Genomic DNA, 288358 nt, shown 5'->3' on the forward strand with positions numbered 1-288358 from the left:
TTTCTATTTGTAAGCATATTTCAGTATTTTACAGTAATGAAATGAAGTATTATTTCCGCTGCATTTCTGTATTTATGGTTATCTCTGTAATTTGTTGTGTTCCTGTTTAAATCTGGATCAGTGGTATTAGAGCGGTCTGCTTTTTCTTTGTTTTTCTTTGCATGTCCCCAACGAGGTTGAGATATAAGGAGTTAGGGCTTGAACTGGTCGAACCTTTGCAAGACCAGCCTCGCAAATCCCGACGACCTCCCATGGGGAATGAAAAGAAAGACGAGGGGGCAAGAGATCCTATCAAAATCTTGCTCGAAGAATCTCTCGAGCGACAAAGGAACGCGATGATGGAAAACTTTTCCCAGATCCTTAAGCGGCTACCCAGAAGCGACGCATCAGCTTCCAACAGCTACTTTGGAAACACTACGCCCTTTAAGGTACAAGTTAATTTTGAAATCCCCATATTTGAGGGTCAGATAGACGCATATGCCGTAGATAAATGGTTAAATCTACTAGATGGGTATTTTTATGTTCATGATTTTTCCAGTCGGGAAAAGGTTATTTTCGCTTTTCTCAAATCAGTCCCCCACGTCAAGGACCGGTGGGAAACCTACTGCGAGCATAAGGATGAAAGTACGGGCTCACTATTTTCAGCCGCACCCACTTGGAATTCATTCCGGGATCCCATCAAGGAGCAGTGATACCCTATCAAAAGCTATGAGGACAAATACATAAAGTGGACCACGCTACGGCAGGAAAGGGACCAAGATGTGCCAGAGTTCACAAACATTTTTCATACCCTTCGCACACAGTTAGGTATCAAGGACTCTGAGTTGCATTTGGTACTCAAGTATCGCAGCTGCCTACACAGGTACATCCAGGATGAGATGGAGTTCCTGAACATCTCCTCGCTCGGCACGACGTACCGATACGCTGTCAAAATTGAGCAGAAGTTTAAACAAAAGAAGCGAGACTTTGGATCTGCGAATTCAAAGACCAAAGGACAAAGCCAAGGCAGGGTGACTCAAGACAACCCGTCGAAGCCACAAGAAAATAACAGCACCACGAAGTCGAAGAAGGACATAGGAAAGTGGTGTGAGTTCCACAAGAGCCCCACTCACAACACAAGTGAGTGTCGGACCAAGCAGTCACTGCTGGCCGAGTTAAAGGCTTTAGAATCAGATGCATGTTCTGACCCCGAGTTAGAACCCAAAAAGGGGAATGACAAAGGGAAGCAAATCATTGATGTAGAGCCCAACGCCACTGTTGCCACCGCCAAGGTCAAGAAGAATGAGCCCGAAGATCCAGAAGAGGGGGAGAGTCTTTTCCACTCACAAATGTGGGTGACGGGTTCGCCACTGCAATTCATTGTCAATAGTGGCAGCCAAAAGAACCTCATTTCAGCAGAGGCCATGAAGCGGTTGGGCCTACCGATTACACCACACCCACAATCGTACAGTATCGGGTGGCTTCACCTAGGACGAGATCTCCGAGTCCGCCAATAATGCCGCCTTCCCTATAGCATCAAGCCCTTTACAAATGAGGTATTGTGTGATGTTGCACCTCTTGATGTTTGTGATGTACTATTATTCCAACCATACTTATGGAGGCGACATGCTGTGTATGAGTCAAGGCCTTGCGCTATTATTATTTCTTTGGGTAATTCATTATATAGGATACCAGAGGTAGCCCAACCTACCGCCACCTTTTTTTATCACTGCTAAGAAAGGCAGCTAGCTCATCTCCCAGACTAGGAAATTCATTTTATGTCCGGTTTGCTCCCAAATTAAGGGGAAGATCGTCCCACATCCATGACCCCCGCGAAGGGTTCCTCCATGCAGCAGCAACAACAGAGGGATACGGTCATGAAGGAACACAGGAACAACTTCTTCTCACCCATAAGGGTACCACACAAATTTCAAGTGGGCGACAAAGTATAGTTGTCTTCTCTTGGGTGGATTGAGATTTGCATGGTTTAAACTTTCATACTCCATTCACTTACATTCACGCTTTAATTGAGAATTAACACAACCTCACTATCACATTTCAATTTTAAGTTAAAGTTTGTTACAATCTCATTTGAGTTTTGCATTCTCTATCTCATTGTTGCTTGGAGCTACAAGCTTACACTTTACTTTGGGAAATTCATCCTTCACATGCAAGCATTTTATATTCTTAACAAACTTTGATTTATTTCCATTTACCTTGGTAAATTGTTTCATGAGCACTTGAATACATGCTTCATTTTTATGCTACATTGTTATCTTGAATATTGAAGCAATTTATTGTCATTGTCTATTTGAAACAAATTTTACTTCAAGCAAATTACTTGTATCATTTTAATTCATTGATGAGACACATGCAACACTTGTAAGCTAATTTTATTCCTCCAATTGAAGTTATAATTGCAACTTATGTTGAACACTATTTCATTTTCAAGCATTGCAAATCAATCTCTTCGAAGCATTCGCATGTAGTATCACTTTAATTTGGGGAATTAACACAACTTGCACTTCATTTAAGCATTTTAGTATAGGAAGGCCCCAAACCTCATTAAAATTTTACCTCCAACATAAGTTGGTTAAAGTAGACATTGTAGGGATCCTCTACTCTATTGATTCTTCACTATGAGATCCATATCTTTGAGCGAGGGTGAGGTCTGAAGATTGAAGAGTTAAATTGTAATATTGTTGTAGAAATAATTAATACAATTAATCAAGAGCACTTTCCATTACATTTACTTTACTTGTCGCTTGATGGTTTGAGTTTTCATATGCAGAGTTTATTTCAAAAGCAAGTATTGTAATCCTTTCAAACAAGTGCTTTCTTTTCATGCTTCAATTTTAATAGCATATTAATGTCTTGGTTTAGCACTTCTTTTCTTTTTTTACATTTCAAGTTAATTATTACTTTTTTGGTTTTGGCAAGATATGTTTCACATGTTTTGATTTATAAAGTTGATTATCTCAAAAATCATTTTGTATCTTACATATCTTGTGCTAACAATTTTTTTTTACATTTCAAGGTTACTTTGCTTTCTCTTTTGAGAGCATTGCATTTTATTTTGAGCAAATATATCTTTAAATTATTGAGCAAATTCCTTATAAGACACTGGTTTTATGATTTTTTCTCATGTTAATAATTGACATTGTTATTTCAAACTGCTTACATCATATTTTCTCATAAATTCTTAAAAATAATCCATTTTCACTATAACACTCTCATAGAATCTCACATCTTTTAATTCAAGTTTTCAATAGGGACCACCCCGCTTAGCTAACCTAGGAGATAGCTCAAACAGAGAGAGTCGGGATGAGTGTGACAACCCCTTCTTTGAGTTCCCTGCCACCAACCACACCTTGTGGGGTTGAAGTCTTTTCTCATTGACTTGTAGGTAGGTGTAGACAACAAGTGGAAATGGATTTAGCACCCTTAAGAATCCCTGGAGCACCTAAATTTTTAAAACTTGACAATTGTAACCTAGATTTCCAAAAAAATTTGTCGGATTTTGTCAAAATGGTGTCGGAACAACCATTCTTTTCTAGGCGAAATCTAGGCGAAATCGTTGCCTATATAGACTACGCCATTTTTTAAATGTTGCTCAATTGCATGTTGTGCATTATTTACATTTAAAAGAAGTATTCAAAAAATAGAAATTAACATCATTAGCAACGTAAACTATAAGGAAAATCATTTTAATATTGATTTGACAAATCAACTATTAATTTCATATCCACATATAATTGGCTAAGAAAATATTTTTTGTAGAAAATAATATGAAATTAATGATTTGTAAGTGTTAATTGATTATTATGAATATATTGCAACTACGTGCAAATAACATATCAACATAGTTTTCTTTTTAACCGAGTTTAGAAAACTCGATACTTTCATCTTAAACACATATAGCGTCATTAACATTTCTATATTAGAAGAAGACAATGACACTTCAAGACATTACAATGAAGTCGGATTTAATAGTATCTTCATTAAAAAAAATGGAAAATATATCAAAGGTGACCATTCAGAGAAGTCAAATGTCAATATCAAATATGCAAAAAGAGTTTAATGAAGTTATCATGTATGAAAATGGGAATTTTCTCACCTAAAGGAGCAAAGTCATAAATTATTTTCACAAGTCAAAAAGTCCAAGGCTACGAAACAAAGTTATCAGTTATTAAAACAAGAAAAGGAAATATCGAGAAAGAATTTCAAAAGAAATTATCAACAAAAGATGAAGAAATTAGAACATTAAAAAATAACACCGATAAATCAAAAGCTAAGGAACTTTTACATCTCAAGAATAATAATCAAAATCTACTTATACATATTAGAAATATTAAAAGTGATATGAAGACATTGGAATACGAGTTAAAACAATTTATCCAAGATAATGCATCAAAGTATTCAGATTAAAAAATCCAAGTTGAAAAAAATGGGACAAAAATCAACCAATTAATATTATGATTCAGAAATATCTCAATCCATTTGAAGTAAAAACATACTTGGATGTTGCAATACAAATTATGGAAATTTCAAGTGAAGATCCAACAATCAACAAAGCAACGGCAACACATGAAGAGAATCATATACCTAAAGTAATAAAAAAAGCACTATAACTATGATAAACGAAAATCATGTAACAATAACTCTTGATTGACATCCACATCATAGGAATGGATACCTTAATCAATCAAGGTATCAATATAATTTAGAATAGAAACAATTGATTTATTTTCAGAAAATGATTAATGTCCATGCAATTAAGTCTTGTGATAACAACTCATCATGGTAGTGTAATGCTACACAAAAGGTCAAATTAGAATGGTTAGATCATTTTTTGGTTCAACAATTTTGCTAAGCACTCAGAAGTTCATATTATCTCATATCATTAAAGATTACAAGTTTAAGAACAAAAAGTGATACAAAAGCATTGCAAGACAAAAAAAAATGACATCAAACCTTTCCATAAATATGATTTGAGGACAAAGCATTTCCAAAGGGGAAGACAATGTTAAGAACATAATTATACAATAATATAAATAATAATAACTCGTAATTAATGAAGGGGCATATGAATGGACATGTCCCAACTAAAAAATGTGACTCTTGATAAAAGTGAACCATTACCCAATATTTATAAAAGATGTGACTCTTAATAAAAGTGAACCACTGTCTAATATTTATAACAGGACCCTCATTTGTAATAATTCATATCATATCATTCATACTGATACATTTATATATTATTATTTTATTCTCAATGTATATCTTTATTTTCCAAATATTTTAGATTATTAATTCATGAGTCATATTTGGTTATCATACATGGAGGCATGAATTCATTTCTATACATGAACATTGTATGCTAGATAAATATATAATACATATTCTAGATCATTTCTGAAGACAAGAAATCTACAACCTATTATATAATGGTTATTATTTACATATACATATTTTATAAGAATATAGAAAAACAATATAATAATGTTTGTATTTCTTAGAAGTCAAAGATAGGGATTCGCAATGCATGTGCTTCTCAAGTCAAGATGTAATAAGGAATAACAGAAATGAGTAAAAGGTGGTATGTCATTACAAAAGTATTTCTTAAAATTTGATAGTTATTAATTACAAAAAATCATTATTAATATTCTCAATTTATGTTATTTGCATGTTTCATTATTAGAGCACTTCAAAAATATCACAATCATATAAATGCCATAAGTTGTACAAAAAAAGTGTTATAATGTCTTAAGTAACTATCCAAGTTTGACCATTAATGGCATGGATAAACAAAAATATATCTACCACATTTTCTTCGTACAAGAATTTAAAATAGGAGAAATTTATTCACTTTAGGGTGGGTTGTATTATTTTTAACAGTCGAATGCCTCTTAAGGGTTCACTTTATAGGTCCAAATATTCAAAGTGATGAAAATCTAACAATGAGCATAATCAATCATGCTTACTCACTGGTTTGGTAATCTTCCTCAAGTGATATATCTATAATTGTACAATATCAACCATGAAAACACAAATTAGATTTTGTTTAGATATCTAAGCATGCTTATTGAGTTGAGAAATTTTCTAAAAATCAAAGATAATTTATTTCTTGTTGACCACACACATGGCCATACTGATCAAATATTTAGTCCTTTAACTATAACAATAAAGAAAAAGAGTGTTGGGGCTTTGCAACCATTGATTGGAACTATTAAACAAGCATATTTTCCAAACCTTATTTTTCACACATTGGAAGAAATTGTTGATCTGCAAAGATTTATTTAGGTATCACATGGTGAAGAAAAGTGCATTGAACAACTAAATGATATTGGTTTCCAACGTCAATTATGTATCAAAAAGATTGTTGGAAAAATATCTATACAGGGCAAGAACTTAAATAGTGTAAATAGGAGCCTTCATCTAGGTTATAATTTTTTAAATTCATCATACGTCATAAAGCCTATACATCAAAGTTATTGTATAGCAATCAATTATTAAAATCCATAATGCATGAAAACATAATAATGATGTAAATTATTGTTAAGGTTAGGAAGAAATTAAAAAATCTATTAAAGCTATGAGACTCCTTCGAAGACCGAAAAATATATTCCTCATGTGGAATATAAAGATATTACTTTGAAGAAAAAAATACTATTAAACATACATATGAATACTTTGATGTCAATTATGCCAGTTGGGAATCCTTTTTCAATAATTAAATTGACATAATTTCAAACTCACCAATTATTGGAGATATATATTTGAAGACTCCATTTAATTGGCCTCAAAGTATGCCAATTGAACATGAGGAAAGAAATGTTATAGAACATAAATATTAATGTGTTATTAAGTCTCCATATGCAAGAGAGACAAATGTACATTAGATATAGAAGATTATATACACAACTTGAAATTATGGAAAAATTTTGCAAGGTCTCAATACAGATATTAACAAGGGTGGTTGATTATAGTTTTAGCAAATCAAGATCATTAAAGAAAATTTTAGCCTAAAAGTGGTCTTTTAAGGAAAAATAGTAAAATAATAGTTAAAATAATAAAAATAAGAGATGAATTTTGGAGGGAAAAAAAAAAAAAAAAATATATATATATATATATATATTTATAATATATATTTTATATTTTTGGCTTATCTCCTTATAAGTTTACTCAAATTTCAAGGGTAGACACTCGTTGGATGTAAAATTAAATTCCCCATCCAATGAGTAACCATTATGTATACTTTTGAGAAGATCCACGTTAATAAAAAAATAAAGATACATTAAGAAAGTGTGTTGAACATGCTTTTAATGTATCTTCAATTTTCATCAATGTGTATATTCTCAAAAGTATGCATAATTGCTACTCATTGGATGTGGAATTTAATTCCGCATCCAACGAGTGTCTACACATGAAATTTGAGTAAACCTATAAGAAAAGCAAAAAATACAATTTAAAAAAAAATAGTTTGTCTTATTTTCCCTCCAAAACATTTGCATGTACCTCTTTTTAAATTTAAAGGATTTTGATTGATTTATATATTATGACATAGAAATTACATCAAAATTTCATGGGCACTTTTAGGCTGAAATTTCTTCTAATACCTCGTGGTTATCCGTTTTGGATTGCAAAAGTTTTGAAGATCAATAAAAAGTGAAAAAGATATCGCAGTTGAAGTACATTGATATGCAACATACATACACCCATTTAATGGTATGTACAAGCTAGCAATCGTAGTCAAAAAGTAAATACACATAAAATGAGAAAAATAAGATTAAAGTATAAATTTTCATTGCAATAACATCTTAAAATTAAAGAATATTAACATACTTATTTATGACCTCCATTTGACAAAAAAAAAAAACACACTCTTTGTTCTATGACTATAAAAATTATCAAAAGATTGTTAGCACAATATATAGTTACAAGATGAGAGTATGACGAACTTAACTAGAAATCCCGAAGGCTTCAAACATTTAAAACATTGCATGTAAATTGAAATTGGGCACTCATTGATATTGATAAACACAAATATGGGTCATTTACATTTTATCAAATCACTCATTTCAAGATAACATAAATTAAGATGATATATGAATATATGAAAATCCATGAGTAATTGTATTTACATTTATTTTATTTTATTTTATTTTATTTTTCTATTAATATGATGTTTGTATGAAAATTTTAAAAGATTTCAAACTTATATATTAGGTTCTATGAATTTGTAAATTATTTATATGTTGTTGTCTAATATAATAATAACAAAATGTATTTAGCATATTTTACAAATATGGAGAATTACTTGTTATTTTTTAGAAAAAATATTTTTAATTTAGTATAATTTACAAAGTTTTTTAAACTAAAAATAAATAAAATATTTAAAAATAATGTTATGTTTTAAATTATAGAGTAATATTGTAACTCTATTACGTATTGTCTAAAAACATTTTAATTATTGGATATTTCTAACTATGTTGGTTTTAGACAGGTAGAACACATTAATTTTTAAGGGGTGCATGTTGTGTTGTAAAGTATTACTCATAAAATATAATGGAAAAATAACACATCTTATAGTGTGATTGCTTAATAAAGGTCTTACATCTGTCGACATCACGGCAAATGAGTTTTTGTCTAGGAGAAATCTATATGGTTGTCTATTTGAAAAATAATTTGTTCCATAAGAGTTTATGTTTGTTAGTTATGGAAAACAATGTAAAATTATTGTTAGATGTCATTATTAACAATGTACCAATCAATACAATTGTGGATGAAAACTCATAAATATTTTGTATAAACAAATAAATATGGTGATAATAGTTGGTTGGGCTTTGAATAATAAAAAGGTTGCAAGAAGGGGAGTTCTCAAAAGTAGATGTGTGTGTTGCACATGTTGACTAAAACATTGAAATAACACCAAATCATTAAGTAACCCACGTTATTTTACACTGCAATGAAAGTTGAAGACCATAATGGAAAATACAACACTATGCAAGATGTGAAGCTGGAGAAACTTTCTCAATTGATAGAGGAACAACCAAAAGGAAGACCTATCAAAAAAGATAAAAGGGCCAAGTTTCATTTTGTTTATTTCTTGTTTTAGTAGTTAAAAATGATAATGATTCAAAGTCTACAAGGGTGAAGACAAAATTATGGGAATTTAGTTTCACTGGTGTGGAATCGTAAATATGAGCATAAAAAACAGTGAAAGTCTACTAGATATACTATGCACAAAATGGGATCTTTACAATTCATGGCAGAAGACTCCAAAGCTCTGATTCATTAGAATTCATGAACTATGTTATCAAGGATTAGAAAAGTCCATTTATTGGAGGAAAAGTTAGATTTTAGATCAATAGTAGGTGGTCTAATTTTTTTGCTTATAATTGACTCAAATTTCGCTAGTGAGTCAATGGATGATTAGAGGATTGATGTCTTGGTATCACCCACATGTTTTGTAGTGATGTTCATTTTGTGTTATGGCATCATTAAAGAGAGGAATGTAGTTCAAAGAGAAGACATTAAAATGGGAAGTCATGAGCTTTATTATGTTGGAAAATGTAACTAGTTTCAGTCTTCATAATTGTCAGTGTACTCATGCCATTATGTATATCTTATGTAACAATCAAAAGAAGAAGGAAAAATATTATTTTCAAGCATGGGTTTCATGCTCCATTTAATTGGTCATCTAGGACAAGCATACATGTCATGCTCCTAGGGTTTGTCAAGTCAAGAAAATATTTATCTTAAGTTAAAAGAGTCTTTGTCGTGTATATAAGATCCATTAGAGCAAGTTGTAACATGTAAAAAAAATTATTTTGAGTCTAGAAAGTCAAAATAAGCCTCCAAGCATAAGTTGACCCTACTGGTAAGAAGTCAGCGTAAAGAGGGCTATTTGACCTCATGAAAAGCATATATATAGAAGCAGCTTCGACCTCATTAGACACATTCGATTTGCACACACTAAAAGTTCAATTTGAAGCAACGAAGAAGAAGGAAGCAAAAGCAAAGGTCTAAGAAGCAAGAAGAAATAAAGAAAGAAAAATCTGATTTTTGCTTGAACTCTCTCAAATAGTAGAAAGTTAGGGTTTCTACAACTACAGGGAGGCTGAAAATTACAGGTATGAAGTAAAGGCTAAAATTATGAATTGGAGCATATTAGAAGAGGTTTGACCTTTGTTGACTTGGTCAATCTTTGACGTGTTTGAAAGTAAATCTCGGAGGGTTGATTTTGTGCTTGGAAGAGGTCTTGACTTTGGTCTTGGTGTCTTAGATTTTTCATTTGAATTGATTCTATAAGAAGAGAAGTTACTTGGGTTTTCCCCTTTCGAGGGGTTTTGCCCTGGCGTGGAGCCTAATTCTTGTGTCTATTGTCTTTGTTGTTTATGCTCTTGATTACTGTTTGATGAAAAGAACCTACCTAAGAATAATAAGAAGCTAATATAAAATTATAGACTTTTATCAAGAATAAGGAGAATCGTTTAATAACTTCCCTAGTGGATTCTCCAACATAATTTCAGAGGTAAGGTGAAGAAGAGAAGGCAACTTGGTGCTCATCTTGTTGGCATAAGAATGTTGCTTGTAAAAAAGAAATCATTTGCTAAGGAGACAAGGAAGGGCATAAGGAAGAAGACCTCGTCATCTTTAAAGGAAGAAGGATCAACTCTCATTGAAGAAAGGAAGGTTTCTACATAAAGCTCTCATTGAAGATGACTACATCTATCATTCTCTTGAAATCTATTTTCTTTTGAAGGAATATCTTGAAGGAAGGTCGCGCTATCTTGAAAAATAATATTGTTCTCTCTTGGAAGGTTATCAATTTGAAGGCTCGTTGAAGGACATCTTTGTAGGAAGCATCAAAGAATCCTAGGAATATCTTTGAAGGAAGCAACATGAAGACAATATTGTTAAAGGCATCACTTGAAGGACATCTTTGAAGATACTTGAAGGTATCGAAGTAGTTGAAGACATCATTAAGAAGAATACTTGTTTGACAAGTATCATATTGTTCCCCATGTCTCAACCTACAAATCAAATGAATTCGTTTTGCAAGGAAAGAAAAAGCTCGTTGGATCAGCGAACATACTAGCATGGAAGAAGAGGATTGACTTTATGCTCACAGAAAATGAAGCAATGGAATATGTACTTGGAGAAGTTACACAACCAGACAAAGAGAAGACTCAAGAATTAGCTAGATACAAGAAAGGAAAAGTGAGGGCACAAATGATTCTTATTGAATCCATAAAGGATCATCTTATTCCCTTTGTTGTTGATTTGAATACTTCTAAAGCAATCTATGATAAGTTGGTGAAATTGTACTCTATAAGTACATTAGGATAGAAAATATCCTTGAGAAATCAATTATATAGAACAAGGATGTCAAAGGATGAAGACATGTCATCATATCTGATGGGGATATGAAAATTAAGGGACCAATTGCAAGGACCTGGTGAAGTCATTTCAGATTCCGAGATGACTACATGTGTACTAAATGCTTTGCCACTTGAATGGAGCAACTTTGCAACTAGTGTCTACTCTAGTAAAGATATTACTCCCTTTGATGAATTATGGGCTCAATGCATCTTAGAAGAAACAAGGATAAAGGCAAAAGATGACACCAAATCAAATGAAAAGTCTCAAGCCTTTATTGTAAAATCCAAGAAAAAGAAAGGGAAGTTTGGAAAGTCCAAAGGAAAACCAAACATATGTCCAAGATACAATGCTATACATGCCACTGATATGGACATTTTAAGAGGGATTGTCCAAACAATCGACAGAACAAGAAAAACAACAAAAGCTGAAGTTCACATAGCTGAAGAAAAGGAAGAACCTGAGAAGAAGCTAAAAGGAGAGGATCCCAAGGATTTATACTATTGAAGGGAGCTCCATCTCTATCATGTTTATGTACAATTTGTCTTTCTTTTATTAGGAAATAGCAGTAAGAGTAGCATGCACCGTTGCAATCTCTAGAAGAGTCTTGATTTTTATAGCATCATGAAAGGAGGCATGGCATTATAGAAGAGAACATAAAATAGTAGAGAAATTAGAGTTTACATAATCAAATTGCTTTGGAAAAAATCATATAGTCATCAAAGAATGAGAAGATTTAAAGCATCTTGTACACCATAGTACATCCAAGCATTTTCTAACATAATGTTAGAGGGAGTCATTTTGCAAGAAGGATCACTAGGATCCTCCTATAAGAAACATCATTTAGAGAAGGTTCTTGGAAGAACCATTATGACTAATATGTTCCACCTAGTATGGAAACAATACTCTTGAAGGATAATGAGACGCAGATGGTCAAGTTGCAACATGAAAGACATAATTAAAGTCTTGCTCCTCCTAAAGAAGGAAACCTATCTTTGATAAGGATAAGAAAGTTAGCTCATTCAAGGAAGGATGGCTAGATGGTTGTATGGAAGAAAAGTTATGCATGTTCTCCTATTAACTCTTCTCTCGAAGGTAGAACTCATGTCTACATGTCATAAAAATATGCTTGAAAGGTCTTCCATATGGTTACTCAAGGAATTTGGTATGCTTTGGAATGGCTAAGGATCAAGACTCTTCCACAAGAGAGCATGATTTAGAAATGATGATATTGATTGACATCAAATATGGTTTCCCAATGAAAGAAAGAGAGTTTATAATGACAACTCCAAGGAAGCAGATATTACAACTTGCTCCATGGACACTTTGATTTAAATCAAGAAGGTAGACCATGTAGAAGAATGTTGATCTCAAAGGAAACAAGAAAGAAGAATCTGATATTTTGACAAGAGACCATCATGTTGAGGTATTTATGATATGGATGTTTTAGTTTTGGTTATCTGATTGGTACATGGTTATGCTACATGGAAGAGTGTTGCAAAAATGCATAATGACATTGAAGGCAAGTGCATCTACAACTATTTGTTTTGAACTCAAGTCACTAAATACATGGACTAAGTGGATGGCTTTGGTAATCTTGAAAGAATCAAGTGGTCTAGATGTCCACATCATCTTGGGATTGAAAATTAGCAATACGAAATGATAACCTGATGTTTATGTTTCAATGGTAATGAAGGTCACTTTCATGAAAGGAAGAAGCTATATTTAGCTCTCTTGATTGGCTTAGTATAATGCCTTTGTTGATAATGACTAGAGGAAAGTGATATGAAAGGTTGATGGCTTGAACCCTGTCATAGTTTGAAGTTTGATGTATTAATGAAGGCACTAAAAGACTAACTTCCCAATTGAAAGGAAGTTAGGAATCTCCTTTATGCTTAAGAGGAAGGAAGAAGTCTCCTTAAATGTTTGTGAAGGAGCAAGGATCTATTCCATGATCAAGAAGGAATGAGGATCTCCTCTCTGGTTAAGAGGGAGTGATGTTAGACATCATATTCTCCATGTGTCATGCACTGGACCAAGACTAACAACCATAAGTCTTAGTGAAGGCACTAAGGAGAATGTAGGATTCGATAAGAATTTGAAATTGATACTCCTTGAGGAAAGAGAATCCAAAATAGGAAGTTGACCAACACTCTTTGAGGATTAGACAGGTATACAAGACAAGAGTGGTCGAAGAGGATCGTTATTCTTTGAGGATGGTTAATCCAAGATAAGAATAAGTCCTAAAAGGAAATACCTAGTGAACATCCAGATATGGTATGTGCCTTAGAGGTAGTGTGGTGTCTCATGTAAAGCCTCCTAGCATAATGCTCTGAAATAAAAAGAGCTTGTCTATTAAGGACTTACTATGATGACAATGTTGGTTATAATGTTGATGCTTAAAAGATGGCTTATCAATCCGACTCTTCTTATGAGAACTCTTTAGTTTCATAATATCCTTATACCAATTGTACAATTATGAATATGTCCCTAGTTAAGAGGGAGTGTTGGAAAATGTAACTAGTTTCGGTCTTCATAATTGTCATTGTACTCATGTCATTATGTATATCTTATGTAACAAGCAAAAGGAGGAGGAAAAATATTATTTTCAAGCATAAAGCCTTTAGAGGTAGTGTGGTGTCTCATGTAAAGCCTCCCAGCATAATGCTCTGAAATAAAAAGAGCTTCTCTGTTAAGGCCTACTATGATGACAATGTTAGTTATAATGTTGATGCTTAAAAAATGGCTTATCAATTCAACTCTTTTTATCAGAACTCTTCAGTTTAAGAATATCCTTGTACTGGTAGTACAATTATGAATACCTCCCTGGTTAAGAGGGAGTGGTGGAAAATGTAACTAGTTTTGGTCTTCATAATTGTCATTGTACTCATGTCATTATGTATATCTTATGTAACAAGCAAAAGGAGGAAAAATATTATTTTCAAGCATGTGTTTCATGCTCGATTGAATTGGTCATCTAGGTCAACATACATTTCATGCTCCCAGGGTTTGTCAAGTCAAGAAAATATTTATCTGGAGCCAAAAGAAAGAGTCTTTGTCATGTATATAAGACCCATTTGGGCAAATTGTAATATGTAAAATAATTTATTTTGAGTCTAGAAAGTCAAAATAAGCCTCCAATCACAAGTCAGCCCTACCAGTAAGAAGTCAACCTAGAGAGGGCTATTCGACCTCATGAAAAACATTTATATAGAAGAAACTTTGACTCATTAGACACACATTCAATCTGCGTAAGAAAAGTTCGATCTAAAGCAAGGAAGAAGAAGGAAGCAAAAGCAACAGTGTAGGAAGCAAGAAGAAATCAAGGAAAGGAAGAAAAATCTGATTTTTGCTTCGACTCTCTCACGAGTGCGAAAGTTATGGCTTTTGTAGCCACTGGGACATCGAAAATTTCAGATCTGAAGTAGAAGGCTGAAACTTTGAAGTGGAGTAGATTGGAAGAGGTTTGACATTTGTTGACTTGGTCAATCTTTGACTTGTTTGAAAGTAATTCTTAGAGGGCTGATTTGGTGCTTGGAGGAGGTCTTGGGGTCTTGGATTTATCATTTGAATTGATTCTATAAGAAGAAAAGAAGTTCTTTTGGGTTTTGCCCTAGCGTGGAGCTTAATTTTTGTGTCTATTGTCTCTGTTGTTTATGTTCTTAATAATTGTTTGATGAAAAGAACCTAACTAAGAATAATAAAAAGCTAATATAAGACCACAAACTTTTATCGAGAATAAGGAGAATTGTTTAATAGGTGCCCTAGTGGATTCTCCAACACATTAGTCTAACTACTTATGGCAACTTTAACTCATTATATTATTATGTTTTCTAGTATAGGGGAACCATTCAATTGCTAATCATCTCATCTATTAAAACAAGTTGCAATAAAGGTGGATAAAACATACCTTATCTATGCCCTACCCCATCCTCTTGTCAATAGTTTGAAACATTTGATCGCCTGTCACCCACTCTACCAAAGGAACTTCTTTCTACCTACATCTAGAGGAGATTTACCATAGCCAAATCTATTGATTATTGGTTGCAACATTTATAACCACCTTGATTTTAACTTTTATCCCCCTTGCAACTAATACTCGGTGGTTTTAAAAATCATGCTACACCTTCTTTCGCATGAAATCTTTCTAAATTCCATCCAAAAAGGTCCTCCTTGCATGCCATCCATGCAACATATCACTATGCATACAGGTGTGTAGTCTGGTGACATGCAGGGAGGTGATCAGGTTTGTATTAATGCATAGATATAGGTTCAAAAGCCTCAAAGTTGGTGTGGATGAGACCAGGTGCAAGTCCTGGGTGATTTTGTTCGCATAGAAATGCCCTCACAGCACAGCCACTTAGACAAAGGACATCTGTAAGTCTCTCTACGTAGCATTAATATTATAAATGCACATTTCTTAATATGGATAATACTATATGCCAAACATATATCACTTCTGTGGTAAGAAACATTTCAAGCCACTACTATATCAAACATTAGATCTATTACCCCCTCAAATAAATCTCAAATGAGATCGAATATATTAGCAAATTGTTGATCATAATTGGATAGTGGCTTAATATAGTAGAATACATATTATCATGTCCAGAAAACCTTGCTGACCAAACATTCTTTGACTCTGCCTTTGTGCACTTTCAAAAGTAGCTACTGGAACTCATTTCCATATTTTTCTGAGTACTGCATTGGTCTCTCCAATTGGGTTAGATATAAAGCATCCTGTATCATTCATAACTTAGTCATCACTCCTGCCCTGGAACTCTGATGGCATCACATTGCCTGGGCTTCTTGAGCAGAGTACAATCAAAGATTCATCACAACTTGTATGCTGAACATGTAAATCATTGCCAGCATTAATCAAGAATGTAAGACAGCAATTCATGTACGTATCCCTCAAATAAAATTACAAAATAAAGGACATAACAAAATTGCTACATAATACCTCTACTTCTGTGGGCAATCTGAAGCTCTGTGACCAGACTGACCACAAACAAAACATGATCCACGAAAACTCCTGCAAAACAGCCATTCCAAATCAATGAGAATGTCATGGCATAACCGTTAAGAATCATGACTGTCATCCTAGAGGGCAATATTTTCACAGAAATGACTACAAAGAATTAGAATAAAAATCTAACATGCAATCCAGACATCAATCTAAACTTAAAACATGTGAAGAAGGCATTGACAACCATCAGCATTAGATTCAGCCAGAGGTACTAATTAAGCTATAACTAGGTCAATCTAACATATTCCCCAATTAATTTATTTTCATGCATGCAATAAACACACTCAATCAGAGACAAAAAAGGGAATACAATCTAATATATAGTTGCTGAAACTAGCAAAATTATAAGGTTCCCCAACTGAGGTGAATTTTTAGCTTATCTAAATTCTACTAATGATCTTGACGAGATGTCAGTGAAAGAAGAATTGCAAATGTTTCAATGAAGAACCAGTAGCTATTTCAAATTGTCCAGTTGACTATACCTGTTGCTATCACTCAATGAGAATGGTCTGCTCGATCCTCGGCCCATCCAACTGCTACTCTTCTCTCCATAGCTTTTTCTTGATTTCCAACCCCCCGATGACTCACCATCACCGTAACTTTTCTTACTCCAACTACTAGTGCTTCTACCTCTTCCACCTCCAAAACTCCGATAACTTGCAGTTCTATCTGAGTATCTACCTCGCCTGTCTCTAGGAGGCTCTTCATCTTCCATTACAGGTAACTGTAAATTAATCATAAAGCAGAAAGATAACAAATTATATGCTGTCCACATATATCAATAAGGAATTTATCATATATAACTTGGCACTGAAAGCTGAAGGAACAGAATCTGGTCATCATCTTATTTGAAAATAAAAATATCACATAGCACTACAAAGCTCAGAACAGATATTTGACATAAATGCAATTGCTTACGGCAAAAAAATTCAAGTGAGCTGAATAGAGGCTTAGTGATGAACAATAAAGTGGTTGAAAACTTTCCATGTGTTCGTATTCCAAGAAAAATACAAATATTAGCAAATGCCACAGAGGAGGAACACACTTGTATGAATAGTTGTAAATAGTATATTATAAAGTAAAATATAAGCCAAAACCTAACTACCACTGTGGTCAGAGGAGTAAAGCACCATTGTGCAGTGAAATAGAAAGACTGTACACTGCAGTAAAGCATAGTTGCATGGAATATTGAGCATAGTTGCATGGAATATTGAGAGTTAAGTAGAGTATGTCCGTGGATGAGACTCTAAGTTTCAGAAAAGTCCTACATTTACCCTCCCCCACACCCCTGCCCCTTCATTTTCTTCATTTGTATCTTGTGTATTTTCAACTCAAGAAATTTAACAGGGCAAAGAATTGCTATGAATCGTTGGATCCTATTAATCATTTACTTTCAGATCTGAAATGCAAGACCAAATGAAGTCAACGAAAGGATCTTCATAAACAATCATGGAAAATTGCAAAGAACTAGTGGTAAGATCAACCAACAATTTTAATAGTTAGAGTCACTTGAATACAGCACCGTTTGTGTAACTTAACTCCCAATCAATCTCAACTACAAGGAACCTCTGGGGATCAGCAAGATAACTGCTTTGATATGTCTTTGTCCTAACTCCAGTTGATGAAATCTGCTATGGAAATAAGCCAAATAGCCCTGTGAAAACTACAGATTGCAGCATTATACATCAAAAATCAGAATGAGGAGGGAAAGAAAGAAGATGGAACTAAAGATCACGGGAGAAGAGCAAATCAGTCCCCAAACCAGTGGGTTGGACCAATACCAAAAGGATCAAAAAGATCCTTTCCAATCACCAGTCTTATCATTACAATCACCCTCCAATCAAAACTCAGTGGCTGCCAAACTTGGAATAAAGTAGTGCCTAGTATATTCTTTCCAAAAGCAACTCCCAATCAATTGATTTTATAATGGAAAACTCAGCAACACATCCAAAAGTGCCCTCTCAAGCTCGACGCCATCCTCTCATGCCCAGGTCATCATCTAGGAGCAATGTCCTAGCTCCAGTGGGCAGCGTCCAAGGTGCTCGAGGTGGAAGAGTGTCTTAGCGTACATGCTGAGTCATCATCAAGCTCAACACCCATCAACAGGGGTACAGCATCAAAGGTGTAGTGGAAGGCCCTTCAAATGGTGTATCATCAACAACCAAAAGGTATGAGTGAAGCATCATCAATGTCCTCCAAAGGACCCTGGATATGTCTGGATCATCGTCAAGTGCAAGCTCAAGGAATCAAGATCAACTAACATGGGCACAAAAATCATTGAAGCATAAAAAATGGACCATATTCAATGTTGAAGCCATGTAAGTATATCATATAAAGTATCTTCTTCAAATCATGCACTAGCTTAAGACCTTGCAGAAGTTGGCAGATTTGGGTATGGGAGGATCATCGAATGCCCCTATTAGGTGCTCCTAGCCCTAGGGGGAGGAACAGTTCCTATAACAACCCATCAATCTGTTGACTAGGTTCGGTCTTCATAAATATGAAATGTATTCTTGATTTTTGTATATTGTAAAAAGAAAGAAAAAGTTATTATTATTATTTTTGTAGCATGGGTTTAATACTCAAAAGTCAATTTATTTGTAGGTCAAGCACCCATTGAGTGCTTCTAGGGTTTGTCATAGAGTCAAGAAGTCAATTGATTCATTGTCATATATGAAAGACCCCATTGTGCACTTTGTATCATGTAAAAGAAATTTAATTGAGTCATAAAAGTGTCTTAAAGACCCTCCAAGACCTAGTCATCCTGCAAATGAAAAGTCGACCTACAAGCTGTGAAAAGTCGGCCTATTAGGGCTCCCAAAAAACCTATAAATAAGCAGCACTCGGCCTCATTTGAAGACAATCAATCAAGCATTCAAGAAGTTCGATCACAAGACAACAAGAAGCCTTATAGACAGCGAAGAAGAGGAGAACATAGAGAGAGGGAGACCAAAGTTTTAGGGCTGTTTTTCGGCTGCATTCTCCCACACGTGCGAAAAGTCTAGGGCATCTTTGTTGCAGAAATTACAGTCATCAAAGGAGCTGGAATCAATTGTCAAGAAGGTCAACTTTGCAAGCCGAATTTCCAAGGAAGAACCAATTCAAGCAATGGAGAAAGAAGGACAAAATCACAGTCTTTCCCCACATGTACAAAGCGAGGGCTTCTGCGGTAGAGGCTGAGGATTGCAGTCAAGAAATTGCAGGTCCAAACCTGAGAAATCGCAGGTCTGAACTTGAGAAGTTGCAGCAGTTTTGGAGCAATTTGACTAAGGTTGACTTTGTGAAGAACAAGCCCATCAAAAGGACAAGTTGACTTGGTCTTGGAGGGGTCTTTGTCAAGGGTTATAGCTCTTGGAATTCTTCATTTGAAGATTCTATAAGAAGAGAAAAATTCTTGTGGGTTTTCCTCTCAAGAGGAGAGGTTTTGGCCCTGGTTAGCAGCCTACATCTTGTGTCCTCTTGTCTCATTGATTTTCATTGTTTGGTAGTTGTTTGATGATAAGAATGTAATAATCAAGTGAAAGAAGAATCTAATAACAAGAACATCAAGTTAAGTAAAAGTACATCACAAGCAGTGATCAAAGTAAGAGAAATCACCCTAAGCTGCCCTAGATTTCTCAACACAATCAATAGGTGTGAGTGATAAGTGGTGTGGTATGGGGTGTACTTCATGACAGGTGTCATAGTATTATACATGGGTTATGCAAGATTTCCATCCATGAGCTCCTTTGTGGAGGGAGTGCTTGCATTACTTGAGTTACCCTTTTCTTGACACTACTTTTTCTACCCTTAGCCTTTTTCTTTGGTTTGATTGGCTTGCTTAGCAAGCTTTCATTTCATTTCAATCCCCTTTTAGTAAGGGCAGTTTATCACTCATAGCGGTTGGGATGTTTCTTCAAGTCCCTCTTACTTTGATAGGCGTGATATGCATGGGACATAGGTGATGGCCTCACATGAGGCGGTAGAGCTCAAGTTACTTGGCTTTAATCATCATTCATCCCTTGCCACCATTTTGCATTTAAAGAATTGGCACATTCTTTCTTTTTGTATCTTCATCAATCTTTGGGCATTTTTCAAGCCCCTCTTCTTGTAGGATGAGGAAAAAAGGGAACTAGTACGAGCAGATGACAACAACCAAACAAAAGAAAGGACAACAAAGTAAGGGATAGATGGCAAGTGTGAAGTATGTAAGGATATTGGTACACTATCTCTATCAAGGCCTCTTATTCGTGGCCCTCCTAAACAACAAAAGAAAACCACCAAAATGTTTAAGCTTTACTAGAAGGAAGAGATGACTAGCAAGGCGAAATGAAGCAACAAGTATAACTTCCAAGCATCATGATACATAATCAGCTTTCAACCCAAGATCCTTAGATACCTAAAACATTGAACGTAAGCACTTTGAATGAAACAATGGCTAATATACGTCATGGTTGCTGAACTACCTTCATCAGAAGAGCATGATGATCAAGTGGATGAGTTGGCCAAAATAGTAGGTGAGAGGCATTGGTGAAGCTGCTATTTGAGGATCATGTGGGACTACTGGCTGGAAATCTGTGTCTTAGAAGAAAAAATTTATCCTAGGATTACCCATGTATATGGATAGGCAATAGGGCCAAAAAACCATTGGCAAATGTACACCAAAAATCAGGCCTAACTAGACCAAAAATAGCTCAGCTTTTTTTTTTTTTTTTTTTTTTGGGGGGGGGGGGGGGGGGGGGCTCTAACCTTTCCTACATAACCTCAATGCAATGTACAACACATGGGGCTAGCCATGCAAAGATCATGACACATAACCCACAAAACTAGTGTGTTGATATCTTCACAAAACCTTTGCCAATGCCACCTTCACCAACTTGTGAAATCATATTGGTGTGCAGGATATGGTATTCAAGGGGGATAACATATAGTCTTCTCTATGTGGATCTCATTCAACATTATGTGGGGATGTGAACCTTAGATGTAATGTCTTCTCTCTGTAGCTCCCTGTCGAAATTAAGGAGTGTAGAATTTTATGAGATCACAAATACAGAAATATTGCCTCCTTTGTTGTGGTTTCTCAAATCCAGTCCTAGTGACTTAGCAGCCTTAATAATGATCTGAAATATTTCAAAACAAAAGTTGCCAAATGTGTGCCAAAAACATACAATATTTCGCTCATTTTCAAACCTGATCAACAAGGCAATCCAAAACAAAAGTTACCAAATGTGTGCCAAGAAGTTTCAACCCTCTAGAGTGATCTTGGACAGCTGAAAATTTTACACAACAGGTGAAGCTCAATTACATATCTGATCTTATCACAAGTTGGTACATCCTGTTGGAAAATTCAAAAGTGGCAGCTTATCATATCAATTTTCCTTGACTTTAATATTTGCTTGTGAACTTAGTTAGCCTTCTTGTTTCTTTATTTAGATCTTTTCATCAAACAAATAGCAAGAACAGAAACAGTAACAACAGAGGACACAAAAATTAGGCTCTCAACCAGGGCAAAACCCCTCCAAGGGGAAAACTCGGAAAACTCTTCTATTCTTATAGAATTTGCTTCAAATGAGACAACAAATACCCAAACCCTATACCAAGTCCTCCTCAAGTACCAAGTCAGCCCTTCCAACAAGTCCTTTGATCTTGCACCAACCAGCTATAAATTGTAACTTCGACAAGCTAGCTTCAATACTGCTACTTCAACCTGTCACTTGGGCCCTGTAGCTACTGCAGACACCCTAATCCAGCTTCCTCTTGAGACCTTCCTTGAGCAAGACAGCTCCTATCAAGGTCAAGAGAGAGTATTATTCCTTCCAGCAACAACAAACTGCACTTCGTCCTACTACAACTCGGATCTGCAATTTCAGCCTCCTTTGTAGTTGCAGAAACCCTAGACCTTTGCACGTGTGAGAGAGAGATAGCCCAAAAATAAGATTTGTGTCCTTCCTTTCTTCCTTTAGACCTTCACTATCCTTTTTTCTGCTTCCCAGCTACATATCGAACTTCCTTCTTGAGATCGAACTTGTGAGTGATGTGTGTCACAAATGAGGTCAAACTACTCCTTTATCTAGCCACCTTTCCAAGGGATCGAATTCCCTCCTTTAGGGCAACTTGAAGTTGCCAAGGCCGACTTGTACTTTTGGAGTTTCCAAGACTTTCTAGACTCAAAAATAATTCTTTTTCCAATTGTATTTTGCCTGGAAGGGTCTTATAAAGATGATGTTGGCTCCTTTGACTCATGACAATAAATCCTAAGACCCAACTAACCCTAGAAGCATGAAGAACATGCTTTTACCTAGAAGACCATCAGTAAGAAGCATGAAACCCATGCTTTAATAATAATAACTTTTTCTTTTTTTCTTTTGTTTGTTACATAGGATACATATTGAAATAAGTACAAAAACAATTATGAAGACTGAAACTAGTTACATTTTCAACACATCCCTCCAAGCTTTCCAAAATCCTAGCTCCAACAAAGATTCTCCACAAGCTAGCATCAACACTAGCAAGCATCCTTGGAAAGATGTCTTCTCATTTTCTCTTGTTCAAGTAGTACAATCTTAGTGATTATCACCAAACCCTAACTCCTTGCCTCCCCTGGGTAGAAACCCTAACCCTGGAAATCTCCAAGAATCTTCTAATAAACCCTAGTGCTTCAAGTCAAGAGAGATAATACAATAAAAAATACACCTGAGAGAGAGACTAGTGCATTATTCTCTTCACACCTCTAACACAAGATGATAAATAGAATGAATGAAAGAACTCCCTCCCTCCTGTATTTATATGAGAGGTGAGGAAGCCCAACAATATAAAGTCAACCTAAACCTCCACAAGCAACCTACAAAACACAAGTAGGCCAACACACATAAAGTGCTACACAAAGGGTACACATGCCAAGCTCTAAGATGATGATATACACAAGTAAGGTGTTAGAAAATGTAACTATGTTCGGTCTTCTAATGTACTTGAGTCATTATGTAATGTACTTGTCAAAAGAATAAAGAAAAGAATTTTTATTATTGTAACAATGACTTATTAAAGCATGGGTTTCATGCTTGGGTCATCATTATATTAGTCAAAGTCCCCATTGTCGACTTCTAGGATTAATATTGAGTTTACAGAGTAATTGTACATTCGAAGAGACCCTTCTTGGGCTTTCAAATCATGTAAAAAAGTTTTGTATCAAGTCAAATATGAATTATGTACCCTCCACATCATGTCGGCCTAAGGGAGATCAAGTAGGCCTAAGGACACCCATTCGACCCACAAAAAGCCTGTATATTCAAGGAGGTTGAAGTCATTTGAATCACTCATTCTCAAGCAAGTTCGATATCTCAAGAAGAACTGGAGAAGTGCGAATTTTGTTGCCGAGAGGACGAAAGAAGTGTGAGTTTTGGTAAGTCTATAGAGAGGAAGAAAATCGAACGTTTGGTGCCTCTCTCTCTCTCTGTTTCGTGGTCTGAGTTGGGAGATCGAAGTCTCCTAAGATTTCGCTGTTGTCGGAAGCTGCTACCTAGTCGAAGTTGCTGGAAGGGGTCAAAGATCTGGGATGCTAACATGGTGTGGAGGGTAAGTCTGGTCTTGGTATAGGGTAAAGAGTCTCAAAGAATACTATTGAAAGGAAGAATTATCTTGACTGAGTTTTCCCCGCGAGGGGGGTTTCTCCCTAACATGTGCCTATAGCTTGTGTCTCTTGTTTTGTGATCTTCATACACATATAATATGGTAATTGCTTGATGAAAGATAAGATAATAAAGAAGTAAAAGAAGTCAACACACTCACAAGTAATTATCAAGAAAGGAGAATCAAACTCTAATATAATATCTTTGATTTTCCAACATAAGGCTCCAACGCATGGGCGCTCCACGAAATGTATCCAACACTCCTACAAGCCTCTGAGAACTACAATGCTCATCCTAAGCCATGTGTTCCACATTGTCACAACCCACATGTCCCTGAGTCAACTCCATGCCTTATGCAAGCATCCAAGCCACTCCATGTTGTTAAGGGCTCAACACCCTCCTCCTAAATTCCAAATGTTCCTTGTTCAATGGAGGGTTTCCCCTTAAGCAACCAATCTACATGTGGCCATCACGAAGAATCTCTTAAGTTGTCTAAATTTTTCCAATGCTCTTAGGAAGAATGTCATGCAAGTATCCAACTAGGGTCAACCAACCCAAGAATAAGCCACCTCTAATGTGCAAGTCCATGCCGAACCATCTAAGGGATAATCATACACAATATACTCCGCATCTCATTAAGCACCCCAAAGGATGGTGTAAACAATTAATAGTAATGCCAAAAGCAAACATGCCCTCTTTATGAAAAAAGTGTTTTCGCCAACACTTGTCTTCTCCCTCTATAATTCCACCAAACTTACCATCTCTACAAATATATTCTTGCTACAGTCTCAAAATTAACACAAACATCATCCTTCATTAACATATCACATATCTCCTCATCAAGACAACTAGATGGCTCACAGATGGAAGAAAATGATGTAATGTGGCTAGAATATCTCCTAGGAGTTATAGTCACCCTTACTAAATATTTGTGTGCCCCTACTTTCTCTTGTACCTCTTGCAATGCCTCGATAAGCCATCTTGGATTGTTTCATGCTAAAGTAGAAGGTGAGGGCATTTCCATCCCTAATATTAGCTTGTCAACCAATGAATCAAACTTTGTTTTGACCTCGAAATCAACCTCTAGAACAAATTCCTCCTCTCCCTTCAATCACTGAAACAAAATCTTGTGAAATAGAAAATCTCATATCCTCATTAACTCCAGAACCCAATTCACCCTTTACCGTAATATTATCAAAGCATAAACCAGATCTGAATTGTACTTTATGACGACAGTCAATCTGCCTTATCTTCTTCAAGATTGACAATTGCAGAGTTAACTAATGTCAAATCAACAAGACATAAAAGCAATGAAAATTGCAAAATAATGACAATAACAATGATAACGGAAACCAAATCTGAAATAAGACAACTTTGGGCAATTGAATAGATATATATATATATATATATATATATATATATATATATATATATATATATATATATATATATATAAGTTCAAGTACATACTCTCACAGCTACATCCTTCAAAGTGTTGGAAAATGTAACTATATTCGGTCTTCAATAATGTACTTGAGTCATTATGTCATGTACTTGTCAAAAGAATAAAGAAAAGAATTTTTATTATTATTGTTGTGACTTATTGAAGCATGGGTTTCATGCTTGGGTCAGCATGTTTTAGGTCAAAGTCCCCATTGAGGACTTCTAGGATTTATTCTGAGTCTATAGAGTTATTGTACATTTAAAGAGACCCTTCATGGGATTTTGAATCATATAAAAAGGTTAAGTATTGAGTCAAATATGAATTATGTAACCTCCACACCATGTCGGCCTAAGGACCCTATTTGACCCCACAAGAATCCTATAAAAGGAAGGTCATCGAATTCATTTGGAGCATCATTCTCTCATCAAGTTCGAATTCTCTTGTTGTTGGGTATAAGTGTGAAGTTCTCTTGTACCTAGGAAAAGGTGGAAAGTCTGTTGTCGAGAAACCGAAGTGAAGGCGAGTTTGGGAAAGTCTAAGGCGAAAGGAAAAATCAACATTTTGGTGCCTCTATCTTTGTGTTTCGTGTTCTAGATTGGGAGAACGAAGTCTCCTAAGTTTCATTGTTGCCGGAAACTGCCAATTGCCGTGAGCTGCTGCCTTAGACAAAGTTGTTGGAAAGAGGTCGAAATTCTGGGAGGTTGACTTGGTCTGGAGGAAAGGTCTTGTCTTGGTCTAGGGTGAAGAGTCTCAAAGAATACTATTGAAAGGATGAATTATCTTAACTGGGTTTTCCCCTCGAGGGGAGTTTTTCCCTGGCATGTGCCTACATCGTGTCTCTATTGTTTTATGTGTTCTTGCTTTTGGTAATTGCTTGACCAACAAAAGAAAGAAGATATAAAGAATCGTAATAATAAGAAACATCACAAGTAATTATCAAGAACAAGAAAATCTTTACTGCCTTTCTGATTTTCTAACATGGTATCAAAGCTTTGGTGAAGAAGGAAGAAAAAGGCAGTCTCAAGAACTTGATCCATTCATAGGTACTATCTCAGGGAAGGAATCTATTATATTCAAGGAAGATGTCTAACTCAATCAAGGGTGAGAACAAACTTGAAGGAGCATCTAACTTCAGATCCTGGAAGAAGAGGATTGACCTAATCCTCGAGAAGAACAAGGTGTTGGATTTGGTAAAAGGAAATGTAAAGAAGCCTACAGAAGAAGTGAGTGATGCCGACAAAGCGAAAATCAAGGATTTAGAATTGGTGGTTGTGACTTTGATGGTAGAAGGGATAAAAGACAAGTTCGTCCCATTCATAGCTAACATCGATCATGCTCAGGAGATGTATGAATCTTTGTTGAAGTTCTTCGCTATTAAGAACATTGGTCAAGTAGTAAGTTTGAAGAATGAGTCGAGGACTACAAAGATGACTAAAGAAGATTTTGTTGCAACCTTCTTTGTGAAGATAGCTAGTCTCAAGGATGATCTCTTGGCCATCGAAGAAATTGTTTCGAATAAAGAACTAGTGATCACTACCCTATTAGGATTTCCACCCTCTTGGGGTGCATTAGCTGCAGGTCTCAACAGTTGGAAGTTTGTAGGTTTCCCTCAAGCTTTGGAAGGAGCCCCCAACAACTTCCAAAGATAAGTATCTCATGTCTTTTCAATTTTGGGTTCATGTACTCATTTGGTTTTGATTATATTAAATACTAATCACCTTTCTCTCCCTGTTGTCTTGACTACGGAAAACATCTAAAAGAAGGAGGATCTCTCAAATGAAAAACATCTGAAAGGAGGATCTCTCAAGACAAGGTTAGTCAAGAAACAAAGGAGTGCTTTGAATACATTGATTGAAAGGATTACTCATTTGATGATCTATTACTAAGTCCGTTATGAGTAGTTGTATTTAATCTTAGTGATTCTTGTTTGGGTAATCCATCTCTTGATAAATCTACCCACCCCATTCATATTCTTGATTGACTATGTAGAACCGTAGACAGGTTCTGCAAAACCTTAACCGAAGGGTATGCTATTGTGAATATCTGAAACCCTAAGTTGATTAGGATATTGTGAAATGCTAGTTGAAGTTTTTATTGATGATGTCATGTTTGGGATTTTGGAATGATCTAGAATCCTAACTTATTAGGGTTGAGTGATAAGGTCTAAAATCCCGGAACCTTTGAAGTTTTGGTAATGTAGGGTTTGCTATGTTTCTACATTGGAACCCTAGCTCATTGGGGTTTGGTGGAATATGTGAGCAAGACCCTTACATTGTCTTAGAAATGTTTCCTTTAGTATGTGTGTTTGTCTGATCAAACCCTAGTGTAATCAAAATGATTGTGTGTCTAACTCTTATTTGTTATTGTTGTGAAGTTGGGTTTGACTAACACATGATATGAAATGTATTTTTCATGATGATAAAATCTAGGCATATATATAGATGTCCTTTTGGTTGAAGTCCTAGGTTGGTCTAGGTCAAAGGTATTTATGGACATATGATATGCTTATGTATGGTTATGAATTCCTAGATATGTGTGCTAACCTAGTCATTGATGGTCATGAGTCTTAGGATTTAATGGAAGTCCTTATCTGAGATTCTAAGATGATGATATCTGGAAATCTAGGGTGTTATAGCTAAACCCTAGTGAAGTTAAAATTGTCTAGTATGTGTGATATAACAATCTGTAATATGTTAGATGATTGTTGAAAATGAAAATCAAGGGTTTTGCAATTAAATCCTAGTAGTAACATTGTCTAGTATGAAATGAAACAATCTGAGATATATGCATGTAATGATTGTTGAGATTGTGAAAGATGGAATTCTAGGGTTTTGGAGTTAAACCTTAGTCAAACTAAAATCTTTGAAATATGATGATTTGAGGTCTGTTGAATTTGTGAAAATGGAATTCTAGGGTTTTGGAGTTGAACCTTAGTTGAAGAAGAAATCTCTGATGAATGTTGACTATATGATAATTTGAGATTTGTTGAAAGTTGAATTTTTCGCCAAGTTTGATGATTGCTCGGAAATCTAGGGTTTGCGAACTAACCCGAGTGGTAGTTAGTCATGTTAGTGACTGATTGATGAATGGTTGAAAAACTACAAGTTGGAACTAACCCTAGTGGAAGCTGGTCAAGTTAAGTTGTGATTGATTTTTATTGTTTTGTTTGTATGAAATCTAGGATTTGTATGAATCCCTAGTGAGAAGTCTAACATATGTATTTTGAAAGGACGTTAGATACTTTATAGATATATATTTGTCTGAACTATTTCTAGGGTTTGTTATATGTTGTAGTATGGTATATCATACCTTTGGAAGACACATTGAAACTCTAGCTCGAATGAATGTTGTTATGAAGTAGTCTAGGGTGTATAAAGTCCCTAGCAAGATGTTAAAGAGTATATATCTCTTGTTTATAATTAAGTTTGGGTATTTGATATGAATAAAGTTGAAATGCTTCTATGTTTTTGATATGGTTAACATCAGGCTTCTATAGATTTGGTTGTACTTGCTATCTAAGCTATGCAGGTACACAATATTCAACTTGGTGAAGATGCTCGATGTGACAAGCAAGCTGTACAGGTACACAATTTTCAACTTGGTGAAGATGCTCGATGTGACAAGCATGATGAGGATGATAATAACATTGATGAAATGGTTGGAAGCCACGAAAAATTTTCCAATGACGAAAAGAAGTAGTACTCCCTAGGTCAAGAGGGAGCTCGAATGGAAAGAAACTCCTTAGGATAAGAGGACGGTTGAGAATATTCCTTGTATAGGAATGATTATATCCTCTCTGTTTAAGAGGGAGTGACAGATATGATTCTCTACTTCATGTGCCATGCACTAGACCAGGACTAACGGCCGTAAGTTTTAGTGAGGGCCATGAGTAGGAGAAGGAAATTGGAGAATGCATTTTGAGGTGTTGCTGATAGAAGGAAAGCAAGATCCGATTGAAGAATATGTTGCCGCATATGAAGTATTAAGAATAATGTATGATTGAGGAATCTTCTGTCAAAGATTCGGTTGATAGTCCTACTATGGAAAGTTGAGAAGCAACATTTGTTGTTTGTAAGACCCCGAAGGTTTCTATTTGATTATGTACATGTGGAAGTATATTATTGAGTGGGGTTATGTTTGTACAGGTGAATCTCTCGAAAAAAATTGATAGCATAATGGTTACCAATCAGTTTCACTGGGAGAGATTGGTCATTCTTGATCTGCTGGATCAAGGGGTGTCGAGGCTTTGTGAGTGAAGCATTGCCTAGGAGGACATCTGGCCGACACATTGTGTTGATGTCTAGAATTTGGAAAGGTGGTGTTGATCATTGAGCTCTGTTTTAGATACACACCTGGATTTTTGGGTTTATGGTTAGCAAGTAAGCCTGATGGTACCTAGAGGGGCTAAAAGCTTGAGTCCATCTTAGTCCCAGCTAGATAGATTGCCTTGGTCAGGAATCTTGTCCATGGCATTGCGGTGTCTAAACTATTGAGTGACTCTTTGGATAGATTGCCCTGGTCAAGAATCTAGCCCATGGCATTGTGGTACCTAAAGTTCTTCATGGTTCATATATAGTTTGAGATCTTCCATTGTATTTGTACATTGTGAATACCTCCCTAGTTAAGAGGGAGTGTTGGAAAATGTAACTATGTTCGGTCTTCAATAATGTACTTGAGTCATTATGTAATGTACTTGTCAAAAGAATAAAGAAAAGAATTTTTATTATTATTGTTGTGACTTATTAAAGCATGGGTTTCATGCTTGGGTCACCATGTTTTAGGTCAAAGTCCCCATTGAGGACTTATAGGATTTATTCTGAGTTTATAGAGTTATTGTACATTTAAAGAGACCCTTCTTGGGCTTTTGAATCATATAAAAAGGTTAAGTATTGAGTCAAATATGAATTATGTAACCTCCACACCATGTCGGCCTAAGAGAAGATCATGTCAGCCTAAGAGAAGATAAAGTCGGCCTAAGGACCGTATTCAACCCCACAAAAAGACTATAAAAGGAAGGTCATCGAATTCATTTGGAGCATCATTCTCTCATCAAGTTCGAATTCTCTTGTTGTTGGGCAGAAGTGTGAAGTTCTCTTGTAGCTGGGAAAAGGTGCGAAGGCTGTGCTGGGAAGCTAAAGTGAATGCGAGTTTGGGGAAGTCTAAGAAGAAAGGGAAAATTTAAATTTCGATGCCTCTCTCTCTGTGTTTCATGTTTTGGATTGGGAGAATGAAGTCTCCTAAGTTTCATTGTTACTGGAAGCTGCTAGTTGTCTTGAGTTGTTGCCCTGGTTGAAGTTGTTGGAAAGAGGTCGAAACTCTGAGAGGCTGACTTGGTGTGGAGGGAAGGTCTTGCCTTGGTCTAGGGTGAAGAGTCTCAAAGAATACTTTTGAAAGGAAGAATTATCTTGATTGGGTTTTCCCCTTGAGGGGGGTTTTGCCCTGGCATGTGCCTACATCTTGTGTCTATTGTTTTATGTGTTGTTGCTTTTGGTAATTGCTTGATGAACAAAAGAAAGAAGATATAAAGAATCTTAATAATAAGAAACATCACAAGTAATTATCAAGAACAAGAAAATCTTTACTGGCTTTCTGATTTTCTAACACAAAGATGAAGTGAAAAACCAGCCTTCCTCCTCTGCAGAACAAATTCATAATATAATTGACCCATACATTGTGGATCAAATGGAGCATTCTCTAGCCATGGAAATCAATATTTCAGAGGTCAACTCCCTCTTCGCTATCATGTAATCAAAAGCGATTATTTGCAGATTTAATGGGTTTTGGCCAAAGCCAGAAGCATTACATCAATGGATCTTTTCCACATGGACAACCAACTGTGACCTTTATTTATACTCCAAAGGTTTTTTTATTGTCCATTTTGATACACAGGAAGATTATGATCTTGTTTTAAATGAACGACCCTAGTTTTGGGGTAATGTTGGGCTTTTCACAACACCATGGTTTCCAGAATTTGATGCAACAAACATGGCGGACTCAAAAATGCCAGTTTGGGTGAGAGTCCCAAATCTTCCTCTCCTTTTGGCACCAAAAGGTCCTAGAGGACATTAGAAACACTCTGGAAAATTCAAAAAGGACAGTGAAAGAACGGAGAAAGGTATTTTCACCTTTGCTTGTATTTGTGTGGAGATAGACATGAGCAAAGGACTACCAAATCACATTATACCTATGTTGCACAGGTTCGCGAACCCGAGGGTGGGGTTCTCGAACCTGTCCCAGGTTCTCATCCCCAAGTAACGAATTCGGGTACGGGTTCTTCTAAGAAGAACCCATAAGAACCGGGTTCTTCAATGAAGAAATGGGTTCTTCATTAAAAAGATTGGGTTCTTTTGTCTTGACGGGTACGGAGAACCCTGATGATGGGTACTTGGAACCCCAAAATCGGGTTTTTTAGGGTTCTTTGGGGTTCATTTTAGTTTTTATTTTAAAATTTTTAATTAATTTAATGAGCTTCCCCTAATATTCCAGGTAGCTAGTTCTTCATCTTGCGAGAGGAACTGGAGTACTTATGTCTTTATCCATTCAGTAAAGAGAAATAGGTTGGGCTCAAAGAAGGCAGAGAACTTGGTGTACATTCATAACACACTTCGTCTCATATCTCGAAAAGACCCTAGGTACAAGGAGGGTCCTTTCAAGATATGGGCCAATACATAGATGATGCTATGTGTGTGGACGAGGAGATACAACCAGATGGCCTTATTGAGCTACCTCTAGTTGTTATGGATGAGCAGGAGCCTCAAGATGAGAGTGATTCCTACCTGGAGAGCATGCTAACTGAAAATCTGAGTGATGTTGATGACATGGATGCTGATGACATGGCTTGAGGAAGCCATTGTTCACTATTAGCTATTTTTATTTTAGTATTTTAAAATTTCCTAGTTCTTGTTTGGAGATGCCTTAAGGCAAATTTTGAATGTAGTATGACAATGGACATATATCATGATTCTTATTAATATGTAAACTCCAATTTGCACTTGATATCAAACTAGAAATTTTGAAATTTCATTGTGAATGTTGAATGTTCAATGATGTGCATGTTTAAATATATAAAGTTTAAATCATAAATATTTTAGTTTTCTTGTTTAAAGTTGAAAAATATACAAATTCATATATATTATAATTTATAAAATATAATATTTATATATTATATATATAAATTATAATATTTATATATTATATATATAAATTATAATACCCCCGACGAACCCACGCACCTTGTTTCAAAAAATGTTGTACCCGCCCCTGAACTCACGTTTCCTGGCAACATAGCATTATACTAAAACATAAAGATCTCCAATGGTTTCAAACATTAGACTACGAGAACACAACTTTCAGATGTAGGAATTGCTTCCATATAGGTCACCTGAAGAACACATGACCGCAGATAAAAGGATCCCCTAAAAAGAAAATGACACATAGGCCAAGAGGTTGGCAGTTTTCATATCGACAACCATTAGAGGAGGAAGAAGAAAATATGGAGAATTCAAATAAAGCAATAGGGGGCACACAAGCTAATAATGCTTCTACTACACGCAATCCATGTGGGACATTTACAGTATCGATTTAGGAAACTGAATTTCGGTCAAACATGAAACAAATTGAGGAAGGATTAGGGTGTGCAAAGCGAGCACATGTATCAGAAGGTTTAGAGTCAGATAAAGAAAGTCCCCCCCCCAAAGTCAACGGTGGGCGTTTTGGCCCTAGTTTCTGTGGATCTCAATCTTGGGGAATGGCGATAAATCCAAAAAAAGAAGGGGAAGTCTAGTGATGTTTACATCTTGATTTTTCCGCAATGTACATTATATCTTTTTTTCTCTTATTTGTTCCTTTGTTTGTAGATTGTAAGCATACTACTAAAAGTATCTTTTATGTTAAATTTTGCCACAAGGATTTGGGAAAATTCTTGACAAATGCACCCATCATGAGTGAGTGCATATACAAAATGTATTTTCTTCTCAATATGAATGGAAGTACAAGTTTCTTTTCTCAGGAAAAAAGTACATACTCTCAGCTTTACACAAGCCAATAAAACCCTCCAAGCTATCCAAACCCCTAGATAGAGAAAACCAAGAAAACGCTAACTTTACCAAAGATTATCCACAAGCTAGCAATAACAATAGCAAGCCTACTTGGCTAGACATCTTCTCTTCTCATCTTCTTCAACAAGTACAACCTTAGGGTTTATCATTAAACCCTAACTCCTTGCCTCCAAGAAAACCTAGCACTCCAAGGCAAGAAAGATGATACAAAGAAGAATTCAAATGAGAGAGAGAGACTAGTGTGCTAGTCTCCTCACATCTCTAATACAACATAATGATAAAGAGAATCAGTGAAAGGACTCTCTCCTTCCTTATGTATATGAGAGGTAAGGGAGGCCAACAATATAAAATCAACCCAAACCTCTACGAGCAACTTACAAAACACAAGTAAGCCTACACATTTGAAATGCTTCACTCCAAAGCTACACATGTCAAGCTCCAAAGTGATGTTGTACACAAGCAAAGCTCCAATGCAAGGGCACTCTATGAGATGTGTTCAATACTTCTCCTACAAGCCTCCAAGGGCACCAACACCCCTACTAAGCCATGCGCTAAATGGATTCCTCTCTACTTGCATGAACATTGTCACAATCCAAGCATCTCCAAGTCCACTTCATACTTCCATGTGACCATCCAAGGTACTCCACGTTATCTAGGGCTCAACCCTCTCCTCTAGAATGCCATACACTTGTCCTCCAATGCAACCAACCAATCTACATGTGATCATCATGGAAAATGTGCCAAGCTATCTGATTATTTCCAACATTCCAAGGAAGAATGTCATGCAAGTATCCAATTAAGGTCAAGCAACCCATAGGTAAGCCACCTTTAATGTTTAAGTCCGTCATGGACCACCCAACATCTATTCACACACCATGTACCCTAAATCTCATGAAGCTCATCCAACTATGGTGTCAACACTTCCAAAGTAACCCCTAAAGCTAACAGCAAGGGGTGTTGAAAATGGGGGTAATCATTTGTTTGGCAACAACTGAGTGTTAAAAAAAAGTGTACCAAGGACAAATGTTCCTAAGGCTTGGTGTCCAGCAGCCAGCCTAGGAAAAAGTGTCCTAACATGACCCCCTTAACATAACTTTATGAGAAATAAAGTTGAAGTGACCTTATGAGACATAAAGTCAAAGTCACAAAGTGACTTTTTGAGTTAATTAATGAAAAAGGGACTTTGGGGATAAAGTGACTTATGGGTCAATGAGATATTAAATCCCCACCCTTGATCTCAATGGCTAAAATCTAGTCTCGACCATTAGATCTTAGGGTTAGGTCCCTCTTTATTATGAGAGAACAAAAAGGAAACTCGAGGAAATAAGCACCATTTGCATGCATTCTTCATGAGATTTGGGGAAGAGGAGAAAAGGAGGTTGGGAGATTAAGTACAACAGGAGAAGGGCAAATTACATGAGGTTAGAAAAGTACAACAACATTAGGCATGAATTCCAAGGTAGAGAACAAGCACAAAAATTGAGGAAAATACAGTGAGATTTTTGAGGGCTTGTGCATGATTTTCGAGGTTGTCTAGGCCACATTAATTGTTACTGCAGATCAATGCAAAAATTGAGGGAGTGAGCATGATTTTTGAGGGAGGTTCTATTGGGAAATACTTGCAATGGAACGATTTTCAAGGGTGTTGTCAAACATGTTAAGTTTCCTTGAACCTAGCACTTGGCAGTAAATCTCAAAGAAAAACTTACGCAATTTATTAATTTATCCACAGCTAGGGTCTTAACGAAAAAATGCATAGCAGAAACACACAAAAATCATCATTACACATTGGACACATGATATACCCAAGAAAACCCACAAAGCGGAAAAACCAACAAACTTGTTCTATGAATAAATTGGGCTCATGTACTAGGGATAATGGCCCATCAGAGGAAAGATGATACAAACAGTTTGAACAACCTCGTTGCTACACCACTGCCCCTTGCTCGCTTTCCTCAGGCCCCTATGCAGCATGTACACTTGAGTAAAATCCCACCACTCAAACTATGTACAAGGTGCCTTCACCTCTCCCTCAAATCTCCTTTTATAACTCATTAATGACTAAAAATCCTAACCCTAGATCTCAATGGCCAAGATTAAATCTTGTCATCTCAAGATCAATGGTTGTGACTTAATCTCTCATTTAGATCACTTAATCACTTAAGTGACTCAGTTTTATAATAAAGTCACTTTTAATCATTAAATACAAAAGGTACTTTATAAAATCACTTTACAAAGTTTATCATCTAGAGCAAGATTACCTGGGAGTGGGAGCGACATTTTCAAAAGCTCCCAGTTTGGGAGCGATTCTAGGAGTGTTTTTTATATAATATATATTTTTTTTATATTTTGATGCATATATGTCAACAAAAGCAAGTAGAATGATGAATTGGATATAAAAAACATAGATTGAACCATATAACAACAATCATCTAGAAGTTATAATCTTCATCAACCACGTCCACAAGTTAGTAACATACAACATATTTGAGTCTCATGATTCATCAATCTTAAAGTTTCAAGCTTTCAAAATTCAATATATAACATGTATCATCATTGATAACCAAAGTTGTACTTGTAAGCTAAGTGTAACCATTACAACAAATAATATCTAACATCAAATGAAATGTTATAAAATGAAATGAAATGAAACAACTTTAAACTTTCACGAAGCATCATAGTCATAATTCATTACTAATGAGTTATAATTTCCAACTTCAAACTTCAAACTTAAGTTGTCATATATTGTTTACAAAAAATATCATAATAAATATGAAAGAGTCAATAGTTATAAAAACTACTAAAAACTAAAAAAGACAAGTAAATCTATTATCTATTGCTAATGCTTGGGCCTCTTGCTGCCACGAGAAATGTCTAATTTTTTAGTCTTGTTAGAAAATCAGGATCTTTGTCATTAATATCACCCTTCAAGCATTAATATCCAGAGGTATCTTTGTCATTACCTCTGGATTTGTATAGGGATCTTTGTCATTAATATCACCCTCTAAGCATTAACATAAGATAGAAAAAGCATAGCATGTCAAGTCAAGATTTTGTTTGAGCAATGCGTACCTTTTTAGGAGGGTCATGATAGAGGAGTTTGACAACCAATGTCACTAACATCAAGGTACATAGAGGGATTGGTGCTCATGATTAAATACGAGTTCCATACCCTAATACATGAAAAAATCCAATGGAAACATTGCAATCCCCCCAATCCTGAAATCTTGAAAAACTGGTAAGTCTGCTAGATTTTGAATGAAATCTAAAATTCTACTTTCTCCATATGAAACCCAATGTGGTCGGAACCACTCTCAAACATCTCGAGTCATTTCATGGTAATGTTAAAAATGTAAGTAAAAGTGGCATTCTCCTTAATCTTCATTTTAACATTACCATGACTTGCATATCAATACTAGGGCCATAAGCTTGATCATTAGGCTACCCCACTCAAGAATTATTTGTTTCTTTGAAAAAAAATTGCAAAAAAGACTAAACGCTCCCGAAAAACCAGGGAGAGTTTTTTTTGCCCGAGTTGCTCTTGCCCGGAACGCGAATTGGGAGCGGGGGCGTGAGGGGGGCGCTCCCCCACAACCCTCATCTAGAGAGGCAATCTTTCACAAGTTAAGACACCAAGCCATTGTGGAAGTCCTACTGAGCTACAAAATCCAACCAGACATTAATTTTTTAGCATATCTGGGCATCGAGACAAACAAGCACAAAATTCAAGGAAGCAGCTACAACACAAAAAGCAAAGATATATGGGCATGATTTCCTATAAGTCTGCATTAATTGTTGTAGTAAATGCTGTAATAATTTCTGTCGGAAATAAGAATATCTCTCTCTCACCGGTTTTCCCTTCGGGTATTTCCAAGGTCATTTGACCAAAAATTCTTAGTGTAAAAATAGTGTGACTACTTGTATTTTTCCTCAGCAAAAGCAAAAGTGAAAAAGTAGTGTAGGCTCATGTGTTTCAATGTTTGAAAATATTCATGTTTATAACAACATTTAACATGTGGGTTGGGCATTAAACTTGATGTGATTTAGCAAAACTTGAAACTGGTTTGAGCCTACACCAATTTTCTACACCTTATCTTAAGTCGGGTATTTATACACCCACTCTAATTCTTAGCTAAGGCTGACACTATATTGAGTTCAGTATTTATACATCCACTCTCATTTATGGTTACTCTCTCTCTCTCTCTCTCTCTCTCTCTCTCTCTATCTATATATATATATATATATATATATATACCCACTCATTTTTTGCCACAATCAACTTTATAATGAGCTGGGTATTTATACACCTGGTCTCACTTGTCTTTGGCATTTTCTCTATGTGGCCCTTGTCAAATGTGAGGGGGATCTTGAAAATGGTGTAAACTCCACTTTCAGCCACATCTGACATTATATTGTAACAATTATTGTAATACTAATGGATTGGCTAAGGCTGACCTAATCAACATAGGCTCAAAAACCCTATTGAGAAAAGCACACCCCCACCGCATGAGTTGTATATATATACACCAACTCATAATCGTTAAGGTGATTTCCCTACGGGAACCATAAAGTGTTGTACTCTCTTGTTCCGAGTTTACTCTCATTCTAGTGTATATATTCTTGTTTTATTTCTCTCTCCAGGGTTGTACCCTTAGGGCTGGTTTTATATTTTATTTTTCTTGCAGAATTAAGGTTTCCCGTTTGGCTCCATTTGACTCTCTCTCTCTCTCTCCTGTGAATGTCAACAGGTTATAAGTGTTTTACAGTTCAGCTCGATCTCGCTTCCTATGAGCCAAAGGGGTTGTATGCATTTTTCTGCCCTATGTTATAGAAAGAATAAGATTTTTATGCATAATCAATAAGGTTTAATATTAAGAAAAAGCTTGGTTTTCAAAAAATTATCTCGATAGCACTTGCAAGTTGCATACAGCTTTCTGTGGCCAAAACGCATTCAGGGGACCCATCCTCATCCTAGCCATCTGAACATGCTCAACATTTAATCTTGCACTTTGTGAAGCAATGGATGATGTGTGGCCTGTCCTGCATATACTATGCAGTTTGACTTGCAACCAAGTGGATGTGCCCAACCCCATCCGACTCAGTTCATCATGCACCTGTTGATCCTTATTGGTAGCCTACAGAGCTCACAGCTCACATGCTCAAATACTCGGTGAATCCTACTGTCAAGGTGTCAATGAGTAAACCCTACCATACATGAGTTGGAGTCCTGTGATTAGCCTGTGGATACTGCAGATTTTTGGTTTTGTTTCCATGCAACTCAGACTTTTGCCATAACTTTTGCATTCAAATTTGGATGTGTCTCCAATTATATATAACTGGAGTACAATATTGTTTCCATTTGCATCCAGATGCTGGTGAGAATCTCTCCAAGGGGTTCTATTTCCATTACAGTTTTAAAGTGATGCAATAATATGCAGGAATAATTCAAGCAACCAAAGTAGGATCCAATCATGAAGTATTATTAAGAATGTGAAGCTGATTAGCCAGCAACTCAAAGGTATAAAAGAACTTAACCTTGCAGTTGCACTAAATTTTTAACTTTGACAAGTAGACAGGGTATGATGCGGATATCCTCTCCCCTGGTCCAAGAATCATCTTCCTTGCCATGTGAAACCCAAGGAAAAGGTTTATAACTTTATCTCTAATGGAGATTTGTCTGGGAGACAGAAAACGAAAATAAAAGCCTTGTATATGACACATTTCTCCATTTTCTTTTTCTAAAGAACGGAGAAATTTGTGGAGATTTTACAGAATAAAGTGGACGGAATTGAGTGAGCTGAAGAAAGGTAGCAGCTCATAGTGTAGACTGGCCATGGCGGTCTTGTTAGTATGAAAGCATCCTCTCATGTCCCAGTTCTAGTGTTCCCTTGGTTAACTTTGTTCTGTGCATGTTGTTCTACCAAGCTGTTTGGTGGTGAAAGTGTCAGAGTCTGTGCATTAGAGCTGGATGACAGCTCTTCTTCTTTAGGAGAGTGGTCACATGAAGTTATTAGTGCCAAGGAGCTGGGCACTCTATCAAAGGAAATAGTATACAGTCAGTATGTGGTTGGTGGCATAATAACAGGACCCGTGCTTTCTTGACTAGTTGGGTTTTTGCTGCCATCTCTGAGATAAGCCAGTAGATAGTCTTCAAGCTCACTATAGTTACCTCAAACATCAAGCTTCTATTCATTTGGTTTTTGTGTTTTTATCAGAAATCTACCATTCCCCAGCTAAAGCTTGAAGAAACAAAAGCATTTCTTAATTCTAATAGACCCTCACCTTACCCCATCTAGAGGAACCAGCTATGTAACAGGTTAGCCAGAGCCTTTTCCCGTTTCTTTTTGTGATAGTATATCAAACATTGCTGCATATGTATCTGTATCTTGCCCCTCCTATGCTTGGTTAAGGCCTTGGATATTTAAGCATTTTTCACATAAGAGTGACATGTACTTTGCCTGGTTAGGCATTGACGGGCAACTGACTGCAGGACGCCTCTTCTTGCTATTCCTGCTGAAAGTTGTTGGTTATTCATTAAGAGAAATCTATTCATGACAAATAATGGCCATTTCTCAATGATACATGTAAGATGTGTCGTAATATCCTTAATGCAATTCAACTCAGTTCTATATAATGAAAAACAGTTGTAAATACTACCATTGAAGAAAACAATATTGGGTCCTAAAGGAGAAAAGCCAGAGGTTGGAATGATGACCTGAGTAATTTTTGATACTGTGTAACCCGGTAGTGACTGTTTTAAAAGGAGCTCTTTTGCAACATCCTTTGGTAAATCAAAAACTGCACCTTCAACCTACAATGATCAATAAGGTTAGTTGATTCTTTGAACAAAAGTCCATTCCTCAAATACAAGTTCTGAGTTAAAATATATGAAACAAGAAAAGTATCCACAAGTAAAACAATCATCACAGGGAAAAATCCCTGTATTATACGACATCATGTGTTGATTTTCTAGTGCAAACAAGACTAGTACAATTTTTCAAACTGATAACTACTTCCAATGATACAATTTGAATTCTTTAGAGCATTCTAATCATTAACCAGTTACACTTGAAAATTTTCAACCATTAACTTCAATAGAGCAATAAAGATCACAGAACACAATAAATAAAGAGACACCCAATTTTCTTGGGACAAAACCTAACAAGGAGGAAAACCCGGTAATCTTTCATTATGAGAGAATTCAATTCATCAAAATGTACATCAGAATATTCCAGTCAAACTGCCAACCTCTGAACTCAATAAATGGAAAGTCAAACCAGTCAATAGAGAGAATCTGATCAACGCTGCTCACAGTCAGTCTGCAGTGTGCACAAGAGGGCCGAATTTTGGCCTTAGGCTTCTGGTCAAAGGGCCGAAATTCAGACTGCAATTCCTCAGTCAAAGTCTCGGTCAAAGTGCCACAGTTGACCCGGGGCCAACTCTCAATCAATGGCCCAGAATAGAGATGAAACTTTGGTCAAATACAGTCAACAAACCACATAGCTCGGCCTTCAAACTTCAGTCAAACAGAGAGAAAACGAACCAAGTCAATGCTGGTCAACAGAAATCAAATATGCTGGTCAACGCAGAAGTCAAATTCCTCATCTTTCTCCTCACATGTGTGAACGGAGCTTCTTGTGTTGGTCAAATGAATGAGTGATAGATGGATGACAAATGAGGTCAGTCGAATGCCAATATATATGTGAGTCAAGAGGGGGGTTTTGACCATAGGGTCAAACCCCTTAAAGTGGTGGGACCAACCTGTCCATTTGCGGCCAACCTGGACAGCTGGAAAATACATAATTTCTCTTTTGATTTTGTCAATGAAAATACCCACCGAAGCTACCAATTTTCAACACTCCCTCTTAGCTAGAGAGGTACTTTTCATTCTCTCTCTCAAGATCAATCTCCCCAACCAATCCATTGGTCTTTGGGTAATAACCTAAGGGAGAGATCAGATGTACAAGTCTCATCATAAGGAAAGATACATAGCATCAAACTCATCCCATATGCCAAAACCCAATGGCATAAAGGTCTAATCTAAGGTTTGAATTTAAGAAACCCTAGAAAGGTAACTTAACATCATGTTTTGGTATCATATTTTGCTTGGGTACTTGCTAAATAATATTGCAGGTACAAGAAGTAAAAGATGGATGGGCTAATCTTTTGAAAGGAATGATGAAAGAAGGGAACTATACGGACCCTTAGACACTACTCATAATATAGATGGATAGCACAGAGAAAGTAAAAGATGAGAGACCTCTGCCATGGTTGAATGCATCTTAGTAAGAAGGCATCATGGTAAACATACAAATGAAGCAAGAGCTCGAACATCATCATAGAGAAGCATGAAAGACGGTTAGAATCTATGGAAGTCAAGTATATAGCTCTTGGGAATCTCATTGAAAACTCAATTGGCAAGGTCATCTAGTACAAGGTTCATCATACATCTGCCAAATGGAAACATCTGCTGATGGGGATAATTTAGATCCTCAAGATTCTTCGATGGAATCTTCATTAAAATGTTCACCGATCATGAGGGGAAGCAAGTGTTTCATCAAGAATTCCAAATTTGTGGAATTCATGGGATGATGGTATGATGACATAAAAGTGAAGCAAATCAAGGGATTGAAACTCTTTCAATCAAGGAAGTTGATGCAGTAAGTTTGGATGACCCAAAGAAAAAATGAGGCATGTATGCTTACATTTGATATTATGTAAGTCATGTCATATGGTTGTAGGTATCATGAACCAATGCTCTATCTTAAGAGCATGATCAAAAGAAAGGATCTCCTCCCTCAAAGGGATGCAGGAATGCATGGATCACACATTCACTAGATGAAATCAACATAATATGTCCTCATATGAAGTATGAGGTGGTTGACTACAATTGAGGAACTCTGATTGGAAGCTCCTGGGAATGCAATGTGTGAAGAAAGGAAGGAAGAGATCATGGAATATGCAACCATGGTAAAGGCAATCAACATCCGAAAGACCAAGAAAACTTGACTAGGATATCTCCATGGAAGATATGAAGACTCTGATGGAGTCTGAAAATGAAAGAGACCCTTGACAATATATATATATATATATATATATATCTTTGGGAGATGTGTCGATATATATGCAAGATGCTGATGCAAACTAGAAGATGTCATGATGAAAGACCATCACAAAGATAATGTTGATTTTAATGTTCATTCCTTTATTTTTGAATATTTGGATGGGTTTATGCAGGGTTGCCAAGGGAAGATCTATGGATGTCTTCCACCATCGATGCACATGTAGTAGGATGAAAGATCCTTAAGTAAACATGGCATGAAGAAAGTAGCATGGCATAAAGGAAGGCTAGATATGGCCTAATGGATCACTTTCAAATGATGACATGGCTGACTCATCGAAGAAAGTGATGGATGGTCAATGTCCTATGTAGAAGTCCCAAACATGAAGACTCCTAAATAACATAAAGAATTTAATGACATCGTGAGGAGGAGTTCTTCAAGCAGCTAGTTGTCCCATCATCTCCACCTAAGGAATTGTTGTAGGTCACTAATTAAGAGGGAGCCTAAAAAACAGTTTCTTACTTGGAAGAAACTTGGGAATTCCTAAGCCAAGAGGAAGCTTAGGTATATTCCTTCTATAGGAATGAGTACATTCCTTTATTGGAATAGATATGTCCTCCCTAATTAAGAGGGAGAGATAGACACATCATTCTTGTCTTCACTTGGGAAGACAGAATGGAGGATTGGGTAAGCATCTGGCATCTGATGCTCTTTGAGGATGTATTAGGGCATCCAAGATAAGAGTAGTTGTTGAGGACCGATATTCTTTGAGGACTAGGAATCCAAGATAAGAATAGTCCTAGTGGAACACACCCTGAGAACCTAGGTGGGGTATGTTCCAAGAGAGACAATGATGAGGGTGTCTATACATCATTGGTCTCGCTAGCATTGTGCTCAGATCTCGTGGAGAGATAGAGTTGTTAGTCAAGGCCTTGCTATGTCACAATGCTGGTTGATATGATGTTATACAGATGGGTTACCAATTCGACTCCTCTTATGAGAAATTCTTCAAATTGAGAATGACCAAGTACCATTATGAATACCTCCCTAGTTAAGAGGGAGTGTTGAAAAGTAACTAGGTTTGGTCTTCATAATGACGTGTAATTGTGATTTTATTTAATTGATGAAAAGAAGAAAATTAAAATTATTATTGTAATGCTTATCTCATGGGTTTCATGAGCAAGGAATTTTATTTTTTATAACTCCCATTGTGAGTCCTTAGGATTGGTCATAAAGTCAAATTGAGTCAATGTCATTTATGAAGGACCCTCTTGTGCATGTTACACATTTGTATGAGTCATTAAATTAGTATAAAACCCCTCCAAGACAAGCACAACACGACTCCTGCAAATCGACTTCAATATTGAATTAATTAACTCCTCCAAAGGACATGTCGGCTCACATACACTCATGTCAGCTAATTACAGAGGCAAACAACTATAAATAGGAGTGCTCGGCTTCATTTCAGAGGCAGATTTTCGGTGATCACACTCTGAAGCACTGTTGATAATATCGGCGATATTCGAAAATATCGCGATATTTTCGGCAAAACGATATATCGCCGAGAAAATATCGCGATATTTTCTGTTTTGACAATATCGCGATATTTTCAAAATATCAAAATATCGGAAAATATCGGCAAAATATCGCGATATTTTGAAAATATCGGCAAAATATCGGCTATATTTAAAAATTTGAAAAAATTATTTTTTATGCTTGCCGATATTTTCGCCGATATTGCCGATAAGATATTTTCTGGACCCTCGCCGATATTTTGCCGATACCGATATTTTCAACACTGCTCTGAAGTGTGAGGTATAGGTCTGAAGTTAACCAGAAGTGCGAAGGTTAGAAAGGAAAGCCTCCTAGCCAGCGTAAAGATAGAAAGAAGAGCGAAGTTATTTTTGGGCATCTCTTGGATCTGTTTTGGGTCTGTTTTGAAGACACACATACGAAGGAAGTAAAAGATACTTGTTGCAGAAAGAACCAGTCCTAATAAGGCAGTCGAGTTGGAAGAAAGTCAAGACAAGAGGAAGTCGAGGGAAGCTAGAAGGAATCACCTTGCAAAGAGGGCCTATTTCAAGGAGACTGAAACTAGCAAAGGTCTGAAGCAGCCGAAGTTAAAGAGAAGCCGAGAAGGAGAAAACAGAAGGTTGACTATTGTTGACTCAAGGAAGGACTTCATCAAGGGAGATTTGTGTCTTGACCTTGGAGTGGCAAATAGGTCAAGGTCTTGGTCTTGGTATTCGTCAATTGGAATCTCTATAAGAAGAAGAATTTGTTCGGGTTTTCCTCTCGAAGAGTGAGAGGTTTTGGCCCTCGCTGATAGCCTATATTCTGTCTCTTGTCTCTTTATGGTTTATACATTGGTATTTGTTTGATGAAGAAGAACGCTAATAACCTAAGTAAAAGAAGATCCTAATCTATAGAAGTAAAAAGTACTCACAAGCAGTTACTAATAGAAGATAAATCACTTAAGCTCTATGCCCAAGATTTCTCAACACCCTCCTCTTTCAATGGCTAGAGTATATCTCTCAATACCGAAACCCCTCTTCACTAGATCAGCTAGGGTGGATCACTGACCACCAAAATTAACCCTCTATAGAATGTGGGCTCTCACCCAAACAAGTTCCAAGATCTCAACTCAACAACAACAAAACAATAATCCCAAAATGCATGCCTAAGGAGTGAGCTCTCATCTCCTTTAATAGTCATCAACAATCGAAATACCATGGGTCTTTTTCTTCTTTTATTAAAGTGACTTAAAATATTTATTTTTCTTTAGTCGCTTTTTAATTAATTAATTCTCTCATAGCCCATAATTAATTTTAATTTGTATCCCAGGCTCCTAAGATGTTCTCCTTTCCCAATGTTCGAAAAAAAGGACATTACATTGTCTAAGATCGTGATGGTTGAGGTCGAGAACACATCGAATTGTCTCAAAAGCAATTGTTAATAATAAGTTGTACAACATAAAGGACCGTACATAATCATCATTTCAATCAAAGCTATTTCAAGGTCAAAGAAATTATATACAATTAAAAAAAAAAAAAAGTTCATAAAAGGTGATATAAAAAGGCCAAGATACAAAGGTACTATATTAAATATAAAATGAAAAACCTTTAAGGGCTTTGAATACTTTTATAAATATTTTTACAGTAAGACATCAAAGTTATATTTAAAAAGAGATTATACTTTAATTAGGTACTAGATTTTAAAGTAGATATTAAAAGGGTTTATAGAGGAAAAAAACAAAGACAAAGAGTTGGAGATATCCCTTTCTGGAGTTAGAAAAGGAAGAGAAAATTCAAGATGACAAAAAATTCTCTTATAAAGGTGGCATGATCTTATAAAGATTCTCTTATAAATTGAAGGGGAGCATTCAAGGAAAAGAGATTAATATCATTATCAATGAGAATCATGCGAAAAATTGCATTAATGTCAATTTGGCAAATCAATTATCAATTATAGGGACTAGAACAAAATATAAAAGAAAATAAGGATGCACGATATGAAATTAAAGACTTGTAAGGAATAAATGATGATTATGAATGTGTATCTCAATTCAGTGTCATAATTATGTTTGAAGAAAATATTGACATAGTTCTCGATATACCTTGGTTTGAAAAATTGGTACCTTCATGTCAAACATGCAAAAAAAAATTGTGTTTCCTTGTAAGAACAAGATGATGACATTCTAAAACATTACAATGAAGTCAAAATCAATAATTCCTTCATCAAAAGATTTTCAAGATATCTCGAAGGTAATCTTTCCAGAAAATCAAAAATCAATGCAAAATATGCAAAAAAAAAAGTTGATAAGATTATCACAGGGAAAAATGAAGAAATTTCAAACCTCAAGGATCACAGTGAAAAATTACCTACACAAATTAAGAAGCTTAAGAAGGATAAGAAGTCACCGGAAAACAAAGTACAACAATTAATCAAAAGAGAAGCATCAAAATCTTGTCAAGTTGAAGAAAAGGGAACAAATATAGATCATATTAATCTCACTGTTTGAAAAGATCCCAATCTAATTGAAGTGAAGACATACTCAGATGTTGTAGTACAAACAACGAAAATTCAAAGTGAAGATTCAGTGCATGAAGAAAATCATTTACTTGAAGTAAGCCAAGAAAAGATTACAAACGCACTAAAGGAAAATCATATTAGAAGAACTCCTTATCGACATCCACATCATAAGAGGAGGTACATTAAACAGTCAATGTATCAGCATCACTCAAAAGGAAAACAGTTAACCTATCTTCAGAAGAATATTGATACTAGTACCATCAAGTTTCACGATAATAATTCATCTTGGAGAGCCTATAAGCGCAACATTCCACAAAAGATAGACGTTGGATGGTTAGATCATTTTTCAATTTGACAATTTTGCTCATCGCTCAACGATTCATATCTTGCATCATCAAAGATTACAGCTCCAAGAATTGGGAAAGATGTGAAGATATTACAAGAGAAAGAAAAATATTTCAAGCCTTTACATAAATAAAATTTGCAGACAAAGCATTTTGAATGGGAAGGCAATCTTATGAACATAAACATGTATATAATAACTCTTAATTAAATAATAATTAGTATAATGAAATGACATGTCTCAAAGCATATGACTATTATGAAAGGGCCCCCTAGTTAAGTATATATATACGGGGCCCTATTGTACTCTCATCTACATATGATTTTTTATTCTCTCTCTCTCTATGGATATTTTGGATATTTTCGTATTCCAAATATTTTGACTATTTTGTGCGTGAACGAACTTTTTTTGTCTCACCGACCAGTCCAACCAATGTCACAAAACGGAAAAGGCTGGTTCAGTATTGAACTGACATTTTCTCACCAAATCAATTGGTTTCATACAATGCAACCAAGGACCCTCCAAATGCAAATTAAAATAAATAAACAATAATTTATGAGTAGGGTAGCCTAATATTGAACATTATGGCCCTACTAATGTTATGTAATTAATGATAATGTTAAATTGCTAAAGTAAAAGGATGCCATCATTTTACTTAAATTTTTAACATTATCATTAACTGTTTCGAGATGTTTCAGTGGTTCTAAACTCACTGGATTCCATTATCATTAACTGTTTCGAGATGTTTCAGTGGTTCTAAACTCACTGGATTCCATATGGAGAAATTATAATTTTAGATCCCACTCAAAATCCAACAGACTTAACAACTTCTAGGATTTCAAGATTTGGGGATTGCAATGTTTCCATTGGATTTTTTTGTGTAGGATGGTAAGGAACTAACATTTAATCAAGAGTACCAAGCTCTTTATGTACCTTGATGTTAGTGGCATTGATTGTTGAACTCCATAACGACCCTAGTAAAAAATGTATCCATCACTCAAACAAAATCTCGATTTAACTTCAAGCTTATTTTATCTTATTTTAATGTATAAAGGGTGATATTGATGATGAGGATTGCAATATATGCAACGATTTTAATGATATGCAGGATTTTTTTGGACACTAGAAGCCATCTTGAGCCTCTTTGTTGATGTATTTTTGGTTCAATGATAAGTTGCACTTGATTCTATTTTGGTTATATGTACTCTTTCTATATATATGTGAAACTTTGCATATTTGTGTATAATGGTCTGAATTCATACGGATGCACATGAAAATATATGTTTAACTGTTTTCAAGATATATACAACTTTTAGGATTTTAGGATTGGGGGGAATTGCAACATTTCCATTCAATTATGTCATGTAGGAGTGTATAGAACTAGCATTTAATCAAGAGCACCAAGCCCTTTGTGTTCCTTGATGTTAGTGCCATTGACTGTTGAACTCCTCTGTCATGACCCTAGTAAAAATGTACCCATCACTGAAACAAAATCTCGATTTGACATGTTAAGCTTATTTTATCTTATTTTAATGCTTAGAGGGTGATATTGATGATGAGAATTGCAATGTATGCAATGATTTGATGATATGTAGGTATTTGTCGTAGCATGAATTGTTTTGGATGCTAGAGGCCATCTACAGCCTCTTTGTTGATGTATTTGTGGTTCAAAGATGGATTGCACTTGGTGTTAGTTTGGTTATATGTACCCTTACTTGTTATATATATGTTTGGATACATATGGATGCAGATGAATATATATGTTACTTTTTCAAAATTTGAATACTTTTGTATTTTTGATCAAACAGTTTTTTCCCAGTTGCCAATTTCGGGGTTGGCTGATTCGATGATCGGTTCAGTTCTGACAACATTAGTTCCCAATGCATCTTCACTAGTCTCAAGGCACTGGTCAAAACAGTTTGGGGTAATTTTTCATGTACTAGGACCCCTCATGCCATGTGACATCCCAAATCTTGAAGTATTCAACCTGTTTGCACCTTTGGGGACATGTGGCAAAGCCCATGTTTGACCACAATAGTACTCCTTATATTCTCGAAAAGGCCGTCAGATGTGCAGAAACTGCCCACTAGTGTCTCAAAAACCCAGACCACAGCACAAAAAAGGCTGGGTACTCCAAAGGCATGAAGTCACTCGATGACTAAGTCACTGGGAAGTTGGAACACCTACAAAGACCTTCCAAAAGTGAACGAATCAACAGCAGACGGTGAAAGATATTTTTTTAGCCTCCTCAATGATATCACAAAGAGTAAATATTTGATCCATTGTCCGGTAGTCTCTCCTCAAGTCAGCCTAGCTCCTACCTGTTCAATCTTTTCTCTCAAACTTGAAAGTATGCTCAGTCATGGGAGTCTGTAACAATTAGGATCCAAAGCCTTACCAAGTGCAAGTCCTTAATTATTTTGATGGTATTGAAACCCCTCATTGGTGACAACTAAGCTAAAATACTAAAAATTAATGACAAAAGAAAATAGAAGTTTGTAACAGAGACGCTGTAGACTAAATGATTAATTACTGCCAACTGGACTAGTAGGAAGCCATGCATTTTGACTGTAAAGCCATAAAAGCTTTGAGGGTTTTTGTATTTCCAATCAGGTTCCAACCAAGCTGTAAGCAGTGTCTCAGAATCTTGTATGCTATTGGATTCTCATAATACATTGTTTATCAATGAAAAGATTAAAATGCAGATGGGTGAAAAAAACAAGAGCCCTTGATCAAGAAGAACTTAAAAACAACCTGCAATAGATGAAAATAAGGAAAAAATTTAACATAAATATATGAATTAGGTGGGCATCAAATACAACCCTTCTATTGTGCACAATATGTAGCAAATTTTCATATTTCAATCATAAAACTGAGATTGGAACATATGTTACTCACTTTTCCATCACCATATGATCTGATCTTTCCAACTTGATCAGCAGCAGCAGGCCACATCTCAGATAAGATGCCCATGAATTCTCTTGCAGATAACTGTCGTCTGCCATCTAGCATTGTCGATTCTCTAGTCATGTGTAAGGTTGTCCATCCCTGAAAGACAAAGAACCAAAGTAAAATGAAGATATAGGCTCCCATTCGACTTCTTAAACTGAGAAGTAGCCACTTAATGTGCTATTTACTGTATATTGCAATACGATTAATGTGCCTGCATTTAACTACAGATACACTTATCTAAGGAAAATGACAGATAGTGACCTAAGTGACCAGGTACATCAACCATTGTAATTCAGATCATGTTTCCTTAACAGAAGACCAAATAACAACACAACAACCACTTGAATGATAGCTTAGTGCACACAAACTGATCCAGGCCATTGAAGATGTCTCTTCTGGGCAACTCTCATTCGGAAATACTCATAAAAAAAGTTCCAGTGAGGCAATTGACATATATAAGAACCAGAGATCAAACATATGAGTGGGATTTAAAACCAAAAAAGTTGAAAACAAAACCTCAACTAAATCATTAACTCCCTATAAAATAATTGGAGTTACATAACAACATGCCCCTAATCATAGGAAACAGCTATGATGCATGCTAGTTCTGTAAAATAGAATGTTGAAATAATACATCAAAATGTTTGATGATAGTAAAAATAGAAATATTAGCCCTGAAGGTTAGCTCAACTAGTCGAGGTCCCGTTGCTAAAACACCTCGCCATTGGGAAGTCATGGGGTCAATTATCCTTGACGCCCTCGGGGTTAGACTTGTTGAAGAAAGTATAACTAGGTTCAGTATTTACAAATGTAATTTTGATTTTTGTACTTGTCAAGAAAAAGAAATATTATTTTTGTAAATTATAAGAATGAGTTTCTTGCTCATTCCATAGGTCTAGGAAAGTCAAAGAGTCAAAGACATGTGTAAAGAGCTCTTCTTGAGCATATATGTAATGTATATGAGTCAACCTAGTGTCTAGATCAACCCTCCAAGACAAGCACAATCCTCTTGATGAAGGCAGCAAGCAAAACAATGAAGAAAGCAGTTATCGAATTAAAGGATGTCATGTCAGCTTGCATTGAAGACACAACTCTTCACTTGCTCAGGTCGGCTAAATATGGAGGGAAAACCACTATATATACCAGCTGGGGTATCCGCAAAAGACAAGGAAGAAACTCCGACTTGTCTGAGATTTTCAGGACGCATGAATACAGGGGTCTGAAATACGCATGACAGGAGGGCGCAATCTTGGATATCTCTGAACTAGTTACAGTCTTGGTGTAATAATGATTTCAGTGCAAGATACAATCTCGGCATACTTAAGAGTTACGTGACAGTTCAGTCAAAGTCTCAGGATAACTATAAGGAAGAAATCTTGGTGATCAAACAGAGACATACCCTGTCTCGGCATTATTTCTGAACGCATAAATATGATCACTGTAATCACTGTCTCGGCATAACTGTAATCACTGTCTCATTGTCTCGGCATGTTTGAGGAGGATCACGCAGAAGCACACATGATCTCGGCATATGTAGAGGAGCATATACTCTCAGCATAATTATGATGATAAAGATCTCATTGACCCTATAGTAATGCTCCCTGTCTTGACATTCAAGCAATCATGTAAACACAGTCACGATCCTAATGAAGGCAGAGCTGCAAGATCATGATCTCAGTACAGCACTCATGGATGTATACATATATCAATATGAAGATCTTGTTGATGAAGACCTCAGTGAAGATGCAGCTATGATGTTGCAGCAGTAATGAAGATCTCAGTGATGCAGTGATGATCTCAGCAGTGACAAAGAAGAGGATTGATGTCTTGATCTTGGAGCGGCTTAGAAGGTCAAGGGTCATGGTCTTGGTATTCGTCAATTGGAATCTCTATAAGAAGAATTTTGTGTGGGTTTTCCTCTCCAAGAGGAAGAGGTTTTGGCCCTGGCAGATAGCCAACATCGTGTGTTCTTGTCTCCTTGTTTTGGTAGCTATTTGATGAACTAGGAAGACACACTACAAGAAAACACATCACAAATAGTTATCATGCATAGAAGAATCCCATTAACTCTAATTGCCCTAGATTCTTCAACATGGTATCAGAGCTAAGGTTCAGAAGTCAAAGGAAGGGCAGCAAAGAGACATACAAGGATCAGTCTTCAAGGGTATCAAAGCAAGTTGAAGGGTTTTGTCAAGATTGAAGGATCAAGTCTACAACAGCAAGAACTTGTGTCTCCACAGCCATCATCAAAAGGCCACCAAGACCCTCATCAAGATGTTTACAAAGCAAGGTAACTCAAAGGATCTCAAAATCAAAGATCACCTCATCTTGAAACAGGTTGAAACCCTAGCAGCAATCCTGATCTACACTACTAAAGAAGGCAAAGCATATTGAAGAAGAAAAAGCATTGTCATCACCTTCTAGGTTATAAAAGCAAGGATCATTTCCTTGCCCTAGAAGAAGATCATCCAAGGGAAGCAGCAGATCATCCTCATCAAAAGGGAGCAACCATTTCCATTGAAGAAAGGCTTTCCATCGAAGAGAAGATCATCCAAGAGGAAACTCCAATACATCTTCTCCAACCAGCATCAAAGTGATCAAGTAGAAGAGTTCATCTTCACTTGTCAAGTAAGTATCTTTCATTTTTATAATCAAGTTTGGTTAAATGACTTCATGACTACAAGGAGATCTATGGATTGAATGGGTCATCAAAGGTCCTTGCATGAAATGAGGAGGATTGTCATAATCCTCATAGATAAAAGAAGTCAGTGAACATATCAAGGAAAAAGGTCTTCTTTGAATTCATGGGAAGGAACTCTTAAGGTTCTCTCATCCCCATGTACCAAGAAAGAAGACATCAAAGAGATATATGAAATGCTAGAGGATACATTCTCTGAAAAATGCAGTATAGAAGGACACATCACTTAGACCTGATCTACACAAAATGAAGGGTTCAAAAAAAATATATATACCTTCATGAGATCTCAATTGAGAGATCTAGGAAAGATGATAAGAAGATAATCATCAAGGTAACAAATATCCATGAACAAAGAAGGTTACCTCATTCGACAACTTGTGGTATCTATGTTAGATAGAAGGCAAAAATGTTGAAGGACACAATTATGTGCAGAAAGGAAAGGAAAAGACAGAATAGTATAAGATTCAATGCTATGGAAAGAAGCTCATATCGCCGGAAAGATGGAGGAAGCTGAAGAAAAGGGCCAAGGAAAGAGGGAGCAATAGATCTCCACTACGATTAAGATGGCCTCCCTCACAAAAGGATATTATCATAAGCTCCTCGATATTTTGTTAAAGATATGACCATGATATTAAGATGCATCGTGGCATCATGAAAGCATTAGAAGCAAGAGCTCGTGACATCACCATGGGAATCATGAAGGACAAAATCCATGACAGACAAAATATGAAGGATATAGCTCTTGGGAACCTCAGTGGACATTGAAGGAAAGGAAGAAGTCATCTAGGACAAGGCTCATCATACATCAAGTCAAAAAGGAAACATTTGCCAATTGGGGATATACAAGATCCTCAAAATTCTCTGATGGAATCCTCATCGTAGGGTTCACTAATCTAAAGAGGAAGCAAGTGTTTCAACAGGAACTCCAACTTATGGAATCCATGAGATGATGATGTGATGACATGAAGTAGATCAAGGGATTGAAGATCTTTTCAATCAAGGAAGTTGCTGGAAGAAGCCTTGATGACCTGAAGGTAAAATAAGGTATGTATGCTTGTGTTTAATATTATAATGTCATGTCATATGGTTGCAGGTAACATGGATCATTGCTTCTATCTTGAGAAGCACGATCAAGAGAAAAAGATCTCCTCCTCTAAAAGGATGCAGGAAGGCATAAGTCACACTAGATGAAATCAACAACACAATATGTCATCATATGAAGTATGAAGTGGTTAACTACAATTTAGAAACTCTGATTGAAAGATCCTGGGAATGGAATATGTGAGGAAGAGATCATGAGATATTCAACCATGATGAAGACAATCAACATCCAAAAGACCAAGAAGATTTGACTAGGAAATCTCCTGGAAAGATATGAAGACTCTGATAAATGTCTGAAAAAGATGAAGAGCCCTAACAATGGATATCTTTGGGAGATGTGTCAATATGTGTGCAAGATGTTGATACCTACAAGAAGATGTCATGATGAAGAGTCATCTCGTAAGGTACGATTTGATTTAATGATATATTTGATTTCTTGAATAATATCTAGATAAAGTTCATGCAATGCTACTTACAAGTACAACTAGCGTTCATGTGATGAATGGAAGAAGCATGATGAGAAAGAAGTAGTCATATGAAGAAGGTTCCAAATATGAAGAAGGCCACTTTCCCTGAAGAAAGGAATGACATGACGAGCTAAGGAGGAAAGTGATCGATGATTGTTGCCCCACAAGAAAGAAGCTCAACTAAATTTCATGACATCAAGGAGAGAAGTTTGTTGATTTTGGGTAGCATCGGATGTGCTCTAGCCATGAAAATTAGTGGAGAAGCTAAAGCACATGAGATCTCCAAGACCCAGAAATGGTTTGGGCAGATTCTAACCGGTCTGGGAGATATTAAAATAATTAATATTTTAATGGAGTTCCCAAGTCTAAACTTAGGAAAAATAAAATTTTAATGGGCATTAATATAAAACTGGGTTAGAAGGGTCCAAAAGTCATGGATCAAGCCAAATCTAATCTTAGCCGTTGATTAGAGATTTAATCTCGGTCGTTGATGGACCAATGAGAAAAGTATAAGAGGAGGCTTGAGGGTCAGTTGGAGAACACACCGAGAGAGATCGAGAACTCGATTTTCTGGGGCAGGGTTTGCTAAGGAAATTGAGTGAGTGATCAGAGTTGCAGCTGAGGCGCAGTGAATACATAGCAGAGAGGCAGAGTTAATACCAGGAGGATCAGCGCAGAGCCAGGAGAGGGAGGCAGAGCCAGCTAGAGGCCACGCAGAGCCAGCTAGGAGCTGCATAGAGCCAGAGAGGGCCAGCGTGTGAGACGCAGAGGGTCTAGGGGTTGAAGCAGAGGCTCTAGAATTTGACGCAAAGCCCAGAGAGGCTGATGCAAAGGCTCCAGAATCTGACGCAAAGCCTAAAGAGGTTGACGCTGGGCCAGAGGCAACGCTGGGAGCATTTCGTGGGACACACTGAGAGCTGGAGAGCCGGATAGGGTGACGCAGTCCCTATCAAAGTGACGCAGAGCAGCAAAAGCTGCATTGTTGCTGTGGGATCGTTCATCCAGTGTTTTAGCCGAAATATGTGTGTCCGACTGAGAGGTACTACTGCCGAGGGCATTCTCTATTGGTTGAGCCAATTCTGGCACCCAGGTTGTATTCTGAAACTACATAATAATAAAACCCTTTGAATAGCTGCATCGATTTTCCTGCATTAGGTTTTTTCAGGGACATTAGTCCAAAAACAACGGTGTCACTTGTGTGCTTGTTTACTTTCAGTTGATGATCTATATGTGTTGATACTGTACTTGTATTTATTTTCAGTATTTACATGGTAAATAACTTGTTATGTAATTGAACAAGTAGGAAGAAATAAATCAGATAGTACAGGAAGAATTTCTAACGGGTTAAACTTAGAAATTCCAACATGGTATCAGAGCGTGGTTGCAGATCACAGGATAACTGAAGGCATCAACCTAATGGCAGAGAGGAGCAGACTTGACCTACACAGTGCCCGGTCATCTTTCTCAACCAGGAAGGATTGACGCTGTGGCCAAGAGGTGCAGATTTTGTCGGTGTCGGGATTGCGAAGAGCCTAGAGGATCAGTTCTTCACTGAGGTATAGGGGGCTGCGAATAATTTGTGGAGTGAAGCTGGTGGGGTACTGTGGTCAGAACAGTACCTAATAGGGCAAGACCAAGGAGGAAGGATTTCCAAACAGGAAATCAAGACTCAAAGGGAGTCGAACCCAGGACTTCCAGGAGGGAAGTAAAGAGACTCAAAGGAGTCGGAAGAAGCGCAGCAAGATGGCAGTGAATGGGTGAGAGATCAAGATAGACTGGACAGAGCTTCCAACTTCGTAGTCTGGAAGGCCAGGATCTTGTCCATTCTAGACAAGTATCGCATCAAGCACTTTGCCTTGAAAACGATAGTGATCCCATTTGACCCAGCTGAAAATGAGAAGTACGAGGAGGCAATGGCTAGGGCAAAGTGCATCATCCTTGATGGGGTCAAGGATCATGTGGTGTCGCATATTAAGAGAAGGACACAGCAAATGAGATGTGGGAGGCCCTGAAAAAATTGTACCAGCATACTTCCTTGCAGAGGAAGATGTTACTTGAAAATCAGTTGCGGTCATACTAGATGTAGAAGGGAGAGCAGAGAGATGTCTTCCTCGGTGGATTGAAGGAGATTCGTGATTAGCTAACTTCCATAGGGGCCATGCCGAATCAGGAACTGATGGTGAGGACCGCATTGAATGCAGTCTCAGAGGATTGGGAGGTATTTGTCCAGAGCATACTGGGCAGGTCAAGCCTTCCAGATTGGGAGGAACTGTGGGCAGCTCTTCTTCAAGAAGAGATCAAACGGGTGACCAAGGCGGGGAGTAGCAAAAAAGGGGTCAGAATCAAGGAGGAGGAAGAAGAAGATGCGGCTCTCGCATCTGCAAGAAAGCAAGATAAGAGAAAGAGGGACTCTCCAAGGTCAAATGCTTCCATTGTGGGGAACTAGGTCACTATGCAAACCAGTGTTTGAGGAAGAAGACTATGGGAGAGGCTTCTGAGACCAAGGCAGTGCCAGCGAGGGCGCAGAAAGAAGTGGAGACAGATGACGACTGTGCCATGAATGCTCATGCGCCACTTGAGAGGAAGTGGGGAGACATCGAGTTGTAGTCAAACGGACTACAGACGATGAGGGGCAGGATCCTTGAGGTACCCAACCTCTTGGATTATACCTTGCTACAGGAGCCCCGAAGAAAAGTAGCACGACTGGCGGATGTCGGTAGAGACAGATGCGGATGGAGTGACAGAGGGTGCTACAGTGTAGGAGTCCCAGACAACGTGAGGCAACAGTGTGAGATGCATGGAGTTGTTGCCGCAGCGTAGAGGTCAGTAGAGTGAGCACTTGTCAACGACAGAGGGAGCTTCAGCATCAGGAGTGTTTCTAGCCTGGGAGCTTCAGCATCAGGAGTGTTTCTAGCCTGACAAAGATGTCAGAGTTGGGAGGATCAATTACTTATTTCTTAGTACTGAGTTACAGTGCAACGGTTAGCAGTGGCAGTGCTATGGGCAACACGATGCAGCATGATGAGAGGGGATGCAGTTCATATGTAGCAGTGGCAGTGGCAGGGCCATGGGCAGCAGCACAGATGCAAAGGGAGTTGTCGTACAGATGCGGTAGTGGCAGTGGTAGGGCCATGGGCAACAGTGCAGAGGATGTTGGGCGAGGAGGCTTAGCATCAGCACAGGGACCGATGTTGGATGATCAGGGTGATACTCAATGAGGAGTATTACTAAAGCACATTCCTCGCTAAGAGGGAGTGTTAATTTGGGGTAGTATCGGATGTGCTCTAGCCATGAAAATTGGTGGAGAGGCTAGAGCACATGAGATATCCAAGACCCAGAAATGGTTTGGGCAGATTCTAACCGGTTTGGGAGATAGTAAAATAATTAATATTTTTAATGGAGTTCCTAAGTCTAAACTTAGGAAAAATAAAATATTAATAGGCATTAATATAAAACTGGGTTAGAAGGTCCAAAAGTCATGGATCAAGCCAAATCTAATCTTAGCCGTTGATTAGAGATTTAATCTCGGTCGTTGATGGACCAATGAGAAAAGTATAAGAGGAGGCTTGAGGGTCAGTTGGAGAACACACCGAGAGAGATCAAGAACTCGATTTTCTGGGGCAGGGTTTGCTAAGGAAATTGAGTGAGTGATCAGAGTTGCAGTTGAGGGGCAGTGAATACATAACAAAGAGGCAGAGTTAGTACCAGGAGGATCAGCATAGAGTTGGGAGAGGGACGCAGAGCCAGCTAGAGGCCACAGAGAGGCAACCAAGAGCTGCGCAGAGCCAGAGAGGGCCAGCGTGTGAGACGCAAAGGGTCCAGGGGCTGACGCAGAGGCTCCAGAAGCTGACGCAGAGCCCAGAGAGGTTGACGCTAGGCCAAAGAGGCTGACGTAGGGCCTAGAGGCAGCGCTGGGAGCATTTCGTGGGACAGACTGAGAGCTGGAGAGCCGGATAGGGTGACGCAGTCCCTATCAGAGTGACGCAAAGCAACAAAAGTTGCATTGTTGCTATGGGATCGTTCATCCGGTGTTTTAGCCGGAATATCTGTCTCTGACTGAGAGGTACTACTTCCGAGGGCATTCTCTGTTGGGTGAGCCATTTCTGGCACCCAAGTTGTATTCTGAAACTGCATAATAATAAAACCCTCTGAATAGTTGCACTAGTTTTCCCGCATTGGGTTTTTCCAGGGACATTAGTCCAAAAACAACGGTGTCACTTGTGTGCTTGTTTACTTTCAGTTGATGATCTGTATGTGTTGATATTGTACTTGTATTTATTTTCAATATTTACATGGTAAATAACTTGTTAAGTAATTGAACAAGTAGGAAGAAATAAATCAGATAGTACAGGAAGAATTTCTAACGAGTTAAACTTAAAAATTCCAACAAAGTTGATCAAGCAACTGAAGGAACCACAAAGAAGTTGTTGATTGTAAAGAAGAGCCCCTAGATAAGAGGGAGCTCTGACTATGCTAAGAAGAAAAAGTGTCTAGATCAACCCTCCAAGACAAGCACAATCCTCTTGATGAAGGCAGCAAGAAAACCGATGAAGAAAGCAGTGATCGAATTAAAGGATGTCATGTCGGTTTGCATTGAAGACACAACTCTTCACTAGCTCAGGTTGGCTAAATATGGAGGGCAAACCACTATATATACCCAACTGGGGTATCCACAAAAAACAAGGAAGAAACTCAAACTTGTCTGAGATTTTCGGGGCTCTATCACAGGGTAATACGCATGAATACAGGGGTCTGAAATACGCATGACAAGAGGACGCAATCTTGGGTATCTCTGAAGTAATTATAGTCTTGGTGTAATAATGATTTCAGTGGAAGATACAATCTCAGCATACCTGTGAATGGCGAGATACAATCTCGACATACTTAAGAGTAACATGACAGTTCAGTCAAAGTCTCAGGATAACTAAAAGGAAGAAATCTCGGTGATCAAACAGAGACATACCCTATCTCGTATTATTTTTGAACGCATAAATATGATCACTGTAATCACTGTCTCAGCATAACTGTAGTCATTGTCTCATTGTATCAACATGTTTGAGGAGGATCACACACATGATCTCGGCATATGTAGAGGAGCATATACTCTCAGCATAATTATGATTATAAAGATCTCGTTGACCCTATAGTAATGCTCCCTGTCTTGACATTCAAACAATCATGTAAACAAGTCACGATCCTAATAAAGGCAAAGTTGCAAGATCATGATCCCAGTACAGCACCCATGGATGTATGCATATATCAATATGACGATCTTGTTGATGAAGACGTCGGTGAAGATGCAGCTATGATGTTGCAGCAGTAATGAAGATCTCAGTGATGCAGTGATGATCTCAGCACTGACAAAGAAGAGGATTGGTGTCTTGGTCTTGGAGTGGCTTAGAAGGTCAAGGTTCATGGTCTTGGTATTCGCAATTGGAATCTCTATCAGAAGAATTTTGTGCAGATTTTCCTCTCCAAGAGGGAGAGGTTTTGGCCATGGCAAATAGCCAATATCATGTGTTCTTGTCTCCTTGTTTTGGTAGCTATTTGATGAACTAAGAAGACACATTATAATAATAACAAGTGAAGACTATGCTAAAAAGAAAAGGCTAAAACACCTCACAAATAGTTATCATGCATAGAAGAATCTCATTAACTCTAATTGCCCTAGATTCTTCGAAAAGGCTGATTAGTTTGGCCAACGGGATGTGATCCTTTTGGGTGGATCTACCCAGATTTTTCTTGGAAAAAAAAAAGGAATAATATATCAAGATCAGAACTATAAACATATAAACTCATGGTAGTTTTGTAAAATTGAATGTTGAGATAATACATCGAAATATTGAAGATACAGAAAATAGGAATAATATATCAAGATAAAGAATTACAAACATATACACTCACGGTGGTCTTGTGAATATAGAATGTTGAGATAATACATCAAAATATTGATGATAGAGAAAACAGGAATATATGTCTAGATCAAAATTGCAAACATATAAACTAGTTATAAGCCCCACCTTACTAGCTAGGTTGGAGCTAGTCGCATGATCTCTGCAAATTGTCTCAGGGCCACAAAGATGGTGCACATAGGAAAGTTGGACTTTTGTGTCACGCAGGCACCCGTAAAGTTTAGTTGGAGTTGGCGGGCCTTTAGAGAGGGGTACCCTTACTAGACCAAGTGACAACAATGGGGTAATGGTGCACTATCAACACAGCCAAAAACCCCTACTCTTTATGGACTCTTTCACCAATGGGAGGAGTCCTAGTGTGAGATCACCTATGATGGATATTCTAACTGTAAAGGTATAAGGTGACCAAATGGCTTCTAAGGGAAAGCCTCAACTCAGGTACAAGGCTCCAATAAATGAAAGTAAGAGATTCTTTAGAGAGGCCGATTTTATACAACACAAGGCCTAGGGCTTGATTAGTAGGTTGAGAGTTGGGATGGCCAAAGGTCAAGGCAAGGAGAAAGGGTTTCCACAATGTATTTTCAACAAGGTCAAGGCACATGAAACCCTCCAAAAAAACCCCAAGTTGAAGTTAAAACCACACTAGGGTTTACCCTAAGGCAAACAACTAGCGCAAAGAAATTTATGGATGACATTGAAGTGAATGCCTACCAAAGGGAAGGATTTTGTGGCAACCACAATCCTCTTGATGTTTAGACTCTCCAACATTGAAAATTCCTCTTCCCTAGTAATTTGCACCAAGCCCTAGCTTGGTCGCTTGGCCTTAAAGGGTCCAAATTAGGTCAAGAAAGAAAAGGAGAAAATTTATGGATAAAAAGTTGAATTGATCACCAACAAGGAAGGTCGGTGCATAGTTCAAATTGAATTGATCTTGCAACAAAGTAAGCATATTTTGATGCCCTATATTCAAAACCCTAACTATCACTTTTGTGGGGGGATCAAAGATCACTTGGGAGAGCTAACGTGAGATCACCAGGGGGATTGCCATTCACATATCAAACTATGATTAATGCATGCAATAATATGACCTAGTTTCCATTCAATTGATATTCAACAAAATCAAGGCACAAAATTCAACATAGATAATTAATTCATTCCATACAATAGACACATTAAGGCAGAAATTTGCAACAAACATGGCATTTACAAGACAATATGTATGAAACAATCCAATTATCAATCTAAAGCGTCTTTTGCAAAGACACGAACAAATGCTCAGCGCAAATTTTACTCCATAGAGAACCTCTTTCCCATTAGAACTGTGAAAATTTGGATGCCCAAATTTCTACTGCAGCAATTGATTATGTTTCTTCTATTTGTTAATTACTGAACAAAATTATTTATTGTTTCCTACAGTAAACATTGAAACTAATACACTGCAGCCTTCACCATTTAAATAAAATGCAGAAACAAGAAACTGAACAAGAAAGAAATACAACACATCTACACAGTTATTTTTGGACAAATGTCCTCGAAAAAACCCAATGCAGGAAAACCGGTGCAACAACTCTGAGGGTTTTATTATTATGCAGTAGTAATTTCTGAATACAATCTCCGGATGCCTTCATGGCTATCCAGTACAGAGAAAATAACTAATAGAGAGATAAGTGAAATTACCTCACACTTTCACTAGAGATCTGACTGATCCAGGCACTGAATGAACAGCTCTTGGCTGCCTCTACGCAATCACAGCGTCACAGCCTCTAGGGGCTGCGTCACCCCTTCTGCTGATCGATTTGCTACCTAGGAACTTTGATTTTCACCTCTTGATCTCACACCCCAACTTCTGGCCTCTGAAATCAATTCCTCCAGCAAATTTTTGGACCTCCTCAAGGCTTTGCGCTGCCTCTGTGTGGCCTTGAGTCAACCTCTTCTGGCTTTGCGCTGCCTCTCCCAGATCTCTCTCTGCCTCCTCTGCTGAGTATTCCCGGATCAAGAGAAATCTCCAACCGGAACTATCCTTGCCCCTCACTGCAAAAGCTCACTTCGAATTTCTCACTGGCAGCTGCTCTACTTCAAAAATTCGATCCTCTGAACTTTATTCGATGTGTTCTCCAAATGCCCCTCAAGCCTCCTCTTATAATCTTTATGTTGAAAACCAACGGCCCAAATTAACTTCTAATCAATGGCTTAGATCATTTTGGCTTGATCCTTATCTTCTTCTAGAAGTTTCACCCACAATTAGATTAATACCCTTTAATTATTTTAATTTCCTAAGTTTAGACTTACGATCCCATAAAAAATAATTAATTATTTTAATAAAAGAGTGTTTGGATGGAATTTCCCAAAACAATTTATGGCTATTGGAGTACGCATGAGTCTAAGCCTCCCTGCAAATTTTGAGGCTTAGAGCACATCTGATGCTACCAGAAATCAACACTCCCTCTTAGTGAGTAATGTGCTCTAACAATGCACCCTGCTGAAGCATCACTCTATTCTGTAACATCTCCTTCTACGTTGCTGATGTCTGACGTCCTGTCCACCAACTATTGCGCAAATGTTGCTTTTGTACTACTGTTGACCCTGCCATTGTCAACAATGCATCCGTACTACAACTCCCTCTCAATTTTGCATCTGTACTACAACTCCCTCTCAATTCTGCATCCGTACTACAACTCCCTCTCAATTTTGCGTTTGTGCTGTTGTTGGCACTGCCACTGCCAATACTACATCTGCATTGCATCCTTCTCCAACTATTGTTGTTACTGCATCAACAACAGAAAAACATCACAAATTACTGAACTGGTATTCAATATGATGCATCTCGTTGCTGGAGTCTGACTGCTGCTAGTCTCTATGTTGACCCTTTGAAGCCTCTACGTTGCTGCTAACCTCTGCTCTGTGCCAACTGCACTGTTGCCAACTCTGCTCTGCGTTGCTCAGTCTTTGGCACTCCTAGCCACTGCAACTGTCACTCTGGCACTCCTCTGCACCAACTGACACTGGTCCATCCTGCTACTTCTGATCTGGGCTCCCGTAGCAAGGAATTGATTCGAGAGGTGCGCTCCCCAAGGATCTTGCCCATCTGCAGTCCTTTCGAACTATAGCTCTAGATCGCCCCATCTCCCTCCTGGAGTTACCTAGGTTGCCATGGCGAACTCCTCCACGATATTCGCGGTTGCAACCTTCGAATCATGCTTCTCATCTTTGTCCTTCTTCCTGAGAGGACATTGTGTTACGTAGTGACCGAATTCACCGCACCTGAAGCATTTGATCTTCGAAACATCCTTCTTCTTCTTTCACTGCTCCTACTGCCCCTTGGATGCAAGGGCTGCATTCTCTTCCTCCTCCTTGGGCTTCAACCCACTGCTGCTGCTTCTGTCAAGTTTACACTTGACCAAGTCTCTCCTCAACTCCTCTTGCTTAAGAGCTGCCCACATTCCATCCCAGTCTAGCAAAGTCGCCCTGCCCAGGATGCTCTGGACAAAAACTTGCCACTCCTCAGAAACTGAATTCAGGGCCAGTCTTACCATCTCGAAACCTTAAGGTGTTGACCCCATAGCTGCCAACTCGTCTCGAGTCTCCTGAAGCTTAGTAAGGAACGGATCAATGTGTTCCCCCTTTTGCATCTACATAGATCTCATCTTCTGCTCTAAGTACATCTTTTGTTGCTCGGAAGATCCCTGATATAGCGTCGACAAAGCATCCCACATCTCCTTGGCAGTGTCTCTGCCAGTGATGTGACAGACTATATGATCCTTCACTCCATCGAGGATCATTCTCTTGGTCTTCGCCATTTCTCCCTTGTACTTCTTGAGCGGATTTGGATCTGCAAGCTCAGCTACCACGTTGTCGACATAGATCTTGAGAAAATGCTCATCCAGAAGGCACGACATCCTTGCCTTCCAGATCACATAGTTGGAAGCACCATCCAACCGATCCTAATCTCTCAATCCACTGGTTGCCATCTCTGCCAAACGAAAGTGTCGAATGACCTCCTCTCTCCTACTACTACTTAGCAATGAGAATTCGAATTCCCTGGCTAGGAACTCTTTAAGGAAGAAATTCCCTCAAGTGTCTCTCTTCTTCCTTCTGACGTCTTTTTGCCTGGCAACTGCCTGCAGAAAACTACGTCACACCAGGAATCCTTCTTCGCTGAAGCTACTGTTGCGTTTCTCCCTCTACCACTAACAGATTTTGATCTGGAAATCCTACCTCTCTGTCGACTCACTCAGAGAGAGATTTACCACGAAAATCTTGCCCTCCTTGCAAGAACTACGCAATCCCTCTAGGGATTCAATTTGTTGCCTATGCAACACTTTGACTTCCCTTCTTCCTTCAACGCTGAGCTCTTCCGGCACTGCTCTCTTGTTTCACCTACAACTCTAATACCATGTGAAAATTTGGATGCCCAAATTTCTACTGCATCAACTAATTATGTTTCTTCTATTTGTTAATTACTTAACAAAATTATTTACTGTTTCTTACAGTAAACACTTAAACTAATACACTACAACCTTCACCATTTAAATAGAACGCAGAAACAAGAAACTGAACAAGAAAGAAATACAACACATCTACACAGTTATTTTTCGACAAATGTCCCCAAAAAAAACCAGTGCAGGAAAACCGATGCAATAGCTCTGAGGGTTTTATTATTATACAGTAGTAATTTTTGAATACAATCTTTGGATGCCTTCTTGACTATCCAGTACAGAGAATATCACTAACAGAGAGATAAGTGAGATCACCTCATACTATCACTGGAGATCTGACTGATCCAGCCACTGAATGAACAGCTCCTGGCTACCTCTGCACAGTCACAACATCACAGCCTTTAGGGACTGCGTCACCCATTCTATTGATCGATTTGCCGCCCAGGAACTTCGATTTTCACCTCCCAGTCTCACACCCCAGCTTCTGGCCTCTAAAATCGATTCCTCCAGCAAATTTTCGAACCTCCTCAAGGCTCTACGTCAGCCTACATTGCCTCTGTGTGGCCCTGCATCAGCCTCTTCTGGCTCTGCGATGCCTCTCTCGGATCTCTCTCTGCCTCCTCTGTTGAGTATTCATGGATCAAGAGAAATCTCCAACCGGAACTATCACTGCCCCTCACTGCAAAAGCTCACTTCGAATTTCTCACCGGCAGCTGCTCTGCTTCAGAAATTCGATCTTCTAAACTCTATTCAATGTGTTCTCCAAATCCCCTCAAGCCTAATTTTATAATCTTTTTGTTGAGAACCAACGGCCCAGATTAACTTCTAATCAATGGCTTGGATCATTTTGGATCACAATGCCTTGGATCATTTTGGCTTGATCCTTGTCTTCTTTTAAAAGATTCACCCACAGTTAGAATAATACCCTTTAATTATTTTAATTTCCTAAGTTTAGACTTAAGGTCCCATTAAAAATAATTAATTATTTTAATAAAACTATCTCCGAGTGGAATTTCCCAAAATGATTTTTGGGTATTGGAGAATGCATGTGTCTAAGCCTCCTTGCAAATTTTGAGACTTAAAGCACGTCCGATGCTACCAGAAATCAACAAGAACAAGAGGTCTCCAAAAGAGGCTAAATTCACAAGTCCGTTATGATGAATTTACAAATGATCCTCTCCTCTATTTATATGAGGCGGCATAAAATCTAATTAGCCTAAAACCCCTAGGAAAACAAGTAAAGTCACAATGATGCATTGGGTTACAAGCAAACCCACTAGCTTAGATCAAAAAACACATGATTCGCCCATGTGTGAGTCGTAGGGCTAAAAATGTTGGCGTCATCCATGCATTGAGCTCTATGTGGCATGCGTTGAGGTTTTTGAGTGCCAAGCAAGGTGTATAAGCCTCTAAAAATCATCCCTTGAGGGTTGTCCCTCATGTCTTTGTGAATGCTCCTTTATGTACCCCAAAATCCAACTTGGGCATCAAAGGTGGTCTCATGGGTCTCCAAATGGTCATAGTGTCAGTCTCTCCTCCCACGTTGAGGGCTTCCAAGGTAGTTTTAGCCCTCCCATGTCTCAAGGGGTGAGACCATCCTCATCTAAGTCGTGGATTAGCTGCCATCCCTCAAAGTGCTAAGGCCAACCAGGGGCATGTCAAGTCCAAGTGCATCATCCCAAGAAGTCATCAAATGTAAGGCAAAGTGCCAGAACACTCTGGGTGTTGGAGTTTCCCAAGCGTGTGTGTGATGCTTTGTTGCTACTCGGAGTCCCATGGCTCTCGACGCTTCACCTGTGGGTGTCAATATGCTTTTTTGGAGACTTGGGTACCTATGGGTGAGGTGTCCAAGTCATGGTTGTGGTACCCCCTGAAAATCACAACATAAAGTCTAGTGCAAGCAATCAATCATCAGGGACAATAATCATTTTTGCATCTAAGTGAACCAAGCTTGAATGTAAAGGGCTATTTAACACTTCAAATAAGGCTTCCCTTCCAAAATTGAGGCTTTGAACTCACAATGGTGTTTCCTCCTTAAGTAGTCGTGGCTAAAGAACAACCCTATTAGGTGTTTCCAGCCCCCCAAGGGGAAGTAACATTTCCTCACTCCACCCTTCAATCAATAGGTGTTATGTGAATAATGACGGTAGAAGAGGGGAGAAGACTTTGAGGCCAAGTGTGATGGTCAAAGGGACCAACATGATGAGGATCAACATCCTAAGTGTATAGATGTGACGAGGGGGCAATAATGGATGCATGAGCTACCAACCTGACATTTGTTTTTCCACCACTCTTGTGCGCCTTTTACTTTTGCTTGATTTTTCTTTGTATCATTGCTCGTAGCTCAAAGGGTTAGAGCTTGCTTTGTATGTTGTATAGCAATTGTATTACCCCATAATGATGAGGCATCTCATTACCCATCATGGTTGGGACATGCAAAGGTTCCTTTAATGATATATAGGAGCAATATGGTGCTTAGGAACCAGGTGACAGCCATAATGAGTGAGGTAGAGCTCATGCTAGGTTTTTGCTCACATGTTAATGTCTATGTCTTGCCCATCTTTTGCATTTTGATATTCTTTCTTTTATTTTTCTTGTGGCCATTGTATGATTTTTCCTTTTCTTTTAGATGCATCAGCCTCCTCGGGAAAAGTTCCAGGCCCTACCTAGGTATGTGGTTGTATGGGTGCCAAATCCCAAAGAACCCATGGTCAGTTGAACTCGAAGAATAGAGGTGGAATAAGGGCTTGTAATGTAAAGTGGAAAGTGGCAAGTATGGGATAGGGATAGATGGAACACATTATCTCAATCAAGGCTTCCCGAGTAGTGCCCCTCCAATACCCACTGGGCCACTAGGGGAGGTCCCACTAGACTAGGATCGAAGATTAACCCCCCATTTAAGGTGAGGGAACAAGGTCATGGTCAAAACCCCTCCTTCTAGGTCACCCCATAGTCCATATCAAGAGCCCAAATACAAACAAGCATAAGCAACCAATTGCAAAATGAATAACGTACCTTTTTATTGGAAGCCCACCTTCGTCCATGTGCTCTTCTCGGATGGGTGAGAAGGCATATGATTGAGGTAGGTGGCGGAGATCAAATGGCACATCATAAGCTAGTGATGGTTGTTAGGGTATGTTGGTTGGTCAATTGGATGCGAAGTGTGGGAGAAGAAATTTCTCCTATGGGGTCACCCACTTTTGGTGGGTAATGTTAGCTCTGCTATAAGCTTCAGTGTTTAAAGGTCAAATTTGGGTCTGGTGATGGGTTTATGCCGAAAAGGAGCGCGTAGCAGTATTTTCACCTTCTTCTCCTTCGGTTTCCTTACACCCTCTTAACCTCTCGCTGCTTCTATTTTCCTCCAAAATCCTTCATACACCTGTATTCCCATTTGCTCCCGCTTATACGTTCAAGCCCACATACTTGCGCGCTTTCGCAAAAAAGCGCTACATGCCTTTTCCCTTCAGTCGCTATTGCAAATCGCCCATATAACCTTCCGCCTTGATCCCCGCCGTCGATCGCATCACGATCTGACGGTCTCCGTTATTTTTATCACACGCTAAACCTTGTTTCTTTTCCCCACCGTTGATCGCGTCCATCGCGAGATCTAACGGTAGTCGCAAGCCCCGATCGTGCGACCTGCGCGCGCGTTAACCTGTGGGGGCGGCAGTTTTCGTCCACCACGTGTCGTAATTTTATGGGATCGCGCCATTGCATACGGAAACCGCCCGACGCCGCAAGTGATGCGGGGAATACCACCCACCCGCGAAACCGCCTTTCCCCACCCGTTATCATCCGCATGTTTTTCACGCCCGATCGCCATCGGATCTGTCCGCCCGCGATCCGATGGCCCACATTGGTTTGACCCTGTTTGACCCGCTTCTGCCTGATTTTCCCTTCCGGCAGATCCTTGTCGTTGATCCACGCGATCCAACGGCCGAGCCTTGTCCCCGTCGCAATCATGTCTCCGCCATTCTGTCTCTGTTCATGGCTTGTCCCGTGTACCCAAGGGAAGAAGTAGGCCAGAATACAGTACCCTGCGTAATAAAGCTTCAACAACTGCAATTAACCAACAGCATGGCCGAGAAGGAAAGGACCACTCTCGAGCAGTTAAAAGCATTCAATGGTTATGGGTTTCATGCATATTTCACGTCACCTGCTCAGAGGAGGATTGCGGAACACCAGTGAATGTCAAATTAATTTATTAAAACACAGAGTTTGTAGCAAAGGTCCAGTCCAAAGAATTAATGCAGTTGGTGGTCCATTATGACCCCTCCTCGTGTAGCATAGTAGAGCAATTTTGTAAACAAACTCCATATATACCCATAAACAAGCTGTAATGATGGTTGATGAATGTTATCTTGATGTAAAGTTCAACTTCTAGAGACTATAACTACTGTGATACCTGCAGCGTCTGGTCTTCATTTTCAGCTAATGCAAGCTTTTTTTGCGGTTAATTGCTCACTTTCCACTTCTTCTTTGTTCCAGGCTGTGCCTGTTATGCATTTTTCATGTGCTCTTGATGTTTAGCATTAGAGGGGCTGTCATCCCACTTCTGTGTTAGAATCTAGCTTGTATCATTGAATTTGTATGCAGGTTTCTGTTATTTTAATGCCAGAGAGCTATCATCCTGTCTGTGCATTAGGAAATAGATTTACAGACCTTTTAACTGGTTGCAGCTGGCCATCACAGGGTCTTGTGCATCTGCTGGTGTGATCAGTATTCTCCATCATCACATTTTCCTTAAACTGTGAGTAATTGGTGGTCTAAAGCCTTGTAGTCTAGGGGTGTTCACCCATGTCTGGGGTTAAGCATAGTAGGAGTGGTTATCTGAATTGAATATGCATCATTTCTCCCATTCATCCACCATTTTCCAACATTTTTGTTGAGTTTGTAATGTTCCCGAGCATCTCTGAGATACAACCTAGGAGAGTTTCTTGGGGTGATAACATTAATTGGCACCGTTGCCGGGGAGAGGATAATTGAAGCTCAGCTTCCCTGGGAGAACGACACAATTCCAGATTTTGATGATAGACAAGGTTTGGGCGCATTTCTAGTTGTAATCATCTATCTGGCGACTCCACGTCGCAGTCCTGGCTCAGTTTGTGAGGCATGCTCGAAGAAATCTTCAAAAATCACCAACTGAACCAGTGCCTGATCCTGAGAAGATCGTTAAGCAGAAGAAAGTATCGTAGAAAGGAGCATCAGGACCAGGTAAGCCTTAGAATTTCCATGTATCTCTGCTAGTGTAGAAATACCTGCAGAGATTCATGCAGCTCTTAGTCATTCATTTCCCTTTTGGACCTCAACTCAAAGAAGCATCCATGCTGTCCATCATATTCCTCTGTTTCCGTCATTCTTTTCATTGATTCATACCACTCAGTCTACCAGTATCCTTTCATATACCCTAGTCATGGCTAGTCAGCAAGCTCTTACAAAGATAGAAAGAATAGTTGCTGCTAGGTATGGACCCCTGGTCTTGCCTGTCCCTTTGAATGCCATGCTTGCAGGAGATTATCAAGAATTTATGCCTAAGTTTACTGGTACAGAAGGAGTATCAGCTGAAGAGCACCTTGAATCCTTTTATAGCTATGCTGATAACCTGGATATTAATGAAGAGGATGTCTGGATGAGGGTTTTTGTACAAAGCCTAGATGGGGAGGCTAGAAAATGGTTTAGAGAATTACCCCCTAGGTCTATTGCAGACATTGAGGCCTTAGATGATGTATTTTTAAAGCACTGGGGAATAATAAAGATCTGCTCTTTTATCATACTGAATTTGGAAACTTGCAGAGAGAAGATGGTGAGCTGCTGTCTGATTTCAACATCAGATTCAATCATATGTACAGCAGAATGCCAGCTGAAGTAAGACCCACCCCTGCTTCTGCCATGCTCACTTATGCTAATGCCTTTGATTCTCAGTTCTGCCTGCTGTTAAGAGAAAGAAGATGTACTTCTTTGGCTGAAATGCAAGATGCAGCCTTCGAAGTAGAAGCAAACATCATTGCTGCAGAAAGACTCGAAGGTGATTCTGAAAGCAGAAGACAGGGAGGAGAGTCCTCATCATCCTCAGATCCTGAGATCGATAAAATGTCCAGGATGATTGAGTTTTTGGCCTCTGAAGTTTCCAAATTAAAGGCTGAGCAGTATTCTGAGGAAGCAGGAGCTCCTTGTTCCTTTACTCTTTCAAAGCCAAATCCATATAGAGGAACACAGGAGCAGTTGCAGATTTTGCAGAGAAACAGAGATGCAAATGAAGATCAAAGGGTGAAGACCCTTTGTCAGAATTTAGTCATGGAAGAAGAGCAACCTGAAGAAGAGGAGGAGGTTCATGGTTTGGAAGATAAGGGCAGTGCCCCCTTCTTAACCAGAGCTACATATGAAGAAGCATTATCCAGAGGCACTATTTGTCATTTTGTTGTACCTGCAGAACAACAAGCTTATCAGCAGCAACAATCAGCAGCTGATCCCTTCATCCTCCAAGAATATGTGCTCAATGCTAGCTCATCTTCACATGACTATGAAGATCTGCAAATTTTCCAGCCTGCTTTGGTCCCCAGTGCAATGATCAATAAGGGAGATGTAAGCTCCCCATCACCTTATGTTTCTCTGTCTGCTCAAAAGAGAAGCCCTCCAAGTTGCCTCCTAAACACTGAGGCAGGACAAAATTCAATGCTCAAGGCTGATATGGATAAAATCTGTCTTGATATTCCGAAGCCTGCCCAGTTGGCCCCCACATAGACCGAAAAGGCAGCTTGCCAGATGACAGAGGAAGAGGATGCACAGTTTTGGAACTCCTCCTTGGATGAAGATTGTTCAAAGCAAGATGCAGGAGCAGATGATGTCCCTATGTCCCCTGCACAAGAATACATTGGTTCATCATTCATATTAGTTGTGCAGATCATAGATGACACAGAGAAGTACACAACATTCACGGTTATCCTGCAGGTGTACAAAGGCTCTCATGAAAAACATCCAAGGAGGAAAATACACAGAAGGGAGATGAAAGTTGATCCATATCTATCTATTAAGCCTGTTTGAGGTAGTTGATCAAATCAATCCTGTTTTGCAGCTCTATGATGAAGGGGCCGAGAGCAGGAGAAACGATTTTGGTAACCCAGCGGATGGGCAGTTTTTGGAGTTTTAAGTTTTCAAGCCTTAATATTGTAATTGTGTTCTTTTTAGTATAGACTTAATTAGACTCCATGCCCAATGGATACTAGGCAATGTTTTTTAAGTTGGTCTTGTATGAAGGCATTGGTCTGCACTTCTTGAGACCTCACAGGGATGATCTCTTCCCCAGAAGGAGCCAATGTTAGCTCTGCTATAAGCTTCAGCGTTTAAAGGTCAAATTTGGGTCTGGTGATGGGTTTATGCCGAAAAGGAGCGCGTAGTAGTCTTTTCACCTTCTTCTCCTTCGATTTCCTTACACCCTCTTAACCTCTCGCTGCTTCTATTTTCCTCCAAAATCCTTCATACACCTGTATTCCCATTTGCTCTCGCTTATACGTTCAAGCCCACATACCCGCACGCTTTCGCAAAAAAGCGCTATAAGCCTTTTCCCCTCAGTCGCTAATGCAAATCGCCCATATAACCCTTTGCCTTGATCCCTGCCGTCGATCGCATCACAATCTGACAGTCTCCGTTATTTTTATCGCACACTAAACCTTGTTTCTTTTCCCCACCGTTGATCGCGTCCATCACGAGATCTAACGGTAGTCACAAGCCTCGATCGCGCGACCTGCGCGCGCGTTAACCCGTGGGGGCGACGGTTTTCGTCCGCCACGCGTCATAATTTTACGGGATCGCGCCATTGCATACGGAAACCGCCCGACGCCGAAAGTGGTGCGGGGAATACCGCCCGCCCGCGAAACCGCCTTTCCCCACCCGTTATCGTCCGCGTGTTTTTCGTGCCCGATCGCCGTCAGATCTGTCCGCCCGCGATTCGACGGCCCACATTGGTTTGACCCGCTTCTACCTGATTTTCCCTTCCGACAGATCCTCGCCGTTGATCCACGCGATCCAACGGTCGAACCTTGTCCCCGTCGCAGTCATGCTTCCGCCATTCTGTCTCTGTTCATAGCCTGTCCCGTGTACCCGAGGAAAGAAGTAGGCCGGAATATAGTACCCTGCGTAATAAAGCTTCAACAACTGCAATTAACCAACAACATGGCCAAGAAGGAAAGGACCATTCTCGAGAAGTTAAAAGCATTCAATGGTTATGGGTTTCATGCATATTTCACGCCACCTGCTCAGAGGAGGACTGTGGAGCACCAATGAATGTCAAATTAATTTATTAAAACACAGAGTTTGTAGCAGAGGTCTAGTCCAAAGAATTAATGCGGTTGGTGGTCCATTATGACCCCTCCTCGTGTAGCATAGCAGAGCAATTTTGTAAACAAACTCCATATATACCCAGAAACAAGATGTAATGATGGTTGATGAATGTTATCTTGATGTAAAGTTCAACTTCTAGAGACTGTAACTACTGTGATACCTACAGCGTCTGGTCTTCATTTTCAGCTAATGCAAGCTTCTTTTGTTGTTAATTGTTCACTTTCCACTTCTTCTTCTTTGTTCCAGGTTGTGCCTGTTATGCATTTTTCATGTGCTCTTGATGTTTAGCATTAGAGGGGCTGTCATCCCACTTCTGTGTTAGATTCTAGCTTACATCATTGAATTTGTATGCAGGTTTCTGTTATTTTAATGCCAGAGAGCTGTCATCCTGTCTATGCATTAGGAAATAGATTTACAGACTTTTTAACTGGTTGCAGCTGGCCATCACAGGGTCCTGTGCATCTACTGGTGTGATCAGTATTCTCCATCATCACATTTTCCTTAAACTGTGAGTAATTGGTGGTCTAAAGCCTTGTAGTCTGGGGTGCTCATCCATGTCTGGGGTTAAGCATAGTAGGAGTGGTTATCTGGCTTGAATATGCATCATTTCTCCCATTCATCCACCATTTTCCAACATTTTTGTTGAGTTTGTAATGTTCATGAGCATCTCTGAGATACAACCTAGGAGAGTTTCTTGGGGTGATAATAGGTAACAAGATCAAACCCATACGCAGTGCCAGGTTACATGTGGTGGGGCATCCCCAATGCCCTTGAGGAATTCAACTCAACAACCCATTTTGATGACCCTGTTACAGGTTATCCAACCATCTCCCTTGTCACAAGAAAGAATATATTTCCCTCCTACAGTTGGATGGCAGACCCCTTAATTGAAGATATCACCAAGACAATCATTGGGAGACAAAACTTCGATACACAAGAGCTTGGAGAGGGGGAAAGCAATAACATTCTTCAAGCCCTAATCACGAGATTGTAACACTTGGAGTCATAAAACTTGGCCTTACAAACAAAGGTATATGGACTTACCAACAGAGTGGCAAAATTGGAGGCAGAGAACATTTCTCTGCAAACACAGCTAAAGGAAAGCAAGATACAAAGTTCCCTCCACCGCCCCTCTAGCGAAGCCTTACAAGAAAAACTTCTCAGCCTTAAAAGGCTTCCCGAGTAGAGCCCCTCCAATACCCAGTGGGCCACTAGGGGAGGTCCCACTAGACTAGGATCGAAGATTAACTCCCCATTTAAGGTGAGGGAATAAGGTCATGGTCAAAACCCCTCCTTCCAGGTCACCCCATAGTCCATATCAAGACCCCAAATACAAACAAGCATAAGCAACCAATTGCAAAATGAATAAAGTACCTTTTTATTGGAGGCCCACCTTCGTCCATGTGCTCTTGTTAGATGGGTGAGAAGGCATATGATTGATGTAGGTGGCGGAGATCAAATGGCACATCATAAGCTAGTGGTGGTTGTTAGGGGATGTTGGTTGGTCGGTTGGATGCGAAGTGTGGAAGAAATTTCTCCTATGGGGTCACCCACTTTTGGTGGGTAACAAGATCAAACCCATACGCAGTGCCAGGTTACAAGTGGTGGGGCATCCCCAATGCCCTTGAGGAATTCAACTCAACAACCCATTTTGATGACCCTGTTACAAGTTATCCAACCATCTCCCTTGTCATAGGCAAGAATATACTTCCCTCCTGCAGTTGGATGGCAAACCCCTCAATTGAAGATATCACCAAGACAATCAATGGGACCCAAAACTTCGATACACAAGAGCTTGGAGAGGGGGAAGCAATAACATTCTTCAAGCCCTAATCACGAGATTGTAACACTTGGAGTCATAAAACATGGCCTTACAAACAAAGGTATATGGACTTACCAACAGAGTGGCAAAATTGGAGGCAGAGAACATTTCTCTGCAAACACAGCTATAGGAAAGCAAGATACAAAGTTTTTTCCACCACCCCTCTAGCGAAGCCTTGCAAGAAAAACTTCTCAACCTTAAAAGCAAACAAGAGGAAATCAAATCTCAACAAGCTACATTTCAACATAAAATAGAAATGCATATTAACTCGTAATATCACACACTTGACATCTTTCCTCTTTAACATATTCATTAATCATTATAATTGAAAGGATGTGACTGATGTAGTTGGCCAAAAATCCCTGAATAATGGCTATCTACAATAGTTTGTTCTCGGAATTGCTTGATACCCTTAGTTTTTTAATATAGTAACCGAATTAGCTTGAATCACAAGTAGCGGAATATGTACAATGAAGGGTTTATTTATAGAGTGGTGGCGAACGTTCAGCGACAATAGATGACAGCATGCTAGCGGACATAGAAAAACAATACGACAATGAGTGGCAATGGTGGGAAAATGGGACGAAAATTGTGCAATGGCAGCTAAGTCAAGTGGCGACAGCTGAGTCAAGTGGCAATGGTGGGCAGATGGGACGAAATCTGTACAAACGACAGTTGCGTCGAGTGTCAGCAGCTAGGTCGACTGATGGCGATGATCGAGTGCCAATGGTGGCTAAACGGGATGGAAATCATGCATACGACGATTGAGTCGAGTGGTGACCACTGACTTGAGTGGCAACGGCTAAGTTGAGTGGCGACAGTGGTCGAGCAGTGACAATGGTTGGGTGGCAGCGGTGAGCAGATGGGACGAAAACCATGCAACAGTTGACAAACTGAGAACAGTGAAATAACAACGGCAGACAAGGCTAAGATCGTTGTATGGGATTACTCCTATCTAAGATCTAACTTCCTGTCCTGGAAGGCGAGGGTGACCTTGCTTTTAAAAGAGCATGACCTGTGGAAGATTACAAAGAAGATTGATCCTATACCAACAAATGCAACACTCAAGGTGGCACATGATAAGGACATCAGAGCCCAAAGAGCAATCATGGATGTCATAGAGGATCATTTGATTCTGCATTTTGCAGAGAAGCAATTATCCAGAGATACGTTTAAGGCTTTGTTGGAACTGTTCAAGAGTGATAACATGGGCAGGAAGATGATCTTGACAAACAAGCTCAGATACATCCAAATGTTGAGGTCCGATAACATTACCAGCTATTTTATGAAGATCACCCATATACGGGATCAACTTGTAGCCATTGGGGAGAAAGTGGAAAAAACAAAAATCATCAATGTGGCATTGAATGATTCGCCAAGACACGGGAACCATTTGACAAGGGAGTTTGTAATCAAGAGAAACTTCCCAATTGAGAGAGGTTTTGGGATGATTGCATCCAGGAAGAGGCTTAAGAGGAGGAGTCTTACGGCCAGCAGACAAGGAGATGGAGAGGAGAACCTAACACTCGTCAGCCAAGCCAAGAAGAGAAAGGGAAGGGTTCCAAGGGTAACAATGAAGGTTCACAGTTGCGGAAGAAGGACTTGAGTAAGCTCAAGTTCTTCATTTGCCACAAGAATGGGCACTATGCATCACAGTGCCTACAGAAGAAGAAGCAGAAGGGGAAGTTAGAGCAGATAGTGGCCTCAACAGAGTTACAACTTGATGAGTTTGCAACAAACTTCGAGAAGAACTACTCATTGGTTCATGCCTATCTACCAACACCAGCACCAAGAGTGCTTGCTACTTGTACAGTAGTGCATCACGCCATATGATAGGAGCACAAGAATTGTTTAGCAGTATGACCGAGAAAGACCAAGTGGTTCATGTGGAGCTTGGCGATGATGCCAAGTATGCAATGAACGGAGAGGGAACCATTAAGTTTAAGCTCAAGTCAGGAGTAATGTTGCAAGCCAAGTACGTGTTGTTTGTACCAAGACTAAAGAAGAATTTACTCTTAGTCTCAGTGATGGAGGACAAAGGATATGAGGTCATGTTCAAGAATGGGCAAGTACTTATTCGTCTAGAGAAAACTGGCCCAAACATAGTAGTGGCCATTGGGGATAAAAAGGGAAACTTATACAAGTTGAAGGGAAAACCCATTCAGGGTTCAGTACATAACAATGACAACCTATGTGAGCTATGCCACAAGAGGACAGGGCATTTGCACCAATGTTGCACTAAGCAGGTGCATATTTGGGAAGGAAAAGCATCGAAAGCATCATTTTCCAAAAATATTTGGAAATGAAGCATCCCAATAGTGCCTACATATATATATATATATATATATAGTGTTGCATTTATATTCAAAGAAAACATCCAGAATGGAAAATTAATTGAATATATGAAAACATGCATATTTGTACATAAATCGAGATAGCAACGGCATCCATAGTACATTAATGATTAATTAATTAGGCATCAACCATCTAGATTCTATCATTTACAAACAAACGTCAAATTTTTAGGGATATCACAAGTAATACAAGGTAGAAAGTATCAAATTTTTACGCATATAATAGAAAGTAGACCATTAAAACATTGAAATAGCTTATCTGGCAACTGTCAACATGACCAAATAGTAATGTTTAGAAAATAGGCAATCTGCACACTAAAGTAGGAAGACTAAAAATTCCAAATTCGTAACACTAAATTCTAATCTATCATCTATAGACTATGAGAAATAAAGTATTGAATCTATCTATTAGTCTCTCCTCCTTACACCACCACGACCGTTGTGTGGGCCTCTAGGTAGAATCCAAGAGACTTGTAGATAGTGCCCATTGGCATAGCACTAACAAATGTGAAACATCATTGAAGACATCTACCTTTCAGTAACCCAATTGATTATATATGATGCATTTTTTATGTTATAGAAATCTTCACTGACTATTGAATAGTTCTAGCATCTATCAGCAAAACAATGGCATGTAAGAAACAAGAAATGCATATATTATCATTCAAAACACACCTAGGTCAAGTTCGCCGTGTTGGAAGATCTGAGAGGTATTATAATCCTATGCACCACACAATACCAAATTGATTTAAATCACACATCAAATCCTTCAACAATGCAGATGACATAGGTATCAAAAACTTGTCCATAACACAATCACAAATTAATTGAGATGACACCCACATCAAATCCTTGCAATGAAGAGATAGCAATACCCTCTGTTGAAGAATCTAGGGCAATCAGAATTAAAGTGATTCTTCTTGACATGATAACAATTTGTGAAGTTCTTTTGCATTTTTTCTTAGCTTGATCTTCTTATTATTATTAGTGTGTGTGATTACTTCATCAAACTGCTATAAAAAACAAAGAGACAAGAACACAAGATATTTGGCTTTCTGCCAGGGCCAAAACCTCTCCCTCTTGGAGAGGAAAACCCGCACAAAATTCTTCTTATAGAGATTCCAATTGACGAATACCAAGACCATGACCCTTGACCTATTCTGCCACTCCAAGACCAAGACATCAATCCCTTTCTCTGTCACTGTTGAGATCATCATCATCACTGCTGCTATACTTATGTCATCACACTACTGTTGCACCTTCACTGAGATCATCCTTGCAGCTCCTTCACCGAGATCATCATTGATGTACCTTCATTGAGGTCACCATTGTTGCAACACTGAGACCTTCACAACAGTACCACCGAGATCATTTACTATTGCATCTTTCTTGCACCTTGTTGCACCGAGATCATTGCTATACCATCGAGACATATGAGAGTTATATCGAGATCAAAATCATGATCCTATAACTACCATGATTACATCTATGCCAGGATCAAGACTGTGTATGAGAACGTATCACAAAGATCCTTCCTTATCACGAATATATCAAGACTGTGACAATATTTAATATGTTTATACAGTGATCACCAAGTATATGACTATGTCTAGAATGAATACTGAGATAATGTGTTGTTGTTAGATCACTGAGATTCATGAATGCCGAGGCTGCTAGGAGACAAGTCTAAATCCCTTTCCACTGTGATATCCACCGAGACTTTACTTTTCATAATTATGTCGAGACTGTACCTCTGTGGTACCATCCGAAAAAGCAGAGATCTCAAGGATTAGCGAAGTCTTGAGACCATCTTTATGCCGAGACTGTCTTATTGTTCCATGCCTCTCCATCCGTAGTCTTGAACAACTGCCTTCTTGAAATGCGGATCTTCGCTCCTATACCCATCCGAGATCTCCTTCTTGTACCTCATACTCAACCAAAATTTCAGAGAAGAATGCGAGTTCTATACTTGAGATTTGCGGATACCTTAGCCACATATTTATAGTGGTTGCTCCTTGCAAATAAGTCGACTTGTCAAGTGAAACCTTGTGTCTCCTCATTCTGAGCCAACATGATCTACTTGTCGTTTTGCTTGCAGAGTTCGTTGTGCTTGCTTTTGGAGGATTGATATTGGTCTTGGAGGGCTGCTCTAGTCTTGAATATATTTTACATAGGCTCATGAGGAACTCCTTCATACATGACTTGACTCTTTGACATATTAATAAATCCTAAAGACATCAAGAAGAACTCTTTGACCTAATGATACTTCTTGCTCATGAAACCCATGCAGCAAGGCATACAAAATAAATTTATTTTCTTTTATTACATCATTTACAAAGATCAAATCATTATGAAGACCGAACCTAGTTACACTTTCTTCAACACTCCCTCTTAACTAGGGAGGTATTCATAATGGTACTTGGTCATTCTCAATCTGAAGAATTTCTCATAAGAAGAATCAAATTTGCAATCCATCTGTTATAGCATCATTTCAACCAACATTGTTTTCATTTAGCAAGGCCTTGACTAACAACTCTATCTCTCACTTAGATCAAAGCACACAATGTTGGTGAGACCAATGACTAATAGACACGCATCATCATTGTCTCTCTTAGGGTCATACCCACCCAGGTGTTCTTCAAGTATGCCCTACTAGGACTATTATCATCTTGGGTTCCCAGCCCTCAAGAATATCGGTCCTCTTGCCCACCCTTGTCTTGTATGCGCTACCACATCCTCAAAGAGTGTCGGATGCCAGATGATTACACAATCCTCCATTCTTTCTTCCAAACTAAAGACAAGAATGGCGTGTCTAACTTTCCCTCTTAACCAAGGATGAGTTCCAAGTTTGTCTTTACTCAGAAACTTACTCATGTTCCTTTACTCATAGGAACCTTCCAAAGCTTTGTCTTAAATAGGGACTCTATCATCAGTACTTTATAGGGTCTTCTAATTGACTAATGATCCAAGACCTCGATGTCATCAACTTCTTCATATGTAGGGTTCAGCCATCCATCACTTTCCTCCATCATGTCCTTCCTTCTTTCCCGGAAAGTATCTTCCTTGGCTTTACATCTGGGGCCTCCCTCGTAGGGCCATCTATCTTCACTTTTCCTTCAATGGTGATTGCTCTAGATCACAAGGTACATAGTTGTGACATCCTTCACAACTCTCCTTACCTTGGCCCTGCACACATACCCAGACTTTCTCCAAGAGGTCAGAAACCAAAAACAAATCACATATTACCTTTTAGTGATGGCGTTTTCCAGTGACATCTTCTTGTAGGTATCAACACCCTACATACATGTTGACTCGTCTCCCAAAGATATCTATTGTCAAGGGTCTTCATCTTTTCAGACTTCCATCAGAGTCTTCATATCTTTCCAGGAGATTTCCTAGTCAAATCTTCCTGATCCTTTGGATATTGATTGCCTTCATCATGGTTGCATATTTCACGATCTCTTCCATCCTCACACCTTCCATTCCCAGGAGCTTTCAATCAGAGTTTCTTAATTGTAGTCAGCCACCTCATACTTCATATGAGGACATATTATGTTGATTTCATCTAGTGTGACTTAAGCCTTCCTGCATCCTTTCAAAGGAGGAGATCCTTTTTCTCTTGATCATGCTTGATCCATGTTACCTGCAACCATATGACATGACATTACAATATTAAACACAAGCATACATACCTCATTTTACCTTTAGGTCATCTAGGCTCCTTCCAGCAGCTTCCTTGATTGAAAAGATCTTCAATCCCTTGATATGCTTCATTTCTCATGTCATCAGACCTTCATCTCATGAATTCCATAAGTTGGATTTCCTAATGAAACACTTGCTGCCTTCCCAGATTAGTGGATCCTCCGCTGAGGTTTCTATCAGAGAATCTTGAGGATCTTGCATGTCTCCATCTGGCAAATGTTTTCCCTTTTGACTTCTTGTCCTTTCCTTTGATATCCAATGAGATTCCCAAGAGCTATGTCCTTCATGTTCGACTGCCATGGATTTTGTCCTTCATGATTCCCATGGTGATATTACAAGCTCTTGTTTCCATGATGCCATGATGCATCTTATCATCATGATCATATCTGCAGAAGATTTGGAGCTTGTGATAGGACCCTTTTGTGAGGGACACCATCTCACTCATAGTAGAGGTCTGCTACTCCCTCTTTCCTTGGCCTTTTTCTTCAGCTTCCTCCATCCTTCCGGCGATATGAGCTTCTTTCCATAGCATTGAATCTTAGCTATATTATTTTGTCTTAAAAACTTGAATTGCCTTTTTGCACATGTTTTAAGTCTTTTTAATCTTAGCTATACTATTTTGTCTTGAAAACTTCCATTGCCTTTCTGCACATGTTTAAGTCTTTTTAACCTTCAACACTTTTGTCCATAACTTGTCCTTCTTCCATCTTGCATAGATACCACAAGTTGTTGCATGAGGAAACTTCCATGTCCCAAGGACACTTGCCATCTTGCTTATTAAGAACGTAGATGATTATCTTCTTATCATCTTTCTCAGATCTCCCAATTGAGATCTCATGAAGATATTTCTTCATTCTTTGATACCTTCTTTACTGCATTTCAGAGAGTATATCTTCTAGCATTTCATGTATCCCTTTTATGTCTCCTTTCTTGCTACATAGGAAAGAGAGAACCTTAAGAGTTCTTATGAATTCAAAGGAGACCTTGATATGTTCACTGACTTCTCTTCTCCATAAGGATTATGACAATCCTTCTTATTCCATGCAAGAACCTTTGATGACCCATCCAACCTATAGATCTTCTTGCAATCATGAAGTCATAGAACCAAACTTGATTATAGAATGAAAAGATACTTACTTGATTGTGAAGATGAAGTCTTCACCTTGATCATGTTGGTGGTTGTTGAGGTAGATACATTGATGCTTCCTCCGGATAAGATCCTTGTTGAAGCTTGTCTTCAAGCCTTCAAGTTAATTGACTTGTATATCTGATCCTTATGACTGAATTGCTCTAAACCTTGTAGTATGCAACATTAATGATTTGAGATGACAAATCTTGTAGTATGCAGCGTTAATATGTCATTGACCGAAACTGTGGGAGGCATCAAAACTGTTGCCATGAACCAGAGTTCTGAATGCTTCATCTTCAGACTGTTGATCTCCAAAACCCTTGTTGTTGTAGACTGTTGTTGTAGATTGCTTCTTGGACTTCGACCTTCTTCGAGATGATGTGGTCTTCGATTGCTTTGTGGACATCTTGATGAGAGTCTTGGTGGTCTTTTGATGATGATTGTGGAGACAAAAAGATCTTGTTGTTGTTGATTGTCTCCTTGATTGCATAGACAACAACCCTTGTTATTATATACTGCTATTGTAAATTGATCCTTTGATCTAGGTTTTGATCAAGATGATTCTTTAATATCCTTCAGCTTGCTTTGAGGCTCTACTAGAAATTTGATCCTTGAATGTCTCTATTTTGCCCTTCCTTTGACTTCTAAACCCTCCCTCTGATACCATGTTGAAGAATCTAGGGCAAACAGAATTAAAGTGATTCTTCTTAACATGATAACAATTTGTGAAGTTCTTTTGCAATTTTTCTTAGCTTGATCTTCTTATTATTATTAGTGTATGTGATTACTTCATCAAACTGCTATCAAAAACAAAGAGACAAGAACACCTTGATATTTAGCTTTCTGCCAAGGCCAAAACCTCTCCCTCTTGGAGAGGAAAACCCGCACAAAATTCTTCTTATAGAGACTCCAATTGACGAAACTAAGACCATGACCCTTGACCTATTCTGCCACTCCAAGACCAAGACATCAATCCCATTCTTTGTCACTACTGAGATCATCATCATCACTACTACTATACTTGTGTCATCACACTACTATTGCACCTTCACTGAGATCATCCTTGCAGCTCCTTCACCGAGATCATCATTGTTGTACCTTCATTGAGGTCACCATTGCTACAGCACTGAGACCTTCACAACAATACCATTGAGATCATTTACTATTGCATATTTCCTACACCTTGCTGCACCGAGATCATTGCCATACCATCGAGACATATGGGAGTTATATCGAGATCAAAATCATGATCCTATAACTACCATGATTACATCTATGTCAGGATCAAGACTGTGTATGAGAACGTATTACAGAGATCCTTCCTTATCACCTAAGTCACCTAACACGGGGATTCGGGATTCGGGATTCGTAGGATACGGGGATTCAGGATTCGGATTCAGACACGTTGACCCCCCGGAACAAGACACGTAGGATTCATTATATATTATTTTATTAAATATATATATATATATATATTAAAAATTAGATATTTCTTACACAATTTCTCATTAATGATACAAATTCATTGATTTCAAACATAGATCTGCATCCAGATGTTAGTTTTATTGTTTACAAAGTAAGTTACAAACATTATAGCATGCATAGTACATACAAAATTCAAATACATGTCACATAAATCATGATTCATAAATGAAAGACAACTTACAAGATAGTAAGATAAAAACACTGACAACTGTAGTTTTCTCATTAAGTCATCAAATCAAAATGTGTTACATAGGTAGTGCAATGCTAATGGCAAATAGAAATAGAAAATATAAAACAACTACAGGTATACAAGCCTCAAGGCAATAGGTAGCCCATGACTCATGAGTCAACAATCCTCATAGTCATCATCAGAATCAGCATCAATGTCCTCATCATCATGGTCACCACTGCTCTCCTCTGCATCCTCCTCCTCCCTTGTATCCATAGTCACCTCTGCATCTGCTAGTGTGGAGGATGACCCCTCTAAAATATCATCGTCATCAAATCTAACAGGCTCTAGCACTGGATCATTGAGATCAATGTTGGCCAATGCCCACTCAACACCGCTGTCCAGACCCATATCATCAGGAAAAGCATCCCACATCTTTGTCTTTCCCCTCAACCACTCTTCCCTCTGCCTGTAAATAAGACGAAGGTTGGTGTGCACATACACCATTGTCTCTGCCCTGGACTACTCGAGCCTATTCTTCTTCACACTATACAAATTCCCATATGTGCTCCAATTCCTCTCGCAACAAGAGGATGAAGTCACCTGAGAGAGGAGCCTCATGGCTAACTGTTGAAGAGGAGGGCTTGTTGCCCCATGATTTGCCCCTGTCTCTAATCACATCATATCCTACAAATCGACCAGTGCCAGTGGAAAACTCTGCAAAGGCATCCTCCACCTCATCAAGCAATGCTCTATCCTGAAAAACCCACCCGAATGCATCTTTCCTCACCTGTGAGATTTCAACATCCATGTGAGGAGCGAATCTGCGGGAAGGTCCACCATTCAGCCACTCATGGTTGTAGTATTTTGGGTTCAATGAGTGAGCCAAAAAATGTAAAGGTGTGCAATTCTTGTCCCATCTACTGACAAGAATATCTTGTATAGTACCACAGAAGGCCTCTGGTGATGTCTCATACTCGGGGCACTCACTCTATAGAATAATGCTACTCACAGACTCAATCATGGAATCCCATCCCTCATAAACCTCTCCTAGGATGGGTTTGTCTGTATCTGCAAATCGAAGCAAAGAAATGATAGGGTCCATGATCTAAATAATTAGATCTACCCTCTCCCACCAAGCATCATCTAGCACTGTGTCCTTCACTCTTTTAGAGGCTACTTGATCTGTCTTTCTCCAAAAAGACCAAAACTCAGAAATAACCATGGCCCCAAGAGCGGTCTTGACCTCCCTCAACCTCTTCAACATCATGAATGAAGAGGCAAACCGTGTATCAACAATCTTCAACAATGATAGATTGTTGTACTCCTTGTAGATAGTGAGGGCATTTGTATGATTTTGCACAAAGTTACGGATATGTCATGCATCCTCAATAATGTTACCAATCCAAAGCACATCAAAATCAATGGATTTCAGTGCTACATTCAATGAATGGACAATGCAAGGTGCCCAAAACACTTGTGGATATTTAGCTTCCACAATCATGCCAGCAACCTTGAAAACAGGTGCATTATCTGTTATGATTTGCACACAAGAATCAACAACTACATCTTCAATAACTTTAATAAATAACTCACCCATAAATTGTGCATCCTTGTATTCTCCAAGTGTATCCACTGCTTTCAAGAAAACTGGACCATTCAAGGAAGACACCATGAAGTTGATGATTGGGTGTCGTGCTGGATCTATCCATCCATTAGAAACAATGCTAACCCCAGATGTTGGCCATGATGTTTCAATATGCTAAAGCATTTTTTGCACCTCTTTTTTTGCCTTCGTCAACAATGTGGTTCTAAGCTTCTCTGAACCAGGAGGCACATAACATGATGGAGACTCGTGAGTTAGAGCTCGACACATCTCAATAAATAGAGGTGAGCGTGCAACATTAAATGATATGAAGTTTTGATAGAAAAAGAAGGCAATGGTGAGATCAAGCTCTTCCCATTTCTCTTTTTGAAAAATCTTGTCCACTGGACCAAGTGAAATTGCTCTTCTTTTTGTTGCTTGTCCCCCAATAGAACTCTCAAATGGAAATTTGGTGGTGCCTTTCCTCAAAAATGGAAGGGGGTCTTCATTCTTGGTTTTTCTTGATTTTGCAACCACATTTGCCATACCAACAGTGAACTCCTTTTCCATTTCTTTCCACTTTTGTAAAGGAACAGCGTTACAAGCTCCAATTCCACAACCTGGTAAAGCCAACAAATGGCCTTTCACACGGTAATATGTGCTTTTGAAAGAAATGTGGCAAAAGTTGCATCTCCATTACACATTGCCTCCTCCCTTCCCCTTGGTGCTTGTCCCATCCTCTCTTGTGACATACTTCCACAAGGGATATTTCTCAACGTTGTCTTTAGGTCCTCCTCTTCCCTCAACATTACTTGTAGCAGACTCTGATGATATTGGGGGAGGAGGGGCATCTCCAATGGAGACATTCTTCCCCTTCCTTTGCCCCCTAACTACTGCACTTGATTGAGCCATGAATATTGTAAAAAAAATAAACAAAACATGCACAAATTTGTAAAAAAAATTCATATACAAACTGTTGTAATAGAAATGCAAAAAAATAGAGATGAAATGCACTTACCTGGTGCTTGAATCTCCTTGCCGAACGCTCCACACCCTTAGCTCCTTGCTCCAAACCCTTAGCTCCTTGCCCACAGCTCAATGTATGCAAAATTGAAAGAGAGAAATGGTAAATGACTAATAGAACAACGCTTTTTTATGCCCGTGGGTTTCCCTTTATTAGGATTCGAATCCCAAAATCATGACACATTGTGTCCCAACGTGACACGTGCAGGATTTGATCGTGTCCCGTTAGGACACAACGTGTCCCATTCTAGGATTCGAATCTCCACCGAATCGTGTCTGATTCGTGGGATTCAAACACGTAGCCCATTTCCAGTGAATCCGGTTTCATAGCTTATCACAAATGTATCAAGACTGTGACAATATTTAATATGTTTATACAGTGATCACCAAGTATATGACTATGTCTAGAATGAATGCCGAGATAGTGTGTTGTTGTTAGATCACTGAGATTCATGAATGTCGAGGCTGCTAGGAGACAAGTCTAAATCCCTTTCCACTGTGATATCCACCGAGACTTTACTTTTCATATTTATGCCGAGATTGTCTTACTGTTCCATGCCTCTTCATTTGCAGCCTTGAACAACTGCCTTCCTGAAATGCGGATCTCTACTCCTATACCCATCCGAGATCTCCTTCCTGTACCTCATACCCAACCGAAATTTCAAAGAAGAATGTGAGTTCTATACTTGAGACTTGCAGATACCCTAGCCACATATTTATAGTGGTTTCTCCTTGCAAATAAGCCGACTTGTCAAGTGAAGCGTTGTGTCTCCTCATTCTGAGCCGACATGATGATCTACTTGTCGTTTTGCTTGCAGACTTTGTTGTGCTTGCTTTTGGAGGATTGATCTTGGTCTTGGAGGGTTGTTCTAGGCTTGAATATATTTTACATAGGCTCGTGAGGAGCTCCTTCATACATGACTTGACTCTTTGACATATTAATAAATCCTAAAGACATCAAGAAGAAGTCTTTGACCTAATGACACTTCTTGCTCATGAAACCCATGCAGCAAGGCATACAAAATAGATTTATTTTCTTTTATTACATCATTTACAAAGATCAAATCATTATGAAGACCGAACCTAGTTACACTTTCTTCAACACCCTCTCCATCACACAATTCCAAATTGATTGTTCTTCTCGCAAAGAATTATGTACCTCAAAATAAAATAAAAAATTGCCCCACAGAACCGTGTGTGTTCCTCTAGAACTGCTTGTGAACTATCACGAAATCATGGCGGAATCATGCATGGAACCATGCATGGAAGTGTCACAGTTTGCACAAAGGCAAGAACTATTTCTTTGGAAAGGAAGTGTGGTTCCAAAAAAATTGAGACACGGTTTTGAGGGTGGTTCCAAAAAAATTGAGACACGGTTTTAAGGGCAGTGCAGGGGTGAATCCGCACAATGCACATATTTGGCCTCTAAGACGAGGGGGTTAGTTCCTGCAACACGGACTTGCACTAAAGGGCATTGCAAATGTTGAGGGAGATTGTCACTAGTCTCCCAAATTTTAGAGTTGAGCAGCAGAGCGTGTGCACAAGATGTGCACATGGCCAAACCACCAAGGCTTCTTTTCCAAGCAGTAACAGCAAGTCCAAGGGATCTTGGATCTCATTAATTCAAATGTGTGTGGACCAATTTTAGTAACATCGATGCAAGATGAACCATATTATGTCATGTTCATTAATGATTATTCTAGGAAAATATGGATCTCCTTCATGAAGACCAAGGATGAGGTCTTCAATCAATTTCAGTAGTTCAAGACCCAAATGGAGAACTAGAAAGGTAGGAAGATCAAGCTCTTAAGGTCAGACAATGGGGGTAAGTACACCTACAATTACTTCAAGGATTTTTGCAAAGAGACAGGACGATGATAGTATCATCAACCCTCAATAGAATCGGGTTACTGAGAGAAAGAATCAGCGCATCATCAATTTTTCCAAGGCAATGCTACATGACCAGTATCTACCTATGTTTCTTTGGGCAAAGGCTTGTAACATAGTAGCATATGTGCAAAGCAGGAGTCCTCATAGGATACGAGGGGACAAGACTCCTAAGGAAGCTTTCTACTGCTAATTAGACAATCACAATTTTTTGCAATTGATAATTACTGCAATGATATATGATAAAACTTTAACACACTTCAGAACATCATGAAGCAATTACACTCAGAAAAATCAACTAGTCGAACATTAACCGTCTCAGAAATTCGACTCCTTGGAAACTTCGCCCTCTTCCCCATATTACTTCCCACGTGAGAGAGAGAAAGAGAGAGAGAAATTTAATTGATGAGTGAGTGAGTAAATGAGAAGTTCAAGTGTTTATTTATAGTGATATTAGAGTTCGCAAGAGACACGTCTCTTTGCAAATTAAATTTAATGTTCTTTCTTTTAATTTAATTTTTTTTTCTTTCTTTTAACTTGTGTAGCTGGGGAATACTTCTTGCAGCTACCCAAGAATCAACACTCCCTCTTAGCTAGGGAGGTATTCACCTTGACTTCCACAGATATCGACTTGGCTGAAAAAAAATTGCATCCCAAGAAAATATTGAATGTGCCCACTATGTTAATATATCCATCCACTTCATGTTCAATTCCAAAACCACATGGAAAGCATCCTACATTAGCATCATGCAAAGGATCTAGTCACCCACTAGCCAAATACCCTTTGGCGATATGGTTATGTACCCCCTAACCAGTGTAAAAAAAAAAAAACTAGTCCTAGGTCAGCAACTAACTAAGGCGTCACTTTGAACCAGGTAATTTATCCTGACCAATGGTGAAACCCTTGGCCCATTTACCATTCCCCCATTTCGTCACATAGCACTTGAATGGTAAAAAGACTTGCCTGATGCTTTAAGGCACTCACTCTACCCACTAGCCAAGTAACCCTTGGCAATATGGTCAAAATATTTTGACCAGGGGAGCACTCCGGAGCCTGATGCTATCTAGGCCATTCCCCCTAGCCATATTACATGGCACCTGATCAATACCCTCAACCTAGGGAGAATGTTTGCCCTGATGATACAACATCAACACTCGCTCTCAACGAAGGAGGCATTCTCAACCACTCCACGCTTGTCCCCTAAGTATAAAAACTTCATTCGATGATTCGGGGCAAAGGCTTTGTGAGAATGTCAGCAACCTACTTGTCCATAGAAATGTATTGGAGCCTCATAGCTCCCTTTTGTAACATGTCTCAGATGTAGTGGTACTTGATCTCAATGTGCTTCGACCTATAATGGAAAACTGGATTTTTTGAAAGCTTCACACAGCTTTGATTGTCACAATGTATCACGATCATCTACAAAGCTTGATCTAACAATCATGCAAGCAGCTTCCGAAGCCACACTGCCTCACTCGCTAAACTAGTTGCAATATACTTAGCCTCTGTTGTGTTGAGTGCGACAAATGTCTGCTTCCTACTTTTTGAAAACCCAAGATTATTGTAGATTAGGGTTGATTTCTCTTGATAATTACTTGTGAATATTTGTTGGCTATTTTATTATGTTCTCTTCATCAAGTAATTACCAAAATATAGAAAACAAGATCACAAGAGACAAAGAACACAAAGATGTAGGCTCCAAGCTAGGGCAAAACCCCACAAGGGGGAAAACCCAAGAAAATCTTCTTCTTATAGAATCAGATCAAAGTGAGATATCCAAGACCCAAGATCAAGATCAAGACTTCCACAAATGCCCCAAGTGAGCACTCCTCCAAGTCTCCTTAATAAGTCAAAGTCAACATTGGTCAGACCCTTCTGAATATGGTCAAGTACAGAAAATTTAGACCTGCAATAGATGGTCAAGATTCGGCCCTATAACAGACTTAGAAATTTCAAAACCTTCACACGTGTCAGCGAAATTTAGGTTTGAAAAAATCATATTTCTCTCTTCTTTGACTTCGCTCTCTCCCTCTTCTTTGACTTTCGTTGAAATTCTTCTTTTTCTTTCACAAAAATCGGTGTGATGGATGAGTGATCAAATGGCGTCAAACTGCCTTGTATTTATACATGTCCAAGAGGTTGAATAGTTGCCTCTTTAGGGCGACTTGTACAGGACGGCCGACTTGATCTGTGGATGACATTTTGACTCTTTTTCACTCAAGATAAAATAATTTTATCTTTCTTACAAGAAGTCCAAATGAGACTTTGACTCAAACACATTTCTTTAACTCATACTCAATTTTCTTTTTGACTCAATAAATCCTATAAGCATGAATAACATGCTTCGACGAGAAACAAATAATAATAATGAATATAATGAATACATTAATAGTACACTTGAATTACATTATGAAGACCAACACTAGTTACATTTCCAACACTGCTCATCCGGGATATCATAAGTTCATAACAAAACCCAAACTTAATCAACATCCTGATGTGCTCTTCCTATCTTCGACACTTCATGTCCAATTTGCATATGTGTATCCCTGCAACTATACTTCACCATTTGAGACATATCTCAATCCATAACTACATGTACCACGCACAGATCTCAACACAGCTTTGTCGCAATCCAATGTACATGCCTAGGTTCCACCATGAACTGGCATAGAGTGTTCACTGCAAAGCAAATATTAGGCCTGGTATTAACTAGATACATCAAGGATCCGCCAATTGTCGATACATAGAGGGATCCACTAAATCTGAATCAATGCCTCTCAGCTTCTTCAGATTGGTTAACATGGGAGTGGCCATGGACTTGCAATCCATCATCCCAAATCTTTAAAGGATCATAATAATATACTTCCCTTGACCAAGGAAGATCTCACTCGGCTTCTACCACACTTCTAATACCAAGAAGTAATGCATCAAACCTAGATCATTCATCTCGAACACAGAGGTCCACTCCTCATTACACTGATCAATGAGATCTTCCACTCTTGACAAAAACAAGTCATCAATATATAAAAACAAGATCACAAGTTTACCTTTAACAACCTTGTAGTAAAGGTTGGGATTGGCATCACTCTTGGTGAAACCAAGACTCATTAGATATCCATAAATTCGAGAATACCAAACCCGAGGTGCCTGCTTGAGTCTGTACAAAGCTTTCTTCAGTCTACAAACATGAGACTCCTCCTCATGTACCTCAAATCCCTCAGGTTGCTCTATGTACATTTATTCCTCAATCACTCCATTGAGGAAAGCAGTTTTCAATTTCCAACCCATAATAGAAGCAATAGAAATAATTGTTCTAATAGAAGTGTATCTACCGACTGGAGAAAATGTCCCTTCATAGTCCTTTCCCTCTATTTTACAGAACCCTCTTGCCATGAATCTTGCTTTGTACTTCTCTACGCTACCATCTACCGCATGCTTGATTCGGTAGATGCACTTGGAAGTCACCACTAACTTCCTCTTAGGTCTCGACACAATTTCCCACACGTCATTCTTCGTGATGGACTGATATTCCTCCATCATGTCATCCTTCCAAACTACTTGGCCTACTGCCTCCTTTTAGTTGGATGGCTCAGAATCAATGATGTGACTCATCAGTGCTGCATATCCTGAGTACTTCTTAGGACATTTGCTTTCCCTGAAGGTGCTACAAGGCGCCTGCAATGTCCTTTGTAGCCATGTCGACCTCTTCTTGGATTCTGGAACAACGACCCTAAGTGGGTCCACTGGCTCAATGGGCCCTTCTAGGTCTTTCTGATGATCTAAAGGTTGTTCTACAAATACAGAAGAACCTGAACCCACATCCTTGGGAGCCTCTTTCTCCTCATCATCATGAAAGAACCCTTGGATCTCCAATAGGTTGCATCCTGCCACTCTACCTGACTGTTTGCTCCCTCTGAACTAGAACCTCTTTTGATCAACTTGCACGGTTCTAGATGTCTATACAATTTCTCCCTCTCAAACACAAATCACTCTTGTTGAGTTTATACTCGATCCTAAGAGAATCCTCTAAGATGCCCCTTAAATCTCCTACATTAATTTCTTATGGACACTAGCTGATCTATGTTGCTATTCACCCCACACATAATCTTTAACCATTTACTCATTGGTGCTACAAGGTTAAATCTCTCCATGTATTAAAATTTGTATTTTACTCAATTAAAATTAGGCTATAATCCACCCACATAATGTTTGACTTTGTTTTATTGTTCCTCCATAATTTATGCAATTCTTTGCATAAATTTAGGTAGAAGTAAAAAGTAAATATGCAGTACATTCTTTATATTTTGCTAATTAAATATATTTACCAGGAATTATTGTCCACCATAATTTATGTAGTTCTTTGCATAAATTTGGCTAGGAGTAAAAGCAAATATGTTGTACATAAAGATTGTAACAAACCTAAAAATTTACACTACCCACCATAATTTATGCTCTGATACCATGTTCATTTTCTAGTGCTAATTAGACAATCACAATTTTTTGCAATTGATAATCACTTCAAATGATATATGATATTACTTTAACACACTTTAGAACATCATTAAGTAATTACACTAAGAAAATTAAACTAATAAAACATTGATTGTCTCATAAATTCGACTCCTTGGAAACTTCAGCCTCTTCATCAGATTAGTTCCCATGTGTGAGAGAGAGAATACTTCAGATAATGGTGGAGAATATACGAACAGAGACTTCATAGATTTCTGCGCAAAGGAGGGCATCAAAAGAGAGTGGATAGCTCCATATAATCTGAAGCAGAATGGAGTAGCATAGCGGTAAAATAGAACTATTGTTGTGGCAGCCAAAGCTATGTTGTATGCTCAGGATCTACCTAAGTATTTATGGGCATAAGCTTGCAACACAGTGATGTATATCCAGAATAGAGCTCCTCATAGAGCATTGGGGAAGAAAAAGCCCAAAGGAGCCTTCACAGGGAAGAAGTCGGAAGTCAGTCATCTCAGGATATTTGGAGCCGTGTCATATTGTCACATTCTAGATGTCAGTCATCTCAGGATATTTCGAACTGTGGCATATTGTCACATTCCAGACAAGAAGCACAGTAAACTGGATCAAACTGCAGAAGGGATATCTCGTAGGATACAGTGAGACTCAAAGGCATACAGAATCTACATTCCTAGCAGCAGGAAGATTGTAGTGAGACAGGATGCAAAGTTCATGGAGGATAGAGCTTTTAGGAAATCTCGAGAGATGCCTACAGAAGATCAGTTAGGAGATGTTCCACTAGTCCAGTAGCACCAGGGGCAGCAAGGAGGATAGGCAGGAGGACAGACACCTGGATCGAGCATAGTGACCAATACCAATATTTCCTCAGAAGGAGGAAATCCAAATAGTTCTCATCATATGGAACAACAGAATCTGGAGAAGGAGTTGATTAAGCCTCCCACCACCAGTGGTAGAACCAACAGAGAAGTACGAAAGACACTGAGGGACGCAAAGGAGTCTGTTGGAGCTCCTAGAACCGAGAAAAGGCAGCGTAGGCAACCTGATAGATATCAGACATTGGTAGCTCACGTTGAAGAACCCTCTAGCTTTTAGGAAGTCGTTCAACACCAAGTATGGGTAGATGCCATGGTAGAAGAGTACAACTCTATCATGATGAATGGTGTCTGGGAAGTAGTACCTGGACCAAAGGATAGATCAGTGGTAGGATCACGATGGATCTACAAGATCAAGTATACTGCAGATGGCAGTATAGAGAAGTACAAGGCTAGGTTCGTGGCAAAGGGGTATGCTCAGAAAGAAGGAATAGACTATGAAAAGACCTTCGCCCCAGTTGCTCGATACAACTCTATCAGATCCATTATATCCCTAGCAGCTCAAATGGGATGAGAGATTCACCAAATGGATGTCAAGACAACATTCTTCAATGGGGTGATAGAAGAGGAGGTGTATATAGAACAACCCGAAGGCTTTTAAACTCATGAGAAGAGAACTCATGTTTGCAAATTAAAGAAATCCCTGTATGGGCTCAAGCAAGCACCCAGAGCATGGTATGGTCAAATTGATAGTTACTTGCAGTAGTTGGGATTTGTCAAAAGTGATGTTGATCCCAATCTCTACTACTTAATGATGGAGAATGAGCCACTTATTCTGGTATTATATGTGGATGACTTGTTTTTAACAGGGTTATCCAGGCTCATACAAGATTGCAAAAAGAATCTTGAAGCTGAATTCGACATGAAGGACATGGGGTTGAAGCATTATTTTCTAGGGTTGGAAGTTTGGCAGAAGAATGGGGAGATCTTCCTTGGCAAGGAAGATATGCTACAGAGATTTTGAAGAGATTCAGAATGCAGGATTGTTGACCCATAACTACTCCCATGATCACCAACTGGAAAAAAATAGATGCATAAAGAGACAAGGAAACGGACCCCACCTTGTACAGACAACTCATTGGGTTGCTCATGTATTTGGTCAACACTAGGCCAGACATTTGCTTTGTTGTCAACACTTTTAGTCAGTTCATGGTGGAACCAAAAAGGGTGCATTGCGCAGTAGCTAGACACATTCTCAGGTATGTGCGTGGCATAGTCAAATATGGGTTGAAATACTCCCGAGGGGAGGATCTCAGATTGAATGGGTTCACAGATAAAGATTGGGCAGGTAGTTCAATGGACCGGAAAAGTACCTCGGGGTATTGCTTCAGTGTTGGATCAGGGATGATATCTTGGTGCAACAGGAAGCAAAAGTCGGTAGCTCTGAGCTCAGCATAAGCAGAATATATGGCAGTCAAACACAGCTACGTACAAAGCTATATGGCTTAGAAAACTGCTTGTGAGCTTGTTCAAAAAAAGGATGGAAGCGACCAGGGTATACTGTGATAATCAAAGTTGTATCAAACTCTTCGAGAATCCAGTATTTCATGATCGGTTGAAACACATTGATATCAGATGTCACTTTATCAGAGACTTCGTTCGGCGTGGGTAGTACAGCTACAGTATGTCCCCACAGGAGATCGGATAGCAAACATACTCACAAAGGCTCTAGGAAGAGCCAAGTTCATTCAGTTCAGAGCGCAGATGGGTATGGTAGAAAATTCGTTTCAGTAGTTGAAACAAGTATCTTCTCAGTTACAGTGGTAGAGGAAGTCGCAATACGGATGCAGTGTTGACAGTGGCAGGGTCAGCAGCAGTACAGATGCAGCGTTTGTGCAATAGTTGGTGGGAAGGATGTCAGACATCAGCAGGCATAAAGGGAGATGTTACAGAACAGGGTGATGCTTCAGTGGGAAGCATTGCTAGAGCACATTCCTTGCTAAGAGGGAGTGTTGATTTCTGGTAGCATCGGATGTGCTCTAAGTCTCCAATTTTGCAGGGAGGCTTAGACACATGCATTCTTCAATACCCAGAAATCGTTTTGGGAAATTCCACTCGAAGACAATTTTATAAAAATGATTAATTATTTTTTATGGGACCCTAAGTTTAAACTTAGGAAATCAAAATAATTAATGAGAATTAATCTAAACTATGGGTGAAACTTCTAGAAGAAGGCAAAGATCAAGTCAATATGATCCTAGCCATTGATTAGGATCTAATCTAGGTCGTTCGTTGATCAACGAGAGGATTATAAGAGAAGGCTTGATGGGCACTTGGAGAACACACCAGAGGCAGATACTTAGTTACCCGAGTAAGATCGATTTTCTCACTGGTCAAAATTCGGCAAAAGAAAATTGAATCAGAGGTAGAGTTGCAGGTGAGAAAGGAAGAGAGAGCATCAGCATCTTTTGAGAGTGCAAGGCAAGAAGACGCGGAGCAAAGAGAGACAACGCAGAAGCAGGTTGACGCAAAAAGAGGCAACGCGGAAGCAGGTTGATGCTGGGACTGCATGGGCAGTTTAACATTCGGCCAGCGTGGGAAAATTGATGCAGAGGGAAGCAGAAGGACTCAGAGGGAAGAGAAGTACTTCTCCTGGATCATAATTTTTTCAGGAAGCATCTGTAAAAAATTTCACTTCTATTTTGTTGATTGTAACTTGTACATGAGATTTTGTTGAAGAATAATAAAGAAACCCTCATTTGCTACACCGGTTTTCCTACATTGGGTTTTTCCAGGGATTATTGTCCAAAAATAACTGTGTCATTGTGATTGTATTTGTGCCACTATTTTTCTTTACATTTACTTTCTGCAATATTTTAATTGTGAAGGCTGCAGTAGAATTTATTTCGATATTTGTCGTAAGAACACTGTGAATAACTTATTTCTGAGATAATAACTAGAAGAAATAATATTAATCATTATAGTTGGATTTCTATTTAGAAATTTTCACATGGTATCAGAGTTGAGGTAAAGCAAAAGAAAAGAGCCAGAAGACACAGTGTTGAAGGAAGAAAGGAATTCGAAATTCCTGCAAGGGCAATAATTTGAATCTCCAAGGGGTTTGCACAGTTCAAGCCAGGGCAGAAGGAGCAGTGCAGCAGAAGATTCAACGAAAAGGGGTTTTCTCATGTGGGACGCAGTTTTTCCTACAGCAGTTGCTGGGGCAGGATAGCATCAAAAATCGGTTGAAAATAGCACAAGATGGATACTCAAAGTGTCTCAGAGTTGTCTACCAGATTAGAAGAAGAATTTGCATGCCTAGCAAATTCAGCATCAGCGGATGTTTGGTACATTGATAGCGGGGCTTCAGCTCATATGACTGGAGTACGAGAACATTTCTCGAGCTATCAAGAAGAACAAATGGACTTCCAAATTACTATGGGAAACAGAACGAAATGTACTCCAGTAGGGAGAGGCACCATAGCATTTCAGACGAAAGCAGGGACCAGCATCCGAGCCACCAATGTTCTGCATGTGCCAGGATTAGGAATGAACTTGATTTCAGTGTCCCAGTTATAGGACAAGGGATACGATGTATACTTCATAGGAAAGAAAGTATATGTCAAGCATCCAAGCTGGAAGAAGAAGAAACAAATTGGGATTCAAAGCAACAAATTGTATAGGTTGCAACTTGAGTCACCAATGGCACTGATAGGCAGCAACTATAATGGTGAAAAGGAACGAAATGAATTATGGCACAGGCGAATGGGACACTTACACCATGGAGCACTAAGGATGCTTAGAGAGACTGTTACAGGAGTACCAGCCCTTAGTAGTGAGCATGATGACTTATGCCGAGGATGCGTGCTAGGGAAGTATGCTAAAGCAACTTTTTCCAGAAGTAACAATAGAGCAGAATGTGTATTGGGATTGATACACTAAGATATCTGTGGTCCAATGTCCACAAGAGCTCTTAGTGGTGGCGAATACTTCGTCACTTTTATTGATGATCACTCTAGAAAAACCTGGATCTATTTCTTAAAGACCAAGGATGAGGTCTTTGATCGATTTAGAGAGTTTAAGGCTCTCGTTGAAAATATGACAAGGAAAAAGATAAAGGTATTGCGTTCAGATAATGGTTGAGAATATACCAATAGAGACTTCACAGATGTCTACGCAAATGAGGGCATCAAAAGAGAGTGGACAGCTCCATATAATATGAAGCAAAATGGAGTAGCAGGGTGGAAAAATAGAACTATTGTTGGGGCAGCCAAAACTATGTTGTATGATCAGGATCTACCGAAGTATTTATGGGCAGAAGCTTGCAACACAGCGGCGTATATCCAGAATATAACTCCGCATAGAGCATTGGGGAAGGAAACGCCCGAAGGAGTATTCACAGGGAAGAAGCTGGAAGTCAATCATATCATGATATTCAGAAGCATGGCATATTGTCACATTCCAAACAAGAAGCGCATTAAACTGGATCAAACTGCAGAAAAGGGGTATCTTGTAAGATACAACGACACCTCAAAGGCATACAGAATCTACATTCCTAGCAGCAGCAAGATTGTAGTGAGACGGGATGCAAAGTTCATGGAGGATAGAGCTTTCGGGAAATCTCGAGAGATGCCTGCAGAAGATCATTCGGAGATGTTCCACTAGTCCAGGAGCAGCAGGGGCAGCAAGGACGACAAAGAGGAAGACAAACACCTAGATCGAGTACAGTAACCACTACCAGTTTTTCCTCAGAAGGAGGAAATCCATATAGTTCTCAGCATATGGAACAACAAAATCTGGAGGAGGAGTTGATTGAGCCTCCCACCACCAGTGGTAGAACCAATAGAGAAGTACAGCAGACACTGAGGGACGCAGAGGAGTTTGTTGGAGCTCCTAGAACCGAGGAAAGGCAGCATATACAACCTGATAGATACCAGGCATTGGTGGTTCAAGTTGAAGAACCCTCTAGCTTTCAAGAAGTCATTCAACACCAAGTATGGGTGGATGCCATGGTAGAAGAATACAACTCTATCATGACGAATGATGTTTGGGAAGTAGTATCTAGACCAGAGGATAGATCAGTTGTAGGATCACAATGGATCTACAAGATCAAGTATGTTGTAGATGGCAATATAGAGGAGTACAAGACTAGGTTCGTGGCAAAGGAGTACGCTCAAAAAGAAGGAATAGACTATGAAGAGACCTTCACCCCAGTTGCTCGATACACCTCTATCAGATCTGTTATATTCCTAGCAGCTCAAATGGGATGGGAGGTTCACCAGAGATAGAAGAGGAGGTGTATATAGAACAGCCCAAGGCTTCGAAACTCATGAGAAGAGAACTCATGTTTGCAAATTAAAGAAAGCCATGTATGAGCTCAAGCAAGCACCCAGAGCATGGTATGGTCAGATTGATAGTTACTTGCAGCAGTTGGGATTTGTCAAAAGCGATGTTGATCCCAATCTCTACTACTTAATGATAGAGAATGGGCCACTTATTCTGGTATTATATGTGGATGACTTGTTTTTAACGGGTCATCCAGGCTCCTACAGGATTGCAAGAAGAATCTTGAAGTTGAATTCGACATGAACGACATGGGGTTGATGCATTATTTTCTAGGGTTGGAAGTTTGGCAGAAGAATGGGGAGATCTTCCTTGGGCAAGGAAGATATGCTACAGAGATTTTGAAGAGATTCAGAATGTAGGATTGTCGACCCATGGCTACTCTCATGATCACCAACTCAAAGAAAATAGATGCATCAGGAAACAAGGAAGTGGACCCCACCTTGTACAAACAGTTCATTGGGTCACTCATGTATCTGGTCAACAGTAGGCCAAACATTTGCTTTGCTATCAACACTCTTAGTCAGTTCATGGTGGAACCAAAAAGGGTGCATTGGGGAGCAGCTAGACACATTCTCAAGTATGTGCGTGGAACAGTCAGATATGGGTTGAAATTCTCCCAAGGGGAGGATGTCAAATTCAATGGGTTCACAGATGTAGATTGGGCAAGTAGTTCAGTGGACCGAAAAAGTATCTCGAGGTCTTGCTACAGTGTTGGATCAAGGATGATATCTTGGTACAGCAAGTAGCAGAAGTCGATAGCTCTTAGTTACAGTGGCAGAGGAAGTTGCAGTACAGATGTAGTGTTGACAATGGCAGAGGAAGTTGCGGTACAAATGCAACATTTGCACAGTAGTTGGTGGGCAGGATTTCAGACATCAGCAAGCGCAGAGGGAGATGTTACAAAACAGGGTGATGCTTCAATGGGTGGCATTGCTAGAGCACATTCCTCGCTAAAAGGGAGTGTTAATTTATGGTAGCATCGGATGTGCCCTAAGTCTCAAATTTTGCAATGAGGCTTGAGCCTTGGACACACGCATTCTCCAATACCCAGAAATCATTTTCAAAAATTCCACTCGGAGATAGTTTTATTAAAATAATTAATTATTTTTTATGGGACCCTAAGTCTAAACTTAGGAAATTAAAATAATTAAGGAGTATTAATCTAAATTGTGGGTGAAACTTCTAGAAGAAGGCGGAGATCAAGTCAGTATGATCCTATCCATCGATTAGGATCTAATCTAGGTCGTTGATTGATCAACGAAAGGATTATAAGAGAAGGTTTGATGGGCACTTGGAGAACACACCAAAGGCATATACTCAGTTACCCGAGTAAGAACGATTTTCTCACTGGTCGAAGTTCGACAAAAGAAAATCGAATCAGAGGGAGAGTTGTAGGCGAGAAAGGAAGTGAGGGCATCAACGTCTTTCAAGAGTGCAAGGCAAGAAGACGCAGAGCACGGAGAGACAGCACAAAAGCAAGTTGACGCAGAAAGAGGCAGCATAGAGGCAAGTTGATGCTAGGGTTGCGTGGGCAGTTTGATGTTGCGCCAGCGTGGGAAAATTGATGCAGAGGGACGCAGAAGGACTCAGAGGGAAGAGGAGTACTTCTCCTGGATCATAAATTTGTCAAGAAGCATCTGTAATTTTCTCACTTCTGTTTTGTTGATTGTAACTTGTACATGATATTTTGCTGAAGAATAATAGAGAAACCCTCCTCTGCTGCACCGGTTTCCCACTTTGGGTTTTTCTGAGGATGATTGTCCAAAAATAACTATCATTGTGATTGTATTTGTGCCACTATTTTTCTCTGCATTTACTTTCTGCAATATTTTAATCGTGAAGGCTGCAGTAGAATTTATTTCGATATTTGTTGTAAAAACACTAACTTATTTTTGAGATAATAAGTAGAAGAAATAATATTAATCACTGCAGTTGGATTTCTATTTAGAAATTTTCACAATTAGCACATTCTTTTATTTTTGCGGCTTATGTAGGCCTAAGAGACTAATTCGAACTCCTAATTAATGTATAAATACAAGTGAGATGAGTTCATTTTCTCATCATCACTTTGGATTGGATCTCTCTTCTCTTTAGAGAATTTCGCACTTTTTCTTGGAGGATGAATTGGAGCTTTATGGATGAATTTTGATGTTTGGATTTGGTTTATCTTATCTTGGAGCTTCTCTATTGTCAAATTGTTGATGGTTGGATATGTTCTATTACATGTAAGTACAAGCTTTTAATGTTATTCTTATTTTACTTTGTCATATACATTGGATTGGGAATTTTGCTATTTTTAGGGCTAATTGTTGCATGCATTTACTGCTTAGATTGTGGAATTTTGTCTCCATATAGCATATCTCTATGTATGGACCATGTAATTTTGAATGAAATTTCCTAGCGATAATTCTATCACTGAATTCATCTTGATGAGCCATCACCTTTTGCAAGTCGAAATATAAAGTTGTAAGGTTGCTACCCCTTGCTCTAGAAAACAAGCAAAGTAGTCTTAAGGCCTCCTTGACCAAGAAACAAGGTCCTCATTCATATTTATCATAGAATTCATTCTCCCAACACTAAGGCACTTGATCTACCAAGAGGTGGTCACTCAAAAATCAATTTCTTTTCACCTTCTTCTAGGTCTAGCCAAGTTGGGTCACCTAGGGCATCACTTTCCCGACGAAATAACCCTCCAAAAAGTCCAATCTCCTAGCCCCTCCTGCATAGGTATGTCCTCAAGGCCTCCTCCAAGTTTTTAGCCATTTCGACGATGGAGTTGTGAGATAACCCAAGCCCTAGCTCTGAGATCAAACTTTTCCCTAGTGTTCCCAAGGCTAGTGCCTCATAGGATCAATTTGATACCTTTAAGTAAAAATTCTTGCTTTGATCATTCCCCCTCCTTGTCTGGGTTAAGAACATCATTGGTTGCTAAATTCTTCACCCTTAACCTAGGCTAGGTCCACTTGGTCCTGTGTGGTCCCACATCTTTGAAAAGTCAAATCTTCAAAAACTATTCAAGAAGTCAAGTTCAATAGGGATTTTAGGATTGGGAAACTCCTTCATAAGGCATATTTCTCTAAACCTAGCCCTCAAATCCTCACCTCCTCCTAGAAATCTTCGTACCTTGCTTGACAAGCAAGAAAGCTCTATTCTTAAAGCCCCTTCTAGGAAAAGGATTATAAGGGTCACTTCATATCCATTGATCGATTTATCCTTTACAAGTGACCTTTTATATATACTGGGTCTCCTCCCATCGGTGAAAGTCCATAAAGAGTAGGGAGTCTTAGCTGAGGTGACAGTGGGCTAAGCCTCCATCGTTGCCCTTTGATCTAGTAGTTGCCCTTTAGGAATCCCTTTTATGACCCCTGCTAGTTTGAGTGGTAACAAGGTGGAAAGGAGTCAGTAGTTCATTCCAGTTCTACGAAAAGACCCAGGTGGTTTGAGCAGAGATTAAGGGATGCTCAAGAGCATATCGAGGATCCTAGGAGCACATTCAAGAAGAATAGGCCTTTGAAGAAGTTTACAAACTACATGGCACTGATGACTAACATCATTAACCATAACAGGAAGTTTGGAGAAAAGCCATGATGAAAGATGATGCATGGGACATCGTGACAGGATTAGAGGGAAAACCAATTCCAGGTGGCTCCTCAAGAAGTACCTTCCTCACTAAAAGGGAGTGTCGCTGATAGTAGCATCGAACAAGTACTTCTCTGTTGAAGTTTCTATTTCTACCAATTAGAAACCCTCCATGCACTTTACTGTTTTATTCCTACCTACTTGTTCCGTAACTTAACAAGTTATTTACAATGTAAATATTGAAAATAAACACTAGTGCATGCTCAACATATTACAGATCAACAACTAAAGGAAACAGAAACAATCACACCAAATGACACCGTTATTTTTGGATCAATGTCCCCGAAAGAACCCAATGCGGGAAAACCAGTGCAGCTATCTGAGCGTTTTCTTATTAAGCAATTTCAGAGTACAATCTGGATGCCAAACCCAGCTTACCCAACAAAGAATTTCCTTGGCGGTAGTACCTCTCAGTCTGAGACAAATGTCCCGGCTGAAACCCCGGATAAACCTTCTGACAGCTCCTTAACTCCAATATGCCCCAAGAACCCCAGTGTCTGCCTTTCTACACTACGTCGACCTCTCTCTGCCCAGCACTGGCCGCCCTGCGTCACCCTGAATGGGCCTGCATCAACCTCAGGAGGCCCTGTGTCAGCCTTCTGGCCCTCTACGTCAGCAACACTAGCATCTCTGAAGCACTCGCAGCTCCCGGCTGCCTCTGCGTGGCCATGTGTGAGCCCTGGCTGCTAATGCGTCACTCTCTCTGGCTCCTACGCTGCTCTCCCGACACTATCTCTACCTCTCTATCTCTCTGTACTCAATGCCCCTCAGCTACAACTCTAATCATTGATTCTATCTCTCTTAGCAAACCCCGCTCTAGAGAATAAAATGACTGATCACTCTGGTGTATTCTCCAAGTGACCCTCAAGCCTCCTCTTATACTTTTCTTGTTGACATATCAACGGCAAAGATTAAGTCCCTAATCAACGGCTAAGATTAGATCTGGCTTGATCCATGTCTTTTGGACCATTCTAACACAGTTTTATATTAATCCACGTTAATATTTTAATTTCACTAAGTTTAGACTTAGGGACTCCATTAAAAATATTAATTATTTTAACATCTCCTAAATTGTTTAGAATCTGCCCAAACCCTTTCTGGGTATTGGAGGTCTCATGTGCCCCAACCTCTCCACCAAATTTCGTGGCTAGAGCACATCAGATGCTACCCCAAATCAACACTCCCTCTTAGCGAGGAGTGTGCTCTAGTAATACTCCTCACTAAGTATCACCCTAATCATCGGCATCAGTCCTTGTGTTGATGCTAGGCCTGCTGCCCATCATCCTCTGCATTGTTGCATCCTGTACTGCTACCCATGGCTTTGCCACTGCCACTGCTGCATATGTACGACAGCTCCCTCTACATCCGTGTTGTTGTTGGTCCTTTCTCCCAACACTACATCCGCATTGCAACTCCTCTCATCATGTTGCATTGTGCTGCCCACTGCTGCACTGCAACTCAGTTACTAAGAAGTAAGTAACTGATCTCCCAACTCTGACCTCTCTGTTAGGCTAGAGACCCTCCTAATGCTGAAGCTCCCTCTGCAGCTGACAAGTGCTCCCTCTCTGACCTCTGCGTTGCTGCAACAACTCCCTGCATCTCGCACCGTTGCACCCCTCTGTGCCATCCTGCAAAGGTGCAACACTACCAGGCCTCTCACACTGTTGTATTTTGCTACCCTCGCACTGTCTAGGGACTCCTGCACTGTAGCTCTCTCTACTGCTCCATCCGCATCCGTCTCTACCCACATCAGCCAATCCTGCTACTCCTCTTTGAGGCTCCCGTAGCAAGGTCTAATCCAAGAGGCTAGGAACCTCGAGGATCCTGCCCCTCGTCGCCTGTAGTCCACCTGACTACAGCTCGATGTCTCCCCCACTTCCGCTCAAGTGGTGCGTGTACACTCATGGCACAGTCATCGTTTGTCTCCACTTCCTTCTCTGCCCTTGTTGGCACTACCTTAGTCTCGGAAGACTCTCCCTTACTCTTCTTCCTTGGACACTAAGTCGCATTATGACCCAGCTCCCCACAGTGGAAGCACTTGATCTTGGAGAGATCCTTCTTCTTCCGCTTTTCTTGCTTTCCCTCAGATGTTAAGGCAACATCTTCCTCCTCTTTGACTTTGATCCCCTTACTGCTGCTTCCCGCCTTTGACTGCCATCTGATCTCTTCTTGGCGAAGCGCTGCCCACATCTCATCCCAAGGTGGAAGTGTCCCTCTGCCTAGTATACTCTAGACAAATACCTCCCAGTCTTCTGAGACTGCATTCAGGGTTGTCCTCACCATCAATTCCTGATCCGGCGTGGCTTCTATAGCAGTCAACTAATCTCAGATCTCATTCAGTCCTCCGAGGAAGGTGTCAATCGGTTCTCCCTTCTTCATCTGATATGACCTCAATTGATTCTCTAGTAACATCCTTCTCTCCACAGAAGTATGCTGGTACAATTTCTTTAGGGCCTCCCACATCTTATATGCCATTTCCTTCTCTGCAATGTGTGGTACTACATGGTCCTTGACCCCATCAAGGATGATTCTCTTGGCCCTCTCCAATGCTTCCTCATACTTATCGTTCTCAGCTGGGTTGACTGGGATAGTTATCGTCTTCAAGGCGAAGTGCTTGACACGATTTCTGTCAAGTACGGATAAGATTCTGGCCTTCTAGACTGCGAAGTTTGATGCCCCGTCCAGTCTGTCCTAGTCTCTTACTCCGTGTAGTGCAATGATCCTCTTCTACTTCCCTCCTCGAAGTTCTCAATCTGACTCCCTCTGAGCCTCAATTTCCCTCCTGGAAATCCTTCTACCGATGTCAAGATGCCCCCTACTCTGATCGTCTGTGCCACCGCACCACTGATCCGGATTTCTCAGCTAGAAACCCTTGGTAGCAACTCCCTCCTCTTGGCCTTGCCTTGTCAAGTACTGTTCTGACTACAGTACCTCACCAGCTTCACTCTGCAACGTTCCCACAGCCTTCTAAACCCCAGCAACCTGAAGGTGAGAGCTCCTAGGCTTTGCGCAATCCCGGCACCAACAACCGAGCCTCCTCAGCCAACTGCGTCCACCCTCCTAGCTTCTGCGTGGCTCTGCGTGAGGCTCCCTTTGCCTCACTTAGCCTTTGCACTGCCTCTTCTTGGCTCACCCTTGATGATGCAGGCACTGTGTCACCCTTCCCTTGTTGCTGCTCTGCTAGAAACAGCTTCTGTCACTCGAGACAGCTATTTTCTGTTGTTATTGCTCCGCTCGGCTAATGTCCTCAGTTCTCCTGTGATCTGCAACCACCCTCTGATACCAGGTTGAAGTTTCTAAGTCTACCAGTTAGAAACCCTCCATGCACTTTATTGATTTATTCCTACCTACTTGTCCTGTTAATTAACAAGTTATTTACAATGCAAGCACTGAAAATAAACATTATTGCATGCTCAACATATTACAGATCAACAACTGAAGGAAACAGAAACAATCACACGAAATGACACCGTTATTTTTGGACCAATGTCCCCGGAGAAACCCAATGCGGGAAAATCGGTGCAGCTATCTAAGGCTTTTCTTATTAAGCAATTTCAGAGTACAATCTGGGCGCCAAATCTGGCTTACCCAATAGAGAATTTCCTTTGAAGTAGTACCTCTCAGTCTGAGACAAATGTCTCAGCTGAAACCCCAGATAAACCTTTCGGCAACTCCTCAGCTCCAATCTGCCCCAGAAACTGCAGCGTCTGCCTTTCTGGACTGCGTCAGCCTCTCTCTGTCCAGCGTTGGCCCTGTGTCACCCTGAATGGGTTGCGTCAACCTCAGGAGGCCCTGCATCAGCCTTCTGGCCCTCTGCGTCAGCAATGCTGGCCTCTCTGAAGCACTCGCAGCTCCCGACTGCCTCTGCATGGCCCTGCATTAGCCCTGGCTGCTACTGCGTCACTCTCTCTAGCTCCTGCGTTGCTGTCCCAGCACTATCTCTACCTCTCTCTATCTGTGTACTCAATGCCCCTCAGCTGCAACTACGATCACTGATTCTATCTCACTTAGCAAACCCCGCTCTAGAGAATAGAATGACCAATCACTCTAGTGTATTCTCCAAGTGACCCTCAAGCCTCCTCTTATACTATTCTCGTTGACATATCAACGGCAAAGATTAAGTCCCTAATCAACGGCTAAGATTAGATATGGCTTGATCCATGTCTTTTGGACCATTCTAACACAGTTTTATATTAATCCACGTTAATATTTTAATTTCCCTAAGTTTAGACTTAGGGACTCCATTAAAAATATTAATTATTTTAATATCTCCTAAATTGTTTAGAATCTGCCCAAACCCTTTCTGGGTATTGGAGATCTCATGTGCCCCAACCTCTCCACCAAATTTCGTGGCTAGAGCACATCAGATTCTACCCCAAATCAACACTCCCTCTTAGCGAGGAGTGTGCTCTAGTAATACTCCTCACTAAGTATCACCCTGATCATCGGCATTGATCCTTGTGCTGATGCTAGGCCTGTTGTTCATCATCCTCTGCATTGTTGCATCCTGTACTGCTACCCATGGCTCTGCCACTTCCACTGCTGCATCTGTACGACAACTCCCTCTACATCCGTGTTGTTGCTGGTCCTTTCTCCCAACACTACATCCGCACTGCAACTCCTCTCATCATGTTGCATCGTGCTGCCCACTGCTGCACTGCAACTCAGTTACTGAGAAGTAACTGATCTCCCAACTCTGACCTCTCTGTTAGGCTAGAGACCCTCCTAATGTTGAAGCTCCCTCTGCAGCTGACAAGTGCTCCCTCTCTGACCTCTGCGTTGCTGCAACAACTCCCTGCATCTCGCACCGTTGCACCCCTCTTTGTGCCATCCTGCACTGGTGCAACACTCCCATGCCTCTCGCACTGCTGCAGCCTGCTAGCCTCGCGCTGTCTCGAGACTCCTGCACTGTAGCTCTCTCTGTTGCTCCATCCACATCCATCTCTACCCACATCAGCCAGTCCTGCTACTCCTCTTTGGGACTCTCGTAGCAAAGTCTAATCCAAGAGGCTAGGTACCTCGATGATCCTGCCCCTCATTGCCTGTAGTCCGCCTGACTACAGCTCGATGTCTCCCCACTTTCGCTCAAGTGGTGCGTGTGCACTCATGGCATAGTCATCGTCTGTCTCCACTTCCTTCTCTGCCTTTGCTGGCGCTGCCTTAGTCTCGGAAGACTCTCCCTTACTCTTCTTCCTTGAACACTAAGTCGCATAATGACCTAACTCCCCACAGTGGAAGCACTTGATCTTTGAGAGATCCTTCTTCTTCCACTTTTTTTGCTTTCCCTCAGATGTTAAAGCAACATCTTCCTCCTCTTTAACTTTGATCCCCTTACTGCTGCTTCCCGCCTTTGACTGCCATCTGATCTCTTCTTGGCGAAGAGCCGCCCACATCTCATCCCAAGGTGGAAGTGTCCCTTTGCCTAGTATACTCTCGACAAATACCTCCCAGTCTTCTGAGAGTGCATTCAGGGTTGTCTTCAACATCAATTCCTAATCTGGTGTGGCTTTTATATCAGTCAACTGATCTCGGATCTCATTCAGTCCTCCGAGGAAGGTGTGAATCGGTTCTCCCTTCTTCATCTGATATGACCTCAACTGATTCTCTAGTAACATCCTTCTCTACACAGAAGTATGTTAGTACAATTTCTTTAGGGCCTCCCACATCTCATATGTCATTTCCTTCTCGGCAATGTGTGGTACTACATGGTCCTTGACCTCGTCAAGGATGATGCTCTTGGCCCTCGCCATTGCCTCCTCGTACCTATCGTTCTTAGTTGGGTCGACTGGGATAGCTATTGTCTTCAAGGCGAAGTGCTTGACAAGATTTCTGTCAAGTACGGATAAGATTTTTGCCTTCCAGACTGCGAAGTTTGATGCCCCGTCCAGTCTGTCCTAGTCTCTTACTCCGTGTAGTGTCATGATGCTCTTCTACTTCCCTCCTCGAAGTTCTTGATCTGACTCCCTCTGAGTCTCGATTTCCCTCCTACAAATCCTTCTGCCGATGTCGAGATGCCCCCTACTCTGATCATTTGTGCAACTGCACCACTGATCTGAATTTCTCGGCTAAAAACCCTAGGTAGCAACTCCCTCCTCTTGGCCTTGCCCTGTCAAGTACTGTTCTGACTACAGTACCTCACCAACTTCACTCTGCAACGTTCCCACAGCCTTCTAAACCCCAGCAACCTAAAGGTGAGAGCTCCTAGGCTCTACGCAATCCTGACACCAGCAACCCGACCTCCTCAACCAACTGTGTCAACCCTCCTAGCTTCTGTGTGGCTCTGTGTGAGGCTCCCTTTGCCTCCCTTAGCCTTTGCGCTACCTTTTCCTGGCTCACCCTTGATGACGCAAGCACTGCGTCACCCTTCCCTTGTTGCTGCTCTACTAGAAACAGCTTCTGTCACTCGGGACAGCTGTTTTCTACTGCTATTGCTCCGCTCGGCTGATGTCCTCAGTTCTCCTGTGATCTGCAACCACCCTCTGATACCATGTTGACCTCAGTTCTCCTGTGATCTGCAACCACCCTCTGATACCATGTTGAAGTTTCTAAGTCTACCAGTTACAAACCCTCCATGCACTTTACTGATTTATTCCTACCTACTTGTTTCGTTACTTAACAAGTTATTTACAATGTAAATATTGAAAATAAACACTAGTGCATGCTCAACATATTACAGATCAACAACTGAAGGAAACAGAAACAATCACACCAAATGACACAATTATTTTTGGACCAATGTCCCCGAAAAAACCCAATGCCGGAAAACTGCTGCAGCTATCTGAGGGTTTTCTTATTAAGCAATTTCAGAGTACAATCTGGGTGCCAAATCCGGCTTACCCAACGGAGAATTTTCTTGGCAGTAGTATCTCTCAGTCTGAGACAAATGTCCCCACTGAAACCCCAGATAAACCTTCTGGCAACTCCTTAGCTCCAATCTGCGCCAAAAACCCGAGCGTCTGCCTTTCTGGACTGTGTCAACCTCTCTCTGCCCAGCATTGTCCCTAAGTCACCCTGAATGGTTCTGGACTGTATCAGCCTCTCTCTACCCAGTGTTGGCCCTGCGTCACCCTGAATGGGCCTACATCAGCCTCAGGAGGCCCTGCATTAGCCTTCTGGCCCTCTGCGTCAGCAACGCTGGCCTCTCTAAAGCACTACACAGCTCCCAGCTGCCTCTGCGTGGCCCTGCATGAGCCTTGGCTACTACTGCATCACTCTCTCTGGCTCCTACGCTGCTCTCCCAGCACTATCTTGCCTCTTTGTCTCTCTGTACTCAATGCCCCTCAGCTGCAACTCCAATCACTGATTCTATCTCTCTTAGCGAACCCCGCTCTAGAGAATAGAATGATCGATCACTCTAATGTATTCTCCAAGTGACCCTCAAGCCTCCTCTTATACTTTTCTCATTGACATATCAACAGCCGAGATTAAGTCCCTAATCAACAGCTAAGATTAAATCTGGCTTGATCCATGTCTTTTGGACCATTCTAACACAGTTTTATATTAATCCACATTAATATTTTAATTTCCCTAACTTTAGACTTAGGGACTCCATTAAAAATATTAATTATTTTAATATCTCCTTAACCGTTTAGAATCTGCCCAAACCCTTTCTAGGTATTGGAGATCTCATGTGCCCCAACCTATCCACCAAATTTCGTGCCTAGAGCACATCTGATGCTACCCCAAAGAAACATTCTACACAAGTCTAACTGTCTAGACGAGTGGAAGTCATCCAAAGGACCTTTAATCTGAGCAAATTATTTTAATTAAAAAAATAATTAAAGCAATTGTTTGTATAAGAAAAAGTGAGTAAATCTAATACAATGCAAAGGTTATTTGCATTAGTGAATTATATGAATCTCAATCGTTCATCTCAAGCAAAGTTGAAGTCTAATATCAACTGTCAATCACTTCGGAGATTAGGGTTGTGGAAGCGGTCAATAAGTCAAACTTATAAAAAGAAGGCTAGGCTAAGAGAAAAGACACATCTAGTGATCACAAGACACAGTGTGATAGTGAGATCTCAGTGATTGGCTAGAGAAGAGTATTCATGCAAGTGTGCAGATTCCATAGGAAGAGAACAAGGGGCACCAACGGAGAAGGATCCAGCAGTCCAGGAGAACAGAAGACAGGTCTTGATGGTTTTATCAGCTGGAAAAATTCCAGGTTTTGCTGTTCGTAATTTTCTCAGTGGGTATTTAATTTCCCAAGAAGGGTACCCGTTGTATGTTTTAAAACTAATGTTAATGGACAGCAGATTTGAAAGGTGTAAATTTTCTGTGTGCATGTGTATGAGATTGACTATTTTGTTTCCATTGTTTTATAATTTATTTACCTGTCAAAAATTCCAGCAGTGCTTTTATTCAGTAATCTGCGGTTAATCAAATTAATAGCAGGTGATTTACTTGGTGATAAATTGCCAGTAGCTGGGTTTAGTAAAATTAACAAAAAAAAAAATAGTAAATTACTACATTAAAATAAAACCTAACAAGTTTGGTCTAATTTATCCTCATTTGAGTTCTACTGGGCAAGTAAGACCATATAGACACTGCAAACCCAGAAAGCCCCATAACAAAAACAATAACCAGAAATACAAATAGCAGCCAAATATTGAACAGAAAACATTAGAGTAACTTCCAAAGCTGCAATCATATATCTAGAGCCGCAAAAGTAGATTACCTCTTCATGAGTGATGAGAGAACGAGAAGATGGAGGTTTGCTAAAGCCACTTAAACGAGCTAGGGCAGCTGCAAGTGCATTTGTTCCTTTTTCTTCCATTAACTTGTTGGCAGTCGGAAGAAAGATCTCTATCAATTCTGGATGTACACCTCCAAGAGCCTTGGCAACATGCTGAGCTGATGACTCTAAAACATCTTCTTGCTGGGGAGGGCCGATGTACTCAAACCTGCAGCCAACTTCGCGTTCAAGAAATCTTAACTTTCTCTTTTCATTGCTAGGGTACATCAGAATTGCAATGCCTTCTTTTCCAGCCCGCCCTGTACGACCAGAGCGGTGCACAAAAGTCTCTGGGTCATTTGGAAATTCATAATGGATAACCTGCAATAGAAACAGTTTGGCATCAATATCCCCATTGCATAAGCTATTGATCAATAACTTTTAATTATATTAATATTAAAGTAGTAACTACTGAACATTTCCACCAGATATGCAACCATCTTTATGCAGATTTATGATAAATCCAAACAGAAATCATTCAGAACCTAAGTAATGGGATGTACAAGACAAAAAATTCAACGGTCACGATAGGGCCAGGACAAGTAAAGGAACACTAGAGTTGCAGAAGTTGATAACGCAACAAGAAATTTTAGCATTTACTAATAATCTAGGAAAAATATGATCTACACCTAACAAATAAACTAACATGTGATCATTATGGTGTTTTTCTTTTTCTGGATTGTACTAACAGTTAACTATTCTCCTCACTGACACTAACAACGTTCATATCACTTACCATGTTTTGGTTCTCTTGCAACTTATCATTTCTGATTACATATCCTCTTTGCTGGATGTTCATGCCTTGAGCTTGGAGTTCAACTATTTTGCATTAACTCCTAAAGATCATCTATCATATTTCTCAACTTGAAACTGAAGGATGGAATACTTATCAAGATGCTTAAAAAGGCATGTCATACATACACACAAGACATAGATAGATTCAGCACATCCCTCGCATAAGAAAGTGTCTGGAAGAATATATCATCTTACATGGGCAGCATTTGAGGATTTTGTGCAATGCACATTATAAGCAGTAAGCAGGTAAGCAAGGTTTGTTAAAAATCACAAACTTCAAACAAAATGAAAGGGTGTCAGCAAAGTCTGCTACTGTGTGTCTCCCTCTCCTCCCAGAAGCAGGTAAAACTCTTTGCAGTGGGGAAGCAAGGCAAACCCTTGTGTATTTTAGGGGACTCAAAATGCCTCCCATTCACCACTAGCATCTGCATTCACTTTAGCTTCTTTTGAGACTATAACCTATATCACATATATCCTATAGGAGTAAGCATTCCCCATGATATAATGGATCTGTGTTCAAATTGAAGCCATATAAACATTAAATCTCCCATTGAAAATACGTACATCAAGATAATGTCAGCAATCACTGTGAAAAGATCCATATCTGAAGAGTAATTAAAAGAACTTCAGTTTGAAACTAATCGTTTGGCTAAAGGAGAGGAGACAGGAGGAAAGTAATAAATGACAAAATAATCTCCTCTTATCTATGGTAAGAGATCCACTTGGCCTATTTCTAGTTATTACATGTTAGATATGCAAAAGGAGGTAGGCAGCTTCATAAGAAAAGAAGTATAGGAAAATTGAAATGCCATCAGAGCCAAGAATACTGAAGATCTTACAGAGGAAAAACTAGAAAGGGAGTCACCACAAAAGCAAAGAACATAAAATAAATCAACTGAAGTGAAAACTTCTTGATAAACAGAAATATATGTATAAATATTTTATTAAAAAGATGAATTGACAGATGACGATGATTACAATGGGGTTTCTGGCTTATATACCGCCATGGGCACCCTTTGGGAAAGGGCATGATCTTATGATCGTGCCCTTTCGTCTAACTAAACCTAAAATTAGCTAATTAACGAATTAACTAACTTTTTACATAACATTGCCTTCCTCTCGAAAGAATGCTTTGTCCTCAAAGCATATGCAACGATGGATGTTGTTGACAAAATGCTTCATTCTCCCAAGAAGCGTCTTCTTCGGTAAGTCCTTCCACTTGATCAGATATTCCAAGATGATCAAGGTCCCACATTTTAAAAGGTCTTGGATTAATCTCTCAATTTCCGCTTTTTGGTGATGTGGATATCGGTATGGCTTGATGTTGACGGGGTCTAATCTTGCCTTGACTTCTATTGTATGCTCAATTTCCCTATTAGGCGGCATCTTCATAGGTAGGTCTTGAATTACTTTTTCATGATTCCGAATTAGATCTTGTATCTCTGGTGACTCTTCACTCGTCATATTTGCAGATACCATTTCTAACTGGTGACATTGTACTACATAAGTGGGTGCTCCTTTTCGACTTATCTTCATCATCTGAGATGATGATACAATTTGATTCTCTAGTGCTTGGAATCCGTGTAATTTGTACTTCTAACCACCCCATTTGAATTTTATAAATTGTACTTGATGGTTGGCAGCATAAGTACCTAAAGTTCGTAGCCATTGGATACCTAAGACTACATCTACTCCTCCTAATGGTACCGTGAAGAACGGAGACTCTAAATTAAAGTCTTGAATCTGCAAATTGACCTTATGGCATTTCCCCACCTTTTCAATCTTCTTACCATTAGCTACCATCACTTTCATGTTTGGTAAGGGAAATGAAAAAATATTGAGTCTCTTTGCCACGGTTGCATCTAAAAAATTGTGTGTGCTACCAGAGTCGATGAGAACCACTATGTTGTTCTTCTTTATGTGTCCTTTTAACTTTAAGGTCTGAGGTTGTGATATACCTGTCATAGCAGATAGTGACACTTGCGGAATACTTCCGTCATCTAATTCTGGTGAGAATTCTGGGGCATCTTCTGTTTCTTCTATGTCATAATCTTCACTGTTTGAATCATTGGTTGCTTCACAATTATATAGGTTCTTTGGTTCTTTTCCTTTAGCACATCTATGTTTGGGGTCCCACTTCTCACCACAGCGTTTACATTTACCCTCTTTTATCCTTTGCATTTCCACATTAGATTTTTCATCTTCACGACGATGTGGTGGAACATATCTCGTATTATTTGAGTCCACATACTGGGGTATCCTTCGTCTTGAATATGTTTTTTCCGCTTTTGACCAAAATATTGGTTCGGATTTCTTTTCGGCTGTTTTTGCTTTCCGTCTTGCTACTTCTATTGATGTAATGTCATGCATCTCAAGTTCTGCTTGTAAATGGGTTTTGAGTCCCGAGATGTATGACTGAATTAGACGAGATTCTGATAACCCAGGTACTTGTGTTACTAAGGTCTCCCATTCTTGAGTGTATTTGTCCACACTTCCTTTTTGTCATAATTTGATGAGTTTTGAAAAGAACTCTTCTTCCTTTACACCTTGGAATCTTTTAAAGAATGCATCCTTAAATTTTCTCCAGCTAATGACATGTGTTGTCTTTTTCCACCACATATACCAATTATATGCTTCGCCTTCCATTTTCATGGATGCGTGCCTGAGCTTTTCGTCATCATCATTGATGTCATATATCTCAAAGTATTCTTCTGCTTTATTTATCCATGCAACATTGTTTTTTTCGTTTCCGTCGAATTTAGGCATCTCGACTTTTGCCCTTTGCTGATATGTCGCTAATGGTTGAGCAAAAAAAAGGTGTTGATTGGTAAAGGTATCCCAGAGTTGCTTGTTGGTAAGAGTCGCATTACTCACTTCTTGGTGGGGTGTCGCTGATTTTCTTGGGGATTCAACTTTTTCATGAGAGTCTGTTGACTTTGTTGAATCTGATGAGATGTGTTCTTCATTTTCTTCATTTTCTTTTAGTAGTTGTTCGGGTGTACAATTCATCTTTTTACACAGAAGTTTCAGCATTGTTAAGGCATCTCTGATGTTTACTTCTGTTTGGACATGTTGATTTTCCATCTTTATTTCTATTCGATTTGTCGTATCCTGAAGATTTTTTATTTTGTCAGCCTGATTTTTGATATCGTCAGCCTGCCTCTCAAGCTTGATATGGAATTCATCTAATCTTTTACTGACCTCATCGTGGTTGTTATTTATCTTATGCTCCGAGTCCAACAATTTTTTTTGGAAATCCGCCATTGTCATTGTCGACATTGAGCGGGTTTGCGGGGGCGTGTATTTATCTGCCAGTTTAAAATTTTAATAATTTTTTAATTAATTAAAATGAATTTAATTAATTAAATTAACTTTATATATATATATATATAACTTTTAATTAATTAAAATAATTTTAATTAATTAAATATATGTATATATATATATATATATATATATATAGATATATATTAATGTTATATAATGTTATGTATATTGAAAATATATATTGGACGACCGTTATATATATTTGGAAATAACATTATATATATTTGAAAATATATATTGGATTTTCGTTTTTCATTGACCGTCACGTCCACCTACCATAGTCACGTCTTTTGAGCGGTCGGAATGGTTTTAACTGTCACTCTTTTGGTGCCGATATCCCGCAAATATCACCACACGGACAGCAAGTTCACCGCACGGAACAGCAGGTCCACGACGCACATTTTCAACAATGATTTAGCGTATTAACCGCAGGTCACTACAGAACTATACCACGCAGTCGCAGGTAAAAAACGATGCCGGTTTCAGCGTTTTACCGTACGTTACGCAGAACTACCGCCGGTTCAATTTTAATGACGGCAACAAAAAAAACGACTGGCGGAAGGGCGGAAAAACTGACTAGTGGAAGGGCGGAAAAACTGACTGGTGGAAGGGCGGATGCGGACGGGGTAAGCCTGGACAGTGCAGAGGCAGTGGCATGATGGCAGGTAGGGTCGAGCAATAGCTATGTAGTCTGCATAGCGACAACAGAAAATCCAGCCCGAGGGCGGACGTGACTAGAGCGCAGGGCAGTGTGGCGTGACTGAACGCGGGGGACAAGGGGTTGATGACAAAAGAGGGAATGGCAGTAGTGAATTGAACTGGAACGTTTTATGGGTTGCACAACGATTCGTCGAAGGACCGAGAGGCTCTGATACCAGATGAAGTGAAAACTTCTTGATAAACAGAAATATATGTATAAATATTTTATTAAAAAGATGAATTGACAGATGACGATGATTACAATGGGGTTCCTGGCTTATATACCGCCATGGGCACCCTTTGGGAAAGGGCATGATCTTATGATCGTGCCCTTTCGTCTAACTAAACCTAAAATTAACTAATTAACTAATTAACTAATTTTTTACATAACATCAACTAACCAGACAAGGAAAACCTATGTCTGATCCCCAGAGTCGGTCTGTTTCTTTTAATACCAAGAGTCTGTCCTTTTCTTACTCATTGATATATTTACTTTCTGGTTCATTGGTATCTTCAATATTTTAGTTTCCAAAAGTAGCCTTCACATGTTAAGTTTTGAGTCCCATTGACCTACTTTTTTCAATCACTCATAAAAGTTGGTAAAATTTTCTTATCTTACCTAGTATTTTGGCATGCAATATACACAAAAGCCAAAAGGTTGTTGAGGCAGCTCCAATCATTGAATCAACGTATTTTGCAATCAGATAAGTAGTTAACGTAGCCTTGTTCATTGCTAGTAAACTAAAGTTTTGAATCCAGTAATATCAATTAATTGTTCTTCAAATAGTTTTTGTATTGAGTTCTTAAATGTTCAGCCACACAGGTAGCAGTTTTACTTGAAATTTGCAACGAATAGAACTTTCCAAGAAGAAAAGCAACCTTCTCTTGCTGAATAAATTATTATAAAATGCATAACTTTTCTTCCAAATTCTATGAACACACAAAAAAATATACGTGTGTGTGTGTGTCATACTCACTAAATCTACATTAGGAATGTCAAGTCCACGGGCAGCAACATCTGTTGCAACCAATGCTGAAAACTTCCCTTCACGAAACCCAGCCAATGTCCTCTCTCGTTGGTGCTGAGAGATGTCACCATGTAAGGCCTCACAAGCTATACTACTACTCAAACCCAATGAAATATCATCAGCATCTCGCTTTGTTTGAGTGAAAACTATTGTCTTCCCGCCTTTTGCAAACACCTGTAAGCCAATTCAAAACAAGCGTTGGTAAAGATTGAATATATAATTATTCCATATAGGCTAGTCTTTCATAATTCCTTGAAATTCTTATTTCAGAGAGAGCTTCAACACAAATGCAAAACACAGAGCACTGCATTTCATAATCACCTTGGGAACATAACGTGTTTCTCTAGAACTATCTGGCATTTAAAAGTTATTGTATGCAGATACAAACATTTCTAATTTTACAAATAATACTAAAAGGCATGATACAAAAAGGGACGATGGAAATTAATTCTTTACATTGCAAACAGAATGAATAAAAAATTCAAATACATTTTTCATTGTATTGTTACTGATTAAATTAACATATAACCGGAGAACTTTCCACATTTTCACTAAACAAAGCCCTACTTCAATTCAAATGCATTTTTCATTGTATTGTTACTGATTAAATTAACATATAACCGGAGAACTTTCCATATTTTCACTAAACAAAGCCCTACTTCAATAAGCTTTCTTGTGCTGACAGGCCACAATAAGACACATGTTTACAAAAGCTCTTGAAACAACTTTTGCTTTGGAAAAGTTGTTAGCTTACCTGGTTGCTCCAACCATGTTTTCCATTCATCTTCAGAAAGTTAAGTTGTTGATTGGTTGGCCATTTCTGGACAGGATACACATCACTGGGAGAAAACCTCACAAGGGCATTTTGACTCACAGCTCATTTTTTCATGTATTTTGTGATTGTCACTTGGACCATGAAGATGAACTCTTTGCAGAAGAGTCAACACTTGTGAATACATAAAAATATGTGGAGTAAGTGAATTGGTGCTTGTGGATGTGTGCCTACCTGCTTGACACATATAGAGTAGTCCACTTGCAGACCCATCCTCTGTTTGCAGACCAAGTCTAGGGCTAGGGTTTTACCTTACTTGTAACTCACTCCTCCTCTTAATCTATAAGAGGAAGGAGCACATCATTTCATCATTTACCTATGTTACCACGATTCGGATACAGATACGGATACGGATACGGATTTGGATCCGGATCCGCTAGTTTTTTGAAAATCCAAGATCCGGATACGGCAAGGATACGCCACGTACAAAAAAATAAAATATAATAATATTTTTAAAATTTCAAAAAACACTTTAGAGTTCAAAAATATTGATGGTTAATAATTATCAATACACAATTTGAATTAAATAACATATATATATCAATACACAATTTGAATTAAATAACACACACACACACACACACACACACACACACACACATATATATATCAATAGACAAAAACTAAAATATATATGAGATTTTAAATATTCATTTGAAAGCTACATATATATATTATTATTATAATATTATGTATATATCAAAATATCAATACCAAAAACTAAAATATATATGATTTCTTTTAAATGTTCATTTGAAAGCTCATTTGAAAGTTAATGAAACTGAAGCATATGCAAAGTTAATCGCTGGTATTTATATATATATTTCAAATTATATAAACGCTGATAATAAACTAAACGCTGATAATTTATCAAACTGATAATAATAATATATAAACGCTGATAATATATAAACGCTATGGGTAAACGCACTTCAAAACAGGTTTTCAAAAATGGGAAATTAACCGGTTATCGTTTCTAAATAATGCGGCTGTGGTTATAAATTATAAATGCCGCTGTGGTTATCGTTTCTAAATTATAAACTATAAAATGCGGCTGTGGTTATCGTTTTAAATAATGCGGCTGTGGTTATATAAAAAAAATGCGGCTGTGGGAAAGATTTCAGCACACTGAAATGGCGGAACTTTAACTAGCGTAAAAAGCGAAAACCCTAAACTCCAACGCATACACCCATTTTAATTTTTAACTTTTTCGGGTTTCAGAATTTGGGCAAAAGTTATGCGGGTTCCGGCTTTATACTAGACATACATTTCTGGCGAGGAGGAGCCGTTTCCAAAAAGTGCACATCCGCCACCTGTCGTATTTGGCACGTATTCCTGCGTATCCGGATCCAGATCCGGATCAGATCCGAGGATACGGAGATCTTTGCCCCTCTGCTGCCGGATCCGATAACGTAGTCATTTACTAACGAGAATATAGAGAAGAAAGCATTGAGAGAACGTAACTTTCTATTGTGTGATTCTTCATTTGGGTTGATTTAGCTTTCTAAAAAAGAAAAGCTATAGGGTTTGTTGACCATGTGCATGTCAACAGTCCGAGAAGTAGAGTACAAAGCAGTGGGTCAAAATTAGTGAGCCAATTTCATCATTGTAATCCCAAATTCTGCAAAATTATTGTAAATGATTCTATTATGATTGTTTAGTCAAGTAACAACACCTATGTAAGCCTGTGATTCTTCTCAAAGGGTTTCATCCCAGGGAGTTTTTTAACCTCCCCAAATTATGACTGTGTTTGTAAATACAGTTAATTGGCATAGTTTTTTTCCTAGATATACCACAAAGCTAGGGTGGAGCTCAATGACAAGGTCTTAGGTGAGTCCTAGTGTTTATCGATTCTACGTATTTTTCATACTAGATCATGTGTCTTGTCGCAGAATTTGGTTGAGTCTCAAGAGTCTATGTCTATTTGTTAAAATTGGGAACTAGGGCCAAACTCCATGTAGATCATCTTATTTATGGCAGCTGATATTTTTCTTGGATCCCTCTCATCGAGAGGTGTAGGATTGATCTAAAGATCATCCGATTCCGATAAGTATTTATGAAGTTATGAATTTATTTGTGTTATAAGACAATTCGTCAAGGTCGGCCAGCGACCAAATAAACCCCACATGTGCTCAACGTTTTAGTATAAAAGGAGATGACTTGAGAGTCATTTCTCACACACACTCCTATCTTGATTTCTATCCACTTGTCTTGGGTTTTAGTGCAAGAGAAATTTAGGAGTGGAGGCCCTAAACGTTGGAGGATTGAGACTGCCCTAGCAGCAATCAAGAAAAAAAATGCTGCCCTAATCTAGAGAACGGAGTCAAGTGAGAAGCCCTAATGCTACAAGGAGGACAGCCCTAGTATCTACGCATTCTAGAAGAAGAAATACGTTGCCTAAGCACTAACACTATCAAGATCAAGCCCTAGCCTATACGCTGGCCTCTATGCAGTCAAGAAGGAGGCTGCCCTAGACAGCTTAAAGAGCTGTGTGGACAGCGAGGCCTTAGCCGCAGTATGAAGGGTCAAAGGGACAGCGTGGAGGCTGCCCTAGACAGCATGAAGGGCTGTGATGACAGCGTGGTGAGAAAGGGCAGTTTTGAGGGTAAGGTTTAGGGCTATTTCTAGGCACGGTTTAGAGCTGGAAAGGCAAGCAGCCATGCCGAGGAGAATGGGAGCCATACGCTGCTGTTTTGGGCATCATTCCATGGAGGCAGCAGCTACAAGGGACGAAGCTTGCCAAGATGGGCCGTAGTCCTTAAGGGGCTGTTTGGCTGGGTGTGTAAGGGCTGCCAGATGCCCTAACCAGTCACCACATAAACAGCAATGATATAGTGCAGCATGTTCAATGGGACAACAATGATATAGTGCAGCAATGTTCAATTGGACAACTGTAAGATGATGGGACAGCAATGATATAGTGCAGCAATGTTCAATGGGACCGCTGTAAGATGATGGGACAGCAATGATATGGTGCAGCAATGTTCAATTGGACAGCTGTAAGATGATGGGACAACAATGATATAGTGCAGCAATGTTCAATGGGACAGCTGTAAGATGATGGGACAGCAATGATATAGTGCAGCAATGTTCAATGGGACAGCTGTAAGATGTTGGGACAGCAGTATGATGAAACAGAAAAATGATGGGACAGAAGTATGGTACTTGGTGCAGCAAGTACACGAAGCAAGCATAGTGTTGCTAGCACATTGGGACAGTAGTATGGTACTTGGTGCAACGAGTACACAAAGCAGCAATGGTGCAGCGAGCACATGGGTGACAACATGGTGCAGCAAGCACATGGGTGACAGGATGGTGCAGCAGTGGCACAAGGTACAACAGTGCTAAACACTGGGACAGCAGTACAGCATAAGGTACAGCAGTATGATGTGTACAGCATGGTCAGAAGGTCCAACATTGTGATGATGGATGCAGCATGGTGCAGCACGGTGAGGTGCAGCATCATGACAAAATGCAGCACAATGATATGTGGAGGAGTCACCTTGGAGAATCAGTTGAAGCAACATGTCTTCAACTGATCTCATGTATCATCTTTTTAGAGATGATCTATGCTCTTATTTGGATAAGTCAAAGTGTTGACTTCTGTTGTAAATGTACTATCTCTCTCTCTCTCTGCTGAACTATTGAAGAACATATAAGAAGAATTGATCAAGGGTTTCCCCACATTTGGGTTTGTCCCTGGCTAGCGCCACATCTTGTGTCCTCTTGTCTTGGCTTGTCTTTTGCGATTTATGTTTATGTTCTATCTGCAGTTTTCTTTAATGCTGATATGATTGCTAATCTGGAAAAGATATTTAGCTAACTATGAAAATTGAAATAAATTGCTCTAAGCATAGAACATACCTAATTTCTATTTCCCCTTTTAATGGTTTATATTGTAATATTTTGATGTAAAAGTGTTATCTAGGAAAAAAATTTGGTGAATGGTTCCTCATAATTAGAACACCATTACCATTAGATGCACTTAGAGGGTGGAAAAATAATTAATCCCCTCTCGAGTTTTTTTTCTTTTATTTTCTAGCAAAAATAAAAATTAAATTAACCAGAAAATTATCCAAAAACAGAATAAAGGTAAAATTAATTACCCTCCAAGTGGAAAATTCATCAAAAAATTATTTGAGGCTATTTTCAAAAAGAAAAATTCAAGTCAAAGATAAAATGTCTCATTTCCAAGGCAGAGGGGACCCAGTGCAGAAATTCGTTGGGGCAGAAAAGACTATTTTACTAGCAGTTTGAATTTTTTGGGCCAAGCAGAGAATTATTTTGCACAAAAAACGATAATTCTATTTTTTTTTAAGTCCTCCATGGTCCAGAAGTCAAAGTTTAACCCCTTCAGCGTAGTGAACAAGGAAAATCAAATTATTTTGGAGATTTGTGCCAACTAATCAAGGGTTTGAATTTTTTAGACGAGGATCAAGCCATGGGTTGAGCTACCAGTCATTATTTCCACTTGGCGGGGTTATTCCCTCTCATTTTTCTATATAAGGAAGCTCTCCAGCTCCTCTTGTCATCTTGATCTCACCAGATTCAAGGTGTTTTTGTCTCGCTGATTTGTGGTATGTGCTGGTAGTTTTTGTGCTTCATGCTCTAAATTTGAAATATTATTGAGTATTGTTACTTCAATAGCTGGTAGTAGGAGCATCTATTGGCACAGATATCTTGCCTTAGGTGTTGGATCTTGGATACATACTTACTGCTCACTTGATCTAGCAGATATCTCTAGATCTTGAGGGTTCTAAGTATAGATATAAGTCTCTTTGAACTAACAATCAATCCTTTGAGTTGAATAGAGATCTACAAGTACTCCAAGCCTTGGAAATCCCAAGTACACAAACTAGGGGAAGAAATCAATCTTGTTTGGAGTCAAGTTTTAATCTAATGATTTATTTTTGGTAGGAAGGTTTTGCTAGTAAATTAAAATTCAAAATTATCTCCATTAAATTTTTTTTTTCAAAATCTACTTGGGCTAATAATGTTTTATTTGTTAAATAGAGCTACTTTCCTTTTTTAGATTATTGCAAATATTTTGTAAACTATTCCTAACCCTTGTAAATTATTTTTATCACTTGTAAATAATCATTTTGATTTTTTCTTTGAGAATTTTCTAGATATTGTGTCTGGTGCTCTATTTATTCATCTTGCAGGGACTTGATTTCAAAATCTCAATGGAAAATCAAAGCAAAGGTGACTATCCATCATTCATCCCGAATTGTTGGGGTTTCAGGGCCAACATCAACCTTAGGAGGAGTCATCCAGCCTTTCTAGGAAGTGTGTTAGGCTTGTGAGGGTAGATCTAGGGTCTGGAGACAAACATCTACAAGACCCAAGTGCCTAAATTTGGACGCTAGGCCTCGAAGAGAAAACACTAGCCTTAGGGGCCTTTTTCTACCGTTGCAACTTGGGTTTTCTGAAGAATTTGTTTTTTGAAGTGGTTTGTAGGTGATTTCTCAGGGTTAGATCAATTTTTTGGCACTTTCTCAGCAAATTTGGCCTTGTTTGGCCTAGCCGCAGGGGTTAGAGGCCAATTTTGGCCTACCCACGCGATTTTGAGGGCTAAAAGCCCTAGTCACAATCTCCTAGAGGCCTTTTTTTGTAGGTCGCAGCCTTAATTAGGCCTAGCCGCAACCCTAAAGGGCTTATTCTCTTCTTTGCAAGTGATTTGCAGTGTTAATTCTTTGTTCTGTAGGGTTGAGATAATTTCTGGCAAAGGGTTTTCAGTGTATTTGATCTGTTTGTGGGCTAATTCTCTATTTTGCAGGCTTACTATCCATTGGAGAAGGATTTCAAGGGCTCAAAATTATTTGTGTCACCTCCTAAGGCCTTAGAGGCCTAGCCGTCAGACTCAATGCCACTTTTGGACCTATCCGCAAGCATTTCTAGGGCTTCTAGTTCTAGCCGCAACCCTAAAGGGCCTCTAAACCCTAGTTGTTTGCTTAACTTGGAATTTAAAATATTTTTTGGGGCTAATTCTTGTGTTTGCAAGAGTATTGCACTTATCGGAGGTCTCACCTCATCATTTTAAAGTCATTTGGCTTAGCCACTAGGCTAAGAGGCTCATCTTGTCCTAGTCATGGGGTTTTGGTGACCTTCTTCCTTGTTTACAAACTAACAATTTGTGGTTGCAAGCATTCAAAGGCTAAATCATTTTCAAGATTCTTCATTTGTTGCCTCAAGATTATCCCAACTCAATCTTACTTGATAGTGGAGCAAGGCCTCTAGGCCTTGAGGGTTTGATCTCTCTAACCCTCTCTCTTTTGAGGACTATCCTAAATTATCAGATCTGAAGATAATATAATAGTGGCATAATCAAGTGCTAATCACCCTAAAGGAGCTTAAACATGTCTCTAAATAAGCCTAATAACTATAAGTAGTAACACTCATCATTTAAAGGCTTAGTTTCTATTGTGTTTCTTAGCTTCTCATTCAAGTTTTGGGATTGCTTTCACATTAATCGCTTGTTGGTCTGATTTACACAAGTCTGATATTGAGAAAGGTTCATTGGTGAATTGGTTATATAAGTCTTGCTTTGACCTTCTTCTTGCATTTTTGCATTCTCATCGCATCATTGTATCATTGCATTGCGTATCTAGCATTCATTGGTGATCATTGTTACCAATCTCATCTTATGTTTATTGGTGCTTGTCACTATTGTTTATCTAATTGGCTTATTCTAAGTGATAACTTGCTATTGGACCTAGCCATTGAATAATATTGCTAATCGTAAGATAAGATCTTGTTGAGATATCAATAAGCTTGAAGTTGCTAATTTTGTTTCCATTTGAATTGTTGGTCTTGTTTCATTGTCATAATTTATAAATAATGTGCTTTTGTGATCATAAGTGAAATTAATCAGCTCAATAACAAATTCTAATAGTCTCTTGCTAATTGTGCATAATTGAATTTTGCCACTTGTGTTTCACTGGAATTGCTTATCTTGCTTCTTTCAAGATAGTTATCCAATTGCTCTTTAAGTGCTTCACCTAATTGCTCGTACATTGAATATCACTATAAGTGTTTGGATCTCAAATAATTTGTCTTATTGAAGTACTTGTTTCACTTAATAATCTCATTGAAGCAATCACTCACATCTTGCATTTCATTCTAGGACTAGAAGTGCACTTATAAAATCTACCTCCAAGCATAAGCTTGGTTGTAAGAAGATAGGACCACCTTCTTCAAGCAATTTGAGGACTCTAGACTCTCATCTATAGTTAACATAGGTGACCTTGTAGTTCTCTTGCAGGCAATCCCTTGTAGGAACGGAGGCACCTAGGTGGTTAGAACTACATGGGAGGTATCGTTAATGAGGCCTTAGCCTTCATTTGGACTTATCTCTACAACTTGTGTTTGAGACTAGTTTCGAAATAATTGAGAAGGATAAATCTAGATTAGGCATATAATTCAAAATAACCAAGAGATTGCATCTCACATAGGCCTAGGTCTTGCACTTTATATAGGATAGAATTTGCATATTGCAGCAACTGTTCATCTAGTGACTTAGAATTCTAATTAAAATTGTATTCGAATTGCATGCATGACTAGGGCTATTTTTAGTAAATTGACTAGTTAACTGAGAGATCAATGAGTTAACAACAGTTACAACTACTCAACTGAACTCATACTGACTTTATTCTAGACTAGAGCTCAGATAACTGAGTTTCACTAAATATAACTCCACTAGATTGCTAGATCTTAGCAATCAACTCATGCACAACTCTACTTCTTGCCCACAAACTTGAATTCACTGACTTAACTGAGTGATTTGGCCATGTCACTCCTGCTAACTGCAACTCAAGTCATCCTGCTGAAGTGGAAATTCGAATTTCTCCATTTGACTAAGGCACAAGTCAAATGAAGCCTTTTCTTGCTACAATTTAACAAAATCTACCTCCAAGCATAAGCTTGGTCGTAAGAAGATAGGACCACCTCCTTCAAGCAATTTGAGGACTCTAGACCCTCATCCGCAATTAACATAGGTGACCTTGCAGTTCTCTTGTGGGTAATCCCTTGTAGGAACGGAGGCACCTAGGTGGTTGGAACTCCACGGGAGGCGTCGTTAATGATGCCTTACACTCCTTCCTTTGGACTTCTCTCTGCAACTTGCGTTCGAGACTAGTTCCGAAAAAATTGAGAGGAAGGATAAATCTAGATTAGGCATATAATTAAAAATAACCAAGAGATTTCATCCCACATAGGCCTAGGTCCTGCACTTCATATAGGATAGAATTTGCATATTGCAGCAATTGTTCATCCAGTGACTTGGAATTCTAATTTAAATTGTGCAAGTAATCAATTTTAAAGGCACTGGTCTCTAACTAACAATCTCAATAAATCTAATCAAGTGGTGCTTAATAATCATACTTGCCTATTAATTTCAACCAAGTTGTTAGGCCATTCAGTTACGTCTCTTTTACTTGTTGGTGTCCAACAAATAGTTCATCTCTTCATCCATATGGACTACCTCCCTTAGTCTACAATTAGGAGACAACTTATACGGAGAGGGTCGAGATCAAAGTGACAGCCCCTGCCTTGAGCATTGTCGCATTTCCGTGTACAATTTGAGCGACAACAAGGTTTGCTAGTGATTAGCATGTGGTGCCTTAAATAGTCCTTGCTATGTTTAAGAGAAACCTTACTGGGAATAAGTTGTAAGGGTTTTGCATTTCCAGCTTCAAATGAGCTGAATTGTTGTGATGTAAAGCTTTGCTTGGGATAAGCTGAATCGGTTTTGCATTTCCAAGTTGGAATGAACTAATTTGTCGTCATAAAATCATCTTTCATGCAATAGAGAAAGAGATGTGTCCCAAATTCCATTGCAGATCCAATTTTTGGGTGAATTTGATGTCGATTCATTATGCCGATTTAGTACGCTAATTTAAGAACATCCAGGCTGTTGCTCAGCTGATTTAGCATACTTGCTTTGCATTTTCAGATCGAATTCTGTTCCTGGTGTAGCTGCCGTTGGCAAATGTAATTTTCAGATCTGATTTTAGGGTTAGATCTCACACTAAAGGCTGCTGAAACGATCTAACAAACATGTAGTGGTGTCTACACTTATGTTGCATAAGATGGTTTGTTCTTGCAGATTTGAAAGTTTGAATAGGCTTTCCAAAGAAATCAAATTCAGCTTAGGGCTAGAACATTTTTGGGTTCATATCTGTGGCATTTTGTGAGGTGAATTTTTTTCATCACATGCAAAATTTTAGCATGGTATTAGAGTGGTTCTGCTGACATTTTCATCCATTAAATGGAGACGTCAGCTAGCTATAAGAGCATGTTGAGAACAAAATATTTTAGTGAATTTGAAGCCCAAGAAAGATCAAATGATTGGAATCAATCAATGCCCAAGATGGGCAATTTGAAATACAATAGGTTGTGGGTGCAATGCCCTAGACACTCCAATGACTGGAGTATGCCATCATGCTTGAGAGGCGTGATTTGAAAAAGTGATAGGTTATGGTTGCAATGCCCTAGATATTCCAATGTATGGCATCATGCTCGAGAGGGGCAATTTGAAACTGATAAATTGTGGGTGCGATACTTGTTACCTCTCAAACTAGCAGGGATCCTAGAGGGGATCCTATAGAGCAACTACTAGGTCAAGGGGCAACAATGGAGCAATAGCCCACTGTCACATCAGCTAAGGCTCCCTGCTCTTTACAGACTTTCATTGATGGGAGAAGTCTCGATATGAGAGGAATCACAAGAATAGATGGGTCAATGATAAGATATGGAGTGACGCCTAAAGCTTACTCACAAGAAAGACTCAATTAAATAGCTTGCTTGAGAAGCAAGGCGATAGGCTTTGTAGGAAGGGCTAAGAGGACACTTGAGCCTAGGTTTGGAGGATATGCCTTGACAAGGGGCTTCCTAGACCTAAGGATCCTTGTGGAGAAATGGATTCTATGTAATCCTTGTGGAATTTGAGTTGTATAGTTGCGAGACCACAAAGAACCCGAATGGACCCAAACTAGGTCAAGGGTATGGAGTTGATCAATTAAGGAGGGGCTTGACATAGTTAGGGGAGAGAAAAGGATCAAAGGGCTAATCTTCTTTTAGAACTTGAATGCAATGATCCGAATGAGGACAATAACCCAAATCAGCCAGGGAGAGAAATGGTCCTCGAGCTAGGGCTTGTAATATCTCAGGATTCCACTGTCAGATTGTGCTCAAATTTGGAGGACCCCTTGAGAAGACCCCAGCGTAGTTGTGGACCAATTTTCAAGGTGTTTGGATGGCTACAAAAAATTTCGCTTGATGCCCTAGGTGACCCTCTAGGGTTAGGCCTAGAATTTGGAAAAGTGAAGAAAAGAGAGGAAAAATTGACCACCAAAGGGACACAAGGATCGGTGCCTTATTGCTTGGGCTTAATGGAGTCAAGATACACATAGATTGAGATTTTCCGTGAGCTAAGAAGCCCTAATTGATCTTTGCTAGCCTCTCTAAAGGCAGCGACTACGTCAATAGGGATTTATACTTCAAATTTTCCAAAGAGATGAAGTTTCAAGGCTTAAAACCTATTAAGTGCCTCCAGGAACATTCACCCACTCTCTCCAAGTACCACACATGCATTAAATCACATATTCAAGATTCCCAAAAGAATTTTGAATTTTCTTTAACCCATACATGAATAATAATAACAATAACATGGAGTAAACTAGTAAAATAACAAGAATAGCATCAAAATTTGACTTACATGAGAGAGAAAGTATATCCATTCATCAACTTTGCATTAGAAAGAAGCTCCAAAGACAATAGTGAAAATCCAAACATCATAGTGCATCAAGAAAGCTCCAAAAAGTTTACCCAACAAAACGCAGGAAAATCCCTCAAAAGATACTAATCCAATCCAAGTGATGATGATTAGAATGAATCAACTCACTTCTATTTATACAATCACTAATGAGTTTGATTTGCCTAATTTGGACTAATTGAGCCCCAAATAATGAAATAATATGCAATACTAACATTCCTTGGTGACAAGCTTGCCAAGATAGCTCAATAACATAATAATAAGGCTCTCAAGAGGGTCGAATGATCAATAAAGTGAGTCGTTGGGCCTTTGAGGAGGCCTAATGAAGTCCAAAATGTGTCATGATGTGAGAATGGACCTCAAACATAGTGGAAAGGGGTTGGTCCCTTGTTTCCAAGCAAATCCCTATGGTGCCCCCAAGTGGTTGTGAGGGGCACAAGGACATCCTAATGGGTCTCCAAGTGGATCAAAAATGTTTGTAAACTATCTGTAAGGGCTAGGATGATGTCATAAGCCCTCTGTGGTAGTCACCTGGACCTTGGATCATCTGCCAAGTGTATGATGGAAGGGTCAAGTCGATTGGGCATGGTGAACCAGATGCATCATCCTCATCCAAAAAGGTGGAACACGAGCAATCAATGAGTGGCGTTGGGGATCCACGAAGTACTCTCAACTATGGTGGAGGCCCATGGCTCTCAATGCTCACCCTACAAGTGCCAATGTGGCTCTCTGGAGGGCTAGGACCCCGTATAGGGAGACCAAACCCCAAATGGAGACCCACCTGCAATCTTGCATAAGATCCAATGTGTCCCTTTGCCCTCCAATACAACAAATCATTAAAATAATCAGGTAAAAGAGCTTACAAGTCATGGAATCAATGGGGCACTTCATGGTGGCATGTAAGGCACTTCATGGTGGCATGCCCTTCCATAATGGGCTTTGGCATTTACAAGTGTCTCCAAGCTCAATGGGCGGAGTAATTAAGGACGCTATTAGGTGGTTTCAACCTTTAAAGGGGGTGACATGTCCATGGTACGTTCCTCAAGTGGCAGGTGGCAAATGATATAGTGATGGAATTATCCAGACCACATGTCATGGTACAAGGGTAGCTATAACAAGGGAAGCCCCCACTTGGGTATATGAGTGTAGGAGGGAGCAAATCGCGGTACATGAGTTACCCCGACCTTTGTTTTTCCACACTTCTTCATATGCCTTTTGCCTTTGATTGATTTTTCTTCATAACTAATCAGGGATCCAAGAGATGAGAGCATGATGTGTAATATATAGCAATGGATATCCCCTTAAGGTGGGGAAATTCATCACCCACCAGGGGTTGGGGCAATCATGGGTTCCTTAATGATGGAGGGGGCCCACAGGAACCAGGGTGATGGCCATGGATGAGGGGTAGATCTCATGCTTGGCTTTTGCCCACGTGCTAAATTTGTATGTCCTGGCCATCTTTTGCATTTTGTGGTACATTTCCTATTGAGAGTGGCCAAATTATGCTTTTTCTTTTCTTTTACCTGCATCAACCTCTAGGGCATCGTTCCAAGCCCGACCCAAGGTGTGGACAAGGGGAGGGAGAGGCTAACCCTATGTGGATCTAGTGGAAATAGGTGGACTCAGATAGAAAATAATTAATGGGGCTAAAATGAGTGGAAGGAAGTGATGCACATGGTATCGGGTAGCAGGAACACGCAACCAAAGTAGAGATTTACCAAGTAGTGCCAACCCTAAAGCTAGGGGCCAGTAAAGGAGATCCCACGAGACTAGGATACAAGGCTAACCACGGAATCGGGCATTGGAGACAAGAGTACAAACCTGGTCAACTCTTTTCGCTAAATCCCCCACCAATACATGCCCAAAGTGCCCATAACAAGTAAGGAAAATTACTCAACTATTCCAATGAAAAGTCATACCTTCGGGGTCGGGAGGCCCACCTTCAAACATACAATCATAACAAGTGGGTAAGAAACTACATGGCTGGCTCAAGTGGCAGAGATAATGGCACATTGAGCTATCTGGCGACTGTAAGGGGTTGTTGGCTGTCAGCTAAGGACTATCTAGGAGAAGAAATTTCTCCTGTATACACTACCCATATGTGGTGGGTAACAATACTCATGTTAATCTAGTGATTGGAGTGGTTGATATGCCCCAGATGGGTAAGGAACAAGATTTATATTCTTCTAACCATGGCAAGAAGGATTTTAGTCATTTTGATTGTTTCAAGCAGTGTTGATAATCTCGCCAAAATATTGAGATATATCGTAAATATTGCGATATTTTCAGCAAAATGATATATCGTCGGTTAAATATCATGATATTTTCCGTTATGAAAATCTCGCGATATATACAATATATCGCCAAAATGTCACGCAACGACTGATAATATCGTCAGGCGCACGGGGCCACAGCTACAAAACTGGGTTTTTTACTTTTAATTGGTCATTTTGCTTTGTTGGTCTTGGAGAAGGAAGGGGAAGACCTTTGTGGTGGTTTTCAAGGAGGGATCGAGGATCAATCAACCATTATCATCACCAACCAAAATTCTTTTGTGGATCAAAGATTCATGAACAGTGAGACAAACTTCATTTATTCCATTAACAGACATGTTCTTAAAACCCCCTATGTTAATGATTTTTTTCATAGATTTAGGAATATGCTTGCTTGCCTCTTTACTTGCCAACATTTTGCTTCTTTGGCTTTTTCCCATTTGCTATGATTTTCATGCCCGTGAGCCAATGCAAGGGCTTTCCCCATATTTGGACAGCAAGCTTCATTTTTTTTAGCTTTCTTACGCACCCTCTTATAGCCATTATTCATTGCAAAAAATGTATTAAAAAATGTATTTTTTTAAATGAGGTGGTTATTATTTTTTATGTATGGGGGTTTAATACCAATTTTTTGTTCTTTTGGTGCCCCCGGTTTGAATTAATACACTACAAATATGTCAAATCCCTTGGACCCATTTTGGGAGTATGGGGAACCTGATGTTGGGACAAATCGGGCATTTCTGACATTCCAATTGTGTGGCAACAAGATGACAAGAGGGATTACACAATTGAAATACCATCTGGCTAAATTCCCTTGACATGATGTTGGACTTTGTATGGAATCTAGTGCGGAGCTTATACAAAAACCTCTTGAATCAATTGAGGAAAAATATATAAAGAAAGAAGAGGAAGAAAGAAACAAGGTTGAACGTGTAGGTAGATCTTTCGGGATATCTTCTTCCGAGTTTGAGGCTAAGGGTAGTGGGAGGGGCTCCACAGCATCACCTACTAGTGCTTATGTTACTGGGAGTGGGACGTCATCCTTTTTTGTTCCACAAGCCAGACATGGAGCACAACCTTCCATAAAATCAGTTGTTAAAAAATAGGAGCAGCAAGAAGCAGATAGAGTTATGGGGAGGTATCTTTTCTGGATCAACCTCTCAGCATCACCAAAACCAATTCATTTTGTCAGCCAATGTGTGATGATATTGCTATTGTGGGCCTAGGGTACAAAAGTGCCACATATGAGGAGTTCCGGGGGCCAATCTTTCAAGCAAAAAAGCGAGACATCAACACTAGATTGGTGGAGTTGAAGCAAACATGAGACGTGTCTGGATGCACAACGATGTCTGATGGTTGGACAGATAGGAAGGGTAGGACCCTTCTAAATTTCTTGATACATTGTCCTAAAGGTACCATGTTTATTAAATCAGTGGATGCATTAGCACATATAAACGATGCAGCATTAATATGTGAGTTGTTAGATGGGTTCATCTGGGAGATTGGTGTGCAGAATGTGGTGCAAGTCATAACAGATAATGCAGCTAATTATGTTTCTGCCAGCGAGATGCTTATGGAGAGGCACCACACATTGTTTTGGACTCCATGTGCAGCACATTGTATCGATTTGCTACTTGAGGATATGAGGGAACTCTCCCTCATCAAGGAAGTGATTGATATGGCTAGGAGCATCCCCAATTTTATATATAACCATGCTTTTGTTCTTAGCCTCATGAAGAGATACACTAGAAGCAAGGAGTTGTGGCGTCCTGCAATCACACGTTTTTCCACGAACTTTATTACTCTTCTATCTTTGCTTTGATGCCAGTTTGAGTTGAAGCAAATGCTTGTTTTCGATGAGTGGCTTGATTGTAGCTATAACAGGAGACAAAATGGGAGACCCGTTGCAAAAATGGTGTACATTGACACATTTTGGCAAGGAGTAGAAGAAGTATGCTCAATTAGTGAACCTATAGTAAAGGTTATGAGATTGGTAGATAGGGAGAAGCCTGCAATGGCTTATTTGTATGAGGCCATGGATAGGGCCAAGGAGGCCATTCGTGCTTATTATGCAGACAAGGGTTCTATGGGATTAATAGACAGATGATGTTACGGGATGCAACTGATAGTCGGTGGACAAGGATGCTTCATCAACTCATTCATGCAGCGACACTCTTCCTCAACCCTGCATTTTCATAAAAATGCGACTTTGATTTTGATGGTGAGGTGATGGAAGGGCTCCATACCTGTATTCATGGGATGGTACCTGATCCTGAGCTTCGTAGAAAAATCAATCGCGAGATACAGTTTTATCAGTTGTGTTGTTCTATTTGGCTTTGATGATGCTATTCAGGAAAGGACCCTCTTCATGCCACATAAGTGAAAAGTCATGACTCATTAGAATTTACTTATTTATAATTCTAGATTTTTTAAAATCAATTATGTTTCAATTGAAATTTTAATTATGTTTTACGTTTTTAACTTTTTTATTTCTTTATTTTGCTGTAGATATTTGGTGGCGAAGTTGTGGTGCAAAGACACCAAGTTTACAAAAATTGGACATAAGAATCCTGAGTCAAACTTATAGCTCTTCAAGGTGTGAGAGCAATTGGAGAGTATTTGAGAAAATACAATCAAAAAAGCGCAACAAGTATAACTTTGAGCTTCAGCGTTCAGTTGAGCAATTACATTTATTGTAATTTTAATTTATGACCCTCAAGTGTCAAGAGTCAAGACTCATTAGTTTTTTGACACTCTTACAAGTTACAATTCTCACGCCTCAATGACTTAGTGTATGTGCATTACAATCTCTGACTTCGGTGAAGCAAATAGAGAAACCAATGGATCCAGATGTCATTTCCTTAGATTATTGATGTATTGTCTCAGTGGAGGGTGGAGTTTGAGGTGCCCATGTTGGAGGAGTCACCTACATGGTTAGAGGAGGAACCATTAGTACAGAGGCAGCAAGAGGAGGAGGAGGAGGAGCGGGAGGAGCAGCACGAGGAGGAGGAGGAGGAGGAGGAGGAGCAGGAGGAGATATGGGAGCGTCAGCATCAACACCATCTGCTATAGATGTAGGTGTTGGAAATACTGAGGGGGGGGTGAATCAGTATTTCTTTTTCAATTATTATTTATATCAATTAAAAACATTTATATTTGGAACACAAAAGTAGATAACAGGGATAGATGCTTTTATTAATGTGATATTTACAATAAATCAAGTACAATATATATATATATATATATGGTTTCAATCAGTTGCCAAGCACTAACTTGGACTCTTTGTGAGGCTCCAACCTCCAGAGCACCAACTCTGTCTTGTCAAGGCACCAACCTTAAATTTAGGAGCACCAACTCCCAAGGACACCAATCCTTTCAATTCTGAGGCACCAACCTCAAGGGCTCCAACCCACTGTTATAAACCGTCTGGATCTGTTTGGTTGTAATTCTCTGCTCCCAACCCTACTGGGCCTATGACTTACTTCTGTCCTCCTGTTCCTTCCATTTCTGCCAAAGCTTCAGCTCCCTTTATTTTTTTTACAGTTTTTCAGTAACACTAAACTTTCCTTGTTCTCTGTTTTATATTCCTGATACCCCTGACCTTTGGCTTCCTTTCTCCGCTGGCTATTCGGCTTCCTCAATGCTCACTTGATCTTTCAACTTCCTCTGCGCTCACTCTTCGGCTTCCTCTGTCTCTTCAAATCCATCAATACACAAGACACGTTAATGTGGAAAAGAGGCCGAATTACAATAATGTTGCATATTAAAAAAAATATCAGAGAGGCCCCCCTTTTATAATATTCATACAATATACAATAGTAATCCCGCAATTGCAATCGCAATGGTTCAGGCCCACTAAACTATCAGAAGCATTAATTTAACTTTAAGCCTCCGGCAACACATATTATAAAAAATATCAGAGAGGCCCCCCTTTTATAATATTCATATAATATACAATAGTAATCCCGCAATTGCAATCGCAATGGTTCAAGCCCACTAAACTATCAGAAGCATTAATTTAACTTTAAGCCCCGGGCAACACATTTATCGAAACCACAGGAATACACGGAAATACACCCTCCGAACACATAAGGCCGGACTTCAAATGCATTACGCCCGCATCTATAACTTCATCGGGTCCGCTCCTCCACAACTTTATCGCAATCGGCAGATTTGCACATAACATAGCCAATTCCCCGATACCCGGACGTGATATTATTATAAACTATTTTTAATAACTTCGTCGGGTCCATCTATATATATATATATCGCAATCGGTGGTTCGGGGGTGACAACCCTTTATACATTGCGATTACCGCGGATGCGACATTTGATTAAGCCATGCTATAATGGTGTAGTCGGGTCCGCAATTATATCGCAATCGGCATTTTAATGTGGCAAGGCTTTAAAGAGGCTTGCGATATTGCGACGAACGCGATATTATATTACATCATATTATAATGGTCTCGTGGGTCCATATATATATATATATATATATATCGCAATCGCATTTTTTAATGTGGCAAGGCTTAAAGCCGGAATACAAGGATACATATGAAATACACTGAAAACCCCACTCCGAAACACTTAGTTGGACTTCAACTATTTATACACCTAAACATATATATCGTCAGGTCCGCACATGCATATTTTCCGATGTTTGCCTTTTTCGAATCAATCCTCCACCGTAGATCTTACCATCCCATCCGACAGTTGATATTACACCCGACCAACAAAGCTGCTCGTGATCTTGCACCGTAGATCAAAATGCATTTGATCCAATGCTCGACAATGATATCGAGTAAGCTACATGCACGAGGATTACCCGCCCGATAAGGTTGTTTCCTCTCTCCTTCTCCTGCCACGTGTCAGTCGATGAATGGTATCAGGTGAGTCTGCCCGAAACCACTTACAGCCTTGAGTCCGCCCGAAAACCACTGTCACTATTTCAAACCTGCTTTTTGGAATATAACCACGTGCATTCACTCTTCATCCGTATTCTTGATTTTTGCCTATATTATATACTCCTCCACTCTTTTGGCTCCTCTGTTGACTTCTTTGGATCCCGATATGGCTCCTCCTCACTCTCCCGCTCTTACACTTACTTGGCTTTCCTGTGGCTTTCGATACTGCTATTTATGCTTCTCCACTACGTGTTCCTCTTTGTTTCTTCCATTGAACTTCTTCCTCTGGCTTTTCTTTGACTGCTCCTGTTCTGATATTCTGCATTGTCTTGATTTCTGCTGCTCCTTTGTTAACTCCTCTGTTAGCTCCTCTGATGCTTTGTTGCTCTTTGTTCTTCCGATAGCGCTTTCCCTTGGACATATCTCTCTGTGACTTCCGATGACTCTGTTTATGTACCTTCGCTGATGCGATCCTCTTTCCAGTGGCTTTGCTCCTATTCTTCACAAGTCTACTCTGCTTCTCCTTGGCTTCATATTGACATTAATGACAATCTAGATCAACAAAAGGAGAGCACAACTTGATATCCAGCAGTCAATATTTGACATTAGGTACAAGGTCAGGGCCTTCTACTGCTAGGGGCAGCCCTAGCAAACAGCCCATCATGTTTTCCCGTAAAAGGGGGAGAGAGCACTGATCTCAGATAGATAGTTGCTAGTTTTATTTGTTTTTCTACATATAACTCATGATGATGAGATAATTTTATATATGTGATGTTATTTTGTATTGGTTCTTCACATTTGAGTCCTTGATTGGACAATTATCAAGGATCAACAAGATTTGGTAGCCTTTGATGTATCATTTTTATTTTACATCCACTACATCATATATATCAATACTTTCTTCGTGTTTATGTGCCAATGTGTTTATTTCATGTTGTTATTGCTTTATATGTTTAAAAATCTGGAAAAAAAATGAATATATTATGCATTTTTTATGTTTGCCGATATTGTCGAAAATATGTTTTCAGGACCCTCGCCGATATTTTGCCGACACCGATATTTTCAACACTAGTTTCAAGTGCAATATAAGGGGCACTATGCTAGTCACTATCCAGAGAAGAAGGGGCTGACATGCAATAGCTAGAACAGCTGGCACAAGTTGTAACTGAAGTTGAAGTGTATGAGTTAAGCATCCACAGTTGAGACCTCTTTCTCTAGAGTTTCTTTTTTCCAACCAATACCATTTCCAATATTGGTTGGTATGTAGACAAACAACATTGAGACATGTGACCTTTGACGAGAAGATATTTAGCAAATTTCAAGAAAAAGATGCTAACATGGAAACAAAATCGAGTGATGATGCCATATATCCACCGATTCAAATGGGATCCATATCTTTCTAAATGCCTTTACGTGATGTTCTAAAGTTGAAGGATGTTTTATTTATACCTCATTTGACAAAGAACCTTCTTTTTGTTTCAACAGTCACAATTTTGCAATGTGAAGTTGAGTTCAATGATCCGTAGTGCCCCATTAGAGATTGCAACTAGGATTGTCCTCGGATTTTATCTGGAAGTGTATGGGAAGGACACCTTTACAGGGTACTCACTGATCCAGTGAAGCTTGAGGCTCTATTGCATGACAGTGGAACTCTAGTGACAAAGGCTTCCAGCTTTAAGGAGGCACACGCAGAGCAAGTATGGCAAGTTGGTAACCTGCCATGATGAGGAGTATATTTCCAGCTTTGAAGTTTTAGGAGACACATGCAAAGAATGCATGGCAGAATGCCATGATGGAGTATGATGCCTAAAAGACAAATTCTAAACCCATTGTGGAACCAGTGATTGATTCCAAGCTTGCCACTAATCCCATTATGGGATTAGTGAAGGGTACCAAGACAAGTTTGTTGTTAAAGGATTCTCTTAAAACAAGAGAGAACTTGTTGAGGTTACTGCTTCAATTGTCAAAGGTTTAAGGGTAAACAGGTGAGATACCCATGTTTGCAAGTTGATTAATGCAAAATAAGCTTGGTTTTTCAAAGCCAATGAGTTGTTACCCATGTTGGGTTATTCCTTTGGACAAAAATTTTATATTTAGTTTCTTGATAAATCTGATCCACTTGTCTTGGTCTTGTATATAGATGAGTTACTGTTGCAAGCAGTTCTAAACAACTTATGATATGGTGTGAAATAATTGGCCCGCAAAGTTGATCTGAAGGATCCTAGAGGTTGTAGGTTGTTGATGAAACCTTCCATGAACAAAGGAATTACACCAAGAAAATTCTAAAGGCACTTCAGAGTATAAAAGGAAGCAATGGTCCAAGGTTGTGTTCCTCCAAATTCACGGGTGATCAACATTAAAGTGTACCTGCTAGTAGAGTAGAAGTTTGAGATGCTAAGAGAATATCTTGGTTTGATGGAGAACACACTCCTCGCAAAGAGGGAATGTTAGTTTCCTTAGTTACTACTACCATGTTCTTCATTTATCTTCAGAAAGTTGAGTTGTTGATTGCTTGACCATTGCTAGAAAGAAGACATGTCATGTTGATGTTTGTAGCTTGGGCAAGTACTTCTACAAAGGCTTAAGTGTTTAGATGTGAAAGAAGCCGCCCACAATCTCCTTAGAACACTTGATCAAGTGTGAGCAAGTTGCTAACGTAACTTAGCCTAAATTTAAACTTAGGAAAAGCACATAATTATTATGTTGGCTAATGAGCTAAAGTAAACTTAGGAAAAGTGAAATAATGTACTTTAATGGTTATGTTTTGATCTCAACCGATGTTGCACGAAACTTCTAGGGACCCGGCGTTTTGGGACGTACTCCTACCCGAAACTCGACCATCATGTAATCATCTATGAGAGTTAATATAGACAGTTGGACACAGATTGTCATTGATGTCAATATGGCAATATTCGACGAGTAGACAGAGCCAAGAGGAGCAGAATAGAGGCATGAGGAACAAATTACAGGAGCAAACAGAGCAAACAGAGGACGCAAACAGCCATCGGAGCAACAGAGGAACAAGCAAAGCCATAGGAGCAAACGGAGCCAAGAGGAGCAGACAGCGCAACCAGAGGAATTAACAAAGCACACAGAGCTATCGGAGGAGCCAAGAGGAGCAGATAGAGCCACCACAGGAGCTAATAGAGCACAGAGCAGTCAGAGCCATAGGAGGAAGCAATCAGAGCAAGGAGGCATATCGGAGCCAAGAGGAGCCACATATGTATATGTCATATATATATGCCAAAGAAGAGGAGCACATAGAGCAAACAGAGCCATCGGAGAGCTTATATGCATGCATTTAACAGCAAACAGAGTTATCGGAAGCCGAACTCATATATATATATATATATATATATATACGTTATCGGGCCCGTCAAACCCATGTATGCATGCTTTAACACTATCGGCGGGCAAAACTATGCAATATGGCAAATACACTATCGGCGCAGACTTCCGGCAAAATACATGGCAAATACACTATCGGCGCAGACTCCCGGCAAATACACTATCGGAGGCCAAAAACTCACGTATAAATGCCTTTATACTATCGGAGGCGGAAAACTTGGCTCTAGGGAAAATACACTATCGGAGGTGGATTGCGGACTTGTAACTTTATACACGGGAGCGGTGAGTCATATCGGGTCCGGTACATAATATCATATCACATCGGCATTTTGGAGCGGAGGTAATACAGTGTTAAGCAGCCCCTTTCTTTGCGATCGCCGATAGCGATACATACATACATATATATATATATATATATATATATATATATATATATATATATATAGATATATATATATATATATATATATATACGGACCCGATGCAATATCACAATTGAATTAATATAATATCGCGTCCAGTGGAGGATTGGTCATCGACCATCGGCGATGCCATGGTCTCAACATATAAAGGACCTCCGGGAGTCACGAATCGTCGATTGCGATTTAAGCGCGGACCCGATACAGAAATAGATGCGGGTGTAATATATCCTGAAGTCCGCCCTTTAGTCTTTTCGACTGTTTCGCCCATGTTTCCTGTGTAATCGAGTTTTTTGGCCTGCGCAGGGTTTTTAGGCCGAAAGGCCTATGATAACTGCTCCGATGATTCAGGAGGTTGAACGTCAGTTAAATGGGGTGCATCATGGCGATGGAGATTGCGATTGGGGCATAACACCTCCGTTAAACTGAAAAACTTTGTGTATGCCTGCAATCATTGTCAAAAGGAGCGTTGTTACAGTTAACCGGGAAGATGTGTTGTCCGTGGATTATTTGGATCTCTCTAATGAATCTACGTGTCCCCAGAAGAGTCGGTGAACTTGCACAGTGCAGAGGAAGCCACAGTGACCGAGGAGGAAGCCAAAGAGGCGGTGTAAGCGGAAACGATCAGTCAGAGGTGCCTGAAACACATAAAAACAGAAACACAAGGAGAAGTGTGGGTTGTTGAATGTATAATCTGTGAGAGAGGAAGCCGAAGAACAGGCAAGAGGCAGGAGAGACCAGAGAAGCAGGAGAACTGGAGAAAGGCAGAAGCTGAGCAGTGTTGGGTGCAGAAAACTGCAGCAAAACAGTTGATACCAGGTTTGGGTTGGAGCCCAAGAGGTTGGAGCCTCTGAACTAAACAAGATTGAAATCCTTGGGAGTTGGTGCTCCTAAGTACAGAACTATTGCAAGACAGAGTTGGTGCTCTGGAGGTTGGAGCCTCACTGAAGTCCAAGTTGGAGCTTGGCAACTAATTGCAACCAGTTATATATATATTGTATTTATTTCATTGCATTGTTTTTGTGTTAATAAAAGCATTAATTCTAGCTATCTGTTTCTGTGTTTCATATATATATATATGTGTGTGTGTGTGTGTGTGTGTGTGTGTGCTTTTGGTAACAACAAGAACAACAATAACAAAAAATATTGATTCACCCCCCCCTCAGTATTTCCAACATAGACTTGGTTTTCCTTCTAAATTGTCATCTATGGGTTTTATTCCCTTTTTTCTTGCAAGATATTGTGTTATTCACTTATTTATAAATTTCTTTTTATATATAAACATATATGACATTTCGGACGATGTTTAAGCCGACATTTCCCTTTTTGGGAGGTGACATTTCTAAACATACCTATTTCGGAACCTCCAAAATGTTTCGACGCTTCATGCAACTTAGATCTCAACCCTTGATCTCAAGTGAGGCAAGATTTAATCTTTGTCGTCAATCACTTTGGATATTAGAGTTAGGGATTTAGCTCAATGTAATGTTATAAAAGCAAGGCTAAGGAGATGAGGAGACACACCATACAACAACACAAGACATTGAGAGAAGCATCTCAGTGAGGAGTGGAGGATTTCCGTTTTGGTGTGCCATGTCCAAGGAAGTGTAGAATAGCAACTTGGAGATCCAGATCAACCAAGGGGATCGAGGACTAATCTAGGGCCTCATTTGTTGGGTCAATTCCAAGGCATTTTGTATCTATAATCTTTCTCGGCTGGGCCATTATCTCGGAATGAGAGCCCAAGTAAGTTATGAATATTAATGATGAATCGTTGATTTGGCAGAATACGTTTGTGTGATTGTGATTGAGATTGGTTATGTGTAAATTTTGCTTCTGCTAATTAAGTTACGAACTTAGTTGTGATTTCATTCATTAGCTCTGGAATCCACTAGGTTGATGAATTTTTGGGTGTTAGCTTCAAAGAAAAATTAACATGCGATCAAAACCTGAAATTCTAAAAACTAATCTCTAAATCACAAAGAACCAAAGGAGAAAGGGGGGCCACAGCCTTGAATGGGTTGTCAGACCCACCCAAAAACCAACCGTTAAGGCTGAGTCACTAACAAAACCCATCCATGTGCCATCAAGGAAAAACGAACTGGCAAGAGCACAAACACAGCAGATTTTGTCGGGTCTAGGTAGCAACAACAAGCCAACAAGGTTAGAGCACAGGTTGCATCAATAAGGGCTAAGTTGCACTGGAATAGATACAGATACGGGGTTTGAAATGAATACGGAAAATTTTCAAAAAATTCGGATACGATATTGTGAAAATTTCTAAAATAGAAATCCTACTGCAGTGATTAATATGTTTCCTTCTACTTATTACCTCATAAATAAGTTATCTATTGTATTCTTACGGCATATATCGAAACATATTCTACTGCAGCCTTCACAATTAAAACATTGCAATAAGTAAATGTAGGTAAAATGTTAACACATACAAACACAATGACACAGTTATTTTGGGACAATTGTCCCTAGAAAAACCCAAAGAGGGAAAACCGGTGCAGCAGATGAGGGTTTTATTATTTTTCAACAAAAATCATCATATACAAATTACACTCAGTAGTATAGAACAAGGCTTTCTGAGAAAAATTAAAGATGTTCCTGAACAAGTATCTAACCCGAGAGAGAGGTTCCTCCACCCTCTGCATCCCTTTGGCTTGCCCAACGTCACTTTCTCTGGCTTCTTGACTGGCCTACGCAATGCCTACGTCACTCAAGCCAGCGTTGCCTCTCCCAACGTCAATCTGCCCAGTGTTGTCCCTTCTATTGCTCTGTGTCTTCGTCCCTGTCTCCCTAACTAATGTTGAACCCTCTTTGTCTCTCCTCCACTTGCAATTCTCCCTCTGAATCGATTTTCTCTTGTCGAACTTCGGCCAGTGATAAAATCGATTTTACTTGGACAACTAAGTATCTGCCTGGTGTGTTTTCCAAATGACCCTCAAGCCCCTTCTTATATCTTCATGTTGGGCAACCAACGGCCTAGATTAAATCATAATCAAAGGCTCAGATCGTTTTGGCTTGATCCGTGGCTTTTTCTAGAAGTTTCACCCCTGATTAGATTAATACCCATTAATATTTTAATTCCCCTAAGTTTAGACTTAGGAACTCCATTAAAAATACTAATTATTTTAATAAAATCACTTCTGGGTGGAATTTCCCAAAACGCTTTCTGGGTTCTTTGGAATACACGTGCTCAAGCTTCCTTGCAAAATTTGAGGCCTAGATCACATTCAATGCTACCCCAAATCAACACTCCCTCTTAGCGAGGAATGTGCTCTAGCAATATACTGCTCTGACTCTGAAGCATCGTCCTCTGCGCTGCTGATATCTGACATGTTGTCCACCAACTACTGTGTTGTTGCTGCAACTGTACTACTGCCTTTGACACTGCCACTGCCAATGCTACATCTGTACTACAACTCCCTCTGAATTGTTGCATCTGTGTTGTTGTTGGCACTGCCACTGCCAATCGTCCCTGCACTGCAACCTGTTGCTGCTACTGAAACGGATTTTCAACCATACCCAACTGCTCTCTGAACTGAGTAAACTTAGCTCTTCCGAGAGCCTTTGTGAGTATATCGGCCACCTGCTCTCTTGTGGGAACATACTATAGCTGTATTGCCCCACACTGAACACAGTCTTTGATAAAGTGACAACGGATATCTATATGTTTCAACCGATCATGAAATACTGGATTCTCAGAGAGTTTGATGAAACTCTAATTATCACAATAAAACTTGGTCGCCTCGATCCTTTTTCTGAATAGGCTCACAAGCAATTTTTTGAGCCATATGGCTTCGCACATAGTTGTGTTGGCTGCCATATATACGGATTCTGTTGAACTTAGTGCTACCGATTTCTGCTTCCTGCTGCACCAAGATATCATCCCTGATCCAACATTGAAACAGTACCCTGAGTTAATTTTTCAGTCTACTGAATTACCTGCCCAATCCACATCGGTGAACCCATTCAAGCTGATATCCTCCCCTTTAGAGTACTTCAACCCATCTACGATTGTTCCACGTACATACCTAAGTATGTGTCTCGTTGTTGCCCAATGCACCCTTTTTGGTTCCACCATGAACTGATTAAGTGTGTTGACAGCAAAACAAATGTCTGGACTCTGGCCTAAGTGTTGACCAGACACATAAGCGACCCAATGAGCTATTTGTACAAGGTGGGACCTACTTCTTTATCCTCTGATGCATCTATTTTCTTCTAGTTGGTGATCATGTGAGTAGCCATGGGTTGGCAATCCTGCATTCTAAATCTCTTCAGAATCTCTGTAGCATTCATTCCTTTTCCAAGGAAGATCTCCCCATTCTTCGGCCAAACTTCCAACCCCAAAAAATAATGCATCAATCCCAAGTCCTTCATGTCGAATTCGACTTCAAGATTCTTCATGCAGTTTTGGATGAGCCTAGATGATCCAGTTAGAAACAGATCATCTACATATAGCACCAGAATAAGTGGCTCATTCTCTACCAGTAAATAGTAGAGATTGGGATCAGCATCACTCTTGACAAATCCCAACTGCTGCAAGTAACTATCAATTCGACCATACCATGCTCTAGGTGCCTGCTTGAGCCTGTACAGGGCTTTCTTTAACCTGCAAACATGAGACTTCTTCTCATGAGTTTCAAAGCCTTCGGGTTGTTCTATATACACCTCTTCTTCTATCACTCCGTTCAAGAATGTTGTCTTGACATCCATCTGGTGAATCTCCCATCCCATTTGAGCTACTAGGGATATAACAGATCTGATAGAGGTGTAACAAGCAACTGGGGTGAAGGTCTCTTCATAGTCTATCCCTTCTTTCTTAGCATACCCCTTTGCTACGAACCTTGCCTTGTACTTCTCTATGTTGTCGTCTGTAGCATACTTGATCTTGTAGATCCATTGTGATCCTACAACTAATTTATTTTCAGGTCTAGGTACTACTTCCCAGACATCATTCGTCATGATAGAGTTGTACTCTTCCACCATGGCATCCACCCATACTTGGTGTTGAACAGCTTCCTGAAAGCTAGAGGGTTCTCCAACCTGAGCTACCAATGCTTGGTATCTATCTGGTTGTCTACACTGCCTCTTCTCGGCTCTAGGAGCTCCAACAAACTCCTCTGCGTCCCTCAGTGTCTATCGCACCTCTCTGCTCGTTCTACCACTGGTGGTGGGAGGCTCAACCAATTCTTCCTCCTGATCCTGTTGTTTCGTCCATTGAGAAGCATTTGCATTTCCTCCCTCTGGGAAATACTGGTACTGGTCACTGTACTCGACCCAGGTGTATGCTCTCTTGCCTGTCCTTCTTGTTTCCCTTGCTGCTCTTGGACTAACGGAACATCTCCTGACTAATCTTCTGCAGGCATTTCACGAGATTTCCTGAAAGCTCTATCTTCCATGAACTTTGCATCTTGTCTTACTACAATCTTCCTGCTGCCTGGAATGTAGATTCTATATGCCTTTGAGGTCTCGCTGTATCCTACGAGATACCCCTTCTTTGCAGTTTGATCCAGTTTGTTGTGCTTCTCGTCTGGAATGTGGCAATAAGCCACGCTTCCGAATATCCTGAGATGACTGACTTCCGGCTTCTTCCCTATGAATACTCCTTCGGGCGTTCTCTTCCCCAATGCTCTATGAGGAGTTCTATTCTAGATATATATTGTCGTGTTGCAAGCTTCTGCCCATAGATACTTAGGTAGATCTTGATCATACAACATGCCTTTGGCTACCCCAACAATAGTTCGGTTCTTCTGTTTTGCCACTCCATTATGCTCCAGATTATATGGAGTTGTCCACTCTCTTTTGATGCCCTCCTTTGCGCAAAAATCTGTGAAATCTTTGTCTGTATATTCTCCACCATTATCTGTTTGCAATACCTTTATCTTTTTCCTTGTCATATTTTCAACAAAAGCCTTAAACTCTCGGAAACAATCAAATACCTCATCCTTGGTCTTTAAGAAATAGATCCAGGTTTTTCTGGAGTGATCATCGATAAAAGTGACGAAGTATTCGCCACCACTAAGAGCCCTTGTGGGCATAGGACTGCAAATATCTGAGTGTATTAATCCCAATACTGTGAAAAATTCAAATATGAAATTCTATTGCAGTAACTGATTTATTTCTCATACTTATTTTCCACAATAAGTTATTTACCAAACCCTTCAGTAAACATCAAAGTAAATTCTACCACAGTTGTCACATAATAGCATAGAGAAAAGAACAGTGAAATATAAGCATCAAAATCAATCACATCAACACAGTTATTTTTGGACAATAGTCCCCGGGAAAACCAAATGCGGGAAAACCAGTGCAGCAAATGAGGGTTTATTTATTATCCTTCAGCAACAATCTCTTTACAACGAATGATTTGCAAAACATAGAGAAACCTCTGAGAAAACACCTGAGATAATTTTCCTCCACCCTTTGGAGAAATTCTAACACCCAAGAGACCCTCCAACCTCCACTATGTCACCTCTGCATCATCACTGCGTGAGGACTGCGTCCCTTGCTGCATTGCCTCTCTGAGTTGTCCCTCTGATGCACTACATCCCCTCCTCCTGAGTCTCCAACTGATGTTGATACCCTCCTCTTCCTTCACCCTACAACTCTCCCTCTGAAATCGAACTCTTACTCCTTAAGAATCGATTTCCCTCGGTTTATTGAGTATTTGTCCAGTGTGTCTCCAATTGACTCTCAAGTCTTCCTTTATACTTTTCCTGTTGAGATATCAACGGTCATGATCTAATCTCTAATCAACGGCTAAGATTAAATTAGACTTGATCCTCGTCTCTTAGAAGCTTCTCATCCATATTTTCATTAATACCATTAATATTTTAATTTCCCTAAGTTTAGACTTAGGAACACCATTAAAAATATTAATTATTTTAATAAAATACAATCAGGGTGGAATTTCACCAAACGATTTTTTAGTCGTGGAGATCTCATGTCTTCTAGCCCCTCCACAAAATTTCGAAGCTAGAGCACATTCGATGTTACCCTAAAATCAACACTCCCTCTTAGCGAGGAATGTGCTCTAGCAATACTTCCTAGCAGAAGTATCACACTGATCCATGGCATCAGTCCTCTGCGCTGTTGATGCTTGAGTTGCTGCCCCTCATCCACTGCACTGCTACAATCTGTACTGCTGCCCATGACACTGCCACTGTCACTGTTGCATCTGCACTACAGCTTACTCTCAATATGATGCATCATGTTGCCCACAGCATTGTCCATGCTAACTGTTGCACTGCAGCTCCCTCTTAAGAACTGCACTATCTGTTTTTGCTACTGAAACAGATTCTCAATCATCCCCATCTTCTCCCTGAAATAAACAAACTTTGTTCTTCCTAGAGCCTTGGTGAGAATGTCTGCCACATGTTCTCTTGTCGAAGTGTATTGTAACTGTATTGCCCCTCGTCGAACACAGTCTTTGATAAAGTGACACCTAATGTCAATGTGCTTCGACCGATCATGAAAAATTGGATTCTCAGAGAGTTTGATGCAACTCTGATTATCACCGAAAATATTGGTCGCTTCCATCCTTCTCCCGATAGATTCACAAGCAACTTCCTAAGCCATATGGCTTCACACGATGTTGTACTAGCTGCCATATATTCAACTTCAACTGAGCTCAAAGCTATGGATTTCTGTTTTCAACTACACCAGGAGGCCATTCCTGATCCAATGTTGAAACAATACCTAGTGGTACTTTTCCGATCTACTAAACTTCCAGCCCAATCTGCGTTAGTGAACCCACTCAGCCTAATATCATTGCCTCGAGTGTACATTAATCCATGCTCGACTATTCCTCGTATATATCTGAGAACATGCTTGGCTGTTGCCCAGTGTGCCCTCTTTGGTTCCACCATGAACTGATTGAGGGTGTTGACAACGTAACAAATGTATGGCTTAGTATTGACCAGATACATCAAGGACCCTATGAGTTGCCTATACAAGGTAGGATCTACTTCTTTATCTTCAAACGCATCAATCTTCTTCCAGTTGGTAATCATTGGAGTAGCCATGGGTCTACAGTCCTGCATTCTAAACCTTTTAAAAATTTATGCAGTGTATCTCCCTTTTCCAAGGAAAATTCCACTCTTTTGCTGCCAAACTTCCAACCCCAGAAAATAATGCATTCGTCCCAAATCCTTCATGTCAAATTCTATAGCTAGGTTTTCCTTGCAATCTTTGATGAGCCTGGATGAACCTATCAGGAAAAATTCATCCACATATAACACCAGAATTAGAGGCTCATTCTCTACAATTAGATAGTAGAGGTTGGGATCTGCATCACTCTTGACGAATCTCAGCTTCTGCAAGTAACCATCAATTCGACTGTACCATGCTCTAGGCACTTGTTTAAGCCCATACAAGGCTTTCTTCAACCTACATACATGAGTTTTCTTCTCGTGTTTCAAAACCCTCTGGTTGTTCAATGTATACTTCTTCTTCTATCACTCCGTTCAAGAACGCAGTCTTGATGTCCATCTGGTGAATCTCCCACCCCATCTGTGTAACGACCCATCTATAAATATAAAGAATGCAAGAATAATAGCAAGGATACAGTACATACATATGATAGCTACATATGCATGTGCCGCATACACCGCACTAGTATTATATACTAAATTAATTATACATGCTAAATACCATGACACTTCCTTGAATGGAAATTCACTCATCCATCAATATTGCTTAATGTATGGGTAAATATTAAAAGAGGACTATATAAATTATATATTCCAGATTATTTAAAATTTATATTAATAAATTAATAAAATAAATTTTAAAATATATATAAGAAATTAATTAAAAAGAGGCACTAAGTATAAAGTTATAATGTTTATATTAAAATAATACTTAATAAAACACAATGTGATAAATTAAATCATAAGACATATATATACGATATAAGGTTTATATTAAAAGAATATTTTAATAAAAACATAATATGATTTATTAAAACATATATATACGTGACCTTTAAAAAAGGATAAAGGAAATGATACGTGACATGGAGTGTGTCACCAACAAACAGAGAGGTGGGCTGCAGATGGAAGAGCGGCCACCGCCAAACAACAGAATAAAACCACGGGACAGTGATTTGGGAAGGGGGAGGAAATATACAGAGGAAAGGGAAAAATAAATCTGTTGGAGGGATGAGCCAGAGGCGAGATTTTGGAACTGAAAATTGGAAAGTCTTCAACTGTTCTTGGAGTTTTGGGCACGGGGGCCAGTGGACTTCCAATTTCGAAGTTCTCTAGATCTGGGAACCGCAGAGGTTGATCCCAGATAGGCAGGGAGGAATAAGTTGGTTTGGTAATGGAATCAGAAAACTTGGAGCAATGTGATCAACACTAGACGGGAGAATCAGGTACGCAGATGCATTTAATTTGATAGAATTTATTTGATAGAATTTTGAAAAAGGAAATCTGTCAATCTGATTAAAATATAAAACTTAATATCAGTCTTTACATTTGATTGAAATGGGATATTAGTCTTTACAATCTTTACAACCTGTGATGCAAGGGATATCACGGATCTAACATAAGTATATCTGACTACTGGGGCAAAGGTTTCTTCGTAGTCTATCCCATCCTTCTAAGCATACCCCTTAGCCACGAACCTGCCTTTGTATTTTTCCACACTGCCATCTGCAGCATATTTGACCTTGTAGATCCATCTCGAACCTACAACTGATCTGTCGTGATGTCTAGGTACCACTTCCCAGCCATCATTGATCGTTATGGAACTGTATTCCTCCACCATAACATCTACCCATACTTGATGTTGACCAGCCTCCTGAAAACTAGAGGGTTCTCCAACCCAATGTTTTAAAACTCCACCTCGGACTCTGACTCGGTCGAGGGTCGACTCTGACTCCAACTCTGACTTGGTATCGACTCGGCCGGCTCAATTTCAATGACTCGGTTGTTGTAAAAAATACATTAAATATTTATTTTTTTTATAAAAAAACATGATTTTAAAGATTTTCATTCATGTTTCCAAACACACAGCATTATAATATAGATGGAAGACAACATATGATCAAAGTAGGCTCACGAATATATCCATTATATCAAAATGGCACCCAGTGCACTGTCCAATGGCAATACATACATGATCAAAGATTCAAAACAAAAAACACATAACCAAGGAGGCCTTTTCTGTAAGCTGCTATAAGAGTGATACTACATTGCAAAGATCCCATGTGATGTATTTGGTAACAAGGCATCTGTACGGTCCTAGTTATTTGATCTATTTTTTGTTTCTTTACCTTAATTTGTATCTTTTTTGTTCACTAGGGATGTGCTTTCATCTAACCATCCAATTGGCTTCTAATTTGTCCACCATTCTGTGAATTTGCTCTTGCAGCATATTCCCATTGTTGGTGTTATATGAGGTTTCTTTCACCCCATTACTCATAATCTTTGATTCTCCTTGTTTTCCTTGTATTGCTTCAAGTCCTTTCCTTGTAATTGATCTTCCCAATTGGTATTTGTTTTTGTAGTCTTATTTAGCATTTTAAGTTCTACCTTCATTTCACCATCCTTGAGTTTAATAACTGAATTTTATTTTCTGTTACTATTTTGGCATGGTTTTTCTTTTTACTGTATTGTTACCCCTTTTCTCTTGATTCTCTCTTTCCTTTCTGATTTTTCTTGTTGAAGGTTTTTTTTTTGTCTCTGCTGGAGTTGCTTTCACTCATGCAGATTCTCTTCAGTTGTGTCATGCCCATATTCATGAATAAAGTGACACTTGAAGGGGATTCCATTGAAATGGAAATGCTTGCATATGTTACTGTCTTTCCTTTGTCAGATTTGCAGGTCTCAACTCTTCACATATTCACTGAGTAAATTCTGAATGCCTTGAAGAACTTCTTCATGCTAGAATTCTACAGGTTGAGAGCAAAGTGTAATTCTAATGGGGACAACAGAGGGGGGTGTTCTGCTATATTAAATCTGTTTGTGGGGTAATTGATAAACAGGCCAGCTGACTGGGGTACATGAAATGTATATGGCTCTAGTTCCATTTTCTGGTTGGGTTGAGTGATACTTGAATTGATGTCTATAAGTTTTTTGATTTATCCAATTCTGTTGTTGATCCAATTTGGAAACAAGGTATCTTCCTTATACCAGGGGCTTTGTCAAAAGATTTTGTCTGTTTCCTGCATTAGTAAAAATTTAAAAAAATATATAAAAAAACGTTGTTTTTGGGGTTTACTGGCTGCATGAACTGACCCGACCGAGTAGTTACAGATCCGGCCGAGTAGTTACAAATCCGACCGAGTTATGACTGACTCGGCCGAGCCATGCTATAACTCGAACGGGTCAGTCATAACTCGACCGACCGAACCGAATCTTCTGCCGGGTTGAACTTTTTTTTCCCGGCTCGGACCAACTCGGCTGAGTCGGTTCCGAGCCGGCCAGATCTTAAAATAATGCTCCAACCTGAGCCACCAAAGCTTAGTATCTATCTGGCTGTATGCGCTCCCTTTTCTCATCCCTAAGAGCTCCAATGAAATCCTCTGCATCCCGTAGTATCTGTCGAAGTTCTCGACTCGTTCTTCCTGTGGGTAGATCTATTTGCTCCTCCTCCTGAGATTCCACCTGTTGTGATGCCTCTGGATTCTTGTCCTTTGGAGAAACATTGTTGTTGGTTTTTGCTAATCGAAGTGGCTAGACCAATGGATCATCCTTTGACTACTCTTCGGAAGGCATTTCTCGAGATTTCCTAAAAGCTTTGTCCTCTGTGAACTTTACATCCCGTCGTACTATGATCTTTCTATTTCCCAAAAGGTAGATTCTATATGCCTTAGCATTCTCGCTATAACCCACAAGATATTCTTTTTCTGCAATTTGATCCAATTTCTTCCTCTTTTCTTCGGGTATATGGCAATATGCTAAACTCCCAAATATTTTGAAATGACTCACTTCAGGCTTCTTGCCGATGAAGACACTCTCCAGAGTAATCTTACCTAATGCCCTGTGAGGAGTCTTGTTCTGAACATAGATTGTTGTGTTGCATGCTTTTGCCCATAGAAATTTGGGCATATCCTAATCATACAACATTGCCCTCACTGCTTCAACAATAGTTTTGTTCTTCCTCTCTACTACTCCATTCTGCTCCAGATTATATGGAGTTGTCCATTCTCTTCTGATGCCTTCCCTTGCACAGAAATCAGTGAAGTCCTTATCAATGTATTCTCCACCATTGTCTGAGCGCAACACTTTTATCCTCTTCCCTGTCAGATTCTCAACCAAAGCTTTAAACTCTTTGAATCGATCAAAAACCTCATCCTTGGTTTTTAGAAAGTAGATCCAAGTCTTCCTGGAATGGTCATCAATGAAGGTGACAAAGTATTCGGCACCACTAAGAGATTTTATGGACATGGGTCCACAGATATCTGAGTGTATCAATCCCAGAGTGTCAATCCCAGAACACTCTTTGCCCTACGGTTACTTCTAGAATAAGCCACTTTGGCATACTTGCCTAATACGCAACCTCTGCATACATCATCTCGTTTGGTACTTAATTCTGGAACTCCTGTGATGGTTCTTCTGAGAATTCTTAGAGCCCCATGGTGTAAGTGCCCCATCCTTTTGTGCCATAGTTCATTCAAATATTTTTCACCACTGTTGCCTATCAGTGCCATTGGAGATTCTAGCTGTAACTTATACAGTCTGTTACTTCTGACTCCAATTTGGGCCTTCTTCTTCCAACTCGAATGTTTGACATATACTTTCTTCCCAATGAAGTAAACATCATAGCCCTTGTTTTGTAACTGAGATACAGAGAGTAAGTTCATCCCCAATCCAGGCACATGTAGCACATTGGTAGCTCGAAGTCGATCCCCTGTTTCTATTTGAAAAACTAGAGTACCTCTTCCTATGGGGGTACATTCTGACTTATTTCGCATGGTGATTTGGAAGTTCATATGTTCTTGATAGCTCAAGAAACATTCTAGTATTCTCGTCATGTGTGCAGAAGCTCCACTATCAATATACCAAACCTCAGAGGAAGCAGAACTTGCCAAGCAAGCGACTTCTTCTTCCAATCTGGAAGCTAACACAGAATTTGCATGATCTGTTATAATCTTCGTGCTTTCCTCTTTCCCGGGAGAAATGCGTGAGTCCTTTTGAGTTGTAACTCTAGCATCATGTTCACGACTCATTGCAGATTCTCTGATCTTGTTGCCTGATCTCTACTCCGATACCATGTGAAAATTTCAAATATGAAATTCCACTGCAGTAACTAATTTATTTCTCCTACTTATTTTCCACAATAAGTTATTTACAAAACCCTTCAGTAAACATCAAAGTAAATTCTATTGCAATTGTCACATAATAGCATAGAGAAAAGAACAGTGAAATATAAGCATAAGAATCAATCACATCAACACAATGATTTTTTGACAATAGTCCCCAGAAAAACCCAATGCGGAAAAACTGGTGCAACAGATGAGGGTTTATTTATTTTTCTTCAGCAACAATCTTTTTACTAGGAATGATTTGCAGAACATAGAGAAACCTTTGAGAAAACACCTGAGATAATTTTACTCCACCCTTTGGAGAAATTCTGACACCCAAGAGACCCTCCAGCCTCCACTACGTCACCTCTGCGTCATCACTGCGCGAGGACTGCTTCCCTTGCTGCGTTGCCTCTCTGAGTTGTCCCTCTGATGCACTGTGCCCCCTCCTCAGTCTCCAACTGATGCTAATACCCTCCTCTTCCTTCACCCTGCAACTCTCCCTCTAAAATCGAACTCTTACTCCTTGAGAATCGATTTCCCTCGGGTTACTAAGTATTTGCCCGATGTGTCTCCAAATGACTCTCAAGTCTTCCTTTATACTTTTCCTATTGAGATATCAACGACCGTGATCTAATCTCTAATCAACGGCTAAGATTAAATTAGACTTGATCCTCGTCTCTTAGAAGCTTCTCACCCATATTTTCATTAATACCCATTAATATTTTAATTTTCCTAAGTTTAGACTTAGGAACCCCATTAAAAATATTAATTATTTTAATAAAATACAATCCGGGTGGAATTTCACCAAACGATTTCTGGGTCTTGGAGATCTCATGTGTTCTAGCCCCTCCACAAAATTTCGGAGCTAGAGCACATCCGATGCTACCCAAAAATCAACAAATACATCCTTTGCCCTATTGTTACTTCTGGAAAAAGTTGCTTTACCGTACTTTCCTAGCACACATCCCCTGCGCAAGTCATCATGTTCACTACTTAGGATTGGTGCCCCTATAATAGTCTCTCTGAGCATACTCAGTGCTCCATGGTGTAAGTGCCCCATTCGCATGTGCCATAATTCATTTCACTCCTTCTCACCATTATAGTTGTTGCCTATCAGTGCCAGTGGCGATTCGAGCTGCAACCTATACAACTTGTTGCTTCGAACCCCAATTTATTTTTTCTTCTTCCAATTTGGATGCTTAACATATACTTTCTTCTCGATGAAGTATACATCATATCCCTTGTCCTGTAACTGGGACACTGAAATTAAATTCATTCCTAATCATCGAACACGCAGAGCATTGGGGGCTCAGATGTTGGTCCCTGCTTCCGTCTGAAAAGCTACGGTGCCTCTCCCTACTAGAGTACATTTCGTTCTGTTTCCCATATTTATTTGGAAGTCCATCTGTTCTTCTTGATAGCTTGAGAAATGTTTTTGTACTCCAGTCATATGAGCTAAAGCCCCACTATCAATGTACCAAACATTCGTTGATGTTGAATTAGCTAGACATGTGAATTCTTCATCTAATTTGGTAGATAAATCTGAGACACTTTGAGTATCCATATTGTGCCAATTTCTGACGCTAACCTATCCCAGCATCGGCTATAGAAAAAACTGCGTCCCACCTGAAATAATCCTCCTTGTTGAACCTTTTGTTGTGCTACCACTGATAAATTTCGATTGGAAAAGACTTACCTCTCTATTGGCTCACTCAGAGAGAGTTTTGTTGAAAGAAATGTAACTAGGTTCGGTCATCATATATGTACTTTTGATATTTGTACTTATTCAAGAAAGGAAATATTATTTTTATAATATATATAAATGAGTTTCTTGCTCATTGAAATAGGTCTAGCACATGTTAAGTGTTGTAGGTGAGTCAAATAGTCAAAAGGAAATGTTGAAGGCCTTAAGGACATGTTACACCATGTATGATTATGTATTAGGGTCAAGCGAATACCTCCAAGCAAAGTCAAGTCTCCTCCTATGCAAAGGCACCATCAAAAAAGCTCATTCAAGCATGTTACACCACCAAAGAAACCATCCGAAGTTTGCATAGTAAGTCGGCCTACAAACAGTTAACATGTCGGCCTAAAAGGAGGAACAATCCTCTATAAATAGATGTTGTCCACTCCATTACAACGCCAATCAAGAGCTTTGAAATCCAAGAAGAGTAGAGGCTAAAAAAAGGACGAAGAAGAAGTCTTCTAAGGCAGTGAAGGAAGAGAGAAAGAAGTTTAGGTGGAAGGGACTGTTTTTCTAGGGTTAGCACAGCCACACATGCGAGAAAGGAAGGGTCTGCCTGCGATCATAACAGCAGAAACCCACAGTGACATATCTCTCTATTTTGGGCTAGTAAACAAGGCCTATAAGGCCTCCCAATCAAGCAAAGAGGAAGGGCACTCAAGTGAAGAAGGAAAGAGGCCACAATAACAAGTAAACCACCACACGTACAAGAATTTAGGGTTGCAAGACAGTGATATCAAGTCTGCACCTACACCTTGAAGAAGGAGCTCATTTGGTCAAGACGAAGGAAGGGATCATCACAACAAAATGGACTCATCAAAAGGTATCTCTTCTAGAGCAAGTGCAACAAGGTCTATCAACAGTTGAATGAAGAACGAAGTGTCGGAAGAAGGAAGACGAAGTGCTGGAAGGAGAAGGACAAGGTGTCGGGGAAATAAAGTGCACGAAAGAGGAAGAACAAGACTTGTGCTTGGAGGATATTCAAGTCATTGGTCTAGGGTTTGGCATTGATCAATAAGAAGCTTCAATAAGAGAAACTTACTAAAGGGTTTTCCTCTCAAGAGAAGAAAGGTTTTGGCCCTGGCAGAGAGCCAACATCTTGTGTTCTTGTTCTTATGTTTTTGGTAGCAGTTTGATGAAGTATACATACATGCACTAATAAGAAGAAGAAGACTAAGCTAACAAGAAATTGTAAAAAGACTCCACAAATTGTTGTCAAATCAAGAAGAATCACTCTACAGCGAATTGCCCTAGATTCTTCAACATGGTATCAGAGGTAAGGTGACACATCAAGGAAAGGGAAACTCAAGAACACTCATCAAGGAAAGGACATCTACAAAGTTGAAGCATCAAGCCAAGAAGTCTCTATCACATCAGGGACAAAAAGGTCTATCATCTATCATTCATCAGAGGAGACTACAAAGCTAGAAGAAGAGCCTTATATAAAGGCACCTACAAAGAAGAGAAGATCAAAGAGGGACCTACATCAAAGCCGCAAATCATCAAGCCAGTCTCATCATCAAGCAAGCCCACTTGGAGAGGACATCTTGAGGAACATCAAGATTCAAGGAAAGCAAACCATCAAGACTTCAAGAAGAAAAGAAGTCAACTACATTTCAAAATGTATCAAGTAAGTATATGTCACCTTATGAATATACATCAATGTCTTTTTGCAAGGAAGGCAACAAATTGGTAGGTACCAATAACTTTCTTGCATAAAAGAAGAGGACGGATTTACTTCTCAGGGAGAATGAACTCCTAGAACATGTCAAAGGGAATATCACTATCCCTGATAAGGAACAAACCCAAGCCTTATCCAAGTATAATAATGATGAGACAAGAGCTCAAAGGATTCTAATAGAATCTATCAAGGACTCTCTCATTCCTTATGTCTCCAAATTTGAAACATCAAAAGAAATTTATGATAAATTTCTCGGTATCCACAATCGGAGAATTGATGTCTCTAAGAAATGAATTGTACAAGATGAAGATATCCAAGGAAGGAATAGCTCCCTACTTCATGAAGATCTCTGAGATGAGGGATCAACTTCAAGAGCTTGGGGAAGTCATGTCTAACAGAGAAATGTCAACTATAGTACTTAATGTTTTCCCTGAGGATTGGGGCAACTTCACGTCAAGCATATATGCCAAGAAGGAAGCAACCACACTCAGTGAAACGTGGTCTCTATGCAAGACAGAGGAAACCAGACCCAAAGCTAAGGAAGATGTGGGATCAAAAGAGCAAGCATTTGCTACCATGGCCAAGAGAAAGGGAAAATTTCGCAAATTTGGTCCATGAAGAACAAACAACAAAGACATGTCCAAAATCCAATGCTATGGATGCCAAGAATATGGACACTACAAAAGGAATTGTCCTAAGCTTAAGAAGAACAAAAACAACAAAAGAAAGAGGGAAGAAGCTCACATGACTCAAGAGGTGTAGGAAGAAGAAAAGAAGCAAAAGAAGGAAGATCCTCCGGATCTCTACTATGACTAAGTCAAATTCTTTACTTCAAGTCTTTTTTCAAGGTTTTGAGTATAATAGGAGCATGTAGAAATTGCATGGCTAGAAACATCTTCTATAATCTAGAAGCATGTAGTACATAGAGTTCCAGATACTCATGTAGAAAAAGCATTTATAATAAGAACAAAATGTGTGGTTAGAAATATCTTTTAGAACATAGGAGCATGGTAGATATAGCTCAAGATATTCATGTAGAAGGAGCATACCTAGTATAGGACCTCATCCACGATGAAAGAAAATTGATCATGATTAAGAATCTTAGAAGACCTCCATCATCAAAAGGAAACATTTGCAAGGTAAGGATCTTCAAGCTCCTATGATGGGATCTTCAAAAGAAAATTCATAAATAAGATGCAGATGTCTCATTAGGAAGTCCCATTCATGGGACTCAAGAAAAGGATGATGTGTAGGCAAGCTAAGATGCAGCAAGATGGGCCACACCAGAGTTGCGAGGGAGCGCTCCCCCTCCCCCCCCGCTCCTGCTCCCAATCCACACTCCGGGCGGGAGCGCGCTCCCGATAAAAAAAATTCCGCTCCCTGCCAAAATCGGGAGCGTCGCTCCCGGAGCGAAAATTACAGCTCGGGAGCGATCAGGGAGCGATCGCTCCCGAGCTTTAAATTTTCGCTCCGGGAGCGATTCGGCCGACGACGGGAGCGATCCGGTGGATATAAACATTATAAAAAAAATAATAATAAATAAATAAATAAAAATAAAAAATAAAAAATCGCGGACGCCAAAAAAAATCAAATTTTAAAAAAAAATTATGTTTTAAAAACACAATGGGTTAAAAAAAATTCATTATCACTTGAATGAGAGCAAGAGCAAAGGAGCGAGGAGAAGCGAGAAGCAAGCGCCGAGGAGCAAGAAGCAAGCCTGCAAAGAAGTAACTTAGTAATTTAGTTAGTTTAGTTAGTTTAATTTAGTTAGGTAGTAATTTAGTTAGTTTAATTTAGCTTATTAACTATATTTAGTAAAAAAATCATAAATCTAAATTAAATTAATTAATCTAAATAAATTAAATTAATTTGCAGATTCAAAAGCCCTCAAATATCAAACATCATGGACCTAGCCATATTTCTTGGCATTTTCCTCTTCTTGGTCCCTTTTATGGTTATTATGGTGCTGGAGAGTAGGAAACGGAGGGGCCAAAATGAAGAGGGGGATGAAGAAGCTGGAGAAAGTGGATTTGATGAAAACCCCTGTGAGGAGGAGCTGGAGGAGGGTGAACGTGACTCTCAAAAAACTAAACAAGACCAAACCCCATTGTGGAAATATGTTAACAGGGCTGAAGCAGGGAGGGGGTGGAACCACTAAATTTCATTGCCCCCATTGCAACAATGATTACACAGGTTCATACACCAGTGCCAGAAAACACCTCTGCGGGAAAAGGCCATGGGATAGAGACAAACAAATAGGAATCAAAACTTGTCCAGCGGTGTCAGCAGCGGATAGAGCCAAATACATAAGGGAAGAGGAGGAAGCCCAATACAAATCAAAAAAATCAAGGGGTTTCTTTGAATCAAGCTCACAATCACAAGCACAAAGAACTCCTTCAGCATCCTCCCAAGGCAGTGGATATGGAGGCACAGGGTCATCAGCTTTAAGGCGTAGAACCATATCAGATTTCCTTGATGAGGGGTGTAGGAATGATGTGGATTCAAAGGTTTACAGGTTTCTCTATGCATGTGGGATACCATTCAATGTTCTTCGCTCACCTTATTGGCACGAAATGGTTTCTGCCATAAATGATGCCCCTAAAGGATACAAGAGCCCTAGGTATGACAAAGCAAGAATCGTTGGACTTGATCATGAAAAAGCAAAAATATCACATTCTTTGAATAGAATGACAAGTTCTTGGACTGACCATGTGGTGTCCATTGTATCTGATGGATGGACAAATGTAAAAGGCAAGCCATTGATAAGTGTTCTTGTTGTGTCTGTTAGTGGTGCCATCTTTCTAACTGCACATGATTACTCAGACAAGTTCAGGACCGCCATCAACATTGCAGAAGCATTACTTGAAACAATTGACCATATTGGGCCATACAATGTCATCCAAGTCATCACTGATAATGCTCCTAATTGTAAGGCAGCGGGAGCAATTATTGAGGATAAATACCCCAACATATTTTGGTCTGGATGTTTGGTTCACACATTGAACCTTCTGATGCATGATGTTGTCAAGAACAAAAATGCACAATACAAATGGATTGGTGATTTGTACAAGAAAGGCAAACAAATGATAAAATTTATTACAAATAATAGCAATACCCATGGCCTTTTCCGCAGTCACTTGAGATTGGAGTTGTTGAAGATTGCGAAGACCAGATTTGGTAGCTATTACCTCACCTTCAGGCGCCTTTTGAAGGTAAGAGAGTCATTGGCTAGCATGGCATCAAGTCCACGTTGGCAGGCATTAAAGAAAAGGGCTACAAATGCCACTGACAGGCAAGGTTTTGAACTGGTGGAGGAGGCCGCTCTTGATGGTCAGTTTTGGACAAGTGTGAGGCAAGTATTGGATTCACCAAGCCCATTTATCACATGATTCGATTTGCAGATATAGACAAACCAGTGATTGGCGAGGTGTATGAGCAGATGGATACCATGTTGGGGCAAATAAAAGATATTGTTCATAACAGAGATCCCAACTTGTACAAACTGATTCACGATTGTGTGTGTGAACGGTGGAATAGACTTAATCTTCCACTACATTGCTTGGCATATATCCTTATTGGGCCAACCCGCACCAGGGGGTGGGATTAGGACCAAACCGCATTTAGATGCAGAGGTAACTAGTGGATATTTGCAAGCATTGGAAAAGTTGATACCTGACAGGGAGGAATGTGCAGCTGTGCGCCTTGAAATAGGCAAATACTTCAGTGGCACTAGTTTGTTTGGTACCTTCCATGCAATGGAAGACAGAGACAGATTTGATGCTCTCACATGGTGGGAAACATATGGTGGCCATGGACTTTTGCCAAAATTGGCAAAAAAAGTTCTATCACAGGTTGCGAATACTTCTTCTGCAGAGAGGTGTTGGAGCACCTACAGCTTCATACACAATGTGAAAAGAAACAGACTCAATAAAAACCAATCAGAAAGCTTGGTTTATGTGCACTACAACTTGAGTTTGTTGAGTCATTACTGTGATCGGGCTTATGAGGATCCCACATATAAAATTTGGGACAATCACCCAAAGGATGACAATTTGGAGGATGGTATAGTGCATCTTGAAGAACTGGAAGAGGAACTTATAAGGGATGAAGATGAAGCCGCTGCAGCTGCAGCAGCCATTCCACCTCCACCTCCACCATCCAGTGGCATTGCTCGAGGTCCGAGTCTTGTTCCTTTGTTGTCGCCACCTCCATCTACACCCTCACGTGGAGGGCATGTGCCTTCTAGTTCTGGTCGTCGGTCTGTGCGGGAGACTCCTAGAAGACCACCACGACCTGCTTATACTCCTGGAGACTCTCGTGGCAAGGGCCACATGTAGATTTACAGTTTACTTGTCTTTTCTAGTTTCTATTAGTTTTCATAATTGTTGAGTCTTGAGTCCTTGACTCTTGACTCTTGACTCTTTCATATCATAATGATATTTTTTGTAAACAATATATGACTATGACAATGAAAACTTGAAGTTTGAAGTTGGCAATTATAACTCATTGGTAATGATTGTGAATTATGAATATGATGCTTCGTGAAAGACTAAAGTTGTTTCATTTCATTTCATTATTCATGTCTCATTTTATAACATTTCATTTCATGTTAACAGTTAGAAGTTAGGACTTAGAAATATCTAGGATGTTATTTCTTGTAATGGTTAAACTTAGCTTACAAGTACAACTTTGGTGATCAATAATGATAAATGTTATATATTGAATTTTCAATTTTGAAAGCTTGAAGTTGAAACTTTAAGATTGAATTTGATGAATCATGATTCACGAGACTCAACATGTTGCAATTGTAATATGTATTTTACTAATTTGTGGACATGGTTGATGAAGATTATAACTTCTAGAATCTAGATGATTGATGTGATATGGTTCAATGATCAATTTATGTTTTTTATATCTAATTCATCATTCTACATGTTTTTGTTGACATATATGTATCAAAAATTAAAAATATATATATATTTTTAAAAAATCGCTCCTAGATTCGCTCCCAAACTGGGAGCTTCTGAAAATGGTCGCTCCCGCTCCCAATTAACATTGGGCCACACCAAGGACAACCAAATGAAGCTAAGATGATCAAAGGAGAATCAAGATGAGGTATGTACGCATCAACATTTAGTCATATGTATATTATTGAGTCATGGGAATAGTTCTATAACATGAACAAGTATGAAAAAAAATCTCTTTCACCAAGGACATCCTCGAAGGCATGTACTACAATGCAATGAAGGTCAACAAAAGAATATGCTCACATAAGGAGTATAAGATTGTTGACTAAGAAGCAAGAAGAAATGTTGACTAGTCCAAGAAGCAAGAAATGAAGAAGTGCTCTCACAAGGAGCATAAGGTGGTTGACCAATCTATCCAAGAAGAAGCAAATGAAGACAGAGATCAAGCATGTGAAGAACACCATGATCATAAAGAATCACTATCTGACAAAGAACCATTGAAGATATCTCTCAAAAGAAGGCCGGACAACTCTGACAAAGGAAGGAAGGACCCTTGACACCTATGAAAGCCTTGGAGACATGAAAGATGCAGATAATTGATTCTACTCTATGAAGATGTCATGATGAGGAAGCCATCTAGCAAAAGCACCATTTAATGTTGAAGCAATATCAGGATGAAGTCATGATGGGCTACTAGGTCGAAGCATGTAAACTAGCAAGTTCAACAAAGCATCCATGAGAAGAGTATTCTGAAGCATGGACATATGATAATGAAGTAGCCAGATGACAGGAAAGTCACTTTCCACGAAGAAAGCAATGACATGACAAACCAGGAAGGAAAGTGATCGATGGATGGCACCCTACCTAGAAGAAGTTCGAACAAAGACTCCATGACATCAAAGAAAGAAAGGAGATCAAGCAGCTGAAGGACCCATGAAGAAGAAGTTGTTAATGAATGAAGGAGTCCCTAGTTAAGAGGGAGCTCTGACAAGTCCCTGATCAAGAGGGAGTTTTGGATCACCCTTGATTACAAAGGAGTGACAATTGTGTTTTTCCATTTCATGGGCCATGCACTAGACCAGGACTAACAGTTGTAAGTCTAGATGAAGGCCATGCATGGAAATGTAGACACAAGATAGACACAACATTCTTGTCTTCACTTGGGAAAAAAGAATGGGAGGATTGGGTAATCATCCGGCATCAGATACTCTTTGAGGATGTGTAGGGCATCCAAGACAAGAGTAAGCAAGAGGACCGATATTCTTTGAGGGTTGGGAACCCAAGACAAGAATAGTCCTAGAAGGTCATAATCAGTGAACACCCGGGTGGGTATGTACCTTGAGAGACAATGACTAAGGTGCCAACATTGTGCTCTGATCTACTGAGAGATAGAGTTGTCAATCAAGGCCTTGTTGTGGAAACAATGTTGGTTATTATGATGCTATAACAGATGGACTGCAAATCCAGCTTCTCTTATGTGAATTCTTCAAGATTGAAACATAGCCAAACACCTTGTAATGTTGTATGAATACCTCCCTAGTTAAGAGGGAGTGTTGAAGGAAATGTAACTAGGTTCGGTCTTCATAAATGTACTTTTGATATTTGTACTTATTCAAGAAAAGAAATATTATTTTTATAATATATATCAATGAGTTTCTTGCTCATTGAAATAGGTCTAGCACATGTTAAGTGCTATAGGTGAGTCAAATAGTCAAAAGGAAATGTTGAAGGCCTTAAGGGCATGTTACACCATGTATGATTATGTATTAGGGTCAAGAGAATACCTCCAAGCAAAGTCAAGTCTCCTCCTATGCAAAGGCACCATCAAAGAAGCTCCTTCAAGCATGTTACACCACCAAAGAAACCATCTGAAGTTTGCATAACAAGTCGGCCTACAAACAGTTAACATGTCGGCCTTCTAGTCGGCCTAAAAGGAGGGACAGTCCTCTATAAATAGAGGTTGTCCACTCCATTACAATGCCAATCAAGAGCTCTGAAATCCGAGAAGAGAAGAGGCTAAGAAAAGGACGAAGAAGAGGTCTTCTAGGGCAGCGAAGGAAGAGAGAAAGAAGTCGAGGTGGAAGGGACTGTTTTTCTAGGGTTAACACAGCCACACATGCGAGAAAGGAAGGGTCTGCCTGCAGTCATAACAGCAGAAACCCACAGTGACATATCTCTCTATTTTGGGCTAGTAAACAAGGCCTATAAGGCCTCCCAATCAAGCGAAGAGGAAGGGCACTCAAGCGAAGAAGGAAAGAGGCCACAACAACAAGTAAACCACCACACATACGAGAATTTAGGGTTGCAGGACAGTCATATCAAGTCTGCACCTACACCTTGAAGAAGGAGCTCATTTGGTCAAGAAGAAGGAAGGGATCATCACAAGAAAAGGGACTCATCAAAAGGTGTCTCTTCTAGAGCAAGTGCAACAAGGTCTATCAACAATTGAAAGAAGAACGAAGTGCCAAAAGAAGGAAGACAAAGTGCCGGAAGGAGAAGGACAAAGTGTCGGGGAAATAAAGTGCAGGAAAGAGGAAGGACTTGACTTGTGCTTGGAGGATATTCAAGTCAAGGGTCTAGGGTTTGGCATTGATCAATAAGAAGCTTCAATAAGAGAAACTTACTAAAGGGTTTCCTCTCAAGAGAAGAGAGGTTTTGGCCCTGGCAGAGAGCCAACATCTTGTGTTCTTGTTCTTATGTTTTTAGTAGCAGTTTGATGAAGTACACACACATGCATTAATAAGAAGAAGAAAATTAAGCTAACAAGAAATCGCAAAAATACTCCACAAATTGTTATCAAGTCAAGAAGAATCACTCTAATTGCCCTAGATTCTTCAACAAGTTTTTCCCACGAAATCCAATATCTTTGAATTGTGCAATCCCCTGGGAGATTCGAATTTCTGCCCTTGCAAAAGTTTCGAATTCCCTTCTCTTTTCAGCATTGGATCCTCCGGCTCCTCTCTTCCACTTACCTGTAGCTCTGATACCATGTGAAATTTTCTAAAATAGAAATCCTACTGCAGAGATTAATATGATTTCTTCTACTTATCACCTCAGAAATACGTTATCTAATGTATTCTTACGGCAAATATCGAAACATATTCCACTGCAGCCTTCACAATTAAAACATTGCAGAAAGTAAATGTAAGTAAAATGCTGACACATATACAAACACAATTGTTGGCATTATGATTCAAGTGTTGTCCTTGATGGCAACTCACTCAGAGGTTGGTACAGGTGCTCAGAGGATGGTACAGGTGATGGCAACTTAATCAGAAGACAGTTTTTAGTACAGCATGCCAAGGAAGTTCATATACGCAGGTTAGTTAAGCCCAAGTCGCGTGTACACGCTAGTTGGATTCAGAAAAAGCGCGTGTATGTGGAAAAGTACCTTTGGTCCATGGTGGTTAGTCCTTGAAAGTTGTGCCTATGGTTTCGGACCATTGTGTCTCGACGGGCGTGTCGATCCCTAGTTTTTGAAGTTGATGGTATTGTGTTACTATGGTTTTGGCTCTTGGTATTGAGCAAGGCCTAAGGCTATATAAGGAGAAGAAGATCTTTAGGCAAGCTCATCTTTCGACAAGGCTTGAATATCTAAGAGAGAAAGAGATCTGATATGCAGGATCTGGGTTGCTTGATATGAGCTAAGGAGAAATCACATCGGCGGATGGAAGACTAGATCTAAGGATAAATCGGGATCTAATGGTTTGAAATGCACTATTATGATATGGTTGATTATGCGTATTTCTAGATCTGCATACTGTCGCAATATTATGTTCTGGATCTAACTGATGTCTGGTACAGCTGCAAGTTGAGAAAATCTATTTTTAGATCTGTACGCAGGTTGGCTTAGGTAAAAGCGCGTGTATACGCGGGTTTCGCTCATTAAAGTAGCGTATATCTCTTAAAGCTTGATTTTTGGGTTTGCAGTTGGATCTGACTGTTATTACAGAGTTCTGTAGACTGCTCTGTGTTCTGGTATCTGGTGATTGACAGGGTTCAGTGGTTCAGTGATTCAAATTTTGATAATACTAGTATTGGTTGTTTTATGCTTCAATGATCTGTTGTGAAAGTTGAATGAATTGGGGTCTACAGATTGTAACGTTGTGCTTCAGGAATATCCAGTCTGAAAATGTATGAAAGGTGGTACCTGAAGGAAAGAAGATTGTAGGTCAGCACCTACGTACTAGTATCTTGGCTAGTACAAGAGCAAAGGGGGTTGGAGCTCCCTTCCAAGGAAGATTGGAGAACGAGAGAAGGTTATAGCCTTCTGCAGGTTGTAGCCTGCGTACTGGTATAAGGCTGCACCAGTACAAAAGATTGTAAACTGAAGTTTCATATTAAAGAAAGATAGAGACAACTTGCAGCAGGTGGTTTTCACCCACATTGGGTTTCCACCTTACATCTTGGTGTTCATGTGTGTGGCTTTTGATCTGTTCTGTTATACTGCACCAGTTTACTGTTAATGTGGTGAATAATGTCCTGATGAACTTAACTGAAGAATAAGCTAACTAAATTATGAGTTTTCTTCTTATACGCTGTTTTATTTAGTCACAGTAGCGTGTACACGCTGTTTCACCTAACTGAAGTAGCGTATATGTTTCTGAGCATTGAAAAAGTTTGATTGATCTGATAATACTGATTCACCCCCCCTCTCAGTATTATTTCCAACAATTGGTATCAGAGCAGGTCCTTCAGAGAAGCTTGATCGCTTGAAGGTAGATCATTCATCATGAGCAACTACGAGAAAGAAGCATCAATCAGGCCACCGATTTTTGATGGGACAAATTTCAATTATTGGAAGGTAAGAGTTACTGCATATCTTCAATCTCTTGGTACAGAAGTTTGGAACATTGTAGAAACAGGCTATGCTTTTCCTTCAGCTACTCCTACAGATCCAGCTGAGAAAAAGCAGTATGAAACAAATGCAAAAGCAGTCAGTACTCTACTAGGAAGTATATCCCAAACAGAATTCATGAAGGTCATGCACTTCAAATCAGCAAAAGAGATATGGGACAAAATGATCACTAGCTATGAAGGAGATGAACAGGTAAAGCAAGCTAAACTTCAAACTCTCAGGATTCAATATGAGACTCTCAAGATGTATAATGATGAAAGTGTGGCTAATTATTTTCTTCGGGTAGATGAGATTGTTAATTGCATGAAAAATTTGGGTGAAGAAATAAAAGAGACTATAGTAGTTCAAAAGATTCTAAGATCATTATCCCCCAAGTTTGAATCTAAAGTATCTGCAATAGAAGAAAAAGAAAATCTCCGTGTTCTCACTATGTCTCAGCTACATGGAATTCTAACTGCTTATGAAATGAGAAAGGGAGGTCCATCTGACAGAAGGGAAGCTGCTTTTAAGGCATCAGGAAAAGAAGATTACTATGAAGCAAGCCATGTTCCAGAAGAAGAGGAAGAAGAATCAAATTTTGTCAGAAATCTTCAAAGGGGTTCTGGAAGGTTCAGAGGTAAGCTACCTTTCAAATGCTTTGCTTGTGGAAGAGTAGGTCATTATGCTGCAAAATGTCCTTATAAGGATAAAGGAAAAGAACCTGCTAGATGGAACAAGAAACAAAGTGCAAATAAGAAAAGCTACTACACCCATGAAGATAGTGATGGCTTATCAAACAGTGATGAAGATGAACAAGGTAATAAATATAAGCTGTTAATGGCATTTGAAGATGATGATTATGAGGATGCTGTAGATGTGGATAATCTCTATAATGAAATTACTAGACTCAAGAGATGCATAGAAGAAAAGAGTGTGATCATTGATACTTTGCAATTTCAAATTGATGAAAAGGAAAAACATCTTGAAAAACTAGAAGGTGAAATTGTTGGTCTCAGAAAAGAAATTGAGAAAACAAAAGCTATTAATCTTAAGTTTGTCAAAGGATCTGAAACTTTGGATGAGATTATCAATGTGCAGCGGTCTCCTCTAAACAAGACAGGTTTGGGCTATAATGGAGAAACCTCTCAAGCATCCACCTCAAAAAATTATCTTGATGCAGCAAGAAGAAATGAGCAGAAGAACAATGAAGATAATCAGGTAAAGCAGGGACGAATTACAAACAGAAACTATCAGGGACAATCCTTCTTAAGGGTGAACAAAAGCTACAACCAACCACAGGTAAAATCTTCTCAGTTTGGCTCAAGAATAGATGAAAATAGAAATTACAATCAGTTGGCTGGTAGATTCAATAACCGCAGAAGCTTCTTCAATGGACAATGCTTTTCTTGCCATAACTTTGGTCACAAAGCAGCTCAATGTGTTGCATATAAAACAATCATGACTAGGGAAGCTCAAAAACAAAGAAGTATGACAGGGATTACAAAGAGGACCTATAACAACTTTTCGGTTCTTGAAAATGAAGTTGAATGTTCTATTTGCAATAATTTTGGTCATAAAGACTCTGAATGCAGGAGCAGGTTTCAGGAGAAAAAGGAACAAGCCACGAGCACCAAAAAATGGAGAATAAAGGAACCTCAAACAGAAAGATGTGGGATAGCTTTTTATGCAGAAGGACAGGAAAATCTATGGTACATTGACAGTGGATGTTCGAAACATATGACAGGTGATAAAGAAAAACTTGAATCTTATTCTACTTTAGAAAAGGGAAAGAAAGTTTCTTTTGGAAATGATACTCCTGCAACTATAAAAGGAAAAGGTATTGCTCCTTTGAAAGAAAAGGTCAAGGCTGGAAATGTTTTGTATGTTGATGGATTGAAGCATAATCTACTAAGTGTCAGCCAGATGTGTGATCAAAAAACCGAGGTTATTTTCAATCGAATGGATGTCTTGTTCGTGATCTTGATACAGGTAAAACAGTTCTCAAAGGCAAAAGAACTCCAAATAATCTGTACATATTTGAAGAAGGACAACAACAATGCTATCTTAGCAAGGATGAAGAGCACTGGTTATGGCATCGAAGGTTGGGACATCTAAGCTTCTCACAAATAAGGAAAGCATGCAAATATCAGGCAGTTCGCGATCTTCCAGATATCAAAATTCCAGACAACACCATATGCAAATCTTGTCAGTTTGGAAAGCAAACCAGAACTAACTTTCCAGAGAAGGAAGGATCAGCTAGCTTGCCTCTTGAGCTAGTCCATACAGATGTATGTGGTCCATTTAGGAAAAGGACACCTCGAGGAGAAGAATATCTGATATTATTCATTGATGATTTCTCAAGGTTTGTTTGGTTAGGGCTTATGAAGCACAAAGATGAAGCATTCGAAAAATTCAAATCCTTCAAAGCATTGGCTGAAAATGAATCAGGACACAAAATTAAGTGCCTCAGATCTGACAGAGGTGGGGAGTTCACATCAAATGAATTTTTCGATTTCTGCGATGAACATGGGATAAGAAGAGAATTCTCTACAGCTAGAACTCCTCAGCAAAATGGGGTTGTGGAAAGAATGAACAGAACTATCCAACAAATGGCTCGTGCTATGCTCGATGAATCAGGTACTCCTGCAACCTTCTGGGGTGAAGCTGCACATGCTGCTGTTATTATTCTTAACAAAACAAATGTCCGAGTAAACAGCACTCAAACACCTCATGAGCTTTGGAGTGGTAAAACTCCTTCCGTGAAGCACTTCAAAATCTTTGGGAGCAAATGTTATATTAAGAATACTGATGAGCAACTTGGCAAACTTGAACCTAGAGCAGATGAGGGCATTCTTCTTGGTTATTCTCCACATAGCAAAGCATACAAGTGCTACAATAAAAGACTTGGCAGAATTGTTGACAGTATTGATATAGTGGTTGATGAGAAGGGATATATTCCTAGGCAAGTTCATCATGAAGACATTGAAGAAGATGAAGGTTACTCTCAAAGGCGAAATAATGAAGAAGAAGAACCTCAAGAAGAAGAAGAATCTCAAGAAGAACCAGAGGAGCAGACAAGAATAGAAGAGAAGACTCCATCCAGATATGTTCAAAAGAATCATCCAGAAACTCAGATTATGGGGCAGAAAGAAGCAGGAGTACAAACAAGAAGGACACTTGCAGAAGCTTCAAGCTACTTGGCATTACTCTCCTCCACTGAACCACAAAATGTGAAAGAGGCATGCAAAGATGAATGTTGGGTCAAAGCAATGGATGAAGAACTTGAGCAAATCGAAAAGAACAACACTTGGGAATTAGTTCCTAGACCAAAAGATAAGAATGTAATAGGAACAAAATGGGTCTTCAAGAATAAATTAAATGAAAATGGAGAAGTAATTAGAAACAAGGCCAGACTTGTTTGTAAAGGGTATGCACAGCAAGAAGGAATAGATTTTGAAGAGACCTTTGCTCCTGTGGCAAGACTTGAGGCCATCCGAATGTTCCTTGCTCTCTCAAGCTTTCAAAACTTCAAGGTATTTCAAATGGACGTGAAATCAGCCTTCCTAAATGGAGACTTAGAAGAAGAAGTATATATTGAGCAGCCAGATGGTTTCATTCTTGGGAATGATCCAAACCTTGTATGCAGATTGAAAAAGGCACTCTATGGACTCAAACAAGCTCCAAGGGCTTGGTACTATCGGTTGGACAAATATCTTCACCAACAAGGCTTTTCAAAAGGATCAGTAGATAGCAATCTCTATATAAAAGTTGAAAATAACAAATTGCTAATTCTTGTTGTTTATGTAGATGATATTATTTTTGGCAGCAATGAAGAGACTATGAGTCAAAACTTTGCCTTGGTTATGCAGAAAGAATTCGAAATGTCACTTCTTGGAGAATTGACATATTTTCTTGGATTGCAAATCCAACAAAATGAAGGAGGTATCTTCTTGTCTCAAACCAAATACCTCAAGCAGATCTTGAAGAAGTATGGCATGGAAGAGTCAAAGCCAGTATGTACACCCATGGTTACAGGATGCAGCCTCAGTGCAAATGATGAATCAGCAGCAGTTCACCAACCCACTTATAGATCCATGATTGGGAGTTTGCTTTATTTGACAGGTACTCGACCAGATATTACACATGCAGTAGGAATGGTTGGAAGATTTCAAGCCAACCCAAAGGAAACTCATCTTCAGGCAGTCAAAAGAATCTTCAAATATCTTCAAGGGACCCAAAACTATGGCTTATGGTATCCTAGAAATACAGATCTCACTCTTCATGCTTACACAGATGCAGATTGGGCTGGAAGTGTGGATGATAGGAAAAGCACAAGTGGTGGTGCTTTCTTCATGGGTTCCAGATTAGTATCTTGGTTCAGCAAGAAACAGAGTTCGATTGCCTTATCTACAGCTGAAGCAGAATATGTGGCTGCAGCATCTTGTTGCACACAACTTCTTTGGATGATGCAGACCTTGCAGGACTTTCAAATCACTTGCACTCCACCCGTCTCTATCTTATGTGATAATACAAGTGCAATCAGCATTTCAAAGAATCCAGTCATGCACTCAAAGACCAAGCACATACCAATAAAGTACCATTTTCTTCGGGAACAAGTGCTTGAGCAGAAGGTCAAGTTGGAGTATGTTCCTTCTAAGGAACAAGTTGTTGATATTCTCACAAAACCACTGCCCAGGGAAACTTTTGAATATCTCAGACAAAAGCTGGGAGTAGTTGATGCTTCATCCTGCTGTTGAAGCTTGTCTGTTCTACAGAAAAGTTGGTATACGCAAGTTACGAAAGGTATATACGCGTATACACGCAGATTTATGCTGGGAAAGTCGCGTGTATGGTGTACGCATGTTGCAGGACTATATCCGCGTCCATACGCCGTTTCATGCAGAAGAAATCGCGTATATGAAGTTCTGAACAGCAAAGGCAAACTCTGGAGTTCTGAACAGCAATAGGTATGTCAGAATTCTTCAGGCACGGTTTCAGGGGGTGCAGCAGGCACAGGTTCAGGGGGAGCAGCTTAAAAGTCTCATAAAGTATTGTTGGCATTCAGATGTTTTGGTTGTTGATTTCAGGAAAAGGAGCTCGGAAAGAAATCCTGGTTGCTGATCTAAAAAGATGTTTATCATATGCTGCTGGTGACTTTCATAAGTCTTGGTCTAGATCTGTTGTCTCTATGTCATGTATCTCTCTTGTCATATCTCTTTTATGGTGTCAAGGTCATGTAACGGCCTATGTTGGTTTCCCCACTATGCCTGGGATGAATGCTGTAATATAATTGGTTGTTTCTGATATGTCCCCTCTTGGTAGGGAGTATGGATGTATGTATTGAGTCTTTTGGAAGGTCCCTTATGGTGTATAAGTCTTGGTTCTTGTTGAAGAACATCTTTTGCAGATCTGGCCTACTGTCAGGGGGAGCATGAGTCAACACAGCCAAGCAGAGGTATCAGCATGTCCTCAGGGGGAGCACAGCCCTTTGCCCTTGATGTCAAAGGGGGAGAGTGACTTGGTGTGGTGGTTACCATCAAGTCCAAAGGGGGAGATTGTTGGCATTATGATTCAAGTGTTGTCCTTGATGGCAACTCACTCAGAGGTTGGTACAGGTGCTCAGAGGATGGTACAGGTGATGGCAACTTAATCAGAAGACAGTTTTTAGTACAGCATGCCAAGGAAGTTCATATACGCAGGTTAGTTAAGCCCAAGTCGCGTGTACACGCTAGTTGGATTCAGAAAAAGCGCGTGTATGTGGAAAAGTACCTTTGGTCCATGGTGGTTAGTCCTTGAAAGTTGTGCCTATGGTTTCGGACCATTGTGTCTCGACGGGCGTGTCGATCCCTAGTTTTTGAAGTTGATGGTATTGTGTTACTATGGTTTTGGCTCTTGGTATTGAGCAAGGCCTAAGGCTATATAAGGAGAAGAAGATCTTTAGGCAAGCTCATCTTTCGACAAGGCTTGAATATCTAAGAGAGAAAGAGATCTGATATGCAGGATCTGGGTTGCTTGATATGAGCTAAGGAGAAATCACATCGGCGGATGGAAGACTAGATCTAAGGATAAATCGGGATCTAATGGTTTGAAATGCACTATTATGATATGGTTGATTATGCGTATTTCTAGATCTGCATACTGTCGCAATATTATGTTCTGGATCTAACTGATGTCTGGTACAGCTGCAAGTTGAGAAAATCTATTTTTAGATCTGTACGCAGGTTGGCTTAGGTAAAAGCGCGTGTATACGCGGGTTTCGCTCATTAAAGTAGCGTATATCTCTTAAAGCTTGATTTTTGGGTTTGCAGTTGGATCTGACTGTTATTACAGAGTTCTGTAGACTGCTCTGTGTTCTGGTATCTGGTGATTGACAGGGTTCAGTGGTTCAGTGATTCAAATTTTGATAATACTAGTATTGGTTGTTTTATGCTTCAATGATCTGTTGTGAAAGTTGAATGAATTGGGGTCTACAGATTGTAACGTTGTGCTTCAGGAATATCCAGTCTGAAAATGTATGAAAGGTGGTACCTGAAGGAAAGAAGATTGTAGGTCAGCACCTACGTACTAGTATCTTGGCTAGTACAAGAGCAAAGGGGGTTGGAGCTCCCTTCCAAGGAAGATTGGAGAACGAGAGAAGGTTATAGCCTTCTGCAGGTTGTAGCCTGCGTACTGGTATAAGGCTGCACCAGTACAAAAGATTGTAAACTGAAGTTTCATATTAAAGAAAGATAGAGACAACTTGCAGCAGGTGGTTTTCACCCACATTGGGTTTCCACCTTACATCTTGGTGTTCATGTGTGTGGCTTTTGATCTGTTCTGTTATACTGCACCAGTTTACTGTTAATGTGGTGAATAATGTCCTGATGAACTTAACTGAAGAATAAGCTAACTAAATTATGAGTTTTCTTCTTATACGCTGTTTTATTTAGTCACAGTAGCGTGTACACGCTGTTTCACCTAACTGAAGTAGCGTATATGTTTCTGAGCATTGAAAAAGTTTGATTGATCTGATAATACTGATTCACCCCCCCTCTCAGTATTATTTCCAACAACAATGACACAGTTATTTTTGGACAATTGTCCCTGGAAAAAACCAATGCGAGAAAACCAGTGCAACAGATGAGGATTTTATTATTCTTTAGCAAAAATCATCATGTACAAATTACACTCAGCAGTATAGAACAAGGCTTTCTAAGAAAAATTATAGACGTTCTTGAACAAGTATCTGACCTAAGAGAGAGGTTCCTCCACCCTCTGCGTCCCTCTGGCTTGCCGAGCGTCACTTTCTCTGGCCTCTGGAATGCCTGTGTAATGCCTACATCACTCAAGCCAATGTTGCCTCTCCCAGCATCAATCTACCCAGCATTGTCCCTTCTACTGCTCTTCGGCTTCGTCCCTGTCTCCCCGATTGATGTTGAACCCTCTCTGTCTCTCCTCCACCTGCAACTCTCCCTCTGAATCCATTCTCTCTTGTCGAACTTCAACCAATGAGAAAATCGATTTTACTTGAGCAACTAAGTATTTGCCTGGTGTGTTTTCCAAATGACCCTCAAGCCCCTTCTTATATCTCCCTGTTGGGCAACCAACGGCCTAGATTAAATCATAATCAAAGGCTCAAATCGTTTTGGCTTGATCCGTGGCTTTTTCTAGAAGTTTCACCCCTGATTAGATTAATACCCATTAATACTTTAATTTTCGTAAGTTTAGACTTAGGAATTCCATTAAAAATATTAATTATTTTAATAAAATCACTTTTGGGTGGAATTTCCCAAAATGCTTTCTGGGTTTTTTGGAATACATCTGTTTAAGCCTCCCTGCAAAATTTGAGGCCGAGAGCACGTCCGATGCTACCCCAAATCAACAAATAAGGAAAGGAAACGGCACACACACATAACAAAGATAAGAATTTCATATTACCATTCACTTTTTACTATAATCCCTCTGATCCCACAAAATGAGCAAACTCTGAACGAATCAGAAGCCCTTGATAGCTAAAACGTTTGAAATAATAGCTTATTTTTCTTGATCCTATTAATAACCCAAACTTACTTCCATATTATTAGTGACTGCAAAGGTCCCACCAATGATGTGTTTCAATGATTTCCTTCTTTTTAATAGTTTCTTTGGTACTATAATATTTTATTTTAGATGAAAGCCAAAAAGAATGCTTGCCATCCTAAGGTGTCCCAAAACTTACTTGTACAATCTCATGATGGTTGTCGCTAAGATCTCAGATATGCCAATGTCACAGAGGCTCTAGAATAATGCCTCCCTCGACATTCTGTTAAACGCTTTCCAAAAGTGTACAAAACAACTATAAACCTTCAAAGACAATGACGAGTCTCCTCAATAATGGCTCGCAATGTGAATATGTGATCAATCGTCTGGTAGTTGGGGCGAAAACTTGCTTATCCCCTAGCTGTGACATCGTGGCTCTCCAACTCCTCAAAAAGCCATTGGCGTAAGATTGTGGCACAAAGCTTGGAGAATGTATGACCCACCATGATCATTTGATAGTTGTTTGGATCAAAACTAATCCCTAATTTGTGAACCAGATGAATAATGTGTATGGCCCAAGACGAGGGGAACCTCAGACATATTGCATGATTAGATAAATTAGCAATATGGAAATCGAGGGACTGGATGCCATGATGAAGGAATTCAACCTAAAGCCCTTTTACATCAACTGCTTTGTTGGTCCACATAACTCTGATTGCTCTCCTAATATCCTGCTCAAAGAAGAGGTGACAAGTAAGAGGGAGGAGACATTATGTTGACATCATTATGAAGAATATGGAGGCTCTATTTCAAAGGTTGACACTAAAGTTACTTGGCTTTCATTTTTACTTCTAATCCATGATCATCTAGATCATGACTCATGAGTTGCAAGTTTGCCCCATCTAATTGTTCAGCATGTAGAGGAATCACATAGATCAAATATATTGCATGCCTAGTTATGCTGGAGTTTTGATTACTTTGATGGATCTTGTAGAAAATTTCTAGTTGAGGGTTGCAGTTTTTTTATTCCCAATTCGATACTACTGAACTAAAAAAAATGTATTTTGTGCATGCCATTCAACCCATTTATGTGCCACATTGTCCACAAGAATGGAGTTATGATGGACCCAACCCTGGTACTATCTAAGCATACATCCCCTCAACTAGTGTAGTAACCCAAATACACCTATGAAGAGGCTATTCTGTTAAATTGGCAACGAGGGCCAAACTCCATGTGGGTCAGCTTATTTATGGTAGCTAATATTTTTATTGGATCCCTCTGGTCGAGAGGTGTGGGATTGATCCAAAGATCATCTGATTCCGATATGTATTTATGGAGATCTGAATTTATTTAGATTATGGTTTTATTATCTAGCCGACCAGCTCTTACGTAGGCTCAAGAAGCCCAAACGTCATGACTATTCATCATATATGTTTTAGTATAAATATAGAGGACTTGAAGTCATTTCAATACACATTCTTGATGTGATCTCCTCTCCACGTCTTGGGTTTTTGGAGAAGGAGAGTCACAAAAAGAATACGTTGTCCTTGTTTAATGATGCCCTAGCCAACGTACGCTGATCCAACACAGGGACAAGGAGACTCCTTCAACGCAGTCATGAAGACATATATACACAGTCAAATGATGCTCTAACTCATTGCTAAGAAGAGGACTATTACGTTGCTCATGGAAACTCTTATATGCTGTTCATGTTAACGTTGTTCATGGAGCCCTAGTCGCAGTAAGCCGCAGGCTTATGAGGATGCAAACAGAAATCTTGTAAGCTGGACCCTATGCGTTGTCATGACATTTATATGTTGGGAATAATTAACGCACAGTTTATATATATACATGCTGTCTCATATATCAACGTTGTCCAATGTTATATATATACACGATGTTTCATATGATGTATATCAACGTTGTCCAATGTTATATATCTACACGCTGTTTCATATGATGTATATCAACGCTGTCCAATGTTATATACACGTTGTTTCATATGATGTATATCAACGCTGTCCAATGTTATATATATACACACTGTTCATATGACATACCGCTGTTCATAAAGATCTATATATACAGTTCATGAAGAGAAAATTCACGCTGTTCATTATGAGGATATTCCGCTGTAAATGGAAACATATACGCAGGTATATGTAGACTGGAGACATATACGCAGATGTATGTAGACATCTATTCCACTGTTCAATGAAATACTTAATACGCAACCATATATTCGCATAGCATGGTGATATGCTGGTCTCCAAGACGCAGATGAAGGAAGATGCTCCCAGCCACGTGAAGCTCTAAATCATCGTAATGAACTACAGACATATGCAGCCCTAAACGCAAGTACCTATACGCTGTAGCCGCTGTATATGAAGGAAGCCACAGGTCATGATGACACATACGCAGATCATTGATGACATTTATAAGCAGATCATGGAGACTTATGGATGCTGAACATGATGACACATACGCAGATCATAAAGGACTTCATACGCAAAACTATATACGTTGTACTTGATATGTAATCTGGGCACATCTAAGATTAGTCTTGATGTGCTATGAACTGTTGAAGAGAAGATCTCAGTATCCTACAACATGATGTATGAGATCATGTGCATAGGCAGCATGAAGCATAATGATCAAGGGCAGCATCATGATGAATGTAATCATAAGCATGGGCAGCTTGATTATTAATGAGATCATGGACATTAAAGGGCAGCATGAGATCATGAACATGAAGGGTAGTAGCATGATAAGATCATGGACATGGGGGGCATGATAATTATCATGATTAGTGCAGCATTGTGCAGTATGTTTGGTGCAGCAAGAGGACCAGATGCAGCATGATGATAGGTGAAGGAGTCATCTTGAGAATCAGTTGAAGCAAAATGTCTTCAACTGATCTCATCGTTATACGAAATGATCTAATGCTAGATCTAGATAAGTCAAAGTGTTGACTTCTGTTGTAAATGTACTATCTCTCTCTCTCTCTTTCTCTGCTGAACTTTGACGAAAATAAAAGAAGAATTGATCAAGGGTTTCCCCACACATTGTGGGGTTTGTCCTTGGCTCGCACCACATCTTGTGTCCTCTTGTCTTGGCTTGTCTTCTATGATTTATATTTATGTTCTATCTGCAGTTTACTTTATTCTGATGTGATTGCTAATATGGAAAATTAAATAAATTGCTCTAGCATAGAACATACCAAAAATTAACATATTCTCTACTGCCCACCCCCTTAAATAATATATGAGATTTTCAGGAATAGGTTTCATTTGGTTGCCTACTTAGCTGTATTGGCATTCTCGTTGAATGTTCCAACTTCATCACCACCATTTGTTTCATGAATTACAATACGTTGATCAGTTAGCGACTAGTACTAGATCTAGTTTTAATTTTCAGACTTTTCCATTCAAGTTTGGTCAATAAATGTCAACAGGTTGTTTTTTTTTAACAACTAGGACAATCGGTAACTGGTGAGAGTTATCCTGAGCAGGCCCAAGATCAAATGGTCTTGCTAGAATCTAGAGGATCTATTGCCATGTCTTTGGTCTATTATCGCCATCGAAAGTTCTAAGATTCCAAGAATCCCACAGATGGATACTATCCCCAATGTGGAGCCATTGTTAACCTCTAAACCTACCTGTAATATTAGACCTTCAATTCATAATTTCTCAGCTTTGTAACTACCCAGAAAGCAAAATTTCATGAAGACCACATGCGTACCTCCTAAGAACGATCACTCATTGCTATTTGCTGCTATCAAAGAGCGGGAATTTGTTGTCTTTTGTTTATGCCTTGTCACCCACCAAAAGGGTTGACCGTATAGGAGAAAATTTTCTCCCATTCTTAACATCCAGTCAGTCATCCAGCCATGCAGCCCCTGATAGCCAACACTAGCTAATGGCGTGTCATTATATCTCTAACACCTGCATCAGCCATTTACCTTCTCACCCATCCGACATGAGCACATGGACAAAGGTGGGCTTCCGATCAAAAGGTACTTTATTCATTTTACAAGCAGGTGCTTATGCTTGTTTGTATTTGGGCATTTGATATGGATTATGGGGTGACCTAAAAGGAGGGATTTTGACCGTGATCTTGTTCTATCACAATAAATGGGGGGTTAATCTTCGATCCTAGTCCAGTAGGACCTCCCCTAATGGCTCAAATGGTATAGGACGGGAACTACTCGAGAAGCCCTGATTGAGATAACATAGTTCCATCTATTCTTATTCCATACTTCCACTTTCCATCACACATTACAAGCCCTTGTCTCACATCCATTCTTCGGGTCCAACTAACCATTGGTTCTCTAGGATTTGACACCCATACATCCTAATACCTGAGTAGGCCCCGGAACTTTGCCCTGGGAGGTTGATGTAGCTCAAAGAAAAAGAAAAGAGCATATCATGGTCACAAACTAAAACAAAATAATATCAAAACGCAAAAGATCGTTGGGACATACACTTTAGCACGTGGGCAAAAGGCTAGCATGAACTCCACCTCACTCATTATAGCCATCACCCAATTCCTGAGCACATGTTGCTCCATTACATCATAAAAGGAACCCTTGCATGTCCCAACCCCGATGAGCAATGAAATGACTCATCCTTAAGGGGTAATACAACTACTATACATCATTCAAAGCAAGCTCTAACCCTTCAGCTACAAGCAGTAATCCAAAGAAAATCCAAGCAAAAGTAAAAGGCACACAAGATAAGCGGAAAAACAAAGGCCGAGTTGGTAACTCATGCATCCACGATTGCTCCCTCCTCACATCTATACACTCAGGATGTGGATCCCCATCATGCTGGTCCCTTTGACCATGGCACTTGGCCATGAAGTCTTCTCCCCTCCATACCATCATTATTATTCACTAACATCTATCAATTGAAAGGTGGACTAAGGAAATGTTACTTCCCCTTGGGGGCTGGAAACACCTAATAGGATTGTCCTTTAGCCACTCCTACCTAGGGAGGAAACACCATTGCAAGCTCAATGCCCTAAATTTGGAAGGGAAACATTATTTGAAGTATTAAATAACCCATTATATTCAAGCTTGATTCACTTAGAAGCAATAATGATTATTATCCCTGATGATTGGTTGCTTTCACTAGATTGTATGTTGTGATTGTCAGGTGGTTCAATAACCCATGACCTAGGCACCTTACCCATAGGTACTCAGGGGCCCTAGAGAAGTATATTGGCACCCACAGGTGAAGCATTGAGAGCCTTGGGCCTCCAAGCAACAACAACACATCATACCTACCCCTAGCCACCTCTTGCCCCCAAGACGTTCTACCACTTTGCACTACATTTGATGATTCTTCATGATGATACACATGGACTCATAGTATTCAAACCAGAATCAGTGACAAGACCGGTCCACCTATCAAATTGGGTTTCAAACCAGAACTGGTTAAACAGGCACTAGTCAAATCTCAATGAACCGATCTTTAAAAATATACATGAAATAATTAATTTTTAATGAAAAAAATATTTTTAAGATTTAAAACAATGATTCCAAACCAATCGAGACAAAATATGCAAAGTTTGCTCATCCATATACCATATAAAGGTCAATATATCAAAATGGCACCGAGTGCAATACATTTCAACAACAAAATACACAATTAATGAGGCTCTAAATGGCATCTAGAGTCCAAAAAAATGCTACAAGCTATGAGGCCATTGGTCTACTACAAGTCCACATATCAGCGATTAAAATAATCAATGCTCATCATGAATAATTCACCACCACTACTAAACATGGGATCATCAACATGAACTATATAAAGTTTAAACATCATCTAGCTCAAAGTCTGAGGACTCGTCAGACTCCTCTACAACCTCAGTAGTAGTAGTAGTAGTAGTAGTAGCAAAACTAAACATCAAAACTACAAATCATTGATCAACATGATCACTCATAAAACTCGTCATTGATTCAACACCATTAGAAATGGGATCATCAACAAGAGCTACATAAACATCATCTAGCTCAGGACTTCAAACTTGGATTGCTCGACCTTATAATATGGTGGAAATTGAAAAAGTGTAATATGCCTAACCAATGATTTTGGTTTGAGTGAAGGGTTCATCTCCTCAACCTTATAATATGGTAGAAAAAGCCTAGCATACCCCACCAATTATTTTCCTTCTAGTGAAGGGTACATTTTTGTTAAAGGCATGGAAGAGGAGTTCAATAATCAATAACACCAACATCAAAAAAGCTCAACAATCAAAGCCACCAAAATCAAGGTACTTAAAGGGCTTCATGCTCTTGATCGAATGTTTATCTCATACCAGAATGCATAACAAAATTAAATGGAAACATTGCAATCCCCCAAATCTTGAAATCCCGAAAAATATTAAGTCTATTGGATTTTGAGTGAGATCTAAAATTTTGGTTTCTCCATATGAAATCCAATGAGATCAAAACCACCCTCAAATATGCTGGGTCATTTCATGGTAATGTTAAAAATTTAAGTAAAAGGATGAAAATGAAAAATAAAAGAAATGTCACTTTTACTTTTAAAATTTAACATTACCATTGATTGTCAGCATTGTTGGGGTTGAGATGTGTGAGGCAAATGAGAGGGGAGGCATGCTTTTAAGGGCTTGAAGGGGTTGCTTTTGGAGGGAATCAGCGCCTAGATTCCCTCAAAATCGCATCAAAAAGCACAAAACCGCCTTCTGTTGGGTTTGCGGCTAACCTAGCAATAAACTGGTCGGTTAGGCCCAAAAACCCTAGCCCGTAAGGTTCAAAATCGATTCTTAGACCGGTTGGATGGCTCAGCACAATGAACCAAACGGTTTTGAATACTATGCCTAGACTAACACACCCCCAAGTCAGCCTTCGCACCTTATGAGGGACGGCAACTGATTCAGGGCCCAGCTGAGGATGGTCTCACCTTCAGAGACTTGGGAAGGCTAGTACCACTTGGAAAGGGACCCCTTTGTGGTGCCCTAGTTGGGTTTTAGGGACCACAAAGAGCCATTGACAAAGATTTAAGGGGCCAACCCTCAAAGGATGTTTTTCAGGTGCTTCTACATCACAATTGGTACTCTAGAGCACCAATGCTTGGCATTTGGAGCTTCCTACATGGATGACGCCAGCCTAGAAGGCCTCGCAGCTTACACGTGTGGACTTTCTTTGGCATTTATGTTGAGATCTAGTGAGTTGGCTTGTAACCCAAGAGATTATTGTGACTTAACTTGTTATTTAGGGGCTTTTAGGCTAAATTAGAACTCATCCTCCTCGTATAAATAAAGGAGAGGACTATTTCAATTTCAAATTTCATCATCATCACTTGGACAATTTGGCCTCTCTTAGGAGTATTTGGGCCTCCTTTAATCTTTGGCAAGATGTGACCTATGGAGTATACTTGGCTATTGGAGCTCATTCTTGACTTTGGAGAAGTTATCTTGGATTGATAATGGAATGTTCATGCATTTTCATCTTGTACGTGTGCCTATTTTTTAATAATTTTTATTCTCATGTCTAATGTATGGAATGTATTGATGGTCTAAGGTTTTTCTGTTGTGCCCTAATTTATTGAAAGTAAATATTATATAATCTAGATGTCATAATTGCATGCATTACTCATATATGAAATGTAAATGACATTTACTCGGTGAATCTTGATTATAGCTCTCCCAAGTGACTTCAATCCCTCACAAAGGCAATATTTAGGTTTTGTGCAAGGACATCAAACATCCTTGCTCCTTTGCAAGAATTGGCTAATCTATCACCTCATAGACTCCATCAACCTAAGGGCTAAGCACTGGCCATGTCTTGTTGGTGATCAAACCATTTTTATCCATAAATTTAAATCTTCTTTCTCTTTCTCCAATTCAGCTCTCTTAAGGCCAAGTGGCCACACTAGGGCTTATGTGTGAATTGGCTAGGAAGAGGAATTCTGGGTCTTGGAAGGTCTCAACATCAAGGGTTGTAGTGATTGCCTCAATATCATTCCCCTTGGTGGCCATTCTTTCCATTTCCATCCATAAAATATTTTGACCTAGTTGTTTTCCCTAGGATCAAACCCTAGTTTGGCTATAGATTCAACATGAGGGATTGTTGAAGGTTTCATGTGTGTTAATACTCATCATTCGAAACCTTTTCGTGGCATCTTCACCTTAGGCCATCCCAGCTCACAACATATCAATCAAACCCTAGGTCTTATGTTGCCTCAATATGGCCTCTATGTTGAAATTTTGATGTTCTATGTTGTTACAATCCCTTAAATCTAGAGCTTCTTTATGCAGAAAATATGTTAAGTAATTGTCGATAGAACATAAACCATATAAACCATATGCACAATGGAAGACAGTCAAGAACTCAATGAGACATAGAGAAGTTAGGTCAATGACAAGGGCAAAACCCACAAGGGGAAAACCCAACCAGATTCTTCCTCTATTGGAAATCAATTGTTCAGCAAAGATACAAAGTACAATGAAAGAATGAAGAAGTTCACCCAGATCTGAAGAAGATCTTTGATAGTAGTAGCTAATGCAAACACCGAATCACTTTGACTCTCCAAGATCTGCTTTTGTTCTTCAAGACTCTCTCTCTCTCTTAATCTTCCTCTAGACTCTCAAACTCTCTCTTTCTCAAGTTTGAATTCTCCTTTCACAAGCACAAGTAAGTGTGTCAAGTGAGGATGAGAGACACAAATATATAGGAAGAGCAAGGAGGTCAAACTCATGAGGGAGTAACTCCTATGCCTTGAGGAGTTACATATGCCAAAATGAGAGTGTAACTTATGCCATTAAGGATAGAAGTGTAACTTATGCATTTAGGAGAGAAGTGTAGCTTATGCATTAAAGAGGTGTAAGAGGAATCTTTTTATGACGAATCATTAAAGTGTGTAAGAGGTGCGTAAGAGCATTAAAGAGAGAGAGGAATAAATCGATTAAGAGAGAGAGAGTAACATATGCATTAATTGAGGGGAGTTACATATGACGCGATTGAGAAACTTAAATTTCTTTTTAATAATAATATCATAAAGAGGATAATAGTAATAATAATAATAATATTGATGATTAAGTTAAAAATTAAACAATTGAGATTGATTAAGGACAAGTTAAGTGATTTTTCATCGTATATATATGATTACAAATTGATGGAAATTGATTTACTATTTTTCAAAAGTCATGGTTGCAAAGATAGACATGACTCTCTATTTTTATAAAGTCACTTTAGGAAGGTCGGAAATGAAATTTTATTCAAGGAAATTCATCTCATAGCTGTCAATTTTCAACACTCCCTCTCAAATAGGGAGGAACTTATTTCTAATACAAGGATCTTTGTTATCTCTGCTTTGGAACAATGATGTTACAATCTAATGAAGAAGAATCATCATAAGGGAGATACATCCATCACTCTATGCACAGTGCACACTTGGGGGTATCCACTTGTCAACACATGACAAGGATCTCGCACATCCAAGGCTCATCATTGCTTGGGGGGGATCCACTTGTCAACACATGACAAGGATCCCGCTCATCCAAGGCTCATCACATCTTAGGGGATCCACTTCTCAACACATGACAAGGATATCGCTCATCCAAGGCTCATCACTACTTGGGGGGATCCACTTGTCAACACATGACAAGGATCTCGCACATCCAAGGCTTATCATCCATGACCACCTCTCTAGGAAGCGTCATATCTGTCAGTCCAAGTCGCTCTCTGAAAACCAAGAACTTTCCTTTCGGCAAAGGCTTGGTAAGAATGTTAGCGATATGGTCATCAATCGCTATATGCTGAAGTCTTATTGCTCCTCTTTGCACCATACCCCGGATATAGTGATATTTAATCTCAACGTGTTTGGACTTGTCATGGAACACAGGATTTTTCAGCAAGTCGAATCCCACTCTTATTGTCACAGTATATTACTGTAGTATCCAATACTTGCTCAAGCAGCTCTTCGAAGAGTTTCCTTAGCCATACTACCTCACAACTAGCCATGCTAACAGCAATGTATTCTGCTTCAACCGTGTTAAGGGAAACAGACTTTTGCTTTCTGCTCATCCAAGATATCATGGCAGATACCACGCTAAAGCAGCACCCTGATATGCTCTTTATGTCAGTAGAGTACCAGCCCAATCAGCATAAGAGTATCCATGTAGCCTTACATCTTCGGAAGTATATCTCAATCCAAGATTGATGGTCCCATGCATGTACCTCAACACATGATTTGCAAAAACCCAGTGTGCATGAGCAGGCTTAATCATGTATTGACTCAAAGTATTGACTGCAAAGCATATATCTGGTCTAGTGTTCACTAAGAACATCAATGCCCCAATCAGTTGACGGTACTCAGAAGGATTAGCCAAATCAGTCTTGATTTCGGGTAGCATTGGATGTGCTCTAAGTCTCAAAATTTGCAGGGAGGCTTAGACACATGCATTCTCTAATACCCAGAAATCGTTTTGGGAAATTCCACCCAGAGACAGTTTTAATAAAATAATTAATTATTTTTAATGGGACCCTAAGTCTAAACTTAGGAAATTAAAATAATTAATAGGTATTAATCTAAACTATGGGTGTAACTTCTAGAAGAAGACGAGGATCAAGCCAAAATGATCTAACCCATTGATTAGAAGTTAATCCGGGCCATTGGTTGTCCAACAAAAAGATATAAGAAGAGGCTTGAGGGGCACTTGGAAAACACACAAAGAGAGTTCAGAAGATCAAATTTCTATAGCAAAGCAGCAACCGGTGAGAAATTCGAAGTGAGCTTTTGCAAAGAGGGGCAGGGATAGTATCCGACGAGAAACCTTTCTCGGTCAGAAAATACTCAGCAAAAAATGCAAAGGGAGATCCAGCAGTGGCAACGCAGAGCCAGAGGGGCTAACGCAAAGCCACGCAGAGGCAACGCAAAAGCCGAGAGGAAGTCCAAAAATTTGTTGAAGGAACCGATTGCAAAAGCTGGAAGCCAAGGTGAGAGACCGGGAAGCAGAAATCGAAGTTCCTGGGCAGCAAATTGATCAGCTGGAGGAATGACGTTGCCCCCAGAGGGTTTGACGTTGGGCTGACGCAGAGGAAGCGCAGAGGCAGCCAGGGGTAGTCATTCAGAGGTTGAATCAGCCAGGATTTCCAGTGATAGTGTGAGGTAATCTCACTGATCTCTCTGTCAGTGATATTCTCTGTAACTGGATTGCTGGGAAGGCATCGAAAAGTTGTATTCAGAATTACTACTGCATAATAATAAAACCCTCAGAGTTGTTGCACCAATTTTCCCGCATTGGGTTTTTCGGGGGACATTTGTCCAAAAATAATTGTGTAGATGTGTGTTGTATCTCTTTCTTGTTTAGTTTCTTGTTTCAGCATATTATTTTTAAATAGTGAATGTTGCAGTTGTATTTACTTTGATATTTACTGTAGAACACGGTAAATAACTTGTATGGATTAAAAAGTAGGAGAAGTAACATCAATTTACTGCAATAGGGATTCCGAATTTAGGAATTTTCACAATCAAGTCATGCAGCTTTACCACAAAGCTTCTTGAAATTCATTTCCATTGGAGTATTATGGACTTACACTCAATCATGCCAAACCTTTCTAGTAGTTTGACAACATATTTTCCTTGAGAAAGCAAAATATCACCAGATTTCTACCATACCTCCAGGCCCAAAAAGTAGTGCATCAAACCAAGATCTTTCATTTCAAATTCAGAAGCTAACTCCCTCTAACACTGGAGAATAAGAGGTTCACTATCAGCCAAAAATAAATCATTAACATACAGTACCAAAATCAAAGGCATACCTTGGATTGTCTTAAAGTAAAGATTTAGATCTGCATTGCTTCTGGTAAAACCAAGCTTCATCAAGAAGTTATCTATGTGAGCATACCAAGCTCTTGGAGCTTGCTTCAAACCATAGAGAGCTTTCTTCAGCCTACACACGAGTTTGTGGATCATGTACTTCAAAGCCTTGCGATTGCTCCACAAACACTTTTTCTTCAAGGAAGCCATGCAAAAAAGCAATCTTCACATCCATTCGGTGAATAGACCATCCTTGGCTAGCAGCTGGAGCTACAATCAATTGGATGGTGTTGTACAGGGGCAAAAATTTTGTCATAGTCTATTCCCTCTTTCTGAGAGAAACCTCTAGCCATAAATCTAGCTTTATATTTTTCAATACTGCCATCAACACCATATTTAATTTTATACAACCATTTAGAAGATACAACAGATTTACCTTGGGGCCTTAGAACCACTTCCCATACATCATTATGAATGACGGATTCATATTCTTCAGCCATTACATCTTTCCACACTTGGGCCTTTACAGCTTCTTCAAAAATGCATGGTTCAGTTTGAATAATGTTGCTTATGGGTACAACATATCCTTGGAACGAGCAAGTTTTCTTGCTTTCTCTGAAACTTTCTCTGGGGGCAACATGTTTATCAACATCTTGAAGAGTATCACAAAGCCATAAAGATCTCCTTTTAGGAGGATTCAAAGGATCCATGGGCTCCATGGCTTCATCAACAAGATCAGTTTTAGCTTCAAGATCTTCTTGCAGTTCAAATACATTATCTTGACTATCAACATTAGCGGGATATGGACGAGTGTCTCTTGCTTTTCCAAGAGCTGCACCTTCATCAAATGTTACATCCCTGCTAAATTCTATATTTCTTTGACCGAGTACGTATATTCTATAAGCTTTAGAATACTCACAATAACCAACAAACATACATTTCTTACCTGAAGCTTCCAACTTGTTCCTTTTCTCTTTTGGGACATGGAAGTAGACAGGGCAACCAAAGATCCTTAAGTGCCCAACTTCTGGGCTTCTCGCCAATGAAGACTTCTTCAGGGGTCTTGTTGTTTAGGGCACAATGAGGAGATCTATTTTGGACATAGATAGTTGTGTTCGCAGCTTCTCCCCATAGAAACTTTAGCAATTTCTGATCATGCAACATAGCTTTGACCGCTTCCATGATAGTTTTATTATTTCTCTCGGCCACACCATTTTGTTCTGGGTTATATGGTACAGTGGTCTCTTTTTTTATTCCAGCTTCTTTGCAAAAGTCAATGAAATCATTGGAAGTGAACTCTCCTCCATTGTCAGATCTGAAAATTTTGATCTGTTTTCCAGTTTGTTTTTCTACTAGAGCTTTGTAATCTTTGAACATGTTAAAGTTTGACTTTCATTTTTTAGAAAATAAATCCATTTTTTGCGAGAAAAATCATCCACAAAGATATTATAATACAAGTAACCACCAAGAGAAGTTATAGGCATTGGTCCACATAAATAAAAATGTACAAAGTGTAATACTTTACTAGTTCTACTTTTGCTTGAAAGGAATGGTCCCTTCACTTGCTTTCTGCTTGCGCATCCTTGGCAAACGCCATCATGATCAGATTTGATTTTCGGCATTCTGGAAACCATCTTTCTCACATGAGGTAATGCTTTGTAGTGCAAGTGAGCGAACCTTCGGTGCCAAAGTTCACTTTGATGATTGATGTCATGGATTAGTGCATGAATAGGTCTTCCATTGATTTTGTATAGACCTTCACATCTAGATCCCAGAGTGAGGGCATCTCTCATGTTGGATCTCGATGGCCAAGTGAGAACTTTACCATTTATGAAAGCAACTTTCATTCCTTTATCTTCTAAAGCTGATATGGACACAAGATTCTTCTTTAAACCAGGTACATATAAAACTTCTTGAAGAGTCAAAGTTTTACCTTGATCTAGATGGAAAGAAACAGAACCAGATCCCTTTATGGGATATGTAGAGTTATCTCCAAGAATGATCTTCAAATTTGTCTCCCTCTCAACTAGATTAGAGAGTACTTCTTTGTAACCAGTAAAGTGCCTTGAAGCACCACTATCAACTAACCAGCTATCACAAGAATCTGCAGGAGATGAACTAGAAAGAGCAAAAACAAGAAAGTACTCTGATTGAGTCTCAGTTGCATTATTATCATACCTTTGGTTCCTTGAGGAACGATAGTTTCCTCTGCAAGTAGAAAGAGCTTATCTTCTTTTTCTTCTGTAATCAAATTTGTTGGAGCAATTGTTGAAGTTAGATTTTGATGCTCTTTTGTTTTCTAAACAACCACGAGCATAGTGGTCATGTTTGCGACAGTTGTAGCATTGGAATTTTGCTAAGTCTCTAGTCCACTGAGAGGAGTTTTTGGGAGCATACTTTCTCGAATAGTGCATTCATCTTCCCCCTTTCCTCTTCTTGCCTTGTACAGCAAAGGCAGCAGGTTCTCCCTCCTCATGCTTGGGAATTCTCCCTCTGGAAATCATTATGGCTTCTCCTTGACTGCAGCTTCCCAAGAGTTCATCAAATGTAGGAAACTTGTCATTATTACTGATGGTAGTAATAAAAGTTTCCCAAGAAGAAGGAAGACCTCCAAGCATAATCGGTACCAGTTCTTTATCGGAAACAACTTCACCAGAAGTTGATCTTTGATTTTCGATATCCTCATGAGGTATGCTTGAATGGTTTCTCCTTTGTTCATCTAAACATCCTTGATTTGATTCTTCAAAGCATGAATTTGACTCAAGTTGTTCACTTGATACATTCCAATTAGCTTGTCATACATTTCTTTCGCTTTTTTCAAATTGGAAACACAAGTGATTGGGTGGTCTCCAAGAGAGTCAACGATAATATTTTTAGCCTTGACTTCTCCTTTCTTGTATCTGGCCTTGATAGCAGCATTGGAGTTTTCAGCTGGTTCTACTACTTCTCCTTCAACATACTCTAGAACATCATGTTCCTCAAGAGTAATATCCAATCTAGTCTTCCAAAGGAAGAAGTTTGAAGCATCAACTTACTTCTCTTTATTCTTAAAGTAGGAGGAAGACATCTTGATCTGCTTAAAATTTCAGCAACAAATAAAAAGGAACAGCAAGAGATATTTCAGCTGTAAATGAGATATTTCAGTAGCAAAATAGAAGAGAAATTTCAACAGAAAATGAGCAATAAGTAGAAGGAACAGCAAGAGATTTTTCAGCAAAAAGAGAGTTGCAAATGGAACGGACAACAAGCTATATTTCAGCAAAAAGAGAGTTGCAAATGCAGCGGACAGCAAAGCTATATTTCAGCAGAAAGAAAGTTGCAAACGGAACGGACAGCAAAGCTATATTTCAACAGAAAAGAAGTTGCAAATGGAGCGAATAGCAAGTTATATTTCAGCAGAAAAGGAGTTGCAAATGGCGCAGATAGCAAGTTATACTTCAACAAAAAAGGAGTTGCAAATGGAGCAGACAACAAGTTATATTTCAGCATAAAAGGAGCTGCAAATGGAGCCAACAACAAGCTATATTTTAACAGAAGAGACGCTGCAAATGGAGCGGACAACAAGCTATATTTCATCAGAAAATGAGTTGCAAATGGAGCCAACAATGAGAGATATTCCAGCAGAAAGAGAGTTGGAAATGGACTTGACAAGAAGAGATATTCCAGCAGAAAGAGAGTTGGAAATGGAGCTTGTCTTCTTGAGCTTTTCTTCACCAAAGCTTTGATACCATGTTGAAATTCTAATGTTCTATGTTGTTATAATCACTTAAATCCAGAACTTATTTTAGCTGCAAAATATGTTAGGTAATTGTAGATAGAACATAAACCATATGCACAATGAAAGACAGTCAAGAACTCAATGAGACACTGAGAAGTTAGGTCAATGACCAAGGCAAAACCCTGTTGGAAATAATACTGAGAGGGGGGGTGAATCAGTATTATCAATTTAATAATATTTCATTTCCATGAACAGATTTATATACGCTACTTCGGTTAATGAAACTTGCGTATATACGCAACTATGTTTAGAGCAACTAGTGTACACCTTGTAAACTTATAATTTAATCAATTGATCTTTAATTTGTGTATCAGAACCATATAAGCAGTAACAGGTACAGTAAAAAAAACGGAGCAGACAATCACACACAAGAACACAAGATATAAGGTGGAAACCCAATGTGGGTGAAAACCACCCGCTGCAATTCGTCTCCATCTTCTTTTAATAAGAAACTTCTTTTTACAATATTTTTGTATTGGTGCAGTCTTATACCAGTACGCAGGCTTCTTCCTGCAGAAGGCTACAACCTTCTCTCGTTCTCCAGCTTCTCCTGGAAGGAAGCTACACCCCCCTGGCTCTTGTACTAGCGGATGTACTAGTACGTAGGTGCTGACCTACAGAAGGCTACAACCTTCTCTTTTCTTCCAGGGACCACGTTTCATAAATTTTCAGACTGGATCCATCAATAGCATCAATCAAACATCAAAATATATCTGCATCAATCAATCTCCCTTGCACTAACCAAAACTAAATCAAACAATCACTTCTCTGAATGTTGTAACCAGAATACAGTAACAGTACCAGAACCCAGAACACTGCAACAGTAAACAGAAGTAGCTAAAACATATTTTATGAGACGTACGCTACTTCAATATGTAGAACCTGCGTGCATACGCTGCTATATGAAGGCAAACCTGCGTATACGTTGTTTTAAATTACCAAACCAGCGTGTATACACACCTTTGCTATACTGAACCTGCATACAGATCTGTAAAAGATAATTTACCCTTTTCAACTATTCAGACATCAGTTATACCCAAATCATCAGATTTACAGATCAAGACATGCACCAAATATAAAAGATCAAAATCACACAAAGATACTTCTCTTCAAGCCTTAAGATCTTGACCCATCAATAGAACTTATCCTTCTTCTAGCGCTTAGGTTCCTCCTTGATTCAGATCTAGCTATGCACCATAACCCAATCACCAGTATTCTAGATCTTGCTCTTCATTAAATATTCAATACTTGAATGCCTTTGCCTAATGATCTCCTCCTCCTTTTATAGTCTTAGGCCTTATTCAATACCATGGTCCAAAACCACTTAGAAGCAATACCTTGGACCAAATACCTAGGGTCAACACTTCAGTCAAGATACCTTTGATCAATACCACGGGTCAAAATACCATGGACCAAAACCAAGTTTTCCAACATCTACGCGCTTTTCCTTGCATGAAAGTGCGTGTGTACGCATACGCGCCTTCTGGACTTCTAACCCGCGTGTATACGCGGCTTGGTCAAGGGGAGCTTGCGTATATCTTTTTTCCTTCATTCTGAGAGCCTGAACTGTGATCTGTCATCTGAGTGAGTTGCCATCAAGGACAACACCTGTGTCATAGCGCCAAACCTGTGTCATAATGCCAACAAACCCACAGAGGGAAAACCCAACTAGATTATGCTTCTATTAGAACTCAATTGTTCAACAGAAATACAAAGTACAATGAGAGAATGAAGAAGTTCACCTAGATCTAAAGAAGATCTTTGATGGCAGTTTTTGATGCAAACACTAAATCACTTTGGCTCTCCAAGATTTGCTCTTGCTCTTCAAGACTCTCTATCTCTCTCTCTCAATCTTCCTTGAGACTCTCAAACTCTCTCTTTCTCAAGTTCGAATTCTCCTTTCACAAGCACAAGTAAGTGTGTCAAGTGAGGATGAGAGGCACAAATATATAGGAAGAGCAAGGAGGTCGAACTCATGAGGGAGTAACTCCTATGCCTTTGGGAGGAGTTACATATGCCAAAATAGGAGTGTAACTTCTGCATTTAGGAGAGAAGTGTAACTTATGCATTAAAGAGGTGTAAAAGGAATCTTTTTATGACGAGTCATTCAAATGTGTAATAGAGTGTAAGAGGTGTGTAAGAGCATTAAAGGGAGAGGAATGAATCCATTAAGAGAGACAGAGAGTAACATATGCATTAATTGAGGAGAGTTACATATGACATGATTAAGTCTCATGATTGAGAGACTTGAATTTCTTTTCAATAATAATATAATAATATCATAAAGAGGATAATAGTAATAAATTATAATAATAATAATAGTGTTGATTAAGTTAAAAATTAAACAATTGAGATTGATTAAGGACAAGTTAAGTGATTTTCCATCGTATATATATGATTACGAATTGATGGAAAGTGATTTACTATTTTTGAAAAGTCATGGCTGCAAAGATAGAAATGACTTTCTATTTTTAGAAAGTCACTTTCGGAAGGTCGGAAATGAAATTTTATTCAACGAAATTCATCCCATAGCTGTCAATTTTCAACACTCTACTTGGGATGCGAATTGCCTTCTCTCGTAGTTTGAACCTCGTCCTTAAGCCGAGCCATCCCTAAATGGGCTATTTTGTCACCTTGAACCACTAAACCTAAAATATCCCTTATAGGTGACCTTATATCGGGACTCCTCCCATTGGTGAAAATCATGAAGAGCAAGGGGTAGTAGCTGTGGCGACAGTGGGCTACTACCTTATTGTTGTCACTTGGACTAGTTCCTTCCTTGTGGAGTACCCCTCTCCAGGGCCTGCTAGATTTTTCTGCAACATGTCTTACGGCCATTTTCAGCATGATATTGTAGCCATAGAGAGCACCACTCTGACTAAGCATAGCAGCATGAGGATGGTCCATGCAGGCAGATTTAACCAGCAGGAGAAAGACACAACAGATGAAAAGCTGCAACCAGCTACAAAGTGTTGCCTTAAAGAGGTATGATGGTGAGTTACTGGACGGATATCATGTCTTTCCAGAGAACTGTCATGTGGAAGTTATTCTAGCTATAGTAACAGTATGGCAGCATGGAGGGCACTGTCAGAGGAGTTACAATTAGCAATAAATGCATGAGGGCGCTCCATTTAAAGTTACATTCAGCAGTTAGTGACCAGAAGTGAAAGCACCCACTAGGAAGCTATATTTGGCAGTTTGAACTTTGAAGGACACTGTTTTCTGTCATCATGACAGAAGTTTGACAGCAGTGGATGCAGGTCTGACAGCTGGAGAGAGCGCGCCCTTGTTCCGCAGATACATCCTATTATTAGGACTGTTTTCTGGAAGCGGTACCAACATTAATTTGAGACTTACTGTGCCATTCAGGATGTGCCATCAAGGAATTAATTGGCAGCATGGAGGGAAAGTGGCGGAAGATCTACAACCAAATTAAGACTTGCATAGTACATCAATTTGATTTGTTCTACTATGCTTATTTCTAATGAGGAAGAAGAATTGCTCCATCAAATAAGTTGTGATAAGATAATTTCATTATAAATTGCAAATGCCAATCTACATAAGCATGTTGCTGCAATGTACAACTACAATGCCAAACTACATGAAGATGTTACTTCTCCACAGATCACTAAAGCCAAGGTTCATGATGTAGTATCTTTATGGCAGGACAGTGAGTCAGACTTCACAATGAGGTTATTTCAATATTCAATACTAATACCAGGTTTCATGAGCAACTCTGGGAAACTAATATCAAGCTTCACGACGAGGTTAATTCATTGCAGAACATTGATGTCGAAATAATAATGTTGGACTCTTTAATGAGTATCTAGGCTTGAAAAATAATTATGTCCTGCTACTTCAACAACTGGTTGGAAAGGACAAAATCCATTCAGAATTTATGACACCTCATTCAGAACCTGGTACAAGAAGTGAATTAAGAGCTGCAAAAGAGGATTGCATTGCCAAATTACTACCTTTTTTTTCTTCTGTTTTCAAAAGTATGATGAACTAGTTTAGAGTAATAATATGATGGAAAAATCTGATGTTAATGCCTCTGAAAGGCTATGGGGAGAAGGAAGCAACACCTTACACATTGCAAGAGGAAATTCAAACTCAATCACGAATTTATCTTTCCTCTCTTTTCCATGTAGTGCCTCATGCACAAGAAGCGACCCATGAGCAATCTTCTCTTGATATTGGTGATTTTGAGAGGCATACTAAAGGCATAGGTTCCAAATTACTTCTGTGGATGGATTATACAGGCAGTAGACTTGGTAAGCATGCACGTGGTATTATCACTCCTCTTGAACCTAAGATGAGACTAATGAGTGCAAGCCTTGCTAATTTTAAGCCGGCATAGCCAAATGAGATTCTGATTTATTATTATACAGCTACTCATTCACAAGAACTAGAACCTACACTATTTGAATATTCAGTGCTACTAATTCATAATAACCAGATTCTACACGATCTAAATCCCACTAGTGTGATCCCCAGTAACCAAATCACCTACCCTCTAATTCTACTATTACATATCAATTGATTCTTCACCAACCCCTTTTAAGCGATATCAACATTTTAATCATCATGATAGATGACATTTTGGCATTCTTGTTCTCCATCCAAGTATCAACATTCTTATTGCCACATTTATTCATATAATAGTGGCTCTTCCAAGAAATCAACAGTGAAGAAGCATTGATGGTAGAATTTCAGATAAGTGCCCACTATTAAGTGTTAACATTGTGGTTGGGTCAATGATTAGTATGATGGGAATACCATCTTGTCCTCTGATGTTTGGAGCACCTGTTTGTTTGAGCCTTGCTTAAAGCGCTCTTGTTGATCTATGCCATCCTTCCCTTGAGTCTCTTGGTTACATCTTCATCAGATCATTCTCAAGTTTCAACCTCATCGAGTCCCTTGGTTGCATGCTTGGAGTTGTTGATTTTATTGACTCTTGCCTTAAAAACATCTTTGCCAGTTCACTCTGAGATTCCGCATGTTCTTTGTGGATGTAATTGTCATCTCTTGGACATTGTTCTTTAACAGCACCAACCACTCATGCATAAGCTCAATATTAGTTACCCTCATTTGCTTTGCCAGCTTCGAGGAGGTTCATGTGAAGATCTTTTGGGCTTCTTGAAAGCTAAGTTCTAAAGGAATCTATAGCTCATCTACGCATTGTTTATAGTTAGGGTATTGTTGTCATTGATCATGATTAGATACTCTACCCCAAATTAAATTCTAAGGGGGGTCATTATTGTGAAGTTTATTTGGTTATTTTCTGACCACATATTTCCCAAGGGAAATGTTGGGATGTAATTTTTAATTTGTCAGATATATGACTGATTATATGTCAACACCTTTGGTGACCAACTTGCAGTCTTAAGGGTTGTCTTATTTTTGCACCTTCCCTTCTTTGTGTCTACAAGTCAAGCTTGAAGAGGGATGTTAGTGTTATGGTGGCTAAACCTGTTTTGTTGACATTTGTGACACTCTACAAGTTTTTATGTGGTGTTTGGATCCAGCTTCTTATATGATGTTGGCAACCATATGTAGCCAACCTAGGGTTATCACCCACTCTAGACTCTAGAGCCTAGACACCTATATATATGAGATACCTCGACCTCATTATCTATCATAGTGTATCAAGTCATTTTGATCATGTAATATCATATATTGCAATGTATTGTGTATCAAGGTGCATAGATAACCACACATATCATGTGTTTTCTTTGTTCTTGGGTTTATCCTTATGGTTATTATGTTATTGGATTTTATCATCACATTATCTGCCTACCTTAAACACCAAAAGCCATCAAATGAGTTTGACATAGAAAAAGCCACAAGGATTATCTCAATCAGTTGAACCATCCACCCAAGGTATGCTGCCTACAGGGAAGCCATAGGTAAGAGGTTTAAATCCAGTCAAGTCGCTCAGAATTACCAACTGCTATTGTGGCTGGCAGTTGAGCCGCCCTCCAACCAGATATTCCAGGGAAGATAAGGGAATCCTGCAAACTATTCTGTGAGGGAAGGAAAATAAATGACATCGAAAAAGAAATGCATGTAGCAATTTAAACACAATCAAGTACAACATTGGTGAAATACAAACACGCTCAGCAATGGCAATATGATTGCAATGATGAAAAGATAAATGTAGGCCTAATAAAATAATTAGTATTGCAGATTGAAACGTTATTACTTCAATTAGCTTAATGGGAGTATGCCCTGCCCAATTATCTCAGAGTGGAACCCCAAGACTCTTCCATGTAATCATTAAAGCTGCAAAATATGTAACATAAATCAGAGCAGTTGGCATTCACAGACAGAAAACCAGGTGGAATAATTTTGAGATTCTCTAATGTCAATGAAAATCTGCCAGAAATTAATTCACACTTCTCCAGCATCAACCATGAGTTTCTATTCTTCTTCTCCTGTTAAAAAGGATAAACGCACTGGAATGAAATTCACTAGAGGTTAAGATCCCAACCATACCGAAATGAGATCCCCTAAAATAGAACGCTTAGAATTAGAGGATGTTACTGTAGCAACAGCATAGAGTTTGATTCCTTCTGCCAACTTTTCCTCATTTTCACCCACCTGTCATAGAAAACAATTAGATTAAGCCACAAGCTAAGATGATCGCAACCATATTACTGATGCAGAAGTTCCAATGCAAGATAAAGATCAATCATCAATGCTTTCACATCATGTGTAAACCACTGCCAGTGCCTTTCTATTTGATTTCAAATATCAATTCAGTTCAGCTAAGTTAACCGATTTAGAGTAATTTTTCTTGCTGATAGTTCAAGGCTAGAAAAGAGAAATCTAGCTCCAACTTGGAAGGATCAGAAACATGATTACTGCAAAAGATCAGTGTATTCATATTTACTTGCAATACTTCAACTATACGATTATAATTAAAGTCATGCATGAGAGGTACAAAACTAAGCCAAAAGGAAATATAAAAAAAGTGCCGCATGCATGAACATGCAGGAAAAACGTACAAGATGCATTTATCCTATAGGCGGCTTACCAACAGATACAAGAATACACTCAAACATTAGGTTGTTTCAAGCTCCAACGAAGTCCAGAAAAATCATTTAAAATGTCAGTCTAAAAAAGGAATATAGAGTAAACCCAATGAAAGAGAAAATGGAAAAGAACTGGAAGATATAAATTAGACTTACATAAAACAGCTTAGGTGCACCACATATACCAAAAGGTATTAGAAAAGGTGAGGAATTTGTGTTTTAATTTCTTTTGGGAAACAACTTGCTGCCAGATCTCTGTGGAATGTACTTACCAAGTGTAGCCTTTGGAGCAACATCCTCGTCAATAAGGATATATCTGCAGATTTGTTGATTGGCTGGGTGAGAAGAGCAAACAAGAGTATACATAATGTATCTAACCAGTGGAAAGCACTCACTCTTTCCTTTTCCTGTTATTGGCTGGCTTCTTGCTTGGAAGGCTGGTTTGGTACATCTCTAAAAGTCGGGTTGGATGCCATTATGGGCTGCAGTGATGACATTTTCCTTCCCGATCAAATAGGCTTAATAGGCTTATCTCTGCAACAGATAGGAAGGGCAACTCTGTCCAAGATTGCAGATCCACGGAATACAATTCTGTGGTGCCAAGGATGGCTATCTGCTGGACAATTAAATCTTCCAGAGGATCGGAAGCTGTCATGGGAAAGATTTCTGTCCACATTGGTAAATGCCCATATTAGAATCACTGAGGCACAAGATGAACTAGTTTGGGTTTTCAATTCTTGGGGCAGATATTATTGTGCCAATTTGGGTTATCAAGAAATTATTTCAGACAGAGCATTGGTAAGTGTGTGGTGGTGGACACCCTTTTGGAAACAAAAAGCCCCTTCAAAAAGTATTGTTTTGATGTGGTTAATCCTTAATGGGAAAATCTTGACATGGGATGTACTCCAAAAAAGATCTTAAATGGGCCTGGTTTATGTTACATGTGTAAAAGGAATTCCAAAGACATACATGTTTTTATTCAGTGTTTGTTTACAAAGGAGGTTTAGTTGCAGGTGAGATTCTCTCAAGAAACAAGATCCTTGGGAAAGAGGTATGGTGGACCTCTGTTTCTAGGAATGATTTGCTTGAAGAGATCTTAGACCGATAAAAGATCTCCCTGTTCTTATAAATTGGAGTATTTGGATAGATAGAAATAGGGCTGTCTTCGAAAAGAGATTCATTCCACCATACATAGTGGCTTCCAAAGCAAATGAACTCTTTTATTTTTCAAGACCCAAGAGACCAAGTTGTAGACAGACTGGGGTTTGTAATTTTGACCATAGTATTCCTAGGGCTTTTTTGATGGGGCGTGCCAAGGAGAAGACAACATTTGTGGCTTGGGATTCGAGGCTTTTATCTCTGAAAATCACTTTTCCCCTTTTAGGAAATCTAGGATCTGGTTCGAACAACAAAGCTAAGTTCATTAACTTGTTTTATCTTGTGAAATTTGTCAACACAAAAGTTTTACAGCAGATACAAGTAATGGGGGATTCAGCTTTGGTCATTAATTGGATGAAGGATAAGGTCCAGATTCAGAATTTAAATTTGGAATCTTTAGCTTTGTTACCCACCCATGTGGGTAACCCCTAGGAGAAAAAATTTATTATATTGTTGAGCTTGCTAGCCAGCATCCCTATCATGGCAGATGATGAAAGCTCTTTATCATAATGCCAAAGTGATGGCTATCACTCATTACCAGAACACCCCTAATCACTTCTCCGGAGAAGCAGTCGCCATGGAAACCCTTCACAGCAAGAGCACTGGCACACAACACAATCTCCATAGCACTCCGAGCAGAATGCAGAATTGATAAATCATGCCTGGTGCGCCCCAAATAATGGTAATGTGATCTCCCTCGATCTCAGCAAAATTGTGCATACCAATACACTCTTGTGCTCTTATCAGGACCATCCAAAGTTATTTAAGATCAGCATCCCTTTTAGCTGGAGCATATCGTTGAGTGCGGGCTGCAATCCATGTTGCAAACTTGGTAATTTGGCTTCTCAGAGAAGGTGTCTCGACCTCCAAGGTAAGACTATTCTCGCTTCCACTTAGTTTCCTTCGCATCAAATTATTCCTATTTGGGCCTTACTTTGGTTATTACAGTCTGTGGATTGGCATATCACTGGCAAATACTCCGATCAGAGTTGGCCTTCTAGCCATTCTACGCCTTCTATAGCTCTCCCTCTTCGACCTTCTGCTCAGCATTTCTATTGCCCTCTCCTTTGCTCGTGCTCCACTTCCCTTCAGCCTTTGCCTGAGTTTCAAATCCTATTTGCCTCACCCCTCTCGCCTATTCCAATTGCCCCTACACCAGAATCATCCCCCCTCTAAGCACTTATTAGTTAGTCCTGATAATCCTCATCCTCTTACCTATCTCGAACCCTTTACTTCCCCCAACAAGCTACTTTGTTGCATCATGACTCACGAAAGATAGGTCGCTCCTAACCAAGAAAGGGACAAAGGCCACCTCTCTGTCACCATTCCAACATCCAGCAATTTGGCCTCAGCCTCTCAACTGAGAGCCCAGATGCAAGCTAGAGATTCCCTAGCTCGCTATGAACAGGATATCCCTGAGCTAGTCAAACAAGAGACTGAACGAATTGAGGCTATTGTTCATCAAGAGCGTCACTATACACCAAACCATCATGCCCATGCTGAAACTAGGGACTAGGTCCCCAACTTAGGCACCTCCAAATGCTCCAGATATGCAGGCTACATGCAGGCCATGAATGTCTATTGGCACATAAAAATTCTACTGGGGCATATCTTTACAGACTAAAATAGTGCCCAGCACGAGAATGCCCACAAGCTAGTTGAACTAGAGGAAAAGCTAGATGGAGTAGGTCACAAGCTCAAAATCCTCCTCGGCAAGTGCAGAAACAGCCCCTTCCCTGGAAATGTGGTTGTTTGTCAGTAGGCCCCCAAGCAGGATAGTTTTGATCAGTAGCCATCATGCAATCCAATATTCTATTTGCAGTCCTTGTAATGGTTTCTCTCAGTCTATGCTCAGCCAGTCTATGTTTAGCCGATCTTTATGTAGTATGGTTTTGTCTTGGACTTTTTGTTTATCAGATGTTATTATCAGGAGAGGTTTTCACAACCTCAAGACTTTACTGCTCAACCATTGGTCTGGTTTCTTGTTGAGCAGACCAGAGATAAACATTTTTTTATCATGTAACGTTTTGAATTTGAAATAGTATTACAAAGTGCCTAAATTGTAAAAAAAAATGTTTAAAGGCATCCTACTATGGATCACAAGTTGAATTGGATGATAGACTGCTTTTGGTTGTACTCTTGTTCCCATGCTTCACCTTGATGGTTATCATTTGCCCCCAGTCCAGTGTGACCTTCCTTCGGGCCTTTCTTTCACTGTCTAGGAAAGCCACAAATAGGAGGCTATGATTAATATTGTGTGTCCATGGTAATACATACTTAACACCTTCCATCTCTCCCTTCTATCCACATCCCATCTTCGCATTGATTAGTATCTATCACCAATACCAGTTCCCTATTTTCCACATCCTTAAGTAGCGGCTTGGAAGCTTTGCCCTGAGAGGTTGATGCAGTAGAAAGCAAAGAAAAAACATGAGCCATGATGTTAAAATGCAAAAGATTGCCAAGGATAAATGAAAGTGCATTGACAAAAGCCTAGCCTAAGCTCTACTCCCCTCATTAGCCCTCACCTAATTCCCAAATAACCCATAAGCTATCTAAATAAAAAGAGCTTTAAATATCCCACCCGAAGAGCAATGAAACGCCTCATCTTTAAGGGGTAAATGATGAATTAATGAAAGCTTGTAACCCAAGCTATATCTGCAAAAGAAAAGTAAAATCAATGAAGAAAAAGGCGCACAAGAGGGGTGGTAAAAATACGCCAAGAAAAGGGGTAACTCAAATCCCACAATTGCTCGCTCTTCACATCATAACGCTCAAGCATGTTGGAATTTCATAGCTGGTGCAAGATGGGAGCATCCTCCATGAAGCAAACCCCATGTCATGTCATGTCATTGATCGTCATTGATCACTTGCACCTACTGATTGAGGGGTGTAGAGAAATCTAGGGCATTGGTGTTACTTGATTTCTCTTCCATTATTGACTACTTGTGAATGCTTTTTACTTCTTTAGATTATGATCTTCTTCACATTAGATTATTAGTGTTCTTCTTCATCAAACAGTAACCAATGCATGAACATAAATACACAAGAGACACATCATGTAGACTATAAGCCAAGGCCAAAACCTCTCACTCTTTGAGAGGAAAACCCGCACAAACTCTTCTTATAGATATTTCAATTGACGAATGCCAAGACCAAGACCCTTGACCTATTAGCCTCTCCAAGATCAAGACACAAGTTTACTCGACTGTCAATCTGTTGTTCTGTTATTTGTTCTGACTTCTCTTCCTCTTCGACCTCCTTAGCAACGAGATACCATCATTATCGAGACTTTGTCACTAGCATGACACTGAGATCTTTTTGCTAACTGTGACCATTTCTTTGTGGCAGTGTAGAGACTTTCTCACTGTATAATATTGAACTATACTATCATTGAAGCATATAGCACAAATCATTGCCATTTGTTGATTTGGGGTAGCATCAGATGTGCTCTAGCCACGAAAATTGGTGGAGAGGCTAAAGCACATGAGATCTCCAATACCCATAAATGGTTTGGGTAGATTCTAAACAGTTTGTGAGATATTAAAATAATTAATATTTTTAATGGAGTCCCTAAGTCTAAACTTAGGGAAAATAAAATATTAATGTGAATTAATATAAAACTGTGTTAGAAGGGTCCAAAAGTCATGGATCAAGCCAGAGTTAATCTTAGTCATTGATTAGGGACTTAATCTCGGTCGTTGAATTGTCAACGAGAAAAGTATAAGAGGAGGCTTGAGGGTCACTTGGAGAACACACTGAGTTGATCAAGATTTCGATTTTTTGGGGCAGGGTTTGCCGAGGAAGTCGAAAGAGTGATCAGAGTTGCAGATGACGGGCGGTAAATACAGAAGCAGAGAGGCAGAGATAGTACCAGGAGGATCAGCGCAGAAGCCAAGAAAGAGGGACACAGAGCTAGCTAGAGGCTCATGCAGAGCTAGCCAGGGCTCACGCAGTGCCTCAAAGAACCAGCGTGGGTGACGCAGAGGCAACCAGGAACTGTGCAATGCCTCAGAGAGCCAGTGTGGGTGACGCACAGCAGACGTTGGGCCAGAAAGGGCTGCCGGATGGCAAGCCAGGGTGACGTTGGGCAGACGCTGGGCCAGAAAGGGTTAATGCAGTCCCTAGAGGCTGACGTTGGGGTTTTCGTGGAGCAAATTGGAGCTGGGAGTTGTCGGAGTGTTTATCCGGGGTTTCAGCCAGAATATTTGCTTCTAAGTAGAGAGGTACTACTGTCGATATTATTCTCTGTTGGGTAAGCCGGTTTTGACACCCAGATTGTATTCAGAAACTGCATAATAATAAAACCCTCAGATAGTTGCACTGGTTTTCCCACATTGGGTTTTTCCGGGGACATTGATCCAAAAACAACGGTGTCACTTGTGTGATTGTTTTGTTTCCTTCAGTTGATGATCTGTAATGTGTTGAGCATGTACTTGTATTTATTTTCAGTATTTACATGGTAAATAACTTGTTAATTAATTAAAACAAGTAAGCAAAAATAAATCAGAAAAGTATATGAAGGGTTTCTAATAGTTAGACTTAGAAATTCCAACACCATTGTACTGTAGCTTCTACCAAGTTGTGGTCTCCAATATAGCACCATGATGTAGCTTATATGTTCCCTTATCCGAACTGTGTATTTCTGCTTTAGCACCGAGACTTTTCCTCAGACATACAAACTCATGTTTCTGTGATAAGCCCTAAACATTTCCTCGTTGTTCCTTCATCACTGATCCGAGTTCCTTATGTATCTTGACATCCGAACTAGACTCCTTTCTTGTCACTGTGACTGTGACCCGAATTTCAGAGAGATCAAACTTGTTCTTCTGTGGAGATCCGAACTTGATGACTGCCACTATTCATCCGAAACTTCAGAGAGATCCACGAACTGTTGACTGTGATTGCCCATCCGAATTTCAAAGTAAGATCGAACTTCTTCACTGTAATTTTTATGCGAAAATCTCAGAGACAAGTCCGTTTTTCTATGTCCTAATGCAAAGAGCCTTCCTAGGTATATATAGTAGTTTGTCTCCATAATAAGCCGACATGATCTATTGAATAGGTGTGTCCTTTTAACTGTGAGCCGAGATGAGTTATGTGTTCATCTTGAAGCCGACATGAGGAAGAGAATTGTGCTTGTCATTGGAGGGTTGTTTAGACATAGACATAGACTCATACTTTTTACATATGCTCAAGAAGAGGCCTTCATACATGACATTAATTCTTAATGACAAATACTAAGGCTCTCAATGGGAGCCATCTAAAATAAAATCACTTGCTCATGAAACCCATGAAGCAAGGCTTACAAAAATAATTTTTATTTCCTTTTATTACATCATCACAATTACATGTCATTATGAAGACCGAACCTAGTTACACTTTTCAACAAGGGGTCGGCCTAGGAATTGCTCTTTCCCTTAGGGTTGGAAGCACCTAATAGAGCCTTATGATAACACTCCCATATCTAAGCAGGGTAACTTGTTTACAAATCATAAGCTAGGAAGACATTTGAAAATGATGCTTGTGTGAAGTATATTGATTCCTTTTACATTGAATATGGCCCACTCTGATACTCTTATGGTTTGTTAATCTATGATGTCGACGTCACTTGATTTCCTAAGTGGTGTTAGATGTTTACTCCTGTGTACAATTGCCATCCCTTGAGGGATTGTATGGTGCTTCTTTAGCACTTCAAAAAGGACATTCGGCCCCACTTGATGACTCCACTAGGCTCTTTGACCTAGGACATTGACCACCTTTTGACGAACGTTGACCTTGGGATGCATTCAGCATATATGATGACACTCTTATCCCTCCAGAACCTCAAACGTTGCACACCTGAGCTAAGATGTTTCTTAGAGAGCTAATGTACCTTAGATGACAAGACGCCCCCATGCTAACATTGCACCTTAATGGATGTTGCCTTGTTTTTGAGGTGATTTGATGATGATGATGATGACTTGAGACCCCTTTGGAGGAGATAATACACTGCTCTACATGATGACATCTTGTTGTAGCTCCGTGATCTCCTCTTTATGTGGCTTGGATTGATGATATATTGGTGAAGGAGCCTCGCTTGATGATTGGACACCATTTGATGAGGAAATGTGACTTTTGGGATGTGATGCACCCCCTTGAGTCATCTGTGGCATATTTTGATGAGAGACACCTTTATAGGGATGATGTCACCCTTTGAGGCAATTCAGCTGATCTGCAAATGAGATCTTAGATTAATATTAAGGTATTACAGACTCGTGTGCAGGAATGCCTATATTACTTAGTGCAACGAACGAAAAGATTGTGAATAATATAGACAATGAGCAGTTAGAGAAACATAATAGACAAACACACATCAACACAACAAATAATCAAGGAGTTCACCCAAAACTCTTGGGCTACGTCTCCTGGTCCAGCTTTCAGTGGTGACCTCTCTATTATGTCTTCAAGAGCAGAGTTTTTACAAGTGTGAGCTCAAATCGAGTCTCAACACAACAGGAATAAACAACAAGGTTTTACTTGAATCCCTCAAGTCTTTCTGAGTACACAAACTCTCCCTCTCGCTCTTTGTCTTCTGTTTTCTCTCTGTCTCAGCATTGCCTGCCCTGTCTCTGACACTGAGTGGCTTTTAAGCCTATCGGCGCTTGTCTGTTTGTTTTCCCTTTCGGCTTTCTCGCTCCCGGCCTTTGTCCGTTCAAATCCCCTCTGAGCGTTAAACAATCATTGTGAAACGCCTTCAAGTATGGTGGCCACCTGTTTTGCAACGGAAAGGACCACTAGTGCGTTGAAATCCCAAAAATACCGTTTCTCTGTTTACACAGAAAAAGCTGCAAAATCTGCCTAAATGCCTCTTATCGGACTTCAAATAATATCGAATCTACCCTAAAACTCCATCGGGTCCGCCTTTTATCGCTATCACAAGTCGCAGGTCACAGGTCGCAGGCTACGGTTTTCCTTTGTATTTGGGTTTATAACGGAAAACCCCAAATACACAGCAAAACCCAACAAATGGCTTCATATCAGACTTCAAAATATATGCATTTTTATCCATAAACCCCATATATTGCATATGCTATATCGCATATCGCATATCCTCCTTGTTCTCCAATCGCCAATTGCGTCGATCGGCCTTATCAGCTATCGGCGCATCGCTTTCGCATGGTCGTTGATCTCTTGGCATCACCGCTTACACAGTTGCGATGCGATATATCGCAATCGCATATCGCTGAACCTTCAGGCCGCGGGTTAAGTCCTTCCCTGTGTGTATATTAGCGATGCGATAGCGCGAGTAGATCTAGACCATTGATCTGTGCGCTTGATCAACGGCCCTCATTTAATCGCGCTGATCGCTATCGTGATTTCCATAAGGCCGCCTCCGATAGACTCCACCTGCTGCCTCCGATTGCGATATGCCGATTAGATCTGGACCGTTGATCGGCCAAATCCGACGGCTCCTATGCAATGTTGCTTAAGCCTCCGATTAACTCTGTTTTCGCCATTTCTCCATGTTTTTCCCATGAGATAGTGTTTTCCGCCATTTGTGAAGATTTTTTCCTTTGCAATAGTGTTTAAGTATATAAAGACTTAGAGGGTTTTAAGATCCATTTTGGATCACGCCTTCCCACTAAAAAGCTTTTGGACCACCAAAAGTTGGTTTTTAGGCATCGATCAAGTGAGGATACAGCTTCCTCACTTGCCCAATTTCTATCCATCGTGCACTGCTTGGTTTTGAACCTTTGAGTCCGATTCTCAGGTACTCAACATCCCCTCTACGCGTAGTTCTCACCTTCCTGTCCAGAATTGTGTCTTCCTGCAACTCATTAAGATATTCAAGCAACAGATCATCAATAGAAGGCAACTGACTTTTCTCTTCGGGATCTTCAATCAATGAAGGTTCATACAGTCTCAAGTTTTCTGCATTAATGACTGAATAGATATGCATATAAGCTGGAAAATCAAGGCGAAAAGCGTTTTCACCAATTTTCTCAAGTATCTTGAAAGGCCCATACCTTATTGGTTTCAGCTTCTTACCTTCACCTTGCATTCTGTCTTTGTTGATGTACAGCCAGACTTGATCACCAACTTGGAAACTATGCTCAATTCAATGCTTGTCATGCCTTGCCTTGTACTTGGCCTGGCTTCTTTCCAGCTGTTCCTGCACTGCCTAGTGAATTTTTTGGATCTATTCAATGAACTTGGTTGCTTTGTCCAGATCACTGTGTCCATCAACTGCTATGTCTTACCAAAGACAAAATCCAAGGGAGACTTTGGTATAAAACCAAAACAAGTCTCAAAAGGAGATCTCTGAGTAGAGGAGTGCTTGGCACAGTTGTAAGCATTTTGCACATAACACAAATGCTCATCCCAAAGCTTGCAATGCTTGTTGCAATAGCCTCTGAGCAACTGGATCATTGTCCTGTTAACCACTTCTGTTTGACCATCTGTTTGTGGATGAAATGTTGTGCTCTTCTTCAATCTGGTGTCTATCAACTCCCATAGACTTGACCAAAACTTCCCAACAAATCGGGAATCTCGATCAGATATAATAGAAGTGGGTAAACCAAAATGAACCCATACATGCTGAAAGAACAACTTTGTTGTTTGTTCAGTTGTGACCTGCTTGTTACAAGGAATCAAAATACACATTTTGTTGAACCTATCCACAACAACATACAAATAGTCATGACATTTTCTAGATTTTGGCAATCCCCCAACAAAGTCCATGGTGTCAGGCCAGGTTAGCTCAGAAATTAATGAGCGCAAAACAACTGAGTGATATTATTCATTCAACTATTATTATTTATACATATACAAAAACGGATCAGTTCATCTTCTAGATGACTGTCCGGCTTCACCTCATCCGTTTCGGATTAGGTGTCAACATTCCCCCCCTTAATCTGAAGGGATGTTGGTGAGTCCAAGCATCGTTCTGAATCTTTCAAGCTTTTCTCTTCCAAGCGCTTTGGTGAAGATGTCTGCAATTTGCTCGTTTGTGGAACAATGACGGAGATGAATTGTTTTGGCCTCAACATGATGTCGGATCAGATGATATTTAGCATTGATGTGCTTAGTACGATCATGGAACTTTGGATTCTTGGCCAACTTTATTGCAGATGTGTTATCAATCATGAGTGGAGTAGATTGTATTTGTTTTACTTGCAAATCTTCAAGAATTTTCCTGAGCCACACAATTTCTTTCGTTGCTTCAGCTGCTGCCACGTATTCTGCTTCTGTTGTGGAATCTGCTGGTACTGATTGTTTGCGTGATCTCCAGGAGACAGCTCCTGATCCAAGACTCATAGCATATCCTGAAGTAGATACCCCAGTTTCTTTGTCTCCATCGAAGTCTGAATCAGAGTATCCAATCAAGTTGAAGTCGTCCACCTGTGTATACTTGATTCCAAGGTCTTGAGTTCCCTTCAAGTACCTTAGAACTCTTTTTGCAGCAGACCAATGTCCCTCACAAGGCTTTTGCATAAACCTGGAGAGGATTCCAACAGCAAATGAAATGTCTGGTCTGGTAGTAGTGAGGTAGATGAGACTTCCTACAAGCTGTCTATACTTTGTTGCATCCTCAAATTCTTTTCCTTCAGTAGATGTGAGCTTCAAGTTTTGTTCCATTGGAGTAGAAAGGGGATTGCACTCTGTCATGCCAAATCTGTATAACAAATCTCCAATGTATTTCTTTTGAGAAAGAAATATGGACTTTGGATGTTGGGTTACTTCAATGCCAAGATAGTAATGAACATAGCCCAAATCAGTCATTTCAAAAAAATTTCCTAATTCTTTCTTTATGGATGCAATATAGCTTTCATTGTTCCCTGTCATTAAAAGATCATCTACATATACCACAAGATATACAACTGTTTTGCCAACTTTCTTGACAAATAAAGTTGCATCATCAAGATCAAAATGTTTGAAGTTGAGTTTCAGAAGATGCTCAGTTAGTTTTTCATACCAGGCTCGTGGTGCATGTTTGAGGCCATACAAGGACTTCACAAGTTTGCATACTTTGTGTTCATGTCCTTTCACAGCAAATCCTTCAGGCTGGGACATAAAAACATTCTCTTTTAGATCTCCATTCAAGAATGCAGTTTTTACATCCATTTGATGGACTTTCCAACCGTTTTGAGCAGCTAGTGCAAAGAGTGTCCGGATGGTGGCCCATTTTGCTGTGGGAGCAAAAGTTTCCTCATAATCGACCCCTTCCTTCTGTGCAAAACCTTTTGCCACAAGCCTAGCTTTGTGCTTGTCAAGTGAGCCATCAGCTTTGTGCTTGTCAAGTGAGCCATCAGCTTTGTACTTGTTCTTGTAGACCCACTTGCAGCCAATTGGTTTGGTTCCAAATGGAGGATCAACCAGCTTCCAAGTGTCATTCTTTATGAGGGCATCATACTCCTTCTGCATCGCTTCTTTCCATTCATCATGAGAAGCAGCTTCTTTGAAGGAAGTTGGTTCAAAATCTGTAGACAAGTTCAATTCACAATCATAAGTAACATCCATATCAACAGGTGAATTAGAGTTATCTACATCACCTCCATCTTGTCGGTTTGAATTTCTGGTTCCTGTTTTTCCAATTTCATCAGGATGAACACTTTCAAGTGTCTTTGTCAGCCACTTTGGGGGACCTTTCTGAGATGGTCCAGGCTGTTCTGTTGATTGAGTTGGGTCTGAATCAAGATTGAGTCTCCCAATTCTATCAATTACATCACTTAAAGCATCATCCGTTGTTGGAGTGTCATGCAGGGGAGATTGTTCTTCAGAAGAAGATTCCACATGTTGATCTAGTATAGGAATCCCCCCTTCAAGATGTGGAATCTGATTATCAAACTCTTGAAATGATTTTGGTTTTGTGAATCTATCCAAGCGATCAAGTTGCCGCTCAACAACACTGTCAGATTTGGATGATTCAAGAAAAATGACATCTCTAGATAAAACAAACTTTTTATTTACTTCATCATAAAGGCGGTATGCTTTAGATGTGTTTGAATACCCCAGGAAGATACACTTACGACTTCTAGCACCAAGTTTGTTTCTATGTACCTTTGGTATTAAAGCATAACAGGTGGAACCAAATATCCTGAGATGTTTTACCGAAGGAACATGTCCATACCACAATTCATAAGGAGTCTTGTTTCTTATAGCACTAGATGGACATCTATTCTTTATATATGCAGCACATAGAACAGCATCAGCCCAAAACATTGTCTTTACATTTTTGAAGAAAAGCATGGATCGTACCATATTCAAAATTGTTCTGTTCATTCTTTCAGCTACACCATTCTGTTGAGGATTATAAGGCACAGTTGTTTGATGTTTAATCCCATGTTGGCGAAGATAGTGTTCAAATTCATTTGATGTATATTCTTTTCCATTATCAGTGCGAATAGACCCAATATGAGATTGTGCATCATTTTCAATCCATTTATGAAAATTCTTGAATGTTTGAAAAGCATCAGATTTGTTCTTCAAAAAATAAACCCAACACATTCTGGTGTAATCATCAATAAATGTCATGATATATTTATTTCCATTTGCAGAAGGAACAGGCATTGGACCACATAAATCTGAATGAATAAGTTCAAGCTTCCTATGTGCTCTTGAATGTGAATCATGAAAAGATTGTTTGCTATGCTTTCCTAGAATGCAAGCATCACATTGTTTATGTTTTCTAGGAATTGTAGGCAAACCAGCAACACCATTTTTCTTCAACAAGCGGAGACTATCATAGTTTAAATGTCCAAATCTAGCATGCCATAATAAACTTGATGGAAGTGCATCTTCTTCATGATGAGAAATATATGAGAAATGTTGTGCATGAGCAGAGGTTCCTTGCAGTTTAAGGAGTCTTTCTTCTTCTATACCCCTCATGACAAGTGAGTGGTCAGATGCCTTTCTTACCTCAAGCTTGCCATCAAACATGTGAATGGAGTGACCTTGCTGGCGGATGTGGACCAGGGACAGCAAGTTTCTCTTCAGCTGTGGGAGATATAGAACATGATCCAGAAGAAAGTCTGGAAGACCAGGCAATTTAAGCCTGATTGTGCCAAGCCCTGATGGCTTGATTTTTGACTGATCTGCAAAGTATACTGCTCCATCAACATTGTCAGTGAAATCTTCAAAAAATTCTTTCCTATAAGTCATATGACAGGTTGCTCCTGAATCAAGCAACCAGTCATTTTTCGAAGAAGCAAGTGAAGCATTAAACAAGTCTTCATTTACTCCAATGTTACATTGTGCCTCAATATAGTGAGCGGATTCAGGTGCTTTACCTTTGTCTGTGTCATCAATTTTACCTTTCTGCTGGTTTCTTCTCTGCTCAACTTTGTCCCATGGTAGCTTGCATGTAGAAGCATCATGTGATCCATTTCGTTTGCAGCGAATGCAATGCAGATCTGCCTTTTCTGCTTGAGGATGTCTGCCCCCCTGCCTCTGAAGTATCTTCCTCTTCCTCTTCGTCCACCTCTTCCTCTTGTAGAATCTTGAGCAGGCTGCTTTTCTTTATGAGCAAGACAAACAGTCTCTTCAGAAGATTCAGGGACTGTTTTCTTTCCAAAGGCTTTCTCTCTTTCAGCAAACTTTTTCACAAGAGTGTCAAAGGTTATATCTTTAAGATTTCCATTTGCTTGTAAAGACTCAAGATAGTTAGAGTAGGTAGGATAGAGTGCTTTGAGAAAGGCAATAAGAGAGATATCCAGCTCAACCTTAGTGGATTTAATATCATGCACTATAGACTTTATTTCAGAAGCAAGAGTAAGAGGATCATTATTTTTCAGTTCAAGAGTGAAGAGTTTAATCATGAGCTGAACAACTTCAAGTGCAGAATGTGTATCATAGAGTTCTTTCAGCTTTTGTAAAGCTTCAAAGGCAGTGGAATAGGATGAAATATGACGACTTACTTCCTCATTTACAGATGCTGCGATCAATGCAAAGGCTTTGCTGTTCTTGTTTTCCCAAATGGCGAGTTCTTTGTCTGATGTGGGCTGCACAGGGTCTCTGTCTTCTTCTCCGACACACACACCTTTCCACAGCTCATTGTAGATGAGGGTGTGTTTCACCATCCGAGACCATTCAGGATAGTTCTCCTTGCCAGTGAGAACTATTCCAACCATTGAAATGATTGAATGCATTCTGTAAAAAAAATATCTCTGCCAAAAACACTTCTGTTGAGAGAGAAAAAAAATCCTTATATGATAGCCTTATGCATTCTCCATATATATATATCACTGCTCATATATATATCACTGTTCAACAAAACTAGGGTGCTCACTGCTTACATATATCAATATCTCAACAAAAAAATAGCGCTCACATATATATGACTGCTTACATATATCACTGCTGAACAAAAAAGGGCGCTCATATATATATATGTCACTGCTTACATATATCAATATCTCAACAGAAAAATGGCGCTCATATATATATATATATATATATATATATATATATATATATATATATATATCATTTCTCACATATATATCAATGTATATCACTGTTCAACAACAAAGGCGCTCATATGAAAACGCAGTATTACATTAGAAACGCACAGTCATCTAGAAGGCACGTGGAGGCACCATTAACGCACCAGAAACGCAGTCATGAGGAGGGCACTATTAACGCAGTGGTCAGTGGTTATTTAAAATAAGGACGCAGCAGCCAGCATTAAAAACGCAGCGATACCATTAACTACTCTCAACAGCAGATACCATGTATCAGTCTTCAAGAAAACGCAGTCACCATTAAAATATATCAACGCAGTCTTCCATATACGCACTCAACCATTAACTACTCTCAACAGCAGATACCATGTATCAAGAAAACGCAGTCAGTTTTCAAGAAAACGCAGTCACCATACATCAACCACAGTTCTTAAAAAAAAAACGCAGTCACAGTTCTATATACCACAGCGTTTAATAAAAGGCGCAGGCTTCAATACGTTTAAACCAGCTCTTAATATATTAACGCAGCTTCAATACATTCAATACATTAACGCAGCTCTCAAACGCAGCTTCAATACATTTAACGCAGCTCTTCTTACAATAAAACGTTACCATTCTCTTCCTTGATAGTATTGGTAACCGGGCGGAGACCTTTGTTCTCTTCCACGACTTCCACATACAGCAACGGACCTCAACGCAGCGTAAGGGAGGGCGTATGCAGCGATGTCAGAAGAGCAGAGAGCGTATGCAGCGCTGGTGCGCCAAGGAGCAGAGGTTTCATGAGGCAGCAGAGGAGTTACGCTATTTCTGGAACCTGGGACCTGTGCTCTGATACCATGTCAGGCCAGGTTAGCTCAGAAATTAATGAGCGCAAAACAACTGAGTGATATTATTCATTCAACTATTATTATTTATACATATACAAAAACGGATCAGTTCATCTTCTAGATGACTGTCCGGCTTCACCTCATCCGTTTCGGATTAGGTGTCAACACTGGAAACACTTTCCCAAGGACGAGAAGGAACTGGAAGTGGAGTATACAAGTCTATTTTTCTATTACTGGGCTTCCTTTTAGCACACATAGTACACCCTTTAATATATCTAGAAATTGTTTCATGCATTCTTGGCCAATAACAAAACCTTTGCAACTGTGCAACTGTTTTACTTACACCAAAATGACCTGATATGAGAGAAGTATGTGCTTCTCGGATTATGTTAACTCTTTCAGTTTGTGGAATGCATAACTTTCCCAAATGATATAAGAGTTGGTCCTTAACATAATAATCCAATTCTTCTACTTGCTTGGCATGACTTAAAGTTGCATATACATCTTTAAAATCTACATCTTGAGCATATTGTTCAATGTAACTTTCATGCATTACTGAGTTATGCTTAAGTATAGTAGATGCATTTATGATTGGTCTTGATAGCATATCTGCAACCTTATTGTGTATGCCCTTCTTATATCTGATGACAAGATGAAATTGCTGTAGGAAACCCATCCACCTATAATGTCTTGATTGCTGCAATTTAGTTTGTGAGTGCAAATATTGAAGTGGTTGATGATCGGAATGTATGATTGTTTCTTTGCCCATTAGGTAATGTTTTCACTTTTTCACACTCTGTACTAATGCATACAATTCTTTATCATATGTGGGATAATTAATTACTGCAGAATTAAATGTCTCATATAGCATATGGGTTTACCGTGTTGCATCAACACTGCTCCCATGGCATAGTCACTGGCATCTGTTTCAATCTCAAATGGACGTTGAAGATCTGGCAGTGCTAGTACTGGTGCTGTACTAATTTTTTCTTTTAAGGTGTCGAAGGCTTTCTGCTGTTTGCCTCCCCACTGAAACACCTTGTTCAATCTTGTTAAAGCATGTAAGGGAGCTGCAATCAAAGAAAAGTTAGCAATAAACTTTCTCCAATATTGTGTTGCTCCTAGGAAACTCCTAACTTCTGTAGCAGATTTGGGTTTAGGCCAGTTCACAATGACTTCGACCTTAGAGGGATCTATCTTCAATTTACCACCCCCTACAATATGACCCAAATAATTTAAAGATGTTTTGCCAAATTCACATTTTGACAGCTTCACATAGAGATTTTCTCTTTTTAAAACATCTAAAGTCTACTTTACATGCTTCAAATGGTCTTCCCATGTTTTACTGAAAACAAGAATGTCATCTAAATATACAATTACAAAATCATCAATAAAAGGTCTGAGTACATCATTCATAACTCTCATGAAAGTGGCAGGAGCATTAGTTAAGCCAAAAGGCATAACCAGCCATTCATACAGCCCTTGCTTTGTCTTGAAAGCAGTCTTCCATGCATCTTGTTCTGCAACTCTGACCTGATGATAGCCACTACACAAGTCTAACTTGGAAAAGTAAACTGCTTCTTTCAACTGATCTAATAGATCATCAATACGAGGAAGAGGATAACGATTCTTGATCGTTATTTTATTCAGTGCTCTATAATCAATGCACATTCTCCACGAACCATCTTTCTTTCTCACCAGCACAATTGGAGATCCACATGGAGATGTGCTTGGTCTTATGAACCCTTTATCGAGCAGCTCCTGTACTTGCTTCTTTATCTCTGCATTCTCTAAAGCAGATAACCTGTACATTCTGATGTTAGGTAATGGAGCATCTTGCTGCAAATGAATATCATGTACTATTTCCCTTTTGGGTGGCAGACCTTTAGGTTCTTGAAATAGGATATCATATTCTGAAACAACTTTAACTAAATCAGTTTTCTATTTAGCATCACAGCCTTCAAATACATTGGTTTTATCAGGGTTCTTTTCCTTTACAACCATTAATAAAAATTGCTTGCATGAATTCACAATTCTTTTCATCTACCCTGAGTTTATGAGAGAATAGTTATTTTTGAGTTTATGAACTCTTACAGTATATTCTATTCCATTTTTAATAAGTTGATACTTATTTTCAGCTCTATAGAAAATGGCTTTCCTATCATACAAGTAAGGACTTCCCAAAACAATGCCACATATATCCAAGGGAACTATATCTAACTCAAACTCATCTACAAATGTTGACCCAATAGCAAATCTAACTTTACATTGTCTTGTTACTTGTAGCTTTGCTTTATCACATACCCAACCTAATGGATATGGCTTCTTGTGAGGTGTTGTTAGTAATCCCAACTTCTTTACAATTGTTTCAGAAATTAAGTTTACTTGTGATCCACTATCAAATAAAGTATCAATCTTTTAGTGATTGGAAATGACTCTAATATGAAAAAGCTCATGTCTTTTCCTCTCATTATTTTCATTATCAATAGATTGTGCAAAATTACTTGTAGATGCTTCAGAATTTTTACCTTTTATACATGTGGCTATGACTGTTGTTTCATCACCTGAGTCCGACCCCAAGTCTTTCTGAATAGCAGCAGCAGTCTTTTTCTTCTTATCATCGAACTTCTTAGGTTTCAGCTCCGAATGCAAAGACCAGCAGTGTGCATCATCGTGTCCATCCTTCTTGCAATGAGTGCATGAAGGTTTGTCCTTCTATACAGCGTTTGTCTTCCTCTCCTTCCATTTCAGCTTCTTCTTTTCCTTGTTCTTGCTTGCAGAGTGTTTAGATGATCCCCCAACCTCTGGGTTCACATTCTTGCCTCTAGCTTCTAGATGTGTAGCCTGAACTGATACATCATCTAGGCTAGTGGGATTAAACATGAGAATGGTGTGCTTCAAATAGCTATGCAGACCACCTATATACTTCAACAAAGTTTCAGGTGAGTCTAGAGATATGCCTAGAGTTAAAGCTCTTTTTCTAAATTCCTGGGTATAACTTTGTACACTTTGACCCTTTAATTGGCGAAGAGTTTGCCAACTCATCATTGCTTGCTGCATATAAGCTAGAGGATAGAATTGTTTTTTGATGGCAGAAACAAATTCATTCCAGGTAGAAAGGATTTTACCATGTCTCTTCAAATCAGCTTGTGTCTTGCCTTCCCACCACACTAGTGCAGTTCCTCCAAGTCGAAGGCTAGCCAGCTGAATCTTTCTCCTTTCTGAATCAATGTTCTGCACCCTGCAATATACATCAATCTGTCTTATCCAGTTATCTAGCTTTTCTGCATTTAGTTCTCCATCATAAATTGGCAAATCAAATTTCACATCTAATTTAATCAAAGAAGTTTTCTTCTTTTTCTTATTAGGGCTAGGAGATGAGGATGATGAAGGTGATGGTGGAGGAGATGAGGGAGGAGGCTTTCCCCTTTCCCTTTGCCCTCTGGATGGGCAACTAGAGAAGGTTCCTCTGCTCCTTTGTCTGGTTTGGGTGTTGAAGTGCTTTCACCTTGACCCTTCTTAAATTCCCGATACATCTCTTCCACCATGGCTTGCATGGCCATAAAACTATCCATTAACTGAGATTTTGATTCCAATGGAACTTCTTCTGCCATTCTCCTCTAAGAATAGACTCTTCCAATCTCTGGATTAGCCTCAACAAGTTCTCCTTCTCCTAGTTTGAGCTTTGACCTAGTTAGCATTCAAAATCCAACACAAGCTTGTCTAACCTTAACAAAACCTAAAGCTCTGATACCACTTGATCTGCAAATGAGATCTTATATTAATATTAAGGTATTACAAACTCGTGTACAGGAATGCTTATATTACTTAGTGCAACGGATCGAAAAGATTGCAAATAATATAGACAATGAGCAGTTAGAGAAACATAACAGACAAACACACATCAACACAACAAATAATCAAGGAGTTCACCCAAAACTCTTGGGCTACGTCTCCTGGTCCAGTTTTCAGTGGTGACCTCTCTATTATGTCTTCAAGAGCAGATTTTTTACAAGTGTGAGCTCAAATCGAGTCTCAACACAACAGGAATAAACAATAGGGTTTTACTTGAATCCCTCAAGTCTTTCTGAGTACACAGACTCTCCCTCTCGCTCTCTATCTTCTATTTTCTCTCTGTCTCAGCACTGCCTACCCTGTCTCTGACACTAAGTGGCTTTTAAGCCTATCGGCGCTTGTCTGTTCGTTTTCCCTTTCGGCTTTCTGGCTCCCGGCCTTTGTCCATTCAAATCCCCTCTGAGCGTTAAACAATCATTGTGAAACGCCTTCAGGTGTGGTGGCCACCTGTTTTGCAACAGAAAGGACCACTAGCGCGTTGAAATCCCAAAAATATTATTTCTCTGTTTACACTGAGAAATACACAGAAAATGCTGAAAAATCCGCCTAAACACCTCTTATCGGACTTCAAATAATATCGAATCCGCCCTAAAACTCCATCGGGTCCACCTTTATATCGCTATTGCAAGTCGCAAGCCGCAGGCCATGGTTTTCCTTTGTATTTGGGATTATAACGGAAAACCCCAAATACACAGGAAAACTCGACAAATGGCTTCATATCGAACTTCAAAATATATGTATTTTTATCCATAAACCCCATCGGGTCCGGCTATATCGCATATCACATATCCTCCCTGTTCTCCGATCGTCGATTGCGCCGATCAGCCTTATCGGCTATCGACGCATCGCGATCACATGGTCGTTGGTCTCTTGGCATCACCCCTTACACAGTTGCGATGCGATATTATCATCGAACCTTCGAGCCGCGAGTTAAGTCCTTCCTTGTGTATATTAGCAATTCGATAGCGCGAGTAGATCTGGACCATTGATCTGTGCGATTGATCAACAGCCCTTATTTAATCGCGCTAATCGCTATTGTGATTTCCATAAGGCCGCCTCCGATAGACTCCGCCTGATGCCTCCAATTGCGATATGTCGATTGGATCTGGACCGTTGATCAGCCAGATCCGACGGCCCCTGTGCAATGTTGCTTAAGCCTCCGATTAACTCTGTTTTCGCCATTTCTCCATGTTTTGCCCGTGCGATAGTGTTTTCTGCCATTTGTGAAGGTTTTTTCCTTTGCGATAGTGTTTAAGTATATAAAGACTTAGAGGGTTTTAGGATCCATTTTGGATCATTAGCTCACAAGTGTGGGCTAAAAGAGACTTGTTTTCATGGTTTATCATTGAGTTATCTGTCTTTGGTGATTGGCTGTAGAAAATCCATGAAATTTTGATCTGCTAATATGAAAAATTTGAAAACAAGTTTCTTTTCATATAAACACAAAATTTCTCTACTAAACTTTGAAGCGGAATAGGAACAAAAATAAATCAAAGTTACACATAGCAAAACACAATATTTTTTCTAGGGAACCCAACTGGGAAAATCCTATGCTTGTTATTGAGAATTATTATTGAAGAAGAATGAGCAATGGATCTCTTACAATACAATAAAGTTTCATTAGAGAACAACCATGTTCTCTCTACTTACGCTAAGTTGAAACACCCTTGTTTGCACCTTGATCCCTACCTCATAACCCAAGGAATTTTTCCTTCAAACTCCCACAAGCCTCTCCTAGGCTTGTTCTCTTTCTCTCACAAGCTCCACGCACAAACTCGTGCTCCCTAGTGCTTGGTCTCACCAACTCGTGCTCACCAAAACAATGATCAACAATGTGCCTCCGGTCCTTTTAAAGCAATTTGAATGGCTAAGATTAGCAAGTTCTATATTAGGTAAGTCGAACTGGTGGTTCACAAGTTAACAAAGACTCACTGATAGTGTTAACTCGTCCTTCCTAAAATTTAGGAGGCCAACTCAAACTCTTTGTCCTATTCCCAATATAACTCACACTAGAGGACAAATAACTTGGCCTTCTATCTTAACACATTGGTTAACTGCTTCATAACTCGTCCTAAACTCCTACTTTTTAGGAGCTTGAGCATGCCAAAGAAGAAACTCGTTCTGGTTCCTTTGATTAAGGCACAAATCAAGGAACCCTTTCTCGCTACTATTTTCAACACTCCCTCTTAGCGAGGAAGGTGTTCTTGGAAGAACCTCATCCACCTAAATACTAAGTAACCGAATTCGTCCAAACCCCTCTGCGAATCTGAATCTTGCGAATCAGATAAAATTCGCTAGGAATTCGAATCCTAGAACAGGATTCAACGTGTCCGTACGGGATTCGTACGTCCAAACCCCTCTGCGAATCTGAATCTTGCGAATCAGATACAATTCGATAGGAATTCGAATCCTAGAACAGGATTCAATGTGTCCATATGGGATTCGTACGAATCCCGTACGGACATATCAAATCCCGATTCTGGGATTCGAATCCCCTAAATATGCCTTCCACGGACTTAAAAACGCGTTGTTATTTTTTGTTTTCACCTTATTTCTCATTCACTTTTGCATAGTTTGAGCTGTGGGCAAGGAGCTAAGGGTTTGGAGAAAGGAGCTAAGGGAGTAGAGCGTTCGACAAAGAGATTCAAGCACCAGGTAAGTGCATTTCAGCTCCATTTTTTTGCATTTCTTATTCTATTACAGCAGTTTGTATATGATTTTTTTTTACAAATTTGTGCATGTTTTGTTCATTTTTTTTACAGTATTCATGGCTCAATCAAAGGCAGCAGTTAGGGGGCAAAGGAAGGGGAAGAATGTCTCCATTGGAGATGCCCCTCCTCCCCCAATATCATCGGAGTTTGCTGCAAGTAATGTTGAGGGAAGAGGAGGACCTAAAGACAACATTGAGAAATATCCCTTGTGGAAATATGTCACAAGAGAGGATGGGACAAGCACCAAGGGGAAGGGAGGAGGCAATGTGCAATGGAGATGCAACTTTTGTCACATTGCTTTCAAAAGCACATATTTCCGTGTGAAAGGCCATTTGTTGGCTTTACCGGGTTGTGGAATTGGAGCTTGTAAAGTTGTTCCTTTACAAAAGAGAAAATAAATGGAAAAGGAGTCCATTGTTGGTATGGAAAATGTGGCTGCAAAATCAAGAAAAACCAAGAATGAAGACCCCCTTCCATTTTTGAGGAAAGGCACCACCAAATTTCCATTTGAGAGTTCTATTGGGGGACAAGCAGCAAAAAGAAGAGCAATTACACTTGGTCCAATGGACAAGATTTTTCAAAAAGAGAAATGGGAAGAGCTTGATCTCACCATTGCCTTCTTTTTCTATCAAAACTTCATATCATTTAATGTTGCACGCTCACCTTTATTTATTGAGATGTGTCGAGCTCTAACTCACGGGTCTCCATCATGGTATGTGCCTCCTGGTTCAGAGAAGCTTAGAACCACATTGTTGACGAAGGCAAAAAAAGAGGTGCAAAAAATGCTTGAGCCTATTGTAGCATCATGGCCAACATCTGGGGTTAGCATTGTTTCTGATGGATGGACAGATCCAGCACGACACCCAATCATCAACTTCATGGTGTCTTCCTTGAATGGTCCAGTTTTCTTGAAAGCAGTGGATACACTTGGAGAATACAAGGATGCACAATTTATTAGTGAGTTATTTATTAAAGTTATTGAAGACGTAGGTGTTGATTCTTGTGTGCAAATCATTATAGATAATGCACCTGTTTGCAAGGCTACTGGCATGATTGTGGAAGCTAAATATCCACAAGTGTTTTGGACACCTTGCATTGTCCATTCATTGAACTTAACACTGAAATCCATTGCTTCTGATGTGCTTTGGATTGGTAACATTATTGAGGATGCACGACATATCCGTAACTTTGTGCAAAATCATACAAATGCCCTCACTATCTACAAGGAGTACACCAATCTATCATTGTCGAAGATTGTTGATACACGGTTTGCCTCTTCATTCATCATGTTGAAGAGGTTGAAGGAGGTCAAGACCGCTCTTGGGTTCATCGTTATTTCTGAGTTTTGGTCTTTTTGGAGAAAGACAGATCAGGTAGCCTCTAAAAGAGTGAAGGACACAGTGCTAGATGATGCTTGGTGGGAGAGGGTAGATCTAATTATTCAGATCATGGACCCTATCATTTCTTTGCTTCGATTTGCAGATACAGACAAACCCATCCTAGGAGAGGTTTATGAGGGATGGGATTCCAAGATTGAGTCTGTGAGGAGCATTATTCTACAGAGTGAGTGCCCCGAGTATGAGACATCACCAGAGGCCTTCTGTGATACTATACATGATATTCTTGTCAGTAGATGGGACAAGAATTGTACACCTTTACATTGTTTGGCTCACTCATTGAACCCAAAATACTACAGCCATGAGTAGCTGAATGGTAGACCTTCCCGCAGATTCCCTCCTCACATGGATGGTGAAATCTCACAGGGGAGGAAAGAGGCATTCAAGCGGGTTTTTCAAGATAGTGCATTGCTTGATGAGGTGGAGGATGCCTTTGCAGAGTTTTCCACTAGCACTGGTCGATTTGCAGGATATGATGTGATTAGAGACAAGGGGGCTAAGAAGCCCTATTCTTGGTGGGCAAATCATGGAGCAACAAGCCCTCCACTTCAGCAATTAGCCATGAGGCTCCTCTCTCAGGTGACTTCATCCTCTTGTTGCGAGAGGAATTGGAGCACATATGGGAATTTGTATAGTGTGAAGAAGAGCAGGCTTGAGCAGTCCAAGGCAGAGACAATGGTGTATGTGCACACCAACCTTCGTCTTATTTACAAGCAGAGGGAAGAGTGGTTGAGGGGAAAGACAAAGATGTGGGATGTCTTTCCTGATGATATGGGTCTGGACAGCAGTGTTGAGTTGGCATTGACCAACATGGATCTCAATGATCCAGTGCTAGAGCCTGTTAGATTTGATGACAGTGATATTTTTGAGGGGTCATCCTCCACACCATCCGATGCAGAGGCGACTATGGATACAGGGGAGGAGGAGGATGCAGAGGAGTGCAGTGGTGACCATGATGATGAGGACATTGATGTTGATTCTGATGATGACTCTGAGGATTGATGACTACCTATTGCCTTGAGGCTTGTATACCTGTAGTTGTTTTATATTTTCTATTTCTATTTGCCATTGGCATTGCACCAGCAGTAGCTATGTAACACATTTTGATTTAATGACTTAATGAAGAAACTACAGTTGTCAGTGTCTTTATCTTACTATCTTGTAGTTGTAAGTTGTCTTTCATTTATGAATTATGAATCATGATTTATGTGACCACTGACATGTATTTGAATTTTGTATGTACTATGCATGCTATAGATGAAGATCTATGTTTGAAATCAATGGATTTGTATCATTAATTAGAATTTGTGTAAGAAATATCTAATTTTTAATATATATATATATATATATATATATATATATATTTTAATAAAATAATATATAACGAATCCTACATGTCCAGTTCCGGGGGGTCAACGTGTCCAAATCCGACACTCGAATCCCCGAATCCCGAATCCCCTGTGTCAAGTGACTTAGCCTAAATATGTCTTCAACACTACCATGTTCTCTAATGTTGCAGCTACTCCCTCTAAACTAGAAGGCTTCCCCACCCTTTTTTGTAGTACCTGCTTTGAAGACATGTTCTTTCCCACCATATTCTGAGAATCCACCATTTTAGTCATAAGTGCCATGTACCCTGTGTACTTGGGTGTCTACTTCTTGAGGCCAGGAGACTCAACTCTCTTTTGATCTCCCTTAACCAAATCCTCTGCCCACTTGGCTTGAACTCTCCCCATACTGGAAGTCACCGACTGAATGGCTGCCTCCACTCTCCTTGGGCTATGGTCCTCATCATCATCATCCTGTTGGTCATCCCAACTACCAACTAGCTTAGATTGAAACTGAGATATTGGCTAAGGCTCCATCTTGAGAGCTTTATCCTTCTCTCACTCAACCACCACTTATCTACTATGTGCATTATTGCCTTGCTACTCAAGGTCGCACCTATCTCTACCTGCAACTTGTAGAGATTCTTCACACTCACACCTATTTGCTTCTTACGTCCAAAAGCTAAGTGTTGGAGGTACACCTTACCTTTGTTGATAATGATATCATATCCCTTGTCCTCAAGGGTAGTTACCGAAACAAGATTCTGCCTCAATCCTAGAACATAGAGAACATCTCTGAGATGAAGAGGATTACCTGACTCCCTCTAGGATTGGACAAGAACCGCCCTGAACCAGACGGTCCAACCTTTTTGAGGCAAAAACTGGTTCGGACCAGTGACTTGAACCGTTTTTGGTCGGTTTGATACAGTAAAGCAGCGTAGAACGCAACAAGTGGGGCCTACTTTTCTTTTTTTCTTTTAATTTTTGTCTTAACTGGGCACTAGCTCACAATAGGTGCCCAATATTCAAGCCTATGGCCTTACTACTGCTATGCAATTCATGGTAATGTTAAATTCTTAAAGTAAAAGTGACATTCTCCTTTATCTGTCATTTTCATCATTTTACTTAAATTTTTAACATTACCATGAAATGACTCAAGATGTTTGAGACTGGTTCCAACCTCATTGGATTTCATATGGAGAGAGCATAATTTTAGATCTCACTCAAAATCTAGCAGACCTAATAGTTTTTCAAGATTTCAGGATTGGGGGGATTGCAATGTTTCCATTGGATTTTATCATGTATGATCGTATCGAACTAACATTTCATTAAGAGCACCAATCCCTCTATGTACCTTGATGTTAGTGGCATTGATTGTTGAACTCCTCTATCATGATCCTACTAAAAATGTACCCATCACTCAAACAAAATCTTGAATTGACACGCTAAGCATTTCTTATCTTATTTTAATGCTTAGAAGTTAGAGGTGATGACGAAGATCCCAATATAGACAAAGATTTTGATTATATGTAGGTATTTGTTGTAGCATGATTTTTTTTGGATGCTAGAGGCCATCTAGGTCTTGTTTTTTATGTATTTTTCGGTTCAAAGATGGATTGCACTCAGTGTTATTTTAGTTATATGCATCCTTACATGCTCTATTAATGAGAACTGTTGTTGATTTGTGCATAAATGGTTTGGATTCAGATGGGAAGCACATGAATATTTGTGGTTTTCTTTAAAATTTGAATATTCTGTGTTTTTGGTTGTTCAGTTTTTTGGTCCAGTTTTTTTACCGACTTTGACTGGTTCTCGATCCAAGGGGTTTAGCAGTTCAATGGTCGGTTCGGTTCTGATAACAATGGTACCAACTCCTCTAGCTGCATACTAACCATCATCTCCTAACTCAATCTGAAACTGCGTGTCCTTCTCCTTCAGGTGGTTGAAACTCTTCTTGTTCCCAGTCATGTGGAAAGATCTTCCTGAATCGGTATACCAAATATTGTTATCTGTTGAGCATGCCATGCCAGCAATCAATGAGAAATCTTTCTCAAATTAGGCAAAAAATGCATCTACCTCCGTTGATGCGGCAACATGATCATTACTGGACTCCTCCTTCTTCTGATTAGGACACTTAGAAGCATAGTGTCCAAACGCATGGCAATGGAAACACTTGACTTACTTAGATCCTTCTTCTTTCCCTTCCCACTGGACTCGGCCTCTCATTGGCCCTTCTTGCCCTTAGCCTTGCTACTTTTGCCAGCCACAGCACAATTCTCCTCGTCCTTTGTCATAACTTATCTCCCTTCAATGGTCCCTCTTTGGATCTCTTCTTGTATGCAATCAGTCCAAAACCTTTCCCAATTTAGGAAATTCTCTCTACCACTAACAACATCCTGAAACCCTTTCCATGACTTGTGAAGTCCAAGTAAGGCAAATCAGATCAGATACAACCACGCCCACCCCACCTCGTTCATCTTGTACCAGAGTGAACCTTGACAAATATGGGACGATGGGCTCATCCTTGCTCATCCCATGGGCTTTTGACCTATCCAACTTGTAATCACATTTAATATTATATTTACGGCTTTTCGCCTAATTTTAGAGAAAATTGACTTAGTTGCCCTCATATAAATAGATGGAAACCAATTTCTCTTTGGAGAGTATCACACACACTTGGAGAGTAATGCACACTAACTCGCTTCTTCTCTTTTTATCACTATGAAGAATTAGATCAGCAAATTTATCTTGTGGAGGATATTTTGATTGGATGGTTCTCTCCCTTTGATGGTGAATGGTGATTCAATGATGATTTGTGCTAATTCATTGTAAGTATCGTCTTCCATCTTGTACTAGTTTAAGCATTAAGATTTTGATGAAATTTTCACCAAAGTGTTGTTGAATGTTTTGTGGCTCTAACATCTCCTAGGCAAGATTTTTCATCAACTTTCTCTTAAAGAACCTAAGTGTAACTTCCTCCCATTTTATCTCCAAAGAAGATAGAAGGATGCTAGGGTTAAGGCATTGAGAAACTATAGTGTAGCTTTCTCTCTCTCCTTGAAATCGCATCCATCAGCCCTCTTCAATAGATTTTAGCCTTAGCGGGGAGGCTAGAGCGGGAGGGGTAATAGTTAACCTCGAAGAAAAAATAGAAATAAAGTTTGTATGGGGACTATGTGTCGCGACGAACAATCAAGCTGAAGCTTTCTCTCTTTGGCAGAGTTTGAATATTAGCGTAACTAATGGTATCAAAAACTCTATGACGATTATTCAAAAATGTTTGAAGCTCTCCGAGAACGAGAACCTCCTCAAAGTTGAACCCTCCTCAATCATGATCAAGATAAATTATTTATTAAAAAAAATTGAAAAGGTTGATATGTTCCATGTGTTGCGGGCTAACAACCAACTAGCGAATGCGCAAGCCAACGTCGAGGTGGCCTTGGAGCAAGGCTTATTAAGTATCAATCAATCCGTTAAAATATGTCACATTCCCTGAATTGTATTAATTGCTCCAGGTCAACGCTGTACTGTTGGGGTATGGGTCTTCAGCATATCAAGTTGGCAATTAATAAGGTTATATCCCCGCTGGCTCTTTGTAGTGCATAGGGAGCTCGGGTGGTTGGTAAGAAGTTATGGCACAGGTGTGGCAGCATTAGATTGAAGGTCATGTGCGAGGACAGGTGGGTGTCGCGTCCTTGTTTATTCACCTAGAGTTTCAATATAGTTACATTCGCAGGGAAGGTTGGTACCATTGCAATTTGTTCCAAGTTATTTTTGGCGATGGAGGAGATGGAGGGTAGCTGCTTCGACATGACTCTAAATCGCTTAGCATTTATGAAGGACAAGACAAGGAAGAATGTCGGATTTAACCAAGCCATTATATATTGCAGTTGGTTGCGAACAGTAAACCAAAGGATTGTGTTAATTCAGGGCAGAATTGCCGCGAAGATGGCTTCTGCAAGCAACGGCAATGGTGTTGGAACGAGTTCAGGGCGCTCTGGGAACATTGAAGGTCTGGTTGACAGTTCGTGTAAGCAAGTAGTTAAGGAAATTGTTAAGGAGATTAACGAAAATATGGCGGTTCTTTGCGCCCAGTTATCAAGATTTGGCAAAGATATGGAGCTTCTACAAAAGACTATGGAGAGTTTGTGCATTGACGTGATGAGTCTGCAACAAAAGGTGGAAAATATTGAAATTAAAGTGGAGATTGCAACAGGCGGGGTGTTAAAAGCAGTCTTCGGATTCGGGGAATGTATGGTCCCCAACACTGTTGGTGATGCAAAGTTCAAACACTGTTGCTGAACGAGACCCGGAACCTAGAGCGAATGGTTCTAAAGAATTGGTTACGACTATTGATGAAGCTTCGGGAGGAGAAATTGACCCTGGTAGCAACGGGTAGTTGTTTCGTTTTAAAGTTATAATTGTGTTATGTCAATCTCTAGAATACTGTGGGGTTTTTTGGAGAGTTTATAGTATACGCTATGTACAAAGCTCATGTGTAAATAAGGCTGGTAGCAAGAAGGTCCTTCTTCAATTTAAATCGGTGAATATTTCTGAGAGCATGCTCTCCAAGATTTTACGGGACCTGGCCCTTTTCCAATTTTTATAATGAAAATGCTACCCGTTTCTTTTTAAAAAAATAGACTTTACCCTTAGACTACATTAGCCCTTGATTGAAAAAGGCACTAGTCCATTCTCCTATGCCAATCCTATAAATTAATAAACAAAGTTCTTTTTTGATGTTTTTTGGGGTAAATTAGAGTTACATTATAGCAAAATATGCATTTTTCAGCATTATTTACCTTGGACCTTAATGTACTAGGGTTAAACTCTACATGCATCCAAATGGAAAAGTGAGAATATATTTTACATGCATCTTTTAGCCAATAATTAGGGCTGACGTCTAGGGTTTCTGTTGTTTTATGTTTTTTCAGCCATGGAAAATTGTCGTAATTTATTTCCTATTTTACTCATTGAATAGCCCTTATTTTTCATTTGTTTATTATAAATTTTGGGTTGTTTCGTTATTGTTGTTATAAATATTTGCATGCTATAATCTATGTCACAAGGTTCGTTGAATTTCAACCTTGAGGTTCACAATTCGGCAAGCCTAAAAAACATTGATGTTCAGCGAACTTCATGGCCATTGACCAAGTCCACAGTTCAAACTCATGTGACAACTCAAGTTTGTAATCAATCCTTGCAGTTTCCAAGCCCATGATAGCATTTTTTATGTTTATTGATGTTGATTTCTTACTATTTTAGGCTATATTTCAATTTAGTGTTAATATAAGTATACATATAGAAAATGTATATAGACGAACCTAACTACAAACCTCATCTAAACCTCATCAAAAAATTCGAACTCAAAAAGAACCTAATCATTGCCAAACCTGAACTCGAACCTGAACCATGTGACTTAGGCTATAACTGTGTTGCTTAAAGCCCTAGTTTATAGCAGCAAAGTATAATTTTTAGATTGCACGTGTTTGGGAACCTATTTGAACCTCTTAAGGACTTACTAAGCCCTCAAGATTTAGCCATAATGTCCTTTGAACTCATCATCTCAGAATTATACCTTAATTCACTCGAAACCCTAATCCTTGAATATCTATCTTTGAATGATTTTGTAATAGAACCCTTCAGGGGTGTTTAGCCTAATTACTTGGGTTACTTAATTCCTAAGATCTGCTAGGGAAGCCTCCCCTGTGGGGATTGTATCCGACCATAGAATAGTAGGCGAGTAGTAGCTAAGGGACAATGGTGACTAATCCCATTGTTGCTCTCCATCTAGATTGTTTAGTGAGGCTTTGTACTAAGGCGCTAAATTTTGCAATAACAGGCCCTTCAGGTAAATGCAGTTTCTGAGACTTATATGCAGATTAATTTTCAGCATATTTTCTGACAGCATGATACCAGAGCAGATACATTATCCAAAGAGGGTTTAAGGCTGCCTGAAGGTTCATATCAGATGATTTTACACGATGGTTCTTCAAAGACTTTACTATAAGGCATGCTAAGTTTTCTAAGTATACAGAAGCTTGTTCTCTATATTCATTTTCTGCTACGTTTGGTCATAAATACTCATTTCTGCACATAAGTTTATTCCCAGAACAATAAAATGCATACTTTGAGTGATTTTATCAATAGCTGAAAAGTGACTTTATATTTTGGATAGGCGTATAATTATAAGCTCTTGGGTTAAAAGTTTGGTCACCTTTTTGTTTCTTTCTATATAGAGCTTGGCTCCTTTATGCAAGCTACTGAATCAATTATTTTCTTGTTTGGATGTCAATTTTTGACAACGCTACAGGCACCTTCAGAACGTACTTTATTTTCATTTTGAATACAAAGTTATTTTTTCTTTTAATTCTTCTGGTTTTAAGCTTAGGTGCACAAAAGCGCATTTATAAGCAAAGGTAGCAGAAAATGAATTTAGAAAATAAGTTTTTATAGAGTTACGGGATAAGAGTCAAGACCTTCTCAGAGATTTTTCTTCTTTTAAAAGTAATCAAAATGACTCAGCAAATTTTTGCAGTGGTAACCCAAAGAAGCACACCAACATATATAATTTAACCTTTTTCTAAACAGAAACCCATGGTTCCAAAAATTATGAGAAACAGTACGGATTTCTCGACATAGAATCACCTTACACATGTTCAACAGAGAAGGTTAAAGCGTAGGTAAATTGGAGAGAGATAAAAATGTCTATACATCAAAATTTAAAATACATTGAGTAGGTTGGACTAGATAAATTTATACTGTTGTACGAGGGTTCTTCCGGAATAATGGCATCCATTTTTTAATCAATAATGGATGTAATTATCCTGGAAAAACCCTCATGCAATAACATTAATCGCAAAAGCTTTAGAGTTGAGAAATCTATATTATTTTGGAAGACTTATATTGATCTGGCTCTGGTTCATTTTGATTAAATTCACAAATATAGGCAATCCATAGAAGTAATGTAATTTTTATCATATGGAGCTTTTTTCAAGTTTCAAAGCATTATTTTCCAGTGTTCCCAAGAGGAAAAGAGGTTTCCTGGAATCTAAGAGTGTGCATTCTTGCATGTGGGACATATATTATGTCAAAATGAAGGTGAGATATTTACCAAGTCAATGGTCATCGGATTATTCAAGTGTTTCCTTGACAACTTCTTTACCCAGGCTGGCATTGTTGCCGAGAAAAGCATACTTTGTCGTTCAGCTGGAAGATTATCTAGTATAATCTCCACATCCTCCTCGAATCCAACAGCAAGCATCTGATCTGCTTCGTCTAAAACTAAAAACTGAACTTCATTAAGCTTGAGGCTTTTGCTGTTGACCAAATCTATTATTCTTCCAGGTGTTCCCACGACCACATCAACACCCCGGGCAAGTGCATTTTGTTGACTAATATATGAAACACCACCATATATGCAAACTGTTGACAGAAAAGGTGCCGACTCTTTGAACTCTTTCTCGACTTGCTTTGCCAATTCTCGAGTGGGTGCTAGAACCAAAACTCGAGGCAGTCTCCTTGATTGCCTGCATTATGATTAGATGCAAACAATTATTCTACCGTAAATAAGAAAACAGCAGGAACAAAAGAATCGACTGATGAAAACATGTTACTTTAACAATCAGGTTTTCAGGAAAAATGCATATTAATATCACATCATGAGTAGGGATGGACAAACCTTAGCAGTTTATTTTCCTTGTTGTCCTTAATAAGCCGTTCTAATATTGGAATGCCAAATGCTAATGTTTTGCCAGTCCCGGTCTTTGCTCGGCCTATTAGATCACGACCTTCCAACGCAGGAACCAACACCGCTCTCTGAAAGCCAAATATACACAAACCATCTCGACAATCGTTATCCTGACTATACTTCCATCAAAATAATTAGTAATTAAAACAAGACCATGAACAAAAACTAAGAAGCATAAAATGCAGTGTTCCTCCTGAGTCATTCAAACAACCCAGCCACTGTTGGGATGCAGCAGCACAAAGGAACACATATATTACACATTTTCTGTTAAACACACTAAAGTTTTAAGCATGTAACAAGGATAGAGAAAGTAAACCACTGTAAACGCAACGACACTAGGGTTTTGTGCATAAAAACGCGTTATTCTGAAAAAATATCCACATTATCTGTCAAACAATAACAATAGACGAGCCTTGGGTCCATAGCACCAGAATCAAAGAAAACTATAATTCCTACTTGCCAAGGGCCGTCCCCTTGGCGTTAGCAGCGATGCTGCTTATGCAACAAAAGTAAAGTGGGAAAGTTCGAATCATGACTGCTGGTTAGGAATTGACAACCTGCTAACCAACGCTTTCGAGAAATTAGAGTAGAAATAAACAATGTTAAGAGAAAAACGTTGTTACGGCTTATGGAAGTTTTAAACAATCTATCAAACGCACACTGAAAGTGGCAGGAGTTCACATTTTTCCACTTGTTTATAACATGCTTTATAATTATATTGAACACACAGTGATGTCAAAAAGCCTATAGATTTTGTGGAACTGTGCAAACATGCAAAGTTGCATTTAACCAGATACTTAAAACTTGGGAACTAACTGCTGACACAATGCAAGTAAAGATTAAGTCTAATCTAAATAAAATCACAATTTGCTGCCTTCAAGAAAGAAACGAACCTGAATAGGGAAGAGATGTGTGATGCCTCGCTTCGCGAGCGCTTCCACGAGCTCCTGTGATAAGTTAAGACTTGAAAGGTCAAGCTTTTCATCATCGCTGTCAACCACAACATCGTTTCCAATTTCATCCTCATAATCATAATCATTTGAAAGGTTCAAGCCACTCCCTGGGGATAAATCTAGCCCCTTAAAGGCTTCTTCGCTGATGATAGAGTTGGGGGAAGAGACTGCAGCGCAGTTCTGAAGTGTGGAGGATTTTAAGCCAGGGGGCAGGGGAAGCCTTGTGAACTTGTGAACATGAAATTCAGTGCACTCCCTCTTTATCAAAGACTCTATTGTTCTTTTAGCAGAGCTTTTCGACACGGGTAGCCCGAGGAAGTGTTCTTTGTCTACTGAATTTAAAAACGAAGAGGAAGACGAGGAAAGAGCTCCTGAAATTGGCATGGGGACTCTTCTGGAAACTTCTAGAGATAAAGCTTGAAGACTTGACGAGACACCCATGACAGAAGCCATGACTTGGGTTTTCTTTTTAATTTAATGGTCTGTCAGTGTGAATATATTCGGTTTTCAGTGGTTTGGATTTTTATTCAAGGTTTAGATTGTGATTCTTTCCTGGGCTTCTTCTCGTTGAGCTGACTGTATACATATCAATTGTTGTATCTGCAGAATTTACAGAATTCAAAATCAATAGCATACACTTCATTCAATGCAGAAGCGTAACAACCAGACAGAGAAATGCAAGAAACATCATTCAAATGGAACCCTGAAAGAAGTTGACAGCTGAGAGGCATACACATACCCGAATAAAATATGCCCAGAATGCTTTAGAATATACGACTGAATCTCAGAACTCACCGGCACCAGCAGTGTGAGAGGCCCTGTAATCGCTCCTCTACACTCGATGGAGATAAGAGGGGTTTTTGATAACGTGAAATGATCTTTGCTATATGGCAACACCAACATCCACGTCAATACCGTAGATTTTTTGAGCGCCAGAAAATGGGAAAATATGTAAATTAGTGAATGGTGACAAAACCGGTGGATTAGGTATCGAATGAGAGATTTTCAATCAATACAGTGTCAATGTACGTAACGAAGCTGAAAACACACTTTGCAACAGAAACATATTTACGAAGTGAATTTGACGTCGGTAAGAAATCTTCAACTATTAGTGCTCATTTTCCGCAGCATCACTCGTTAGTAATCTGACTCTGGTTAAGAAAGTTTCGAAACTTAAAATATTATCCATTCCTAGTGTAAAGTTTAAAAGTTTATTTATTCTCTGTAAAATAAGAAATGGTTCAGTAAATGGGGTATTTGCTTGCAGTCATCTCTCATAAACAACAAAGAGATAAAAGTTTTTGTTATGGAAAAGTTTCATAAGCTTACTTGGGATAAGGAGCTAGGAAGAAAAAAATTACTATATTGAAGTGTTTAATCCCACTTATAGTCATCAACCAAAAGCATACATAGAGGCCAATATCCCTTAGAGAGTCAAAATTCTTATTGCTCAGTTAAGGATTAATTCTCATCAACCTTGTTGTGAAACAAGGCGCTAGAAAAGGCAAAAGGAAGTGTGGGACGAAAGAATATGCATTTTTTGTTTTTCCGGAAAAGTGGAAACACAAAAACATTTCATTTTAGAATGTGAGGTCTTCAAAGACAACAAGGAAAGTTATGCAAATATGTTGGCAGCTAGCTCTTGGGATAATCTATTTAGCGAGGGGTTTGTCGAGAAGCTGGGAGCGTTTATTTTGAAGCTTCACATAAAAAAGGCCAAATACATCAAACAGATGAAGAAGCAATCTGTCCCATAGCCTATCTTTAGCCTCGTGGACGTTAAAATAATTTATTTCTTTCTTTCTTTCAATCTTTTTATCAAAGATCCACTTAAGAGGAAGGGAGCGAAATTTTGGTTTATTTGAGCACTAAAGTAGTTGGGTATTTGTATTCTCACATCGTGTTAAAAGTATTTTATATTTCTTATTGTTGTTTTTTTAATTACCGGAATGTGGTAGAACAATTACTCTTTTTTTAAACATTATAATTATAAAATCAATCTGTATTATTAAATTTTAAAAATTTGATTAATATATTGTATCATCAAAATTATTTAACATTTGTAAGATATAAATGAAATGATATTTTAACGTCTACAAGACTAAAAATAGTCTATGGGACCATTAGTTTCATGTTTTTCACTTTTGCAATCCAATCTTTTTCTTATTTGAATTGATGATGAGCTAGCCCAACCTTCCAACAATCGCCTCGCTGAAAAGACAATGCAAATTGATGCTAACATATTCCCGTAACTTTCTCTAATGTCTTTGAATGCATCACATTCCAAAATGAAATGTTTTTCCGATTCCACTGCCCAGACGTGCAAAATGTACACACCCATTCTTCCCAAGCTTCTTTAGGCACCGTCCTATTTCACACCGAAGTTTATGCAAGTTGGTTCTTAACTAAGCAATAAGAACTTTTGCCCTCCATGGAATGCTAGCTCCAATGAATTCTTTTTGTTGTAGATCACATGTATGGTTAAATTCCTCAATGTATTACTTCTTCTTTCCACCCAACTCTTTTCCCCATACCCGTTTACGAAACTTCTCCGTAACAAAATTCTTTAGCTCCTTGCTATTGTGGGACAATGATCGACGTAGATATTCCATTTTTGCATCCATGTGTAGTTTTGTTTCATCTGTGTTTTCTTTCTTTCACTCATGCCTTCATTGAAGATAACATTAGTCCATCTACCTATTCTCATTTGCTCAATTCTTTTTAGATATCTTATGAGCCGCACCCTAGCAATTGTTTCGATGGGAGTTGCTCCTATTTCACTCAACATTATCTCATAAGGTACCAAACTTTTTAATTTTGAACTTGCTCATGATCAAGCGTTTTTGGATTTTCTCAATTTGTTTCCATTTTGAGACGAAGGTGTTGCTAGCCCACAATTCACACCCATATAGCATCACTCGACAAACTAGGAGTCCAAAAAGTGCTTTAATCATTTTCCAATCCCATAACTCTGCCTCTCTACATTTGTTTTGAAGAGGATATAATGTTTTCCACCCTCTTATTTCAGTCGTAGTCTAATTTATAGATGAAATAGTTTTTTTCACATAAATTTGATGATACAATTTCAAGTAAGGATGTGATTTTTTGTTGTTTCAAATACATTTTTTAATGAATAAATCGATTCAACACTGAGGGCACTGGAATTAAACAATTCAAATTCAAGTTTTTAAAAATCTCTGTCGGATTTTGATTAAAATTAACCAGGAAAAATGTTGTGAAAAGGTCATTTTGTCTATAAATTAGGCTATGCCTATATTTCGTCAAAATTATCTATATGAATATTTAGATTCAAATATCATAGCTAAACACTCATATAAATATTAATACATGCAATCTCAAAAACAATATTTAATGCATATAAGTAACATATAATTTTCTATGTCCCGGATCCGGGTGTCTGACGGCATCGGAGGCACGTAGCCAGAGGTATGGTTGAGCGCGTGGTTTAACTTCAATGCCACACACCCTCACGCAGCTATGGTCATTAATCCGCCTCTACTCCAGCTTAATGTGACTTTAATGTTGCCTGTACATTCACCTACGTCGGTTAATTTCTTGATCATGGCGCTTTCAACTCGCCATAATCGCGCTTATCCTCTCCGCTCTGGCTCCTCCTCCATTGCAGTTGCAGCGACGCGTTCTCGGCCTCTCTCAGAAGTTAACCGGGCTCTGGTTTGTTGGCAGAGCTTCTGGCTTTGCCTTCAAGCCATCCTCTGCCTCCCCTGCTCCTTAGTCCACCTTCCGCTCGCTGCCCTGAGCTCTGAAGCCAAGTTTGTCATTTTCCTTCTTTGCTTCCTTTGTCTTCCTCGAAGCTAGGATTAGCACGCCCCTCCAGCCATTCGAAATTGCGACAGCATATGAGTTGCAAAAGGGGCAGCTTGCGCTGGCAAATTGGGCGCCAAGCCGCCTCCTCCCCGATAGACTCTTCAACCTCAGGCCCGAACCTTCGCTCAGACAGGTACCCTGCTACTCGGAGTGGACGGGGTAGGGGCAAAGGCTTACAGATAACAACTCCGAGTTCCTTCCAATCCATGACAAACACCACTCGTCTTCGCTTCCCCTGCAGTCACGGCTCCTCGTCCTTTATGGCCACGGTTACAATCGAGATGTGCGAGCTCAATTCAGGTCAACGGGTTGGTTCCTTCGGAGCGACTTCGGACAGGCAGACGGAAGAAGAAACAGGCCCCATCCAAACAAACCTCGATCAGAGCAAAGCCTCAGGTTCTGGTAAAGGTAAAGCTCCTCAAAGTATGAAGCTTCAGGAGAGCTCCTCTGATGATGACAAAGACTACAAATATGCATGTCGCATCACCGAGGAGCCGCCTGACACCTCTCCTGGTGCTTAAGCAGGTTGGTTCTTTCTGGTTTTCATGGATTTCTGCCAGCTCGAGAAGGTTCACTCATCACTGTCTTAGATATGTTGACAAATGCATTAGCTCACACTGCCAGATTTTCACACGAAAGGGGCATTCTGCCAGCCTACATCTTCCAATTTTGGTCGAAGTCACAGTCACCTCTGTTTACAGTTATGGGTTGTCGTGTAGCGATTCACAGCTACCAAGTCTAGTTTTACTATCTGGGTTGTCATATAGCTCTGGTTTATTTCTCAATTCCAAGTTTTGGCTGTCGTATAGTCCCAGTCTATCTAAGTACTATTATGGGGTTTTCTGTATTTTTGCCTCACTCATGAACAGGCTCTCCACAGTTCTTAAGGGCACTACTCTACTGCACTTCAGCATACAGATATGCCTTGTTTGTAATCATGCCGCAATTTTGGGCTAGCTCAACGAGGTTACGGCCTCGGTGTAAAATATTTTGTATTAATATAGAAGTAGCCTTATTCGAAAGAGAAAAATAAAAATAAAAATAAAAATAAAATATATATATATATATATATATATATATATATATAATAATCGGAGTGATATATTCGACATAATGAAGATCTAGTCCTACCAAGCTTTAAAAAAAACATATAATTTTCTATATTTCATATTAAAACACAAGATTTGTGAGCCGAAAAAAATTATCTACTAAAACTCCCCTTTCTAATTCTAACTTGCATTTAAATGCAAGTTCCATTGCATCAAAACATATTTATCTTTTTCTTTTACTAGTTTTTACATGATGTATATGTTCACATTCTTTGATAATGTAAGTTGGTTCTTAACTAAGCAATAAGAACTTTTGCCCTCCATGGAATGCTAGCTCCAATGAATTCTTTTTGTTGTAGATCACATGTAGGGTTGAATTCCTAAATGTAGTACTTCTTCTTTCCACCCAACTCTTTTCCCCATACCCGTTTACGAAACTTCTCCGTAACAAAATTCTTTAGCTCCTTGCTATTGTGGGACAATGGTCGAGGTAGATATTCCATTTTTGCATCCATGTGTAGTTATGTTTCATCCGTGTTTTCTTTCTTTCGCCCATGCCTTCATTGAAGATAACATTAGTCCATCTACCTACTCTCATTTGCTCAATTCTTTTTAGATATCTTATGAGCCGCAACATAGCAATTGTTTCGATGGGAGTTGCTCCTATTTCACTCAACATTATCTCATAAGGTACCAAACTTTTTAATTTTGAACTTGCTCATGATCAAGCGTTTTTGGATTTTCTCAATTTGTTTCCATTTTGAGACGAAGGTGTTGCTAGCCCACAATTCACACCCATATAGCATCACTCGACAAACTAGGAGTCAAAAAAGTGCTTTAATCGTTTTCCAATCCCATAACTCTGCCTCTCTATATTTGTTTTGAAGAGGATATAATGTTTTCCACCCTCTTATTTCAGCCGTAGTCTAATTTATAGATGAAATAGTTTTTTTCACATAAATTTGATGATACAATTTCAAGTAACGATGTGAATTTTTGTTGTTTCAAATACATTTTTTAATGAATAAATCGATTCAACACTGGGGGCACTGGAATTAAACAATTCAAATTCAAGTTTTTAAAAATCTCTGTCGAATTTTGATTAAAATTAACCAGGAAAAATGTTGTGAAAAAAGGTCATTTTGTCTATAAATTAGGTTATGCCTATATTTCGTCAAAATTATCTATATGAATATTTAGATTCAAATATAATAGCTAAACACTCATATAAATATAAATACATGCAATCTCAAAAACAATATTTAATGCATATAAGTAACATATAATTTTCTATGTCTACGGGGTCTTGGATAGACGATGATCGGGTGGTTTGTTAAAGCACTCCTTGATGTGAAGTTTCTCCGGCCCAATTGGAGTGATATATTCGACATAATGAAGATCTAGTCCTACCAAGCTTTTTAAAAAAACATATAATTTTCTATATTTCATATTAAAACACAAGATTTGTGAGCTGAAAAAAATAAAAAAAAAAATATATATATATATATATACTAAAACTCCCCTTTCTAATTCTAACTTGCATTTAAATGCAAGTTCCATTGCATCAAAACATATTTATCTTTTTCTTTTACTAGTTTTTACTTGATGTATATGTTCACATTCTTTGATATATGAGCTTATTTATTTGGGGTGATATATATGTTCAAATTTTCTGATATATGAGTTTAATTTACTTATATTGATGTATATGTTTACTTTCTTTGATATATGAGTTTATATATATATATATATATATATAACAAATAAATATTCATTCATGTTCATCATATTTATAAGTGTTTTTAATTATTATTTTTTTTTGTTAAAAAAAAAAAAAAAACCTATATTCAATTAGAATTAGTGTTAGGTTAACTTGATTCAGGGGAAAGATTGCATGTGCACTACTTACGGCTCTTGGACATTTGGTGTTGCTTAGGGTTGGACCGATTATGAAGGCTACTCCAAAGAATAATTAATTTCCACTTTCGTCAATTTCTTAGGCCTTATTGAGTTAGGGGCTTCTAAATATGCGAACAACTCATATTTATTGTAGGTTGGCATGTTTTCTCCCACCCCTTTTTGCATTTCTGGATTCTAAGCTACATGTGAGGACTTAGGGTTTCTACAGCTTTGTTCTACTACTGTGAACCCATTATCATCCTAATCATTGGGGGATCACAGTTGTTGTTCGAGGCTACTAGGGGACAATTGTGGTATAGGTGGTCGTATTTGTGGCATTGCCAACATCTAAAAAGTATGCGCTCGAAGTCAAGCGTCTGCTTCCACAAGTCATATTAAAAGTAAAGACCTATTGATTCCAACATGACTCTTAGATATTCATGTTGATGCATATTTGTGCATAAGAGATATATTTTTCTTACCTAGTGGCCTCAAATATCTTGACAAAGTGCCCTAACGTGTTCCCAATACCTGCTAATATCTCCTCATCCTATAACTCATGTCGCAGTGAGTACATACAAATCCACATAGGTGACGGAGTGAAATATTCTTTGTCTGAAACAAAACATTCCATCTAAAACCACAGGTAAAGTCCTGCAAAGTTTAAAAAATATGGTCATTATCAAAAACTTGGTTTTGGTCCTTCATAATTGAAAACACAATGATAAAGAAACCCTTTGCTCCAAATTCCAATTTTATCTGGTCCTTGGGCTTCCATTTGTTGTAAACCCAATGGGTGAGGGCTTTTTCAGTTAGCCATATTCCAAGAATCTTACCAATGAGTACATCATCACGCATATACGGGATGAATTCACCAATCCAATTTGACTTCACCTCGAACTTAGGATCAACAGTTGCCTTCGGGAGGCAACTTCCTGGTCACTATTTATTAGCTTGGTCTTCTGAATTCTGATTGATATTTTGTTCTCCATTTTCTTGAGTTCCTTCAAAGACTACCTTACTATAAGACAATTTTTCACTCCCTTTGTCAGCCTTAGCCATAGGAAGAGCAGTTAGGAATAGAAAAAATTGTCGCAAAATTTAGGGTTTGCAACAACAACAACAACAAAAAACAAACAAACTAGGGTTTCATAGAGCTTAATAGTAATAATATTATTTTCCATGTTTGGTTAGTTTTAATTAAAAACAAAAAGCATTATTAAACATCAATAATCCTACTTTCACTTTGCGGGTTGTTGTTGTTGTTGTTACAACCCAATATGAAGGAGATATGATAAAAATGTTGCACTTTCTCTCTCACGGATAAATAAAATATTTCAATGTTCATGTAAAGCATCATAATTTTATATCAACTTTTAAAAGAGGTGAAGTGGCTAAAAGCAAAAAAAAAAAACATATATCTTATATTTTGACTTTTAAATGTGAAGATGTATAACTCCTGTACATTTTACAAATATTTCAATATAGGACTTGAATAAACTATTTAAATATAATATATGTTTTAGTTGATATATATGTATATAATCAATGCCCAAAAAATTGAAGCACTGGTTTTAGGTCCATGGTTTTTTTATTGCACGTAGTAATTTGCTCGTGGATTGCATGTGATGGAGCCTTTAAAAGGCTAGGAAGACTTCATTGTAATAGGTCAGGGTTTTGGCCAAGGACTAATGGAATTTTGTTAGTTTAGGTTTTCCTAGGGTAAAAATTGTGTTAATGTTGATGGTTTGTGTTTGTTGCTAGATAATTTAATTGTTTCTCGTAGTAAATAATTTATTTATCTCTCGTAAATTTCTACATTTGGTATCATAGCAGTTTTGGCTATAGAGGGACACTTATGTTGCCAAGGGTTTATTCTTCCCAGTGAAAATTGTCGAGTTCTATTGTGGAGATTTGCATGTGAAGAAGTCGGATTAGTATAGATCTAGTCAGATCTGGCATGGATCTAATTGAGAGAGAGGTTTGAAGTTGCCACTTTAGGATAGTAAAGGAGTGGGGCGAGTTGTTGGGCTCAGTCGATCTAGCATGCAATGGCATGGAATAGAATATTTGTGTTCATGGCAAGAGGTTAAAGTCACCCCTTGAATGCAGCGAAAGTGCACAACAAAACCAAAACGCTCATAAATGATCAAAGTTCATGGATGTCAACACGACAATTCGTCAAGATCATCATGTGGTAAGAGAAACTGATTGAATGTTACAAATCTTCCCAACAACTCAACGATCTTAGATAGATTTCCAAACGAAGAAGGGATGTTACCTATAAGAAAATTGTTTGATATATCAAGAGTGCTTAAGCTTGTCAGAGCTCCCATGGATTCTAGAATGGGATCAAAAAATAGGTGGTTGTAAAGTGTAAAGACGAATAACCAACTCATATTTTCAATGTTGGAAGGAATGGAGGCGTAGAGTCAATTTGAATCCAAGTATAAAGCAGTTAAACTCTACAGATTTCCAATGGATTGTGGTATAAGATAGGTTAGTCAATTTCCTTAGAGAGACAGAGACTGCCACTGGGGCAGATAGGTTTGTAAAAGGTATAACCAATGTAGTTTGAGCAATGTGTTTGTAACGCCCTCCTCCCACATTTACCCAAGCTAACCGATCCATCAGGGTAAACATGTGACGAAGAGTTACTATGATATGATTCAACCTCCTAGATCACCTTAAGGAAGCAAAACCGACGAACCAACACTTTAAAGATCTCCCTTAGGAGCTACAGAACCTTCAGGAGCCAACCAACCTCTCCAGGTGTCCAACCCCTGAGAGAACTTGTAATGTCCCCATTTTTATTCTTCTTCATAGTACAGCCAGGGTGGATTTCTAGGGCAGGGGATGGCTAGGTCAGTGGAGCAGGTTTATGTCATCAAGGGCTTCGATGGAGTTTTGAGGAGTTTTTATGGGGTCCGATGGCATTCCTCGGCATATTCATCCTAATGAGAAATTCCACACATCTTGTTTTTGGTTTTGTGACTTTCTGATAATTCCCGTAAAACGGGGTTATTATCAACATAACTTAATTAATTATGCTCGAGGTGGCATTTCGGGAGATTAATTGATGGAACACCTCAGCGTAATAGCTCATTGGAACCAGAACGAGAAGATCTACAGGATGGGATGTTGAGAAGTGACTTCCAGTGGCCGAAGAGAGTATGGTGGACGATTTACCATTTTCCTTAGTTAAAAATGACTTTAATTAGTCATTTAATTAAAGAAAAACAATTAATTAGAGGAAATGGGCCAAAAGTGACTTAAATAAAATAAAATAAAATAAAAAGGGGTCACTTAAGATAAAGTCAATGGAGGAGCTTCTAGAATAATAATAAAATAATAAAATAAGATGCTTCTAGAGGCTTGGAGATCTATCCATCATATCTATAAACCGAGGAGGAGGAGATCATTTGGGACATCTTAGGTCTTGGTTTTGACATTGTTTCTTGTATGTGAGGTTGAAAACCCAGTTCTCTACTCCAATAGTAGCCCCAGGACAGAAACCCTCGGGTGTTTTAGAGAGATTGGGCGAGCACCCATCTGCCCTTGGTGGGTTCATTCAAAATCCACAAGTGTAGTAATTGTTTTTATGTTTCAGTTTGGAGATCGAAGGGTCATTCCTGGCTATTGTATTGGCATCTATCTATATATAATAAAGCTGGATTTTGGTTGCTTCATTTCTCATTGTTCCTTGTGTTGTAATTTTTAATGAGATTTTATGCAATTTGTGGGTTTATGGTTTCAGTGAAATTTCTGGTGTTTGGGTTTCCATGGAAATTTCTTGTTAAGTGCTAGATAATTTGATTTGAAGGGTTTGTTCCAAATTTCCTGCATTTGGGACATTACAGAACTTTCTTCTTGACTTAACTAGACCCCCAGTCACTTCCATGACAAGCTTTCCATACGACCGAGACCCTCCAGTCACTCCCATAACAAGGCATCCATATATGACCTTTTTCAGGCAATTCTGTGCCAACGACCCCAAATTTTGAGCCACTTTTTCAGGGCTAGGACTCAGGCCTCTACCTAGAACCTCATGAAACTTCCAGAAATGATAAATAGCATGATTACAAGGCCTCTAATGCAAAACTTGATCAAAGACTTAACCCAACAAATACTAACCATGACAGACATTCCGTCAAACACATCATGAACATGTAATTTACATGTCATCTAAACACATATGGGCATAGGGACTTCATACTTATCTGAGATTCGTCAAGAAGGTCTAATGCCCTTTAATAATAGTTGCCATATCATTTATTAGGTCATACATTCATTAACATTTCATTTACGAAACAAAACAAGATGAGAGCCATAACTCAAGTTTGTCATAAACCATGCTTATAACCAACATATCAACAACGATAGAACAACCATTATAACCGCATAATAGCAAACATATTTACATATAATGCACAAGAGGAAAAGATCTCTTATTAACATATGCAAAATGCAACCAGGTCACGGACTTATGTTGAAGAACGTAACTAGGTTCGGTCTTCATAATTATATTCAAGTCACAATATAATGTATTTGTCAAGAAAAGAAAAAGGAAAATTTACTATTATTAAATTTGACTTATTAAAGCATGGGTTTCATGCTTGGGTCAATTGTTTTTAGTTAAAAGCCTCCATTGAAGGCTTATAGGGTTTATGTCAAGTGTCCTTGTCCATGTCATATTGTACGAAACCCTTATTGGGAATTATTTGTCAAAAAAGAAATTTGTTTTATATTAAAATAAGTCTTCTAGGCCTCCTCCTCCAAGTCAGCCTCAAAATTGGACAAGTCGGCCTCGAAACTGGACAAGTCGACCTAAAAATGGGTAGCAGAATCACTATATAAAGGTAGCAACTCGACCTTGTTTGTCACACACACTCAACAAGTTCGATCTGTAGTTTTTGGGCTTAGAAAAAATGTGAATTTCAAGGAAGAAGGATAGCTAAGAAGAAGAAGGTCTCTCTCAAGCATAAAAGTCAAAATTGTCTCTCTCTTTCCCACATGTGTGAACTTGTGCAGCTGCTAGAAGGGGGTCAAAATTCTGTAGTAACTAGAAGGCTGAAATTCTGCCACTGGGAAGTTGAATTACTGGATTGTTGATGGGCTGAAGTTGTTTGATAAGAAGAGAGGCTAACTTGGTGAAGGAGGAAGGTCTGTTGGTCTAGGGTCTTGGTCCATCTCAATTTGAATTAGTAAAAGAAGAGTTTTTGACTGGGTTTCCCCCTATATAAGGGTTTTAACCATGGTTGAGTGCCTATATTTAGTGTCCCCGATCTTTGTGTGTTGGTTCTGGTAATTGATCGATGAACTAAGATAAAAAGAAACATAAGAAAGATAATAAAAATTCAAAGAAATCACAAGTAATTATTAACTAAAGAAAATCTTTCTGTCTTTCTGATTTTCTAACATGGTATCAGAGCTAAGGTAAATAAGGAAGAAAAAGGCAAGTTAAAGGATCTATTGGGGAAAAAGGAGATCAATAAAAAGGAAATTAAAAGGGGATCACATAAGAAAACAATCCTACTATTTACAGGAATAATGGCAAACTCACTAAAGGGAGAAAACAAATTAGAAGGGGCCTCAAACTACAGGGCCTGGAAAAAGAGAATAGATCTCATTCTCGAAAAGAACAAAGTTTTAGATCTTGTTCAAGGAAAAGTCAAGAAGCCTACTAATGAATCAAGTAATGCAGAGAAAGCGGAGTTTAGAGAACTTGAAATTGTGGCTATGAATCTAATAGTGGATGGACTTAAGGATAACTTAATTCCATACTTATCCAACATAAACTTCGCTCAAGAAATGTACGAGGCTATCTCCAAGTTATTCACAATCAAGAACATTGGTCAAATAGTAAGCCTCGAGAATGAACTAAGAACTGTTAACATGAAAAATGATGATATTGTTTCATCGTACTTTATAAGGATATCTAGAATTAGGGATGAACTCCAAACAATAGATGAATTTGTTCCAGAAAAAGGAGCTCGTAATTACTACCCTTCCTGGACTACCTAAATCTTGGAGTGCTTTTGCATCAAGGTTGAACAGTTGGAAGGATACTCCAACATTTAAACAGATGTGGAGTGCATGTAGTCAAGAAGAAGCCATAATATCAATGGTAAACAACAAGAAGGTGGATTAAGAAGAAAACACCTCGAATGCTTATTCAACTCCTCACAGGAAGAATGGAACCTTCAAGAAGTTCAAAGGACCAAAGAATAAAATGGGCCTATCCAAGGTTGAATGTTACAATTGCCACAAGATGGGACATTAAAAGAGTCATTTTCTTGAGAATCCAAGAAATAAGAAGAGAAATAGAGATCGAGCTAATGTCACTGATGAAGCTCCATCTAAGAAGAACAAGACTGAAGAAGAATCGAAAGTCAAGGACTTATATTACTAAGTCCTCCCTTTCACATATCCTCCCTTGGTATTATATTCTAAGTTTTGAACTTCCTTTATGTATTGATTTCTAAAAATTTGTAGGTCTAACATGTTGTGTTAAGACATTTTTTAATTATTTTTATAAGTTGTGGGTATCCTTCAAAGATTGGATTAAGAGGGAGCCTCCAACATTTACCAAAAGACAAGTATCATGTTCCTTGTTTCATCTGTTCATATTTAGCTTCTTCCTCACATTAAGGTTTGTATTATATGCTAATAACTTGTTATTCATAACTTTCCTTGGTAGGAAAAGCTTGCAGAATGCACAAAGGCTATGAAGGAAACCTCAAAGGATAGACTTGAAGCATGAAAGAAGTTCTATTGAAGCCCTTCAAACATTGATGTCCTACAAGGTTTGTTAATAAACAACCCAAGTTATGTCTTAGCCTATAAGCTTTGTTACAAAGTTCTCTTCATATAAAGGTACGATCATTCTTCTTTTAAATTTTGCCCTACATTACTGACATTGTTATGTCTATGGTTTTGAATCATAAATATTCTTGTTAAGGTGATTAATAATTAGATTGAATCTACCCTCATTATATTATCATTGTTGTGGAACCCTAAAAAGGTTCACTATAAAACCCTAACCTAAGGGTGTGTCAATATTGATTATGAAACCCTAGTCTACTTAGGGTTAATGACGAAGTCTTGAAATCCTATTCTCTTGATGTTTAGAAACCACAATTCTTTAGGGTTTGTTGTTAATGTCTAAGCTATGTATTGAAACCATAGATCTTTAGAATTTGGTAAATTAGGGTTTATGAGCAAAACCCTTGTGATGTCTATAATAAGATTCTAGGGGTAAATCCTTAGGTGTGTATTCGTCAATTTGATTGAAACCCTAGTCTTGTCAAAATTTGTTATATGTCTAACTTAAATTTATTAATGTTTGTGTGTTAAAATATGCAATTGTTTCTTTTTTACTATCCCTTTTTCCCTCTTATTTCAACTTCTTATCACCATTTTGTAGCAAACTCAGCATGTTTAAGGTCAAGTTAAACTCTTAAAAAGGTATTCATCGTCCATAATTGGAATATTTGCTTCTTAATGAATTATAATGAAAATATTCTTGCAATCACGGAATTACAAAAATTCTCCAACTAATAATAGTTTCCACAACAATGTTCATTGTTAGCTAGGTTGCAACATTTCAAATAAGGAAGGAATACTACCTAGAGATGACAATTGTCCACTATATAGATAACCACATATCAACACAACTTGACAAGATACGAGGATTGAGAGATCTGGAGGTCAAACTCAGAGTCAAACTTTGAAAACAACGTGTAGCTAGGAAGATTCAGATATTGTTATATGTTTTTATATAGCTTCAAATGTTTGTATAAAGGGAATACACAATTCTAAGAAGAAGATTGAATGACCTATCGTTGAACAAGTTGTTGATGACAAATCAGAACAAGACCTTTGCCCAAAATAAAATAGAAACAATCAAAGTGGCACAAAAATAAGGAATTAGAATAACCCAAAACTGCTCAACCTATAAGATAAGACAGATTTCATACCCTACTAGCACACAAAGACAATGAACAATTCTGAACTTCAGCCATGACAACTTCCCTAGTATATAAAACAAGAGAAGCTTTTAGATTTAAGGCATCTTACTAATAAACCCGGTAAGTCAATAAACTATTAAATTTCAGGACATGATTAAAAGGAAATGACAATGGGCAATAAAATCATGTGGCATGGGAATTTTTGGTTTAGACAATAGTGTTTGAAATCATATCCAACATTATAATAAAATCATCCCTATTATTTGAACCTTTTATTTTCTGTTGGAATAAATATTTTATCCAATATGTTCTTTGTAAAAAATTGTGAACAGAGCTCCCCCAATTGGGGTGCAAGCAGGAAAATTTCGATCATCTCAACAATTAATGGGTGTTTTATGGATCCTAAGGTGCCCCTACGCCACCCACCACATGCACGAAGCACAGGGAGGGGTGGCGAGTCGCATGATCACAATCAGTGCAAGGTGAGAAGGTGGTAATAGAATGAAAACACGACAAACTCTCGGTTTTTTCATCAGTGAGATTCGTAAGTGCTTCATCTACGATTTGTTTTGGAATAATATTGGAGTAGAGCAATTCAACAGGCCATTGAAGAATTCTGTGGAGGTATTTCAAAGGGCTCAGGTTCTCTTGTAGTGGGTTCAAGTTATCGGCTTGAGGTATGTTCTCTGACTTTTCACATATCTCTTTGCAATGGCTCATCTTTCTTGTTTGCAAGTTTCATGGAAGAATGGATGCACCATGAATAGGTCGGTTTAGAAGATGTATTCCCTGGAAGAGGGTCTTGTTGTTGCTATATTGTTTGAAGGTAGTCTGGTTTTTTATACTCCTGTGTCTATGTTTTTTGGAGTTATGTTGGCTCGCATGGGAATGTTGTTGGTAAGCCCTATGGACCACCCGTGGTCTCTCTCGTTATGTCATTGCAACACTCGCTTAAGTTTTTCTTTAGTAATATGTGGATGTGGCCCTTTATTATCAAGGTATTGGTAGGGAAATGGCTTGGTTTTTAATGATACCCTCCACTGGTCTGCGCTCGGTTGGGATTATTTTTATGAGCCTTGGGATTACTCTTGTTTTAGGGGAATGGGTTGCAAAAATAGACACCATTTGGTTTTGTATGGGTTGTGGTTCTCAAATTTGATCACCCTGACAGATCCCCCGGCTAGGTGTGACCCCTGGAAGCTCTTGACTCCTAGGTTTTGGCTTGCTCTGGGTCAGCTTTATGGTTTTAATTCAGTTCATTTCAGTTGGTCTTATTGGTCCCTCATCAACAACACTATGGCTCGTGTTGCTTCCGGGAGAAGAAATACCACTAGGTGCTCCCGTGGTTTCGAGAAGTAGACCAAAGCGGCCACAACGTCCCATTCTCCCAATACTTCTACCAGCAAAAGTCGTGGGCATAAGTCCACCTCCAGGATTATTGATGAAGCAACCACTACATATCATGCAGGCTCAGCCCCAGTTCGTCGAATCATAGCTCAATGGGAAGAGGAGTTAAATAAGAAAGTTGAGCTTCTGGACATTGATGTGGATGATTGGCAGACCCTGGTGCCTGATCCTAGGCACTCTCGAGGTCGTACTTCTCAATACAAGCAGACAATTCACTTGTATTGGCTAATGAAGAGCCTTTTGGTCAAGGCCTTGGAGCACATTCCTTTAGGCTCAACCATGGCAACACAGGATTTCCTAGATTATAGTAAGGATTTTCAGCAAATCAAGTTCCAACTTCAGAAGCAAAATGGACGCCTCAACCGCATAGTACAACAGATCCCATGCATTCTAAAATATGAACTTCTCGGGCCAAGTGCAAAGGACCCGGCCCCAGTTGACTTAGCTGACGATGAATAATCTAGTGTATCACCTTTGTTTTGACTTTTAGTGTATGCAACAGTTTGTGTCCTTTTAATACTTTCAGTATGTTTGTGGATATTTAGATGTTAGGCACTATAAAGACAATCAAACCTTTTTAACATGGTTGGATAGACTTATATTATTTTGTTTCTGGATGGCTTATTATGTTGTTAGGTGGTCAACATACCTGTTTTACCTCAGGGTAGATTAAGGCCACCTAACCATTTAGCACATAGATGTAACCTGCTTGATTTTGAAAGATAATGAAAAGAAAGGTCCCACAAATCTTAAAAAAAAAAATACGAGCAGAGCTTTACCTTACAAATCATACCATCTTTAACCAATTTATAATTATTGTTAGGATGATTTTTGGCTACAACACACTCATCGACCCAAAACATGTTCCACTTTACCCAGTCCACAATCTTGATACATGGGGCTTTAGTTAGTTTCCTGCTTTTCAATCACAAGTTACCACTACATATTATAAACAAAAAAACTCTATCAACTTTCTCCTACAAAATAACAACCCAAAATAAGAACTTCCACTGAAGAAAAATGTGAAATTCTCAATGTAGATAATAATAACAAACAATGTTGAATGCATAATATTTCCATTTCCATGAGATTTTGCGTGGTCTGATGTCATAAAATGAAATATGCAAGAATTCCATTCAAATTGCATCATTTTCCATTTAAAAGACAAACAACTGAGAAACAAAAAAGTCTCAAAAACCATTACCAAAATTTACAACGGCAAAACCTACGTGCTAGGGACATCTTTTGAGTAAGATTTATGTTTGAGTGGTTTAGAGGAAAGTCAACAGTGCATGCTTATGTGAGATGCAAATTGAATACTCAAATAGAAGTTCAACAAGTTAAATGAAAGGAATATATTGAGAAACAAAATATCTTTCAAAGTACTACTTCCCTTCCCCTAAACTCAACTCATCGTGGTTCAATGTTCATTAAACTAGAGCCAAAACAGGGCATTCAAGAACATGAATTTAAACCAAGATTATACAAGTCAGTGCATTTGCATCATCTTTAACCAAAGCAAGTCGATGATTTGAAATAAAGTTGGTCTAAACATGGATATTGCACGATTTACATGCACAGAGGATAGTTAACTTGATCATTATGGGAGATGAGATGCAGGCTTGAGGCCCATCATCTGTTGGTTATGAGTATTTATCACTTTTGTTCGGGCCCATTTAAAGCAAAATCCCTGAGTCACTTACTTATAGGTTACTCATCCAAGAACTGAGAGGTATTAAAAGTTAGAAATTGGGATAAAAAAAAAAAATTTGGGGGGGGGGGGGGGGAGGGGGGATTGTGGCAGAGGTGGAAAGCCATGTTTTTAATCTAGTTTCATGATCCATCACTAAAATTGGAAAAGAAGCAACATCCAACTCAGACCATAGACTATTAGATCTCAAAAGTGCAATATAAAAATAAGAATGTTAACTGCAGAAGGAAGAATGTTTGGACAATATATGTTGATCGTCACGACTCAATACTCATGACCCAACCTCAACCTACTATTGTTGAAAATTCCCTCAAATATTTCACTCCCCCGTTACTCACATGCATCCATTTATAAATTTATCCTAATATTGATTCCAACTCCTGAATTTAATTCACAATGGGTAGGTCTAGGTACTAACATAAAGCAAAGAAAAGCAAATTTTGATACATTTTAGGTGAAAGAAAAGGTTGTCCCTCCAACATCTCATGACCCTAAAAGAAGATCGTGCAAGGATTTGTTTCCAACATCTACAACATAATGAATGAATGAATCAGGGCACATAAAAGCTAAAAATGGAACTTCTTATAAGAAACTGTAAAATGTTTGGTATTTCGAAGAGATGAAGGTAGGTGATAGGGAGGAAGAAGTTGGCTTGGGAGGAGAGGTGGAGGAACAAAGATGGGCAGGAGAAGAAGGAATATCATAGGAGGAATGTGAGAATGACTCTGATGGTTCCTTAAACAGATTTTTCTCTTGTTGTTGCTACTTGTTTTTGTTTTGTAGATGGTGATTTTGATGTTGGCCTCAAAGATGCAGAGTGTAAAGTTTGAAAAGCAAGAAAAGAGGTAGCAGTAGTAACAACAAACTCAATGTGATGTTTAAAGGGCTCCTCGAACTCCATATCATCCTTGATCTTCTTTGATGGTGAAAAGAAGCCTTGTTTACCTAAACACACCATGCATGAACATGTACTCGCTGTCGATGGCCTATGGTCCCATGGGGAATAACTCTTCCACAAACTCTGCATCCACAAAGGACGAAGAGTAGCCCCCAAAGGACCCAACCAATGCTACCTCATGAGAAAATTTGCCTCTTTCTCCACTGCACATTGTGTCTATTCAACATGATATTTTGCTTAGGATGTTGTTCCTCTTCCACACGAAGACATATTATAACTTTTCTAGCAATATAACAACAAATCCGCAAAGACTATGCTTGGCCAAATACCCAATGCCCCAATCGAGCCATAACTAATCTTTTAACCTACAAGACACTAATGTTAATCCTGCAATGAACTACCCAACCATACCTTTACATATACACTAAGAATCACTTAAAACACACACAAGCTCTTCAGTTATTACCCTGCCCCTTCGTGAAATACTCAGAAACCGACATCAACAACTAGAAGGGCATGTAGACAAGCATGTGTCAACCATGCCTTGAAATCCCAAGTTGTTGGTGTCGATATGACCAACTATCCCTATTTCAACTTTTAAGATCCCCAAAGATGCCCATTTTGCTGAAATTTGCAGAAATAAGTTTAAGTTACTATTGGAGTATTCACAGAGAATGTGGAAAATTAAAAAACCCATAAGAAGCCAAGAAGGAGCTACCCAACAAACGGAAGGTAAAAAGAGACAAAGATTTCAAAGCTGAAGAGATGTTGAGACCATTATAATCATATGACCATATAAGCAACTTAGCATCAAAGAGACCTCAAAGGCATTGCATTACTACCATTATTAAGGCCATAATCACAAGATGCGAGACCTAAACCTAAACCTTCTAGTAGCTGATTATAAAAAATAAAAAAAAACTGAAGGTTCTCGGCCCTTCCAGGTTTTGTCGGTTTCCGAAAATTTGCAACAGAGTTTCAGTACCCAAAGAGATCACCATAGCGAGCACCACAAAGATTAGTGTGGCGAAGGGGGCATTGATGAAGCACAGGGTTGTATGTCAGAGAAATCGATGAAATTTGTTGGGTTTGAACTGAGACAAAAAACGATTGAAACTGAGAACGAATTAGGGCCTGCGATACTGGTGGCTAGGAACACATGCTAATTTGTTACTAGAAGGAGGATAAAAATAAGCTCCTCCAACTGGCCATATTTGTCCAGTCGAACCCCGCAGAGGAAGACCTATCAGCGTAAATATATTTTATAGAAAAGTGTTTTTGAGATGTTAATATTAATATGAAGGATATGTATAGAATCTTCTATATTTAATATGTGTTATTTAAAAAGTGTATTTATAATTTAAAAAATAAAAATTACTTCAACGTTTAATTTATTTGAGGTGAATTAATACTAACAATAAAACAGAATACGAAAAATCCTTTATAATGATTACTTAGGAGTTTGCTTTTTATATATATATATATATATATATATATATATATATATATATATTATATATATATATATATATATATATATATATATATATATATAGATATATATGTAAACTGAATTATTACTTATATAATAACAATATATTAAATAATATAAACTTGGTCCTGATAGATTTGATCCCTCTTGGCGCTTGATAGAACCAGAGTTAAGATGAATGTACGCACGTAAATTTTTAGTTAAAATTATAATTATTAATTTATTTTTATAATTTTATTTTATTTCTATTTTTATGTAAATTGGGCAAGTCAAAATGTTTACCAAAGAAGACATTATAACATCTCTTCCATACTAGTTTGGAGAGTGCTTCTTTGCGCAATCAAGTTTTATCAATCATTTAATTTATATAGTTGCACTAGCTAAATTTAAATTATGAATCATTATTATTTAAATTTCTTTAATGTGATATGCATATTATTATTATTATCATGTCTTCTCTTGTCCTTTTAGACATTTTGATGTTCTGGTGTCCTCTCATGTGCTGTTAAACATTTTAACTCGATCAAATTACATAAAAATAAAAATAAAATAATGAAATTAATAATTAAAATAAAATTGAGGTAATTAGTCAATTTATTGTTTATTGTACCCCGATCGGGGTGGAAAAAAGGACCCTGTGTAGATTAATGATGGTGGGCAGTGAGTGTCAGCACAAGCCTCACTCCTGGGCAATCATTTTAAAGGATGCAAAGAGAGAATACAAAGAAGAGAGCAACCCGAGGCAAGGTACCAAGCTAATTATGGTGATAGAAGGGATGGGAAATGATGGCGATCAGTTGGTGGCGGGCAGAAGAGGTGGCAATAAATCAACGGGAGCAGATGAAGACATCTATGCTAATAAATTAAGGACTTGTAAGGTGGCGAAGGCGGTTGATACCTGGTGTAAAATTCCTGGATACTGTTTCCGAAAAGAGCAAGAGACTATGGCGGAGGGAGGTAGGCAGGCAAGAGTAGATAGTGAAGAGGGTGGCAGAAGGATGAGGAAGACGGTTAAGCAGAGGACTCAGGAGGACGACAACACTCAGGGGATTGATAACCATCAGAGGGTTAAAGAAAGCGAGGAGAGGATCAGGAGGAAGGAACAGGAGGGGACGGAAGAAGAGGGAATATACAGAGAAGGAGAGATGAGGAATGGGCAGGATGAATGCAGGGGGAGAGGGAGGTTCGAGGTCGGCCAAGGAAGCCAGGGTAACACCCGTGGTCACCCTTCTAGAAGAGGCAAGGGCAGAGGTAGCAGGGGACGAGGAAGAACCGGGCAAGCTGGGAGCAATGATACTGAGACTCAGTCACCCAATCAACGGAAAAGAGGGCGACGAACTATGAATCAGATGGCCAGAGATGCTGAGCGCGCGTACAACAATGAGGCCAATGTGGAGATAAGAAGAATTATAGAGAATTTGGAAAAGAGAGTCCTGGAGGAGGCCTCTGATCCTGAGATGGAAGATTGGTGCTCTCTTATGCCGGACCCTGGAAACACCAGGGGACGCCTCTCCCAGTATAAACAGGCTCTGCATATGTATTGGGTGATGAAGTGTCTGCTAGCTAAAGCAATGGAACAGATTGTGGAAGAAATGACGGAGATAGCGCAAGGGTACCCGAGCCTGAAAGAGGAAATGAAGAGTTTGCACTTCACGCTTCTGAAACAGGACAGAAAACTTGAGGATATCCAAAGCATACTGAAGCTGATAACCAAGGCGCACCGCGAGGAAGAGGTGAAACCGGAGATCATGGTTGAATGATTTGTTTTTGTTGTGTTTTCTAATATTACCAGTTAGGACCAATAGATTCAGTTTTTTGCACAGTATGTGGAATGCAATAATCGATAAGGATATAGCTGTAGGTCGTTGGCAGGCTGACGATTTTGTTTCAAACATGTTTATGCACTTGCTCAGCTATTAAGTTGACAATTTCTGACTTTCGGTGGCCCTCTTACCCGGTTTCCCTTCGGGGCGGGTGGAGGATACCTGTGTTTGTACATAGTTTTACTGGTTGTTGTTAATAAAAAAGGCCCTGTCGTAGATTACAAAAAAAAAAATATTGTTTATTGTTTTTTGGCTCCATCTGTTGCAATCCACGGTCTTCCCTATGCCATTCTTCGCCTATTTAAAGGCATAAAATTCCATCTAACTTACAATAGTCATCCTATCATGTCATGTAAACTTGGTGGTTTTTTTACTCCACTAATGAAAAGTAAAGTTTGCTTCTATATAGTTTAACTTTGTCTCACTAAGGTTAACCATGGAATTTGTTTTGATATAGTTTAACTTTTTATGTGTAAGGTGAAGCATGAACTCTACTTCCATGTGTGTTCATCAATATTCTAGTATGATATATGATGGATATATTTTTGAAAAAAAAATGAATGTTAGTTATTTTTAGAGTTTCATTTTGCATATAATGTAAATGTCATGCAAAATAAAATTTATAAAATATAATGATAGTTGATTTTTGTTGTATTTACATTCTTGAACTGAATTTATTTTTTATAAGTTTTTTCTATTGTTTAAATTTATTTATTTGTTTTTTCAACAGAAACGATTGAATTTTATTAAGAAATATGGTTGGGCTTGAGCCAAACAACCTCTATTACAGTCAATTGTAAGATTTTTGGCGTTTCAAAGTCCTCATAATCTGGCTTTTTCATTGGAATTTCTTTGTTGCATTTGATTCTTTTGGGATTTATGGGAGTTCCTTGCTTTGCGTTTAGAGTCTAGAAACTTGGCTTTTTTCTTTCCGCTTTTCTTTGGTGGGATAATACAAACCTGACTTGCCCAGAATCGCTTCCAGTAGCTCGATAACTGTAGCCTCTAACATTGCTATTCCTTTCCTTTATCTCGTTGTTTGAGAACTAAATGCTTAAGTGATCACATTAGCTATGGCTAGCCAGTTGTGTGGTTCGAATTATACTGCTGGAGCAGCGATGAGTCTGTATCCTGCAATGACTGTGATGATTGACTTTTAAACAGCGTTTGTCTACCTGTGTCAAAGCCGTGGATTAGCGTCGGTCTTCAGCATTCAGATGGATTTGGATGAATGTTGCGTTCCCAAGGTTTTCACTTTCATGGAGACAGAACTATTGCATAGGGAGTGCGAGACAGAGACATTGCGCAACCCTATCCATGTTCTGCTATCCTTACCTGTTAAGGAATTGGGTGCCTTTCTATTGCTTCATCATTCATTGACAGAAAACCTTGTGCTAATAGACATCCCTTATTTGCCATAATGTGAGCTTCCTTCTTCAGAGTTAGGAGGATATGGTAGAATGAGTAGGAAGTGAAGTTTTGCAACATCTTTCTTATTCTTTCAAGGGTCCTGTTGAGCGCAGATCTATTGAGTTGGTTGCCAATGTTTAGGATTTTAATCAGGATTTTGGAATCCCCGAAGACTTGAAGGTTTTCCCCTCTGTTCCCCTGAGCAAGCTGACACGCTTTGAGCAGTCTGAGAATCTCGGCATGGTTGTTAGTGCTCTATCCTAGGCCCCAACTGAAGCTGTCCTTTTTGTGCCCGTCTGGGGAGTAGATTGTTCCTCCTACACCTGATATCCTCGGGTTTCCTTTGGAGGCTCCGTCAAAGAATATCGTGACTTTGCCCTGATTTTTCCACCACTTTTGAAAGTCTGCCTCAAAGATCCGAAACTGTCACTCTAGATTGAGGCAAGACCGGGAGAGGTTCTTTTTATTGCTGGCCCATCTCATAGATTCACCTAGCCAACTGAGCTCTTCGGGGAGGAGAGAATTGTCTGACTTTTGAGGTCTATTTTCGTAAGTTTCCAGTAGCAGAGCTTTGGCCTTGGCAGTCACTATATTGGTGGATTGTAATTTGTTGTTGAAGATGGCTTCATTCCTTGCCAACCATATTCCCCAGCAAATGTATTTTGGAATTGCATTCCAGATTTTAGCCCATGTTGATTTTCTCTTCAGAGTGTGAGGATAGCGCTCTTTCCATGAGACAAAGAGACTAACTACTGAAAGCTGCTCTGGAATTTGGGCATTGAGCCCCAACATTGCTTGCAACCAGACTGTCTGAGAGAAGGGGCAGTTGATGAACAGATGTTCAATCGTTTCCTGAGCCATGCAATAGAGAGGGAATCTATGGGGACTAATAATTCCCCGTTTCTCTAAATTATCTCCAGTGAGGACTCTTATGTGCATGAGAATCCAACAGAAGAAATTGATTTTTAGGAGACCAAATGAGTCCCAAACATGCTGCCAAAGCTTTGTAGAGTGGATCTGAGGCTATTGTTCTTGAAGAGCTGCAAAGTCTTGCCGTGCTGAGTAAGCTCCGGTCTTCCCCCATCCCCATTTGTCCCTCAAATGGAGATGCATAGGAGCCAGACCAGAGAGCTTAGCTAGAAAGAGATGGAGCTGACGGAGCATCCAGTCAAGGGGGCGGTGGAGTGCCCAATTACTCCAATTCCCACCGGAATCCCAAGTGCATATGTCAGCAAGTTTGTGAATACGCTTTTGGATGAGCCAGTTACGCAAATTTGCAATTTCCGGTCCAAGGTTTAGGGGTTGGAGGCCCATGATCTTGTCTTCCCACAGCCCAATTATTTTTCCGTTTCCTAGGATTCTTTAGAGATGGTCTTTAAAAAACTCCCAACCTTGGCTGCACAACTTCCACAGCTTGGTTCCTTTGTGGGAAGCTCCTTCTTCCATATTCTTTATTGAGAGTCCGTGCAGATACTTTTTAATTAGAACTTAACTTACAGGATGTCTTTGATTTGAGAAGATTTTCTAGAGAATCTTACCTCCCAAAGCCAGATTGGCCAACCTGGGAGCTCTTACATGTAACCCGTCTTCAGATATTGGCCTTTTCACTATGTCCCAGCTTACAAGGTGAATTTTTTTTTGGTTCCCCTTTCCTCCTTGCCATAGGAAATTTTGAATCATCTTAGCTAGTTGTTCGGTGATCATTTTTGGAGCTAAAAGGAATGAAGCCTGGTAGATAGGAAGGGATGAGAGAACTAACTTAACAAGAATGAGCTTCCTGGCTGTGGTAAGCCATTTCCCGCCCCATGCAGTCATCTTTGCCTTGATTTTGTTGATAATTCCCATCCAATGAGGGGCCTTGTTGGTTCCCAATGTTAAATGTAGGCCTAGATACTTGAATTTGTCCCAAGAGACATAGTTAGTGAAGCCCTGGGCTTGGGAAATCCTAAGAATAGTTTGTTGGTCTACCACCCAGCCATACACTTCACTTTTCCTCTTATTGACCATAGCTCCGGATACTTTGCAGAAGCTTTGGATTACTCCATTGAAGGCCCTTGCTATTTTAATGGAGGCTCCTCCCATAAGGATAGAGTCATCAGCGAAAAAGGCATGATTGATTGGGGTTGTTCCGTTTATCGCCCTGATGCCTGGAAGTGTCCCATTGAGCTGCTCTGCTGAGAGCTTTTGGCTCAGGGAGTCTTCCATCAGAATGTACAGGAAGAGGGACAAAGGGCAGCCTTACCTAATGACCCTCGAAGCTTTGAAGTATTTTGCGGGCCTACCATTTACTAGAGGGGCTATCCAAGGTTCTCCAATACATGATTTAATAATTTTTATAAATTAGAACTAAAACCAAATGTAGAAAGAACTTGGAGGAGGAAAGAGTGCCTTACTCGGTCAAAGGCATTTGCCATGTCCAACTTGATGAGCATACCTTGCTCTTTGCGTTGATGGCTAGAATGGATGATTTCCTGCACCAGTATCACGTTGTCCAGGATATGCCTGCCTTTGACAAACCCTCCTTGGTTGGGCGAGATGAGTTTTTCTAGCAACGACTTTATTCTATTTGCAAGTAACTTGGTGAGAATTTTGTAGGACGCATTACATAGCGAGATTGGCTTGAAGCGGTCGAATACCACCGAGTTCGCTTTTTTGGGGATTACTGCTAGGAAAGTAGAGTTTGTGCTTCCTCACACTTTGGCTTTTCGAAGGAAGCCTCCGATCATTCAGTACAAATTAGCCTTGATGATGTCCCAGCAAATTCTGTAAAAATGTATGGGAGAACCCATCGGGTCCTAGAGCTTTGTCTGGTTCCATCTTCCATATGACATTGATTGTTTCATCTTCAGTGAAGGGCTTCAGGAGTGTTGAGTTATCCGCCTCGTTAACCAGCCTTGGAACATGCTTGAGGAAGTCTTGTGCTTCCTCATCATCATCTACACCTTCTTCTTTGTACAACTGTTGAAAATGAGAGGTTGCAGCCTCTTTTATCAGAGTTGTGCCTTTGAGAACAGCCCCATCCGACGAGGTGATTTCAGCAATGTGATTTCTAGAAAGACGGGTTCGAATTTGCTTGTGAAAGAAGGCTGAATTTTTGTCTCCAAACACAAGCCAGAGATTGCGTGATTTGAGCCTCAAGGATTCTTCCTCCTCTCTGAATGATCGAAGGGTGTTGATTTGGAGTTCTTGCTTGCTCTGTATTTCTAAGCAGGTAATGTCTTGCAACTCCAGTCCCCTTTGCAGATCCAACAACTGCTTTGTGTTCTGTTTTCTATGACTAGTGGGGGAGTCTATGGGCTTTTTTATCCATTGTTTCAAGGCTGATTTGGTGGCCTTTAGCTTTTGCTCCCAGACATAGCTGGGCGATCCGAGAACATGGATGGACCAGGCCTTCTTGACTGTATCCATAAACCCTTCTCTGTTTGCCTAGAGAGGGCTGAACCGAAAGGGGATTGGCCCTAAATTTTCTTCTTCTTCCAGCAGAAGAAGGATGGGTTTATGATCTGAAGTCAACTTTGGCAGAATTTTTGTGGAAATGATCTTCTTCTCGGAGAGGAAGGTGCTCTGAAGAAGGAATCTGTCCAATCGGGCTGAAATATGCTCCGCCCCAACTCTGTTATTTGTCCATGTGTAAAGCCCTTTTTTTGGCTTAAAGTATAGTAAATCCCGTTGTTGAATCAGGTCTTCCACTAAGGGAAGGAAGTGGTCCTTGTTGTTGGTTCCTCCTCTTTTTTCCATTGGGTCGAGGATTAGATTGAAGTCTCCCGCTAGAATTATATTCTTGAGGGAGTAGGTTTCAAGGAAATCAGTCAGGGTTTGTGAGCATTCTTTCTTTTCTGCATAGAGGACAGGTATGTAAAGATTAAAGAGAGCAAAGTTAATTTTACTTGGAAGGTGTCAGAGTTCGGTGTAAATCCAGTGTTGCGTCTGAAAGGAACTCTCAAGTTGAAACTTATCATCCTCCTAGAGAGTGGCTAGCCCACCGTATGTACCTCTAGCACTTACAGATTAAATTTATTTATAATATGGGATTTAGTTCCAATAAAATTTAAATTTTATAAAATTCTGAAATTTAAATTTTATAAAATTGAAAATGACAATAGGAAAAGTTAAATTAAATTAATATTTTTAGATTTTTTTAAATTATTTTTTATCTAAATCTATAAATGCATTTTAATTTAAAATAATTTGATTAAAATTAATAAATAAATTTATATAACATTATACACTGAAAATGGATGCTAAATAAAAATAAAATAATGATCAATATATTTTTTTTAGTTCTAATCAAATTTAAATTTTATAAAATTAAAATTGCAAGTTAAATTAAATTAAACTATTTTATACTTTTTCATATTAACTTTTATTTTAATTTATAAATATATTTTAATTTAAAACCTGTCTAGATCCATCTTAACTCTGGATCTACCAAGTAGAGAGGGATCAAATACCTTTTGACTTAAAAGAGGTTTGCATCTCAATAGATTTGATCCCTCGCGACCCTTGGTAGATCCAGAGTTAAGATGGATCTAGGTTGGGTACTGTTATGGAGGAAGTACTTTTATTAATGAAAAAAATTACAATATAACAAATTGAATTGATTCGAGTTTTTTTTGTTAATCAAATAAAAGTCTTAATTTTATTTAACCTCAAAATCAAGGAACAAAATTACATTTGAAAGTATTTCTCATATCAGCCTTGCAATTGATGCACTAAAGAAAAAAAAATAGAAAAAAAAAATACAAGAAGATACATGATTAAGTGTGATATAAATCACTTATTTTTCCTTTTTTTCCCTTTCTTTTTCTCCACCTTCTGCCATACTCCATGAATTGGGGCAGATGCTATTATTGTTGATTGATTTTTGTTTGTATGTGGTAGGATCTCTTTATTTGAGTCTGAACTCTCAGATACATGAGATATCTTATTGCCACCTGATGCCTTTTCCATCCGCGTCACTGCTTTCTACTGTTCTGGTAGTTATTGTTTTGTTATTAAGTTTATCACTTTTTATTTTTACTTTTTGTTACTTTTTTAATAACATTATTTATTATCATTATTATTTGATATAACAATTTACTATAAAATTTCATTTAACATGTCACTACAACATCTCCAACGTAACTTAAATCTATTTTAACTTTGGATCTATTAATTTATACTTAAAAAACAAATTCCGAGATTAAAATGAAATTATCATGATGTGTGTGTGTTGGGTGGGGGGGAAGCGGGGGGATGGTAATTATATTTAAGGGGTTTGAATATACATATTCATGTCCATTCATATCTCATATCGACCATGTCATAACCCATAAAAATGATGAATAAACAACCAAACCTGGACTGACTCATATATCCTCGAGAGGAAGAGGCAAAATCCTTTGAATTACATATAAAAGAAGAAAAATATTACATCCTTGAAACTTGCTTGAAAACATAATTTCTTTTTGAAGCATTCCAAGAGAAAATATAGTTGAAAGGATAGCGTGTGGAAAGTAAAAGTGAAAAACTAGTGAAGTCATGATCTTAGAAGTGGAAATTTATTTGATCCACTTCTTCTCCATCCATAAATTTTGAAATATAAAAGACCCTATAGGCATCTCCATAGCCTCATTCGAGACGACATCAACCTTGATGTTTAATTCTTTGAGCACATGTGTGAAGGAGGTCCATTTAAAGGACTTCATAGGTTCTCTATCGTCCTAAAGCAAGGGTTGAAGGAAGACATAGTCAACATCCACCTTGTTGTTTCAGCCTAGACGATTACCAACTTCGAATCTCCCATAACTTACAATTTATTCAAATGTTTTTAGAATGCAACAAATAACAAAGTACACATAGCAATAAATTATGCCATGTTGTTTAATACCCTCCCAAGGGAATATCTTACATGAAATAAGTGATTTTGACATAAATAAAATAACACATTGACCTTGCATTTTGACAAATGACCTTGAGTTGTGTTGTAAAAAATACACCAAGGAATCACTAGATTAAGTTGAGGGTAAACCATAACTCTATCAGATTTGATCTTTGGAGTTGCCTTAAACTCCAAATAGAGCTTTGTAATAAGGCCAACAATGATATCTGCAGGAAAGTCATGTGAGCAAAAAATGCGAGTATTTTGTGCCCACCAAATGTTGTTAATGAGGATGCAGGGAAAGTCCTCGAATGGAGCACTAGGGTAGTCTCATTTCCATTCCTTAAAACATTCCTCCAGATCAGACAGATTCTAGGAAAACTTAGAACTGGGATCAGTGAAGACCTTGTCGCATACATGCACAATGTAAGGACAAGCAATAAAAGGAAGTGAGATATTTTCTTTAAAACATTTGCATAATGTACATATACCTTGTTGAACCCAACCCCTCTTTAAACCACTGTCCCAGGTAAGAAGTTTACTATTGAAGGCAAGCTAAAATGTGATTTTGCATTTTAAGGGGGCATGAAGTTTCCAAAGTGCACTCCACCACCATTTTTTTCTCATGTGAGAGTAGACTAAATAAAAGATTCCATAACCCAATTTTGTAGTAAAATCCTAGCTCTTAGGATTTTTTGACCAAAATAGCTCATCTTCAATGCCTTTTTTTAATTGAATGAAGTTGAGATTAGGATGTTGATGTAGGCATCCCATTATTCAATGTCTTGGTTGTTGAAAAATGTAACTAGGTATGCTATTCATAATGACATGTAATTATGATCTTTGTAAATGATAATAAAATTATTTTTATGGTGCTTGCTCAATGGGTTTCATGAGAAAGAGTTTTGTATTTAGATGGTTCCCATTATGAGCCTTTAGAAATTAATTTCATGTATGAAGAGCTCTTCTTGAGCATGTGTCAAATGTATATAAGTCTATATAGCCCTCCAACGACAAGCACAAAGTCCTCCTCGTCATGTCAGCTTCAAGAGAAAGCAACAAACTCATGTCGACTTCTCATTATGGAGACACACCTATTCACAAGTTCGTGTTAGATTAATATGATGGACATACCACTATAAATAGCCACCTCGGCCTGTTCCACGATCAGAGAAATTCGGACATCTCTCTGAGTTTTTCGAATGGGCAGAACAAAATATGAGTTTGGATCTCCAGTACAGAGAACATGATTCAGATGGGTAAGTACAACGAGGAGATTTAGGGACAGAAGTTCGGACGTCTCTGTGATTTCTAGATGGACAGTGGAAGAATGAATGTCGCATATATCTTTGATATTCAAATCAGGATACACAGTCAGTTTATGATTCGGTGCCACCACTGCTAGGAGAATTCAATGCCTCATAGAAAGAAGGTCACAAGTGTGTAATAAAGGGATCTTAGTGTTGTTACAAGGAAAGAGGGTCTCGATGGTATCTCAGAAGACAACGAATATGGTTTAGTGAATACAGTGTTAAATCTGAAGAAAAGGTTCGATATCCTTGACTAACATAGTGACCAAAGTTCGGTGTCATCACTTATGGTACAAAGTCTGAAGTAGAAGGAATCCAGAAAGAGTAACCGAGAAGGTGGAAGAGGACTTGTGTCTTGGTCTTGGAATGGCTAATAGGTCAAGGGTCTTGGTCTTGGTATTCATCAATTGGAATCTCTATAAGAAGAATTTGTGCGGGTTTTCCTCTCAAAGAGTGAGAGGTTTTGGCCCTAGCAGATAGCCTACATTCTGTGTCTCTTGTCTATTTATGTTCATGCATTGGTAACTGTTTGATGAAGAAGAACACTAATAACTTAAGCAACTAGAAGATCCTAATCTAATGAATAAAATTTCACTCACAAGTAGTTACTAATTGAGAGAAATCACCTAATGCTAATGCCCTAGATTTCTCAACATGGTATTAGAGCTAAGGTGACTAAGTCAAAGGAAGGGCATCTAATCAAAGGGACACTCAAGGATTGAGTTCCAAGGAAGGCATCAAAGCAAGTTGAAGGATATCAAAAGTGATTTGAGATCTACGTTGAAGAATAAAGTCTACTTCAAAAGGAATCTTTGGGATCATCAATCAAATCAAGGCAACTAGAAGTCTACACCACCAAAAGTGTTGGATCCTCTAGTCACTATCAAAAGATCACAATGACCCTCATCAATTCAAAGAGATCTACAATAAAAGGTAGCCCAAATTATAGACATCCAATATAAGGACTGCAAAGACTAAGATCACATCATCTTAGAGAAATTAGAAACCCTATAAGAATTTCTTGTCTGCACTCATTCATCACCAAAGAAGTTGAAGTATCTTGAAGGCTAGAAGGCATTGTCATCATCTTCAAAAGTTATAAGACAACTTCCCTCTCATTGAAGCAAAGATCCCCTCCTTAGCCTTGAAGAAGATCATGTGAGGAAGCATCAAAACATCATCATCAATCACCATCAACAAAGGGAGAAATGTCTAAAGGCGTTGATATAATAAAAGGAGCAATCTCCTTTCATTAATGAATGGCTTTTCATTTGAAAGATGATCATCCAAATGGGGCACTAATACATATTTATCAACCACGATCAAAAGGATCAAGTTGAATATTTCACCTTCACTTGTCAAGTAAGTATCTTTTATTCTATAATCTAATATGGTAAAATGACTTCATTTTGCAATGAGATTGATAAGCTGGTTGGGTCATCGAACTTCCTTGCATGAAAAAAGGAGGATAAACATAGTCCTCGAAGAAAGTGAAGTCATTTCAATGGAAAAGTCTCCACACCATTCGAAGGTCAAGCATTATCTGAATACATGGAAAGGGATTAAAGGGCTTAGTGGATTCTTATGAAATTAGTCAAAGGTCCCCTCATCCCCATATAGCAGGATTGGATACATATGATAAACTAGTAGAACTATTCTCTGAAGATACGATAAAGAAGGTCACATCACTTAGATATGATCTACACAAATTGAAGGTATCAAAGTATAAAAGGTTATCTTCATAAGATATCAATTACAAGATCTCGGAGAGATAATCCTCATTGTTATAAATGCACTAACTAGTGAACAAGGCATCAAATGTCTATGAGGATAAGAAAACTATCCCATTCAACAACTTGTGGTTTCTATGCAAGATAGGAGATGACAGGTTGAGGGCAAAAGTATTGAAGGATCAAATGAAAGGATTTAGACATTTTGTCGAAAGGAAAGAAGAACATAGCTAAGATTCAATGCTATAAGCATTACAGGAAATATTGTCCGAAAATCGAGAAGGGCAATAACAAGAAAGATAGAGAAGAAGTCCATTTCACCGAAGAAGTGGGGAAAGTTGAAAGAAGGAAGTCCAAGGAAGAGGGAAAACATTATAAGTAAGAGCTCGTGACATCACCATATGAAACATGAAGGATGTCTGATAGTCAACTATGAAGGATATAGCTCTTGAGAACCTCATTGGAAACTAAAGGAAAGGCAAAAGTCATCCAGGACAAGGCTCATCATACATAAAAAGGTAACTTCTCCTAGATAAGGATATGAAAGATCCTCAAGACTCATTGATGGAATCTTCATCGTAAGTTTCACCAATCTAGAGTGGAAGCAAGTGTTTCATGAGGAAATCCAACATGTGGAATTCATGGGATGATGGTATGATGACATCAGAGATGAAGCAGATCGAGTGGAAGCTCTTTTCAATTAAGGAAGATGCTAAAAAAAGGCTGGATGACCTAAAGGTAAATGAGGTATGTATGCTTGTATTCAATATTATAAAAGTCATGATGTATGGTTGCGGGTAACATGGATCATTGCTCGATCTTGAGAAGCATGATCAATGGAAAAGAATCTCCTCCTATGAAAGGATGTCATAAGGCATGGGTCACACTAATTAACATAATATGTACTCATATGAAGTATGAGGTGGTTGATTAAAATTGAGGAACAGTGACAAGAAGATCCTGGGAATGAAATGTGTTAAACACACATGGACAACAAAGACAATATGAAAGATAAAACATGCAATACATTTTTTATTAACATGAGATATACATTTATAGTACAATATGCGACTCTTGGGTTTCAGATCCCAAGGTCTCTTGGACTGCTTTGGTCTATTCGGCTTCCACACTAACCCATTTAGGATTAGATGTCCAACATTCCCCCCCTTAATCTGAAGGGTTATGTATGAGTCCAAGAAGAGAGTTGTAATACAAAATGTGCAAAAAATGCATGGCAACACTAGGCTGAATGTGCTCTATGAAATGTTGGTATAAAGGGCAGTGGTTTAAGGATGACCACCAACACTGGAACGCTTAGTGCAGTTCCCAGAACTCTTCCAAAACTGGCAAGAAGCTGGTGTCTTCTGCTAGAGGAAGTGATCCTATTGTTTTAAAGAGGGAAACCTTCAACCATAAAAGGGAGGTCTCACCCCGCATAAAAGGTAAAACTTCAACCTGAAAAGGGAAGTCTCAACCTGTGATGGTTTAAGGATGACCAACAACTCTGGAATGCTTAATGCAATTCCTGGAACTCTTCCAAAACTGGCAAGAAGCTGGAGTCTTCTGCTAGAGGAAGTGTTCTCAATTGTGTTCCTGGAACTCTTCCAAAACTGGCAAGAAGCTGAAGTCTTCTGCTAGAGGAAGTGTCCCAGATCGCCAACTGAAGGCATGTTCACGGGCATCTTTGTCTCTGGCTACAACTCTGAAACTGGTGTGGCAGGTTGTGGCTCAGGCTCGCTTGATGTGGCTTTGAAGCTTGTAGATGACCATCATTTCCCCCCTGTCAGATACAAGGTGAGAAGATGGAGAAAACTCAACTGCAAGACTGTTCAATACTCTAGAACAAGTTCTAACATGCGTTTGGAATATCTTCTTGGCTGTTGATGCCTATTGCCAAGAAGCGATCCATCCAAGATGAATCTTTGTTCTTGCAGGACGTTTGTTTTTGAAGCATCTGTGTGAAGAATGGCTAGTTTTATAACAATGCTTACATGGATGAAGATCAAAACAATGATCTTTCAAATGGCCAACTCGGTCACAGTGTTGGCATTTCACGATCTGTTGTTTTTGTTGTTGTTGTTGTTGCTGTAGAAGAGGGGCAGAGTCTGGAACAGTTGGAGGTGAACTGTCATGAGGAACAGCTGAACTGTCATGAATGAATCCAGCACTCTGAAACTGAATGGGCTTGGCATAGTCTGGAATATGAAAGGACAAGTCCTTGTCATATCCAAGACCAGTTCTGTGCTTGTTGTGGACAAGTTGTTCCCAAGGTCTGATGATGGGCTTGGGAAGTGCAGACTGAGTTTCTGCATCTGCATATACAACTGCTGCTTTATTTGAATGAACTGTAACATTATTAACATGCTGCTGATGGGTGGTTGTCTCAATGTTCTGAACAAAAACAGGTTCAGAATGGTGCCTATTTTGATGTAGCTCTTCTTGCTGTAGCTGTGATTCAAGCTGCAAAAAATCGATCTTTTCTTGTGCATTTTGTAGACATGTCTGAATTTCTGAGAGAGATCCTTTGCTGATTTGTAATGTGTCATCAACAGTAGATAATATCAGAGTTTTAAGGAACTGTAATACTTCACTGGTTCTGGCCATTTTTTCTTCAATGTCTGGTTTACACCTTAACAAACTAATCACAACTACTACTCAATGCAGAAAAGTAATATCTACTCACAGTACACAGCAATATCCTTATAAGTGTGCAGCAAATGATCAGTGTGCAACAAGAAGCAACAGGTAGAATTCGAAGATGCTGAAACCGGTTCAACTTGAATTGCTTTACAGTAGGCTAAGAAAGTCTTGAAGTATACCAGAAAGCAACCTAAGTATTCATTCAACACTATAATTCTTTCTTTCTCAAAAATTGCAAGGAGTCAACAAACTAGATAATGCAAATTCGTTCTTATTGAAAACTTTTATATCTCAACACTTGATAAAGGCATATAATCTCAGTAATAGCATCTACAATAGACCAAGTTCTGACACCCAATTTCGTTAGCTCATCAACACTGTCTCTTGAATATAAGTTTTATAGAGTATCAAAAAACTGCAACAATGTCTCTCAAGCAGTTCCTTCTAAAGCTGAAGTAGGTCTTCCACCTCCAGCTATTGCAAGTACAGTTAAAAAACCACTGGTAGAAAAGAGAATTGTTGGAAATAAAACTGGTGAGCTTGATGTCAGAAAAATCTTACAACTAAGTCAAAAAAAAGGATCTTTATGATCAACAAACCAGAAGAACTTTCATCTACTACAACAGTACAGGATGCCTCTTGCTCTTCTCGGTTCACATACATGGAGAATAATTCCAATTCAAACTCAAATTGTGGAGCACATATCTCTGGTCATGTTCCTCCTGTAGCTAGAAAAGCGTTCTTAGCATGGACATTTTCCACACGAGATATTCAAGAACACATTTTCCACCCTTACAAACACTTCAACGCATTGCTCTTTCAGGGGCACAAATTTGATCAGTTTGGAAAGTACCTGGAGAGAGTCTGGATCACAGCTTTTCGAGCTATGGATGACAAAAAGGAAAATGTTCGGAATGCTGGTGACAGTCTCTGCCGTGCAGTGACTTCACTTAGTTTAAGGTGCTGACAGAGGATTCTGAAGCGTTTGAAGAGGGAAGCATTGGAGGAAGACCTTCTGGCATGTCATTTCTGGATTATCAAAACGCTGTTTGCTCTCCAGCAGAACTCTGATGATCGATTGCAAATGAACCGATACATTCTTCAACATCCAGAAAAACCGTTACATTGCTTCTCCACTGCGCTTTTGACCAATGCATATGAGGGTCATTCGGTCCATTCAACACTAGTATTAAGGCAGTCTTCAATTCAAAACAACTCGCAACATAATGAAATAGTGCCAGCGCACCATTCAAGGCTTCCAAAATTGATGTGGGTCTCTACAACTTCAACGGCTTCAAGCTTTAAACCGCTACGCTTTGATGTGATTCAGGCCAAGTTTCGATGCATAAACAATTGTTGACTACCTCAATGACTATTTGCAGGTCCGCTACACAAGTTCTTGTTCGAGAAGCTACAAACTGCACATGCTTGCCGCCTCCTTTATGTAATAATCTAGTGTGATTGTAGACCCATTGTTGTCAGTGCAAATTCTTCTTAGAGTGAGGGGTTTTCTATTGTCCCTTCAAATTGCAGGTTTTCTTTCACAGCATTTTGACTTCCAACAATTCCACACTGCCTTCAAAAATTTTAAACATACCTCAAAACTAGTCGGTCCCTCCATATACAGCGTATGCAATAATGCAGAGCGGCATGTGAACTATGGTGCCTCTCTCACCCCATCAATCTCAGGTATGCAAACGCAGATATTTCAAAAATGGTAACAAGCACCGAATCAGGCGCTCTCATGCAACTCTTGATAGGGTGATTAAAGGAAGACTCTGCCCACCATTTCTTGCCTAACTTGCTGGGTGTGCCGTTGTCGTGTACAAAGTCGATGCAAACCACTAAGTCCGATTCCTTGTGGCCTCTAGAATCCCAAACGCATTGACTTGCCTGGCATATTCACACAATGAGGGCAAGTTTATTGCAGCTGGAGAAATAATGCGAATCTTTACACACCAGAAAGTGTAGAGGAGAAGATATCCACGGCACCGTTGTTTATGGCTCAAGGACTTGGCCTCGATGTCATAGATCCTCAAACCGATATGGGAGACAACATTTATTAAATGAACTGAATATACAGTGAGCAGATTTGAGATATAGAACCTGGAAGTGGATACAATCCTTAACAATGTGTACATACATAAATATCAGCCCCTTAGAATAACGTCCCAACACTTGTTAAAGAGTAACGTTACCCAAGGAAACATGCACAAGCTTCATTCAGGCAACAACCTATGTAATATCAGCCATCCCTCATCATTATTATCATTGAGATAATGCGTTGCTCCTGAAATAAACCTCCAGCAAGGAATGTATTCAGTTATGACAAGAATGTGCCCAGAAATCTATACGCTCAGTTACCCAGGTCACGATTTTACTGAAGGCAGCTTTTTATGGGAGAAAAACGTGTCCAACATTCAAATATAATTCACAGCCTGATGGAAACACGTTCCCTTCTTTCCCAAAACTTGTCCTCTGGTGACTGTGATATTCCAGCAAGTGATGAACCCTCTAGTTATCAGCAAAGAGGTGACTCAACTCCCTTCTCTTCTCAAATTTAACTCGACTCAACTGCTAAACCTATCCAGCAAGAAAATTTGGAGCTCGAACTATTCAACACACTCGCTGCTCAAACACATTCACGGCTTCAACTATTCAACGTATTCACTTCTGATGCGGAGTCCAGCGTTCAATGGTATTTCAAGCAGCGGCAGTGAACGGTTTTATATAAATACAGAACAACTGAATGTTGTGAAACGAAAGAACCAGAAATTGAAAATCAAAGTTAAGAAATGGGTGAGAGCGAAATGAGGCACCAACCGATACCAGCGTTCATACGAGCACATTCAACGCGAAATGGCTCCTTCCACCATTCACGCAGCCTCGGTTTGAAGAATCTCAAACGTTCACCATGTCAGGCATTAACCATGTCAGGCGTTATGGCAGAGTATGGCACGGTAAACGAATAGGGGCAGCGTACCAAAACAACGTTCAATGCATGGCACAGCGCTTCCAGAATCTTACTACAGTCCAGATGGTCAAATTGCAGGTTGTCCAGCTGATCTCAAGGGCATTCTACTCAGCGATTCAGAGGATTCTCCAGGCCAGCGCTAAAAATACCATGGACAACGTTTCTTTTATGAAACGTTTATGAACAGTCAGGATAGCCAGAGAGCGCAGGTAATGCAAGGGTCAGGACTGTAAAAGACAGAGGGCGCAGGTAACGCAGAAGAGAGTCTTAAAAATAGCCAGAGTCAGGTGCAGCGTATACAGTGCCAGAGGTCAGGTAATGGGCAGAACTGACATATATATAGAGACCACAAAACAAGTGGCTCAAATTGGAGCAGGACCAGCAATCGCCTGCTCTGATACCATGTTAAACACACATGGACAGCAAAGACAATATGAAAGATAAAACATGCAATACATTTTTTATTAACATGAGATATACATTTATAGTACAATATGCGACTCTTGGGTTTCAGATCCCAAGGTCTCTTGGACTGCTTTGGTCTATTCGGCTTCCACACTAACCCATTTAGGATTAGGTGTCCAACAAAATGAAATGTGTGAAGAAATAAAGGAAGACCGCGAGATATGCAACCATGGTAAAGGCAATCAACATCTGAAAGGCCAAGAAGATTTGACTAAGAAATCTCCCAGAAATATACGAAGACTTTGATGGAAGTATGGAAAAGATGGAGACCCTTGACAATGGATATCTTTGGGATATTTGTCAACATGTATGCAGGATGTTGATACCTACAGGAAGATGTCATGATGAAATATAATCACAAAGGTAATTTTGATTTAATTGTTCATTTATTATTTTTGAACAAATATCTGGATGGGGCTATGCAAGACTGCCAGAAGGAAGAACTTTGGATCACTTCCAAGAGGACCATATAGAAGGATATAGGATACTTTTGGAAAATATGGCATGAAGAAGGCAGTATGACATGGAGCAAGGCCTGATGAAGACTAATGGGTCACTTTCTGATGAAAGGAATAATGACATGACTGACCCATGGATGAAAGTGATGGATGATTTGTGCCTTATGAAGAATCCACAAAAGATGAAGACTCCTTGACAAAGAAATTCATGACATCGAAGGAAGGAGCTCTTCAAGCAGTTGGTTGAGGAGCTGTTGTGGGTCCCTAATTAAGAGGGAGCCTGAAAACAAGTTTCTTACTTGGAAGAAACTTGGAAATTCCTAAGCCAAGAGGGAGCTTAGGTACATTCCTTCCGTAGGAATGAGTACATTCCATTATTGGAATTTATATGTCCTCCCTAATTGAGAGGGAGAGATAGACACATCATTTTTGTCTTCACCTGGGAAGACAGAATGGAGGATTGGGTAATCATCTGGCATCCGATACTCTTTGAGGATGAGATAGGGAATCCAAGATAAGAGTAGTCATGGACTGATTTTCTTTAAGGACTAAATATCCAAGATAAGAATAGTCCAAAGTAGGTCATAATTTATGAACACCCGGGTGGAGTATGTACCTTGAGAGACAATGAATATGGTGTCTATGAATCATTGGTCTCGCCAGAATTATGCTCTGATCATGTGGCTAGAATTTTTAGTCAAGGCCTTTATATGTGACAATGATGGTTGATATGATGCTAGAGATATGGTTTACCAATCTGATTCTTCTTATGAGAAATTCTTCAGATTGAGAATGACCAAGTACCATTATGAATACCTCCCTAGTTAAGAGGGAGTGTTTAAAAGTGTAACCAGGTTTGGTCTTCATAATGACATGTAATTATGATCTTTGTAAATGATAATAAAATTATTTTTATGATGCTTACTTGATGGGTTTCATGAGCAAGAGTTTTATATTTAGATGGCTCCCATTTTGAGCCTTTAGGAATTAACGTCATGTATGAAGAGCTCTTCTTGAGCATGTGTCAAATGTATATAAGTCTATATAGGCCTCCAATGAAAGGCACAAAGTCCTCCTCATGTCGGCTTCTCATTATGGAGACACACCTATTCATAAGTTCATGTCGGCTTAATATGACAGACAAACCATTATAAATAGCCACCTCGGCCTATTCCACAATCTGAGAAATTTAGACATCTCTTTGAGTTTTTCGGATGGGAAAAACAGAATATGATTTCGGATCTCCAGTACAAAGAATAGGATTCATATGGGTAAGGACAATGAGGAGATTTAGGGACAAAAGTTCAGATGTCTGTGATTTCTGGATGGACAGTGGCAGAATGAAGTTCGCATATATCTATGATATTTAAATCAGGATACACAGTCAGTTTATGATTTGGTGCCACCACTGTTAGGAGAATTTGGTGCCTCACAGAAGGAAGGTCGCAATGTTGGGTTGGAAATAGGACTCAGAGGGCTACCACAAGATGAAATTTTAGACCTTGGAGATCCGTAATTATAGAGATACAACATATTCAATATCGAGCTCTTGGCAAGAGAAAAAAGTTGTGTATTTTTTAAAAATTTGCATATTTTGTTTCAAAAAATAATTTGAAGTGATTCAAAGGGCATAGTGAAGCATAATAATCATTAATTTATGCCCCGAAGGAAGAAAATGGAAACACCTAGTAAGCAACCCGAAAGTTATACTATGACACATGAAGAAGAAGAAGAAATGCAACATGATATATCAAAATTACGAGACCAAGTGCAACAATTTTCGCTCTCACAAAGAGTAACCAAAAATGAAATGGAAGCTAAGATGGATGGTTTGAAGAATAACTTAAATCATACATGGAAGGATTGAAGAATGGCATGAAAGCTAACATGAAAGATAATATGGAAGATTTTAAGAATGCTTTAAAAGTAGGCATGGAAGGTTTCAAGGAAGGTTTGACAAGGTTGCTACAAGAAATGCTTCCTAATGGTGAAAATGTATTAGATGAAACTCATGATGAGAAAAAAAGAAATGTTAATCATGATTTCATAGACTCTAACATTGGATTGAAGACCCACCATGTTCCAAAGATCGATATGAGGAAGTTTGATGACAAGGATCTCGTAACATGGATACTATAGATGGAGCAATATTTCGATCTCCATAATGTGCAAAAGACACAAAAGGTACACATTGCAACTTTATATTTGGAACCTAATTAGTTTGTATGGTACCGATGACTTTACTCTCGTAAAAAAATTTTCAATTTGTCAATTTTTATGGAGGAAATGATGGCACATTATGAGGATACAAAGAGCAACACCTTCTTTAGTCAATTGATAAATCTCAAAACAAAAGAGTTCAATGGTGGAGCACATTGAGGAATTCCAAAAATTGAATATAATGGTAAATGATATTCCAGAGGAGCATAGGATTGATGTGTTCATAGGGACTTTAAAGGATAACATCCAACATGAGGTTCACCTTTGGGAACCTGATTCATTGGAAAAGGCATTCAGGTTGGCAAGAAAAATTGAAAGCAAAATTATGGCAACAAGGAAGCCTACCACTCACAACTATAAAGATGGAAGTGTTGTTGCCCCTAGCCTTCCACAACCTACAAGGTTGACACCACAACAATTGGAAGAAAAAAGAGCAAAAGGGCTTTGTTATAATTGTGATAGTAAATACATTAAAGGTCATAAGTGTGCTAAGAAGAAATTATTTTACATAGATTGTGAAGAGGAGGAAGGAAAGGAACAAGAAACATCAAAAGAAGATGATACACTAGGAACCAACCCTAGAGAACGAATAAATCAATCGACCATATCTTGTAATGCATTGGCAGGAATTACCACTCCTCAAACTCTCAAGATAGAAGGATATCAAGAAGAAAAAGGTAATAGTGTTGATTGATTCGGGTAGTACCCATAGTTTTATTCATTGTAAGATAACCAAGGAATTGAATTGCTTCTTATATCCAACACCAGAGTATCAAGTGATGGTTGCAAATGGAGGAAGCATAAATTTCTTTGGAAAATGCCATAATATCAAGCTATCCATGGGATAATATGTATTGAATAGTCCAATGCTTTCCATTCCAATGGGTGGTGTTGATGTTGTACTAGGAGTGCAATGGATACAATCTTTGGGTACAATAGCTTTTAATTTTCAAGAACTTTTCTTGAAATTTTGTTGGGAAGGAAAGGAAGTTGAATTAAGGGGTATCATAGGGAAACCAAGAAAGATAATCAGTGCTAATGGCATAACAAAGCTTTTAAAGAAAGAACAACGAGGCATAATTGCACAATTCGGTTCACTAGAGGTTCCCACATCGAACTCATCTATTTCTCCATATCTCCAAAAAGTCTTGGACAATCATTCCAAGGTAGTTGAGACTCCCAAAGGCCTCCCACCTATTCGTGATCATGACCATGCTATTCATTTGGTTCCAGGAAGTATTCCTCCAAACATCAGGCCTTACAGATTTCCCTATGCCCAAAAGAGTGAAATTGAACATATGGTTGTAGAAATGCTAGAGGCTGGCATAATTCAACCTAGTCAAAGTTCTTTCTCTGCTCCAGTAGTATTGGTGCACAAGATGGATAGATCATGGTGCATGTGTCCGGATTATAAGGAGCTCAACAAGCTCACTATTAGGGATAAATTTACCATTCCATTCATTGATGAATTATTGGATGAAATACATGGAGCAATTTACTTCACCAAGTTGGATCTTCATTCAGGATATCATCAAATCAGAATCAAGACTGAAGACATTCTGAAAACAACATTTAGAACTCATGAGGGTCATTATGAATTCTTGGTCACGCCTTTTGGCCTTACCAATGCACCTTCTACATTTCAAGGTTTGATGAATTCCGTTTTCAAACCCACCCTTAGAAAATTTGTGCTAGTATTTTTTTATGATATACTAATCTACAACAAGTCTTGGAAGGATAATGTTCAACATGTTGACAAGGTGCTCAAACTATTGGAGGAGAAACAATTATATGCAAAAACCTCAAAATGTTTCTTTGGAGTACAGGAGGTGGAATATCTGGGTCATATTGTATCTCATGAAGGTGTTAAGGTGGACCCTAGCAAAATTAAAGCCATTAAGGAATCGAAAATTCCCACATCCATAAAGAATCTGCAAGGATTTCTCGGGTTAACAAGGTATTATCACAAGTTTGTTAATAATTATGGGAGAATAGCAACACCTCTAACAACATCACTAAAGAAAGATGCATTTTCTTGGACTCTAGAAGAACTGATGGCCTTTGAACATCTTAAAGAGGCAATGTGCCAAGCACTGGTATTAGCTACGCTAGACTTCACAAAAACCTTTATTGTGGAATGTGATGCCTCAGGAACTGGAATTGGTGTTGTTTTAATGCAAGAAGGAAGACCCATTGCTTTTGAAAGTCGTCCAATCAAAGGAGAGTATTTACACAAATATATTTATGAGAAGCAAATGTTGGCAATACTACATGCACTTAAAAATGACGACCTTACCTAATGGGAAGACACTTCAAGGTAAAAATAGATCATGATAGCCTTAAATACTTTTTAGAACAAAGATTATCTTCAAAAGAGCAACAAAAATGGGTCACAAAGATGTTGGTTCCCAACTCCTGCCCCATCGTCTCCTTCATTTGAATCACAACACGTTGATTCTAAGGTTGACCTCTCCCCTTCTTCCCTTGTTTTTTCCTCTTCCTCTTCTACTTCGCCCGGTGAAAGTTTGAAATCCAGTAACCAGGAGGCTAAAAAGAAGAAGAAGAAGAAGTCAAATAAGCGAGAGGTCAACCGTGCAGCTATTACTCCAAATGCACACCTCGTCGACAAACCTTTTGATCCTTCACGGAAGATAAAATTCCCTTGCAGGCTGTGTAAGGGTGACCATCTCCTCCGAGATTGTCCTGGAATTCACAAAGTTTTAGAGGTATGGTCTCAAAACTTGAACCGACCATCCCTGTCGACCTCTACAGATCATGTCAATGTTACACCTTCGGTTAGCGATGGTAAGAAGAAAGGGAAGATTATATTCCCCTATAGGTTATGTGAAGGAGAGCATCTTCTTCACCTTTGTCCTCTTATGGATAAATCTTCCAAACTTTTGGAAAATCTTGCATCTCCTTAACCCCAACTCCCTGTTGGTTATCAAAGGCTTTCTTCTAACCCTCTCTCGGTTGGTAAAGAGATTTACTTGGACCCATATCTTGCCCATCCTGCTCTTCCTGAGTGAAGCTCTCTTATGTCTGTTCCCGACCAACCAATGGTCGAAAAGAGTGTCGACTTGGCTCTGCCTCCAGTTGCTCACTCTATTCCCAAAGAGAGTGGTGATCATATTGCTCATGTTCTTCTCATCTCCTCAGATTCTCATGGATCGAAGAATGACCCTCCCATCCCAGTTGTTCAGGAGATTCCTTCTCCTATTCCTGTACAACTCGGGGGCAATCATATGATGCCCCCACCAAGTAGTTCTGTTGTTTCTTTCAATTGGAGTCACTTGACTACTTTCCGCCTCCCATCTTATGTGCCTTTCCAGATCACAGTACAGACCTATAATATGGTAGTACATGGCACTATATTATATGAAGGTGTGTCTGTTAGCATCATGTCTTCTACTACTTGGAAAGCTTTGGGCTCCCCACAGCTTGTGCCAGTCACTTAGAATTTTTTGGCTTTCAACAGAGGAACTAGTCAACCCTTGGGGGTCCTTTCAAAGTTCCCTATTACTTTGGGAGGAAAGACCATCTATATAAATCTGATGGTAGTCCAAGGTCCCTTAGGTTTCAATATTCTCCTTGGACGCAACTATGTTTATGTCATGGGAGCTGTTGTTTCTTTGCTTTTCCGTGTGGTTTGTTTTCCACGTGAAGGGAGAATAGTGACCATTGATCAATTGTCGTTCATTTGTCACCAGGTGCATCCTATGCAACCATCTTGCCCTATTGGTCCTTGTTTGCAAGTAGTACCTTCCCTATCGTAGGTCAATTATGTGGCTACCCGTTCCATCTCCGTGTCTACTGATGATCACGCAGATGGTATAGTACATTATGTACTGGGGGCATTGGAACTCGATCTGTCTTTGGTACCCAATGACATGTATTCCTCCCAGAGCGTGGTTCTTCCATCTAATGAAGACCTCTTGGGAACCATGTTCTCATATGGTCCATGATCAGATTTTTGAGGATAGTTCCTGGTCTTGTGTCAACCTCGTTAAAAAAATGAAACAAAGGGTGTGAGCATAGTTCCTTGTCTTGTGTTCAAGCTCGTTATAAAAATGAAACAAGGGTCTGAGGATAGTTTCTTCTTATTTCTGCCTCGTTTAAAATTGAAACAGATGTACGAGGATATTTATTTTTCTGTGTTAACCTTCTTAAAAAATGAAACAACGTGCGAGGATAGTTTGTTTTTGTATCAACCTCATTAAAAAATGAAACAAAGTGTCGGAGCATGGTTCCTAGTTTTGTGTCAAGCTCCTTAAAAAATGAAATAAGGAGTTATGAGGATAGTTCTTTTACAGTGTCAACCTCGTTAAAAAATGAAACAACTCCCTTTTCCAAATCGAGTCTTTGCTTAAGATCTTGTAAAATCCCAGTCAAGTCTTTCTTAGACCTCGAAAGTGAACCTTCATTCCATACACCTAGTTGAATGAAATGAAGCTTGGGGGGCATGTACCTCGATTTGAGTCATTATGATGGGGAGCATGCAAAATTATAGCAAGCATAGTTTTTCATTTTAAGCTTGTGTAAACATGAAACCGAATCCAAGCAGAGTTCTCCATGGTTCAAGCTTGGGTAAAAATGAACCCATGCCCAATTTACATCTTGTGATTGTCGTTTTATCAGCTAATTTCTGTTAGATGAGCCTTGGTTGTTTCGTTCAATCGCCACCATATCTTTGGCTGATCATATGCTTTCACTTGGTTGTTTTTCCTTTCCTGAGTGACCGCAATGATGAGTAATTTTATTAGCCAACCTCTTGACCATTACATGTTTTGAGCAGTTCCACCATTGCCGGAACTAGTTGCTACCCTTTATACCACTCGTTCCTCTAGGACGAGTCACTTTTAAGCTCTTTTCTGACTCGTAAAAAATGAAAATATCGCCGAGTATTTTTCCCTTTTGACTCGTAAAAGAGAATAAAATGGGGGGCCCGCTTTCAAGCACTTTTCCAACCCTTGAAAAGCGAAAAGATGGCCGAGCCCTCGTCGTTTTGAACTCGTTAACGGATGCGAAACGTCGTGTGCCCAATACAAGTTTACCCCTTTTTCAGGTTGGGAGGTACTCTTTACGAAAAAGGTACTCCTTGACTGAAATGGTCAAGCAGTTCTCTCAAGTATTTTTTTCTACCTTTTCGGGCTCAAGAGACACAAGTGTACGAAAAGGGACCATGTGGAGTTTTCTTTTACATGTCCTTTCAAACTCTCTAAACATGAAAAATATACCGAGTTACACCTTTGTCAGACTCGTTAAAATATTAAAGAACATTGGATTCGTCACCATGACGAACATGAGCTTCTCCTTCCTAAGGCTCGTTAAACTCATTAGGTCGGATTCGTCCGAAGGATGAACTTACAGTGCGAGCATATGCTATCCCCTTCGAGCTTGCGATTAAAAATAATTGGGGTACCTACCAGAAATGGTGGGGGGGGGAATTTGGAAATCTAATCAGTTGTGTCGGCAGCTCACTCTTAAACATGACATTTTTTGCTTTGTGTCAGGTTGGGATATCCTCCTTTAAATCGTTGACCTTTCTTGGTTTGGGCCATTCATGTTTGCCTTCCATTTGATCTCTACCACATCATCATGACCACCGATCCTATGGATCCAAAAGTTGCCAAACTTCCAGTTGTGTCCTCGATATGTTCAAGAATTTCCCTTCTGCAATTACACTTACCTATGATTCTTTGTATCACCCAAAATCATTTTGCATCCTTTCGTCTCGTGTCGATGATGTGGGAAATATTATGGCCCTCCTTCGACACGGTCGTTTCCTATTGACTTTAGCTCATTATCTGGGAAGTTGACCCAGAGAATCCCTTCCAGTACCTTAGAGTTTGCATGCCCTAATGGCAAGTTCTTTGCACTCAACTACAAGTTCACATCATTGGCTTTCGATCAAGTGATTTCATGGGTGTTCGACTTCAGTTCCTCTATTCACATTCCGTGGATTGTGTTGATAGGACCATTATCATTATTGGTGGTTTCTCTCATGCTTGTTAACAGTTTACATCATTGACTAGTAATCAAGCGACTTTCTAGCATGTTTGACATCAACACATCTATTCACATGTTAGAATTTGTACTTTGATCGGGTCGTGTTGGAGCGCAAGACCCTAGACTTAGATCACAAAAGTCCAGGTTGCAAAGTGATGTGACATGGTTATGTTGATATGCATGTCTCTTTTAGATGGATGGCTACGACCATACCATGAGTTATCATATGTGATCCTTCTCATTATTAGATGGTTGTGACCATACCTTGGTTTCATTATGATCCTCTTTGATGGATGGTTGCGCCCATACTTGGATCCATTTACATGATCATTCTCTGGATGGTTGCGTCCATGCCACGATTCATGTATCATTTGACAGAGTTCTCAGTTATGTATATGTATCTGTACTTGCTTGCAGGTTTTCCAACGGCAGACTATGGTTCCCCGCACTGATTCATAAAGCATTTCATCCCTCACTCTAGTTCGACCTTCACGCTTTAGGGAGCATCTGTTACACAACATTTTGTCCCTATCCCTATACTCCCCGTTCTTTGATCCTAGAGGACCTCTACAGTGAACCCCATATGCTTTTCCTTCATGAAGAAACTCCCATTGTGTCCCTCTTCATGAGCAAATCAATTATCTTTTGCATCATTTCCCCTGAAACTTCTGTTTTGCCCAGTTTACAAGGTCGGTGCTACCTTTATCTCCCCCGCGCCGATGTGCAGAGATTAGCACTATCCCTAGCGCCGAGCGACTGAGTTGTGTTACAGTCACATCGGTTCTGTTATGGAAAGTTTTTTAAATTAAGAGCTGAAGCTTCCAACTCTAGAAGCTTTGTAACGAAACTCTGGTAAATGGTTTGGTCAGATGGGGTCAAGGATGTCAGTTTGGGCTCCTTTCCCATATAATGATGGAACTACCTCAAGGGATAAGACCTTCTACCATGAGGATAGGATCCATCTCCCATCCATTCATCCTATATAAACCTCCCTTCTTCCCAAGCACAAGCTAGTGTTGAAGTGTTAATGTTGGTGTCCTAGTGCTAATTAAGTTTGGAGTAAACAACAAGCTATTCATAGTTGTAGCTCTCTAGTTATGTGAGGGAGAAGTGTGATTTGGTTTGGAATGAAGCGTAAAGGGAAGAGCCTTAAAACTATTGTTGATTGGGGCCATCGTGGAATGCTAGCAGAAGTGTGTGGGAAGTTGGTATTGTCAGAGGAGAACCGCAACGTCAAGACAATGGCTGTAATCTCTTCTTGATGTCAATATATATGCAACTATCAGTTGATTTCCTACATGATTTTTCATCTTACATATTCATGGCTTAATGTTTCTTGACTTGTTAAGTAGGTTGAATTACAATTTGTCTATTATCACGGTTGTTGTTTGTTATTGTTTACTTGTTTCAAGTGTCTGAAGAAGGAAGCGAGAGTTAGTTGGAGCGAGCAAGCAAGGACATCACCAAACGGGATAAGTGTACTAAGAGGTAGGCCCTCTTAATTGGTTCTAACCTAAGAAAATCTTCCATAGAATGTATCTATTGTGGCTAGACCCATTATCGGGCTAGAGGAATTTGTTTGTGTCCGCACTTATAATTTTACTTCACCACAATAGTTCTTGTCGAATCTTATATAAACCTCCTACACCCCCTACTACCTACCCTCTGATATTTGCAAATCATATTACACATTTAAATGTACAGGGGTCGTAGATGATATAGACAACTCCCCTGTTCCTTATGAAACTGCAAATCCATATGTAACAGGATGCAAACTGAAATCAATTCCTTTGCTAAGGATAGTCTTAAGATTAGATCATGATATATTCTCATGAAATAATCACGAGATTTTCTCATGAAACAATACATGAGAATAACTTTTTTTTTGCCAAGGGTCACGTTCTTTGTTCACATTTATTGACAATGTGATTGACGTTTGACCATAATTCCACAAGCCATTTGATGAGAGTTGAGGCAGTTTGATTATCATGACAGCATAACAACACCATTCTAAATAAAATACATATGTTAGATTTTATCTTTACTAACCACAACCAAGCAATTAAATAAATAGTTTAAAAATGGTAACTACAAGGCATTCAAGAAATTATCTTGAAATCCTGTTTGGAAACATGCCCATAAATCTCTATTACTCGTTTTCTAGAAATTATGCTCACAAGTTACCTAGATGGTCATATTTTGCACAAACCCATGTCCCAAAATTCCTAAATTTGGCCTCATCAATTTGGAAATGATGTGTAAATATCATCCCTGAAAACAGGCTAATACAAGATTTCTAGTAGCAAATCCGCATTTTGACAACATTGAAGCGCTACTGAACTTATGGAAAATACCAAGAAGATTGTTGAAACTTTGCAAGAAGTTAAGTAATCACAAGATCTATTCTAAATAATCACCAAATCATGGGGAATTTATGAAAATTAACAATTAAATATCTCATGAAGCTCGTATGAAGTGAAGGCCTTATAAGGTGGGTAAATGTGGTAATATGGATGGTAAATTTTCTTTGAATAATCGTCTATCTAGAATTCCCTCTTTTCTCTCTCAAATATATATTTTCTTTATTTTGATAATGTACGAGAGTGAACAAAACTCAAATAGTTTGTTCTCTAATTAGATTAGATTTCAATAATGGAAGTTTTCCTATTCCTAATGATATATTGTAGGTGCGAGATGGGAAAGTTTGGGATCGTGATTTTACTGTGGAATAAGGCATAAGATGCAATGGAGAAGGGTGGGGTGGGGTTTCCTGAGAGGGTGGTCGTGACACAAGATAGGGAGGGGAGGAAAACTCAATATCCATGGCACAAGGGATAACGCTAGACTAAGATAGAAACAAAGAATAATTGGAAACAACAACCAAAATAGTAACTTTACCACCAAATTCGATGAAGAACCAAGCACATACGAAAATTGAGGAGCAAGTTATTTGAGGCCACACACTATGTGAAAAGTTGACACTTTGAACTGAGGATTGAGTAAGATCAACATGCTTTTTCTCAGGCACAAACCTGCTACCATGACCTCAAGCTCCCCCACCACCTTTCTTCGTTATATGATAATAATTCAAAGCCTTTGAGAAGTACTAGCCCACTTGTGTTAACGAACTGATACCAACTAGAGAATTTGTGGGGGGGTTCAGGTTAGGGGGACCAGGGTTTGCCCCCAAAATATGGTAGGAACGAAAAAACTAAGAAGGACATAATTTAAAGGAGTGACAAGTTTCCATTGTAACAAAGCAAAAATGACATTACAACTTCCTTGGTGAACATAATGAACAATTTAAGCCATTCAAGATCATTCATTAATCGACCCATCCTCTATAATGAATGCATTGTGGTGAAGTGTTTGACAAGCTTCATCATGAGATTGTATGCAAAACACGTGGAGGGTGGGATGACCATGCCTCCCCCCTTTGTTGAGTGGATCACTTGTCTGGGTTCCTCAATATCCTTCATCCTGATCATGGGTGTTGTTAGGAGAGTTAAAAAGAACTTCTGAACCAATATTTGAAATACTACATTAAATTTGATAATTATTGCCACCATTGATGATCTCGTAAAATGATCCCTTATTATCATTGAACTAGGTTGTTGTTTTAGTGAATGAGAAACAAAGGCCTTGTAGGGTGAGTGGAGAACTTCGTGGGGGGGGCCAGGTCAGATATACCTAAGCTTGCTCCCCAAAAGATGGTAGAAAAAACAAAGCTAAGAAGGAAGGAAGTGCGAGGAGTGGCAAGTTTCCACTATATCATAGTGGAAATAACCTTCCAAATTTCCTTAATGAACATACCAAAGAGTTTAAGTCATTTTATATCCTTCATCAATCGACTCATCCTTCATAGTGAATGCATCGTGGTAGAGTGTTTAACACTTAGCTTCATCATGAGATTGTATGTAGAACATGTGGAGGGTGGGATGACCACACCTCCCCCCTTGTTGAGTGGGGTGACAATGGTGGGTGGGTCCCCTTGTCCCTTATATCACTTGTTTGAGTTCCTAAGTGTCATTCACCTCGATCGAGTGGTGCTTCTAGGAGAGTTAAAAATAACCTCTAAAACAATATTTGAAATGATGTAGGAAATTTGATAACCAATACCACTGTTGATTATCTTTAAAAATGACCCCTTCTTATCATTGAACTAAGCTATTGTTTTGGTAAATGAATTTTTTTTCCTTGTGGTCTGTAGATCACAAATATAGAGATATTGAAACCATACAAACTATCTCCTAAACAAGTGGATCACACAACTATCACGTTGTTGGAGTTTACTTCTTTAAGACAAAAGTGGTTGTGCTTTTGTTGACTTGATTACAAAGGAAGGGGGCTAGTTTGGCTGCAAAATCATCATGGATGTTGCATAGCATCCAATTGGAGTGAATGGCTAAAAGAATCAATTGATTTTGGACTTTGCACAATATGTTGACCGTGGCTTTGACCAAAGATTCATGCCTAATTTGATGGCCATTAGCATGGGTTGAATAACATAGGAGCATAACAACATCACTACTAACAAAACCCAGATGCTTGATTTTGTCCATAAGAGGTATACCGAACATCAAGGTTCTATTAGATTTCTTGTCCCTGGAAGTCTGCTACCAGATTTCCTATAGATGACGGATGCTAGCACAACAAAGACCTCGCTTTTTAAAACAAGCTACTACTATTGTTGAAGATGTTCATGATTGGTTTATGGGAAGACTAATTTGATGGATTATGTGAGATATCCATTGTAAATTCCCTCTTGTAAACATTTTAAATATGCCTTGTAATTATTTAGCCATGATTAACTAATAGAGAGAGTGGGACATGGATTTTAAGAGCTTGGGGAAGGATATTGTTGGGGAAAACTGGTTACTTTAAAGCTAGTCAGGGAAACTGACTATTGTATTTAATGGAGCTATATGGTTATTAAATCAGCTGAAAACAAGCATGTGTCCATGTTTCTGTTAGGAAAAAACTACAACCAAATAAGAGGACAAAATTTTGATAATAGGTATGGGTTGCGTTGTCCAAGAAAGGGGGTTTGTGTCGACCACAAAAAAGAGATGGTTTGCGTGTCTAAATGATGAGAAGAAAATATCCTTAGTCAGTTAGAACCATGAAAAGAAGTGGAGGTCGGGGAAGGTCTTTGAAAACATAAAGGATTCATTCACTCAACTGGAGTTGAGTAGTAAGAAATAGAGCATCGCGATATTGAGGGGATTTACTGTGAAAATATTATTTAGAGGAGAACACTCTATTAATGGCCAATTGAGGAACCCGAGAGGGCTTGTTGGGTGAATATCAGAAAGCAGTGGCTTGCCTAAGGTCGAGGAAAACACTGGGAAGCTTGTGGATAGAAGAAGTTATTGGCAAGGAGACAACGACACTCGAGCATTGTGAGGGGAAATGAAACACCAAATGTTTCCTTGGGGTTGAAGAACTAGTGCCTGACTCATTGAGTAAATGCCTAGAAAAGGTGATCTTATACTCTCATGGTAGTTTATCTAATTGATGAATTTTCCCATATTAAAGTGGAATTTCTTCCCCTGAAACGTTATAATCCCCGTACTAATGTTGGTTGTATTCTAAACTACTTGAATAGTTGGTGGGTGAAGATGGTGTAGCCTTGCGACACCCTATTTTAGTTGATATGACTAGCTGTTTCATGTGCTGAGGCCTATTGTGAGTAAAGGAAGATGTTCTCTATCTTCATCATGATTGTTTTTATATCTAGTGGGTGAAGGTGGTGTAGCCTTGGGACACCCTATTTTAGCTGATATTATTGGTTCTCTGAAAACACTCATCTTGAAGATTTGAAATTTTCCTCAAGGGTGATAGTTGCAAGAAAGAACTGGCTACAACTCGTCTATGGTTGGGTGGAGAGTTGAAGTCACACTCTTTGTTGCCAGTTTGTCTTGCTATATAAGATAAGTATTTATTTGAGCTTCTTGTGCTTAAATTATATGTACATGCTATTTGCAATGGTTAAATGTTTATATTGATGATAAGGAATGTGATTTCCTATGTGGATGTGGGATGTTGAACTCCTAGTATAAATCTAGGAGGAATGGTTGAATTTCGTATATGTTGAGAGTTCGAATCTCAATGAATTTCAATCATGAGGAGATGGTAATCTTTGTGTTTATTCCATTAAATCTATTGAATATGATTTGCTAACATGTATTGCTATTATTCCATTATTGCTTTGTGTATGTGATTTGTGTTGAATGGAAAGGAATGCATGATTATGTTGTGGTGGGAAGCTGGATTGAATTCCCTATGATGTCGAGAAGTGCACTTAGATGCACGTTCTCTGTGTATTTTACTGGGCAAGTTATTGGCTTGAGTTTTACATTTGTCCCAACTAATTATGGGAGTAAGATGTTTGTGTATTTTAGTAAAGTTCAACTAAGGTTTGAATGCATTGAATTAATGGATTTCATTGCCTCGGTGCATTGGGCATTATTGTGAAATCATGAAGTCCATGTTTTCCTAGGCAGAAGAGTCAGAATGATTAGGGCATGTGTAAATCCAGGAAGAAATCCATAAAATATTTCTAAGTAAAAAGTCTTGCTTACAGGTTGATAATCACTTGTGGCCCCTGCCAAGTCGGGGGCTGGGTTATTTTATCATGCCAAGTAGGTCAGGACAAGAAATAAATTGGACCCATCGACTGGTCAAGTGGGGCCCACATGGGCTTAGGGCTCCAGCCAATGTCACACGTCATGTGTTTTCGGTGTAATGGGCCAACTATCGACTATACACAAGTGTGCTTGTTCCACGTGGATCCATCCATGGTGGTAGAGAAACCATGTAGGTGCCATGTGAGATGCTATGTGCATGAAATGTGGGGGGCACTATTAATGTGGCAAGTTTAGTGGGCCTAATTTTAAATGGCTATATCTTTTGATCTATAAGTCAGATTAGGGCAAAATTTATATCGCCAAAAAGGTCTCGACAAGATGAATGCTATGGTATCATTTGTTTCTAGTTTTAAGATAGTTGAGGAATGAGAAAAATTTATGACCCCATTTCCAAGACAGGACTATGGAGTTTAGGTCTATGATAGTAATGCATCCTTCTACCCTTAGTATGGGCTCTTGGTAGTGTAAGGGCGTGTTATAGTGTTGTAACAGAGGAAAGGTTCAAATGTTGGACCTTTGGGAACATAATTGAAGTTCTGCTACATAATTGATAGAACAAGAGGTTTCAACTTGTTATGAAGGATGCTTGTGTTGCTTGATGTATTTAATGTGATGTATGCTTATAACATGTTAGTAATCATTGATATGATTTCATTGAGTTTGAGGTGTAGTGTTGCAACTAACTTTGCATTATTAAACTCACAGTAACAAGCCAAGGTGATGATTTACATAGTGCATATATATTTTGTTTAATATAACAGTTATGTGTGTGTATGACAACACATAAAGATAATATAAGAAGACACTAAGGAATAAGAAAGATGAACAACAGGATGGTGCAATGCAACACTGGAAAATCTCAATATGGATTTGAGGAAGAATGAGTTGAGAATATAGGAGAGGCAGACTCTCTTGACTTAAGGGAAACCTTGAGAAGTTTAAGGGTTGAGATAAGGAGTTGCAAAGTTGACAATGGGAAGCACGTTAGGGCATAAGAAATGTTGGTCAAAGAATAATAGGAGCAAACTGAAGTGAATGCATTTATACTACAAAGTATCTCAGATTTGGAGAGGCAAAGGCAGCATGAGTTGGGAGCTAGCCACAAGATGAGGCAAAGATCATCAAAACAAAGAAAGCAAGAGGAAATAAGTAATGGAGCAAATGGAAGTAGATCCAAGAAAAGGCGTAAACTATCAAGTGAAGACATAGTAAAGGGAGCTACTTCATTAAGAACTCAAAAGAGAAGAACCAACACTCATGCGCAGTGATATGGTGGTACTAACAAAAGATATCATCATCATTATCATCATCATCGAAAAAGGGGGGAAAATGAATATGTACTAAAAGAATTCAAGAAGGCCAAACTTCCTATATTTGATTGTAAGGTAAAGAGAGCATAAGACACTAAGGCATGGTTGCTTGGGATGAAGAAGTTCTTCAGAGTCTACAACTGCTCTACGAATATGCAAGGAAGGGTGGCTACCTTTGGCTAGAAAGGCAAGGCTAATATCTGGTGGGAATTGTTAAAGAACGTGAAGAACATAAAGGAGGAGGAGCTAACCTAGAAGGAGTTTGAGAATTATTTCATAGTTAAGTATGTATTTGAAAGGTATTTTGATAGGGAATCTAAGGAGTGTTATGAACTCGAAATGGGGCAAATGTAGATAAAGAATATGTCACTATTTTTTTTGAGATATTGAGACATGTTCCATATCTCAAGGATAAAAAGAAAAAAATTCAGAGGTGTATCAATGGGCTACCATAGGCGTTTAAGGATCGAATTGAGTTTGATGAACCACAAACTCTTGAAAATGTAGTCAGGAAATTGAAGCATTGATATGAGCAATCTAGGTGCATACCTGAGTATAGAGCATATTGGAAAGCAAAGAAAAACAACAAATTTAAAGGAAATGGATGAAGAGTAGTCAAGGGAATAAGATCAATCCCTAACAACCAGGAAAATTGCAGAGCTTCAGCATTGCCAAGAAAGAAGGCTGACTTACCCAGATTACAGGAGAAGAGGCCAAAGGCCACAAGGGAGGACCCTATAAATGTTGGGCATGTGGGGAGAGGCACTTGAGGAAAGGTTGTCCATAGTGCAAAAATATTTTCTCAAGATTGTACAACGCGCAAGGGACATAAAAAATTAGGGACGTGGCTAGAACGTGCCAAGAATTTACACAGTCGTGGATAGAATTCAAGTAGACGATAAGGAAATGATTATCGAAATGTAAGGCATGCTCTGTGATCGAAGCATTTCAATTTTATTTGAACCTGGTTCAAATTATGGTTTTATTAGTCCAACGATGGTGGAAAAATGTGATTTGAGCAAAGAAGCACACCAAGAGTCATGACTAGTTCAAGTAGCCACTAGGACCAAAAGAAGAGTGAAGTATATTATTAGATCATGTCTTTTTATGTCGAAGGATGTGGTTACATTAGTTGATTTTAACTTATTGTCATTGGGTGTATATAATGCACTATTGGGGATGGATAAGTTGTCCCTGCATCGCACTAAGGTGGACTATTATGAAAATATGGTCAAGTGCAATGAAGAAAATGGAGAACGAAGGGTGATGCAAGGAAAAATGAAGCCCAAATCAATAAAGAAGTTCACAACAATGCAAGCCAAATGATGTTGCCAAAAAGGATGTCTATTGTTTGTTGTACAAATAACAAAAATTATGAGAATGATAGTGGCAGTGATTGGTTAGAACACCCACTTCTGAGACAATATCTTGATGTATTTATAAAAGAGATTTCTGGGCTACTCAACAAAAGGAAGTGGATTTACCCATGGAATTATTTACAAGAACTACACCAACATCTAAAGTTTTGTACCAAATGAGTACCCCAAAACTCATGGAATTGAAGATACATCTAAAAGAAATTTTCAACAATGGATACATTAGGCCAAGTGTGTCACCATGGAGTGCACCAATCTTATTTGTGAAAAAGAAAGATGGAACACTGAGATTGTGTATAGATTACACACAGCTGAATAAAGTTACCATAAAGAACAAATACCCATTACCATGAATTGATGAGTTAATTTGATTAGTTACAGGGAGCAACAGTGTTCTTCAAAATCAATTTGAGATCCAGTTATCACCAGGTGTGTATCAAGGATGGAGACATCCATAAGACAACATTCTCGATGAGACATGTCCATTATGAATTTGTGGTAGTACCATTTGGATTGAGTAATGCATCCGCTACCTTTATGTGCCTAATGAACAATGCATTATGTCCTTGCTTGGATAAGTTTGTGGTAGTATTTGTTGATGATATATTAATATAATCAAAGATTAAGGAGAAGCATGAGAAGCACTTAGTTGCAGTGTTACAATTGCTACGAGAGCATACGATATATGAAAATATCAACAAATGCTAGTTCTTCCAGTCATAAATCCATGATTTGGGACACATTGTCTCAAAAGAGGGAGTAGTTGTTGATCCATAAAAGATTAAATCCATTGTGGAATGGCCAACACCAAAGAACGTTGTTGAGGTTAGATCATTCATTGGTTTAGAAGGTTACTATTGGAGATTTATCAGAAATTTCTCCAATATGGGTCACCCAATCACAATATTACAAATAAAGGGAAAGAAATTTCTCAGGACAACTGAGTGCACTGCTAGCTTTGAGTGGCTAAAGTATTTACTCACTCAAGCACAATTTCTTTGAATTACTGATCATGAAAAATAATTCGTGGTGTGCACAGATGCATGTAGGGAAGGGTTGGGTGGTGCCCTCATGCAAGAAGGGTAGGTGGTTTGCGTTGAATCCTGAAAATTAAATGAGCATGAACAAAACTATGTGAATCAATATTTGGAGCTTGTTGTCATTGTTCACGCCTTAAAAATGTGGAGACATTATCTCATAGGAAGAAGATATTTATTAATGTCAGATCACAAAGGTTTGAAAAAATTTGTTTGAACAATTGAAATTGAATGTTAGGCATGCTCGATGTTAGCTTGAATTGGTGAGTTTGGCTTTGAAATCACATACGTCAAAGGGAAGGAGAACCGAGTTGTCGATGCACTCAACAAACAAGTTCAATTGGCTCATATAACAACGATTAGTTCCTATGTAACTGATCTTAGGGAAATAATTAAAAGTGTTGGACAAAAATATGAAAAGAATTAACAGTTAAAGGAAAAATTATAACAGGAGCCCGAAGGTGAGAAAGATAAATTATTTCATCTCATAGAGGATGGACTAATTAGATTTAAGAATAGAATTTATGTGCCAAATGAAATGGCTTGAAACAACTCATATTAAAGGAATTTCATGCAAAGCCATATCCAAGCCACCCTGGCTACCAAAAGACATTAACAACTATTCATACATTTTATTATTGACCATATTTGAAAAAGGAGGTGGCTTATTTCATTTCAAAATGTGTTGAGTTCCAACAAGTAAAGGTTGAGTGCAAGCACCCAACTGGTTTGTTATAACCCATCCCTATTGCGAAATGGAAGTGGGAAGTAATTTCAATGGATTTTATCATAGGATTACTGCAAACAACCAAGCAACATGTTGTCATCATAGTTGCGGTGGACAAGTCGAGCAAGGTTTCTCACTTTGTAGTTGTT

The 288358-nt window shown here is 39.1% G+C and overlaps 1 protein-coding gene across 1 annotated transcript; it reads right to left on the bottom strand.

Annotated features, from left to right (window-relative positions):
• Window positions 1–15880: 15880 nt before the first annotated feature.
• On the bottom strand, window positions 15881–230832 carry EMB1138 (DEAD box RNA helicase (RH3)). Its single transcript, XM_089416425.1, has 12 exons — window positions 230678–230832; window positions 229879–230538; window positions 228917–229053; window positions 228350–228764; window positions 195976–196080; window positions 116815–117039; window positions 110960–111337; window positions 49834–49983; window positions 40214–40309; window positions 16876–17117; window positions 16328–16399; window positions 15881–16213 (listed from the first exon to the last, which is right to left on the bottom strand). Exons 2-11 carry the CDS (start codon window positions 230389–230391, stop codon window positions 16330–16332), a joined length of 2331 nt encoding a protein of 776 aa, XP_089272551.1. The 5' UTR covers window positions 230392–230538; window positions 230678–230832; the 3' UTR covers window positions 15881–16213; window positions 16328–16329.
• Window positions 230833–288358: the final 57526 nt, after the last annotated feature.

The sequence above is a fragment of the Pinus tabuliformis genome, chromosome 3_2 (assembly GCF_031772625.1).
Source record: "Pinus tabuliformis cultivar Carrire ecotype Pingquan chromosome 3_2, CPIR1, whole genome shotgun sequence".
Classification (NCBI taxonomy): Eukaryota; Viridiplantae; Streptophyta; class Pinopsida; order Pinales; family Pinaceae; genus Pinus; species Pinus tabuliformis.

Coding starts and splice junctions, on each gene's coding strand:
- EMB1138 (XM_089416425.1), bottom strand. CDS start 230,391: ATGGCTTCTGTCATGGGTGTCTCGTCAAGTCTTCAAGCTTTATCTCTA. Junction 229,054..229,878: donor CACATCTCTTCCCTATTCAG/GTTCGTTTCTTT, acceptor TTTGGCTTTCAG/AGAGCGGTGTTGGTTCCTGC. Junction 117,040..195,975: donor TTTTAGGGGATCTCATTTCG/GTATGGTTGGGA, acceptor ATTGGCTTACAG/GTGTTTGCAAAAGGCGGGAA.